Source organism: Bacillus rossius, chromosome 16 (assembly GCF_032445375.1).
Source record: "Bacillus rossius redtenbacheri isolate Brsri chromosome 16, Brsri_v3, whole genome shotgun sequence".
In the NCBI taxonomy this organism is placed as follows: Eukaryota; Metazoa; Arthropoda; class Insecta; order Phasmatodea; family Bacillidae; genus Bacillus; species Bacillus rossius.
In genome coordinates, this window is record NC_086343.1 from 38,200,895 (window position 1) to 38,489,252 (window position 288,358).

The 288,358-nt window shown below is 38.4% G+C and overlaps 3 protein-coding genes across 3 annotated transcripts; all 3 read left to right on the forward strand.

Annotated features, from left to right (window-relative positions):
- The first annotated feature begins 19,493 nt into the window (after nucleotides 1–19,493).
- LOC134539888 (uncharacterized) lies at nucleotides 19,494–113,327 on the forward strand. The gene is made up of 4 exons (XM_063382237.1): nucleotides 19,494–19,607; nucleotides 55,217–55,464; nucleotides 109,524–109,743; nucleotides 113,106–113,327. Exons 1-4 carry the CDS (start codon nucleotides 19,494–19,496, stop codon nucleotides 113,325–113,327), a joined length of 804 nt encoding a protein of 267 aa, XP_063238307.1.
- Nucleotides 113,328–115,660: 2,333 nt separating this feature from the next.
- Nucleotides 115,661–187,688, forward strand: LOC134539889 (nose resistant to fluoxetine protein 6-like). The gene is made up of 4 exons (XM_063382238.1): nucleotides 115,661–115,712; nucleotides 116,944–117,104; nucleotides 120,199–120,367; nucleotides 187,491–187,688. Exons 1-4 carry the CDS (start codon nucleotides 115,665–115,667, stop codon nucleotides 187,686–187,688), a joined length of 576 nt encoding a protein of 191 aa, XP_063238308.1. The 5' UTR covers nucleotides 115,661–115,664.
- A 25,541-nt stretch (nucleotides 187,689–213,229) lies between these two features.
- LOC134540348 (uncharacterized) lies at nucleotides 213,230–259,641 on the forward strand. Its single transcript, XM_063383021.1, has 5 exons — nucleotides 213,230–213,332; nucleotides 218,110–218,251; nucleotides 218,332–218,521; nucleotides 219,380–219,522; nucleotides 258,840–259,641. Exons 2-5 carry the CDS (start codon nucleotides 218,207–218,209, stop codon nucleotides 258,996–258,998), a joined length of 537 nt encoding a protein of 178 aa, XP_063239091.1. The 5' UTR covers nucleotides 213,230–213,332; nucleotides 218,110–218,206; the 3' UTR covers nucleotides 258,999–259,641.
- The last annotated feature ends 28,717 nt before the right edge of the window (nucleotides 259,642–288,358 follow it).

The window sequence follows — 288,358 nt, forward strand, 5'->3', positions numbered from 1 at the left end:
AGAGAAGCCTGTTGGGATACAGCTTTCTTGGCGCAGCGGCCATGTTGGTTGCAGAGAGAGGCCGAGGACAAATATAGGACACAACAATTCGCCACCTCCCTCTGTGGCCTCGGCCTGGATCGTTGCACCTGCCAGAGGTCAGTACGCTGGGCTTCAGTCCCAGGGCTGACCTCCCTACACTGGCCACTGCACTATGCGGAGGCTAGTCGGTAGCGGGCCGGTCGGACCAGCCGGTCCCGTGGTCTGAGGATTCTGGAGGCACAATCTTGTCCCGGTGAGGAGGGACTAGCAGGTTCCTGGGGTTGCGGGGTATTGTTGACAGATCTGTTTTCTGTCTTCATGGCTGCAGGTGAATCTTGTTCTGGGGAATCCATAATCCTCGGTCTTGTAAGGACTCCCTATTCCAGTTGCACCCTGGTTTTAAGGAGGCATCGCTCAACAGCTGTCTCCACGACTGCATGGTGGATTTCCCCTTTGGAGTTCCTCCTTTCTGACGCCATTGAAAACCACTGCCTGAGTTATTTTGGCTCAGCTTGGTTGTGGCCGAGCGTGGGGAAGGAGTTTCTTGGGGTCGCTGGTCTCCTTGCGTCAACACAACCATAGGTTGGTCTCTGTGTTGTTCAGTGCAGATTCCAGGATTAGGGTTAACACCACTTTGATTAGGGGCGTTCGGATCACCCATTCCTTTGGTGCCCCAGTTAAGAGTTCGGCGGGACGTTCGTCCGAAGTGTATAGTTTTATCTTCGAAGTCCAATGTCGCCTGCTGCTGGGTGACCCAATCTTGGCCCAACACGAGTTCTTCTCGAAGGTCCTTCGCGACCAGACATGGGATCTCAATCTCCACATCGGCTATGCAGCATTGTACCACAGCATTGCCCAGTAAGGTCATGGTGGATCCCTGGGTGGCAAGCTGGGCCATTTGGGGTTGGGACTTAATAGGGGTCCCTGTTCTCTGCACAATACTCTCGTGCACAAAATTAGTGGTGGCGGCTGAGTCGATAAGAGCCTAAATGGGCTGTGAGTCCACTTGCACCTTGACTCTTGGCAGTTCTTGTTGTGGGTGGTGCTGTACGCACATAAGGCTCGGGGTCGGTCTACTTTCGAGCCGAGCTTGGGAGTTGAGGTTTTCTACCTTCGGTGTAGGGGTAGGGCTCGTTGGCACCACTCTTTCCCTCCAGGGGTCTACTGTGTTGAGGCTGTTCCTTTCAGACTGTTGGCAGCGGAGCACTGGGCAGTCTTGATGAAAGTGCTGTTCAGGACAGTGCCAACACTTAGGCAATCTTTTGTTGGGGGTAGCATATTCCTGTACCGGGGTTGGTGGTGACCACTGTTTGCTGGTTACAGTGCCCCTAGTTTCGAGACAGTCTCGCTGCACGGTAGGGGCTCGAACCATAAGTTCGGATAAATTCTCGGGAGGTGGATGCCGCAGAAATGCCCGAAGGTTGGGCCGCACCAGCTCCAACAAGGTAGGAAGAAATTCATTTGGGTCTCTCCCTGGGTGTAGCCTCTTATAAAGTTTTCTTTTCTGTAGTAAGAAACTTTCGACATCCTCTCCTTCCTTTTGTTTGGTACCATATAATTGGGCAGTAAGATTTGCCAATCTTGATTGGTTTCCAAACTGGTTCAGGAAGCTCCCTGTGAACTCTTCCCAGGTGTCATACAGCCCTTCATGGTTATTCCACCATCTAGAGGCTTCCCCAAGTAGTAATGGACCTATCTGGTCCACCCATTCGGTGGGGTGGATTGCATGTGCCCGTAGGGCTTGCTCCCATTGGTGTACAGCTTGCACAGGGTCCTCATGATCCTGACCCTTAAAGGGCCGAGGTACACTTGCAGATCTTGTACTTGAAGGTAAAGTGGGATTCACTCTACACTGGGCGCAGGTAAACGACATCCCAGCAAGGTCCAGTGGTGTATCTTCCCAGCCTAGACAGGCGAGATGGTAGTCGCGCTGGCAGGCCTGGCAGGTGACGAGAACTAGGGCTGTCCCAGGGCAGTTCGGCGCAAAGCAGCGCCGGGGAGCTGGAACTGTTGGCTTCTTCTCTACCAGAAGTTGTCTGCAGGGCTGGCATATGTGGATATACGCCTGTTCAATGACTTGTTCCACGATACCAAGGCATTGTAGGTGAAACTGGGCATTGCAGCATACACAGGAAACGCTGGGTCCATCCGGTACACTGCAGCGGGGTGCTGCACAGGATCCAGAAGACATCCTTCAGTTGGGTTGGGCGCCACCAGGTGTTTTCTGCACTCCTGGAAGTGGGTGTTGGTCCGGCAGTAATGCGCAGCTCTAGCAGCGATAGGTCGTGGTCCTCAGCCTATCCAGACTGTTGCTGGCCCCACGTTGGGCGCCAAATTGACGTGTCTCGGCAGCAGCGTCGGGTGATGGAGTGGCATGAGGTGGGGCGACAGGCCCCAATGGTAGGTTGGCAGCTGCTCCTTGACGCACAGATATTGGTCTAACCTGCCCTCTTGCTTGGCATGAGCGAAGATAGGGGAGAAGGGGGTAGTAACAGGAGCCTAGAGCGAAATCCCCGAAGGGCCGCTCCAAGGGGGGGAAAGGAGTCTAGAGCGTAATCCTGAAGGCCGCTCCAGGGGAAGAAGGATGCTAGAGCGTAATCCCGAAGGCCGCTCCAGCAAAGGATTCCAGAGCGTAATCCCGAAGGCCGCTCCGGAGGAAGAGGAGAGAGAGAGAGTAGGGAGAGGAGAGGAGAGGAGAGCAGTAAATAAACACCAATTCAATAATACTGCTATATTTCCCCAGATTTCTCTGGGGTAAGGATCTCTGGCTAGGCACATTTCGACCTAGCTTAAATACAGCTCCTTCAGACATTGGTCACTGACAAAGCGACAATCTTTCCCCAATACAGAAAAACAGGCCATCCTGTGCCCTCCCCAGTAATTCACACACTAGGATATTATTTACTTATAACATATATAGCACTGACACACATTTTATATTATACAGTCATTAATAAATCTATATGCACTGCTATAACCGTTCAAAAGATGCGTGCTGCCATCTATGATATGTTCGCGGCACCACTCGTAGCCTATATCCCACGGCTGGTGTAGAGAAGCCTGTTGGGATACAGCTTTCTTGGCGCAGTGGCCATGTTGGTTGCAGAGAGAGGCCGAGGACAAATATAGGACACAACAATGTAATGTAAGTGCATCGTAAATGTAAATTATTGTAAATTCTTTTAATTTTGTTAGAGGCATAATGTTTCATATATATGGTGTATCATAAATGGCTTCAGCCACGACTTATATTAATGTGTTTAAAAGTCCCACTGTTTTGTGTTAACATTTAATTTTTGCATTTGGCAGGTTTGTATTGGCCTAATCTTGCCATGCCAATTTTATTACCATAACTTGTAATTTTCCCTGAGCTTTTTAAATTTTTGTATAACTTGAATCTCGTAGTGCATATGTTTTCTTGTGTGCCATTTTATATTTTAAAATAAACCTAACCGGAACTTACTTAACGAGTTCTTGCTATTACAGTAAGTTCATAATTACTTTATAACACACTGTTATTGGTGCTCTGCACTGTAGGTTTAAAAATAGTGGTTAGACTTCCTCGGTGTCTCGTAGTCTGTTGGGACTCGTATAGTCCCGGAATTCTACACCATCATTGGATTTTTATTCCCGACGATGCTCGAGTGTTCAGCCAACGTTTACATTCCGCCATCCCGCATGTCAGCAGCAGCAGCTCTTGTGAGTAAAGCCAAAATCAATCAGGGCTTGTTTACCTCACACCTACCAGGTTCCACTAGTGAAATATCCTGTATAAAAGCATAACCGCATGTGGTTAACAACAGTCGGGAATTACATTAGGTTAAATTATATTTCTAATACTTGAAAACTCTACGTTTTTGCTTTTTAAAACCTTATTAAAACTGAAATATATCTTCTATATTAATAACATTTTTATTTTGGAATCCAGATATACTTTTAGCACCTACTAAGGAATGTAATGCCCTAGCCCTCATGTAAACAATGCATGTTTCGTAAATTTTTAGATTTTAAATTTAGATTGTTCTATCTTTTTTAGATTTGAATTGTTTAGTTGTTTATTTGATTTGGGTTCTGTTTTCCTGGAATTAATTCCGGCGTTACTATGAGTGGTGGCTCTAACACATAGGCGTGCACACGGTAGGTGCCACAGGTGCCTTGGCACCACCATTACGGTTAACGTTATTTTATTTTTTACAAGCAGAAATAATACATACTTACAAAAAACCGTATTATTTCCAAAAAAAAAAATGTTTTCCAATCGTGTCGAGTTACAGATATGTGCTCATAACACTATCAGTATATCAATTATCAATCGAACCAACTACCTATACACACGGAAACAAGCCAGGTGCAATTACTTGTGTTGTACACGCGGGCCGCGGCTACGAAACTTCAGAAATGTAAATAGTTCTCCTCGAATTAGGTACATAGAATGCGCGCTCGGTGTCCACTGTTCACTCCACTCGGCAGGCGCACGGATTAGTAGCCGCCGTCCGCCAGGTAGCACTACTGTGTAGTGTTTACTCTTACTGTTTACTCATCAGTTTACTGTTCTAATGAGTACACGAGTACAGCCTGTGTTTGTTACGCGGATCTCTCATTAATTAATTATCATTTTATTTTCACTAGTTGACAGTTTTTATGGTTCGTTAATTGCTGTATATACCTATCTGTCTGTATGATGTATAAATGGGTGATTAAAATTAAAAAGCCGGATCCCGAAAAGGATTACTCGATGACTTATATGCTGTCGCCGACAAAACATTTTTTTTGTATTCCAAAAGTTAAAACTTTTCTCACTCTTATTTGTGTATTTTTATTATTTTAATATTTTACATATTTGAGGTATGTTACAAAAACTCCCTCGATTTGTTGATTTTAAAACTTAACATTTGAGAATGTTTTTTCTAGCATTTATTTAGCGTCTTCAGAAAACATGTAAGTAAGGTTTTTCAAAGCCACCAGCATGAATTCCGTGTAAACAATTTGTACAATTTACTTTATGGCTCAACAAAGCTTAAAGCTGTAAATAGTTTAGTAGTTTTCCTGGCGATTAAAACGTTCAAAGCCATAATTTGTCATAAAAAATGTTAAAATTTTTACATCTGTGTATTTAATGTTTTTCTTCGGAAACACCTTAAATAGCACCATTTTGCGCTTTAAAATCCAAATTTTCCCGAGGGAAGGACCCCCGGACCCCCCGCTTTAAACTCAGGTCCCTTAATTATAGGGCTGTCGTGTAATCTCGCACCACCACTACTGAAGTCCTGCGCATGCCTATGCTAAGAGTGTTTGTCTCGATAGTCAGTATTAAAAAAAAAACTAATTTTTTCCGACATAGATTTACCGGTGTTTTTCGATTATCTGTGGATCCCTTTCCAGTCATGACCCCAGATAATAGGGTGTCTACTGTACAATTTAAATTTCTACAATATTTTTCACAATATAGATACCATTTAAACAAACGTAAGATACTTATAAATTAAATCACAAATATAATAAGAAAGAATTATTGGCTTTGAATGTAAGTTAATACATTTAAAAGTATGTAAAAATCATAAATTTACAAAAGTACTGTAAGGTTCAATGTGTCCCAGGTGACGGGATAGTGGTGAGATTAGGTGCTCATTGTCTCCAAAGAGTTTATAGCTCAGAGACTTTTTTTTTAGGTTATTCACGGTGTAACGTATTTCTAAACGCTCGTACTTTTTGTGAACCGGAACGGTGGTAGTCACGATTCGCAGCGTTTGTGCGTTTCCTAACACCTTTGTGTTGCGCAGTACATTTTACTCACAGCGCTTCGTCCCGCCGTACGCACGCAGGGTTGCCAAACCTGCAACAGTTTCCCTTGATTGTTGTTTGGTTTCAAAGAATTTGAGTTTGTTTGTTTTATTTACGAGACACATTTGAGTTCATGTAACAGAAATACCGCTTATGAATACTGTGTAAAGAAAACAATGAATGTAAGAAGCAGAATTGGTCGGTATAACTTCATTGTGCATGACGTCAGCACAGATGTCAACATCATTCGCGCATGAAAACACATGATTAAAATAACTGAAGTGGAAACGCGGCGTTCGTGCATGTGAACGCAAACTGGTGAATAAAATGGGGCCTAATTGCAAAAAGGCAACTTACGAGGGAGATTATGCACCTCTACAGTCCAGAATATTGCCAAAAAACTGCCAACCTGCAATTCTGCGGAATTTCGCTTTTGAACGTCACATAACTTGCAATAATGTTGTCTTAAATCTAATGTAAAAGGTCGCTCTTTAGGCTGGCAAATTAAAAACCAATATCTAATGCAATATTTAGTGCTCTTATTAAAATTTTAAACAGACAATTGAAGAAATAATCTCATCTGCCCCAGAAGTCAAATTAAATCGGGAAATTTTCCTGTTTCTGCCCAAAAAGTAGAACAGATTTACTTCGTGGAAAAGTTTCCTCACAAGAAAATGTTGTACGAAAATTTATCTTTTAAGTTAAGTCAATGATTAAATAATACTTGATGAAATCTCCCTATATTATGTATAAAATAATCGGGACACTATTTTATTACATTACTGTTATGATGTTTTTAAAATAGGCCTTGTTTGATTAGCTGGATTTACATCCTATTTTAAATAAAAAAAACACACATGTATCGTTAGAACAATACAAAAATACATTTGTTTCATAAAATATGTTCATGACGAAATAAATGACATTTTATAGTTTTAATTAGTGTTAAATCTCGCAACCAAAAAACTCGAATTTACTTATTCGTTGTCTGTTTTTATCAGCCGGATATTTTTTTGTATATTGGAAAAAAAAAATTTCCTTTCCGAGATGTCTAGCTTATTAACATCGGCGAGAATTTAAATAGATAAATTGTAAAAAAACACACTTTTGTTAAAAAATTTAGGCCATCCGAATATGCCATAAGTAAAATATCGGTTATTATTTTGATTTATATCCATACACTAAGAATATATTTCCTTAATGTTATTTTGTCAATTGAAATGTGAAATAAAAATAAAAATATGTAATATATTTGTAGCTTACGCAAATAAAGAATGTCAGAATTATAAATGAAATATTTATTTTTGTTTAAAAAGACGACTTGGCTGCGCCAATAGTATGCAGTCCCTTCACCACAATTTAGTTCACTTGGCCCACAAAAACGTCCTCCGAATTGGCTGCCCCAACAGCATACAGTCCCATCACTGATATTTAGAATAACTTGCCCAAAAATACACTTTCCATTCTCTCAGTTCTCAATAAAATACAACACAGTAGCTTCCTTAGATTCTTGAAGAAACCTCAAACCGCTCTCCTAAACCGATTTCCTTTCGGTTGGTCTTTAATTTGTACATCGTCCTGAATGCTTGACTCTTCATGTTCATCTTCATCGGTAGTCCTGTCCGGGGTCACAGCAGCTGACTAGTTCACTCCTGACGGGACAGGCTGTGGACTGGACAGAGGCTGGAGACTGGTCGGGGGCTGTGGACTTTCTGGGGTACGAGGACTAGACGGAGGCTCGGGACTGGACGAGAGCTGCTGGTGGACTGGCTACGTGTAGTCGAGCCTGACAGGTATCCTCGCAGGAGCTCTGGCACCTCGCCGTCCTCTGAGGAGTCCTCGTCCTCGGGGCTCTCTGCGGCCCACTCCGGCCCCTCTCTCACCGCGAAGGGGGTGGCAGATCCTTCCAGTCCAGGTGCATGACGCCGAGCGAGTGGAGGGTGTGCAGGGCAGCACCAGGCTGGTCCTCCGCCAGGACCCCAGGTCCTCCAGCACTCGCCGCTCCTTCAGGAGGGACCCGGGTCCTGTACTGCCCCTTCGGCAGCTCCTTCAGGGCGTAGCTGCGCCCGTCGTCTTCCCCGCCGACCTTGCGCACCAGGTGCACCGCGACCCAGCACCTTCAGCACCTCGAAGCTCTCCTCGCTGCCAGCCGCCACGGGAACTCTCACACCACGAGACATCGGGCGTAGCTCGACCGTGACTATCGGCGAAACTCTTGAAACTGGTGAATATCTCCTTACGAACACTCGAATATCAACTCACAAACTTTCAGCGAAATGTTCTGAAAAGTTAGTTGCCCTGTAACTCTAACAATAACCGACATGAGTGAGAGCCGCATTGTTGCGTGCAACGCTGCTCTTGGAGCTTGTAAATAAACAACTGACTACAGTTTGTTGAAACACTATTTACATAAATTTTAATCATATTTCTGTGCATTACCATCTCATATGATTGTCTAACCTGTTAATATATTTTACCACCTGCCGCACCTTATTTGTTAGTGCCATGCGTTGCATTTAATTTATAGATGATTTTGCCCCCGATTTTATTTAGATATTTCGGCTTACCGGAGCATAGCTTTTCAATTATTATAAATTTAGGAACATCTTGAAACTTTGATATCTAAAACTAAAGGCAGAATTGTTTTTAACATGTTGGTACTTGTGATGTTTTCCAGATATAAACAGTTTGCCGCCAATTAGTGTTTTAAGCACAATTATAAATTTATATTTTTGTAAAATAATGTCGCCAGTAATTTTTTCTGCAAGAATTTGAACTTTTTCCGCCTCCCCGTACACTCCCGTTTAATCTTTGTCAGGCCAGTCTCCCAAATCTTTTCCCAGCATGAAATATAATGTTGCCAATCATCTAATGACCCAGAAAGTGCGATCGTCTTTTCCCCGCCTTTGTGCACGTCCGTCGCCCGTAATTCTCATCCGAGCCGCGACAAAAAGTGCTATGTCCTGCAAGCTATTAGAGCAGCTAGGTTCTGAGAGCCAGCCTTACGCGAGCGATTTCAGGCACACCCGCGAGTCGTCTTAAACACCTCCCCGGCAGATTCGGGCCCCAGCCGAGATTGTTTCCCACTGGCAGCAGCACATTTCCCATCCCCCCCCTATAGCCTTTCCAGGGAGCCAGTCCCAGTTCAATGGCCGTCCGTCAACCCCGGGCCAATCTCACGGACACCAATCGGTCTCCGAATGTATCGCATCTGCCCTCTCGGGGCAGAGTTGCGAGTTATTTCCCCTGGGTGTTTGAACGCCCGCTAAACGCATGCCCCCTGGCGCCTCACGCAAGAAACAGTGCCCTGTAGTTCATTTCCAAGCCACCAGAGCGCTGCAATAGTCCCCTCCATATACCCAATGCTTTAGCAGTCGCCTTATGTGAGTCGATCTCTCCTTGTTTCGGACACCCCTCGGTAGGTCGCGCTGACAACGGCCAGTACCACCAACTTCGAGATATCGAAATCAGTATTTCTTGAACACCGGCTCGGAAATCTTAGAAAACTTTCGGTCCGGAAACTGAAGTCTCCCCCCCCCCTTTTTTTTGATTGACTTCGTCTTTTAATTACGAGTCGCTGCCGCCCCAAAGTGACTTCGCACCGCGAGAGCAGACGGACCACACCGCATCGTCGGCGAGCCGCACATTAAGTTTTCACACCGTTCGTTGTTTAAATATGTAATCAGCTAGGCAAGGGATGTGGTCCCTATAACTTTTAGTAATTAGTAATTAGTCAGTCGGCGTACTTCATAGAAGTAGCCAAGCTTCGTTAATTTTACTTCATAATATTTTCTATCTTTTTATATCTTGGAAACGTCTGCGACAAACGCATATTCGCGAGCTCCGCACCTGGCTGACGCTGGAAGCCATCTTCCTGTATGGTGAGTTTCTGACAAACTTTATTCCCCAACCATCATCGTTTTTAGTGGGCATTTTCTGTCTATTTTTCTGTCTGTGGACCAGTTATGATCATGTTTGAATCAGGCTTGTTCTCAGACAGGGTCCAAGGGCCGGATGCGGACTTAACTACGCCACCCTCGAGTCCTACCTCCAGCAATCAGGACGACTCAGGCGCCCTGTGCCTCGTTAACAGCTCAACTTCGGCCAGCGAACGTCAAACCTCCAGTCCTCCAGCACTTTTTATGACTTCTGTATAAACATTAAACCACGATTTGAAATGATCTGAACACCAGAAATGTTTCTTTCGGGACTTTAATCGCTCTAGGTGGCAACTCTGGGATTGCTTAGTCTAACCTGTTTATTGTTTCTGATTCTATTTTAATTATATCCAATGAAACTATTGGTAGTTTTCTAATTAGGGCAGCCCCTTCTTTTGATAATGTAATTTTAAATTCATGTTAATATAATTTAATAATTTTAATATATTTTTCCATCAATTTATCAATTTATAATTCTATGTGAAAGTAATTAAAAGTTAAATAAACATAGAGGTACTTATATCTGGACGAAATCATTTGAGTCATTATTTTGCCTTTTGAAACCAAAAGATCCACCAGTTACACAAGTCATCAAGAGAGAGAGAGAGACAGAGAGAGAGAGAGACAGAGAGAAAGACAGAGAGAGAGAGAGAGACAGAGAGAGAGAGACAGAGAGAGAGACAGAGAGAGAGAGAGAGAGACAGAGAGAGAGAGTCAGAGTGAAGTGTAACAACAGAAAATATGAAAAAAATTAAAAGCAGTGAAAAAATACTATAAATAGCTTGCCATACAATTTTTAGATAAACGTCTCGACAAATTATTAATTCAAGCTTTTGGAAACTGGAAGTCTACATCCGCGGCCTGTGTATCTACGCGTGTTGCGATTTCTCCATTCGCCCGCGTGAAACAATCAGGCCTCTCCTTCAGGATGTGTGAACATCCTCAGAAATTAGAACATTTAAAAATAAATTTAAAAATTACATAAAATGACGTGAAAAAAATAATTAATTACGCAAGGAAGAAGCCAACAGCACTTCATTCAACATATAATTTTAAAACCCTTTATCCATTTTGTTATTCCGCTTGGTAGGCATCAAGAAATTGTAAAAAAAAAAAATGAATACGTGCATCTAATGATTAAAAAATATGCAGCATTTATTTCAAACCCCTAAATAGTAAAGACTTTAAAAAGAACCTTTCATGTACATAATAAGTATCAAGCTGACAAATGGCAACCTAAGTCTCAACTTCGATTACAAATTCGATTTTATTTTTTGTATTGCTGATTCGAGATATTGATGAAGAAATATTTGCATAAAATGTGGGCGAAACTTACAGTACTCGCCAGTGATGTGTAAACATTTAAGCTTGGTAACGAGCAAAGTCATGTGTTCTCATGTTGCAAATAAACTTATAATACAAAAAAATGACAGCAAATTTAACGTAGAATTCTTATAAATAGCGCCACGCATGATATGGATACGAAAAATAATCGTTTAGAGGAAAAACTGTAAAATTGTCTCCTTTTATATATTTATCTGTAATTCTGTTTAACAAGAAGGAAGTATTGACTTCTCAGGGCTAGCCTAACAACAAGAGTACCTAACGCGTAGCATGTAAATTCCTCAACGCTGAACATGTGACATTTCCCTTTAGACAGGAAATATAAGTGCCTGCGTTTTTGAGGTAGAGACCGGAAAAATTCGCGAATTCATTTCGCGATAGACTAAAATACAAAACTTCGTACCTCAGTTCTGCCTCTGGTATTGGCTCACAACTCACCTGGATCACTCTGGGCCAATGAGAAACACCCAACCAAAGCTTTATCGAATCACATGCTGCTACGTTGGAACGTCTCACAAGACAGCAGCCAATCAGTGTGTAGCAGTTGAACGAGTGTATGTAGAACTATGAATTCATCCTACAGGTCATTGAAAACCTGCGAATTTTTCCGTTACCTATTTTGAGGTTATACTTCTTTAGGCACTTTGAGGATGAAACTATGTGTACACCATAAATACAAAGGGATATACGCGCAATACAGCACGGGAATCTGACAGGTTGCCAGTCCAATGCGCGTGCATGCAGACTCTGCTACAGCCACGAGCACAAGTCCACAAGATGGCGGACCCACGTGTGGAAACATGCACTCGTTCATGTTTCACGAACATCGGGGGAAGAACTAAGCGTCTTGGTGTGCCAAAGTAACCTTTATGGCAGTGGAACTATCCTGGAATAAATTTTGTATACTTTGGTGAAATCTAAAGAGAACCGAAAAAAAAAAAATAAATAAACCCCCAGGCTTTGGACCTGATTTTCACCAATGAATTTTATTGAGTAATTCCCATATTGTTAAAATTCATTAACAATTTAATACTATAACGTTTCCCTTTGTCTTAGTGAATTTTGGATCGTGCCATCCTCCATAGATGGTAGCACGGTGGTTACATATTTCCGTCCCATGCGACTTCGTTCCTTCCACGAAATTACTCCTACCAATTGCCTTAAACCGATAGCTAAGGAATTTGCACACAATAATATTATGCATTTTCTACTTGCAAAATGGGTATGTCTTTCTAAACAAAGTTTTAATATCAGACTTAAAATGAAACACCTTCCAATATGTTGTGTCAAATAAAGTTTTAAGGTTATGACGTCCCTGAAAACACGACTACCGCAACCATGTTTGTTTGACAAGTTGTATAACTTGAGTTTCCATCACCTATTTGGCATAAAGGACGGGTTTTAAAATATGCCTAGTAAAATTTAAAATGACATCCTTTTCCGTCACAACGAGTCTCTAAAATGGCGAATAACAAATACCATTAATGAGGTTATAAATGTAATATCAAATATCGTTAATATAAATATCGAATGCGAATATAGTTTGTGTGTGAAAAGAAAATTATATTTCTAAAACATAAACAATAATCACTGAATTTTTAATTTAGTATATTACGAATATATAACAGTGAGTAAAATTTACACATATTAAAAAAAAGCCAAATTAGCATAACAAGTTCAAAAATTCCATCCAGCACTGGGATGAAATATTTATTTTTAAATGAGTTTTAATTAAAAATAACTGAGATAACGGAGAGCAAAAATAAGCCTTGATATTGTGACGCGGTCTAAAACATATTTGAGGTTATCTGTCCAAATAGTGAAAATTTGATGCCATTATTAGCCAATAATATCCCTCCAAATCTTTTGTCATATATAGTTGGAGACAAATATTTAACAGCGTGGCAGGGCCTTAATTTCCAGGAAACATATTTCCCGGGACATGTCACTATCGCGACTGCTGCTTCCGGAATGTTAACAAATGGCAACACATTAGATTGCGTTTCAAGGTTATAATACAATTTAACTAAAAAAAGATATTATGCTTCGATGTCATAGCACAGGCGTAATTTACATACATAACAAAAAAATTAAACAGCAAAGTAATAAGAGAACGCTATATTCTTGTACTTGAAACAAAAATGGCTGCCACTGCAGCCTAGTACTCGGCTACTATTGGTCGTACGGAGCGACGTAAACGGAAAAGTTCAGCACTGTACGGGTCCGTCTCCGTCTGCGTGCTATTGTAGGAGCTCTGTGTTGCTTGAGATACGTCTCCGTTATCGTGTCTGTGTGGAACGGGTCTAACCGAAAAGTTCTGGAAAGCGACGTGTTCGCGACGCAACGCCAGCGTCACTAGTCGACTCAAGACTCATTTCTTTTATTCACATGTCCACGCTCACACTCGCGTTTTCAAGCTACATTTGGTCCATGGTCAACTAAGTCTTTTTTTTAACGTGAAAAGTCTAATAAATCGATGAACGCTAGCTGCACGGACGAAAAAATGTCCTACTATGGATGTCCCCCTACGTATGTCCCACTACGGAAGTTTCCTGTTTACGCATGCGTGGCATCTCTCTCGTATGTTACGGACGGTACAGAGAACTCGGCCGGCACGTGGCGGTGTACTGCTCAGGTTTCACCCCGCCATGCTGCAGGGATAGGCGGGTCGCGCCGGTTGGATCACGCCTGCGCATGTCGCCGCACATGGCTTGGGGCAGACAACAACATAACGGGGTTCAAGTTTATTGTTGTGCACCGCGCCACAGGAGTATATTCGCACGAAATCGCGTTCTTACAAGTAAGTTTTATTTTAATTACTAGTGTAAATCAGTATATTTAAACAGTGTTGTATGAGTATTGTTTTAGCTGTGTAACTCCCGGCCGCTACAATACTTTCATTTTTGTACTTGTAAAAATAAATACGGCGCGCGCGACACTACAAAAGTAATATATATATATTTCGATTAATGAATGCAAATAAAAGTAAATTTATCAATTAAATTGTAGATTTCATTTCACTCCTTCTTTGTATCCATACAAAATAGTAATAATAATCTAGTCACTTTAAATTACATGCCATTTGAAATTACAGTGTTGTATGTGTATTGTTTAAGCTGTGTAACTAAATATTTATTGCTGGCATGATACTTTTCACTCTTTAGTTTGACAGTGGTAATTATTTGTCATGAGTTATTATTTGATCAACTAAATCACACACCGTATTATAGTTATGAGCCCACGAGCGTGTAAATATTTCGAGTCCAACAGAGAATATGCTAGTTAAAAGAAATTCAAACAAATATTGTGCGTGGAATATTTTTAATTTATAACATCTGAAACAATTGTTTCCAATATGCCCTCTTGGCCGTGCGGTTAGCATCGCTGATTACCAATCCAAAGGTGCGAACCTACAAAAGTAATAAATATATTTCAATTAATGATTGCAAATAAAATTAAATTTATCAATTAAATTGTAGATTTCATTTCACTCCTTTGTATCCATACAAAATAGTGATAATTCAATAAAATGATTAAATTTTATTCATAAAAGTATGCAGAGGTAGATTTAATCTTACAAAAGATAGAAAAAAATTTAAAAAAATTTCTTCCTTAAAGAATATGTATATTATTTTTAATGCCTAAATGGTTTGGTTGCAAAAACCTATTACAGCTCAGTCTCATGCCGAATATGATATTTCATTTTCTTCTGGATCAAACATTTCATCAATGTTTTGTTATGACGTCACGTTAAACTATCGTCCGTAAACCGACTTTAGAGACAACCAATTTTTAAGATAATTTTATTAAAAATTAATAATAAATGTTTTACATATTTTAAATTTTATCTTATTAAAATCCGGAAGTAAAACCGATTTTAATATGGTGACTGTAACTTTATAATCCACAGTGTGTAGTGTTTTAAATAAAAAAATTTTGAATTAAAAAATAAAACAGATTTTTTAGCATAAAAATTACGCATTTTCAAGACCTTGGTCGTAACATAATCGCAAAAGTTATGTCATAATTTAATATGGCTCCCATAGCACCCTAATCGTCAAGGTTCATCATGACCTCAGAGGCTTAGGGAGGTTCGAAGATACGGATTCTTAAGCCTCATTGGCATTTTTGAGGAACAAAACAGGAAATTTTCCCTCAAAACGGAAAATTTTCCGTCGAAATAGAGAATTTTTTATTTCTAAATTTTTTTGACATTTTGTGGTGGAATTTTTTTTATATAAAAATGAAAATTTTGGTGATTTTGGAGAATTTTGGACAATTTAGTCAAATTTTGAAGGTCAGGGACAAAGGTCTAGGTAAAGGTAAAGTTCAAAGGTCAATGTCATCGAAGATGACTGTCGTGACGTTACAATCCAAGATGGTGGACATCGGCTTCGGCTCCACAAGCCTGAAGACTGGCGCAGGACATACATTCATATACTACTTTCGTGGTTTGGATTCACTTTGCCTATATGCCTGATATTGGACAAGACTTGGTTGAAATTATTCCAAGCATCGAAAAAGGAGGTCTCGCGTTTCGGAGAAACGCGTTCTTTATGCCTATTGTACGGTTACATGGTACCGCGTACATAAACATATAACATATTTATTAATTGTGTTATTATTATTTATGTCTTCTTTATTATTATTAATGCTATGATGTTGTTTAACACACTTATATATAAGATACTGTGACCATAGAACTACGGAACTGTCATGCTACAGCCTAGCATCTTTAAACATTGAACTGACCATAATACCATCAAACCTAACCTGATTTAATATTTATATAATTGTTGTAACTTCACTTCTGTTACTTCTTGTATTTTTTCTCAACACAGATATTTTATGTTTAATAGTTTTACACTGTATTTTGATGTGATTGTTAATCACCTACATTATTTTACCTGTTCTTGGCTGCAGTGTTTACAGCCACAGGCTATCTTGGATAATAGCATACCGCCGTGGGCGGAAATGCGTCCGTGTATTATGTCATGTAAGAGGAAGTAAGAAAAGACGTCGCTTCGTCAGGGCCTATCCCGACGCCAGCCTTATACAAATTCTTATATTTTACATAATCTTGTAAAATACTGTAAATTCAGTGTATTGAAACTAATTTTTATTGTTGTAACTACGACCGTGAGAGTTTTCAACGAGATCCGGCTGCAACGAGATAAGTTATCTACAAATTAGATAGAGGCTTATGCTATAAGCTCAAAGTAGCCATTTTTAGCTTGGTAGCGTCCCTAGCACGGACTTTTATGAGATCTTACTATTGAACATTACAATTATTTCAAAGTCAGCTACACATACTTGGGACATTTTAAACATCTGGTTGAACATTATTGCAACTTTAAATTATTATTTCAGCGTTATTTACAGTGTAATTCTACTCAGAGGTCCTAGTGCAGAACTTCTGCAAACCCTGAGCAATAGCCGAGGCAAAAACTTTATTTATTGAAGAAACACTAAGATATTATTTATTTCACGTATATTTTACCGAAACTGAGCGACGGTAGTTTACGTAATTTGAAATTTTTGACCACTAAACTGTTTCTCGTACATGAACTTTTGGTAAATGATATTTTTAATTTAACCAACTTTTGTTTTGACTATAAATCTGTGCCTACATATTTCCGGAATTATCAAGCAGATAAACATAACTAGGAAAGCCACAATAAACACTATTAATTCCGAATTTTGTCACTACCAACCTGCACAATATATCCCTACTCCTAATAAAATCATTTAATCACAGAGTCTTGCAATTGAAGTGTTATTGTTTTGTGTCTTTGTTTGTTTAGATTTAGTATTGTTCATTGCATTTGTTATTGTTGTGTGTTTTTTGTTATTAAACTACGTTGGGTTCCTATTGCAAGACACATCCACTCTGACCATTATATTTAACTGTCATTATTTTAATTCATCTGTTTATGTACCTAATCAACTACACGCAACCCATATAATAGACATTTATTTAGTATAGCAACGGCACCCAATTAACTACAATACTACTTAATCAGCTATACTACACACATAGAGAAAGTGACAACACTACGAAAGACACATACATAGTGGTAGGTGTATCTACATAATACTGTATAGACACCACATATACTACATACAGAAAAAGTGTCGTCCTAACTGTGGGGCTGTTCAAGACTCAACAGTACTGACGTACACAGAAAAAGTGGCCCACAACGTGGTGGCTCGAAGAGGAATTTCACTGTAATCACTGAAATATTCTTAAGAAAATGTCTTCTGGAAAAGGGTATGAGCTTCGTAATCGAGCTGCTAACCCGTCTGCTGCCATGGAGGAAGTTAGGGAGCTGGAGGAGTCAGGAGCCCCTCCATTAGACAATTACCCTGCAGCTGTTCAAGAGCAGGATGATCACAGATATGCTGCCATCAACAGTAGCAGTATCAATGTACCCAGGGAACAGCTAGAACCTACAGTTACACCCATTCCTGTCAAGTCACCAAACGACTCAGATGATGAACAATCTAAGGATGAGGAATTTCAGGGAGCCGGGACAGCTGAAACCAGCGTGCCAACAGCTGAGACAGCCGAAACTACAGTTCCTGCAGTGAACTCTATGACTACACAGCCCTCTGGAGTAACAGACATGTCACAGTTGCTGCAACAGCTGAGATTAATAATACAAAGTGAAGTACAGCAAATATCTAGCGGACAGCAAGAGGTGCAGTCTAACCTGAGCAACTTAGCCAGTCAGCAGCAAGCAGTGCAGTCCAACCCGACTCACATAACCAGCCAAATTGACAACCAGAGTACTGAGTTGCGTCAACACATTGAAAGTAAAATGGAGCTGCTCAACTCCAGGTTGCAAGAGGGACTGACAGAGTTGGAAGAGAGAATAGAGACCAGGTTGCAGAGCCAGTCTTAGTCGATGACCCAGCTGTCCGAGCAAGTCCAGACTCAGGCATCCAGAGTAGACAATTTAGAAACTCACACTACCACCTTGGTGAGGGCAGTAGACAGGGCCAGATTATAACAGCAAGGACATGCCCAGGTATTGAGTGAGAGGTTGGAGGAGGTGGAGACCACAACAGCTCTACTTAGATCAAGATGGGACAGCGTGGAAGCAGATTTCCGAGCTGTGGCAGAGAAGAGTACACCGAGTGGTGATGCAGCCATGCAGCTACAGGCCACCCAGCAGTTAGGTGGGCTGCCTAGCAATGTGACTTCGGTCACATCACTCACAACTGCCATGCCTGCCTCTACGACAGCAACACTACCTGCACCCAGCCACCCTCCACAACAACGTTCCTGCCCACCTGCACACTTGGACCAGGTCACTCTTATGCACCACTCCACCAAACACTGGCCAGAGTCTATTCCAACTTTCTCTGGCAAGTCTCAAGAAAATCCAATCCGCTTCCTGAAGAAGTTTGAGGATTATGCCAGAATGTTTGCCTTGACAGACATAGAAAAATTAAAGTGTCTCAATTTTGCCCTCAAGAGCATGGCATTCTATTGGTAGGAGCTTCAAAGCTCTCAGACTACATCATTTGACCATTTCAAGGACCCATTCAAGAGCCAGTATTGGAGCTTGAAAATACAAGACAACCTGCGTGCTCAGCTACATGCTGACCGTTTTGACAGCAAGAGAGGTGGTTCACTGGAGGCGCACATAGCCACCATGTACGAACGCACCAGGTACTTGGACATCGTCATGTCAGACGAAGAGTTCATCGCCACCATGCTAACACAGTTGCCTGTCGCCTAACAAATACAAAAGTATGGCCATGCCTACAAAGATGTCACAGAGTTTCGTGATCACGTGGTGGCAGTGGATAAGTTACAACACCTGCAGAAGGGTCAAGCCAGCAAGGAGGAGTCTGAGAAGCAATCTCAGCCTGCCTACCAAAAGCAAGGACTAGTTAACACATACTAGCAAGGAAGAAACAAAGACGACAGACAAGCAAATGTGCATCTCTAAAACTTGAGAAGAGAACCTGATACTCTGAGTCCGAGCCTAGTAAAAACATCAGCTTCAAGCATGGGTACAATAAGGGTAGGAAATCATACCAAACAAGCCCTATCCAAAGAAGAAGTGGTGGAGCCAGCGGCCCAGGAGCAACAGTGAAGGTGAGGAAGAGGATTAGCGGCAACAGAACAGGAAGGCGATGGAACGGCCTCCCAGGAAGTTAAGCTATAGGTATAGAGCTACTGAATCAGATGGAGAAGCTGATTACTGCCTTGCAAATCAGAAGTGCGGCTACCCATCAACAGCTTACTAACAGCATGACTACCGAATGCCACACACCAGAGTCCTGACTGAACAGGAAGATAGCTGCGGAACCAGAAGAAGTACTGGCCCACCTGCCAGTCATTAATCTTCATTTCCCTATCCACCGACATCTCATCATTCACCCAGCCAGCAGAGCATGGGATATTTCCAGCGCAACACGCCCATCAACCCCATTACTAACAGCATGACTACCGAATGCCACACACCAGAGTCCCGACTGAACAGGAAGATGGCTGCAGAACCAGAAGAAGTACCGGCCCACCTGCCAGTCATCAATCTTCATTTCCCTATCCACCGCCATCTCATCATTCACTCAGCCAGCAGAGCATGGGATATTTCCAGCACAACATGCCCATCAACCCCATTACTAACAGCATGACTACCGAATGCCACACACCAGAGTCCCGACTGAACAGGAAGATGTCTGCAGAACCAGAAGAAGTACCGGACCACCTGCCAGTCATCAATCTTCATTTCCCTATCCACCGCCATCTCATCATTCACCCAGCCAGCAGAGCATGGGATATTTCCAGCGCAACACGCCAATCAACCCCATTACTAACAGCATGACTACCGAATGCCACACACCAGAGTCCCTACTGAACAGGAAGATGGCTGCAGAACCAGAAGAAGTACCGGCCCACCTGCCAGTCATCAATCTTCATTTTCCTATCCACCGCCATCTCATCATTCACCCAGCCAGCAGAGCATGGTATATTTCCAGCGCAACATGCCCATCAACCCCATTACTACCAGCATGACTACCGAATGCCACACACCAGAGTCCCTACTGAACAGGAAGATGGCTGCAGAACCAGAAGAAGTACCGGCCCACCTGCCAGTCATCAATCTTCATTTCCCTATCCACCGCCATCTCATCATTCACCCAGCCAGCAGAGCATGGGATATTTCCAGCGCAACACGCCCATCAACCCCATTACTAACAGCATGACTACCGAATGCCACACACCAGAGTCCCGACTGAACAGGAAGATGGCTGCAGAACCAGAAGAAGTACCGGCCCACCTGCCAGTCATCAATCTTCATTTCCCTATCCACCGCCATCTCATCATTCACCCAGCCAGCAGAGCATGGGATATTTCCAGCGCAACACGCCCATCAACCCCATTGCTACTGAGTTCCAGACTGCTGTGGCCAATGCAGCCCATGGCCCATCGAGCATCTGGACCACATCAAGTCGAAACCACCCTGCTACATTATCAAGTAGTTTCAAACAACGGGACAGCCCGTTAAACTAGAGTGGGTCCAGGTTGAATCGCCCTGAACCACGACCCATAATCCAGACGAGGGGGAACATGCACGCACGCCAGTAACCATTGACACACGACATGGTTACATTAGCTATCACAAATTTATTTGCACTGTATTAATGAGGGAGAATGAGAGAGAGTTTCTCTTCAGAGAGATACATGAGGACGATCTACCTCAAATCAAAACTGTCTGCCCAGAGATACCGCTAGAGGTAAACGGCATCAGCGTACCAGCACTAATTGATAGTGGTGCTGAGGTAACTTGTGTGGGTGAGGAGCTTGTGAGACAGCTCGAGCAGACAGGTTTAAGGGTACCTGTCATGCCTGTGCCAGCATTGAAAATACTGGGAGTAACTTCAAGGGCCAGCCCAGTTGTCAATTGACAAGTGTTGCTCCACATTGAAGGTCTGGGACAGCCAAAACAAGTTTCAGCCTTAGTGGTGAAAGGCCTCGCTAAACATTTGATATTAGGGACAGATTTCCTAACACAATTTGGAATAATTATTAATTTTCAGTTATGGACTATAACTGCCAGTGACAGTCAGCACTCCATCCCACTGTCAGATCAATGGAGTGTGAAAGAAAATTTGGTAGGACTGTTATCTAACATGCCTATGCTTAGGCATATTAACAGTTGTAATGTCAACTCTAGTCTAACAGCCTCATTGGAAGACATTTCTACTGCCATCTGTGGAGTAAACACAGTACCACATGAGCAGATGAATGTGTTATATCACTTGCTAGCCAGTTATCAAGAAATTTTCTCTGATAAACCAGGTCTCAGTAACATGTATAAATCCAAGATCTGTATTAAAGAGGATGAACCGTTTCACCGCAAGTCCTATCCAATGTACCCACTGGAGGCTACGGAGTATCTGAAGCTTATGATATAATGGAAGGTCATCAAGAGAGAGGCTAGCCCATATGCTAATCCAATAGTATGTGTTGGCAAGAAAGATGGTACAGTAAGGCTTTGCCTTGACGCCAGAGAATTGAATCGTATTACCATAAAGGATAGAGAGAGTCCCGTGCAAACCAGTGAGATCCTAAGGTTGTATTAGGGTGTAAAATATCCCACCACCCTAGATTTGTCATCTGGATATTGGCAAATTCCCCTAGAACCACAGTCTCAACAGTATACTGCATTCCTGTTTAGGAATCAGCAGTACATGTTCCAGGTCATGCCCTTTGGACTGTGTAATGCAGTGGCAGAATTCACCAGGTGCCTAGCAGCCACCTTAGGCCCTGAGTGCAGTGGTTTTGTACGAGCGTATGTTGATGACATACTGATTACATCAACTACATTTGAGGAACATGTACAGCACATAGGAACTGTGCTACAGAAGTTGCAATATGCTGGGATGACTGTGAAACTAAAAAAATCAGTGTTTTGTAGGGATGAACTACCATTTCTGGGACATATACTAACCCCAGAAGGCATCAAAACAGCCCCTGACAAGCTTCAGGCAATTCAGGAGTTCTCTGCACCCAGAAATGTCAAACAACTCAGAGCATTTCTTGGGATAATTGGTTTCTACAGAAACTACTCAGACCAAGTAGCTCAACTGGCATCACCTCTGTTTGAGTTATTGAAAAAGAATAAGATCTGGGAATGGACAAGCAAGCATACAGAAGCTTTTCAAAATTTGAAACAATTATTTTTGGCTGAACACGTGATTTATCATCCAGTACAGAACAAGGAATTTTTCCTGTATATCGATACTTCAGTCATTGCATTAGGGTGCAAGCTAGCCCAGTGTAATGATGCAGGACAGGAGAGAACTGTTGCTATGGCCAGCCGCACACTCAACCAGACTGAGCGTAACTACACAGTTACAGAGAGGGAAGCCTTAGCAATAGTATGGTCCCTGCAGAAATTCAGAGACAAGTTGATAGGTGAGAAAGTCAACCTACTGACAGATCATCAAGCTCTTACTTGTCTGAAAGCAGGACAATTATTTGCCAGCCGTTTGACAAGATGGTGTCTATTACTTCAAGAATACGACATCCATATTCAACACTTCAGAGGCACAGCTAATTTCACAGCTGATTGCTTAAGTAGACTGGCAGAATTAAAATCAGACACCACATATACATACATATACTACATACAGAAAAAGTGTCGTCCTAACTGTGGGGCTGTGCAAGACTCAACAGTACTTACGTACACACTATCATTGGTTTTTCACCTGGACATATTGAATACTTAGTATTGATAAAGAAGAACCATGGTTCGGTTATACTTAGTCTATATTTTTGAAGTTGCACCGAATACAGTCTCCATGTCGAGTGTAGTTATATCGAGTAACATATTTATTTCGTCGGTCCTTTGTCTTCTATAGAGTCACTTTTCACAGGGAAAATTATTAATAAACTCAACAGAAGGTAATAAATAAAACTATTTTAATTTTTTTAGCTTTAGTTTATTTAGTAGGCTACATACCATGAATTTATCGAAGGACAGAAATATGTCGAGTCAATACAAATGAGTAAATTTTTGTAATTATTTTTATAAATCTATCATATTATGAGGTTATTAATTACAGATTTTCATGTTAGCTGCGAATACGACATAAGCAGTTTACTGGCGGCTGGTAGATGGGAGTTATAAGCCTTCTTGGTGTTTTATAACTTACTAGCTGCCCGACCCGGCTTCGCACGGCTATACTAATGGAAAAAAATTAAGCCACATCTCCCATTTACAGTAATGGTAAATTAAAAAAAATTCAGTTAAAATTTATTACAATGCTGTATAATGTACCAGAGAGAAAATGAACAGCACCGATGGTTTCCCGACTCGTGCACGCAACGTACAACTGATGTACCCATACTTCGCTACGGCAGTCTACAGGCAGATCACTCTTGCGCCGATCATTATACATGCCCCTCCTTGTGGGTACGCCACTGCCGCGCGATGCCCGTTGGCATGGATACGCAGAAGGCATGAACAATGCAAAATCCTGTTTTCATGTAGACAAAGTACCCACTGTTGCCTGGTTTTAACCGCCCATGGGATCTAATTTTCGGAAAATGTCATCCTGCGTAACATAAGGAACATTACTGTGAAGTTTCAAGTCTGTAAAATATATATACTTGAAAAAAAAGGGCAATAAAAAACAAATTTAACACAGAGAGAGGGAAAAAACAATAGTTTAGGTTTGCGATTTAAAGTGATAAAAAGTATTTAAATACTAATTGAACTCTTATGAGGGTACTGATTGCTTCGTTGTTAATATCACAAGGGTGTTTTTTACTTGTATAAGAAAATTAAGAACGATAAGGCATCTAGTGCGTGGCAACAATGTTAAGAGGCAATAGGAAATAAACTTCTAGCGCCTGCGGCATTGTCAACACATACTTCGTATGTGTACTGCATGTTGTATCTAACACAATCCAACGCAAGGATTGACTACACGTGTTGCGTAGCAGGAGAAATTACGAAATATCTAAGATATTAAGGCAACAGTCAGAAGTGTTACTATGAGAAGTGTAACTGGCTACAAAAAGACATGAGGCTAGGTAACGATACTGTAATATATATTTTCTTTATTTGAAATTTACAATCATCACAGCTGAATTACAATAAAGAACGAACATACGACATCAGAAAGGAATCTTTATAAGAGGTTAACTGCCATCTTTTACTATATACTCAATGCTTAACAAATGAAGGCAAGCGACTAACATCACAATTTTACCTAGTGATACATCCCACGTATATACATAACCGTAACGCTTCAATATACGTAAGAAATTACGTGTACACTAAATGTCTAATAAATGTGCCTCCTGAAATAACGTAAGGCTATACCACATTCACGACTGCTTATTAAAGGCTTCACGATAATCACGAGTATATAAACAGGGACAACTACATATATTTAAACTAGAGCTCTCAAAAAGTGTTCTAAGACCACAAGCTCCTAACATGAATATATATATATATATATATATATATATATATATTTACGCCCACAATAAAGCCAACCGCCTCCAAGCAGGATCAATAGTACATAAAATATGTTTACTTACGAGTAATAGAGCAGCTCTACCAGTAAGTTAACATTCATCACACTGATTAAAATGTGTAGTAGTGTAAGCTGTACGTCGAACACGCGAAAATGTCACCTATGCTAACACGGAATATTTAATGAATCAAGTAACATGCGCCCAGTGTAACAGCGCCGCACAAGAACCACCACACGCGACTCATGAATCGCCCTGAACTTATAGCACCATGACCAAGGAAGCAGTTACACTGACTATTTCCACTCGGCTGCGGGCAAATCTACGTGAACATATTGTAAGAATGAGCATGATCAAGACTAAGATCGTACACTGACATAATCATGCGACGCGAGACTAAGACCGAAGGTTTAGCAACCACCCAGGGCGAGTAGAGACCATATCTACAGCCTATCGACAATAGTAACCGCGCCGAGTGGTCAACCATGCTAACATTTGCTCGTCTCGACGGACAGCCATTCCCCTAATGAGAATGAACTGCGAGGAGGCCACGCAGAGGACACCCTTATATACTACTCAAAACACTAGGCCGCTAGGGGCGCTAACATCGCGGCGGCGGGGAAGGAAGGAGAAAAGGAGGGGAGGACCTGTAGAGTGAAGAGGGGGGGATCAAGGGGAAGGAGCGCCGTACCAGGGGCCATGCTGACTAGCGGTGCAGATTCTAAATTGGACTTTTAGTAAGGATCCCTTATGTTATTGATAATATAATATAGCCTATAGACTTCCTCGATAAATGTACTATCCAACACTGAAAGAATTTTTCAAATCGGACCAGTGGTTCCTGAGATTAGCGCGTTCAAACAAACAAACTCTTCAGCTTTATAATATTAGTATAGATAAAAAATAAGATTTTTAAGCTAAAAAATTACATGGTTACCCCTGCATTATCTCGTTTCTCTTGCTCGTTCTGTGACACGTATATCCGTATCCAATTGTAAGAAAAAAGTTTTGTTTGTATTCACCAAAACCATTTTATTTCCATTTTCGTCCCTTCATGCTGAATGGATCCCAGCATAGCGGTTTGTTTCAAAATCGTAACCATAACTCCGCCTACTTAAGCTTTGTAAGTGCACGTAAGCTCCACGTCCCAGGCCTGAAATGTCCACACCGACCACCGACCAGCTCAACGACCCAAATACGCCAACAATCTATTAAGTCCCGACGTAGTTACATTTCGAAGATCGAAAGTCCAACAGCGACTCGTCAAATGTTTAAGTCTATCCCATGAATTAGTCAGCAGCCAAAGGTGGAAAATATTCCATAACCTGAAAATATTCTATCAGCAACTCATTTCGCCTGAATGAAGCCTGAGTTCCAACCTAGTCCCTGGCTGTCGTACCATCTTAGACGTGGTGACGACGACGGGCAGCATTACGTTCCTGGAGAGTCGGAGCGTCGGGTCGGGGCGGCACGAAGTTATAGCGAAGAGACCCTCCGTGATTATCCTCGGAAGGACTGCGCAACGAGACGCCGCCAATTGTTCATCATTGGGCAATTCCTCAGAGCGGGGGAAGTACAAGCCTTTTCAGGGGCTCTTGTCCTCCCATTTTGTGGTCATAAAGATGTTGAGGGTAAGAGGAGGAAAGGCCCTCCCCGTCCTCATGCCTTTTATTGGTCTACGTCATGCGAAAGGCATCCCCAGCAGTCGTTGATTACAGGCAAGTGTGTCGCCACACTTGCCCGTGGTGTCCTTTTGTTTTAGTCCCCCCCCCCCCAACACCCACCACGCCTACAGGGGGAGTGAGTGTGGGCATGATTACCCACCTGCCTTAATCCCTGGATGCCGAAATTTGGAATAATGTAGTTCATTTCAATTGTTGTAGTGAAAGAGGTGAAGTTAATCAGACGAGGCTCCTCATGTACCCAAGTTCTTCGAACCTCAAACAATATAGAATGTTCGAGTGGACCGGCAAAAATGGCCGACTTCCTATGGCGTCACTCCCTGGCATTGTGACCACTTATTTTTCTGCCGTAAATTGAGTGGTCTATACCTCAGGATTCATTCGCTACGCCGGAATTCTACCTCCTGGGCTTCAAAGTCGCGAAGCAGAATATCGCCGAGACGACAATCAGTCACATTAAATATTGTTAAGGGTAGTGTGCACTTCAACGCATACCAAACAGATGGGTGGCAGCTCAATCCAGCAGACAAAAACAAGATGATAGTGGCATTCAACATGGGCGCCGTTAAGTCGTAGAGACGGAAAAAAATATATATTCCTTGGTATTATAAGTTAGGGTAAGTCGCCTGAAAATATAGCGGAGGAAGGATATGTTGACTTTTTTAAATTTCATATACCCATAAACATACACAGAAATTCGAAAAGTATGACTTAAGTGTAGTGATAATGAAAGTATTTTGAAACTTGAATTGATTTTTATTATTTTATGGAATTTTTAATTAATATTTTTACATAGCTTTTTCCAAGATCGAAACTAAGTCCCTGAACCTAATGTACAAAATCAATTATTTAATTTTAGTATTTAAAAATTATTTTTATTTAATTTTTTTAACCTATAAAGTCAAATTATAACTAGGGTGTCAAATATACCATTGTGTATAAAATTTATATTGAATTGTCACATTTTAAAGTCAAGGGTAATCCAAGATGGCTTCCGTGGCGTCACAGTCCAAATTTTCGTAAGTCAAACTTCAATCCTCGGCCTGAAACGAGTCCCAGACTGGTCTATTACCCACCACTACACACACTACTGCCACAGAATAAACATTTGGTAACAGAAGCGACAAGATGTGGCTTGATCCTTGGTTTGTGCGTACCAACACTCTGATTGGCCAGTTGCTCTCGGGGCGTACACGAATGTAAATAAACGATGTTTTCCTATTGAAAGTAAGGGGTTTATGATTTAATAAATAGTTTGTGTGGTAGTAAATACAATAATACGTCGTAATTTCACAAATATGTTTGAAGTGATAGTATTTAGAGTATCCATGCGTGATTCCAATTAACATTATTATTTTCTATTGGAATAAATAAGCTAGTTCGTGCGCATTCTAGCTTTGTGTTCCGTGATTCAGGGAATTGTGCAGTAGGTACCGAACAAATTTATTTCAGAAAGAATGCATAATTTTTGGTGAAACTTGTTCACATGTTCTTAAATAATGATTGAAAGCCAGTAGGTGTCTTCTTGTCCATCATTTCGTTTGCTGGAAAGAATGCGTGATATTTGTCTAACTCACTGTGCTTGCTGCCATGCAACGTGTTTCTTGATGCCTTTTGTTTTTTCCTCAATGCACCTAAGACTACAGCAATCAAAATGTAGTGTGATTTTTGTCTATAATTTAGTATGCCATTTATATTACAAATGCCACACTTTACATACGTGTGATTTATTTTCCTGTAGGCCTAATGTAATATTGTTGAGAGTGAATTCCTTTAAGTCTTTGCTTTTAATAGGTCCCTACGTTATGTAGTTAACACGTAGCAAACATGTATTTACATACTTATAATATAATAAACTTTGTAAGTGCACATCATATCTATTTTTAATGTAGGCCTAAATAGCTACCTACGTTATTTGGCATGTTAACTAAGTGGAATCTCATAACAAATATTAATTTAACTCCTGCGTCAAGAATTATCGCAAGAATATGAATAATGAGGCACAATACTCCGCACAATTAGTCCACCCGCCTCACAGTGGTGTCGTGAGGGAGCGGGATATCAAGGCACTTGTCCTGTTATCTCTATTCACTGGCGGCTAACTTCTTCGAAACATGCATAGATAAGTTTGTGTTACGATATGACAAATGCCTCGATAGTTTTGGCTTTTATGTATTAAAATAAGTAAGACCCTACTGTACTTTTGGTGGTAGAATTACTATGTTACGTAAATTTCCTTTTTTTATATAGCCTTTCGGAGGTTGAAAAAAAAACAGCCCTCGTATTATTGTATGAAACTGAAATACCTTGCTATCAACGGGTTCGATTAATATTTGCTTGGCGTGGTTGTCTCATGACGTTATTAAAAAAATAAAAATAAATAGTCAAAGCAGGTTTCAATATTTTTTGCATTTTAAAATCGTAGAGGAAATAATTTAATTTATGTTTACATAAACTAAAACAGTGCATTAATATTTTTTTCAGAAAATACTAACATGCTAAAATGTCGTAACAATAATTGAAGACTGCCATGCCAAAATGTTGTAAGTGCCATTGACTAAAATGTTCAGGAGAAGGAAAAATGTGATTAATATGTATTTAAATATAAATAACACAATGGGATACACTCATATACATGTTTATATGATACATCAATGATACCTGGTAGTATACTTACACTTTCTGACAAACTTATGTGTAATAATAAAATGGAAATATGAAAAATGTTCCAAAACGTTGTATGTCCACTGTTCAATCGCACACTGTCACTGGGTTTCTGGCATAAATTCAGGGCATTTATAAAGAGTATTCTGTATTTCATGGCCATTACCATAGTCAAGTATAATACTGATGTATTGTTTCTTGTGCCAAGCAAGATGTTGTAAGTGCCACATATGCAAAATATTCTATGATCAGGGAAAAGAAAAAAGAGATTAATACACAATGGAAAATACATAAATCGATGGGAAGCACTAGTCTACAAAATATTAAGATGATTCAGCAACATACTTTTATAGTATGTTTTAGTAATGAGACAACTTAGGAAAAAAACAATAATGAAAATGGTCCTAAACTTTTTCAGTTCATAGTTTTCTTGCACACTATCACTGGTTTTCGGACACAACTTCAGGGCATTCATTAAGGACATCTAATAAGAACTGCTTTGCATTGCCAGCAACATAGTCCAGCATGTTCCTGATGTTTGTTTTCTTGTTGTCAGGCAGCCCAAATCTAGTCCTGGATGCAACTAATGGGAAGTTTAGAAAATCTGTTGATGTAACACCAGGCTTCAGGACATTGACAGGATCCGACCACACAGCAATATCACTGTGACTTGTTGCTATGAGAACATCACCGAATCTTTCAGAAGATACTTTTATTTGAAAAGCAGACGATATTTTCAGTTTACCAGTGGAAAGTTTCTCCTTAGCTAATGCCTTGAAATCAATTAACTCTGTCATAACTGTCACCATGAATGGATTTTCGATAGCTGATTCAGTAATGATACTGATTATGTCCTTCAAGGTGAGTGCTGTGCATCGTTTTTTGCGTCGCTCTATGACTGCAAAATCCCTATCGCAGTCCAAGAAAGTATGGCCTTTGACTGGGAATTTGTGGATTATCTCTGCAAAAATCCCTTTTGACAGCAGCGTCAGGTACATAGCAAGAAGAATCTGGTACTTATTTTGATCTGCGCAATTATTGGACCACAAAATTAACTTCTTCTTTTGTGTCGATACTTCTGTTGTTAAGTATGTGAAAATACAATGGGCAATCTCCAATGATCCTCTGCCCCCGACATCTTCAGTTCACACACACATGTGTCCTCGTCTTTTGTCCGAGTCATGTATACCAAGGTTTTGACATGCTATCTGCCTGGAATAATACATTTCGGTGTGTGTTAACTGAGGCAGATACGTCTGCTGCTGCATATCAAAAGAAACAACATATGCATCTGACTGTTTGGCATTTTCACAATCACTTTTCATTCCATTTGAAGCACTCTCTGCCTTACGGTGATGCAGCTCTTGCATTACGGAAGCTTCCCTATCCCCGCCATTTTTTATCCGTACTGCTAGTTTATCGCAAGTAGAACATGTATCCACTCGCAAAGCACGGAAGCGTAAGTTAAAGCTGGTTTGAAACATTTGATGATACCATTGCTGCGAAACAGGACACACTGCATAATTTGAGCAATACTTTTCAACAAAAGCACGATACATGCGGCTGACATTTAAGTCGGGACTCAGAAATAGTTTATCAGAATTTTTCCTTGAATATGGCTCTCCATGGTTGGATATGACCCAATATGTTCAACAATTTTCGCCTTCCATTCCTCGTTCTTCTTGGCAGTACGTGCACCCCCTCTTATCCTTAAAGTGTGTGGCTCCTGCTAGTATTTTCCCTCCTAACAACTGGATTCGACGAGGTGTGACTCCAAAAGTGTTACAAAACACTTTCTGGCACACTCTCACTTCCGAACCACCTGGCAGTGGCAAGAAGTAAGTAAATGTATATTGTCTCCTACTTTCACTCGGATGGTCATAAGTGCCATGTCTCCTCCTCTGTATAACCTGAGGGTGAACAAACCGTGCCAAGAAGTCCTGCTGTTTCTCATAATCAGCAAGTAGTTAAAACTGCCTGAACAGCTCACTACGGTAATCTGGGCGCAATGTCCTACGTGAAAGCTTGCACTTACAGTTCACCTGAGAACAAAATAAAATATTGGTTATAATTAAGTCTAGTAAGTTACTTTAACACTATTCAGGAATACTACAGTGACATATATTTAAATAACATTTGTTTAATAAAGTTTCACTATAACCAAACATCAAGGCGGAGTAAACAAGCTCTGATGCCATTTCAAAGCAAAAAAAAAAGAGTATGATAAAGCCCATACCATATCGCTTCTATGACTTTTTTCTTCTGTAACTTTGCTTATTAAATATAATACACACCTCTACAGACATTTCCCGGCGTGGTACATTAGTTGAGCCTTTTCCTGCAGAAACGTAGATACGCTTCGCCAGATTTTCGCTTCTTCTTACGTATGTTTTTCTTTCATTTATCACTTTTTCGTTTGTTACAATTTTCACTATCACTATTCATCATTATAAGGTACAAACAATTACTTCACACAAATGTTTAAACAAAATAAATAACAACACTTTTATAAAGAACCAATGAAAACAACACCCCATAGATAAAGGAGGCAACACACACAACACTAACAACAGCATAGAGAATGCACTCGCACTATGGCACTTACAACGTTTTGCGATTCACATAACATATTTTGCCACTTGGAGCACCACAATCGTCACCAATTTTTAACACATGAAAAAGCATGGCACTTACAACCTATTTTTACAGGAATACACATTTCACCCGGTTTGGCACTTACAACGTTTTGGCATGGCAGTCTTCAATTAGTTTTACTTGAGTTTCCACCTCGCTTTGTAAAAAAAATGAAGCATGGTATGCCTCACAAAATCGCTGCGTCTGAGCTCAGAGACTGTGTTCCTGGTTCTTAGGCATATGTCGCGAATACATCAAACAAGTTATTCTGATTTGACGAATGGCAGCGCAAACATTAAACTTTTTCTGCGTCCCATCTTTGGATCACCTAACTTAGAAAATATTTGTCGAGAAAAAGAAGAGAAATTAGGGAAAACGATTTGTTTCAAAGAACATCCACTGCGTTTCCTGCGAAGACCCCGGGTTGTATTTTCCATGGTTCGAAGCCATTCAGACTTGGCGAGCTGCAAGTTCCCTAATCGCTACGTCAGTGTGGATGATTGTGTGACGTCAAAAGTGCCATTGAACCTTACAAGCAGGATAAACTGTACATGAGGCTAATGCGAACAATTTTACCAATAACGTTTTATTAACTCTTATTTGTTTTAAATAGATTATTTTATGGAACTAAAGTACTTTGCTATCGAACATAGTCATATAATATCTGCTTAGTGCAGCTGTCTGCATTTAATTATAAAAATATTAAAAAAAACAAACATTTAAAACAGGTTTCCAAGGTGGAAAACTACAGCTATCATAATAACTTATTCCAAGAGAACGTGGCGTGAAAACCAACCACTTTATATAAACAGTCGCTAAAAACAAAAGAGCCGTGCAAAGACTGGACTTGCAGGAACGTGTTCCACTTCGGAACACACCAAGGTTGGATTGGCAACATGTCAAGAACGTCAACCAGTCCTGTTGTAAAAGTTGTATCTTCAAGCAGGCCACCTGGCTGAACCATAAACGGCATGTAGAGCTCATTTACAAATCGCTGAACATTTATTTAAACATTTAAAGTGTTCGATTACGAAAAGCATTAAAGAGCCACGGCACTCTCCTACAGAAGTTTCGTTCAATCTCTAATGTTCCACTGTACAATTATGCGGTCACTGCTTAAAGTCCCTAAAGAGACGCGTTATCAACGCAGTGACTGCACTCAAGTTTGTTTCCTGGGGCATAGTGGCGAGGGGGCGTGTGATGCGCGAGCCAGTGTCGCCCTTAAGGCTGTTCAAGAGGTCCAAAAATCGTCCCTACTTCAGAATGACTTCAAACTGATACATCACTCACAATAGCATGAAAACTGATGGCCGAGCACCCTGACAGCGCTGTATAAGACTCAGGGTCGCGCCGCTGGGCATTCAGTGGCGAGACAGCCTTCAAAGGGGGAGGGTGTATCGCTCCGCTCCCGAACAATGGAAAGGCGACGCGCATAAGAAAATGGACAGTGTCACTCCTAGCGGAGGGAAACCTAACTGCTAGAAGGCCGGAGCAGGTAGTCGCGCTGGCTTGGACGAGGGGAAGGGGGAGGATGTGACAGCTCGGACGGTCCTCGCTGCCTGGCTCACAAGCCAGCAGAGCGCGGCGTCACACGTGTTCCTGCTCCGCAGACAATGGCATACTGCCACAGCTACCATTTCGCATATACTTCCTAGATTTTCTATAATGTTGCTTCATCCACATGCGCTCGGCCTGTGCAATAGATAAGCTTATGTAATTTATAGAGGCATAAATTTTTTATTTACTTATTGTCTACATCCAATAATACAGTAAATCAATATACATTTATATTGCAGAATGAGAGCCGTAACATTTTCCAATATGCATTATTGTATTTTATATGCCAAGACAAAACCTGCTGCAATAATTTTTAAAAAATACTATCCTTGTCCAAGGGGGATTGGAAGATTGAACTGTTTCATTATATTTAAGAATAAACATTATTCAAGACTTAAATCACACGGCTAACGATGTGACTATTTTTGCATCAAATAACTTTATTAATACTTCCTTGATTTTCCCCACCAGTAAACTTGATTGCACTATTCACATGAAACACATTACGAAACCTGCAAGCTACAATGGCTATAAATCGATTCAGTATCCGTTGTTAGATCTTTATAAAACCAAAAGAGTTTTACTGTCATTTGCCTCATGTTCTGAAAACAAAAGAAGACTCATTTAAAATGCGGCGAGATGGCCGAAGCTGCGTTGTTTCGAAACTTATCTCCAGCAAGACTGAAATTATTCTGTCAAGTAGTTCAAAGCCCACTAGACCTCTGTAGATGCCGTTGCATGTAGCCTAGGTGAGCAGGGTGATGCTAATATTTATAATGACTTTTTAAAATCATGTTTTATTAACGTTACCCGATTTATGCAATAACTATTTTTAGAGGCCGGCGCACAAACTGACACGAAAGTACATTATATATTTAATGTAATAAAGTAATTATAGGTATCATTGATGTGTCAGTCACTTGGTTACACATAGCACGCCAACATCTCTCCACGGCAATCCGGGTTTCCGGACAAATACCACTTGAGATGTTTGGTGATTGAGAGACGCGGAGAACGCTGTGAGTCTGAGCCAGTCTTCTTCAGTTGTCCCTCACGTCAACGACGGTTTGAAAATATTAAATTTCTTTGTATTTGTCACTACAACACTGATAGAGTGGCATACGGACAAATTTTTTAAGTAAGAAAATATATTTTAAATAAAAAATAAATGCACCAGACAACTCAACATTTCCCCTCAGTGATAGGTGTGCTGCACGTGGAAAACGGTGATCATACTTGCAAATTGAGCTACTGAGTTGTTTCCTGCTTATTTTGGGGTAACTGGTAAGATAAATATAGACTAAATGGTTGTTTTTTCTGGGAAAAGTACAAAACCGTTTATACAATTATACAACCAACAAAAATAAAACAACTATTTACAGTGTGTGAAAGTTTATGACACTGAGTAGAGAAAAACATTTTGTGTAGTAATAACTTTTATAATTTTTTTTTTAACACTTCCACTCCCGCTAACGATATTATCATACATCGAGTACATTTTATGGTAATAACTATTAAAATGTTAACCGGAGTATTTCCATAAAATTATCTTAACACCTTTATATTTTATTTTGTATATCATGCTGGTACAAATAATTTGGAATAAAATAAACGTCATCATGTAATTATTGTTATAAGTAATTTTTTTGTAAAAATAAAAACCTGACAGCTGGCAACTGAGACCATTAAAATATCACTAAGACAGATCCACAGAGTATACAGTCAAATTGTACACTATCTCCATCACGGGCGTCGCTGGCGGGGGGGGGGGGGAGGGGAAAAACCCCCCCACCCCCAATATTTACAAGTTCATCCTAAAGTTGTATTTTTTTTCATATTTATGAAATACCTGTAATTACAGTAATGTAATATAGTAGTTGATTACGTGTCAAATAAAAAACTACATACAAAGCATAGTATTGGGAAAAAGACACACTATATTAATAGTTAACATCCGTAGTGTTGTTAAATAAACTAGTGGAATTTTTTATATTTCGCTAAATAAAACTTGCATTTTGTCACTAAATTGGAGAGTGATCATGCCCAGCATGTGTTTGTATGAGCTCACAGAAGAGTCCCAGAAAATTCATGTTCCTGGAACTTAGTGACAGCAGCTCCAAGACTAGCATTTAAATACATTTATTTTATGTCCCCACCAAATGTTATAGGTATGCCAGAGAGGCCCATGATCTCCATTGCTGGTATGTATATTGTTGAGTATTATTTTGGTTGAAAAATAATAATTTGAATTATTGCCTACATACATTAACGTTTCGAAACTGATATTAAAATTGTGACATTTAACTGATAACATAGTCACTGTGTAACACTTTATTTGTAGACATTGTAAAATACTACGTACTGCCATTGAATATAAATAATTCTTATAGAAGTCTCCAAGCCATAGTAGAATTCTTATGCAGTTTTAAAAATAGTAGGACTGCCCGACACGAGATGGCATTGTAATCGCCTCGTCAAGCGGTGGCGCCGTTGTGGGGTGAGCAGTCAAATAAGTTATTCATTTATAGTTACATCGTTTTACTTTTTGGGTTAGAAATAACTTTAGCTGGTTTCATGAATGGCCCTGGAGAACACAGACCACGGAACTAGGTGCCCGCTTTCTCCTTGGGCTATCTGAGGGAGTGTCTACTGGCTTGAGTTTTGATCCTTTCTAGCTAGCAATTGATTTTATACTTACAATGGGAACGTGAATTTTTAATGCTGATGGTGTCCTGCTAGTTTACACGTGCTTTTTTTTTAATCCAAAAATATTTTTATCAGAATCAAAATAACTATTGAGGTTTGATTATCTCTACAAAACGTTCGACACATAACTCCAACGAAATATGAATATGCTGTGTGTATTATGAATAACAAACAAGGTATCTATTCAGGTGTGACATCGTCAGCAAACCAGCGCTGCAGTGTTTGACGTATCCTGGAAATATCCCGTAACACTTCCGAAAAAACCCTTCTGCTTGCAACAGGTTATCAGCTACTGGGTCCATTTCAACAACCAATGCAATGGCACTATGTACTGCTAGTTTAATAACACGTGCGTCGACAATAAATACCTTTGCGTTGTATTTACTACAAGTCTACGGAAAAGTAAATGTTTCGTTGATTCAATTGATTATGAAAACGTTCTTTTTGTATATATTTCACAAGATTTTCAGTTCAGTACGAAAAAAATCAACATTTTTTGGCGAAATTTTGACATAGATACCTATACTTTACCTACAAACATTTTTTCAGTGCAGCGTACAAAAACCTCGAAATTCATAGCTCAAAAGAGGGCTTAAAAAACACGGATTGAGTATTATTTGTTTCCTGGTTTATTGTTCTACGAAACAAAAAACAATAAAAAGGAACAGCATGACACAAGAAATCTTATCCTGGCATAGTAGGCACAAACAAGTGATAAAATATTACATATTTTATAACAAAACAAATAAGACAATTAATGTTATGAATATGTTGATTTTAGTTCGAATTCAAATGGAAAACCGTTTATCAATATGTTATAGATAGATCTATGATGTGTGTAGTATATATACATGCATATTTACATATACATATATAGTAAATTTGTGAACATTAAATAAATTGAGAAACTGCTTTTGCTCGGAAAATATAATTTAATATTATAGTAATAATAATGAATTATACAGTAATTCCTAAAAATATATTTTTATGCCTGCGAAAAGAAGCGTAATTATGTTTATTGTCACTACTCGCGGTATGTTTCGCCGAATCGTGGAAATTGTTAAATATGTTAAACGTATCATTTATTGTTTGACTATGACTTGGAACTTCATGATATACGTTTCTATGATTACAATTAAGTCAACGAAAAATATAATGGGTTTGATTAAAAATAAATTATCTAATGCGGATCGACCATGGTTTACTATACATTTTCACTGCTGACAAACTAACGAACATATACAAGATGTTAATTGTTTTAGAACTTGTATTTGAAGTAGAATTTATTTGTCATAAAATCACTTTCAAGCATAAACACTACCAGAAGGTAACAAAACAAAATACAGATAAGTAGAGTTTCTTCCAAGTGGTTTATAATCTGTACTGCAAATATAGTAATTGAATCTTTAATGTTTAAAAGTAATTTGAAAAATTCTTGTAACAGGAATGGAATTTTGCAACAATGTATCTCGTTCACACAACACTGCAGCAGTGTCGCTTACAGAAAAAGAACTCAGAGAAGCAAAAAAAAGTAACAGCCGAGTTTAGCACATTGTAGTGATATGCAATGTATAAAATTTTGAAATCACCGCAGAAAAATGTAAAGTATAATATATAAAGAATATATGTATAAATAAAAGTAAATGGCAGTCCAAACGTGCGCATACACATTATATTTCCGAATAATGACGTTCAGTAAAAATAAATTTCCATGGTAATTTACAACGATCTATTTTTAATTCTCAATTTATCTGTAACAACAATGTTCGATAAAGTTTCATATTTTATATAAATACTGGATTTCGTGGTATGTACGCATGCCGGAATTGCATACTCTTGTCAACAAAAAAATATATGTTTTGCCACTATACCTTTATCAATAACAATACCTCACCTATTTTGAAATTTTTATTTCAAATGAAGTATCATAAATTTTAATATAAACATAGGTTAAAATCAAGCAAAATATTTTTGTAGACAAACGTTGCGTAATTTTGAAAATCGCTTACATAAATTTGTACATCATAGGACTGCACAAATTCTCACATCTTTGACAAATGATTAAAAAAAATTAGTTTTGCACAAATGTATGTGTGTATATATGTATATATAACCAAGGGTAAACTTTCAACTTATTATTATTATTAATGGTTAAATAAAACACCCTGGTAACACAATATAACAACATTTATGTCCACCATTTCCTTGACTCGTTGCCACAACAAAACCAACAACTTCCAGTGCTGACAACACAAACAAAAGTTAATTCTCTACATCCCCCTTCAATTTTAAGTTATTTTGTTTTTACATTTTAGATAACTTTAAATTGCCCCTAAGTAAACAGGAAGGAAGTACAGTACAACTTTCAATCAATGGGCACAACATATAGCATATTTCTAAACATTATGAATTTTTGAACAGACAATGCCTTTGTGAACATATCTGCGACATTATCCTCCGATCTCACATACTCCACAACAAGTTGATTCTTTGACACAACATCTTTAATAAAATTTACTCTAATGCCAATGTGTTTCGAACTTTTTGAGTTTTCATGATTGTTTATCATATGTATAGCACTTTGATTATCAAAATATAACACAGGCACAGAGTCACTAGATGAGATGTTTTTCAGTAGACCATCAAGATGAAAAATTTCACATGTTGTCTGAGCTGCTGCAACATACTCTGCCTCTGCGGTCGACAGTGCTACAGTCTGCTGTTTTGTAGACTGCCCAGACACGAGGTTTCCTGCGAAGAACACTGCTGATCCACTGGTACTCTTTCGGTCTTGCTTATCTACTGCCCAATCAGCATCCGTGTATTCCACTAGATTCTCGTGCTGATTTCTCTTAAACACTAAACCATGATCTTTGGTGATACTCAGGTACCGTAGAATTCGCTTCGCTGCGTTCCATAAACAGTTGGTTGGTCTGTCAAGAAATCTGCTTAGAAATGATACTGCAAACATAATATCCGGCCTACTCACTATACACACATACCTTAAACATCCAATAAGCTGTCTGTAGGGTACATTCACATACTCTCCCGTTGGGTGTGGGATTGCATCATGTGACACTGGTGTTTGCATTCCCTTGCATTTTTCCATGTTGAATTTCTGAAGGATATTTGCAATCAGATGTATTTGAGATATCGTGATTTTTGTCCCATTATTTACAATTTCCATGCCTAAATATGAATGTCATTTTCCCAAATCTTTGGCATTAAATTCATCTTTCAGGTGACATACAGATTTCTCTATTTCTTCAATGGTACCAACAAGTAAAATATCATCTACAAACACAATTAAATGAAAGTCTTTCTTCAGATAAAAACAGGCATCACTAGTAGAATGTTCCAATCCTGACTTAGTCGCAAATATGTGAAACCTCTGATTCCAACATCTTGGAGCTCCTTTAAGACCACACAGTGCTCTCTTTAGTTTGAATACTTCAGCATCACATACAACCCCTTCTGGTTTCTTAATGTAAATGTCTTGATTTAGTTCTCCATTGAGGAAGGCAGTGTGAATATCCAATTGCCTCAGTTCAAAGTTCTTTTGCAGTGCAAACGATAACAATGCCCTGATCGTTGTCATCTTTGCTACTGGAGAATACACATCGTAGTCACAATTTTCTTGAAAACCACGTGCCACCAATCTTGCCATTTTGAATCAATTTTGTTTTGTCTGGAATATCCATTTTGTGTCAATAGGTTTAACTCCCTCTGGTAACTTGGCAGGTTTCCAGGTATGGAATTTATTGTGAGCATCAAGCTCGACTTCTACTGCTTTTTCCCAGCCATTTCCTGTTTCAACTGCTTCAGAGAATGTAGTTGGGTCACCAGTCATCAAGCAATACGGACTATACAATTCATATTCACCCAGTCTTCTTGACAGTGACGTGGTCCTCCTTTGTCTTTCTGGTAGGTTGCTCATAGTCGTCCTCTGTGAATTGTTGTCAAATCCTCTAAAATGTTCACTTTCATCCAGGTCCACATTTTCCTCACATCCATCAGTTTATTCCATACTAACTATTAGGTTAGGATCGACAGTTACTTCCTGAAAAACCACGTCTGTCTCATCAAATTTAACATCTCGTGACACTCCTACACAATTTGTTACTGGGTCCCACAGCCGGAATCCATTCGGACTATATCCGACCATCCTCACAGGTGTTGCTCTTGATTCCAATTTTCCTGTCTGTGGCCACTTGACAGCCCAGGCCTTTGCACCAAAAATTCTTAACTTAGACAGATCAATCCTTCCATAATACACACCAGCTGGAATCCCCCCACTCAGCACTGTTGTAGGTGACCGATTAATCTGGTATGCAGCTGTCCTGATTGCTTCGTCCCACAGAAATTTTGGCAAGTTAGTCTCGACGAACATGCTTCTAATTTTAAGTAGAGCCTTGTTCATCCTCTCACTTACTCCATTGCTCTGTGGACTATACGAGGCTGTGTACTATAATCTCACACCTTTGTCTGAAAAGGATTTTAGTTCATTGGATGTGAACTCACCCCCATTGTCACATCGCACACGACTGAAAGAACCTCTCCCAAGCTGAGAATTCAACTGGTTGATATACTTTGTCAAATTTCCTCCTGCCTCCGATTTGTGTGCAAGCAAGTAGGTACACAACAACAAAATGTGAATAATCGTCAATAATAGTTTGATAGTACCTCTCGTTGTCCTTTGTTGGAGGAGTTACTGCCCCCCCCCCCTTCAACAGTATGCAGAAGTTCTCCAATTCTCTGAGACCTTGGTACCTTGACGTGAGGAAATGGTTGTCTATCCGCTTTTCCTTGGCGACATGAGTCACACACTTTGTTTGAAGTTGGCAGGCCCATTGACGTCAAGCTCTTGCGGTTCAAATGTCCGAGCCTCCGGTGCCACAGGTCCTCTACTTCTGCCAGGGTACACTTTTCAGCTTTCCTAAGTGAGAAACTTATGACATACAGTTTCCCAGCCAACTCACGAGGAGTTTTCAGATCACTATCATCTATTATTTCTGTCACATTTTCATGAAAGATCACCCTTTTTCCAGACTTTACAATCTTCACAACAGATAGTAGGTTCATTGTCAGGTTAGGGACAATAAGTGCTTCTATTTTTATTACTAACCCATTCTTGTGAAGCACAAGGGTTCCCACCTGTGTCGCCATCAACTCTTCGCCATTTGAAACTCTGATATTTACCGGTTGCTTGAGTTCCTTAACCTTAGACATATGATTTTTCACGTGCATACCAACTAGATGATCTGTACATCTCGAGTCTAGAACAAACTGAATTTCATGTGTTTCTTCACTACACAACACAGTCTCTTCACTAGTTGCCACAAACGAAACTTCTTTGGTCTGACGTTCTCCATCATCGTAGCATAGATAGTTACTTCTACTTGCGTAGCCATCTCTATTTTTATGCCCACGACTCCGGTGTCTTCCATAACCTCGGTCCCGTGAGATGTTAAGATTTCCCACAGATGATTTATAATTAACCTTATAGCATCTTGGAAAATCTGCTATAAAGTGTCCAGTTTAACCACACTCAAAACACCTCTTAGGTTTAGATCTATTGTTAAATCGTGTAATAAATGAGCTCTCACCTACCTCACTTGTCTGCATATGGTTCAATTTTAATTCAGCATCCAACAATCTCGATTTCACAAAATCCAAAGTCAAATCTGTGTCTATCATTTCCAGAACCGTAATTACTTTCTCATATTTCTCAGGTAATGTTAATAACAAATGGCACACAATATCATCTTGCTCGAGCTTTGAGCCCATCCCTTCCAGGTCCCTGACTAAGTTGTCAAACATATTAAAATGATCCTGAAGAGAAGTCGTACATTTTAGGCTTAAAAACTAACTTTTTCCGCACAAGCAACTTTGAAATAGTGCTTTTTCTTTCGAAGACATTACTAAGGGCGGTCAACATACCCCGGGCAGTTTCACAGTCCCGAACATAATCAATATGACGATCACTCACACAGTTTATAATGATATTCTTAGCTCGCCTGTTTACAGCTTCAGCCTCTTCTTTCTTGGTCGAATCAGCCGTACATCTGTCCACTTCTTGATTCACAATCCACTTTATTCCCTTCTCGTCCAATAGGCACAGAACACGGTATTTCCAGTTTTTAAAATTGGTGTCTATTAACTGTGGATATGAAGTTGTACTGATACTAGTTGCCATGCTTTCAGGCTCGTACACACTCGAAACTGTTTCTCAACTACGGCTTACAATACCGGCCACGACTTCAACATTAACAGGCCAACTGTTTATCTGTTTCACTGAGTTTCTGGGCCCATAACCTGTTAAACTTATTATTAATGGTTAAATAAAACACCCTGGTAACACAATATAAACACATTTATGTCCGCCATTTCCTTGAATCGTTGCCACAACAATACCAACAATTTCCAGTGCTGACAACACAAACAAAGGTTAATTCTCTACAGGTATTACCACTGGTTTGTACGCTACAGGATATTGCTTTTATCAACAAATATTACTAAACTTCAGCTTTCTGTTCAATTCAGCAAATTTCTTGCATTAAATGTTCTTCATAGCAGTAACCAGCTGCACAGCTATGGTCATTTCTGGCTTTTCAAGGTATATCATAAATATTTGCAAACTCACCATATTTTAATGAATAGCCACACTATAATAATCGTTACCCTCGTGACCATATACATACCTAAATAATATTCACATTATGAGACAAGTTGCAATTTCAAACATTCATGGAGCTCCAGCTGCAAATATGGACTTCAATTCATCAATACCACACAATAACTTGTCCTTCTCAATCTGACAAAACCTTTTACTTTTCACATTCAACATGGAGGCCCATATTCCCTTAATTTTAATCTATAACCCTCTTTATACAAATTCAAAGCATACATCAAAACAGATACCACTCTCCGCAAAACAAACAAGAAATAAAGTTCATAGAGAATTTACACAGGGTCATATTGTACAAAAATGTTCATAGTCTCTATGCAAATAAAATAAATCATTTAAATAAAAATCTCAATAATTTTCTGTACTAAATGCAACAGTACTATAACTAACGCTGGGCTGCAGGTAAACACTCAACAATGAATAATTAAATTAAGGCCTTGGAAGCGTCAGCCCAGAAAACAAAACAATAACAACAATAATCACAGAGGTGCCCTGACGTCGTATAAAATAAATTTATTTATAACCTCCTAGCAACTCTAGTAGGCTATGTGGATCGGGGATGAATAATAATGAAATAACAAGACTGGTGGTTTGATTTATATAAGTTTCTTTTTTTTTACTAAAATAATTTACTTTTGTTTTTATCTTTTAATTACATTGGTATTAAAACATATTGATTACAAAATAGAGGGAGCCCCGGGGCAACAAAATACATATAAAAGTAACACCATAATACATCTTGAACTTAATACTGGTTTTAAGTTAGCTCGCAGGCTCAAAAGAAAGAAACAATTACATTGAAATTTAATAATATCCTGTGTCCTGGCACCGGAGGTTTCGGCAGATTAAAGTCCAGAAGAAATCATTTTGAGTAGAAACTTAGAGATAAACTCGGAGTTAAACTTGGAGTTAAACTTGCAGCTAATTTTGGAGCTTGCAGATAATTTTGGAGATAATTTTCGAAGCTCATTTTGGAGCTCATTTTAGACCTCAACTTGGGCCTAAACTTGGGCCTCAACTTGGGCCTCAACTTGGACCCCGCCTGCAACCTAAGTCCCAAATTACTTAGACTGGTTAACAGGCGGCTAAGCCTGGGCAAGACTATGCCCAGTGAAAGGCAAAAAAAAAGGGGGGGGGGTAGGGATGACGACCACTTACCCAAAACAGCGGGGTGAAGTTCATGTAGACTGCCTCCAGGAGAAGGGAATGCAGCTAGCGGCATGGAAGTTCTCGGTAATCATGATTAGAGAAAATGAAATAATTTAGATTAACAAAAAAACTATTGCGGGCAGCAAAATTTAAAAATAAGAAAATTGAGGCCTCTATGCCTTGACGTTGGCGACTACATGACGTAGTGTCGAGTCTGGGACGAACAACGGAGATAAACTCTCGCAGATCGCGACGCGTGGTCCGCACAGACCAGATGCTGCCCGCCGAATCTTCAAAAAATGGCGTCGGGGCGCCTAATTAAAGGAAGCAACTGCCCCCAGCCAAAGAAGGGGGGGGGGGGTGGTGATTGCCCGAAGGTGTCCGGAGATGCCCGAAGGGGCGAAGCAGACTGCAACATGTTCGCCACGCTCTCACGCGAGTCGTAGGCGAACTAAAATCGCAATCGCACTGCGACTGCTGCCAAGGTCGATTGTGACAAGCTGTCTCTTATGGGAGGGATGAGTAGTGCACTCTGGCGGGCAAGACGAGAACCTGCCTGGAGGGTCAAAGAAACATCCGCTAGAGTGCAGTGGGCGCGCTCGCGACCAGCGCTCAGAGCAAGGTTAGGGATTTTTCCCGCCGCTAGACTTCGCTGAGGGCTCTGTTTGACAAGTGGGAATGTCCTTGGGGAGACAATGTCCCCGCCTGGGTTCACTGGGGGTCGATGCTCCGGGTTGGAGTTCCCGTGAAGCCACCGTGGGGAAGAGGGGAGGGGGGTTTTGATTTGCTAAATCGCCTGGGAAAGGCGTCATGTGGACCGTCCCGAGGCTTCGCCGCTGGCTGTAACTTGGTCCAGAGGCGTGCTGGCAAAACCCTTATGTCTGCTTGCCTCCGAGAAATGAAAGTTGCTAGCAGTGGGGTTGGGGTAGCGTTCACTAGCACGAAAGTCATTCTGTTACATGGAGAAAACGTGACGCGAACCGCGGCCGAGATGCTGCGATCACAAATCGTCAGCAAACAGTATCTAATTGAAGCCTGCGAACAAGCACAGGTGCACTGGGTAGCACAAGATTACGTCGGAGTGTACAGTAATGGAAACAAAATTAAATAAAATAAAAAATACAATTTTATTATTTGGTTTCCTTCTTTAAAAATTAAAAATTAAATTTAAATTCGTACATTTGTGCCTGAAAATGCCACTGAAACAGTAGAACAGTACAAAAACAATACTCGTACTATAGGAAGAAAATGTCGGTGCTTTACTTTACTTCAGTGGAATTATATTATTATAACGAAGTTGAACGTTCTATGAGCTATTTTTTTGTTAATATTTGGGAACATTGACACATTTTGCATTGCTTCTATTTTACACGTGGTTGTCACGTGGTTCTCAAAACAATTTCTGTACGCACATGTTTTTATATTGTAGGCGGGACCTTTGTATTTTCTGTTATGTCTACAATATTTTAGCCTAGACATTTTATTATTCCTATTTTTTTTATTTTAGAACTCTTAAAGTTTAAAAAAAACTTCTTAAGATATGTTGAAATGTTTGGGTAAATCTTTTTTTAATTAATGTATAAGCAAACTTATTAATTAAGCAGACATTAAACACAGTTGCGCTTATCCAAGCGAGTATAGTTTGAAGCTCTTAAAACATTACGTCTTAATTCTATACTATGTATATAGTAATAGAAAACACATTAAAAATAATCATTAAATATATATTATGGAAAAACTTCCCAAAATTAGTAAACGCTTTCAACGAAAATAAAAGTATAACATTAATTATTTGAACGCTAAGATAACTATAAACGAACTATAATGAGTTATAATTAACAAAATTTTAGTAATAGTGGATGACTGACTACAAATTTTCAAATAATGAAAGATGGGATATTTAAAATTATTAATAAATAAGTATAAATTATTAAACAATTATTAAAATGGTTTCGGAAACTATTGGTTTCTGTTAAAATGAAATATTGTTTTATTTTTATTTATTTATGGTTCACAATTTTTTACACTAAATAATAAAACGACATGCCATAAGCATCACGATTTGATTTTAAAAAATTGCGCTTATACGCCGATATATATAGATACTATCTTTTACCCGCGAATTCGCTCGCGTTATGTCCTTTAATTACCAAAGGTCAACGTAAAAAAATAAAATATAATAGTAATTGTTTTTTTATTGCGTGACTGGAATCATCAGTACTTAAAAATTATATCATACAATTTAGCTTAAAAAACTGACAACCAGCTTTATTGAAATATCTTTAACTATTACAAGAAAAAAATAATATTAAATTCTAACATTTTAAAAAGTTCAAAGTATTAACGTAGAAAAAAAATTGGTTGTCTGTAAACTCGGTTTACGGACGATAGTTTAATGTGACGTCATAACAAAACATTGATGAAATGATTGATCCAGAAGAAAAGGAAATATGTTCGGCCTGAGACTGAGCCGTAATACGTTTTTGCAACCAAACCATTTAGGCATTAATAATATTATATTATTTGAGGAATAAATTTTTTTGTTAAATTTTTTTTTTGTATGATAAAATCTACCTCTGTATACTTTTATGAATAAAATTGAATCATTTTTATTGAATTATCACTATTTTGTATGGATACAAAGGAGTGAAATGAATTGTACAATTTAATTAATTTATTTACTTTTATTTGCATTCATTATTCAAATATATTTATTATTTTTGAAATGTTACGTGCGCCGTATTTATTTACAAGTACAAAAAAAAATTTCGCAGCTGCTGGGATTCAAACCGAGCATGCTCACCACAAGGCCACGAGGCCATACTTGAAAAGTAATAGTTTCAGAAGTTATATACATATTTATAAAAATTTTGTTCACGGTAGGGGAATAATATTATTTCGTTTTCATAACTCGATTTCATAACAAATACGCATCCCAAATACACCAAACTTATTTATAATGTGTTACAATATTTTTTAAAACATTGTGCAAAAGATCCCGGTTGTAATTTGAATTATAATGGGTAACTGTAAAACACCATTGTTGGTTCAAAATGTATTTGAATATTTAACATTGCTTTTAAATAACTGTACCGATTGTGCTGAAAATCGGTGGACGATCGTTAAATTACATAATATTAATAATTCAAACGACGAAAATATGATTGAAAAGTCAAATCGATGGTCGTTCCAATCGAGTGGAAGGGAGATGCCACGCATGCGTAGGCCCTACAATGAGCATGAAGAGAGATGCCACGCATGCGTACAATGAGCAAATAGGGCACATCCGTAGTGGGACATCCGTAGTGGGACACTTTTTCGTGCGTGCAGCCGGCGTTCATCGATTTATTAGACGTTATCACGTCAAAAAATAAATAAATGAATATTCTGCCACAATTGTGTGATCCGAAGCCTGGTTCCATTACATAATCGAGGAGCATCTAGATTTCGTATAAGCGTAACTTTTATGTAGATTTAGTTTCATTTGAAGTTTATGAGAGGGTACACCCGAAAGTTCAAGTGAATTTAAAAACTCCGAACGATATGAAGTGCTTTGTTCAGTATCCATGATTGTATGTATTGACAAATACTCCTTTTTTTCTCCTTGCAACTCTTTTAAAATATAAGTGTAGATTTTATTAACGATATAAATTTTTTGGTGCCAATATTGCTCTTGCGTACAACCACTGATCACTATTCAAATTTTGCTGCAATTCTGGGATATCTTGAGTGATTAGATCCACATCATTTTCGCTAAATTACAAAAATCTAATGAAAGTAAAACATAACCTTCAGCAAAAATGTCCAAACAACAATCACCTTTGAAAATAAACAGAAACCTAACCTCAAAAAAAAAAGTTTAAGTATTGCTTGGTGGTGACAGAAAAATAAAATCTAATAGTGAATTGACCACCGGTATTATATTATTAAATGGGTGAATTATTTTATTTATTTATTGAAACGCCAGATGGCGTTAAATTTCATTCAAATTACTCAAACTCACAATCGGACGTTTATACATAGCCTACCAATATAATTTTTTTCCCCTTTGGAAAAAAATACTGTTATATATATATATATATATATATATATATAAAGTGTTCTGTGTCCTTAACTATACCCTTGAAAATATGAGCACAAAATTGCATGATGATCGGTTGTGTAGTTTCCGCGTAAAAGCGAAAACAAAAAATTAAAAAAAATAAATAAACTAACTCACATTCGCATTTATAATATCAGTAAGGAAATCTACAGAACGCTCGACACTCGACGGCCAAAGACGAATATTACTCGCTAACGCGTGAGATAATAAAAAGAGAGGTCAGATGGTTCCGTCTCACTCGATTTTTTTTTGATTTTTTTTCCTAACCTAACTAAAACTAAGTGTAATTTGGAGGGGTCCGGGTTAGGGAGGGACCTAGGTGCGTCTCAGGCCGAAGCCTATACGCCTAGTCATGCTGGGATTAGCCATGCAAGGAGAGGGTCGCATGCAGCATGTGCTAGGAGGGGATTGGCCAGCCATGGCAGCGATTGGCGCCATGACTAACTCCCCTCACTCTTAAATCTAGACTATAACTAGAGATAGGTTGGGCCAGGTAAAACCAGCATAGACACAGGGAAAACCCTGGGCACATTCATGCGGGATGCAAATTGGCATGCATTACGTGTAGGAATTTACAGGAGACAGAGGATGGTCTGGATGAAGTGTTGGACAGAGTAGAAAAGAGTCTACCATGCGGGGGTTGGGAACTCCGTCTCACTCTCACTCCCCAGTCATGACGGAGAGGCCCGAGAATAGCCGAAGACCCTTCGTTTTTGTTTAGTTCACATGCACGCTCGCACGTACACTAGCCCCATTTTTACAATTAACCGCTTTACTACTTTCTTTCCAATAATTATCGCTCATGTTTGCAAATACGCAGATGGACCTGGGAACCTTATTTATGTTTTTTTTTTTTGATTCTCCACAACTTTTGTTTGAAACCTTTTTCGCTTAAACGCCTATATTCTGAGAAAAACTGAGTGAAACAAATTTTTAACCCTTTTCTCCAAAAACTTCAGGTTCAATTTTAAAAAAATTAGTACCATTCGATTCAGCGTTCTCGAATTACCCTTATATCAAGTTTTCAGGTCTGCTGGTAAAAAGTGCTTACTTTGCCTCTTGTTGACTGGCCTACATGCTTGGTCTATTTTCTTGTAGTTTGCACTCCGGTAGTCATAAGATTCATCGAATACGACCTCTTTGGTAGACATAGTGATATTGGGATACTCGGATATTTATTCAGCAGGGGCAGTTGTCCAGTATAGATTCCTTGTTAGTAGTGTGCCGTTAATTAGTAAATTCGACACGATATATTTTAAATTTTTATTATGATTTTAAATTTTTGTGTGGAAATTTTATTTGCTCTACTATAGTGTATATTTAATTTGTTAGTCGGGTGTACTCCGCTGAGTTAAACTTTGTCTCAGTGCTCTGAAGCCCCTTTCCCATCGGCGTATCGGATATTTTGCTGGCCTAATCCCTGACTGGCAGACAGCGTACCTTTTCCCCCGCCTTCAGTCACGCCTCAAGCCTGTAATATCATTTCTCTTCGTGACCCTAACTGCATAGACAAGCCTGTAGCTTGCAGGCGACCAGTTCTCAGAGACGAGCTGAGATTGGCCTTTTTCATCACGTATTAGTGTTATGTTCGCCCCTCTGCAGCCACGACGGGGTGTATATTCCCAGCAGCGTTGCATGTTACCCCCCCCCCCCTACACCGTTCCAAGTAAGACCAATGACCGGTCGTAACCCCCTGGACAACAGTGACCGTTCTCAAGGTCTCCGCGCAAAAACGTGCGCGCTAAAACTGAGCACAAGCGCTACCTAGCGACCAAGTCGCGAACTTCTCCGCTAGGCTACCCTCTAGGGCGCCAGAGAGCAGACCCTGCTCTCCCTTCAGTTATATGGACGCCAGGGGCGAGTCGATTGTTTTCAACTCAGACCCCACGCGACAGAGTTCTCTAGTGTCGCCCAGTGATGCCAACTTCAAAACTCCTGCCAGAGTTTTTTTCCGCCCGCATTCGGGCAAGTTCGGAATCTTTCGGCGGCCAAGACCCCCCCCCCCCCCACCTGTAAGAGCCGGCGGGCACTTTTAATTACGAGACGCGTTTCTCCGCGGGACACTTCGCGCCGCGACTGCAGACGGACCGTTTGATTATCGGCGAGTCGACGAGACTCTGCAAAACTTCCATCCGGCCACAACCGACTATGTAGTCGCCTTAATGAGGGATGCTATCCCTATAATCTTTTTCAAGTAGTTTAGTCCGTCTGCGTAGTATAAAATGTAATAGTTATTTTTTTAGCTTTTAATTTTTTTTGAAATTAGAAATCATCCGCGTCCTGCCGCGCAATTCGCGAGCTCCAGACCCTGGCTGACTCCACGACTACAGCGTGCTGGGCAACTCCCCTGTTTTGACAGGGTCGATGACGGGGAGAGACTGATTGCTCCCATCTCATGGCCCCCCCCCCTCCTGTTCCGTGGGTCACATTAGAAGAAACGTTTCTACTACCCGACGTGATCGTTTGAAGACCCCGGGTGGTAATGTAAATTCAACATTTCCCCCTTACCTAGCTACGAACTATCTTAAGCGGATGACCAACCCACCAGCGACCAGTGTTTTCCTCAAGAACATGTAGAACGAATAGGACTAATTATCAATGTAATCATCGGATCCATCCAATTTTGGGTGTGAAACTCATAATGCAAATGTTTATATTTCAAACTAAGAATGTAAATTGTTTTAAATAATCGCGGGCCGGCCCCCTTTTCGTTTTTTTTTTAATTTTTTTTTTAAAATCTTTGAAACTTGTTAAAACCTTTTGTATGTAAAATAATGGAAACAATATAATTCATCAGGGCAAATAAAACAGGGAAACTATAGATCAAGTTAATCGTGTAGTTTTTATTTATTGATTTTAACGATCCACCCACTTCCTCCTTGCTTGTTACAGGAAGTTCCTAAATTTTGTTTGTTCCCCACCTCGTGTCGCCTCTGGTAAATCAATTTATTTAACTTATTTTTTTTATCCAGCAAGTTTCCAAGGCTCCTTTCAAATTAATTCTATTTTGAGGCACGAGGGGTGTTACAGTAGTGAGGATAAATATACTTGTCGAAATTAAATGGAAACCATATAATTAATTATAACATTTTAAGGTCAATGTACCTTTTTTGCACAGATCATGGATCGAACGGTGGACTGGAATCTATTTAGTGATTCGATTTAATAATGCGAAAACCTTTAAACAGTTAATTTGATTTTAAAACTAAATTTTTAAAAAAATGCCTTATAATGGTGTACGAAAAAATAAAATACATTTGGATGTTTTCAGATATGTTTAAATATATAATTTTAATGTAATTTTTTTAATAATATTTTTATCTAAAATTTCTTTGCTGGGATTGAGCCGAGGACTATGAATTTGGTGGCGAACAAAGTACTTTTATGGTATTTTATTAAATTATTTATTAATTTCAATACTTTCTTTTAATTTTTCGGTAAAAAAGTAATCAAGGTTTCAAATTACACGAAAAGTTTATAATTTCAGTCATAATCAAGGTCAGGGTCAAGGTCACCAGAATCTAAGATGGCGAATCTGGGGTTCCGGTCATTGACCCGCTCCTAGCTTCTCAGCCTGAAGCCCGTGCAGTATTTCCTTACGATACACTACTTTCTCATTTCAGTGTTAAGAAACAATACTAAACACATCTTAGCAGTTGACAATTTTACGGCAGCTGCCAGGTCGGGCGCACGAGCTGGGGCGCTTAAGGCTGTTCAAGGGTAAAAAAAAAGTCTGAAATTTAATATTTACACTGTCCTGTTTGGAAACCATTGATTAAATAGTACATCTGAAATAACACAAAGTAATTAAAAAAATATTTATTACTTTTTTTAATATTTAATCGTTTTGACATTATTTTTCCAAAACGGCAATACCGTCTATGTTTTAAAGGTGAATTTTTTTTATAATTGAAAAAACTGTATTTCTAATAGGCCAAGAAAGTTTTGTGTAGTTTCGAGAAGTCGTTCTCAAGGGAAAAAAAAAATACTTGTTGGCAAATTTTGTATCGAAAATTAGCAACATTAGTAGTACTCTAAAAACAAAATCAGTTTTATCTCTATCGAATATTATATTTTTAACATATAGCAGCATTCTTCCTGATTACAACGATACCAAGTTTATAGCAATGCGAGCTTTCTATTCATTCCGGTGCTGTCCCAAAGCAGCACGTGCACATCCTCTTCTGCGACGCGAGAGCTGCCATGGCGAGCGGCCTCTCCGCCGTTGTTACCTACCGGTGAGGTGGCGCTCCTCGCGCCACCTCTGGCAACTGCGTCGGGTATTTGAGAGGTGTCGGGGGCTCACTTGCTGTATTTATTTTTCCCGGGCTTTTTGAGGTGCAGTGTTGTGATTGCAGTTGTAGCAAACAGCGGTATAGAAAATTAGGCTTTCCGTTGTCCTCGAGGTGTTTAACGATGTCAAAGGCTCGGCGACGGAAGCAATCACGGCCTTACAAACGGAGTAAAAAATCTAAAATCCAACGAGCTCTCTGGAAGAAAAAGAAATTAGCCGAAAATCAATTAACAATAAACAATGAAGTTACGAGGTAAGTATTTATTTCTTTCAATCGGCTTAAAAATTACTGCATTATATATACATAATGTGTATTTAACGTGAATATTGTCTTCAACGTACTGGTTATGGCTGAGCATTTATCAGTAAAGGTTTTACTACGATAACAAAGGTTAAATACATAGGTACTATTTATTCCTTGAATCGGAAGTTACAATGTTGATAAAGATAACTGGATTCAAACTCTTTCGTTGCCTCATTTCAACAGTGATGTTATTTATTATTGTATTAATATTATTAACAATTTTATATTTCACCATTTTTAATTGCCTATTTCAGGTACAAATAGTTTATATAGTTACAGTCTAGACTTTTTATAGTGTTACAGGCTAGGATGAAATTTAATATGAATTGCGATGCAGGAATAATTCTGCCGATGAAAAACCATGGACGAAACCGAATTCTCATTTATAGAATTTCTGGATAGATATGTATATCGGTATGCAACGTGATAGAGCTCTTGAATTGTCTCAAATTTTCATGCAGTAAAAAAACGTATTTACCATTGTAATAAAGCGTAGCTCTTTGTAAAGCGAATTTAGGACAATCAAAGTGAATAATTCAAGAGTACGTCAGAAATTGTTTTTTTTTTCATATATTATTTTTTGTAATAATAATGCATCTTAAAATATTGCATACAAATTAATTGTATTGATGCAGAACAGTATTTCTGAGCGAAATTGTATGCATCATGTGTGGCAGTGATGTTTCTGTTTCATCACAATTTCTTGACTGCGAACAACTTGTTTCTTGCGTTAGATATACGTAACAAATATTAGTTTTTAAATTACTCTTTCCCAGGGAACTGAATACTCCAGCTATCATGTACGGGAGATTGCGAGAACCGGATGCGTTGCTTAGATACAGCGATGTGAAAGGAGTATAAGTTTACCCGTGTGGCATTTTTATTGGTGCTGAGGAACCCTTTAGCTCATCGCACACTACAGCGCGCCGCGCCACGCCGCGCCGCGCAGCCTTGCGGAAATTTCCGATGGTTCTGGAGGGGGTCGCACACTAGCGGTGCCGTTTTCTGATTCCGCGCGCTCAGTTCCTTCAATTGTGACCTACAGTACAGGAGTACCGAGGGGCTAGTTTTGCTTCCGTTTAGTTGTGTTGTTGGTTTTCAGGTTTAGTTTACTATTTAATTTCAAAGTAATGAGCAGTTCTAAGGAGGAAGATATGTTTCTATATTGTTTACTGGAATCGGAAGAGGAAGAGAAGAGACAGAGGATGATGTGGGTTCACCCGATTAACGAGAAGAGAGATTTGCATGTTTTAGTTTCATATAACTTCATATACAACGTGACCCATTACCAATTTAAATTTTCGAAACTTAGGCAACATTAAATTAAAGGCCACAAAAAGGAGAAGGATAGCTTTTTGACTGATACGTTAGTTTGAGATTAAACAAAATCTACACTTCTGTTATCTCAAAAACTTTTGTTTCCCGACCTGTTTATTTAAGTTTGAAAATTGAATCAAAGGTTAGCCCATTTATATAGTTAAATCAAAGATGTAAAATAAAGTAATCTATGCTTTAACTTACCTAAAATAGTCTTCTGTGTACACTAGATACGTACAGCCCGTGTGCAGGTCTTATAAAATAGACTCAAAAAAGAATAATGAACGAGAAGCACCGAAGAAACCCGGCACCCGAAGGTTATCTCAGCCCATATTGTCTTCCGTCTGTCACCAGACACGATAGCACGCCGCTTGGCGCCTCCCTCGCCCGCCTCCTTGGCGGAACAATTCCGCTCCGAATTCTCCCGGGAGTTCCGGCGCCGGAATAATTCCGCGGCGGACAGGGCGGCGCGGCGCGCCCAAGTGTGCGCATCGTCATTGCTTTATATGCGAAGAGTTCGGCCGGAATTTTTCCAGGGCGGCGCGGCGCGCTGTAGTGTGCGATAAGCTTTTCTAGCTGCAATACCGGATGGTCTGGTAGAAGATGATGGGTTGGTTGAGGTCAAATGTTTACCATCAGTGAAAGATAAGCTCCTAATGGAAGTTGCTAAGGAGAAAAAATCGTCAATCTGTTTAGAAATTATTAACGGAAAACTTCAACTAAAGAAAACCCACAAATATTATTACCAGGTGCAAGGGCAAATAAATATATCTGGCAGACGTTATTGCGATTTCATTATTCTCACGGAAAAAGATTTTTACATACAAACTATTGAGAAAGATGAACTCGTTTGGATGAACGTCATGCTGCCAAAGCTAAAGACATTTTATTTACAATGCATGCTCCCAGAACTGGTAGACAGCAGAATAAAACGAAAAATGAAAGTCAGAGATCCACCTTATGTACTTGAAGCACAGAGAAAAGTTCAAAAAAAGAAAGAAAAACCCAATAGTAATGTTTAAAATTTATTATACATAAATTATCCGAAACTCATAATTAGAAAACCACACGGGACTTAATGCAACCATTATGCTATTAGATATTTTGTGTAGCATACGGTCACTGCATAAGGATATATATTATGTACAGTTGCAGGGACACACGTGCCAATTATATGCTGACAATACACCTTCCTCAGATCGCAGTAATAAGAAAATATGATTTTAAAAACTATGTCATTAAGGCGCTGTAGTTTTTCATAGAAAGTCATGCCGATCACATTTTTTTGAACAAAATGATAAAGTGAGACGAAAATCTAAATAATTAAAGTTATAAAACAAGTCACAAGGTTAATATGAAATAGGAATTGTACATGAAAACCTTGAAACAAGTACCATAAACCTGATAGATCACTTTAGAAATAAGTATGTATATCTTACATAAACCCTAACCCAAGGGAAACTAGTTGAATAAAAACCGCATGATAAACCACTGACGCAAAAACTTGTTAGTTGTTTTTAACCAGCACTTGGAAGCAGACGTGTGTAAATTGAAAAGCTCTAATCGTGGAAACAATCATGAGAATGGGTCTTCTGGCGCTGTTGGCTTCCTGCTGCCTTCTGCAGGCCGCACTGGCCCACAAGTGGTACAACTCAGCGCCCATCCTGCCTACAGTAGTGGCTTCCTCCGAGCATATAGCAGACCCCCGCTGCTACAACCACTCCAGGATGTTCCTGCAGGAACTAGACAACTACACGCTGTGGGCCGTGCAGAGTGAGTCTCTACTATCTTAGAGCACATCAGGTAGCTTGTAGTGCAGCCACTGAGGATGTTCCTGCAGGTACTAGACAACCACAATCTGTGGGCCGTGTAGAACACACCATTTACAACCTATAACAACTACTGAATGATGTTAGTAGTATATAAATCAATTTACGGTGTCTGTTGCTGTTGCTTGATGGTGGTGGCGGTGTCTGCTGCTTTGGAACCTACATCTTGGATGACATCACGGCAGCCATCTTAGATTAACTCGACCTCAACCTTCAAAATTTACTAACAATTGCCAAAATATTACTTACATTTGCCAAACTTCGCCAAAATATCAAACTTATTTAGAAAGAAAGAAGGCCAAAAAAATATAAAAAAATAATTTTGAAATTCCATGAGTTAATTACTGAGGAAAAACGAGTTTAAAATGAAAAATTATGAATTTGAAAACCTCAAAATATTTTGGCATTAAAACATTTAATGTCTACAACTAGGCTAAAATTCCTCATCTACAAGTTTCCAGTAAACTTCTGAGGATATTTGACCTCGGCCATTAGGATTTCAGTTCCGTCATTCTGAATTGTGACGTCTACTTGCAATTTTCGCTAAGGCCACCATCTTGAATAAATCAGCAATTATTATGATAGAACGTAGGAAAATAATTTAAAATTAAAAACATATGTTTTATTAAAAATTAATTTAAAAAATTTCACATACATCATGAAGCTCGGAGTCTTCGGTTCGAACCTATTAAAGGACAAAAAAAATATAGCGACTGATCATTCCTTAACGGAGGTCACCGACAGAAGTGACCCCCCGCCCCCTCCGATCACTATTAATACCAGTGCATATATTACGGCAGATTGTATTACCGACGTCACGTCCACCATCGTGTCATCTGCTGGAGGCCACCAGCATTGATTATGAGAACACAGCATCATATTATTTTTGTCTACTTGAGTCCGCAATTTTAGATGATGACATAACAACTGACATATTATTTTCTTCTGCTGGAGGCCACCATCTTGGATTATGAAATCAGAGTCACCATCTTGTTTTCGTCAGCTGGAGACAGACATATTTATTTTCAGTAGCTTCTTGCTACCAGGAGTGCTAGTGTCACATCATCTGCAAGAGGGCACCTCTGCCATATTGAACTAATTTTTACCGGCTAGAGTGATGATCACCAGTCTGTCATGGCATCCGCCATCTTATCGGATAACTTAGCTGCAAAAATATAATTTAGGTGAAAACATTTTTAAAAATTTTAGTTAACATTGTCAGTGACTAGTTTCAAAGGAAAAAGTAAAAAAAAATAGGTTGTCTGTAAAGTTGGTTTACGGACGATAGTTTAACGTAACAACGTCATAACAAAACATTGATGATATGATTGCATACTTTTATGAATAAAATTGAATGATTTTTATTGAATGATCACTATTTTGTATGGATACAAAGAAGGAGTGAAATTAAATCTACAATTTAATTGATAAATTAACTTTTATTTGCACTCACTAATTCAAATATGTTTATTACTTTAACGAAAAGATTATTTTAACTATTAATGTTATACATGTTTGCTATTTAACTTCTTCCAATCTATGTTATTCTGTTAAGGATAGGACGATGATAGGAAAAGTAAGAAATGAATGGGAGTGTTTCAAGTTTAATGTGCCTCTTAAAAGTCAAATAGATGGTTGTTCCAATCGAGTGGAAGAGAGATAGATGCGGCGCAAGCGTACAATGAGCGTATGGGAACACAGCGTAATGGAACAATGTGCGTAACGGGACACATTTTCGTGCGTGAAGCTGGCGTTCATCGATTTATTAGACGTTGTCACATCAATAAAATATTTAACAAAAAATATTACATACATTTGACAAATACAAACAAGGAAATTACTAGAGTTTCTCGATTTATACAGTGTTTTTAGGAGATGAAGTTAGACTTTTGCATGCCTTGAAATGTGTATTCAGTGTAGATTTACATGCCAGTCGATTCAGTCGATTAACCAGGCATGTCCAGTCAGCGACCAGGTACGGCCAGTTGGTTGTCTAGTAACGTCAGATAGGTTGGCCAGACACGCACGTCCAGTCAGTTGGTAAGTCATGCAAGTTGGTAGCAAGGTACCTGACATGTGGCCAGACGTGTCCATTCAGCATCTAGGCATGTCCAGTCAGCGACCAGGTACGACCAGTTCTTAGTTAGAAATGTCCGGTTGGAGGTTAGGCGCTTCCATTTTATGGAAATGTTAACACGACCAGTTGGTGATCAGAAGCATCCATTTCTTGGTAAGGCACATCCAGAACACATATTCGACCAATGGGACACACATTTAACACACAGTCAACGAAATAAACAAACATAGACACATTGAAAAGACATTTGGAACCATTTTCGACGAAAAGTAAGCACATGTATGGTCATTCAACTCAGTAGGATACATTCTCATCAAAGGAGTGCGATCTTATCAGAGAGACACGATATTACAGTCTTGTTAACGCCCATTTACACGAATATTAAATTCAGCATGATACGCCAATTTATAGTAAGCTTTAACTGCTCTAACTGAATTTGGATCCAACAGTATTTGACTTTAAATACTCCAACGCATTTGGCTACAAGGCTACTTGGCTACGAAGTTACAAGTACTCACGACCGCAAGAAAAAGAGGGCTTCGCTATACATCAAGGAGAAGGAAGTTCGACTTACATGATAGTAGTTCTCAGCTGTCTCAAGACAAAGTAATCAACTCAGTCTTGAATCTTTTCTTTGATGTGTGCATAGACAGTTGCTCTGTCATGTGAGATTCTGGATGCTCACTCACAATCTCAAGAGAAGGAAGGCTTCGCTAGAAATCAAGGAGAAGGAAGTTCTTCTTGCATGATAGAGATTGTCAGCTGGCTCAAGGCATAGCATTCGTCTGTGTAATGAATATTTGTGTATGAAGTCCATCTTATTTCAAAAATTATATTATCAGTACTGATTTGGTAACAGTAATTCACGAAGTAAGCTAAACTCTAAATAAAAGTGCTTTTCTTATTACAAAAAAAATAACATGCAGGGATTGTTTTCTCAGGAATAACTAGAAACACTCCAAGAATATCAGTAGTATTATTATCAGGAATAACCAGGAGCTCATACCGAAAGCCATCAGAAGTCTCGCTAGGAATGACCAGCAACATTTGTAAAAACCAATGAATCATTGACAGGAATAACCAGGAGCACACGGAGTTAAACATCAAACTATTGACAGGAAAAATCAGGGAAACACAGAGAAAAACCACAAAATATTTGCAGAAGGAATTATGAGCACACAGAGAAAACTAACGCACGTTTTCCTAAATCGATATCAGTGAATAACAAAAATAAAATGTTAAAATAAAAAAATTACAAAATATTTCTCGTTTGTGCTAGAATTCCATCTTTGCTAAACAAAATAGGAGTTCACAAGCTGATGGAAGGTGTTTTATAATTTTATTTATTTTTAAATTTTTTCGTGTGTCACTAATATTTATTTAGGAAAACGTGCGTTAGTTTTTCTCTGTTTATTTGAATTAATATGTTGCATTAGATTTTGACAGGGTGCTCCTGTTTATTTCTGTCGATATTTTGTTGATGTTCTCCATGTGCTCCTAGTTATTTCTTCCTGCATTTTGAGTAGCATGATATGAAATTCACTTCTGCCAGACTAAGGAAAAAGTTTGAAAAAACCTGTTTCCTGATATTACTTTAAAAAGATTTTATTAGTCATTTAACAGTAATGTGAAAATGCATCGCTGTATCTTAGTTTCATAAAAGTTTGGTTTGAGTGAGGAGGAAGATATAGTGTAGCCTACCAGAATTTTGATTCAGTTAATAGGAATGATGCTGGTACTTCTATTTACACTAAAATGTCTGTATCTTATTTAGGATTGATGGAAGTAGTTCTGTGAAATATAGTTTTGAAATCTAGCGAATACTTTAAGAGTGTTCCAGTGGTCCGAATTTCGTGCCTACTTCAGAATGACTTCGAACTAATACATCACTCACAATAGCATGAAAACTTATGGCTGAACACCCTGACAGCGCTGTATAAGACTCAGGGTCGCGCCCAGTGTTGCCATACGTACGAGAATTCTCGTATTTGTACGAGAATTTAGAACCTGTGTACGTTGTACGAGGTAAAGTTGGATCTCGTACGCTTTTGTACGATAATTTTGAAGATCACTTTTAATGTTGGTTCTAGTAAGCTATACTCTGTAAATAGTTTTTTTTAATGGTTCAGTCAAGATATCTTAATTTTTATGTTCAAATAATTTTTAATAGACTTTTCTGATCAGACGATCATGAATTAGGTTTATTTTGTTATTAACAATTTATAAAACAAAGTAGTTTTTATAAATTTAAGTTTTAACTAGTTCATAGATTAGTTGATATGGTTGCATCCTAATCCAATAGTTTTTATGTTTGAAAAGCAAAATATCTTTCAATATACAACTTTTTCCAAGCAGCTACTATAGCACTTTGTGTTTTTATACTATTTCAAAAATTAATACAATACATAACAACTGTAAAAAATGATTTTTTGTGATATTTTAATGAATTTTTATTGAGAAAACTCAGGGGCCCATATTACCAGCACAAATTTTTTTTTTGAAAAATGCAGACGTTTGGTAAAAATTTTTTAGTAGTTTATGTGTGTGTAAAAACAAGTCCTAACACTTTAAAATCAATAGTAAACAAAGCAAGGAAGTTTTTTTATTAATTTCAGGTTAAAATATTAAAAAATAAAAAAAATTATATTCAAAAATCAAAGTGAGGGCCCAAATATCCACCTTTGCCTCTATAATTTGAAGTATTAAGCTTATGTTAGATATTTGATTACGGTTTATTTATATGAAAACTTGTTCATAAAGTGCAGTAATAATAGGTTATGTTGCAATTGACTAAAAATTATGGTGATTCATATATTTGATGATATATATTTGATTATAGTTTATTTATATGAAAACTTGTTCATAATTATATTTAAACTTTATAGCTAAATGCCAGTTTTTTAATTATTGACGTGACAACGTCTAATATATCGATGAACGCCGGCTGCACGCACGAAAAAGTGTCCCGTTACGCACATTGTCCCGTTACACTGTGTCCCGTTACGCTCATTGTACGCTTGCGCCGCATCTATCTCTCTTCCACTCGTTTGGAACAACCATCGATTTGACTTTTTCGAGGCACATTAAACTTGAAACACTCCCATTCGTTTCCTACTTTTCCTATCATCGTCCTATCCTAAACAGAATAACACAGATTGGAAGAAGTTAAATAGCAAACACGTATAAAAGTTAAAGTTAAAATAATCTCTTCGTTAAAGTAATAGACATATTTGAATTAATTAGTGCAAATAAAAGTAAATTTATCAATTAAATTGTACATTAAATTTCACTCCTTCTTTGTATCCATAAAAAATAGTGATCATTCAATAAAAATCATTCAATTTTATTCATAAAAGTATGCAATAATTTCATCAATGTTTTGTTATGACGTTGTCACATTAAACTATCGTCCGTAAACCGAATTTACAGCCAACAAATTTTTTTTATGTAGGATTCTGGTTGCTCACTCGCGATCCCAAAAGGAGGGCTTAGCTAGACATCAAGGAGAAGAATGTTCGACTTTCATGTTACTGTTTCTCAGCTTTTTAAAGGCATATAATTCGACCGAGTTAATTTTTTTTGTATGATATTCAACTGATTAAAAATTTTTCTTTGCTGATTTAGTAACAGGAATTCAGAAATTTATAGGAAACACTGAATAAAATTACATGCCTCATTAACCAAGAAAAAATTCGTGCCGAAAATTATTTCTTATATATAACCATAATCACTCAGAGAACATCAGCAGATGTCTAGCTAGGAATAACAAGGAGCACACGGGAAAAACCACAAGAAGCTTCGCCATGAATGACCAGAAAAAATGTGTGAAACTAACAAAATATTGGCAGGAATAATCAGGATAATATGGAACAAAACTACCAAATAATTAGATGAATAATAAGTAGCCAACGATAAAAATTAACAGGTTTTTTTCCAAATGAAAATCAATGAATGAAATAAAAAAATAAAAGTAAAAACAGTTAGATAAAATTTAAAAAATTTACATAATATTCTGGCTTGCGCTAGAACTCTATAATTGCTAAACAAAGGATAAGTTTACAAGCTGGCAGAAGCTGTTATTGTTATTGTTTTATTTAGGTTATTACAAATTTTCTTTATTTAAATTGAATTTTTTAAACGTTTTTCTAATTTGTTACATTTTTATATGATTCGTTGATTTTTTTTTTTTTTTTTTTTTTTTTTTTTTTTTTTTTTTTTTTTAGGAAATTTTATTTTCCTCTGTGTGCTCCTGATTATTCGTTTCAATATTTTGGTTGTTGTTGCTCCTGATTATTCCGGCCAATATTTTGTTGGTTTACCAAATTCTTCTGATCATTCATGGCGACGCTTCTGTTGGTTTTCTCCAAAATTAACAATAATTGTAACTACATTGTACCTACCTTCTTGCGTGGTAAACACATAGATCGTACCTACATATTAATGAGTAGAAAAGGTAAGTTTATTATTACGTTGTAGAAGAATACGCAATTATTATTGTTTTTTTCTTTTTTGTGAATATTAATTTGTTTTCAAATAGTTTTTTGAAGTCGGTTTTTTTTGTTAAAATTTGTGTTTATTATTTGATTTTTAGTGAATCTGAAATACACTAACTAATTTGTCTGAATATGGGTAGACCTACTAACCGTGCTGCTCATATGAGACAGCGCCGTTTAAGTTTAATAAACGAAGTCAGGGAGAAACGCCTATCTCAACAGAGGAAATCTACCTTGAGGACAATTTCAAACGAGACTTGCGAAGAGCGCAAACATAGACTTTAAAAAATGTAGCTTTACATGATAAGGTTTTGAACAGGGAAAATATCGAAAAACATAGTCATCGTCTCGGCTTGATAAACGATCGTCTATCAAATGAGACGGAGGAGCAAAGTGCCCACTGACTCAGCGTGATACACGATCGTCTATCCAAAGAGACAGAAGAGCAACGTGAAAACCGTCTCAGCTTGATCCACGTTACGGTAGGTGACTCAAATATTCGGATAGACTATAAAAGATTTGGCCTAGTATAGTTCATTTGCTCCTTAGAATTGAACAGTTTAGTTACTTTGTCATGGATTCCATAATCAGAACCTAACCAAACACTCATCAAACTACCCTTCAAGTAAATCCTTTCCAATAAAAAAAGAATCATCAAAATCAGTTGGCGTGGAATTGAGTTATTCGTCCATTTGTCGCGCACATACTTTATGCAGATTTAAGACTTATATGGTTTTCTCAAGGATGCCATTGTCAGAACTGGACCAAATGGAAATGGGACCACACGGTAAGCACCAGCTTTCTAATAAAAACAGAATAATCAAAATCGGTTCACCCAGTCGAAAGTTCTGAGCTAACAAACATAAAAAAAATTCTGTCGCATTTGAACCTCCTCCTTTTTAGAAGTCGGTTAAAAACAAACAAATTTCCTTCTTCTTGATGTCTAGCGAAGCCATTCTTCTCTTTCGACCATGAAAAAGCATCCCGCGACCCACATAAAAATTTTTTTACTTGAACACAACGTGTGGTAACATCTGTTGTCAGGAATAGGAAGTAAGTGCAACAAGTTTCTTGTATGAGATAAATAAACTCGCACACCTGAATGCAGTAAAATAAAGAGCAATTTGAGCCTACCGTAATATTTGTGAGATCGTATTCCTGTGACGAATTCGTATTAGTGTGGCGATATCGTACCTGATTGCAACGAATTTTCGTTCAAAAGTGCTTATTTTTGTGAAATGTGTGTTCCGTGTATGTATTGCATGTTCGTTACGTGTCCTGTTGTGTATTGCGTGTTCATTGTATGACCTGTGTGTGTATTTTGTGTTCTTTGTGTGTCCTGTGTATATTGTGTGTCCACTGCGTATACTGTGCTCCATGGCATTTCCAGTATGTGTACTGTGTGTCCATTAAGTATCCAATGTGTTTGTACTATGTGTTCAGCATGTGTACTGTGTGTCTATTGTGTGTACTGTGTGTTCATTATGTGTGCTGTGTGTGTACTGTGTTTATATTGTGTCCTGTGTGTACTGTGTGTCTATTGTGTGTCCAGTGTTTGTAATGTGTGTTCATTAAGTGTGCACTGTATGTTCATTACGTGTTTAGTGTTTGTACTGTGTATTCATTTTGTGTCCAGTGCGTTCTTTTTTTGAATGTGTGTCGTTGTGTTAAATGGGCTTCCTTTTTTGAATGTTGATTTGACTCGTGTATTATAGAAAATGGTTCTTGTTTTTTGACTAACATATTATTCGATAGGTCGTGGGTAAATAAACGAGTTTTATACGACAGGACTTTCAGTTTGTAACTAGCTATGACGGTGTAAGAATCACATAGTTTGACTTATCTGCTACATATGTCATGTAATAACCTGTTTCTTTGAGATATTGATGTCAAATTTACCATCTTTAACACCGACATCGACAAAAAATTTGTACCATAGTATACAGGAACATTGACAGTAGCAAGGACCATTGTGATGCAGATCCCATTGGCATCGTGACGACAACCAGAAAGACCTTGCTGGAAGCTGTACAATTGACTGCGAAGATCCCATTAGCGAAGATGCAGATCCCGATGGAATGTGTATCATCGTCACTAATAACAATAATAACGAAGACTTCAACAGGAGTGGTTACACAAGCAGAAGAGACTTTAATGCTGCAGAGGTAGCTGCAGAGAAAACTTCAATTAATAATAATTCGCCAGCGAAGAAAACTACAATAGAATATTATTCGTCAAAATCTAACAAGCATCGATGCCGTTACTGTGATAAGATAATCTTGAACAACAGTAATGCTCGTCGACATGAGAATAAAGAATGCGCTAAGAATACACATGCAAAATGTTTGGCTATGAGAAATGCCATAAGCAGTTTGCTATAAAATATAATATGAAAACGCACTTGAAGACATGCAGAGGTCGTGCTGGATGGAAGAAAGTCAAGGTTTCGCTGCAACAAGGATGCATTGATATGCTTAAGAGTACAAAAGGAATTGACAAAACTGCATCAACATCAAAATCTGGTTTGGGTTTGAAAGGTTTGTCTTTACATATCAGCTACTATGATATGTAGTTCGCAATTTCCCATGATGCAAAAAGACACGAGTGAAGTAAATTTACGAAGGATTCTTCTCGTATGAAGTTTTTCAGTGATGGGTGTCATGAATTGTTTACTCGTATTTATATTTTAAGAACACACGTGAAAAACTGTAAAGATGAAATCCATGCGACGTGCAGACAGTTCGATCCCTTGGTTTAGGTTGGAGACTCGTTTTTTTTTAACTACACAGGCAGATGAGCTGCAACTGATAGCGATGACTTCTGGTTATGTCACTAAACACAAGACTGTGCTCGGTGCATTACAGGAAAATTATAATTAATTTCACTTGGAGCTATCTGCATTTCGTGGAACTTTGAAAATATACCATTATCAAAGTAATTTTAATGAGTCAAAATACATTTGTGCTTTACTTGATGATATGAAACAGAATATCTTAATGGTATAGTTGCATCGTATGGAATTTTTAAATATTACTTGAGGGTGGACTGTTTATTTTGTAAACCGTATCCGTTCGAGTACCAAGTCTACTGCTTACTCTTACTGATAAAGAATTTACCAGAAGTGATAGTAGGAGGGAATTCCAGCAAGGACCTAAGCCTAACATAATTATTGTTTTGTTTAAAGGGTTATTTTTAGACACCAAATGCTGACTGATTATGCACATTTAAAACAAAACTAACTTACATTAGAAAATTAAATACCCACTAAAGCTTTATACAGCTGTTATATATTACTTTTTTCTTATATAAATTATTATTTTCTAGCTATTTGAACAATAAAAATATTTCAAATGGATAGTCTCATTTACAATTACAACAAGGTCAAAAGATTGTTTAAACATGGTATCGACAAACTCTGTGGGGAAGAAAAATACTATGCAGGAAAAGGATCTGGCTTCTCTCTAACCTCAGTAAAACGTTTGGAGCTGAGAATTATTCATTTCAAGCCAATGCAAAACTAAATGTTTATTAGATTACTAACTTTAGCAAGTTTTATTTTAGCATTGTGAAATTTATGTAATCATTTTTTTTGTTTGTATTTTTGTTGTTTTATTTTTAGAAACTAAAACTTATATGGTATTTTTATTTAAATTATATTTTTATGCATTGATCAAGGATTGAAGCAAGTCCATCGAGTTAATCAATAAAATAAAGTATAATTTTTTAAATTAATTTTGGAAATTTTTTACGAATTTCTAGCTAAATTATTTGAGAATTTCAAGATGGTGGTTGACATATCATAGGCTTACAGGAGGAATTGAAGCCACGTTTAGAATTTTCCGATATATTTATGGAAATATATTTTTTTATTTAATTTTTTTTGCATCGATCAAATATCTAACAAGGACATTAATTAATCGAATCAATCAGTACTTTAATAATGGATTTTTTTTTATGAGCTTAAGAATTTTTCCAGAATTTCTAGCAAGATTTAAAAATGGCGAGCACCCTGGAAATAAATTATTCCTGCACTCTAGCAGGTAAATTTAAGCTAACATCTGACGAAACAAGCTGCCTGCAATGTCATACTGTCTGATGTAATATATTCCTTGGAATTAGTGGTGGCAGCTCATTCTGCTAGTGACTTCTTTGGAGAAAGGATCCATCACCATTTTTAATCGAATGACGTCGTCGGGTTCAACCCGATGACTTCAAATCATAAGTGCGTTTAAAAAATTTTTTTATTGATTAATTTTTCATTGAATTTTTAATCATCACTGATTTTCTTGCACACAAAAAAAAATTTTCATAATGGTAACCGTAACTAAAACTGCGATTTTTCTAGAATACAAGCTGGCTGTTGTTATGTAAGCTATTTATTTATTTTAATTTTCTCGGAAACTTATTGGTCAAAAATGAAAGATTTCGTGTTTACGTTCAAAGTCAAAACAATGGCCTTTGTGGCTTAGGGCGTCTTGCTTTTAGGAGTCTTCAGCAATTTATTTTTTTTCGAAATTGGGTTTTTTCAGTGGAAAATTTTTTTGAGATATTCCGAATTTCGAATTTTTGAATTTTTGATGAATAAGCAGTGAAATTGTTCTTATAAAAGAAATTATTTTCTCAAAATATATGTTTTTTTTTAGGATTTTTGAGGATTGTTTTTAGGAATTTTGAGTAATTTTTAGTCCAAGATGGCCACCATGATGTCACAATCCAAGATGGCGGACAATGTCTCCGCCTCCATACCCAGAACGGAGGCCATGGACCGGCCAACACACCTTCTAAGTAAAATAAAACTACAGTTATATAGTGAGTGGAAGCTATCCCCTCTAATTCAGTTATGGTAACTGCATTGAAGGCAAATAATTAAGTAATGACTGTTATACGCAAGACCTCATTAAAATTCGTATAGTAAATGTGTAGAATACCGCGTACAAACAGACAGACAGAAAAATAACAACTGTTTTACTATAGTAAGATAGGGAGATTATTCTTACATGTTCGCATCCATGCAGCATATGAAAAATTAGTATGCATAGCCCTATACCTATCTATAACCATATGTAGCTGCTGCCCACGACTTTTTCCGCATGGAATTTTGTATTATATTGCACCATTTAGAAATTTAAACATTATACCATAACAGTTGATACAGTTGTAGTAGTTTTCTTATGTTCACAAATGATAATTTTTCTCACCTCTATTTCAGTCTTTGCAATAAAAATATGTTACTACCTAAATTTTGGGTATATATGTTTCTACTTTCAAATGTAATGTCGGGAAGACATTTCATAAAATTTCTTTGTAAACCACTTTTACTGTTTTCCCGTCTTGAGCTAGAATGTAAAGATTGTCTGCATAACTGACCCGCGAGCAAGCCACATACATCTGAGAAAAACAATCAGATCTTAAGTCTACACCAGCTGCCTTAAGGCTCTGACCCTGAAACTTTTTTATTGTCATCGCGAAACAAACTGCTATTGGAAACTGTGTGCGCTTGAACCCGAACGGGAAGTTATTCGGGATGATCGGTATGCGTGGTATGAAAACAGTTTCACTTGAGCCACATCCAGTAAGAATCTCAGCTTCGATTATATTTCGTTGTAGAGCAGTTACTTTAAGTCGGGTTCCATTGCACAATTTTGGGGGAGTAAGGTTCCTCAGAAGCATTATTGGAACACCGACTTTGAGAACAATTTTGGGATCAGGAAGACCACTTGCAGTGAGAGAACTCAAAAACTCAACTGGATAATTACTGGCATCGTCCTGATTAAGGACGATGTTAAACGATGTGTAAACCAAATCAGCCCCATTCAATTCGTTTAAATTTTTTTCATTGATTGCAGCAGCTTGGTCATTTCTTGGAGTGAGTATGGCACGTTCACATAACCACGTATGTTCCTGATGTTGTATATTTGACAGATCCCCGAATACCGAACGTATGAGTTCGTCTTCTGAAGATACGACTCTGCCAAGTATTTCTGGAAGCGTCACCTGACCGTGTTGCTAAGGGAGGGCACCTACTCCAACTTTTAATAGAACACCGGAAAATTCTTGCGCATGAAAATTACCACCCAGCTGTGCTCTCATGTTAATTGTTAATTGCAGTTTTTTTATTCGAGGCCAGAGGTAAGAATTCTTCAGTGATGCTTTGATTTCATCGGCTCTAGTCCCTCGACTTACAACTGGTAGAGTTTGCCGAAAATCTCCAGAAGAGAGTAGTGTGACATTCCCCATTGGCATTTCGTCGCGCCTAATGTCCCGTAGTGTCCTGTCCGCAGCTTCAACTGCTTTTTTTCGCCATCGTGCATTCATCCCAAACAATTAGCGAGCAATCTTGTAACACTTTTGCCATAATACAATTTCTTGTTATCGAACATGTTGGTGATTCATTAGTGTCTAAATCGATTGGAATTTTTAACATAGCATGAGCTGTTTTTCCACCAGGGAGTAAAGTAGCTGCAATTCCTGATGAAGCCACTGCCAGAGCAATCTTACCTTGTCGCCTGATCTCAGCGAGAATTGCTGTTGTCACGAAGGTTTTTCCAGTACCACCGGGGGCGTCCAAGAAAAATAGCTTCCCTTCATTATGAAGTACGCTTCGTATGACTGTTTGAAATATATCAATTTGTTCTAGATTGAAACGACCACACTGATCATTTACTGTGGTGGTCAATGCTGCAGTATTGTAGCTAGTCTCAGCAACATATTCGCGATTGAGGCGTGGTTGATCGGGTAGAATTTACGGAACAGGAAGGCCATATTCACTACGGAGTTGCCCCCAATCGAAAACACAATATCTTGAATGGAACAAAGGCAACTATTGATTGCTCTTTCGTCATTCGTATCAATTTCCTTGTCTGAATTGTGTTGTAGGAGGCGTATGAAGTTATTCTCAACATGTACTCGGCAGCTATGCAGATTTCAAGTTTTAAAACAAAAGATAAAACACTTAAACATAATGTTTTGGTTGTATCCAATTGGAAAATAGATTAAGTGTAACATTGGTAAATATTAAACAATGAAACCTACTTCACATACTCATTCCTTTCAGCTATTATTTGTTATCTTTGCTGGTAGCTTGAAGAGATGGAAACCAACCCGAAAACTCACACAATAATAAAACACAAACTTGCAACCAAACACAACCTAACATATTGTAACAATTACTAGAAAAACACGCAACCACAACAAACAAAGATCCTGATGTGAATAAAGGAAATAAATTTGTAATGATTCAGAGATTGATTTTCAGAGAGAGAGAGACACCTATTGAATGTCTATAAAACTAACTTTTATATGAGAGCAGAAATAAATCATGAAATCATTCAACGATAAAAGCTGTTTATTTAATAAAGCGGACGGGTTTGCCCCAAGGAGAAAATTGACATGGCGAGACCTCGTGGACATAGAGAAATGACACACACTCACTATTTATGTGTCTATGAAACATGATTTTCTGCAAAAAGGGTATTGATAAATTGAAACAAATAAGGCAACACTACAAACTGTCAGGATTTTATTTTTTCTTACTCTCTACTTAGTTCCTTACAATAGCAAAACTTAATGGCTTTTTATAATAATAATATTGTATGTCATAAAATTAAAAATTTCTTTTCTTTCCTTGAGCCGATTTTGATGAAATAAAGCTTATATTTCTTTCACTGCTACGCTCAAGTTAACTTGAAAACCCCATTAAAATTCGTACCGTAATTTCGTAAAACACCGCGTACAAATAGACAGACAGACAGACAGAAAAAAAACTACTGTTTTATTATAGTATAGATAGATGTGTAACGTTTGAAATAATTTAACTTTTTGTAAATACAAAAAATATTACAGTAGATGTATCACATCAGAATAAAAACTTACCTCTTCCTTTTGCAGAATTACACACCTTTTTTAAATTAAATACATGATGCAAGTATCTTTTACATAGAAATTTATTAAAAAAAACACAATTTAAAATATGACACACACATGAAACACTATCCTCCTCTCGAAAAAATACACATTGCCCACCATTAGGCCTCTTCCTCGCTCTGTAGTACTGTCCACCATACTCAGGAGGTGTACTATATGCTCGAAAACGAGAGCGCACTAGTTTGGGGAGGACACCCAGATGCCGTGCGAGGAGCTCCGACACCAAGTGAGCAGTGATGGTGCCATCAGATGACACATCTTCAGCTGTTACCTCCTCGGTGTCAATGCAACTGCAGTAGACCTCTGGCTTATCACTAGTCCACTCCTACTCAACGATGATGACCTCGTCCCCTACGACACTGCTCTCGTACTCGCTATTGCTGTCAACTACATATGCAAGACACATCTTCATAGTTTCAAGAGTTAATTGAGAATGCAAGTTTAGAAAAAAAAGTCTCGTGCTCCAAATAGTGCAACAGTCCACCATGCTCCACCACAATTCTTGACCGAACTGCGTAACATATCACGGAATCCCAGCTAACGTAGCCAAGCATAAATTTGAGGAGACCCTCTTCTTTCACAAATTCCGGAATCGCCACTATCCGTCCCTCATCCCTGTGTGCGAACCGACCCACCCCTCGCTGCTGATTGCGAACAGCGAGATGGGCTCTCCCGTAGTGAGGGTTACTTGACCGCTCACATCTTTACCCCCACTTTACAACAAATTCTTGAATCGCCAATATGCAATTGTAAGCCACACTTAAAACACATGCTCATATCAAGCAATCGTATCCTAGCATTGATTGGGGTCTATTATTGATGGAAAATTCCATCCGATTTATTCAGGTCTTTAACTTGCTTGGGAATCCTAAACAACTTACAAGAAGGTAACGTGTGTCCTGTATACGTTTATGATTTTTGTCAAACAAACACGTGTCTATAAACTTGATTATTTGTATTTCAGATTTACAGAAGCCACCTTGAATCTGGTTTCCATCAAGGTCAGCCAAGTAATATACATAAGGTTTGTCAGGCCGAATTTTCATCACTTTGAAAATTTCAAACGACCAACTACGCGTGTATCCTGTAGTCAAAATGCTCTTATTCCTGTAGATATGAAATTAATTACAAACATGAGCCTTAAGATGTCTGGTATCAGTAGTATAGAAAAGGGGTTCCGGCGCCAGGGTCCAGGGTGTGGTGTCTGTGGTGTTTTCCGCCATCTTGGATTGTGACGTCACGGCGGCCATCTTGGATGGTTGTGACCTTGACCTTTGACATTGACCTTGACCCCGGCGGCCATTTTGGATCCGCCATCTTGGATCCGCCATTTTGGATGACGTCATTGTGTTCTAGAAAATTCCAGCGATATGTTTTCAGCCATTTTGAATTATGACGTCAACGTTGCAATTTCCGTTACGCACGCCATCTTTAACTTTTTTATTTATTATCCGATTTTAATGAATTTTTTTTAAAAATTATTAAAAAAAATTCAAATAATAAAATTTTGATAAAATACTTATAAAAATATACTTTTACGACACGGAGTTCGGAGTACTCGGTTCGAACCCGACGAGTGCAAAAAAATAAAAATGGCGACCGATCCTTCCCCCTAGGTGACTGCAGGCAGACTGACTCCCACCACTTTTTTTAAAGCATATATATCGTCACCTAGTATGACGTCATGTCCGCCATCTTGTCTTCGTTGCTGGAGACCGCAATCTTGTTTTCGTCGGCGAGAGTGCACTGAAACCATGTTAGTTTAGTTCTTATCCGCTAGAGTGCAGTAATCATTTATTACTGTGACACCCGACATCTTGAAATTTGGCTGCCATCTTGAAAATCCGTAATTATTTAGCTAGAAATTCGGGAAAAGTTCCAAAATTCATTAAATAAATCACTCATTAACTTACATATTGATTCGATCTGCTCCTGTCCTCGGTTCGATACCCGATCGATACAATAATGTTTAATTTTATGTAAAAAATAATAATTTCAATATACCATGTTCAACATTCGTAAAGAGTCTCTAAATCCTCTACGACCATCATCCTATCAGACATCAAGACCAACATATTGGTAATCCATAATTTTTATGCTAGAGATGCGGGAAAAATTTCAAAATTCATTAAATAAATTGACAATAAATATACTGATTGAATAGATCGACTAAGGTCCATGGTTCGATCCATGGCCAATAAAAAAAAAACTTTAACTTTTTTAAAAAGTACCACTAAAGTGTTAGGTTTGAGAAAATAAAAACACTGCAAGTTCTATTAAAAAACTTTTATTACATACATACTACACTATTACAAGTACAAAAAAAAATACACAGACAAATTACTAAAGTTTTGTGGATTTCTCGATTAAAACAGTCTTCTTGTTGTATGGACCAAGTCTTTTACATGACTTGAAATGTCCATTCAGTTTATCAGGTCGACATATTGGTACACCACAATTTTCACACAATGACGAATTATCGACTTCATTAAAAGGACAGTGATATATTTCGTGTCGTTGTGCACTTTTAATATTTGCCAATGTTTTGTTACAAAATATACAGCTTGATTCCGATGAATGTACAGCCAGTCTATCACAATTCCTGAGGTGTCGTTTTAATCTTCCAAATTGTACAAACTTGCTTAAACACCTGTTGCACTGATATTTAATGCGTTCAGAGTTATTACTACAATTGTGTATTACATAATCCCGTAATTTCAAGTTTTTGATCTTCTCACAGTACGTGCAGTCGGGTGATGGAACACCGCTGGATGCTCCTTCTTTCATCAATGCCACTGGAACTGTTGTCAACCATTGTAACAATGCTGACATGTTAACTTCTGAAGCCGTTGAGGTCTGCTCTGCGGAATATGTTGCACGCGTCGAAATCTCCTGCTGTGCTGAGAGAGCAGGTGTAGCTGTAGGCGTCGTTGTCATCGTGCTCTGCACTGATGATGGTAGACCTTCGATCCAGGTTAATGTATATAGTGGTAATGATGCCATCGAGTTCTCAAGAATAGCTAGATACCGGTCTATTATGTTATACAAGTATAACTATCCGATCCGTTCATTACCGCAGCCAGAGACGGACTGAAGTCCACATCACCAGGGTCTCACTTATATAGGCTCATCAGTCGGTACAACACATGAGTCAAAACAAGAACCATGTTCATTATACTCACACTTAACTTTCTCGGAGCATTTTTTATAATGAAGATGTAAGCTATCAAGACGTGAAATTAGTTTTTTGCACTTATTGCACTGAAATTGTATTCTTTTAACATTATTAGAACAACTGCTTCTTTCATGTCTGCGAGCATTTGAGGTGATAGTAAATGATGCGTCACAGTATTTGCACTGACGCAATGTACGCTCTTCATTAGTTGAAGAATCCATTGCTGACGATGAAACTTCGGATGATGGTGGTATCACATCTGTTGAAATCTCCTCCAATGTTGACGTCGTCGTTGCCAACGGGATCTGCACCTTCTCCATCGTAGCTGTCGTCAAGGTTCCCATAGACGATGGTACAACCTCCGAGTTCGACGTAAAAAGACGGTAAAGATGCCATCGAGGTCTCAAGTACAGCGAATTGACACGACTTATGCACCAGAAGAAACAAACTAGGTGATCCTTACACATCTGACGTCAGTAACAAACTGAGCGTCCTGCTGTCTAGGACTCGCTTATATACATGCACCGTATAAAATAATACGCTAGTCAAATCAAGAACCATTTACAATAATACTAGAGTCAAATCTACAAATTAAAAAAGAGGATCATTTGATCGAAAAAAAAATTCGATCTCTCCAATATACGCCAGGCTCCAAGAGCTACAATTCACGTCATCAGATCCATCTACATTTTGCTCCTATGCTTCAATTGACCATTAACTGCAAGTGCTCCGACAGCTTCATCAGCTCCAACACGTAATGTACGCAATGTACGCACAATACATGCAATTTACATGCCATAAATGTAATGATCACACAGTACACACAGGAAACGGAACGTACACACAGTACACACAGGAAACGGAACGTACACACAGGAAACGAAACGTACACACAGTACACACAGTAAACGGAACGTACACACAGTACACACAGGAAACAGAACGTACACACAGTACACACAGGAAACGGAACGTACACACAGTACACACAGGAAACGAAACGTACACACAGTACACACAGGAAACGGAACGTACACACAGTACACACAGGAAACGAAACGTACACACAGTACACACAGGATATAGAACGTACACACAGTACACACAGGAAACAGAACGTACACACAGTACACACAGGAAACGAAACGTACACACAGTACACACAGCAAACGAAACGTATACACACAGTACACTCAGCAAACGGAACCTACACACAGTACACAAAGCAAACGAAACGTATACACACAGTACACACAGGAAAAGGAATGATCACACATACAGTAGCGGAAACACAAAGGCTTAGTTGGAAATCAGAATACAAGAAGTAAAAACACTAAATTTTTACTTTCAATATTTAATTACTTCTCAACATTACACAAATACAAGTAAAAGAAACCATTATTGTATGTAGCCAGCTTTCCTCAGTTCTTTGAGTATGGAGGATATTTCTTTGATGCACGAATAGTTTCCTGCACAAAGCGAGCCATGTAGAAGTCTTAGCCGGTCAACCAATATGTTTGGATCTTTCCATGAAGTGTAATCAATCTCTTCTACAACCATCTTACTTGCTTGTTTATTATAAATACTGTTAATATCACAATCGTCCCAGTGATCATAATAAGCATTATCAGATTTATTTATTATAACAGGACGTTTCCTTCGTTTCGGTCTCAGGACATCGCCACATTCTTCGATCTTGTCAGCTCTAGCTGCTTCATCACAGTCTATGCCTTTGTCAACAGCCTCAGAGTCACTGTAACAATCACTGTAGAAGACATCCTCTTCACCCAGATTACCGTATGAATTCGCTATCGATAATGTCGAAGTGTCTTCATCGTCTTCATGCTTCCTTTTTAGGAGTCCATCATTTTTACAATGAATGGAGGATCTACAGAATATAGGCTTGAATGTATTCTCACTTTTCACGGTGTTGATACTTCCATTAGTTTCAGTCTTCCCGAAGACATTAGCATCCTTCAATTTATGTTCTTCCTCACGATCGGGTGAGCTAATACCATCATGCTCAGGACAAGGAAAATTATTGTCGTAATGCAGATCACTCTTCTTTAGTCTAGTGGATCCATCGGTGTCCTCTATGCCGTAAGTAGTCTTGACTTTACATGTTCTACCATGTCTTTTTAAGCTGTCAATTCGTGTTAACAACCTGCTACAACGATTACAGCTTAACATGTTGCGTAGTGGGTTTCTAGCACAATCATTCTTCTCATGACGTCTAGCATTCCTTCTCATGGCAAAGTCCTTGCCACAGTATCTACAGCGGCTTCCTTCCGATTCAGCTGCAGATAACAAACCACGATCCATGGTAGCTTCTGTGACTAATGTTAGATACAAACTGTCAGTTTTCTCCAATTGGAACCATTTCTTAAATAGAGTTTTTGAAATATTTCATCAGCGAGAGTTAAGTTATCTAATGCAAAGCAAATTGATGCAAGTAGTTCTGGCAGTCGTCAACAGATGTCACCACGTGTTGCTTGCAGGTAAATAATATATATTTCATTAATGTGGAATGCGGAACGCTCACTATCGATCGCAAAGGGAGGTTGGCTTCGATAGTATCCAAGGAGAAAAAAGTTCGTCCTTCCTGTTAGTGCTTCTCAGATTTCTCACGGTCCGCCATCAGGATTGCGACGTCACGGCGGCCATCTTGGATGGGTGTGACCTTGACCTTTTACCGAAACCGTAGGGATGATCGCAAGCACACAGATTAACCATCAAAATATTGATAAGAATAATCAGGAGCACAAGGAGAAAACCGCCACAAGTTTTCTTTGATATCATAAAAATACAAAAAAATTATAAAAATTAAAAATAAAAACGAAAAAAAAATCAAACATTCTGGCTTGTACTAGAACTCTATCTTTGCTAAACAATGAGAAGTTCACAAGCTAGTAGAAAGTTTGAATTTTTTTTCGTTTTTATTTTTAATTTTTATTAATTTTTTTTGTATTTTTATGATATCAAAGAAAAATTGTGGCGGTTTTCTCCGTGTGCTCCTGATTATTCTTGCCAATATTAAGATGGTTTTCTCCGTGTGCTCCTGATTATTCTTATCAATATTGTGCCGTTATTTAGTAATTTCGACACGATATATTTTAAATTTTTATTATGATTTTAAATTTTTTTTGTGTGGAAATTTTATTTGCTCTACTATAGTGTGATTTTAATTGGTTAGTCTGGTGTACTCCTCTGAGTTAAACTTTGTCTCAGTGCTCTGAAGCCCCTTTCCCATCGGCGTATCGGATATTTTGCTGGCCTAATCCCTGACTGGCAGACAGCTTACCATTTCCCCCGCCTTCAGTCACGCCTCAAGCCTGTAATATCATTTCTCTTTGTGACCCTAACTGCATAGACAAGCCTGTAGCTTGCAGGCGACCAGTTCTCAGAGACGAGCTGAGATTGGCCTTTTTCATCACGTGTTAGTGTTATGTTCGCTCCTCTGCAGCCACGACGGGACGTAGATTCCCAGCAGCGTTGCATTTTACCCTCACCCCCCCCCCCTTTCTCAGTTCCAAGTAAGACCAATGACCGGTCGTAACCCCCTGGGCAACAGTGACCCTCCTCAAGGTCTCCGCGCAAAAACGAGTGCGCCAGAACTGATTGCAAGCGCTACCTAGTGACCAAGTCGCGAACTTCTCCGCTAGCCTACCCTCTAGGGCGCCAGAGAGCAGCACCTGCTTTCCCTTGAGTTATATGGACGCCGTGGGCGAGTCGATTGTTTTCAACTCAGACCCCTCCGACAGAGTTCTCTACTGTCGCCCAGTGATGCCAACTTCAAAACTCCTGCCAGAGTTTTTTTTTCCGCCCGCATTCGGGCAAGTTCGGAATCTTTCGGCGGCCCAGACCCCCCTCCACCTGTAAGAGCCGGCGGCCACTTTTAATTACGAGACGCGGTTTGCCGCGACACAGATCAACTCGCGTCGCGTCTGCAGACAGATCTCCAGCGAGTATCGGCGAATCGGCAGACTCTGCAAGACTTCATCCAACCGCTAACGACTATGTAGTCGCTTTGTATAAGGGATGCTATCCCTCAAGTCAATTCTAGTAGATTAGTCTGTCTGCATAGTTTAATTATTTGCCTTCGAATTTTTTTTTCTTTTAAATGTTATCATGAAGAAATCATCCGCGTCCTGCCGCGCAATTCGCGAGCTCCAGACCCTGGCTGACTCCACGACTGCAGCGTGCTGGGCAACTCCCCTGTTTTGACAGGGTCGATGACAGGGAGAGACTGATTGCTCCCATCTCGTGGCCCCCCCCCGCTTCCTGTTCCGTGGGTCACATTCGAAGAAACATTTCTACTACCCGACGTGATCGTTTGAAGACCTCGGGTGGTAATGTTAATTCAACATTTCCCCCTTACCTAGCTACGAACTATCTTAAGCGGATGACCAACCCACCAGCGACCAGTGTTTTCCTCAAGAACATGTAGAACGAATAGAACTAATTATCAATGTAATCATCGGATCCATCCAATTTTGGGTGTGAAACTCATAATGCAAATGTTTATATTTCAAACTAAGAATGTAAATTGTTTTAAATAATCGCGGGCCGGCCCCTTTTCGTTTTTCTTTTTTTAATCTTTGAAACTTGTTAAAACCTTTTGTATGTAAAATAATGGAAACAAGATAATTCATCAGGGCAAATAAAACAGGGAAACTATAGATCAAGTTAATCGTGTAGTTTTTTATTTATTAATTTTAACGATCCAGCAACTTCCTCCTTGCTTGTTACAGGAAGCTCCTAAATTTTGTTTGTTCCCCACCTCGTGCCGCCTCTGGTAAATCAATTTATTTAACTAATTTTTCTTACCCAGCAGTTTCCAAGGCTCCTTTTAAAATAATTCAATTTTGAGGCACGAGGGGTGTGACAACTTGGTAGCAGAGCATGGTTTCCGGTTTTATATGCATACCTGAATAATATAGGCAAAAAAAAAATTTAAATTAATTTTTTTTGATGATAGCAATTTTGTAATAATACTGTAAACTCATCGCTGGTACACCCGGTAGTTATATTGCTTTTCTATTTTAAAATTTATTTTGAGTTTTACGTCCCACTGTGATTGTGTTTGCGCGCGGTCAGACACCGGGCGTCCCCGACGGTGCGACGGCCCTCAGGCATCGTGCTTTATCAGGCGCGCGTGTCATTCTCCCTGTCATCCTCTTCACCCCTCCCCTTCAAGCCTCACCGGCTGGAGGAGACAAGGTCATGTCGTTGACCCGTGTCCGGCAGCGTAACAATGCGTTGTAATCTAGTTTGTTACTCGCGGCCGACAGTGCCCTGTGTTTTTCTAAATTCCTCCCTTTTATCAGTGTTTTTTTTATAACACATCCGCCTGCAAACCAGGCAATCTTTGTAAAAAACAGATCATCGAAGTCCTTTCGGACATTGTGGTATTTTTGTCTCTCGGCGTCTTGCGCGCGCCGACATGTTATCTCTCCACATGACAGGGCCGCCAACAGCGCGGATCTCTTCTCCACTCCACCCACGTACCACATATTTTGTAAACAAACTACCCATGCTTTGTATGTCCTAATAATATAATTTTTATATCACAAAACAAGCACTATAAATAATCTATACTACCTTAAATCTAGCAGCAAAGAATTTTCTAATCTAGGGTTACTAAAATATAACATAATAATTTCATATATACCTTATAATAATATTTACAATACAAATAATATGATAATACAAACCTTTTGTTTTAGCTAACGTTAAGAAACTTCCATTGTTTACTATTTTTAAGTATCTTAAAATTAACGATTAAGTATTTTAATAATACATAAAATAAATTTATAAAGGGTCCATTTATTAAGTAATATAAAATAAGAATATGCTCATAAGTAATTTGAACAAGTACTCTAATCCTATTGCATCGTTCACAAGCAAAGTGAATATACTTCAACGTACCATTTCATTGTGTTAGTACACACATCCATGTGCCTAGCTTTTGTTTAGATTTATTTCGTGATCACCCAACGAGAGGTGCAATCACTCATGCCTTTAAGAAAAGGCCTGAATTAAATTGTTTATATACACGGGTTGAATCCCCAATACTTTTTACGCTAGACATGAGGTGAGGAATTTATTGTAAGATAGAGTACTATACTTTTTTACCGTCGAGTTTTCTATAAGCTATTTGCCAATTAATCTAAGAATACAAGGTAAAGGATAAATAATATTTTTGTAATTATGAATTTTGAGTAAACAATTTATTAACTTTTATATTTTTTTTGGATCGGTGTTAATTTCCTTTATAAAATGGTGTACAGCTATGTATTTAAAACATCTAAATTTTTTTTCATTATCCATTTTTCATCCAAATTCGTTGATCTTTCGGGTTTCGAACCCGAACTAACTCAGGGGTGAAATTCCCTCGTAGGTCTCTCTGCTTCAGCCTGATGGTCTGATCAACCGTCAGAGCTTGAACATATTGAGCCTATGTGAGTTAAGAAATGTAGGTATCCGGGACCGAGGTGTACTTCGCTTTTAAGCAAGTATTAAATTCATATCTTTCGTCTGATCCATCGTCAGATTGTGCAGAGCTATGACTCAATGCCTTCGACTTCTTATGGACAGCGAAACAATTATGTAAAGGGGTTATATTCCCAATTTAGTTTGTAAGTTACGGGTTACCATACCCATTTACAGGGGTTACAGTCCCCATTAGTCACTGAGTGCTCAAGGACGCATTTCCCTTGTTTCGGCCTCAGTGCTTTTCGGCCTCCCTCATAGCGCCCATTTTGTGTTCCTACACGATATCCAAAATCTGAGATCAACGGGATGAATTTCATTTCATTAATATAGCAACGGCATAAATAGTTGTAAGCTTACAGATACTTTAAGGTTAATCTTTAAATTTAATTTTTTATTTATTAAATGATTTTAAGGATTTATTTTGAATAATTCAAACCAAGTTTAAATGGACACTATTTAATTATAAACCTTGTGTTTGACTTATAAAGTATTACAGTCAAAGATCATGGAATTAATTCGGCTTCTATTACAAGCAGTAGGGCAACAGGCATCCTTTTTTTTTGCTCAATAATAATAATAAAATCAAGCATATCACAAAACATATTCCCCAGAAATTAAGCAGCTACGAGGTGACTAGTCTCATTTTAATATTTAAGGTAATCACCGAGAAGGGTGAAATACTTTCAACCCCCAACGAAAGGTCCGCTTAATTAATTTGGGTATGTTTGAGCATCCCATTTCTAGGGTCGCACAAGCTAGGTAATTTAAGATATTTTAATTTTTAATTTTTACATACGTAAGTTCAGTCTTTAACAAGCTACTTGACGTAAATAGTTTTAATGTTTTTTTTTTACTCAGAAATACCTCTCTGATATTTTTTTTGAATCTTCATGAATCTTGTTCGACGATTTTATATATTTAATTTCTGATTACGTTATTTTTTTTAATATTCATAATTCGTAAATTAAGCAAGAATAATGTTTGTAGTGTTTTTTTTTTACTGATGTTGCGTTAATACTTTTACATGTTTATTTCTTTATTTTCCCTTGCACGTAAATGTGATGTACAGTGACGTACCTAGAGTCTGAGCACTGAAGCTGTCACATCTAGCCATTTTTCTTTTTTCTTTTGCATTCTACCCCAAAGTTGTATTTCTTTTACATCATTATCGATGAGATTGTTTATTTAAGTAAGAGCTACGTGACTTCCAGACGGCAAACTGGTTTCTTTTATGTGTTTTTCTAAAATAGGAGCTAGGTCAAGCTAGCCAACGAGCGGCGCAAAAGTTAGGGTCCTCTGAGCCAACGAGCCATGACCAAGGTCCTCTGAGTGAAATATCTCATGACCATTTTCGAGTGTTCTTTGGGTTACATTCCCACCACCCACCTTTGGACGGCCTATGTTCAAACCCCCTCTCAGGCAGTGCGAAGTCTATCAGCAGTCATGGAAGATCTGACCGCTCCATTATAATTTATCCCTTTCTGATTTATAATTGTTGGTTTATTGCATTTTACATTTCTTTAAATAATTTAAATTTGAGTGCGAAGAGTCGTTAATTTATCGTTTTGTTTGCAGAAATCTTTTAAATAATAAATTTTAGTTAATAATAATAAACATCAGAGTGGTATTCGCTGAAATTTCTTAATTTATCGAATATTTAATATTTTTTTAAATTCATGCTTTTCTACGGATTGTTGATCTTTTGGGGTTTTCATCCCCAACCATTTAAAATCCCGCCAAGGGAATTCCAACTTTAGGTCCTGTGTCACTCTGGGACTGAGGCTCTGTTTCGCCTTCGAGCAAGCAGCAAATTCGACTGTCTTCTCCATCGCCTGACAGTGCAGGGCTGAGTCTCAATGCCTTCGGCTTCTTATGGAAAGACTATTAAACAGGGGTTTACATTCCCACTTTCATTATTTTCAGGGGTACACAAATCCCCACCTTTCATAACTGGCACCCGACGGACCAAGTTCCGGTTCCGGCCCAGTGTTTTAGGCCCGCCTCACAGCACCCATGTTTAGGTTTTTGTCACGTGACACCAATCCCAACATCTGAGATCAACTTTCCTCATGACATAATTCACCATTAAGGGTAATTTAATTAATTATAATACACTTTCGAATTGAACGTAATATTTTTTTTGTAAGTAGTTTACTACAGTAGATCCTGGTACAGGGTAAGTTTCTTAAACCCAGGTTTTTGGTGGCTCAAGTGGGCCTCCCTGACTCCGTCTTTCAGGGGGGAAGTATGTGCCGTTATTTAGTAATTTCGACACGATATATTTTAAATTTTTATTATGATTTGAATTTTTTTTGTGTGGAAATTTTATTTGCTCTACTATAGTGTGATTTTACTTGGTTAGTCTGGTGTACTCCTCTGAGTTAAACTTTGTCTCAGTGCTCTAAGCCCCTTTCCCATCGGCGTATCGGATATTTTGCTGGCCTAATCCCTGACTGGCAGACAGCTTACCATTTCCCCCGCCTTCAGTCACGCCTCAAGCCTGTAATATCATTTCTCTTTGTGACCCTAACTGCATAGACAAGCCTGTAGCTTGCAGGCGACCAGTTCTCAGAGACGAGCTGAGATTGGCCTTTTTCATCACGTGTTAGTGTTATGTTCGCTCCTCTGCAGCCACGACGGGACGTAGATTCCCAGCAGCGTTGCATTTTACCCTCACCCCCCCCTTTCTCAGTTCCAAGTAAGACCAATGACCGGTCGTAACCCCCTGGGCAACAGTGACCCTCCTCAAGGTCTCCGCACAAAAACGAGATCGCCAGAACTGATTGCAAGCGCTACCTAGTGACCAAGTCGCGAACTTCTCCGCTAGCCTACCCTCTAGGGCGCCAGAGAGCAGCACCTGCTTTCCCTTGAGTTATATGGACGCCGTGGGCGAGTCGATTGTTTTCAACTCAGACCCCTCCGACAGAGTTCTCTACTGTCGCCCAGTGATGCCAACTTCAAAACTCCTGCCAGAGTTTTTTTTTCCGCCCGCATTCGGGCAAGTTCGGAATCTTTCGGCGGCCCAGACCCCCCTCCACCTGTAAGAGCCGGCGGCCACTTTTAATTACGAGACGCGGTTTGCCGCGACACAGATCAACTCGCGTCGCGTCTGCAGACAGATCTCCAGCGAGTATCGGCGAATCGGCAGACTCTGCAAGACTTCATCAGACCGCTAACGATTATGTAGTCGCTTTGTATAAGGGATGCTATCCCTCAAGTCAATTCTAGTAGATTAGTCTGTCTGCATAGTTTAATTATTTGCCTTCGAATTTTTTTTTCTTTTAAATGTTATCATGAAGAAATCATCCGCGTCCTGCCGCGCAATTCGCGAGCTCCAGACCCTGGCTGACTCCACGACTGCAGCGTGCTGGGCAACTCCCCTGTTTTGACAGGGTCGATGACAGGGAGAGACTAATTGCTCCCATCTCGTGGCCCCCCCCCCCCCCTTCCTGTTCCGTGGGTCACATTCGAAGAAACGTTTCTACTACCCGACGTGATCGTTTGAAGAACTCGGGTGGTAATGTAAATTCAACATTTCCCCCTTACCTAGCTACAAACTATCTTAAGCGGATGACCAACCCACCAGCGACCAGTGTTTTCCTCGAGAACATGTAGAACGAATAGAACTAATTATCAATGTAATCATCAGATCCATCCAATTTTGGGTGTGAAACTCATAATGCAAATGTTTATATTTCAAACTAAGAATGTAAATTGTTTTAAATAATCGCGGGCCGGCCCCTTTTCGTTTTTCTTTTTTTAATCTTTAAAACTTGTTAAAACATTTTGTATGTAAAATAATGGAAACAAGATAATTCATCAGGGCAAATAAAACAGGGAAACTATAGATCAAGTTAATCGTGTAGTTTTTTATTTATTAATTTTAACGATCCAGCAACTTCCTCCTTGCTTGTTACAGGAAGCTCCTAAATTTTGTTTGTTCCCCACCTCGTGCCGCCTCTGGTAAATCAATTTATTTAATTATTTTTTCTTACCCAGCAGTTTCCAAGGCTCCTTTTAAAATAATTCAATTTTGAGGCACGAGGGGTGTTACAATATTTTGATAGTTAATCCGTGTGCTTGCGATCATCCCTGCGGTTTCGGTCAAAGGTCAAGGTCACACCCATTCAAGATGGCCACCGTGACGTCGCAATCCTGATGGCGGACCGTGAGAAATCTGAGAAGCACTAGCAGGAAGGACGAACTTTTTTCTCCTTGGATACTATCGAAGCCAACCTCCATTTGCGATCGATAGTGAGCGTTACGCATCCCACATTAATGAAATATATATTATTTACCTGCAAGCAACACGTGGTGACATCTGTTGACGACAGCCAGAACTACTTGCATCAATTTGCTTTGCATTAGATAACTTAACTCTCGCTGATGAAATATTTCAAAAACTCTATTTAATAAATGGTTCCAATTGGAGAAAACTGACAGTTTGTATCTAACATTAGTCACAGAAGCTACCATGGATCGTGGTTTGTTATCTGCAGCTGAATCGGAAGGAAGCCGCTGTAGATACTGTGGCAAGGATTTTGCCATGAGAAGGAATGCTAGTCGTCATGAGAAGAATGATTGTGCTAGAAACCCACTACGCAACATGTTAAGCTGTAATCGTTGTAGCAGGTTGTTAACACGAATTGACAGCTTAAAAAGACATGGTAGAACATGTATAGTCAAGACTACTTACAGCATAGAGGACACCGATGGATCCACTACACTAAAGAAGAGTGATCTGCATTACGACAATAATTTTCCTTGTCCTGAGCGTGATGGTATTAGCTCACCCGATCGTGAGGAAGAACATAAATTGAAGGATGCTAATGGCTTCGGGAAGACTGAAACTAATGGAAGTATCAACACCGTGAAAAGTGAGAATACATTCTAGCCTATATTTAGTTGATCCTCCATTCTTTGTAAAAATGATGGACTCCTAAAAAGGAAGCATGAAGACGATGAAGACACTTCGACATCATTGATAGCGAATTCATACGGTAATCTGGGTGAAGAGGATGTCTTCTACAGTGATTTTTACAGTGACTCTGAGGCTGTTGACAAAGGCATAGACTGTGATGAAGCACCTAGAGCTGACAAGATCGAAGAATATGGCGATGTCCTGAGACCGAAACGAAGGAAACGTCGTGTTATAATAAATAAATCTGATAATGCTTATTATGATCACTGGTACGATTGTGATATTAACAGTATTTATAATAAACAAGCAAGTAAGATGGTTGTAGAAGAGATTGATTACACATCATGGAAAGATCCAAACATATTGGTTAACCGGCTAAGACTTCTACATGGCTCGCTTTGTGCAGGAAACTATTCGTGCATCAAAGAAATATCCTTCATACTCAAAGAACTGAGGAAAGCTGGCTACATACAATAATGGCTTCTTTTACTTGTATTTGTGTAATGTTGAGAAGTAATTAAATATTGAAAGTAAAAATTTAGTGTTCTAACTTCTTGTATTCTCATTTCCAACTAAGCCTGTGTGTTTCCGCTACTGTATGTGTGATCATTCCTTTTCCTGTGTGTACTGTGTGTATATGTTTCGTTTGCTGTGTGTACTGTGTGTAGTTTCCGTTTGCTGTGTGTACTGTGTGTATACGTTTCGTTTGCTGTGTGTACTGTGTGTACGTTTCGTTTCCTGTGTGTACTGTGTGTACGTTCTGTTTCCTGTGTGTACTGTGTGTACGTTCTGTTTCCTGTGTGTACTGTGTGTACGTTTCGTTTCCTGTGTGTACTGTGTGTACGTTCCGTTTCCTGTGTGTACTGTGTGTACGTTCCGTTTCCTGTGTGTACTGTGTGTACGTTCCGTTTTCTGTGTGTACTGTGTGATCATTACATTTATGGCATGATAATTGCATGTATTGTGCGTACATTGCGTACATTACGTGTTGTAGCTGATGAAGCTGTCGGAGCACTTGCAGCCAGGGGCGGATCCAGTGATCAGTTTTGGGGGGGGAACTGGTGCCCGAAGAACATTGAACGGTATTGAAAACATGGTTCTTATGGAATCCTGGGCATAAAATAATTGTTATAGAATATAACATAGGCATATAATAATACCAACCAGAAGAAAAAAATCAAAAATTAATTTTAAAAAATTAAATATCAAAATTAGTAAGCAAAATTTTTTATTACTGGAACAATTTATCTCAAGTAGAATGTAATACTTAGGGCATTTACAAAGTCATGGGGAAATGAAGTGGGAGGAATTGCAAATTATTCATGAAAAAAATTGGTTATCTAACTGGATTACTTCAAAACTGGCTACTTACAAAATCTAGCTAATTTGAAAGTACTGCAATTTTAAATTCTTAGAGACCTTCCTCGTTTCCAATAAAAAATATATAAAAAAAATTAAACCATGTTTTTTGACTGTAAAATATGTTTGGTAATTTCCGTAAATCTTTAAAAATAGATTGAGCTGGTTTTGAATAAAAACACTTTAATTAATGTAATATACACTGTTTATTGAGTATTATTTTATATTAATGTAATAATATTCGTTGTATAAATATGACATGACATAGAACATGTAATGTATGCTGAATAAAAGCATATGAAATAAATTATTTTGCATCATATTGCAATTTAAGAATCATCATTAAGTAAAAATATATAATTAGAGAAAGATACGGCGTTTGCCAGATTTTGAGAAACGCTGAATCACGTGAAAAGGGTCCACTGGTATGTCATAATGATTATGGAGAAGAGCGAGACCCTCAAGTCGTCTCTCAATCATTGTAGTTCGGAGCCACGTTTTGGTGCGACGTAACGTTGAGAAAGTTCTCACTGCGCTGGCATTGCTGACTGGAAATGTGCAAAGAACATGAAGCAGTGTATAAATAATGTTGTATATGTCCTTGTCACAAGCAGCTAGTGCATCAATAGCTGTTTTGGGAAGTTCGGCACACCTAGCTTTTTCAGTTTTCCATGTCTGCTGCCAGTGAAAAATTTCACATTTAACTTTATTAGCTGAATTTCTTTGGTGCCCTCTAGTAATTGAGAAAACTTGTTTACCAGGAACCGAATTGAATCGTTTATTTCAGCTAAGGTTGTGTTCACTATCAACTGTGGAAGTAGAACTGGGAGTCTAAATATATCAAGGACTTTAGAAGAAAATCTTGTCTTGATATCTTGTAATATGCCATCTAGAAGTGGTATGAATACTGAAATTCTGTAATAATCCTTTACAGATTGCGACTCTACTGGTACCGGGTAGCTACTGCGATGAACCTGTCGCCCAACAGTCCTGGGTTTCCGAAGCTCAACATTAAGTTTCTCTGCCATTTTCTCTGTCTCTGCATAAATTTCTTTGAAGTAACTGTCACAATCCGCACGACGAGTCTCTAAGACCGAAATAACATTTGTAATGCTCTTAGAAGCATGTACAAGGTCAATTGTTTCTTTTTGAAGAAGTTTGCTCAAAGGAAGTGTAAGGGCCAGAACATTACTGAGGCAGAAGACAACAACCAAAAATTTACTTTCACATAGAGCAGCTATAAGTGATGCTACTTTTCCAGCTACAGTTTTGTCTTTCCAGCTAGAAATCTTCTCGAGAGATTCTATTATTTCTGGCACATCAAAAACAAACTGAAGTACACTGTCATGTCGTTCGACCCAACTTGTATCTGATAAATGAGCTAGTTTTTTCCCCAAGAAATTGAAGAAGAGTTTTACTGCATTTTGGAAAAGAAAAGAAAGAAATAGTTTCTTTCATGATACCCACTGCATTTTGGACCACATGTATCTTTGAAGACTGAGATAGAGAATTGTTAAGTTTGTGATTGTAACATGGCATTTCCACAGCATTGGTTGTCAAACTCTGCACTTCCTTTACTGCACCTCTATCTTCTGATAACATGACAGAGCAGCCATCAGTACCAATTGCTACACACTGGAGGGGAAGAAGCTGCAATGATTTTATTTTCCTGATAATAATTTGACCTAGTGACTTTCCTGTAAGAGACAGTTCTTCAGTGGCCGTTCTGACTGGTTTGTTTGTTGAATTATCTTCGATACCATTCTCAAGTATTGAAAATTTGTTGTTTGTTTGGAGAGCTGTGGTTTCAGACATATCACCAAATGCATCTATAAATGAAACAAAATCTTCCCTTACAACCGTGTTCTGACCAAGATGTACATAGTGAAGGACAAGACTCACTTGGGATTTATTTGACATGTCACTGGTTTCGTCAAATATAATAGCATAAAACCCAGATAATCTTACTCTCTTGAGAATTTTATCTAATATGTATAGTCCACAGCAGTCAATAAGCTCGTTTTGCACAGTTTTGCTGATATATGTAGCATTAAAATGAGCAGTTTTAATGTGATTTTCAAGTAGTTTATCTCCAGCATCCACTCGAAAACGAAGCATTGCCCGAAAATTTCCTTCATTATGAGATGGAGCATCGGTAGTAAGTGGACCATCATCCCGATGACCACGGAAAGGAATATTTTGCCTTCCAAGTAGTATAACTGTTTTCACAATCGGTAGTAGTTTTTTTCCGATTTTCCTCAGCCTCTTCCAAATGTTGTTATTTGACAAGACTTACTACCTCGGAGCAAGGATTATGATATGTCTTAAGGAAGTTCTTCCCCATGGCAACTGCAGTCATATGGTATTGATGGCTTGCATGTTGTTCGAAGTAACCTTTAGCTCCAATCAAATTTTTAAAATTTGTAAGAGGTTCTGTAACTAGAGTTTTGAGGGGAACATTTCTGCAGTACCCACCTTCATTCCTAGTTGTAAACCATGGACAATATTTACAAAACAGACCTTTTTTAACATCTGATAGAACCAGCCATTCTTTGTAGGTTTGCAGATGACTCCGCCTCACAGAATTCCGCACAGGCTTTCCAGAGACAACACGGGTGGAATGTGGAAAAACATAAGTTTCTGGTGGTTGCCACGGATTTTTTTAGCAGAACGGACTTAGTGTAGTCATCAATATTTCCTCCAATAAAGTGGCCAATGTCACTGGAAACACTTCCAACAGAAGACGAAGAGCTAAGTAATGCTGAATGTAATATGCCATTGTTAACCTCATCTGGATAAGGCTTTTGGATATGATATTGGTCAGAAGAGCTTGAAGATGACGTAACTTTCTCATCATTATTGATAATCGATGTAAAATCATTTTCCAAAACAATATCATTGTGTGTTTTACCACAATTCAAATCAGTGGGCTGCTCAACTGATTCTGAGGCATCCTCAGAATTCACTTCCACATGTGACTTCTTCTGAGGTGGCCCAAAGAAAGAAGATAGCAAGATTTGTTTTCCTCCTTGTTGAACAGCCTGTTTGGAAAAAAAATCATAAACTAGTACGAAAGAATGTTGCAAATCAACATTTTGAGTTTCTGTAAAACAGTGAAACCAACACAAGAAAGTGTTTGGCAATTTGTTGCACTTTTGCCATGCCTATTTTGAGCTAGCCCCTTCACGACAAATTAGCTTGGACACGAGTGTAATGTGTAATTTTAAACAGGTGTTAAGTATTTGCGATATATTATTTTACCAACACCTAGTGGATATTACTTCAGCAGCTGACAATAATATCTTTAGTTTGGTGGAACACTCGAGTATACAACATACCCGCAAATTTATGTAGGCGGTAGGCCCCTAATTTAATGAACTTGCGCGATACACAGCATTTAACATGTTTGGGTAAACTGTATAAATCCGCACATATCATATACATAATTTTGTGACAGTATTAGACTGTGGTAATTTGTGAAGAGTAAGAAAACAGTTATAAAATGTCGCTTACTGCGAGCAATTTAAATGTGTCTTTGATGTTAGAATATGAAACGATGGAGTGTTTGGATATTTGTAATGCTTTGGATGTAGTTGTTTTAAGGTCTTTATATAAACTATTATATTTCTAATGCTTTTTAATATTTATAAAATACATGGTCACCTTTGACTTTTTATCACAGTTTAGTTTAATTCTGCTGACTGCCATTTTTTTATTAATTATTACTTTATAAATGCACATTTAATAGTTTTTTTTTGCATTTGACTAAGAAATTATTTGCATGCGGATTTATTAGCTAGGTTACAATTTAATATTCGCCAGATGAGACTTTTTAAACAGTTTGTAACTGTGGTTGGTGTATTAAACATACTGGTAAAAATATTATTAACTTCAGATGTTATTTTTTTTGTTTTAATTAATTCAAATCTTTTCATAACAGTTAGGTTTGCTTCTGCTTATTTTTTTTGATTTTTTATAATTTTCGAAAGTTAGAGTATTTGAATAAATAATTTTTCATAAATTTTAGAAAGTTTACTGTTTGGGACTGTGGGGCCAGAGAGCCAGAGTTGTTCGCTGATGAAGTCATGAAGTGAGACACTGGTCATGGTGTAACAAACTATACTTAGTGATGAGATGCTTGCGCCTGTTATCTCGCAAAAACTTGTGTTGACTTCACTGAAAGGCATTCGTGTAGCTACAGTAGGCTATTCTAAGAGACTCTCACCATGCTCGAGTAATCCTTGCCACCATACACCTCACAAAAACATGATTTACTGAACACTCACTATTACATTTTCTATCACTGTCTTTCTGCTAGTTTTCTTTTAAAGCGCGCGATACAATCTCAGACACTACAGTTATCAAACAGAGTTGCCACATCCGAATTGAGAAATCCTTCCAAAAAAAAGGCACACATTTCCCATTCAAGATACATGCTATCATTATACAGTTGTTACCAAGCAATGTTCCCAATTTAGTTGTAATAAATTCTTCGACAAAATCATAAAATAGTAATATTTGATACAAAAAATATTTTCAGATCCTTCGACAAATGAATGTACGGTGATAAAAAAAAACAGCCTTCCATTTTTTTTTGCCACTGGCTTTTGGGGGGGGGGAATTTCCCCCATTTCCCCCCCTTTGAATCCGCCCCTGCTTGCAGCTAATGGTCAATTGAAGCATAGGAGCAAAATGTAGATGGATCTGATGACGTGAATTGTAGCTCTTGGAGCCTGGCGTATATTGGAGAGATCGAATTTTTTTTTCGATCAAATGATCCTCTTTTTTAATTTGTAGATTTGACTCTAGTATTATTATAAATGGTTCTTGATTTGACTAGCGTATTATTCCATACGGTGCATGTATATAAGCGAGTCCTAGACAGCAGGACGCTCAGTTTGTTACTGATGTCGGCGGTGTAAGGAACACCTAGTTTGTTTCTTCTGGTTCATAAGTCGTGTCAATTCGCTGTTCTTGAGACCTCGATGGCATCTTTACCGTATTTAACGTCGAACTCGGAGGTTGTACCATCGTCTACGGGAACCTTGACGACAGCTACGACGACGTCAACATTGGAGGAGATTTCAACAGATGTGATACCACCATCATCCGAAGTTTCATCGTCAGCAATGGATTCTTCAACTAATGAAGAGCGTACATTGCGTCAGTGCAAATACTGTGACGCATCATTTACTATCACCTCAAATGCTCGCAGACATGAAAGAAGCAGTTGTTCTAATAATGTTAAAAGAATACAATTTCAGTGCAATAAGTGCAAAAAACTAATTTCACGTCTTGATAGCTTACATCTTCATTATAAAAAATGCTCCGAGAAAGTTAAGTGTGAGTATAATGAACATGGTTCTTGTTTTGACTCATGTGTTGTACCGACTGATGAGCCTATATAAGTGAGACCCTGGTGATGTGGACTTCAGTCCGTCTCTGGCTGCGGTAATGAACGGATCGGATAGTTATACTTGTATAACATAATAGACCGGTATCTAGCTATTCTTGAGAACTCGATGGCATCATTACCACTATATACATTAACCTGGATCGAAGGTCTACCATCATCAGTGCAGAGCACGATGACAACGACGCCTACAGCTACACCTGCTCTCTCAGCACAGCAGGAGATTTCGACGCGTGCAACATATTCCGCAGAGCAGACCTCAACGGCTTCAGAAGTTAACATGTCAGCATTGTTACAATGGTTGACAACAGTTCCAGTGGCATTGATGAAAGAAGGAGCATCCAGCGGTGTTCCATCACCCGACTGCACGTACTGGGAGAAGATCAAAAACTTGAAATTACGGGATTATGTAATACACAATTGTAGTAATAACTCTGAACGCATTAAATATCAGTGCAACAGGTGTTTAAGCAAGTTTGTACAATTTGGAAGATTAAAACGACACCTCAGGAATTGTGATAGACTGGCTGTACATTCATCGGAATCAAGCTGTATATTTTGTAACAAAACATTGGCAAATATTAAAAGTGCACAACGACACGAAATATATCACTGTCCTTTTAATGAAGTCGATAATTCGTCATTGTGTGAAAATTGTGGTGTACCAATATGTCGACCTGATAAACTGAATGGACATTTCAAGTCATGTAAAAGACTTGGTCCATACAACAAGAAGACTGTTTTAATCGAGAAATCCACAAAACTTTAGTAATTTGTCTGTGTATTTTTTTTGTACTTGTAATAGTGTAGTATGTATGTAATAAAAGTTTTTTAATAGAACTTGCAGTGTTTTTATTTTCTCAAACCTAACACTTTAGTGGTACTTTTTAAAAAAGTTAAAGTTTTTTTTTATTGGCCATGGATCGAACCATGGACCTTAGTCGATCTATTCAATCAGTATATTTATTGTCAATTTATTTAATGAATTTTGAAATTTTTCCCGCATCTCTAGCATAAAAATTATGGATTACCAATATGTTGGTCTTGATGTCTGATAGGATGATGGTCGTAGAGGATTTAGAGACTCTTTACGAATGTTGAACATGGTATATTGAAATTATTATTTTTTACATAAAATTAAACATTATTGTATCGATCGGGTATCGAACCGAGGGCAGGAGTGGATCGAATCAATATGTAAGTTAATGAGTGATTTATTTAATGAATTTTGGAACTTTTCCCGAATTTCTAGCTAAATAATTACGGATTTTCAAGATGGCGGCCAAATTTCAAGATGGCGGGTGTCACAGTAATAAATGATTACTGCACTCTAGCGGATAAGAACTAAACTAACATGGTGTCAGCGCACTCTCGCCGACGAAAACAAGATTGCGGTCTCCAGCAACGAAGACAAGATGGCGGACATGACGTCATACTAGGTGACCATATATATGCTTTAAAAAAAGTGGTGGGAGTCAGTCTGCCTGCAGTCACCTAGGGGGAAGGATCGGTCGCCATTTTTAATTTTTTGCACTCGTCGGGTTCGAACCGAGGACTCCGAACTCCGTGTCGTAAAAGTATATTTTTATAAGTATTTTATCAAAATTTTATTATTTGAATTTTTTTTAATAATTTTTAAAAAAAAATTCATTAAAATCGGATAATAAATAAAAAAGTTAAAGATGGCGGGCGTAACGGAAATTGCAACGTTGACGTCATAATTCAAAATGGCGGAAAACACATCGCCGGAATTTTCTAGAACACAATGACGTCATCCAAAATGGCGGATCCAAGATGGCGGATCCAAAATGGCCGCCGGGGTCAAGGTCAAAGTCAAAGGTCAAGGTCACAACCATACAAGATGGCCGCCGTGACGTCACAATCCAAGATGGCGGAAAACACCACAGACCCCACACCCTGGACCCTGGCGCCGGAACCCCTTTTCTATACTACTGGTATCGATTTATTTTAGATGTTTATAAACATTATGCAACAGAGAGTTGTTACTGATGTCGTTGGAGCCCATCTTGATGGTCCTGTGTAACTTATTATTATATTTACGCATAATGCTGGGTAAAACTGCAAGCCACTTCAGGTTTCCGCATGCAGTAAACAATCGAAAAAGCATACCTTTCAATGTTCCGTGAAATCTTTCAAAAAATCTGGCCGTGAGTCGGTTGTAATTAGAATAACGTTTAATATTATTATTCTTCATTAAGGTGTGAAACACCTCATTGTAGAACTACTTTCCACTATCACTTTGGATGTTTCGAAAATGACCCGATATTTTTAAAATACATTTCATTCTAGCTGCTACAAGTGTTGTAGTTTTGTGTTTAACTGGGATAGCAAATGCTATCTTCGTGTAGATATATTTTGCCGTTAAACTGTATATAAAAACCTTTATTCTCAGATACATATGGAATCATTTCAACCAAGTCGATTTGAAAAAGATTATTAATGCCATACATTACCACTCCTCGACGTGGAAATTTTATACGACTTCCGCGATGTAGTTCGTTATCTATGCTTTAGTGAGTATTGATTTTGATACGTAGCCCACCTCCTGTAATTCTTAAGTAATAGAAATAATTTAATTACTGTGTCCAGTATGACAAGCAGATTGAGATGCAAGCCATAACCTTAATCCATCAACAAGTTAATTTGCGGTGTCGATGTTTCAAATCCAATGTTTTCGGCAGCTATCCATATCCAACTAAATTGGGAATAATTTCCTTAATAATACCAAATTTAGCATGTGATGTGTTTTTATACTGATTGATTTTAGCATCGTTCTTTTAAAATACACATTCGTAATGTCAAGTAATTGCTTGTACTGATTAAAGGCTGAGTCTGTAAACATATGTACTTTCCCACGAAACAAAAGTTAGAATAAGCTTTTATCCAGCTGTATTATATCGTTAGACAAGCGAATAATATTATTTGAAAGAGAGAACACTTCTGTATTCCCTAAACACCAACGACCATTTCGGTTATAAACACCATAATGTAATATTAGCAGTCCTAGGTTTGTATGTTCTTATGTAATTTTGTGCTTCACCTAGGAACTCCCCGAATGCAACCGACACTCCAGGTGATGTTTCAGCGGACACTCGATGAGAACAAATCTTCTCTGCTTCATTAGAATCATTTTCAAATACTAACTGTTTTAAGGATTTTTTTCACAGACTCCGATTGTATATATTCTGTTTTATCATTGTATGTGTTTCTAGTATGCTGTGTTATTGGTCAAGTCTCGTAATTATTTGTTAGAAGATCGTTTCGTTAACCGAGTCTCGCTCCAATCGCCTTTTTTCGCAAGAAGATACTCTGTGCGGATATTTTCAATCGCCCGCTGTAACTTAGCTGCTTCAAAATCACGCATGAGTAGTATATAATAGCCGGAGCTGGGACAGGGTCCAGGGTGTGGATTGAAGATTGTTTACATTGTGACGTCACGACGGCCATCTTGGATGACCGTAACAGGACACAGTGTAACGGTACAAGTAGTATCGTGACCTTGACCTTGAAATTTGACCATCCAAAATTGTCAAAATTTCCAAAAATTCCTCAAAAATGACTCAAAATGACTCAAAATTTCCCATTTTAAGAAAAAAAATTCCGTTTTCGAAGGAAAAATTCCCGTTTCGAGGAAAAATTAGGATTTCGAAAAACCACAAATGTCTTTTGCCTTAGAAAGAACACAAATTTCTAAAATAGGCTTAAGCATCCTTAACTACAGCCTTCGATAAGCCTCTTTTAGGATTATGACGTCACCGTTGCAATTATCGTTATGGTCGCCATCTTGAAATTTGGATGCCATCTTGAAAATCTTTAATTATTATCCGATTTTAATGAAAAAATTTCCAAAATTCATCAAAAAATTAACTTATTCGAATTCTGATTGATTATATCGATCACCGTCCTCGGTTCGAACCCGGTGAGTGCAAAAAAACTAAAAATGGCGACAGGCTCCTTCCTCAATGGTGGATGCAGGCAGACTGACTCCTACCACTTTTTTTCAAAGCATATATATCGTCAGCTGGTATGACGACATGTCCGCCATCTTGTCTTCGTCCGCTGTAGATCACCATCTTGTTTTCGTCCTCTAGAGTGTGCTGATACCATGTTAGTATAATTATCTGGTCACAACACCTTTACCTTGACCTTGAACTTTGACCTTGACCTTGAAATTTGACCTTGCCCTTGAAATTTGACCTTGACCTTGAAATTTGACCTTTGAATTTGACCTTGACCTTGAAACGGAACGTACACACAGTACACACAGGAAACGAAACGTACACACAGTACACACAGGAAACGGAATGTACCCACAGTACACACAGGAAACGGAACGTACACACAGTACACACAGGATACGGAACGTACACACAGTACACACAGGAAACGGAACGTATACACAGTACACACAGGAAACGAAACGTATACACACAGTACACACAGGAAACGGAACGTACACACAGTACACACAGGAAACAGAACATAAACACAGTACACACAGGAAACGAAACGTACACACAGTACACACAGGTAACGAAACGTATACACACAGTACACACACAGAAAACGGAATGATCACACATACAGTAGCGGAAACACACAGTCTTAGTCGGAAATCAGAATACAAGAAATAAAAACATTAAATTTTTACTTTCAATATTTAATTACTTCTCAACATTACAGAAATACAAGTAAAAGAAGCCATTATTGTATGTAGCCAGCTTTCCTCAGTTCTTTGAGTATGAAGGATAATTCTTTGATGCACAAATAGTTTCCTGCACAAAGCGAGCCATGTAGAAGTCTTAGCCGGTCAACCAATATGTTTGGATCTTTCCATTATGTTTAATCAATCTCTTCTACCAACATCTTACTTGCTTGTTTATTAAAAATACTGTTAATATCACAATCGTCCCAGTGATCATAATAAGCATTATCAGATTTATTTATAACACGACGTTTCCTTTGTTTCGGTCTCAGGACATCGCCACATTCTTCGATCTTGTCAGCTCTAGGTGCTTCATCACAGTCTAGGCCTTTGTCAACAGCCTCAGAGTCACTGTAACAATCACTGTAGAAGACATCCTCTTCACCCAGATTACCGTATGAATTCGCTATCGATGATGTCGAAGTGTCTTCATCGTCTTCATGCTTCCTTTTTAGGAGTCCATCATTTTTACAAAGAATGGAGGATCTACTGAATATAGGCTTGAATGTATTCTCACTTTTCACGGTGTTGATACTTCCATTAGTTTCAGTCTTCCCGAAGACATTAGCATCCTTCAATTTATGTTCTTCCTCACGATCGAATTGAGCTAATACCATCACGCTCAGGACAAGGAAAATTATTGTCGTAATGCAGATCACTCTTCTTTAGTCTAGTGGATCCATCGGTGTCCTCTATGCCGTAAGTAGTCTTGACTTTACATGTTCCACCATGCCTTTTTAAGGTGTCAATTCGTGTTAGCAACCTGCTACAACGATTACAGCTTAACATATTGCGTAGTAGGTTTCTAGCACAATCATTCCTTCTCATGGCAAAATCCTTGCCACAGTATCTACAGCGGCTTCCTTCCGATTTAGCTGCAGATTACAAACCACGATCCATGATAGCTTCTGTGACTAATGTTAGATACAAACTGTCTGTTTTCTCCAATTGGAAACATTTCTTAAATAGAGTTTTTGAAATATTTCATCAGCGAGAGTTAAGTTATCTAATGCAAAGCAAATTGATGCGAGTAGTTCTGGCTGTCGTCAACAGATGTCACCACGTGTTGCTTGCAGGTAAATAATATATATTTCATTAATGTGGAATGCGGAACGCTCACTATCGATCGCAAAGGGAGGTTGGCTTCGATAGTCTCCAAGGAGAAAAAAGTTAGTCCTTCCTTCTAGTGCTTCTTAGATTTCTCACGGTCCGCCATATTGGATTGCAACGTCACGGCGGCCATCTTGGATGGGTGCGACCTTGACCTTTGACCGAAACCACAGGAATGATCGCAAGCACACGGATTAACCATCAAAATATTGATAAGAATAATCAGGAGCACACGGAGAAAACCATCATAATATTGGCAAGAATAATCAGGAGCACACGGAGAAAACCGCCACAATTTTTCTTTGATATCATATAAATACAAAAAAAAATAATAATAAATTAAAAATAAAAACGAAAAAAATTCATACATTCTGCTAGCTTGTGAACTTCTCATTGTTGAGCAAAGATAGATTTCTAGTTTAAGGCAGAATGTTTGAATTTTTTTCGTTTTTATTTTTAATTTTTTATTAATTTTTTTTGTATTTATATGATATCAAAGAAAACTAGTGGCGGTTTTCTCCGTGTGCTCCTGATTATTCTTGCCAATATTATGATTTTAGTTTTCTCCGTGTGCTCCTGATTATTCTTATCAATATTTTGATGGTTAATCCGTGTGCTTGCGATCATCCTGCGGTTTCGGTCAAAGGTCAAGTTCACACCCATCCAAGATGGCCGCCATGACGTCGCAATCCAAGATGGCGGACCGTGAGAAATCTGAGAAGCACTAGCAGGAAGGACTAACTTTTTTCTCTTTGGAGACTATCGAAGCCAACCTCCCTTTGCGATCCATATTGAGCGTTCCGCATCCCACATTAATGAAATAGATATTATTTACCTGCAAGCAACACGTGTCGACATCTGTTGACGACAGCCAGAACTACTTGCATCAATTTGCTTTGCATTAGATAACTTAACTCTCGCTGATGAAATATTTTAAAAACTCTAATTAAGAAATGTTTCCAATTGGAGAAAACTAAAAGTTTGTATCTAACATTAGTCACAGAAGCTATCATGGATCGTGGTTTGTAATCTGCAGCTGAATCGGAAGGAAGAAGCTGTAGATACTGTGGCAAGGACTTTGCCATGAGAAGGAATGCTAGACGTCATGAGAAGAATGATTGTGCTAGAAACCCACTACGCAACATGTTAAGCTGTAATCGTTGTAGCAGGTTGCTAACACGAATTGACAGCTTAAGAAGACATGGTGGAACATGTAAAGTCAAGACTACTTACGGCATAGAGGACACCGATGGATCCACTAGACTAAAGAAGAGTGATCTGCATTACGACAATAATTTTCCTTGTCCTGAGCGTGAGGAAGAACATAAATTGAAGGATGCTAATGGCTTCGGGAAGACTGAAACTAATGGAACTATCAACACCGTGAAAAGTGTGAATACATTCAAGCCTATATTCAGTAGATCCTCCATTCTTTGTAAAAATGATGGACTCCTAAAAAGGAAGCATGAAGACGATGAAGACACTTCGACATCATCGATAGCGAATTCATACGGTAATCTGGGTGAAGAGGATGTCTTCTACAGTGATTGTTACAGTAACTCTGAGGCTGTTGACAAAGGCATAGACTGTGATGAAGCAGTTAGAGCTGACAAGATCGAAGAATGTGGCGATGTCCTGAGACCGAAACGATGGAAACGTCGTGTTATAAATAAATATGATAATGCTTATTATGATCACTGGGACGATTGTGATATAAACAGTATTTATAATAAACAAACAAGTAAGATGGTGGTAGAAGAGATTGATTACAGATCATGGAAGGATCCAAACATATTGGTTGACCGGCTAAGACTTCTACATGGCTTGCTTTGTGCAGAAAACTATTCGTGCATCAAAGAAATATCCTTCATACTCAAAGAACTGAGGAATGCTGGCTATATACAATAATGGCTTCTTTTACTTGTATTTGTGTAATGTTGAGAAGTAATTAAATATTGAAAGTAAAAATTTTATGTTTTTATTTCTTTTATTCTGATTTCCGACTAAGCCTGTGTGTTTCCGCTACTGTATGTGTGATCATTCCGTTTCCTGTGTGTGTACTGTGTGTATACGTTTCGTTTCCTGTGTGTACTGTGTGTACGTTTCGTTTCCTGTGTGTTCTGTGTGTATGTTCTGTTTCCTGTGTGTACTGTGTGTACGTTCCGTTTCCTGTGTGTACTGTGTGTATACGTTTCGTTTCCTGTGTGTACTGTGTGTACGTTTCGTTTCCTGTGTGTACTGTGTGTACGTGCCGTTTCCTGTGTGTACTCTGTGTACGTTCCGTTTCCTGTGTGTACTCTGTGTACGTTCCGTTTCCTGTGTGTACTGTGGGTACATACTGTTTCTTGTGTGTACTGTGTGTACGTTTCGTTTCCTGTGTGTACTGTGTGTACGTTCCGTTTTCTGTGTGTGTACTGTGTTTACTTTCCGTTTCCTGTGTGTACTGTGTGTACGTTCCGTTTCCTGTGTGTACTGTGTGGTCATTACATTTATTGCACGTAAATTGCATCTATTGTGCCTACATTACGTACATTACGTGTTGGAGCTGATGGTGCTGTTGGAGCACTTGAAGCTAATGGTCAATTGAAGCATAGGAGCAAAATGTAGATGGATCTGATGACGCGAAATGTAGCTCTTGGAGCCTGGCGTATATTGGAGAGATCAAATATTTTTTTTTCGATCAAGTGATACTCTTTTTTTTTAATTAGTAGATTTGACTCTAGTATTATTGTAAATGGTTCTTGATTTGACTAGCGTATTATTCCATACGGTGCATGTATATAAGCGAGTCCAAGACAGCAGGTCGCTCAGTTTGTTACTGACGTCGGCGGTGTAAGGATCGCCTAGTTTGTTTCTTCTGGTGCATTAGTCGTGTCAATTAGCTAATCTTGAGACTTCAATGGCATCTTTACCGACTTTAACGTCGAACTCGATGGAGGTTGTACCATCGACTGCGGGAACCATGACGTCAGCGCCGACGATGTTGGAGCAGATCTCGTTGGCAACGCCTCTGACAACACTGGAGGAGACTTCGATATGTGCTGTTCCACCATCAGCTGAAGTTTCATCAGCATTGAATACTTCAATTAATGAAGAGCGTACTTCGCATCAGTGCAAATACTGTGGTGCATCATTTACTGTCACCTCAAATGCTCGCAGACATGAAAGAACCAGTTGTTCTAATAATGTTCATAGAATAGAATTTCAGTGCAATAAGTGCAATAAACTAATTTCACGTCTCAATAGCTTACATCGTCATTATAAAAAATGCTCCGAGACGTATAATGAACATGGTTATTGATTTGACTTATGTGTTGTACCGGCTAATGAGACTATATAAGTGATATGAACTTCAGTCCGTCTCTGGCTGCGGTGATGACCGGATCGGATAGACATTTAAAGTCATGTAAAAGGCTTAGTCCGTACAATAAGAAGACTGTTTGAATCGAGGAATTCAAAAGGCTTTGGTAATTTTTCAGTGTTTTTTTTTGTACTTGTTGTAGTGTATTGAATTTATGTAATAAATTTTTTTTTAAAAGAACTTGTGGTGTTTTTATTTTATCAAACCTAACACTTTTTAGTATTTTTTTATTTATAGTTGTTTTGTATCGGCCAGGGATCGAACCAAGGACCTTAGTCGATCCAATCAAACATTATATGGATTACTAATTTATTTAATGATTTTTGAACTTTTTCCCGAATCTCTAGCATTACAATTACGAATTTCCAATATGGTGGTCTTGGTGTCTGATAGGATGATGGTAGTAGATGATAAAGTCTCTTTACGAATGTTGAACATGGTTTATTGAAATTATATATTTTTTTACATAAAATTTAACATTATTGCATCGATCGGGTATCGAACCGAGGACAGGAATCGATCGAATCAATATGTAAGTTAATGAGTGATTTATTTAATGAATTTTGGATTTTTTCCCACTTTTCTAGCTACATTATTACATGATTTCAAGATGGCGGTTGAATTTCAAGATGGCGGGGGGCACCACCGTAATAATTGATTACTGCACTGTAGCGGGATAGAATAAAATTATCCAAATGGAAATGTACTCTATAATACAAGTACACACACAAGATGGCATACTCCGGCAGGTGGTGGCTCCTGGTAGCATGTACTGAACATAAAATGTCGGATCCATGATGTTCGACATGGACAAAGTCAAATTTCAAGGACAAAGTCAAATTTCAAGGTCAAGGTCAAATTTTCAAGGCCAATGTCAAATTTCAAGGCCAAGGTCAAATTTCAAGGTCAAGGTCAAATTTCAAGGTAAAGGTCAAATTTCCAGGTCAAGGTCAAATTCAAAGGTCAAGATCAAATTTTAAGGTCAAGGTCAATTTTCAAGGGCAAGGTCAAATTTCAAGGTCAAGGTTCAAGGTCAAGGTAAAGGTGTTGTGACCAGATAATTATACTAACATGGTATCAGCACACTCTTGTGGACGAAAACAAGTTGGTGATCTCCAGCAGATGAAGACAAGAGGCGGACATGTCGTCATACCAGCTGACGATATATATGCTTTGAAAAAAAGTGGTAGGAGTCAGTCTGCCTGCATCCACCATTGAGGAAGGAGCCTGTCGCCATTTTTTTTTGCACTCACCGGGTTCGAACCGAGGACGGTGATCGATATAATCAATCAGAATTCGAACAAGTTAATTTTTTGATGAATTTTGGAAATTTTTTCATTAAAATCGGATAATAATTAAAGATTTTCAAGATGGCATCCAAATTTCAAGATGGCGACCATAACGATAATTGCAACGGTGACGTCATAATCCTAAAATAGGCTTATCGAAGGCTGTAGTTAAGGATGCTTAAGCCTATTTTAGAAATTTGTGTTCTTTCTAAGGCAAAAGACATTTGTGGTTTTTCGAAATCCTAATTTTCCCTAGAAACGGGAATTTTTCCCTCGAAAACGGGAATTTTTTCTTAAAATGGGAAATTTTGAGTCATTTTGAGTCATTTTTGAGGAATTTTGGGAAATTTTGACAATTTTGGATGGTCGAATTTCAAGGTCAAGGTCACGATACTACTTGTACCGTTACGCTGTGTCCCATTACGGTCATCCAAGATGGCCGTCGTGACGTCACAATGTAAACAACCGTCAATCCACACCCTGGACCCTGTCCCAGCTCCGGCTATTATATACTACTCGCATGAAAACAACGAAACTCCAGGTCCGATTTTAGTGTCGGAACTAAAATTGTTCATAGGGTTGAAAATGGCAAATATTGTGGGAAAGTTGATCTACATGCCTGAAATGGTAAGTCAAAGGGAAGTAGGGGTGATTTTGGGGAAAATGTGAGAATATGTGACAGTGGTGACAGGATGAATGGCCGACAGTATTTCGGTGATTGAGCCATAAAACATGGGGATGGACGAATGAGCATTATTAAAAACTGACTGTGCAAGTGGAAATGTGGATAAATGCATGCGCGGTCGGTGGAAGGGTATGTACTCACACGTGGGGCGTGGATGGAGGGATGGTGTTGGTTTTTGACAATGAAACAGTAATACTTCCTGTCATTTGGCCTTGGGTATAGAAATCATTTCTTGGGGAGCTGAAAGTGTGGTGTTGAACAAGACCAAACCAGTTCTTTACTTAGAGGATAATGCGTGGGCTTGTTGTAAACATAGGTCAATTTCTGTTTTGCAAAATGCGTTGAGTTTATTGATGAAAATAAAATAAAGGATAAACAATATTGTCTTTACATGAATTAACTTAGCAAACAAACACTGAATGTTTGGCTGAGGTTGTTTAGTTTTGAATCGTTAAAGACTGATAGAATATCTTGGTATTTTTATACAACAGAAATTGAATTCTTCAAGGAAATTTAGATTTATGTCATTTAGATTTGTGTGGTTTCGTGTTTGTCCTAGCATACTAAATTTTAATGTTTCCTAAGTAATTATACAACTATACATTACCCGAGGAATCGTTAATATTAACTGGAGATTACATATAAGACAATATTTCAAAATGGTCGAAAGAAAAAATTATTTTTAAAGAAAGATGAGTTGCATAAAGCAAAATAAAATTAGTTTAAATAAAAAATTGTAGCGGGTGGCTAAAATGTGAACAAACATTATTACCGAAACCCATAAACACTGGCACTTGGTCCTACGACATATGTTAAATACTATAGCTATAGTATGATAAAACACATTGTGACTACTGGCACTGGGCAAAACCTTTATTTCTGAGGGAGGATGTAAACACAAACACTTTTGAAATAAAGGGTGCGTGTACTTATGTACGCGCGTGAGAAGTAATACTTCTTTGTCATCATTTAAAATAGTTTTTAACTGCTTGCAAATAATTAATTACAATAAAATAATAAAAGGGCAGGAAAAATAGTCAACACAGTCAATAAAGTTCAGTTTAAATTTGAAAAATTAAATAAATAAATTTTAGAGAATAATAAATATATATGACATAATTTGTACTAAATATTATAAGATTCTAAATTTTAAATATTTAATATTGATTTTTTAATATTTTAAAAGAAAATAAATAAATTTAATAATTAAATTCAAAACATTAATTTTAGTTTATTCATTTTTTAAATATTAATTATTTTCTTTAATCAAAATTCTCTTTTCATTTTTATCAAAATGTTTTCATTAAATTTGTTCATTTATTTTTATAAATAATAATTATTTATTAAATTTAATGATAAATATTAAACATTAATTTTTTAATTTCATGTTTGATTTTAATTTTTATCACAATTTTTTATTAAATGTTTTATTAAATTAATTTTTTATTTTATAAATATTAAATAACCCATAATAAATAATTAACATTAATAATTTTATTATATTTAGTATTAATTATATAATAATTTTATTATTAATATTTAATTATAATAATACTATAATTTATATCAATACATAATACATACAGATAGTTGACTTAAAATATATTGGAGCAGTTGAAAAACTATAAAGGTACAATTTTTTCTAATATTTACGAATAGTTAATAATATTAATCAAAATATTCAATTTAAATCACTACTGAAAATAATTTATTAGCACATATATAATTCACACTTGTATGAAATTAAAACATTTTTTGTGAATGTAGAAACTAGAAACATGTGGATAAATATTATAAATATAAAAACAGTGATCAGAGGCGACGAGCGTGCCAACATGCGCGACTAATAGAGGTTCTATTTCTATTTTGTTGGTGCCTTTTTTTCGTAACTTAATGAGCGATTTAGCGGGCAGCTTCAACCTGTTAATTTTGCGTTACAGTGATGCGCGCGCATCTTAAAATTTCACTCTCATCATTTTTTTCATAACGCGCCTAAAGAAGTACCTATAACTTCAAAAAATCTTTGTTTTTATTATGTTTTTTTTTTACATTTTTGTTAAGTATTGAGAAGCTTATTAATAGAATCAATGACACAAACTACGTTAATACAGGGCAGTTAAAGGTGAAAAACTAAACAGCATGTAGCTGTGTCTAGTCAAACTCGCAGCTCTGTTTGTAAACATGCAAAATGATGAAGGTCGCAAGGCCACTTGGACCGGGTGCAGAGTGTAAAGTTTTGGCACAATAGCAGGTAAGGATGCCTTGGCACCTGGGGGGGGGGAGATGTGGTAAAAATTGGCAGACTTGCGGCCAGAAACAATAGCAGTGCCGAAGAGAAAAGGGAGTATAGTGTCTACAAAGCTAAAACAAAACAATAAATACCGTAAAATTCCGGAGATTTTCAGAAAACTATCTTCTCTAAAAAAAAAAAAAAAACCTTAAATGTACCTTCAATTCGGCATGGACTCGAAAATGAACGAGAAGACGAATTACTTTCTACAGTATGCATGTAAGCAATTAAAATACACTCGTAGGCTTTAGTGCATGGAACAGGTCATATATTTGCCATTAAAAGTCCGAAGCTAATGTAAAAGGGCCAAAGAAATTTTATAAGCTTCGACTTAGTCAGCATGTGGCTTAAAAAAACATACAATCAGCAATTAAAGCAATACAGCTGCTTCAACGAACTTCAGATAATCTAAAAGTTGATGTAATGGTAGAAGCTCGACTGTCTTTAAATATACGACATTTAAAAAAAAACATGGCTAATATTTGTTAAATATTAAGTGCACAGTGATTCATGTAACTTACAGACAGCTACAATACACTGTAATACGCAGTTAAAAATAACCATGTTGTGCTGAGACAAGAAATTTTATTCAGAGTTTCGATTACTTAGTGAATTTCTTTTACTAAATCTGCAATTACCTTATATTATATTTTTATCGGGTGGTATTCAAACACAAAACATCCATTACTCAGTCAAATAATATGCCTTGAGACAGCTGAGAAGCACTATCACGCAAGACGAAGTTCCTTTTCCTTAATGTCTAGCAATCATGCGATCGCGAGAGAGCATCCAGCATCCAAAATAAAAATAAAAATAAATAATATTTACCACTACGCAATACTGGTACCATATATTGATGAAAAGCAGAACTACTTGCGACAAGTCTATCACCAATGAAAAATTAAAAAAATATATCTAAGTAATTGTTCCAATTTAAAACTCTCAGTTTTCATCTTGCATTAGTCGCAGAAACTAACATGCATCCTGATTCGTTGCCTGTAGCTGTATCAAAAGGACACAGCTTTAGATACTGCAGCGTGGTGTTAACCTGGAGAAAAAATGCTAAACGGCATGAGAGTAGCGAGTGTATTTTGGGTCCTTGCCAAAACCATTTAGTATCAGTCAGTGTCAGAAATCATTTGGTCGATGAATAAACATCGCAAGACCTGTACAATTAATATGAATAAAGATAACGTTGACCAGTCAACAACACCGAGGAAGTGGAACGAAGGAAAAGTATTGCGAGTTCTTTGATTACGAAGAACGTTAAAATGTTAATGCTAAAAATACTATTCCAGGACTCGCTGATAGTTAAACATTTCAAATTAACGAAAGAAAGTAGAACCTTCATGGTAAATGAAAATATATGTACACCAAAGTCTATTTGCCTCCAAGAAATTGCGAAGAACGGAGAACGAACTGAAGGTGACAACATTTGAATGAAACATTTGAAGCTGACATGATCGATAACTATGATGATACATTGGAGGATGACACGATGAAAGACTGTGAAAACGTACACGAAGCTCACAAGATCGAAGAATATGTTGAAGCGTTGAGACCAAAACGTTGTAAACGACATTTTAAAATAAATTATTATGAAAATTTTGCGAAGATCATTGTGTCGATGACGAAAGTGACATAGAGCCTTGTGTTAAAATAGAAGATTCTGGAGATCTTAATAATATTTATTACGTGGAAGATGATAGATGCGTAACGTTTTATAATGCTTCGTGGGAAGATGCTAACATATTGTTCGACTTTTTAAGTCTTTTACTTGTTTAGCTTTGTGCAGGAAACTTTTCTCACATAAAATAAGTAGACTTTATATTCAAAGAACTAGGGAAAGTATACATAAATGACTAGTATTACTTGCATGTGTATAAAATTGAAAAAATATATATATATATATAGGTTTTCAAAAGTGATTGTTCTATTCTAAATTTGATTTATATCTAGTTCCAAGTTCTAATAATACTACTTCCAACTGAAATATGTGAAATTCAACTGCAATGACTGACAAAATAGGGAGTTATTATAAAGTAATATCAGCAATCAGGCCAATTTTGATCAAAAATGCTATTGAAATAAGTTGGAGTTAAATGCAGTTGGATCAGTTAGAGCTGTTAGAGCTATTGGAGCAGTTGGAGCTGTTGGAGCATTTGGAGCTTTGGATAAATTGTAGCATTGGAGCAATTGTAGCATTGGAGGACTTGGAGATGTTGGAGACAAAAAAAGTTGGTGCCAAAGACTGTTGGAGACAATGACTCATTAAGTCAAAGACTTTTGTAGCCGCAGCCAATTGAAGCCAAAGAAAGTTGTAGCCATAAACTGTTGAAGATAATGTTTTTAGATTCAATGTCTTTTGAAGCCGCAGAGGAGCTAAAGACTGTTGGATTTAATTACTTCTGTAACCAATGACTTTCGAAGGCAAAGACTTTTGGAGTCAAACACCATTAAAGACAAAAATTTTTGTAGCCAATGACACTTCAAGTCAAAGTCTTTTAAAGCCATAGATTGTTGGAGTCAATGCTTTTGTAAGCAATGATATTTGTAGCTAAAGACTTTTGGAACCAAAGACTGTTGGAGCCAATGACTTTTCGTTCCAAACACATTTGAAGGCATTGTATCCTACCACATCTTTCAACCGAGAGTAACATTCTGTTGATTCTGGATCGGTATGTTTGTAGTCAGGTCGATTGTCCTCATTTTTACGAGATATTGTGTTTTAGCCTGACATTACACATGGCCTGGACTCATATTCCGAATGCACTACGGCTATATGCCTTAAATTTTACAAGACCTAGTTAGAAGATATTCCAAGTATAGAAAAATTAGACTTCCATTGTAGGTAGGCACAGCAATAACGTATTTATTTCATCGTACAGGTATCTTGTATAAACTCGTTTTTTGTAGAGATAATGTTTAATAAACTCGACAAAAGTTAGTGAGAAACAGAATTAAATTTATATTTTAAGCTTTTGTTACTCTTATCAAAGCCAGAGAAACGAACCAAAGACGGGAATCCATCGAGTCAATCATTAATTTAATTATTATTTTTTTATGTTTTATGGTATTTTCCCCAATTTCTAGTCAAATGATTACGAATTTCCAAGATGATAGTCAATATGTCATAATCGGCTTACTGGAGGCTGGTAGCTGAGGAATATAAACCTCTTTTACGATTTTCCACCATATTTATTAAAATTAAAATTAAAAAAATATATATTTTTTTACACCCATAAATTATCCAACTGAGGGATAGAATAAATCAAATAAATCTTTATTATGAGTGATTTTCTTAACAAATTTGATGTTTTCTCAGAATTTCTAGCTTAATAGTATAGGTACAGATTTCCAAAATGGCAGTCAAAATGGCCGACAAAATGGCGCGCGCCCTGGTAATATATATTTATTGCACTATAGAGAATAAACATTAAACTAACAGGGATGAAGTGCCCTCAAGAAGACTGAAACAAGATGGTGGTCTCCAACAGAACAAAACAAGATGGCGGGTGTTACATCATACTGCTGGCGATATATCTACCTTGACATTGGAGGTGGGAGGTCAGTCTGCCATTGACTTCTGTGGAGAAAGGATCCAGCAACATTTCTTTTTTGCTTTTGCCGAATTCGAACCATAGACTCCATGACATAAGTGCATTTTTATTTTATGTTTTTATTAAAATTATATTTAAATAATTTTTCATAAATTGTAAATATTTACACATTTTTCCCATAGCAGTTATGGGTTTTCATTTTGGCGGATGTGAATTCATACTTTTAAAATGGTGTAACCTTTTTTATTAAAATTTGATTATATATTTTTTAAATTATTTAAAATTGTTCCTGGTTTACTTGGATAGAAATACGGGTTTTTAAGATGGAAGCCGAAACGAAATTTGCAAGGATGACGTCTATACCTTCAAAATGACGACCATGACATAATTTTCAAGGTATGCCCATGGGGAGTTTAAGTCACTTTAGAGAATTTTCAAGCAGTTTTTTTTTAAGGAATAAAATGGAAAATTTTCCCAAATAACGGGAATTTTTCCCTTCAAATAGGGAAATGTTTAGATATTTTTTTGGGATTTTTTTTCCTAAAAACTAGAAATTCTGGCGTTTTTTTGGCGAATTTTTGACAAATCTTGAGTCAATTTTAGTAATTTTTGACAAAATTTGATAGTCTAGGTCCAGTTCATCCAAGATGGCCACCTTGACGTTACATTACAAGATGTCGGCTGACAAAAAAACCTGAACCCTGTTTCCGGAGGTACTATTATATTGTACTCGTGCAACAGGGTTTGATCGCCGTGCGCAACAGACGGTAACGGGTGTAGGATAACTGAAAAGGCTGACCAAGCATGCGAACGAAAGTGAAGTAGACCGATGCCAGCAGAGGTGGCGAGAAGCTAAGTCAAGTCCTGGGGCTCGTTAAAAACTAAATTAGGGAGACCCAAATAAATATGAAAAACAGATAGTAATAACAAAAATAGTACTCTCTAATAATGTTCCTCGAACGTCCTTAAACTGTACTGAATTCAAGATCTAAATTCTGTCAAAAACTCAGGTCCTTTCAACCAGTGTCTGGATGTATCCATGGGCGACCTAGAGGGTCTGTTTTGTCTGTGTAGATATCCTTAAATACCACTGCCACATTGCTGAACACGTGTTACTTTGTTGCAGTGCTGACGCCTCAGTCAAGCTACCAGATGGTATAGTGGATGGCAGCGTTAACCACCTGGGTCACTTCGACCAGTGTCTGGATGTATCTGTGAACGACCTCCACGGGCAATATTGTCTGGTGGAGATATCCTTCCAGCCTGTCTCCTACACTCCTACACAGACGGTGGATCCATACACTCTGCAGTTCGACCCACAGATACATGTCTGGGAGAAGCTCAAGGTATGGCTGCCTTCTTTTTGGTAACATAATTTTTGAAGGCATAGTGTAATGCGGGGAAACTCGGGTCATGGGGTGAATCGAGTCTTCAGTTCATTTGGTGCTTCTTAGAGTTAGGAAAATGTACTAAATTTACCCGCAAATGCTGGAGAGTGCTTCTACCTGTCTTAGTATTCGTGTATCGCCACTGTGATAAAACTTGACGTTGTGTCTGGAGGTGCGCACTCGAATGGTGGAAAAAAATTTGCGGACGTAAGTCTGTTACTTAAGTAACGGTGCTTGTGTTTTAATATTTTTTTCTCATAATTTTTTTTCACATAGACATGTATGTGGTATCATCTCTCTCTGCAATTATCCTTTTCCTTATGCTCGGCAGAAATAATAATTTTTTTTTAAGTTTTTATGGTTTGGAGTAACTCAGGTCATTACGGTTGGGGTAAAATGGGTCACTGCACAATGTAGGGAAGCTTGGGTCACTAAAACAATCTTCGGGTTTTGGATAATATTTGGTTAATGTTTAACAATATTTCAGTGTTTGGTTCTATTGAATAATAAAATAAATTTGAAATATTCAAAAGAAAATGTAAAATCTACTGTAATTTGTTATTAGTGTCATTGTTTACCCTAAAACTTTACCATAGAACTCGCAAAGTTAGGTTAAAATGTAGAGAAAAACTAAATCTTCTGGTGAAAGTTTAGGTATGTAAAAATAAAACTAAGTTAGTCTTAAGTATTGAGTTCTTTTGAAAAAAGATTTCAGCTCTTTTTCAGTGAAATTTTTCTAAAATGTTTCATGTTCGTATTATCTCTGCCAGAAAAGGCTGAAAAAGACATATGAAAGATACTTTATCATATTTTCTATCTGAGATTCAAACCAAGTTATCGGGATATTATTAGTATGTGATTGCAATATATCAAACACAATTTAAATGTTATATTATTTTAATAATTTTAAGTAAAATGCCATGAAAAATGTTAGGTTTTGAACTTATTTAATAATTTATCGAAAGGGATATGATTGGTTATTTTTAATTATTATTTTACTACTATAGTAAAAATTACATCAGTCTAATTAATTTTTCCCAAATAAAATGATTTTATACGTTATATTGAACAACAGGAAACATTTTTCATAAACTGTATTGGTGGTTGTATAATTTCATTTAAATGTGCATAGCAAATAGTGACAATGAAAATATAACGTAAAACTAGGATATTGATACTTTTTTCACTCCTATAATGCAAGCTGACCATGCTGACAAGCGTGCGTGAGGTCAGTGGCCGTGCGAGCCGCCAGGCCGCATAGGTACCTGCAAGACGTACCCTTGCCTCCCGCATTCGTAACAATATATTCAAACATTAATCGGTTGTATTTATTTAGTACTGGCTTTTACCCGCGGCTTCGCTCGCATTGAAGCCATTAAATAAGTATCAGAGATCTTTACAATAGAATTGAATCAATAAAATATATTTCTCTGTAAACAAAATAAATAATTTTGAATTTTGAATTTTGACCGTCGATAATACAGTGCAACGGTATTACAGTACTCAGGGTTGGAACTTCATAACTGGAATGCTAGATGGCGTTAAAGTAGCTAGATTTTGAAATTTTTTGACAAACTTTTTTTTATCTTTCGTAAAAATTATTTTTTTCTTCAATAAAAAGTATACTATGTTACTTCTAATACCTCCAAGAAAATGAGTACAAAGTTTCATGATGATCGGTTAAGTAGTTTTCGCGTGAAAGCGTAACAAACAAACTTACATTCACATTTATAATATTAAGTAAGGATTGCCTTTAGTAATTTCGTATTTTATAAAAGTGAACTAAGTGTTTACTCTTTGCTTGCACTTTTTTTCCATCAAATAGTTCCAAAATATTCCCAATAAATTAACAGCACGACAAATTTACGAGGGTTATTTTTTTTTTTCAACCTCCGATCGGCTGTAAAAAAAACGGGAATGAATTGGGAAATTATTTTAATGTCAAAAGAAACGTACATATTTACTCTATTTTTCCACATAATCACCGTGCAGATTGAGGTATTTGTCGTACCGATGCACCAGCTTTCCAAAACCCTCTGCATAAAATGATGCCTCCTGCCTATTCAGCCACGTTTTAACAGTGCTCTGCAGTTCATCATTGGTGTTGAAGCGTCGTCCTCCAAGCCACTTTTTCAACTTGGGGAAAAGGTGATAGTCACTCGGTGCCAAATCCGGACTATAAGGAGGGTGATCAAACACTTCCCATCGAAATATTCCAAGCTTCAACTGAGGTGTGAGTTGGCCGCTCCACGTGGTTGGTGGAAGGGTGTAAACACTACGAGACGTGTCGATTCGTGTACGAGCGATTAGGGTATCGATTAATGGGCATGCCATGGAGAAATGAAACTGTAATCACACTGCAGGGCACTGTTAAAATGTGGTTGAATAGGCAGGAGGCATCATTTTATGCAGAGGGTATTGGAAAGCTGGTGCATCGGTACGACAAATGCCTCAATCTGCACGATGATTATGTGGAAAAATAGAGTAAAGGTGTACGTTTCTTTTGACATTAAAATAATTTCCCAATTCATTCCCTTTTTTATTACAGCCGATCGGAGGTTGAAAAAAAATAACACATGAGTGTCTGGGTATTTGTGGCCACTGATTGTTGCTACCTCTCATATTCATGCAAGTGGCTTCACGCAGACAGACAGGTTGTCACTCTGTAAAATCTCTCCCCTTTTAAAGCAATACCTCCGGAATTTTTTTAGAAAATTTTGCTATAGTGTAAGTCATTGCTGTGTAGGACATGAAATAAGGTAGCAAACTTATATAATGTTTGGAAAAGAAGCGAAAAATTTATATTTTTCTTGGTGGGAAGGTATGTTTTCAACCCAAGATCCATAAGGAATCTTTTGTTGGATCCATTAATAAACTATGCTCGGACAGAAACCCAGGGGTTCCAGAGCAGATATTTTAGTTTCGATATTCAAGGACATAAGCAAAGAATTGCCACCCAAAATGTCAAGTGCATCATTGAAGTAAATAATGTTACGTCTCGTTCAGATGTATTAACATTATTTTCCATGTTTTGTGTCTTCAATATGTACCAATTATTTCAATAGCCAGTTAACGTCCGAGACCAGAGCCCTTGGGAGCCATCTATTTTGTCTAGGCAAAAAATCATCACGATCGAGACATGTAGATATATTAATAGATACAGGGACATACATTTGACATTAAATACAGTTTTGTAGTCTAAAGCATCATGCACCTCCAGGGTATTACGTTTAAGACCTGCTGGGAAAGTTTAATTATTTTTCTCCTCTACCAGAAACGTAAAGATGTCATTTGCTGTACACTGTGTACTTTGTTAACAGAAGTCTAAGGACCGCTCCAAGGTCACCCGCAGCACGCTCCGCCTGGGCCTGTGTATGCCCTCCTCTTGCACCCCCCAGCAGCTGCAGGCGACCTTGGCACACGAGCTACAGCTGCTGGGGCAGAGGGTAGGGCTTATCTTCAAGAGTCAGGTGTCTCCCCAGCTGTGTGCCACTCACCAGGATCCCATGCCCTGGTCGACTGGAGAGATTTTCTTCTGGTAATCGTCATCACATTCTTACATGTGTTTACGTTGCGTAAATACTTTCTTTTCGTTATTTCAATGGTGGCTATTTATGTTATTTAAAGAGAATGTGTTTGTAATAAAATGTAATTGATTAAAACATGAACGTTTATTGCAGTTGCCTAATGTTACTCCTCGTAATAACGGTGGCCATAAGCTCGTGGTATGCTCAAACACATCGGAACAGCTGCATTAGTCCAGGTACGTATTTACTTTTATTGTAAGAGACTGGCAATATTCTTATAGCAAGATAAATGATTATATGTTTGTAAATGTATTTCATTTGGAAATGCATTATGTTCCATGTCCATCAAATTAAATTATGCCATGTCTTAATTTCGTAACTTGACTCGTATTCATTTTTAAACATTCAGCAAAACCATAGCCTACCTAAAAAGAGGTTGAGATTTTTAAATAGAAAAATAGGATATAAATATAGAATTTGTCTCCTTTTTATGCATATGGTTACTTGCATTTATTTCAATGCAAAAAACGTACTTACGTTAAAACGAGTGGTTGAAACTAACATTATTTAAGCACTTATATTACAAAACTGATAGCGCTTTGGTAAAACGTAACCTGGAAAATAAGTGGAGGTATTAATTGTATCCAATTTACCATCATGCATTCAAGTTTTCTTCCCAGCAGTATAAAAAGTTTTTTTCAAACATTCGATCAAATTAAATAATATTTATTTTTAAAGATTTGATCATAATTTAAAAATGTTTATTATTAAAGATTTCATCATAATTGCTTGTATGAGTTCTTGTTTTATGTTTTTGTTATCACACTGTCATAATAACTTGTTGTAGAACATATGGTAAAAGCACTTTGTGACCGTGTCTGGTCACAAGACGTTAAATTAAATTTCCACCACCAAAACATTTAAGGACATGAAGAAGCTTACCTTCTATGTTGACATGTGGGAATAAACTGACCTCTTGTGACGTCACGACTCATAGATAAGCTACGGCTGTGTGCGGCAGAAGACAGTGCACTTTCAACAAAATACCATAGACAAAGTGGAGACTTCATTCCTACACAACATCGAATTCAGTGTTATCAACTCCGAATTTAGCAAGAAGAAGAATAAATCCCGGAAATTGGTTGTTTATCGATTATGTGAACTGGTATGAAGATCTTTCTAGAACATTCGAAAATTATCTCTATTAATCCCGAGAGATAAGAGGGGCAATAGGAGGGAAGGGGGGGTGAGAAATGGGTATATAAGCCCGGGATTTTGATCAGTTAGGCATGGAGCAGCAGGACCATCACCAACATCATCATGAGGCATTAGAGAGAGAGAGAGAGATTGACAGAAGGCAAGGTGTTTTGGAGTGCTAAGTATGGGTGTTGTAATTATTTGTTATGATATGGCCAGTAGAGTTTAAAGTTTTGATAATGATGAAAGCAACTGTGAGTAGTAACCATTGGACTCGTGTTTTGTGCGAATATGATGCACCTGTTTAAGCTTAGTGTTGCTTTAGGTGTTCATAATGTGGATTGGCACTTGGTAAATTTTGTTGCACCTCCTGTGCATTTTGCTGTTGTTGGCGGCCATATTGCTTTCAATAATTAATTGATTTTTAGCTCTCCAAAGACCTTTTCCTTGCGAGTTAATTAATGGTTTTGTTTATTTTTGGTTTAAAGTCATTAAGCATTTAAATGTACCTTGTAATAAATTTTTGGCTCTTCTAGCCTAGAGTATTGAAACCAAAGAAAAGTATTAAAGTTAGGAATATTTATTGTGTATAAATTATAAAATATTTGTTATTTATGAGATCTAACTATTCTTGTATTATTTATGAGATATATCTAGTCAATTATAAAACATTTGTGATACATTTATGAGATCTAACTATTTTTGTACTATTTGTGGGATATTAAGATTAACAATAAACTTTGAAAATATATTTGATGTGTTCGGTCAATGTTTTTGCCACCTTACATTTTTCAGCATAGGTTTTGATGTTCGCTTTGATTTTGAATTTTAATATGCAGGTTAGGCCCCATCTGGGCTAGTTTTTACCTTGTGGGAAGTAACAGGGATTTTGTGCTTGCAGTGGGAGTTGGGACTCTGATGGGGCCCGGCCTCAACTTAATAATAAGTAACTAATTATATCCCCGTATACGACTATGACTAGCTTCCTGACAGTCATGTATTTCGTCAGCTGTTTTTCAGGTGTTGCTGCATTTCTCCATCCAGAGCAGTTATAAGGATTTTCTAAATGTTGATTATCATCATCCTGGATTTGACTTCATGGACATCTGCAGGGTTCTTTTCATTTTGTGTATTACATTCGGTCACAGGATGATAATGCTAAGCGGTTCTCTGCCCATAACAGACGCCAATCAACACGAACATGTAAGTTACAAATATATATTTTTACCTTATTCACAATGAATAAAATTTTCAATTCATAGTTTGTAATTACCTTTCAAATCATTTGACCTCATCTTATATTTAATGGTAGCTTTATTAACAGAAAGGAAAGTTATTTCTTTGCGCAAGGCAAAATAGACTAGTAGGCATGCAATGCCCGAATTTCAATGTTAGTTAGACCACATGGTCCCAAAATATGTTAGAGAATGCATGTCAGATGTAAATAGCAAGCAAACCTAGGAGACAAAACGCACTACCGCTAACCAGTTAGCTCGCGCAGGAAATGATCGCAGCAATATCAACGGCATACAAGCATAGCTATAAATTTTGTGGCTCCAAAGCCTATGGCAAACATCCCACATGACATATTAGTCTGAAACCAGAATGTCAAAAGTACGGTGCCGAAAACGATTTTAGAAAATAATAATTTACAACATAAACACGCTTATGTCATCACTCACCAAGCTCAGTTTAACTCTTTGCCTGGTTGCGGTCTGTCAGAATATGAACGAGAGAACTTAATTACTCTAATGAACACAACAAATTTATAAGCAAACGGTGTTGATACGAAGGCAATTTTTTTTTAAATATCATGTTTATAAACATATGCAACTTTATTTTATCTGAAACCAAAACGGTCACTAATAGTTTTGCAAAATTCGGAGTGGATTACGTATTCTACGATGGTCTTCAGGAATTTCTGAGTCCCGAGTCTCCAGTTCTTATCCCAAAACATACCAAAACCATGAAGCCTTATTTTCGTTGCTGAAAGTATTACTAAAATATAGAAAAGAAGATTTAAGTTTCTGAACAAATGTTTGTCAAAAAAATTCTTTATTCAGCCAGCCCTAAAAAAATAACAAATATTTAGTTAAAAATGTAATAAGTGATTATTTTAAGAGGATATTAATAGAAGGCCTTATTATAAAAATAAAATGTAGAAAAATTGAAATAAACTTAAATTATCCTTCCAATAATTTTAACAACATTTTATTTCTTAAACATTGCAATATGTTATTAAAATTACATTTAGATTAATTTATTGAGTACAAATTGTTTCACATTGTTATTAATTTTTTTAAACCTAAAAATAGTTTTTCATGTAAAATGTTAACTCTACGACTGCCATAGGACATAAATCACCACATATAGAAAACATTAATACCATACAACCACTTGGCTAATAAAATAAATATCATGTCTTGTGTTCCAGATGTTCCGAGGTTTCGAGAAATCTATAATAATGGGTGGTGCTCTATTAGTTGATTTCTTCTTCTTAGCAAGTGGGACACTCCTTTCATATCTCTTGCTAAGTGATTTAAAGAAATACAAGTCTGTGAACCTGTTAAGAAAAGTGATCATTCGCTTCCTAAGGTGAAAATATATTAACTAGATATAAACCAGGTTAAGTACTTAATAATGGTTTGATATTTATAATTGTTACAAACAGTATGTGTCGAATAAAACTGAAATTGGCACTGCAACAATATAAGCCAAACAATAACACATCCCTGAAAAGTAATACTGCTCCGGAATTTCAATTGGGTAATTTGGCCAGTTGCCTTATCTGTGTTAACCACACAAAAAGTTACCAATATATTAATCCAACCAAAATATTATATAATCCCAATACAATCGTTTTGTATAATATTAAACTTTTTCGCACATAAAAACCTGATAATTGTTGTTTTAATTTTCGATTAATTTTCATAGTGATGTTAATTAATTAAAATAATATATCAAGAATTCATTTAACCTTTCACATTATTTTACAAACGGCAAAAAAAGTTGAATATAAAACTATAGCAGATAATACCATGCTTTTAGAGAGACAATCATTTCAAAATTTTACTTAGTCATAACATATATTAATTGTAATAGATATTAATTAAGAATAGATTAGTTGACTCATGAATATTGGTACTTATCAGGCAAGACTACTCAGCCGAAGCATTACTAAGTTTTTCTCCCTCCACCAACGTAACTTTTTTTATGACCAGAGTATGCTTGAATGAATTAAATTTCATTTCAAATATGCATTACTTTTTTCTAAGAGAACTTTTATAGATTGATATATTATAGAGTATGAGAGGTGGAAAAGCATTCCAAAAAGAAACGTTTTAAAACAGGAAGTGGCTAACAGATAGTTAACTAAAATATTTATTATTTACTATTTTAAAGTGCCAGCCAAACAGTGTGTTTGAGTGAGTTACGTGTGGGAAAGTTTTGTGCATGACTATAACCGAAGTATTTTCAGAGACACGGTTAAACATAGTAATTGCTGGCAATTAATTTTTTTTAGAATTATTAGCATAATATTTGACAACACTTCGTCTTAAGCTAGCCCAATTAAAGGGCTGCTCCAATGATACTTGGTACGATTAAGTTATTAATTTGTGAATTAAAAATTATTCAAATTTTTTTTGCTAAGTGTATTTTTGAAAATGCTTACTGCGTACTAAATTACTCTGCTTCAATACGAATGAAAAATGTCGATGCTATATGTGACGTTTATAGTCACTGAAGCGAATAATGATCAGACGATTAGGTCATTATGCGCCATTTGCTCGGATAACTGAATGTTTAAAGTATGAACATAACGAAAATTTAAGAAGTAACCGTCCTTTTTAAAGGAAAACTGGACTTCTACCATGGTGTCTGTAAAATGGTTTCTTTGGCCTCCGTAGTCTACCAATTTTCCCAGCAAATAATCGCTTCATTGCCAGAAAAGTAAGATGGAACTGAATTTCGGATGCCTTGTATACCATTAGTGCACTAGTTCACAAGCTTACTAAGTGCCCTGCAGACAATCGTTTAAAATTAAAAAGCACTATAGAATATTTAAATAAAACTCTTTACCGAAATGGTTTGTTTTCCGTATCAGCTATACAAATACTTCCAAGCCTTACGTCATCACTAGGGACACATGTATTTCGCGAATACATTTCGTGTCAAGGTATTTCACAAAATACTGTAGCTTTTTCTAAGAGTCATGGCAAATTGTGAGGGTGCAGCAGTACGGAGACCACATTCTCATTGGCCCCGTCAAGAGCGGGACGACACCTCTCACCGACCTCAGCCAATAACCACAGGAGAAAAGCTACAGTATTTTGTGAAATACCTTGACACGATATGTATTCGCGAAATACAGGTGTCCCTAGTTATCACATAACGCGGATCACGTTAATCCCAGGCCACACACCGACCCCATTCCTAGGATTCCCCAAATTATATTACTCTCATTGGCTGAATGAGCGCATGATTTACATATGAGGATTAAGCAACAGGCAATATTTTATGAGATGTAATTTTTACGTAACAGCATATTTTTTCACTTTGTTAAAGCAATTTTTAAAATCATGTTCACATTATATTCACTTCACAGCCAGAGATCTAATTTTGATTAGCAAAAATTCTTTTAAGGATCAATACGTATATAGGTGCACACATTTTTTTTTTATCCTAACATCAGTTGGATGGTGAATTCATAAAGATGGCCTCACAAACAACTCTTAGCGGGGATATCAGAAAAGGAATGGGCCAAGTTCTATAGTAAGGCATCTTCGCAGTATTTGCGTGGAGTGACTTCGGGAAAGCACGAGGAAACCAAGATAGCAGGTATTCGAACCCAGCTGCAGTGTCTCACCACTTCACCGCATCTTTTCATGAACAGAGGTGTGAACAGTGGTCAAGTAACGAGACCTAGTTGTATAAACGAGAGTCAATCATATAAAACAGATAATATTTACATACATTTATTGAAGATTTATGAAAAATACCAATGAAATGCCTTATTTTTCTGCATAGTTTCCTTTAAGCGAAATACGATTTTTCCAACGGATAGGAAGATTTTGATATCTTAATGGAAAAAAAATTGAAACTTTTGTCCCAAAAGGCACGTACTGTTCAACCGCAGCGTCGTCTTCAAATATTTTACCTCCTTATGCCTCCTTCATTGGACTATCCCCAAGCTCACACATTGCTTGAATATTGTCTTCATTGACGCTGGTCACCAGACACCGTTTATGTCTTTGGTATTACACTTAATCAAGATGATTTCGAAACTTCAGAGCCCAATAGAACACTTGGGTTTTTCTCAAAGTATAATCACGAACTGTGATTGGAGACTCTTAAAATATTACTCGATTTTATGCCTTCGTCGAATAATAACGTGTAGCGCCACTGACGCTGGAATGTTTTGTTCACACATAGCGATACTGAAATGACAGACTTGAGTAAGAGGGCCGTGCGAATGCCTATCCCCTCTACATTCACCCTCCACCCATTCCCCGGCGCGCTGAGTCGCTCACGTCACTACTTGAGTCAGATTAACTAAAGTCTGGTTTATATTTGAATGACTCTCACATATCGGCATTTGGCAATTGATCGCAAGTACCTTTTCGGTTCAGATTCTATTACTAGATGATGTCTTCCAGCTGCTCACGTTTAACCTTGGTTCTCTGCCCAGACTCACGCCAACCTACATGGTGGTGGTGTTCTTCCACGCTACAGTGTTCCACCGCCTGGGGTCCGGCCCACTGTGGGAGAGTGTGGTTGGTCGGGAGAGAGACCGCTGCCAGGCCAACTGGTGGACCAACTTGCTCTACATCAACAACTATGTCAACGCTGACCGCATGGTGGGTGATAATTTTTTTTTGTCACCGGACAACTTTCATTAGCATGTAAATTTATGCCGTTTCTTTGTGCAGAGTTCAGAAGAACACACATTTTATTAGATGAGTACTAACTACATTTAGTTACAAAATGTTCTTTGTTATGTTTAATTGCTTTTGAAACTGAAGACTAGTCGACTCAGGATTATCTAAAGGGTTCATAATTTTTTTATAAAATTATTTCAATACTTTTTCTAGACAGGTTGACGAAATTTTATGGCACAAGTAAACACTAATTCTTATAAAATATCATTTTTTTCTTGTGATGCTTCATATTTACAATATATTTATATTTATTATAAAAACACCAAAGTTTGGCTTAGTCATTAGATAAGTATATATTGTATGACCGGCGACATGATACAGGGCCCGAATTGTTGATTGTCTACCGCCATCGTGGATTGCGACATCACGGCGGCCACCTAAGATGTTGATGTAATGGATGCAGTTTCCGTTAAGGTCTGCCATATTGAATTTTTACGTCAATGCAGCCGTCTGGGATGACGACCTTAACCTCGTCACAGAATTATATTTCGCCATTTTGAAATAGAATGCTCCCCTCGAAAACATTGCAATTAACATAACGGCCGCCATTTTGAAAATTATGAAATCATCATTGCCACTTCCGTTACGGCCGCCATTTCGAACTTAAGTTATTATTATCCGATTATAACTGGAAAAATTATTAAAATTAAAAAGTGAATTAATAAAGTTTCAGTAAAAATGTCCACCATTTAGATATTGGTCTGCTATATTGGTAATACAAAATTTTTAATTTATAAATTTAAAAAAAAAAATCATAAAAAATTACATAATCAAAATTAAATAATACAATTTTATAAAACGGTACTAGGTTCGGACCTAGCAAAGATAAATATGGCGACTATTCCTTCCTCCACGGAAACCAACAGAAGACGGACCTCCTACCACTAATTCCAAGGCTGATATTACATCAGCCATTAAGATATCTTAGCGGTAATCTTGTTTTATTGTTGTTTCAGACTGCGATATTATATCTGACATGGTATTTCATCAGATAGAGGTAGCTGCCAAGATATTATTTAATTTTTACCCGATATAGTGCAGTAGTATTTATTGCCTTGATATCTGCAATCATGTCGACTGTCATGGGTTACATTTGAAATTATTTTATTTTTTCATATAAATTAATAGAAATTCCTAAAACAGAGAAATAATGGTTGACTATCTATTCGTGTCCACATTTCGATCCTTGATCAAAAATAAAATGGAAATCTAAAGTATTAAATATTATTTCAATTAAAATAACCATAAAAGTGACAGCATGAAATAAAAATAAACTGCAAACCAAAAGTTTTATTAAATAATTTCTACTCTACAGCAAGAACCGAAACAAAAAATATTTCAAAATATTCCTCGATTTCTACAGTCTTCTTAGAGTGTGAAGCGAGTCCTTTGCATACATTGGCATGTAATTTCAGGGCATCTACACATGACAATTGATTACCACATACATCACACAGCACACAGTTCCCGGTTTCTTTAAAAGGACAGTGATATATTGCATTATGTCTCGCACTGAACATGTGCACAAATGTCCTGCCACAGAAAATAAATTTTGGTCCCGTAAATGCACAAGTCCATCACAATTCCCGATCGATCTTTTTAATCTTCTGCAACGAATAAACTGGCTACAACGTCTGATGCACTGAAATCAAATGCATTAAGGGATATTATTTAAAACGTAAATTATGTAATAAATAATGATCACATTTTTGATATTGTTACAGTACGTACAGTCAGGTGATAGAACACCTTCAGGTTTGCTTCTTGATTATTAATTTCCCTGCTGATAAAGAAACTACACATATTAAAGTCTCATCTAGTGCAGTCGGTGACAATGGTACACATTCTATGGAGATCTTCGGAGTTGACTGCGTTGTTTCCACCGGAATATCAGCAGCTGTTGACATCGGGATCGGCGTTGCCTTTCGACCTTGCTGCAGTTCGGGTGCACATTGTTGTAGGTGATAGGTCAGACTGGGCTGAAGAACCAAAAATTGCTGATGGTACAGATGAGTAATATGTATTGGCCGGTCCTGCACCTGGCTTCTGGCTGTGGAGCCGGAGCCGAGCCACATCTCTGATTGTGACGTCACGGCGGCCATCTTGGATGAGCGTAATGGGACATAGCGTAACGGGACAAGTAGATCACGGCGGCCATCTTGGATTACCTTGACCTTTGACCTTGACTTTGACCCCGGTGGCCATTTATGATTCGCCATCTTGGATGACGTCATATTGTTTTCTCGAACATTCCGCCATTTTATTTTCAAACATTTTGAATTATGTCGTCACCGTTACAATTTCCATTACGCCCGCCATCATTAACTTTTTTATTATCCGATTTTAATGAAAAAAAATTTAAAATTTATAAAAAAATTCAATCAATAAAATTTTAATAAAAAAATAAAAAAAACAATCATTTACGACACGGAGCTCGGAGTCCTCGGTTCGAACCCGACGAGTGTAAAAAAATTAAAAATGGCGACTCATCCTTCCCTCATGGTGGCTGCAGGCAGACTGACCACCACCACTTTTTACCACGCTTATATATAATCAGGAGTATGACGTCATGTCCGCCATCTTTAAAATCCGTAATTTTTATGTGAGAAAATCAGGGAAAAATTTAAAAATCATTTCAAAAATAAAATAATCCAATTAAATAATAAAATCTTTAAAACCACCGTTGCACTTTTATTTACGGCAGCCATCTTGAAAATCTGTTTTTTCAATGCTAGAAATTCGAGAAAAATTCCAAAATTCATCAAAAAATTCGCTCATCATGAAAATCATTGATTCGAAACTTGGTTCGATCCTTGGCCTATACAAAACAACTTTAATTTAAATAATACCACAAAAGTGACAGTTTTGAGAAAATTAAAAAACACCACAAGTACTTTTAAAAATCTTTATTGCATAAATTCTAACCTACGACAAGTACAAACAAAACACAGACAAAGTAATAAAGTCTTGTGGATTTCTCGATGTCTGCATCTGCCACCCACGAATTAAAGCGAGCTGGACAGCCCCACCACTTGACATAGGACCGTCCATTTCTTCGTTTAATAATCTTCTCTACCAAGTACTTAACGGGATACAACGTAGGCTGAATCTCTTCGGCATAGAAGCCACCACGGATAGGTTTGTGGTCCAAATCTTCGAGGTAGTAGGTCCTAGGCTCTGATTAACGAACATGTGTCACACGGAAAAGTTTGGGACTCCAGTTCGCAGTGAAACCTTTCTCGAAGATACCTTTCTGCTTGGAGATTCGGACAATGTCACCGACGTTAGCTTTAAGCTTTCGTGGATCTTTCTTCTTTGAGTTAGAAAACACTGTTCGAAGTAGGTGATTGTCCTTTACGTCCTTTGGCTTAACTTTCGTGGTATAATGCACTGTGAAATTATAATCGCTTATTAGTTTCAGCAATATGTCAAGCCACTTGTAATTTCCATTAGCCATGAACCGTCGCCACATCTTGGAACGCAAAGTTCTGTTAAACCTTTCGACCACGGAGGTTGCATTGTGCGATGGTACACGTCCATCACGCAAAATACTGTCCATGGCCTTGACTACTTCAGTTGCAGTCTTTGATTTTACAGGTATAGCCCAAGCGAACTTGCTATAAAAATCGATGACTGTCAACATGTACTTGAAACCTTTATTCAATCGGGAATATGGTATCATCTCAACAAGGTCCGCCTGGAATAAATCATCAATTCCGCGAACTATGACTCTGCGACGAAGGTATTTCCGTCTAGCAGGAGCATGAAGTTCGCGAGCGATTCCGGTTCGACTCATTGTATGTAGCCGGCTTCCCTCAGTTCTTCAAGTATGGAGACTATTTCGTTGATGTGTGAATAGTTTCCTACACTAAGGCGATCAACTAATTCATTGGGGTCGTCCCAATATACATAGTCAAATATCTGACCACTTTCTAGCTTTTTTAAACCTTCTCCATGTATTGTTAGTTCACTGAAGAGATAAGCGAGAATGTCGATTTTTTCATGATCTTCGTCTTTATATACACCACTATTTGGATCGTTATCGCGAAAATGTGCATTGGTTAGCTCTAGCAGTTTTTTGGACTCTTGTAATTCTTTGTGATAATATCCTTTAGGCTCCCTGCGAAACAGCAATTTGTACAGACCCGGAGTCCCGCGCATTTTGAACTCTTCTACGCGAACGGTATTTCCTGGTAGAAAGTCTATTTCTTTAGCACCGAGGAACCACTTATTATGTTTTCTGTACACTCCGTAGGTCGTGTCATTATTCCGACTCGTAAAAGATATCAGGTATGGCCGGACCATTGAATTAACTTGGTGTTTCTTTTTCGGTTTTTTTTTCTTGTGCATGGACTCTGTACTCGTTAAGTCCTCTTCTTCTCGATCTGGTTCATACTTTCTCTTCTTTACAGTTGGTATTTCATCTTCAACTTCTGTCTTCATAATTATGGCTGGTTCTTCCTAATTTTTAAGTTCGTTGATGCGAGTAGTGATCGGCTTAAATATCTCTTCATTTTCCATCTCAAGTGCAAGTCTGGTTCGTCTAGCAAGTAGACATTTGGAAATATCTACTTGCTAGATATAATACGAACAGACTGTATAGCTCGATGAAGGTCAAAGGCCAGGTCCGACACTGTACTGGCTGAAAACATGTTGCAAGACCTCCTTTATACTTTATTATTCATTCGCAGAAACTTCTTTCTTGTGTGTGGCAAAATCTGTATTAGTTGCCAAGTGCGATAGTGATGCTTTCAGACTACTTTGTAAAGTCCTCATTTCGTCACGTCTTAGTGCATTCAATACTTCGATCATATCGAGAATTCGTGAATCCGAGGCTTCCACGCGCTGATTGATGGCAACGAGATACTCTATTATTTCGTCTTTTGCGCGTTTTATTTCTTGGCCGAGTAGCGAAATGTATTTACGTATTTCAGCATCGTAGTTCACGGCGCATAGCTGGGTGCTTGGAGCTCGACTGCAACGACCAAATTTCGTAATTCTATGACTCATGTTTGACGATTAACTGATCGAAACCTCGTCTGTACATGCCCTTATATAGCGGCCAGTCCTTTACCATGGCTATGAATCAGTGTTCGCCTTTCCAACACAAGGTTCACATGTCTTTAAATTCCTGAAACGACATGTCAGTGTTTACGTGGTCGTCGTAGGCGTGTCGTAAATAAAGTTCGTCCATGCGAAAAAGCACTATAACATTCGCATTATCTCGTAGGAGATGTTTTGGAATACGACTGTACGTCTGACACAGGTATACGCAGTCTACCTTTGCGTGTCTGCCCATGGAAAAGTACTCTTGTATAATGCCTTGCTTCTCGCACATTACATCGTCGAAAACAAACACGGAATTGGCTTTGGTTTCGCTTGGAGGTACCACATCGGTATTTTCGCTAAACGTAAAATACTCCAGTCCTTCCACCAAGCGTAGAACAGTGGCCAAGCGCTGGTACTTTGGCTGTTGCAACGACTTGGAATACAAGTAAACGTTCTCGAACCGAAGACCGTTTGGCTCCTCTAATAAACTCAGTAGAACGCACGTTTTGCCACAATTTGACGGTCCCGCCATTATGCATCGTACAGAAGATGGCAACAGTAATCCATGTCGTGATTCACGACCGCTAGTTTCATTGTCTTGCGTAATGCGCACGGGCGAAAAAACATCTTGCTTGACGACTTATATACTTTCTGGTCAGTTGCGCGCAATGATTTGAAGAGGTAAGAACAAAAATCACATCGGTGCAGGACTCGTAAACTCGCTGATAAATAATCTGCCATTCGAGCTACACATTCCCGGCTACAGATTCTGCGGCCCCGGCACTAAACTAGCGAAAAGGGTAGCTCGCGGTGACGTGGACATTAATACTCTCGACGAAAAGTGAGAGCAGCACGATATTGCCTACTCGCTCAGCAAGGATCTGGAATCCAGGCACCGGGCCGACGAGATATTGACACAGGAAGCCGAAGAAATATGTGAATCTCCGGACGCGGGTCTAGGAGAGAAAGTCACGGCCAGGGGTGTATCTAAAATCATGAAGGCAAAGACCAAATTAGGACTGGGTTCTCGTAAACCCAGAATTCGCAAGACCAAACGCAAGACTGGAGCAGGTGTACAAAAAGCCAAGCAAAAATTACAGGTTCTCGACAAGAAGATTAAAGGAGGATTTCTTCCTTTGCTTTTGCCTGCATTGGGTGCTCTCGGCGGCATCATCGGTGCAACGAGTGGTATAGTGCGGGCAGTCATCACTTCGAAGAATGAGCGCAAGCAGTTTAAAGAAGCACAGCGACATAATGCAAGCATGGAAGCCATTGCCATGGGTAAAAAAACGGCGCAGGACTGTACTCACAAATCAGGTCGAAGCATTAATAAGAAACGAAAATCCTAAGTTCTCTGCCGAAACGTCCGCTCACCAACGTAGATTTAATCAAGTACGCACGCAAACTGAAAATACCAAATTTCCGTGGCGTGTTTATGCGAGACACTTTGCCCAGCAAAACCAAAAACCAACGAACGTGCCATAATTAATTTAGACACGTCGTCAGGTCGCGGCACGCACTGGGTGGCGTACATAAAGTCTGGAAAAATGGCCGAGTACTACGATAGTTTCGGTAATTTGAGACAACGCCTGAACTTAGGCGGTACCTGTGCCGGACCACTACATTGTTATACAATTACGAAACGGAACAGAAGCCTAATCAAACAAACTACGGACACTTGTGTCTTCGCTTTTTAAATAAAAAAATTAAGCTGACAAAAACAATTGCTACTTAAAGGTTTTGCAGTGATGATATATTATTAGTCATGTCGATAACACTTACCTTGACAGGTCACGCATCTGAGCTGCGGCCGGTTAATTTCCCGCCTCTGGATTTAGACGGAGAATGGTGTATCGGACTCGTAGATTTTCAAACGTATATTGCCATACCGAATATCGATGAAGAAAATTGCAAAATCTGCTTCCTGGAAAACGATGGGACCGCTCATGAAATACAATTACCTGTAGGCTCTTACGAAATTGACGACACTGCAAATTACATCAGGGATATGTTACCACAGGATGTAGACGTTCAACTGCGTAGAAATCCAAACACTCAAAAAAGCATTCTGACATGCAGTGAAATTGTCGACTTTACAAAACCTGGGACCATAGGTTCGATGCTAGGATTCGAATCAAAGGTGTATGATACAGGAAGAACGTACGAATCTACGCGCGCAGTAAACATTTTGCCTGTGAATGTCATAAGAATAAACGGTAAATGTGTATTGTATGGATTATCGTCAAAAATTTTTTTTAAAAATCTGAAATAACATTAATTATATGCTCTTTTACTTCCTCTTTTCATTACAGCCTGCGGAGATAAGAAATTCCAATTACTTTGGGAGATATCGCCGTACTTATTTTGCAATACAAGCCCTATGTAATCATTCGACCGTCGCAATTTTATATTTTGACGTGTGTGCGTGAATGCCTAAATAACAGAAATTTTCCATTAGGTAAGGTTAGTTACATTATAAATACTAGCTATAAATAAACGGAAATTAAAAATAATATCAATTAATTTTACTTGTATAGTTTTAAGTATTTATAATGTAACTGACCTGACCTAGCAAAACGGGACAAAGGTAGATTAGGTCAGGTCAGCTACATTATAAATAAGTACTTTGAAACTGAACGGACATTAAAAATAATAAAATTAATTTTAATGGTTGTTTAGTTTAAAAGTATTTATAATGTAGCTGACCTGACCTAACAAACCGGGACAAAGGATAAACAGTAGGAACTCACGTAATTTTCGTTTTACATGATGTAGTCGTTCACGTACGTCTCAAAAAAAAAAATCATACTTGTAAACAAGCAACAATGTTGAAAGCCGCATGAGTGCACAGGATGAAAATTAAAAAAATTCGATATCTCCTAAAGTATTTGCAATTTCTTATTTCCGCTGGGTTAAATGAAAAGAGGAAGTTAAAGAGCACAGAATAAAAATATTTTCGGAATTTTAAATTTTTTTAAACAAATATCGACCAAATATGAAAATTAAAAAATTCTATATCTCCTAAAGTATTTGGAATTTCTTATCTCCGCAGGCTGTAATGAAAAGAGGACGTAAAAGAGCACATAGTGAAAGTTATTTCAGATTTAAAAAAATTTTTTGACGCTAATCCGTACACTACATATTTACCGAATAAACTGTAATTTGGCAAGTGGAACGTATCTCAACGGAAGACTAAGCAACATGCTGCACGAGTTTTCGCCGATGGTCCCACCAGGATATAAACTGGTCGAAGTACCGCAAAGTATTATTTACGTTCCAGTAGTCGTGAAGTGCGTCAGAATCGTTGACTAGCGAGGACGATTGGTGAATTTTCAAGACGAAGAAATTACATTATGTCTGCACTTGAAGCAATGGGCATAAAGTTCGTAAAACCGAACAGTTATAAAAGAAATCACATTTGTTTGAATAGGATCAGTTCTCTACCAGACATCGGTGCATTAACGCCTGACAGCATAAAGTATCTTCTTAGTATTGGACAAGTGCCGAATAAATATGGAAGACGAAATCCTCAACGTGGAAGATCCAGTCATTTTTGATGACAGCATTACGAAAATGGAATTTCACGAGTACCAGACTTTCCTACTCGGGCCGTATGCACTACCATCAGAAGTACGCATTGCTGTACAGCACGAAGATATTTGTACTTTACCTTCGCAGTCATTTCTACGTATAAGAGGCACGCTGACAAAAGTGGATGGTACGCATCCAACAACAACGTCAATATCCTGCAATGGTATTCTTCACCTCATCGAGCGCATTACATATATACTCAATGGCGTCGAGGTAGACCAGACGAGAGATGTAGGCATAACATCTGCTATGAAAAATTACCATTCGCTCACGCCAAATAAACTGTCTGCTGCAAAGATGGCCGGTTGGGCTCTCGAGGATGAATATAAGCTTCCGGTTTATGCCGAAGGAAAGTTCGAAGTTTGTGTTCCTCTGTCCATGCTTCTTGGATTCGCTGAGGACAACAAGCATATAATCTATAATTCGAAACAAGAGCTCGTACTGCTTCTAGACAACATGCACATCAATGCAATTGTCGCCGCTGCAGAAAACCCTCAAGATGTCTCGCTAACACTACAGTCTATCGAGTGCATGCTGCCCCACATCCAAGTGAGCACCGTTGAACGAGTCAAGATGTTGAAAAACATAGAAAATTGCAAGAACTTTTATGTGCCATTCCGATCCTGGAGCCTGGAAACTTATCCTGTTTTGCCTCATAGTCAGCGTATCAATTGGATAGCAAAGTCCAGCTTCGCTACGGAAAAACCAAGATACATTATCGTCGGGCTTCAGACCAAAGGCAGCTCAATGCAGGAGTAAGTCGCTCCTTATTCGATAACTGTCAATTACGTAATGTAAAAATATTTTTAAACAGCGAAAGTTATTCGTACGTTAATATGAACATGAACTTTGAAAGTGGAGGATTTCTTCTCGCATATCAAATGTATGCCAAGTTTCAGCAAGCTTACTATGGCCGGAGACAGTCACCGATACTGAGTCCCGACAGTTTCAAGAACAAGGCTCCGTTAATGGTGTTTGACGTTTCCAAACATGATGATCGATTAAATTCAAACATCATCGACTGTAGGATCGAGATAACGACTAGCGGAAATATTCCACCAAACACCTATGCTTTTTGTCTGATACTTCACGATCGGCTTGCATCGTACAGTTGTCGAGACCAACTTGTGAAAATTCTGACTTAAATACTGTTTCGTTTTCGATAATAATTCAGTTACGACCGAGCATTGCTAGCGACAAGATGTACTGCAACCTGCAAGGTTTACAGAGCCAAAACGGCTTTGTTCTCAAAGAAATTAGCGTCACCTCCGGAGACAAGACTCGAACCTGCAGCTTCTTACCTCCGTATCCTTGGAAACTACTAGACGAAAAAAGTAAACGAACGAATGAATGGTTATGTTAATATTATCACGGACTAGAGTGGGACAAAGGAAAAATCCCATACCACCAAGTGAAAAACACACACTGCAATATTTACTAGTTCAAAACGAAACAATATACGTTGCCAGGCCTGAAAAAAGGAAATGGCTACGAGATCTGTGTGAAGCTCCTGTTGAAATTGTAAATATACAGACTGACTATGGCTGTTGTTCCCTCCGCAAGCTTAGTGCATTATACGACGTGCAGCCACGTGACAAGTTTGAACGTGTCTGTGCCTGTACAAACTCGCAGCTAATGCAGAAATGGCACACACAGTGTTAGTAAGAGCCTGCTTATATAAATGTCGTACATCCGTTCGTGCCTTCAGTTGTCGTTCGACCAGCAAGAAGATGTTTACGTTTCATCCTGCTACCTTGTACGTGACCGTACGACCTAGCTTCAGCAGTGTCGAGTACAGCTACTGGGATGCTGGGTATCTACGTACATATACAGAAACATGTGTTAGAGGTGCTCAGCATTGGCGGTTGCGCACTTTCCTGTGTCCTACGAACCGACTCAGCAGCTATTGGATTGTTGCGAACCTGGAAACTGTGCCGTCTATCACATGAGACCGTACACAATCCTTCCTGCTAGCATCGCTGAGGTAGTCGACTCGTCTGCACGTCCAAACATGAGCGTGTTGCAACCTGATGCGACCTATGATGCTTCTACGCAGACGTCCAAACGACGTGCGTCTCGTCGTCGAAGTTCAGGTAGTGAATCTGTCCCAACTAGCACTGCAGTAAAGCCCAGGCGCAGATGTGGTCACAGACGCCATCGACCATGTATCGCTAGAGATGACGACATCGCAGAAGATGACCAGCTGGAAACCAGTGTTCCTGATCCCGTGACCTGCGAACCAGTTGTAACCGGAGTCGACGAGGCAATTGGAACCGGAGTCGACGAGGCAGTTGGAACCAGAGTAGACGAGGCAGTGCGTGCGGCATTAAAGAATTTGCTTGCAAAAATGCTTAATTCCTGAACCTAACATGCATTTGTGTAATTTTTATAAATAAATGTGTAAAACTGAACGTGTGTGTTTTTATTTCTATAATTTTTAGGTACCTAATAAAAATTAATTTTAAATACAGACAATATTTTGACTCATGTAGTATTCCAGTAGACCGCCGGTATATAAGCGAGGTTCAGACGAGTGGACCCTCAGTTCACCTCTGGCCGCGGTGCAGTACGGACCTGCTCTCTTCAGTAAGTTTCGTGAGATTTAGTTACTGCTCCAATGTCGACCGGGATGGACTGTTTACCGTCAGCAGCGGGGACCTCGATGACAGCAACGATGATGGAGTCGGAAATTCCGATACCGGATGCAGAGGAGACCACGACAGCGGAGAGCTCAATGGCTGCGGTGTCGACAGCTGTGGAGATCCCGATACCGACTGCAGAAGAGACTTCAATTAATGAAGAGCGTACTTCGCATCAGTGCAAATACTATGGCGCATCATTTACTATCACGTCAAGCGCGCGCAGACATGAAAGAATCAGTTGTCCGAATAATTTACTGAAACGAATACAATTTCAGTGCAATAAGTGCGGTAAACTAATTTCACGTCTCGACAGCTTACATCGTCATTATATAAAATGCAAGTATAATGAACATGGTTATTGTTTTGACTCATGTGTTGAACCAGCTAATGAGAATATATAAGTGAGTCCCTGGTGATATGAACTTCAGTCCGTCTCTGGCTGCGGTGATGAATGGATCGGATATTCAGACTTGATTAATAGACCAGTATCTAGCTATTCTTGAGAACTCGATGGCATCATTACCAGTATCAACACCAACCTGGATCGAAGGTCTACCATCATCAGTGAAGAGCCCGATGACAACGACGTCTACAGCTACACCTGCTCTCTCAGCACAGCAGGAGATTTCGAAGCGTGCAACATCTTCCGCAGAGCAGACCTCAAAGGCTTCAGAAGTTAACATGTCAGCAGTGTTACAATAGTTGTCAACAGTTCCAATGGCATTGATGAAGGAAGGAGCATCCAAAGGTGTTCCATCGCCCAACTGTACGTACTGTGAGAAGATAAAAAACTTGAAATTACGTGATTATGTAATACATAATTGTAATAATAACTCTGAACGCATTAAATATCAGTGCAACAGGTGTTTAAGCAAGTTTATACACAATGGAAGATTAAATCGACACCTCAGAAATTGTGATCGACTGGGTGTACATTCATCAGAATCAAGCTGTATATTTTGTAACAAAACATTTGCAACTATTCGAAGTGCAAAACAGCGTATTTTTAAAATTAAAGTTGTTTTGTATCGGCCAGGGATCTAACCAAGTTTCGAATCAATAATTTCCATTATGAGCGAATTTTTTGATGAATTTTGGAATTTTTCCCGAATTTCTAGCATTGAAATTACAGATTTTCAAGATGGCTGCCGTAACGAAAAGTGCAACGGTGGTTTTATAGATTTTTTAAATTCGATTATTAAATTTTTTAAATGAGTTTTAAATTTTTTCCCAATTTTCTAACATAAAAATTACGGATTTTCAAGATGTTTGACATGACGTCATACTACCTGATGATATATAACCATGGTAAAAAGTGGGAGGGGGTCAGTCTGCCTGCAGCCACAGTGAGGGAAAAATTAGTCGCCATTTTTAATTTTTTTGCACTCGTAGGGTTCGAACTGAGGACTCCGAGCTCCGTGTCTTAAATGATTGTTTTTTTTAATTTTTTATAAAAATGTTATTAGTTGAATTTTTTTATAAATTTAAATTTTTTTTATTAAAATCGGATAATAAAAAAGTTACAGATCGCGGGCGTAACGGAAATAGCAACGGTGATGACATAATTCAAAATGTTGGAAAACAAAATGGCGGAATGTTCGTGAAAACAAGATTACGTCATCCAAGATGGCGGATCCAAAATGGCCGCCGGGGTCAAGGTCAAGGTCAAAGGTCAAGGTCATTCAAGATGGCCGCCGTGATCTACTTGTCCCGTTACGCTATGTCCCGTTACTCTCATCCAATATGGCCGCCGTGATGTCACAATCAGAGATGTGGCTCGGCTCTGGCTCCACAGCCAGAAGCCAGGCGCAGGACCGGCCAATACATATCTACTACTCAGATATCATCGAGTTCTGCACTAAAGATGGTAAATATGCCATCGAGGATTTCAAACATCAAGTAAGGATGAACACTGTTGAGTAACTGCTCTTTTTTTCTCCACAAACAAATTAAACCTAGAGTCTCAGCCAAAGAAAACATGTTACATACTCGAACGCAAAAGACATTTGATATTGTGGAGCCGAACAAATTTCAGTTTCTACCTTCACAGTATTTCAAATGGACCCCCCAAGAGTCAGGACCTTATTATAATATACCACACATATAGTACTGTAGCTATCTTAAAATGTTCAGTGGACAGTTCAAGTTTTCATGAAGTCTAACATGCTGTGATAGCATGGAGGTTCCACCACAGTATTTGCAAGCCGATTCGTGATTGCGCTTAACTGACCGAATTCTCCTACATACTAACGATTGCTGGAAGATTAAATGATTCTAAACACCTATATTTCAAATTATTTTGTTTGTTTAAATTGCGGGGAACTTTAAAATTCTAGAAAAAAAAAACACACAAAGTTTGGAATATACAAACAAATTTATTTAAGAAATATTGTGGCCATAGGCGGCATGGCCACTTGATTTTATATTTATTTTAAGTAGCTTTGAATTATGGCTGTTACGTAATTTTCGTTTTAATATTTGCCCCTTTCCTTTTTTTTTAAAAATAAAGTAATGGTTTGTTATAAATTTTTAAATCTTATTTTTAAATATGTTTTTATATTATGTTATTTTTTACGTTAATGGTTTAGTTTCTTAATATTTAATAATAACGCTTTGGACTTATAATCATAATACTGTGTGCAACGCTTCCCCCCTGTGAGCATGCAAATGGACTGTTCCGAGGCTATAAGGTGGTGGGGGAAATACGTCAAGGAAGGACAGAATGAGCTGTGCGTGAGTCGTCAGCTGATCGCCGGGTGACGCGATTGCGCTTCGGGCGTTACGAGCGCGATGATGGCTTGTGGTATTGGGCCGGCGCGGACTAGCGAATATTTTTTAAATAAAATCAGCTGACGTGTATTGAGCATTGGGAAATACTTACGTTGTCACGGGTGCTGCCAAGAAGAAGAAGAGTTCACGCTACATTTTCCGTTGAATGCCTAGTTAATATGAAGCATTTAGCACCTCTGCTAAATTACAGCCCGCTAAACTCCGGGCTAGGAGGTCCGGGGTGTGATTCGATGTACATCGTTCATCCAAGTAAGTGATTCCGGCTCCGAACCCTTGCCCCTGTAACCCCGGGGCGTTGATTTAGACTTGGCCAAAATAAGAGTGAATAATCCGAAAAATAACTTCTGCCTAAAGACCCTGATCACAACTTCGAGTGTATGTTCCATCGTGGTACCCATTTTTAACGAACCTTGTATCATGCTTGCCGCGAAGCGTCGTAAATTAAAAATCACCCGGGTGTAATTAAGACATTTTAGAGTGACATTTATTTTTATTAACTTTTATTTAAAAAGAATTGTAATTCATTATTTATATACATATATATATATTTTTGGAGCTGCTTGTCATCAATGTTTGATTTTATTACGGTATTTATTTATTGGTATATACTAAAACGTGGCTCTATTAAAAGCCTCTGTAGCACTATAGGGCAAAATGTTATAGGCATTATTGTAATCTTTTTGAGATTTTGTTTTCAATTAAATTGCCTGCCATGTTCATGCGCAAGTAGTCCCATTAAAGTTGTTGGCATTGCAAGTAATTACGTGTTTTTCGTTTTAAATACTATTACTCTGTTCTCTTCCTTTTCCAAAAGGTCTTTGAATAATTTACTTAAGAATTTTGGGGCACTCGTTTATTGGAGCAGCGCGCAAAATAATAATTTGAAATGTGGAGTTTTTAAGGCTGTTCCCAGACGGGTGTCTGACTTGTGGTGGTGTGACACAGGGGGTGCCTACCACGACAAAGTGCGCCACTCTGCTTGGAAGAGCAGATTTCTAATAGTATTTGCGACTATTTTGTGTTTGAGCATGGCGGTAAATTGGGTATATGAACTTGAGCGGGGCGGAATTATGGCTAACTTAGAAGCGGCAGGAGTAGTGGTCGAAGACGATGATGACGTAGAGATACTACGACTTAAATTAATAGAAATGATAAAAGAAAATTCAGATGGGGGACGCGATAATATTCAGCCTGTTTGCACAGAAGAAAGGGATGTGGTGAGCCAAGTAGAAGCTAACCAATTAATTAAAGAGATTGATTCTTTGCCTTTTTTGCAGAAGGGTGGTCCCATGGAATTGCTATAATTTTGTAAAAGCGTAAAGGACTTGTTGCAATTGCGCGTTTTTACGAGCGCGACCAGCCTTTTTAAATGCATAGTTGGTAAATGCGCAGGTGTGGGACGGACTATTATCGCCCGCGGACTCGCGGAAAATTTAGGTTGGAAAAAGGTTAAGGGTTTACTTTGGGATAACCTGTGCCTTAGACGGGTTAAATACGGGATAATCCATCAATATGTGAATCGGTTTCAAAGAAGAGATGAGTCAATGGGTAGTTACGTGCATGAAATATTGCAATATGCGAAAATTTTTGAAGATCATTTTTTGGAGGGAGAAGTAGTGAGTCTAATTTTGGAGAATATAAATCCCGAAGTTCGTAGGGAGTGTTCATTCCTAAAGAGACCTGAAAGGGTAGGTGAATTATTAGAGTGGGGCGTGAAAGTTGATAATTTAATGTTCGCGCGGGTAGAGTACGAAAGGACCGCGCGCGTTGATAATAAGAGAGATAGTGTTGAGGGTATAAAAACTGATACTGCTGAGCCCGAGAGGAAGGATTTTCAGAAAAAGGCAATTACGCGAACATGTTACCGATGCCATGCCCCAGGGCATTATGTGCGGCAATGTAAACACGAGAAGATGGTTCCGGGTTACGAGTTAAGGGAAAGAAAAAAAGATCTTATTAAATGTTGTATACTTAAAGACAATAAAAATGATGCGGGTAATTTAATGCCGCGTAAGGGAGCAAAGGTTGAGAATAAGGTATGTTTTTCTTGTGAGAAATTTGGGCATTTAAGCCGGAATTGTAACCAGAGAGATGGAAGGCCCAGGGATGGAGGCAATAGGAATAGTTATAAAAAAAATGTTAAATGCTTTAAGTGTGATAAGTTAGGACACTTAGCGAGAGAATGTCACGAGAAATTGAAAATTATCAAATGTGGCTATTGTGGGCAAGAGGGACATCTCGCGTGTTGGTGTAGAATAAAATCGCGTGATAAGAAATATAGGTTTAAAGAAAAACACAGATTAATGGTAATTCGAAATATCAATAATTTTTGTATGAAGGTTGAAGTGGGTGATAGGAAGGTTACTAGCCTAATTGATACGGGAGCCAGTCAAAGTTTTGTGAATCAAAAATTCGCGGATGAATGCATGAAAATAAAAAAAGGATTAGGGAAGGGAAAAGTGAACCCCTGTTACTTCAAAATTCAACTGGCGGACGGTAAGATATACGAAAGTAAATCAAGCGTTATTTGTCACATAAAAGTTGAAAAATTTTCATGGGATCGAAAATTTTACATGATACCTAATTTGATATTTGATTTAATTTTAGGTATGGATTTCCTGAGCGACACTAAGGCTATTATTGATTGTAAACAGAGAAAATTGAATTTTGGTTTTGAACCTCGGCATCAAATATTGCTAGAAAAACCTAAGAAAAAAAATATGGTGTGTGGGGGGATAGAAGAGGCACGGGAAAGGTTAAGTGAAAGAGAGGCCGACAAGATACAGCAGGTAATAGAGGAATTTAAGGATGTTATTACTACTCGGATAGGGAAGTGTGAGTTGGCCCCATATGTCATTAAAGTAAACGATGAAGTGCCAATAAAATGTGCCCCATACCAGTGTGCTCCCCCGAAAATGAAGGCATTTAAGGGTATTATTCGAGATTTACTCGAACAGGATATTATTACGCATTCTGACTCAACATATGCCTCTCCCGCATTTTTAGTAAAGAAGAAAAGGCCAGGGGAATACAGGCTTGTGCTGGACTATAGATTTTTGAACCAGAAGGTGCTATTAGATCCACATCCCACGCCGAAAATAGAAGTTCTATTGCAATATTTGAGCAAGGCTAAATTTTTTACGATTTTGGACTTAAATTCCGCTGTCCACCAGTGTATGTTGCACGAATCCAGTCGTAAGTACACGGGGTTTGTCACCCCCTGGGGACATTACGAGTGGAAACGAGTCCCCTTTGGGGTAAATTTTGGTGCACAATGCCTTTCACGTATTCTGGGAAAAATTTTGAATGAAGGGCAGTTTAAATTTGTGCTTAGTTTTCTTGATGATATCTGTATCTATTCAGAGTCTTTAGAGGAGCATGTTGAACACGTGAGGGTAGTGTTAGAGAAATTACGATCTGCGGGATTTACCATTAATCCTGACAAAGTTTGTTGGGCCAAAAACCAAATACATTTTCTCGGGTTTGTGGTAGGAAATGGGAAGTTAGAACTGGACCCCTTGAAAGTGGCACCGATCGTGCGTTTCCCCCCCTACCCCCTAAGAACGTAAAAGGGGTTATGCGTTTCTTGGGAATGGTAGGGTTTTTTAGCAGATTTATTCCGAATTATGCGGAAATTTGTGCATCCTTAAATCATCTCAAGAAAAAAGGTGTAGCTTTTATATGGGGAGAGGAGCAAGATAGAGCATTTAAGGAACTGAAGAAAGCCCTTTCGGAACCACCAATACTCTCGTTGCCAGACTTTGACAAAAAATTTATTGTGCAGGTGGATGCGTCTAGTTTAGCATTGGGCGAGGTGTTATTACAGGAAGGTCCTAAAGGGTTGCAACCGGTGATGTACGTCAGTCGTACCCTTAATCGGCATGAACGTAAATATAGCGTATATGAGAAAGAGGCTTTGGCCTGTATTTTCGCTGTAGAACATTTAAAAATTTTTTTGGAACATGCCGAGTTCGAGCTTTGTACCGACAACCAGGCGCTCACATGGTTAGTTTCCCACCCCCGCCAATTAGGGAAAATAGGGCGGTGGATAATGCGCCTAACCCGTTTTAAGTTCCAAATCAGACACGTAAAAGGTAGTGAAAATGTTGTTGCCGATGCGTTATCCAGAATGTATGACCCTCAAGATTTTGAGGCTGAGAAAGTATATAGTGAGGCGGATGATTTAGATGCGAGTAGTGAAGCTGAGGATTTGGTAGTTTGTAACGTGTTGGGCGAATTTCCCGAATGTTTTGTAGATTTGAAGGAATGGCAAAGCAAGGACCCGGAAATTAAGGATATCCGAGCGGGTATTCATGAACCTAAATTTCAAGATTTTCAGGTAATTAAAGATAAAGTGTATTTCGTAAAAAATGGAAAAAGGTTAGTATATGTGCCGAGAGGATTAATTAATATGGTCATTAGATATTTTCATGACTCAGTAGTAGGGGCTCATGGGGGTATTGAAAAGACTTTTGAAAAAATTTCGGCCAAATTTTATTGGCCTGGGATGCGGTCTGACGTGGAGCAGTATGTGAGACAATGCGAACTTTGCCAGTTGGCCAAACAGCCACTTAACACTAAAGTGGGAAAATACTCTGTGGAGAAATATTACTCGACCATGAGAGAGGGCGTATATTGACGTTTTTGGTCCCTTACCCAGGTCTATGAAAGGGAATAATTGCTTACTTTTTCTGGTAGATGGTTTTAGTAAATTTTGGATATTTTTGGCCATGCGCGATATGATAACTGCTCAAGTGGTGAAGAATTTAGTGGAAAAAGTGTGGAATTTATTCGGGGCCCCAGAGCAACTAATTTCGGATAATGCTAGTTACTTTAATAGTGAAACCTTTAATCGTATGTGTTTAAGCTGGGGCATAAAGCATATTAATACTAGTCCATATTTCCCAAACCCGAACTTGGTAGAAAGAGTAAACAAAAACGTGAAATTTGCCCTAACCATTTTTCACCAACGCGATCAACGCAAGTGGGATGAATATTTACCTTTTCTAAACTTGGCTTTTAATACGACCAGGCATGGTGCCACAGGAGTTACCCCCGGGCATGTATTTATAGGACGCGAGTTATGCCATCCATTGTTAAATATTTGGGGTTTGGAATCTGATAATTTGCTTATACACAGCCCCCGAAAATTAGAGCAGCTGTGGGAGCAAGTTGCTGCAAATTTGGATAAAGTGAGGCTTAAAATGAAGTCTCAATATGATAAAGACCGGCTACGCAATCCTTTCATTGTGGGTCAAGAAGTAGTATGCCGTCAATTTTGGCAGAGCAACAAAGCCAAATATTTTAAGTAATTTTGAATTATGGCTGTTACGTAATTTTAGTTTTAATATTTGCCCCTTTCCTTTTTTTTAAAAGAAAGTATTGGTTTGTTATAAATTTTTAATCTTATTTTTAAATATGTTTTTATATTATGTTATTTTTTACGTTAATGGTTTAGTTTCTTAATATTTAATAATAACGCTTTGGACTTATAATCATAATACTGTGTGCAACGCTTCCCCCCTGTGAGCATGCAAATGGACTGTTCCGAGGCTATAAGGTGGTGGGGGAAATACGTCAAGGAAGGACAGAATGAGCTGTGCGTGAGTCGTCAGCTGATCGCCGGGTGACGCGATTGCGCTTCGGGCGTTACGAGCGCGATGATGGCTTGTGGTATTGGGCCGGCGCGGACTAGCGAATATTTTTTAAATAAAATCAGCTGACGTGTATTGAGCATTGGGAAATACTTACGTTGTCACGGGTGCTGCCAAGAAGAAGAAGAGTTCACGCTACATTTTCCGTTGAATGCCTAGTTAATATGAAGCATTTAGCACCTCTGCTAAATTACAGCCCGCTAAACTCGGGGCTAGGAGATCCGGGGTGTGATTCGATGTACATCGTTCATCCAAGTAAGTGATTCCGGCTCCGAACCCTTGCCCCTGTAACCCCGGGGCGTTGATTTAGACTTGGCCAAAATAAGAGTGAATAATCCGAAAAATAACTTCTGCCTAAAGACCCTGATCACAACTTCGAGTGTATGTTCCATCGTGGTACCCATTTTTAACGAACCTTGTATCATGCTTGCCGCGAAGCGTCGTAAATTAAAAATCACCCGGGTGTAATTAAGACATTTTAGAGTGACATTTATTTTTATTAACTTTTATTTAAAAAGAATTGTAATTCATTATTTATATACATATATATATATTTTTGGAGCTGCTTGTCATCAATGTTTGATTTTATTACGGTATTTATTTATTGGTATATACTAAAACGTGGCTCTATTAAAAGCCTCTGTAGCACTATAGGGCAAAATGTTATAGGCATTATTGTAATCTTTTTGAGATTTTGTTTTCAATTAAATTGCCTGCCATGTTCATGCGCAAGTAGTCCCATTAAAGTTGTTGGCATTGCAAGTAATTACGTGTTTTTCGTTTTAAATACTATTACTCTGTTCTCTTCCTTTTCCAAAAGGTCTTTGAATAATTTACTTAAGAATTTTGGGGCACTCGTTTATTGGAGCAGCGCGCAAAATAATAATTTGAAATGTGGAGTTTTTAAGGCTGTTCCCAGACGGGTGTCTGACTTGTGGTGGTGTGACACAGGGGGTGCCTACCACGACAAAGTGCGCCACTCTGCTTGGAAGAGCAGATTTCTAATAGTATTTGCGACTATTTTGTGTTTGAGCATGGCGGTAAATTGGGTATATGAACTTGAGCGGGGCGGAATTATGGCTAACTTAGAAGCGGCAGGAGTAGTGGTCGAAGACGATGATGACGTAGAGATACTACGACTTAAATTAATAGAAATGATAAAAGAAAATTCAGATGGGGGACGCGATAATATTCAGCCTGTTTGCACAGAAGAAAGGGATGTGGTGAGCCAAGTAGAAGCTAACCAATTAATTAAAGAGATTGATTCTTTGCCTTTTTTGCAGAAGGGTGGTCCCATGGAATTGCTATAATTTTGTAAAAGCGTAGAGGACTTGTTGCAATTGCGCGTTTTTACGAGCGCGACCAGCCTTTTTAAATGCATAGTTGGTAAATGCGCAGGTGTGGGACGGACTATTATCGCGCGCGGACTCGCGGAAAATATAGGTTGGAAAAAGGTTAAGGGTTTACTTTGGGATAACCTGTGCCTTAGACGGGTTAAATACGGGATAATCCATCAATATGTGAATCGGTTTCAAAGAAGAGATGAGTCAATGGGTAGTTACGTGCATGAAATATTGCAATATGCGAAAATTTTTGAAGATCATTTTTTGGAGGGAGAAGTAGTGAGTCAAATTTTGGAGAATATAAATCCCGAAGTTCGTAGGGAGTGTTCATTCCTAAAGAGACCTGAAAGGGTAGGTGAATTATTAGAGTGGGGCGTGAAAGTTGATAATTTAATGTTCGCGCGGGTAGAGTACGAAAGGACCGCGCGCGTTGATAATAAGAGAGATAGTGTTGAGGGTATAAAAACTGATACTGCTGAGCCCGAGAGGAAGGATTTTCAGAAAAAGGCAATTACGCGAACATGTTACCGATGCCATGCCCCAGGGCATTATGTGCGGCAATGTAAACACGAGAAGATGGTTCCGGGTTACGAGTTAAGGGAAAGAAAAAAAGATTTTATTAAATGTTGTATACTTAAAGACAATAAAAATGATGCGGGTAATTTAATGCCGCGTAAGGGAGCAAAGGTTGAGAATAAGGTATGTTTTTCTTGTGAGAAATTTGGGCCTTTAACCCTGAATTGTAACCAGAGAGATGGAAGGCCCAGGGATGGAGGCAATAGGAATAGTTATAAAAAAAATGTTAAATGCTTTAAGTGTGATAAGTTAGGACACTTAGCGAGAGAATGTCACGAGAAATTGAAAATTATCAAATGTGGCTATTGTGGGCAAGAGGGACATCTCGCGTGTTGGTGTAGAATAAAATCGCGTGATAAGAAATATAGGTTTAAAGAAAAACACAGATTAATGGTAATGCGAAATATCAATAATTTTTGTATGAAGGTTGAAGTGGGTGATAGGAAGGTTACTAGCCTAATTGATACGGGAGCCAGTCAAAGTTTTGTGAATCAAAAATTCGCGGATGAATGCATGAAAATAAAAAAAGGATTAGGGAAGGGAAAAGTGAACCCCTGTTACTTCAAAATTCAACTGGCGGACGGTAAGATATACGAAAGTAAATCAAGCGTTATTTGTCACATAAAAGTTGAAAAATTTTCATGGGATCGAAAATTTTACATGATACCTAATTTGATATTTGATTTAATTTTAGGTATGGATTTCCTGAGCGACACTAAGGCTATTATTGATTGTAAACAGAGAAAATTGAATTTTGCTTTTGAACCTCGGCATCAAATAATGCTAGAAAAACCTAAGAAAAAAAAGATGGTGTGTGGGGGGGATAGAAGAGGCACGGGAAAGGTTAAGTGAAAGATAGGCCGACAAGATACAGCAGGTAATAGAGGAATTTAAGGATGTTATTACTACTCGGACAGGGAAGTGTGAGTTGGCCCCATATGTCATTAAAGTAAACGATGAAGTGCCAATAAAATGTGACCCATACCAGTGTGCTCCCCCGAAAATGAAGGCATTTAAGGGTATTATTCGAGATTTACTCGAACAGGATATTATTACGCATTCTGACTCAACATATGCCTCTCCCGCATTTTTAGTAAAGAAGAAAAGGCCAGGGGAATACAGGCTTGTGCTGGACTATAGATTTTTGAACCAGAAGGTGCTATTAGATCCCCATCCCATGCCGAAAATAGAAGTTCTATTGCAATATTTGAGCAAGGCTAAATTTTTTACGATTTTGGACTTAAATTCCGCTGTCCACCAGTGTATGTTGCACGAATCCAGTCGTAAGTACACGGGGTTTGTCACCCCCTGGGGACATTACGAGTGGAAACGAGTCCCCTTTGGGGTAAATTTTGGTGCACAATGCCTTTCACGTATTCTGGGAAAAATTTTGAATGAAGGGCAAATTAAATTTGTGCTTAGTTTTCTTGATGATATCTGTATCTATTCAGAGTCTTTAGAGGAGCATGTTGAACACGTGAGGGTAGTGTTAGAGAAATTACGATCTGCGGGATTTACCATTAATCCTGACAAAGTTTGTTGGGCCAAAAACCAAATACATTTTCTCGGGTTTGTGGTAGGAAATGGGAAGTTAGAACTGGACCCCTTGAAAGTGGCACCGATCGTGCGTTTCCCCCCCCCCCCCCCCCTAAGAACGTAAATGGGGTTATGCGTTTCTTGGGAATGGTAGGGTTTTTTAGCAGATTTATTCCGAATTATGCGGAAATTTGTGCATCCTTAAATCATCTCAAGAAAAAAGGTGTAGCTTTTATATGGGGAGAGGAGCAAGATAGAGCATTTAAGGAACTGAAGAAAGCCCTTTCGGAACCACCAATACTCTCGTTGCCAGACTTTGACAAAAAAATTATTGTGCAGGTGGATGCGTCTAGTTTAGCATTGGGCGAGGTGTTATTACAGGAAGGTCCTAAAGGGTTGCAACCGGTGATGTACGTCAGTCGTACCCTTAATCGGCATGAACGTAAATATAGCGTATATGAGAAAGAGGCTTTGGCCTGTATTTTCGCTGTAGAACATTTTAAAATTTTTTTGGAACATGCCGAGTTCGAGCTTTGTACCGACAACCAGGCGCTTACATGGTTATTTTCCCACCCCCGCCAATTAGGGAAAATAGGGCTGTGTATAATGCGCCTAACCCGGTTTAAGTTCCAAATCAGACACGTAAAAGGTAGTGAAAATGTTGTTGCCGACGCGTTATCCAGAATGTATGACCCTCAAGATTTTGAGGCTGAGAAAGAATATAGTGAGGCGGATGATTTAGATGCGAGTAGTGAAGCTGAGGATTTGGTAGTTTGTAACGTGTTGGGCGAATTTCCCGAATGTTTTGTAGATTTGAAGGAATGGCAAAGCAAGGACCCGGAAATTAAGGATATCCGAGCGGGTATTCATGAACCTAAATTTCAAGATTTTCAGGTAATTAAAGATAAAGTGTATTTCGTAAAAAATGGAAAAAGGTTAGTATATGTGCCGAGAGGATTAATTAATATGGTCATTAGATATTTTCATGACTCAGTAGTAGGGGCTCATGGGGGTATTGAAAAGACTTTTGAAAAAATTTCGGCCAAATTTTATTGGCCTGGGATGCGGTCTGACGTGGAGCAGTATGTGAGACAATGCGAACTTTGCCAGTTGGCCAAACAGCCACTTAACACTAAAGTGGGAAAATACTCTGTGGAGAAATATTACTCGACCATGAGAGAGGGCGTATATTGACGTTTTTGGTCCCTTACCCAGGTCTATGAAAGGGAATAATTGCTTACTTTTTCTGGTAGATGGTTTTAGTAAATTTTGGATATTTTTGGCCATGCGCGATATGATAAGTGCTCAAGTGGTGAAGAATTTAGTGGAAAAAGTGTGGAATTTATTCGGGGCCCCAGAGCAACTAATTTCGGATAATGCTAGTTACTTTAATAGTGAAACCTTTAATCGTATGTGTTTAAGCTGGGGCATAAAGCATATTAATACTAGTCCATATTTCCCAAACCCGAACTTGGTAGAAAGAGTAAACAAAAACGTTAAATTTGCCCTAACCATTTTTCACCAACGCGATCAACGCAAGTGGGATGAATATTTACCTTTTCTAAACTTGGCTTTTAATACGACCAGGCATGGTGCCACAGGAGTTACCCCCGGGCATGTATTTATAGGACGCGAGTTATGCCATCCATTGTTAAATATTTGGGGGTTGGAATCTGATAATTTGCTTATACACAGCCCCCGAAAATTAGAGCAGCTGTGGGAGCAAGTTGCTGCAAATTTGGATAAAGTGAGGCTTAACATGAAGTCTCAATATGATAAAGACCGGCTACCCAATCCTTTCACTGTGGGTCAAGAAGTAGTATGCCGTCAATTTTGGCAGAGCAACAAAGCCAAATATTTTAAGTAATTTTGAATTATGGCTGTTACGTAATTTTAGTTTTAATATTTGCCCCTTTCCTTTTTTTTTAAAAGAAAGTATTGGTTTGTTATAAATTTTTAAATCTTATTTTTAAATATGTTTTTATATTATGTTATTTTTTATGTTAATGGTTTAGTTTCTTAATATTTAATAATAACGCTTTGGACTTATAATCATAATACTGTGTGCAACGCTTCCCCCCTGTGAGCATGCAAATGGACTGTTCCGAGGCTATAAGGTGGTGGGGGAAATACGTCAAGGAAGGACAGAATGAGCTGTGCGTGAGTCGTCAGCTGATCGCCGGGTGACGCGATTGCGCTTCGGGCGTTACGTGCGCGATGATGGCTTGTGGTATTGGGCCGGCGCGGACTAGCGAATATTTTTTAAATAAAATCAGCTGACGTGTATTGAGCATTGGGAAATACTTACGTTGTCACGGGTGCTGCCAAGAAGAAGAAGAGTTCACGCTACATTTTCCGTTGAATGCCTAGTTAATATGAAGCATTTAGCACCTCTGCTAAATTACAGCCCGCTAAACTCCGGGCTAGGAGGTCCGGGGTGTGATTCGATGTACATCGTTCATCCAAGTAAGTGATTCCGGCTCCGAACCCTTGCCCCTGTAACCCCGGGGCGTTGATTTAGACTTGGCCAAAATAAGAGTGAATAATCCGAAAAATAACTTCTGCCTAAAGACCCTGATCACAACTCGAGTGTATGTTCCATCGTGGTACCCATTTTTAACGAACCTTGTATCATGCTTGCCGCGAAGCGTCGTAAATTAAAAATCACCCGGGTGTAATTAAGACATTTTAGAGTGACATTTATTTTTATTAACTTTTATTTAAAAAGAATTGTAATTCATTATTTATATACATATATATATATTTTTGGAGCTGCTTGTCATCAATGTTTGATTTTATTACGGTATTTATTTATTGGTATATACTAAAACGTGGCTCTATTAAAAGCCTCTGTAGCACTATAGGGCAAAATGTTATAGGCATTATTGTAATCTTTTTGAGATTTTGTTTTCAATTAAATTGCCTGCCATGTTCATGCGCAAGTAGTCCCATTAAAGTTGTTGGCATTGCAAGTAATTACGTGTTTTTCGTTTTAAATACTATTACTCTGTTCTCTTCCTTTTCCAAAAGGTCTTTGAATAATTTACTTAAGAATTTTGGGGCACTCGTTTATTGGAGCAGCGCGCAAAATAATAATTTGAAATGTGGAGTTTTTAAGGCTGTTCCCAGACGGGTGTCTGACTTGTGGTGGTGTGACACAGGGGGTGCCTACCACGACAAAGTGCGCCACTCTGCTTGGAAGAGCAGATTTCTAATAGTATTTGCGACTATTTTGTGTTTGAGCATGGCGGTAAATTGGGTATATGAACTTGAGCGGGGCGGAATTATGGCTAACTTAGAAGCGGCAGGAGTAGTGGTCGAAGACGATGATGACGTAGAGTTACTACGACTTAAATTAATAGAAATGATAAAAGAAAATTCAGATGGGGGACGCGATAATATTCAGCCTGTTTGCACAGAAGAAAGGGATGTGGTGAGCCAAGTAGAAGCTAACCAATTAATTAAAGAGATTGATTCTTTGCCTTTTTTGCAGAAGGGTGGTCCCATGGAATTGCTAGAATTTTGTAAAAGCGTAGAGGACTTGTTGCAATTGCGCGTTTTTACGAGCGCGACCAGCCTTTTTAAATGCATAGTTGGTAAATGCGCAGGTGTGGGACGGAATATTATCGCACGCGGACTCGCGGAAAATTTAGGTTGGAAAAAGGTTAAGGGTTTACTTTGGGATAACCTGTGCCTTAGACGGGTTAAATACGGGATAATCCATCAATATGTGAATCGGTTTCAAAGAAGAGATGAGTCAATGGGTAGTTACGTGCATGAAATATTGCAATATGCGAAAATTTTTTAAGATCATTTTTTGGAGGGAGAAGTAGTGAGTCTAATTTTGGAGAATATAAATCCCGAAGTTCGTAGGGAGTGTTCATTCCTAAAGAGACCTGAAAGGGTAGGTGAATTATTAGAGTGGGGCGTGAAAGTTGATAGGTAATTTAATGTTCGCGCGGGTAGATTACGAAAGGACCGCGCGCGTTGATAATAAGAGAGATAGTGTTGAGGGTATAAAAACTGATACTGCTGAGCCCGAGAGGAAGCATTTTCAGAAAAAGGCAATTACGCGAACATGTTACCGATGCCATGACCCAGGGCATTATGTGCGGCAATGTAAACACGAGAAGATGGTTCCGGGTTACGAGTTAAGGGAAAGAAAAAAAGATTTTATTAAATGTTGTATACTTAAAGACAATAAAAATGATGCGGGTAATTTAATGCCGCGTAAGGGAGCAAAGGTTGAGAATAAGGTATGTTTTTCTTGTGAGAAATTTGGCCATTTAAGCCGGAATTGTAACCAGAGAGATGGAAGGCCCAGGGATGGAGGCAATAGGAATAGTTATAAAAAAAATGTTAAATGCTTTAAGTGTGATAAGTTAGGACACTTAGCGAGAGAATGTCACGAGAAATTGAAAATTATCAAATGTGGCTATTGTGGGCAAGAGGGACATCTCGCGTGTTGGTGTAGAATAAAATCGCGTGATAAGAAATATAGGTTTAAAGAAAAACACAGATTAATGGTAATGCGAAATATCAATAATTTTTGTATGAAGGTTGAAATGGGTGATAGGAAGGTTACTAGCCTAATTGATACGGGAGCCAGTCAAAGTTTTGTGAATCAAAAATTCGCGGATGAATGCATGAAAATAAAAAAAGGATTAGGGAAGGGAAAAGTGAACCCCTGTTACTTCAAAATTCAACTGGCGGACGGTAAGATATACGAAAGTAAATCAAGCGTTATTTGTCACATAAAAGTTGAAAAATTTTCATGGGATCGAAAATTTTACGTGATACCTAATTTGATATTTGATTTAATTTTAGGTATGGATTTCCTGAGCGACACTAAGGCTATTATTGATTGTAAACAGAGAAAATTGAATTTTGGTTTTCAACCTCGGCATCAAATAATGCTAGAAAAACCTAAGAAAAAAAAGATGGTGTGTGGGGGGATAGAAGAGGCACGGGAAAGGTTAAGTGAAAGAGAGGCCGACAAGATACAGCAGGTAATAGAGGAATTTAAGGATGTTATTACTACTCGGATAGGGAAGTGTGAGTTGGCCCCATATGTCATTAAAGTAAACGATGAAGTGCCAATAAAATGTGCCACATACCAGTGTGCTCCCCCGAAAATGAAGGAATTTAAGGGTATTATTCGAGATTTACTCGAACAGGATATTACTACGCATTCTGACTCAACATATGCCTCTCCCGCATTTTTAGTAAAGAAGAAAAGGCCAGGGGAATACAGGCTTGTGCTGGACTATAGATTTTTGAACCAGAAGGTGCTATTAGATCCCCATCCCATGCCGAAAATAGAAGTTCTATTGCAATATTTGAGCAAGGCTAAATTTTTTACGATTTTGGACTTAAATTCCGCTGTCCACCAGTGTATGTTGCACGAATCCAGTCGTAAGTACACGGGGTTTGTCACCCCCTGGGGACATTACGAGTGGAAACGAGTCCCCTTTGGGGTAAATTTTGGTGCACAATGCCTTTCACGTATTCTGGGAAAAATTTTGAATTAAGGGCAGTTTAAATTTGTGCTTAGTTTTCTTGATGATATCTGTATCTATTCAGAGTCTTAAGAGGAGCATGTTGAACACGTGAGGGTAGTGTTAGATAATTCCGATCTGCGGGATTTACCATTAATCCTGACAAAGTTTGTTGGGCCAAAAACCAAATACATTTTCTCGGGTTTGTGGTAGGAAATGGGAAGTTAGAACTGGACCCCTTGAAAGTGGCACCGATCGTGCGTTTCCCCCCCCCCCCCTCTTAGAATGTAAAAGGGGTTATGCGTTTCTTGGGAATGGTAGGGTTTTTTAGCAGTTTTATTCCGAATTATGCAGAAATTTGTGCATCCTTAAATCATCTCAAGAAAAAAGGTGTAGCTTTTATATGGGGAGAGAAGCAAGATAGAGCATTTAAGGAACTGAAGAAAGCCCTTTCGGAACCACCAATACTCTCGTTGCCAGACTTTGACAAAAAATTTATTGTGCAGGTGGATGCGTCTAGTTAACATTGGGCGAGGTGTTATTACAGGAAGGTCCTAAAGGGTTGCAACCGGTGATGTACGTCAGTCGTACCCTTAATCGGCATGAACGTAAATAAAGCGTATATGAGAAAGAGGCTTTGGCCTGTATTTTCGCTGTAGAACATTTTAAAATTTTTTTGGAACATGCCGAGTTCGAGCTTTGTACCGACAACCAGGCGCTTACATGGTTATTTTCCCACCCCCGCCAATTAGGGAAAATAGGGCTGTGGATAATGCGCCTAACCCGGTTTAAGTTCCAAATCAGACACGTAAAAGGTAGTGAAAATGTTGTTGCCGACGCGTTATCCAGAATGTATGACCCTCAAGATTTTGAGGCTGAGAAAGAATATAGTGAGGCGGATGATTTAGATGCGAGTAGTGAAGCTGAGGATTTGGTAGTTTGTAACGTGTTGGGCGAATTTCCCGAATGTTTTGTAGATTTGAAGGAATGGCAAAGCAAGGACCCGGAAATTAAGGATATCCGAGCGGGTATTCATGAACCTAAATTTCAAGATTTTCAGGTAATTAAAGATAAAGTGTATTTCGTAAAAAATGGAAAAAGGTTTGTATATGTGCCGAGAGGATTAATTAATATGGTCATTAGATATTTTCATGACTCAGTAGTAGGGGCTCATGGGGGTATTGAAAAGACTTTTGAAAAAATTTCGGCCAAATTTTATTGGCCTGGGATGCGGTCTGACGTGGAGCAGTATGTGAGACAATGCGAACTTTGCCAGTTGGCCAAACAGCCACTTAACACTAAAGTGGGAAAATACTCTGTGGTGAAATATTACTCGACCATGAGAGAGGGCGTATATTGACGTTTTTGGTCCCTTACCCAGGTCTATGAAAGGGAATAATTGCTTACTTTTTCTGGTAGATGGTTTTAGTAAATTTTGCATATTTTTGGCCATGCGCGATATGAAAAGTGCTCAAGTGGTGAAGAATTTGGTGGAAAAAGTGTGGAATTTATTCGGGGCCCCAGAGCAACTAATTTCGGATAATGCTAGTTACTTTAATAGTGAAACCTTTAATCGTATGTGTTTAAGCTGGGGCATAAAGCATATTAATACTAGTCCATATTTCCCAAACCCGAACTTGGTAGAAAGAGTAAACAAAAATGTTAAATTTGCCCTAACCATTTTTCACCAACGCGATCAACGCAAGTGGGATGAATATTTACCTTTTCTAAACTTGGCTTTTAATACGACCAGGCATGGTGCCACAGGAGTTACCCCCGGGCATGTATTTATAGGACGCGATTTATGCCATCCATTGTTAAATATTTGGGGGTTGGAATCTGATAATTTGCTTATACACAGCCCCCGAAAATTAGAGTAGCTGTGGGAGCAAGTTGCTGCAAATTTGGATAAAGTGAGGCTTAAAATGAAGTCTCAATATGGCTACCCAATCCTTTCACTGTGGGTCAAGAAGTAGTATGCCGTCAATTTTGGCAGAGCAACAAAGCCAAATATTTTAAGTAATTTTGAATTATGGCTGTTACGTAATTTTAGTTTTAATGTTTGCCCCTTTCCTTTTTTTTTAAAAAAAAGTATTGGTTTGTTATAAATTTTTAAATCTTATTTTTAAATATGTTTTTATATTATGTTATTTTTTACGTTAATGGTTTAGTTTCTTAATATTTAATAATAACGCTTTGGACTTATAATCATAATACTGTGTGCAACGCTTCCCCCCTGTGAGCATGCAAATGGACTGTTCCGAGGCTATAAGGTGGTGGGGGAAATACGTCAAGGAAGGACAGAATGAGCTGTGCGTGAGTCGTCAGCTGATCGCCGGGTGACGCGTATGCGCTTCGGGCGTTACGAGCGCGATGATGGCTTGTGGTATTGGGCTGGCGCGGACTAGCGAATATTTTTTAAATAAAATCAGCTGACGTGTATTGAGCATTGGGAAATACTTACGTTGTCACGGGTGCTGCCAAGAAGAAGAAGAGTTCACGCTACATTTTCCGTTGAATGCCTAGTTAATATGAAGCATTTAGCACCTCTGCTAAATTACAGCCCGCTAAACTCCGGGCTAGGAGGTCCGGGGTGTGATTCGATGTACATCGTTCATCCAAGTAAGTGATTCCGGCTCCGAACCCTTGCCCCTGTAACCCCGGGGCGTTGATTTAGACTTGGCCAAAATAAGAGTGAATAATCCGAAAAATAACTTCTGCCTAAAGACCCTGATCACAACTTCGAGTGTATGTTCCATCATGGTACCCATTTTTAACGAACCTTGTATCATGCTTGCCGCGTAGCGTCGTAAATTAAAAATCACCCGGGTGTAATTAAGACATTTTAGAGTGACATTTATTTTTATTAACTTTTATTTAAAAAGAATTGTTATTCATTATTTATATATATATATATATATATATATATATATATATATATATATATATTTGGAGCTGCTTGTCATCAATGTTTGATTTTATTACGGTATTTATTTATTGGTATATACTAAAACGTGGCTCTATTAAAAGCCTCTGTAGCACTATAGGGCAAAATGTTATAGGCATTATTGTAATCTTTTTGAGATTTTGTTTTTAATTAAATTAATTAAATTAAATTGGCATTGCAAGTAATTACGTGTTTTTCGTTTTAAATACTATTACTCTGTTCTCTTCCTTTTTCAAAAGGTCTTTGAATAATTTACTTAAGAATTTTGGGGCACTCGTTTATTGGAGCAGCGCGCAAAATAATAATTTGAAATGTGGAGTTTTTAGGGCTGTTCCCAGACGGGTGTCTGACTTGTGGTGGTGTGACACAGGGGGTGCCTACCACGACAAAGTGCGCCACTCTGCTTGGAAGAGCAGATTTCTAATAGTATTTGCGACTATTTTGTGTTTGAGCATGGCGGTAAATTGGGTATATGAACTTGAGCGGGGCGGAATTATGGCTAACTTAGAAGCGGCAGGAGTAGTGGTCGAAGACGATGATGACGTAGAGATACTACGACTTAAATTAATAGAAATGATAAAAGAAAATTCAGATGGGGGACGCGATAATATTCAGCCTGTTTGCACAGAAGAAAGGGATGTGGTGAGCCAAGTAGAAGCTAACCAATTAATTAAAGAGATTGATTCTTTGCCTTATTTGCAGTAGGGTGGTCCCATGGAATTGCTAGAATTTTGTAAAAGCGTAGAGGACTTGTTGCAATTGCGCGTTTTTACGAGCGCGACCAGCCTTTTTAAATGCATAGTTGGTAAATGCGCAGGTGTGGGACGGACTATTATCGCGCGCGGACTCGCGGAAAATTTAGGTTGGAAAAAGGTTAAGGGTTTACTTTGGGATAACCTGTGCCTTAGACGGGTTAAATACGGGATAATCCATCAATATGTGAATCGGTTTCAAAGAAGAGATGAGTCAATGGGTAGTTACGTGCATGAAATATTGCAATATGCGAAAATTTTTGAAGATCATTTTTTGGAGGGAGAATTAGTGAATCTAATTTTGGAGAATATAAATCCCGAAGTTCGTAGGGAGTGTTCATTCCTAAAGAGACCTGAAAGGGTAGGTGAATTATTAGAGTGGGGCGTGAAAGTTGATAATTTAATGTTCGCGCGGGTAGAGTACGAAAGGACCGCGCGCATTGATAATAAGAGAGATAGTGTTGAGGGTATAAAAACTGATACTGCTGAGCCCGAGAGGAAGGATTTTCAGAAAAAGGCAATTACGCGAACATGTTACCGATGCCATGCCCCAGGGCATTATGTGCGGCAATGTAAACACGAGAAGATGGTTCCGGGTTACGAGTTAAGGGAAAGAAAAAAAGATTTTATTAAATGTTGTATACTTAAAGACAATAAAAATGATGCGGGTAATTTAATGCCGCGTAAGGGAGCAAAGGTTGAGAATAAGGTATGTTTTTCTTGTGAGAAATTTGGGCATTTAAGCCGGAATTGTAACCAGAGAGATGGAAGGCCCAGGGATGGAGGCAATAGGAATAGTTATAAAAAAAATGTTAAATGCTTTAAGTGTGATAAGTTAGGACACTTAGCGAGAGAATGTCACGAGAAATTGAAAATTATCAAATGTGGCTATTGCGGGCAAGAGGGACATCTCGCGTGTTGGTGTAGAATAAAATCGCGTGATAAGAAATATAGGTTTAAAGAAAAACACAGATTAATGGTAATGCGAAATATCAATAATTTTTGTATGAAGGTTGAAGTGGGTGATAGGAAGGTTACTAGCCTAATTGATACGGGAGCCAGTCAAAGTTTTGTGAATCAAAAATTCGCGGATGAATGCATGAAAATAAAAAAAGGATTAGGGAAGGGAAAAGTGAACCCCTGTTACTTCAAAATTCAACTGGCGGACGGTAAGATATACGAAAGTAAATCAAGCGTTATTTGTCACATAAAAGTTGAAAAATTTTCATGGGATCGAAAATTTTACGTGATACCTAATTTGATATTTGATTTAATTTTAGGTATGGATTTCCTGAGCGACACTAAGGCTATTATTGATTGTAAACAGAGAAAATTGAATTTTGGTTTTCAACCTCGGCATCAAATAATGCTAGAAAAACCTAAGAAAAAAAAGATGGTGTGTGGGGGGATAGAAGAGGCACGGGAAAGGTTAAGTGAAAGAGAGGCCGACAAGATACAGCAGGTAATAGAGGAATTTAAGGATGTTATTACTACTCGGATAGGGAAGTGTGAGTTGGCCCCATATGTCATTAAAGTAAACGATGAAGTGCCAATAAAATGTGCCACATACCAGTGTGCTCCCCCGAAAATGAAGGAATTTAAGGGTATTATTCGAGATTTACTCGAACAGGATATTACTACGCATTCTGACTCAACATATGCCTCTCCCGCATTTTTAGTAAAGAAGAAAAGGCCAGGGGAATACAGGCTTGTGCTGGACTATAGATTTTTGAACCAGAAGGTGCTATTAGATCCCCATCCCATGCCGAAAATAGAAGTTCTATTGCAATATTTGAGCAAGGCTAAATTTTTTACGATTTTGGACTTAAATTCCGCTGTCCACCAGTGTATGTTGCACGAATCCAGTCGTAAGTACACGGGGTTTGTCACCCCCTGGGGACATTACGAGTGGAAACGAGTCCCCTTTGGGGTAAATTTTGGTGCACAATGCCTTTCACGTATTCTGGGAAAAATTTTGAATTAAGGGCAGTTTAAATTTGTGCTTAGTTTTCTTGATGATATCTGTATCTATTCAGAGTCTTAAGAGGAGCATGTTGAACACGTGAGGGTAGTGTTAGATAATTCCGATCTGCGGGATTTACCATTAATCCTGACAAAGTTTGTTGGGCCAAAAACCAAATACATTTTCTCGGGTTTGTGGTAGGAAATGGGAAGTTAGAACTGGACCCCTTGAAAGTGGCACCGATCGTGCGTTTCCCCCCCCCCCCCTCTTAGAATGTAAAAGGGGTTATGCGTTTCTTGGGAATGGTAGGGTTTTTTAGCAGTTTTATTCCGAATTATGCAGAAATTTGTGCATCCTTAAATCATCTCAAGAAAAAAGGTGTAGCTTTTATATGGGGAGAGAAGAAAGATAGAGCATTTAAGGAACTGAAGAAAGCCCTTTCGGAACCACCAATACTCTCGTTGCCAGACTTTGACAAAAAATTTATTGTGCAGGTGGATGCGTCTAGTTAACATTGGGCGAGGTGTTATTACAGGAAGGTCCTAAAGGGTTGCAACCGGTGATGTACGTCAGTCGTACCCTTAATCGGCATGAACGTAAATATAGCGTATATGAGAAAGAGGCTTTGGCCTGTATTTTCGCTGTAGAACATTTTAAAATTTTTTTGGAACATGCCGAGTTCGAGCTTTGTACCGACAACCAGGCGCTCACATGGTTATTTTCCCACCCCTGCCAATTAGGGAAAATAGGGCGGTGGATAATGCGCCTAACCCGTTTTAAGTTCCAAATCAGACACGTAAAAGGTAGTGAAAATGTTGTTGCCGACGCGTTATCCAGAATGTATGACCCTCAAGATTTTGAGGCTGAGAAAGAATATAGTGAGGCGGATGATTTAGATGCGAGTAGTGAAGCTGAGGATTTGGTAGTTTGTAACGTGTTGGGCGAATTTCCCGAATGTTTTGTAGATTTGAAGGAATGGCAAAGCAAGGACCCGGAAATTAAGGATATCCGAGCGGGTATTCATGAACCTAAATTTCAAGATTTTCAGGTAATTAAAGATAAAGTGTATTTCGTAAAAAATGGAAAAAGGTTTGTATATGTGCCGAGAGGATTAATTAATATGGTCATTTGATATTTTCATGACTTAGTAGTAGGGGCTCATGGGGGTATTGAAAAGACTTTTGAAAAAAATTCGGCCAAATTTTATTGGCCTGGGATGCGGTCTGACGTGGAGCAGTATGTGAGACAATGCGAACTTTGCCAGTTGGCCAAACAGCCACTTAACACTAAAGTGGGAAAATACTCTGTGGAGAAATATTACTCGACCATGAGAGAGGGCGTATATTGACGATTTTGGTCCCTTACCCAGGTCTATGAAAGGGAATAATTGCTTACTTTTTCTGGTAGATGGTTTTAGTAAATTTTGCATATTTTTGGCCATGCGCGATATGAAAAGTGCTCAAGTGGTGAAGAATTTGGTGGAAAAAGTGTGGAATTTATTCGGGGCCTCAGAGCAACTAATTTCGGATAATGCTAGTTACTTTAATAGTGAAACCTTTAATCGTATGTGTTTAAGCTGGGGCATAAAGCATATTAATACTAGTCCATATTTCCCAAACCCGAACTTGGTAGAAAGAGTAAACAAAAATGTTAAATTTGCCCTAACCATTTTTCACCAACGCGATCAACGCAAGTGGGATGAATATTTACCTTTTCTAAACTTGGCTTTTAATACGACCAGGCATGGTGCCACAGGAGTTACCCCCGGGCATGTATTTATAGGACGCGATTTATGCCATCCATTGTTAAATATTTGGGGGTTGGAATCTGATAATTTGCTTATACACAGCCCCCGAAAATTAGAGTAGCTGTGGGAGCAAGTTGCTGCAAATTTGGATAAAGTGAGGCTTAAAATGAAGTCTCAATATGGCTACCCAATCCTTTCACTGTGGGTCAAGAAGTAGTATGCCGTCAATTTTGGCAGAGCAACAAAGCCAAATATTTTAAGTAATTTTGAATTATGGCTGTTACGTAATTTTAGTTTTAATATTTGCCCGTTTCCTTTTTTTTTAAAAAAAAGTATTGGTTTGTTATAAATTTTTAAATCTTATTTTTAAATATGTTTTTATATTATGTTATTTTTTACGTTAATGGTTTAGTTTCTTAATATTTAATAATAACGCTTTGGACTTATAATCATAATACTGTGTGCAACGCTTCCCCCCTGTGAGCATGCAAATGGACTGTTCCGAGGCTATAAGGTGGTGGGGGAAATACGTCAAGGAAGGACAGAATGAGCTGTGCGTGAGTCGTCAGCTGATCGCCGGGTGACGCGTATGCGCTTCGGGCGTTACGAGCGCGATGATGGCTTGTGGTATTGGGCTGGCGCGGACTAGCGAATATTTTTTACATAAAATCAGCTGACGTGTATTGAGCATTGGGAAATACTTACGTTGTCACGGGTGCTGCCAAGAAGAAGAAGAGTTCACGCTACATTTTCCGTTGAATGCCTAGTTAATATGAAGCATTTAGCACCTCTGCTAAATTACAGCCCGCTAAACTCCGGGCTAGGAGGTCCGGGGTGTGATTCGATGTACATCGTTCATCCAAGTAAGTGATTCCGGCTCCGAACCCTTGCCCCTGTAACCCCGGGGCGTTGATTTAGACTTGGCCAAAATAAGAGTGAATAATCCGAAAAATAACTTCTGCCTAAAGACCCTGATCACAACTTCGAGTGTATGTTCCATCATGGTACCCATTTTTAACGAACCTTGTATCATGCTTGCCGCGAAGCGTCGTAAATTAAAAATCACCCGGGTGTAATTAAGACATTTTAGAGTGACATTTATTTTTATTAACTTTTATTTAAAAAGAATTGTTATTTATTATTTATATACATATATATATATTTTTGGAGCTGCTTGTCATCAATGTTTGATTTTATTACGGTATTTATTTATTGGTATATACTAAAACGTGGCTCTATTAAAAGCCTCTGTAGCACTATAGGGCAAAATGTTATAGGCATTATTGTAATCTTTTTGAGATTTTGTTTTTAATTAAATTGCCTGCCATGTTCATGCGCAAGTAGTCCCATTAAAGTTGTTGGCATTGCAAGTAATTACGTGTTTTTCGTTTTAAATACTATTACTCTGTTCTCTTCCTTTTTCAAAAGGTCTTTGAATAATTTACTTAAGAATTTTGGGGCACTCGTTTATTGGAGCAGCGCGCAAAATAATAATTTGAAATGTGGAGTTTTTAGGGCTGTTCCCAGACGGGTGTCTGACTTGTGGTGGTGTGACACAGGGGGTGCCTACCACGACAAAGTGCGCCACTCTGTTTGGAAGAGCAGATTTCTAATAGTATTTGCGACTATTTTGTGTTTGAGCATGGCGGTAAATTGGGTATATGAACTTGAGCGGGGCGGAATTATGGCTAACTTAGAAGCGGCAGGAGTAGTGGTCGAAGACGATGATGACGTAGAGATACTACGACTTAAATTAATAGAAATGATAAAAGAAAATTCAGATGGGGGACGCGATAATATTCAGCCTGTTTGCACAGAAGAAAGGGATGTGGTGAGCCAAGTAGAAACTAACCAATTAATTAAAGAGATTGATTCTTTGCCTTATTTGCAGTAGGGTGGTCCCATGGAATAGCTAGAATTTTGTAAAAGCGTAGAGGACTTGTTGCAATTGCGCGTTTTTACGAGCGCGACCAGCCTTTTTAAATGCATAGTTGGTAAATGCGCAGGTGTGGGACGGACTATTATCGCGCGCGGACTCGCGGAAAATTTAGGTTGGAAAAAGGTTAAGGGTTTACTTTGGGATAACCTGTGCCTTAGACGGGTTAAATACGGGATAATCCATCAATATGTGAATCGGTTTCAAAGAAGAGATGAGTGAAATATTGCAATATGCGAAAATTTTTGAAGATCATTTTTTGGAGGGAGAAGTAGTGAATCTAATTTTGGAGAATATAAATCCCGAAGTTCGTAGGGAGTGTTCATTCCTAAAGAGACCTGAAAGGGTAGGTGAATTATTAGAGTGGGGCGTGAAAGTTGATAGGTAATTTAATGTTCGCGCGGGTAGAGTACGAAAGGACCGCGCGCGTTGATAATAAGAGAGATAGTGTTGAGGGTATAAAAACTGATACTGCTGAGCCCGAGAGGAAGGATTTTCAGAAAAAGGCAATTACGCGAACATGTTACCGATGCCATGCATCAGGGCATTATGTTCGGCAATGTAAACACGAGAAGATGGTTCCGGGTTACGAGTTAAGGGAAAGAAAAAAAGATTTTATTAAATGTTGTATACTTAAAGACAATAAAAATGATGCGGGTAATTTAATGCCGCGTAAGGGAGCAAAGGTTGAGAATAAGGTATGTTTTTCTTGTGAGAAATTTGGGCATTTAAGCCGGAATTGTAACCAGAGAGATGGAAGGCCCAGGGATGGAGGCAATAGGAATAGTTATAAAAAAAATGTTAAATGCTTTAAGTGTGATAAGTTAGGACACTTAGCGAGAGAATGTCACGAGAAATTGAAAATTATCAAATGTGGCTATTGCGGGCAAGAGGGACATCTCGCGTGTTGGTGTAGAATAAAATCGCGTGATAAGAAATATAGGTTTAAAGAAAAACACAGATTAATGGTAATGCGAAATATCAATAATTTTTGTATGAAGGTTGAAGTGGGTGATAGGAAGGTTACTAGCCTAATTGATACGGGAGCCAGTCAAAGTTTTGTGAATCAAAAATTCGCGGATGAATGCATGAAAATAAAAAAAGGATTAGGGAAGGGAAAAGTGAACCCCTGTTACTTCAAAATTCAACTGGCGGACGGTAAGATATACGAAAGTAAATCAAGCGTTATTTGTCACATAAAATTTGAAAAATTTTCATGGGATCGAAAATTTTAATGTGATACCTAATTTGATATTTGATTTAATTTTAGGTATGGATTTCCTGAGCGACACTAAGGCTATTATTGATTGTAAACAGAGAAAATTGAATTTTGGTTTTGAACCTCGGCATCAAATAATGCTAGAAAAACCTAAGAAAAAAAAGATGGTGTGTGGGGGGATAGAAGAGGCACGGGAAAGGTTAAGTGAAAGAGAGGCCGACAAGATACAGCAGGTAATAGAGGAATTTAAGGATGTTATTACTACTCGGATAGGGAAGTGTGAGTTGGCCCTATATGTTATTAAAGTAAACGATGAAGTGCCAATAAAATGTGACCCATACCAGTGTGCTCCCCCGAAAATGAAGGCATTTAAGGGTATTATTCGAGATTTACTCGAACAGGATATTATTACGCATTCTGACTCAACATATGCCTCTCCCGCATTTTTAGTAAAGAAGAAAAGGCCAGGGGAATACAGGCTTGTGCTGGACTATAGATTTTTGAACCAGAAGGTGCTATTAGATCCCCATCCCATGCCGAAAATAGAAGTTCTATTGCAATATTTGAGCAAGGCTAAATTTTTTACGATTTTGGACTTAAATTCCGCTGTACATCAGTGTATGTTGCACGAATCCAGTCGTAAGTACACGGGGTTTGTCACCCCCTGGGGACATAACGAGTGGAAACGAGTCCCCTTTGGGGTAAATTTTGGTGCACAATGCCTTTCACGTATTCTGGGAAAAATTTTGAATGAAGGGCAGTTTAAATTTGTGCTTAGTTTTCTTGATGATATCTGTATCTATTCAGAGTCTTTAGAGGAGCATGTTGAACACGTGAGGGTAGTGTTAAAGAAATTACGATCTGCGGGATTTACCATTAATCCTGACAAAGTTTGTTGGGCCAAAAACCAAATACATTTTCTCGGGTTTGTGGTAGGAAATGGGAAGTTAGAACTGGACCCCTTGAAAGTGGCACCGATCGTGCGTTTCCCCCCCCCCCTCTAAGAACGTAAAAGGGGTTATGCGTTTCTTGGGAATGGTAGGGTTTTTTAGCAGTTTTATTCCGAATTATGCGGAAATTTGTGCATCCTTAAATCATCTTAAGAAAAAAGGTGTAGCTTTTATATGGGGAGAGGAGCAAGATAGAGCATTTAAGGAACTGAAGAAAGCCCTTTCGGAACCACCAATACTCTCGTTGCCAGACTTTGACAAAAAATTTATTGTGCAGGTGGATGCGTCTAGTTTAGCATTGGGCGAGGTATTATTACAGGAAGGTCCTAAAGGGTTGCAACCGGTGATGTACGTCAGTCGTACCCTTAATCGGCATGAACGTAAATATAGCGTATATGAGAAAGAGGCTTTGGCCTGTATTTTCGCTGTAGAACATTTTAAAATTTTTTTGGAACATGCCGAGTTCGAGCTTTGTACCGACAACCAGGCGCTCACATGGTTATTTTCCCACCCCTGCCAATTAGGGAAAATAGGGCGGTGGATAATGCGCCTAACCCGTTTTAAGTTCCAAATCAGACACGTAAAAGGTAGTGAAAATGTTGTTGCCGACGCGTTATCCAGAATGTATGACCCTCAAGATTTTGAGGCTGAGAAAGAATATAGTGAGGCGGATGATTTAGATGCGAGTAGTGAAGCTGAGGATTTGGTAGTTTGTAACGTGTTGGGCGAATTTCCCGAATGTTTTGTAGATTTGAAGGAATGGCAAAGCAAGGACCCGGAAATTAAGGATATCCGAGCGGGTATTCATGAACCTAATTTTCAAGATTTTCAGGTAATTAAAGATAAAGTGTATTTCGTAAAAAATGGAAAAAAGTTAGTATATGTGCCGAGAGGATTAATTAATATGGTCATTAGATATTTTCATGACTCAGTAGTAGGGGCTCATGGGGGTATTGAAAAGACTTTTGAAAAAATTTCGGCCAAATTTTATTGGCCTGGGATGCGGTCTGACGTGGAGCAGTATGTGAGACAATGCGAACTTTGCCAGTTGGCCAAACAGCCACTTAACACTAAAGTGGGAAAATACTCTGTGGAGAAAATTACTCGACCATGAGAGAGGGCGTATATGGACGTTTTTGGTCCCTTACCCAGGTCTATGAAAGGGAATAATTGCTTACTTTTTCTGGTAGATGGTTTCAGTAAATTTTGCATATTTTTGGCCATGCGCGATATGAAAAGTGCTCAAGTGGTGAAGAATTTGGTGGAAAAAGAGTGGAATTTATTCGGGGCCCCAGAGCAACTAATTTCGGATAATGCTAGTTACTTTAATAGTGAAACCTTTAATCGTATGTGTTTAAGCTGGGGCATAAAGCATATTAATACTAGTCCATATTTCCCAAACCCGAACTTGGTAGAAAGAGTAAACAAAAACGTTAAATTTGCCCTAACCATTTTTCACCAACGCGATCAACGCAAGTGGGATTAATATTTACCTTTTTTAAACTTGGCTTTTAATACGACCAGGCATGGTGCCACAGGAGTTACCCCCGGGCATGTATTTATAGGACGCGAGGTATGCCATCCATTGTTAAATATTTGGGGGTTGGAATCTGATAATTTGCTTATACACAGCCCCCGAAAATTAGAGCAGCTGTGGGAGCAAGTTGCTGCAAATTTGGATAAAGTGAGGCTTAAAATGAAGTCTCAATATGATAAAGACCGGCTACCCAATCCTTTCACTGTGGGTCAAGAAGTAGTATGCCGTCAATTTTGGCAGAGCAACAAAGCCAAATTCCGTGCCGCTAAGTTGCAAAGTCCATATGGGGGGCCGTTTATTATTAAGAAATTTCTAGGTCCAGCAACAGTGTTGCTTGAAGAAGTAGAAAATAAGTTTAGAGTGCGAAAAGCACATATTACGCATCTTAAGAAATTTTGTGGTAAAAGCAAATGAGTATGTAATTTTTGGAAAATTTTATTAAATTTCTATTTAGTTTACTGATTTAAGTTTACCATAGTTGTGCCTGTTCCACGAGTGTGTTCTAATTACGTGTTGTTCTATCTTGTGAAGCATACTAAATGTGCCTTGAGACTATTTTTAATACTCTCCCTTTTGAACTCTAATTTTCATACTTGCCTTATTATATGTTGCTGTAAATGATCAAGACTTATGTGGAACTTAGGTAGCTGTAAGATTATGTATTTTAGTTACTTTTTTTTAGATTTTTTTTTTTGCCGGGGAGATTTCTGGCCATAGGCGGCATGGCCACTTGATTTTATATTTATTTTAAGTAATTTTGAATTATGGCTGCTACGTAATTTTAGTTTTAATATTTGCCCCTTTCCTTTTTTTTAAAAGAAAGTATTGGTTTGTTATAAGTTTTGTAAATCTTATTTTTAAATATGTTTTTATATTATGTTATTTTTTACGTTAATGGTTTAGTTTCTTAATATTTAATAATAACGCTTTGGACTTATAATCATAATACTGTGTGCAACGCTTCCCCCCCTGTGAGCATGCAAATGGACTGTTCCGAGGCTATAAGGTGGTGGGGGAAATACGTCAAGGAAGGACCGACACCGACTGCAGAGGAGACTTCAATTAATGAAGAGCATTCATTGCGTCAGTGCAAATACTATGGCACATCATTTACAATCACGTCAAGCGCGCGCAGACATGAAAGAATCAGTTGTCTGAATAATTTACTGAAACGAATACAATTTCAGTGCAATAAGTGCGGTAAACTAATTTCACGTCTCGACAGCTTACATCGTCATTATATAAAATGCAAGTATAAAGAACATGGTTATTGTTTTGACTCATGTGTTGAACCAGCTAATGAGAATATATAAGTGAGTCCCTGGTGATATGAACTTCAGTCCGTCTCTGGCTGCGGTGATGAATGGATCGGATAGTCAAACTTGATTAATAGACCAGTATCTAGCTATTCTTGAGAACTCGATGGCATCATTACCAGTATCAACACCAACCTGGATCGAAGGTCTACCATCATCAGTGAAGAGCCCGATGACAACTACGTCTACAGCTACACCTGCTCTCTCAGCACAGCAGGAGATTTCGAAGCGTGCAACATCTTCCGCAGAGCAGACCTCAAAGGCTTCAGAAGTTAACATGTCAGCAGTGTTACAATAGTTGTCAACAGTTCCAATGGCATTGCTGAAGGAAGGAGCATCCAAAGGTGTTCCATCGCCCAACTGTACGTACTGTGAGAAGATAAAAAACTTGAAATTATGTGATTATGTAATACACAATTGTAATAATAACTCTGAACGCATTAAATATCAGTGCAACAGGTGTTTAAGCAAGTTTATACACTATGGAAGATTAAATCGACACCTCAGAAATTGTGATCGACTGGGTGTACTTTCATCAGAATCAAGCTGTATATTTTGTAACAAAACATTTGCAACTATTCGAAGTGCAAAACAGCGTATTTTTAAAATTAAAGTTGTTTTGTATCGGCCAGGGATCTAACCAAGTTTCGAAACAATAATTTCAATAATGAGCGAATTTTTTGATGAATTTTGGAATTTTTCCCGAATTTCTAGCATTGAAATTACAGATTTTCAAGATGGCTGCCGTAACGAAAAGTGCAACGGTGGTTTTATAGATTTTTTAAATTCGATTAATAAATTTTTTAAATGATTTTTAAATTTTTTCCCGATTTTCTAACATAAAAATTACGGATTTTCAAGATGTTTGACATGACGTCATACTACCTGATGATATATAACCATGGTAAAAAGTGGGAGGGGGTCAGTCTGCCTGCAGCCACAGTGAGGGAAAAATTAGTCGCCATTTTTAATTTTTTTGCACTCGTAGGGTTCGAACTGAGGACTCCGAGCTCCGTGTCTTAAATGATTGTTTTTTTTAATTTTTTATAAAAATGTTATTAGTTGAATTTTTTTATAAATTTAAATTTTTTTTATTAAAATCGGATAATAAAAAAGTTACAGATCGCGGGCGTAACGGAAATAGCAACGGTGATGACATAATTCAAAATGTTGGAAAACAAAATGGCGGAATGTTCGTGAAAACAAGATTACGTCATCCAAGATGGCGGATCCAAAATGGCCGCCGGGGTCAAGGTCAAGGTCAAAGGTCAAGGTCATTCAAGATAGCCGCCGTGATCTACTTGTCCCGTTACGCTATGTCCCGTTACTCTCATCCAATATGGCCGCCGTGATGTCACAATCAGAGATGTGGCTCGGCTCTGGCTCCACAGCCAGAAGCCAGGCGCAGGACCGGCCAATACATATCTACTACTCAGATATCATCGAGTTCTGCACTAAAGATGGTAAATATGCCATCGAGGATTTCAAACATCAAGTAAGGATGAACACTGTTGAGTAACTGCTCTTTTTTTCTCCACAAACAAATTAAACCTAGAGTCTCAGCCAAAGAAAACATGTTACATACTCGTACGCAAAAGACATTTGATATTGTGGAGCCGAACAAATTTCAGTTTCTACCTTCACAGTATTTCAAATGGACCCCCCAAGAGTCAGGACCTTATTATAATATACCACACATATCGTACTGTAGCTATCTTAAAATGTTCAGTGGACAGTTCAAGTTTTCATGAAGTCTAACATGCTGTGATAGCATGGAGGTTCCACCACAGTATTTGCAAGCCGATTCGTGATTGCGCTTAACTGACCAAATTCTCCTACATACTAACGATTGCTGGAAGATTAAATGATTCAAAACACCTATATTTCAAATTCTTTTGTTTGTTTAAATTGCGGGGAACTTTAAAATTCTAGAAAAAAAAAACACACAAAGTTTGGAATATACAAACAAATTTATTTAAGAAATATTGTGGCCATAGGCGGCATGGCCACTTGATTTTATTTTTATTTTAAGTAATTTTGAATTATGGCTGCTACGTAATTTTAGTTTTAATATTTGCCCCTTTCCTTTTTTTTAAAATAAAGTATTGGTTTGTTATAAGTTTTGTAAATCTTATTTTTAAATATGTTTTTATATTATGTTATTTTTTATGTTAATGGTTTAGTTTCTTAATATTTAATAATAATGCTTTGGACTTATAATCATAATACTGTGTGCAACGCTTTCCCCCTGTGAGCATGCAAATGGACTGTTCCGAGGCTATAAGGTGGTGGGGGAAATACGTCAAGGAAGGACAGAATGAGCTGTGCGTGAGTCGTCAGCTGATCGCCGGGTGACGCGTATGCGCTTCGGGCGTTACGAGCGCGATGATGGCTTGTGGTATTGGGCCGGCGCGGACTAGCGAATATTTTTTAAATAAAATCAGCTGACGTGTATTGAGCATTGGGAAATACTTAAGTTGTCACGGGTGCTGCCAAGAAGAAGAAGAGTTCACGCTACATTTTCCGTTGAATGCCGAGTTAATATGAAGCATTTAGCACCTCTGCTAAATTACAGCCCGCTAAACTCCGGGCTAGGAGGTCCGGGGTGTGGTTCGACGTACATCGTTCATCCAAGTAAGTGATTCCGGCTCCGAACCCTTGCCCCTGTAACCCCGGGGCGTTGATTTAGACTTGGCCAAAATAAGAGTGAATAATCCGAAAAATAACTTCTGCCTAAAGACCCTGATCACAACTTCGAGTGTATGTTCCATCGTGGTACCCATTTTTAACGAACCTTGTATCATGCTTGCCGCGAAGCGTCGTAAATTAAAAATCACCCGTGTGTAATGAAGACATTTTAGAGTGACATTTATTTTTATTAACTTTTATTTAAAAAGAATTGTAATTCATTATTTATATACATATATATATATTTTTGGAGCTGCTTGTCATCAATGTTTGATTTTATTACGGTATTTATTTATTGGTATATACTAAAACGTGGCTCTATTAAAAGCCTCTGTAGCACTATAGGGCAAAAGGTTATAGGCATTATTGTAATCTTTTTGAGATTTTGTTTTCAATTAAATTGCCTGCCATGTTCATGCGCAAGTAGTCCCATTAAATTTGTTGGCATTGCAAGTAATTACGTGTTTTTCGTTTTAAATACTATTACTCTGTTCTCTTCCTTTTCCAAAAGGTCTTTGAATAATTTACTTAAGAATTTTGGGGCACTCGTTTATTGGAGCAGCGCGCAAAATAATAATTTGAAACGTTGAGTTTTTAAGGCTGTTCCCAGACGGGTGTCTGACTTGTGGTGGTGTGACACAGGGGGTGCCTACCACGACAATATACCACGGTGCTTGTTGAGACAGCATCACTGACTGAACTACTTCGAGACGTAGGTATATCGTTTGGAATTCTGGGTCACAACAAGTTGCAAAATGTCCAAGTTTGGGTTTGCATGTGCAGACGAAGCGACTACTTCTTCGATGGTGGCTGGAAGGATCGTGTGCGGTCTCATGTGATAGATTGCACAGTTTCCAGGTTCGCAGCAACCTAGAAGCAGTTGAGTCGATTCGTACGACACAAGAAAGTACTAAAACTGCCAGTGCTAAGCGCGTTCATTACAGGTTTCCGTTTATGTGTGCAGATAACCGGCATCTTAATAGCAGTACTCGACATTGCTAAAGCTCGGTTTTACGGTCATGTACGCGTTGGCAGGATGAAAAGAAAAAAATCTTCTTGCAGGTTTGAAGGCAACTGAAGGAACGAACCTTCGCGCACTTTTTATATATGAATGTATGTATGTATTTATGTATGTTATATATACACTGCGAGTGCCATTTTCGCATTAGCCGCGAGTTTGTACAGGCACACGCTCGTTCTTATTGTGGCTGTTTGCCTTACATTGTACTAAGCTTGCGCAGGGAAGGACAGCCATAGTTGACCTGTAAGTCTATAATTTCGGTGTCCAACGCAAAACTTGCTCAGCCATTTCTTTTCCCCAGGTCTGGTGACATAAATGATGCCCCGCGGATTCTGCAGTTTCAAATCAGCTAGATTGTTTTTCACTTGGTGATAAGGAATTTTTATCTTCGTATTTTGAAGTACGCATTGCTGTACTATAACTTCGCAGTCATTAATATGTATAATATGTATGCTGACAAATGCAGATGACACACATCCGACAGTTACGAAAATATCCGCTATGAAAAATTACATTTCGCTCACGCCAAACGAACTGTTTGCTGCAAAGAAGGCTTGCTGGGGCCTCAAGGTACCTGTTTATGAAGAAGTAAAAAGCGAAGTTTGTGTTCCGTTGGCAATGCTTTTTGGTTTCACTCAAGAGTATATTATCATTAATTAGAAACAAGAGCTGTTACATCTTCTAGCCAACACACACATTAATGCAATTTTCACTGCTGCAGAAAATCCAACACTACAGTCTATCAAGTTGATGCTACCTTACTTCCAAGTGAGGATGGTTGAACTTATCAAGATGTTGAAGACCGTAGAAAATGGCCAAAACATTGACGTGCCATTCCAATCTTGGAGTCTGGAAATATATCCTGGCTTGCCTCAAAGTCAGTATATTAAATGGATAGTAAAGTTCAGCTCCACTACGGAAAAAACAAGATTCATCTTTGTCAGGCTTCAAACTGGAAGACAGCTCAATGCAGGAGCTAACCACTTCGTGTTCGATAACTGTCAAATACGTAATGAAAAATATTATTAAAAAATGAAAGCTACGGGTATATCGACCTGGACAAAGTCTTTGAAAACGGAAGATTTCTTCTCTCATATCATATGTATGCCCAGTTTAAGCAAGTATACTATAGCCGCGCACAGTCGCCTAAACTGAGTCCCAACAGTTTCGATAACTAGGTCCAATAATGTTTATTGACATTTATAAACAGGACGATCGAATAAATTCAAATATTGTCTACTGCAGGATCGAGATATCGACGAGAAAAAATATTCTATGAAACACATATGATTTTTGTCTGATAATTCACTATCGTTTTTTTATCTACAACTGCCGAGACTAGCTTGTGAAAATTTTTCTCATAAATAACGGTGCGTTTTACGAAATTAATTTAGTTTAGCATTGCTGGCGTCAAATTGTACTGCAAACTTCAAGGTTTCCAGAGGCAAAATGGAATCGTGCTCAAGGAAATTGCCGTCACATACAGGGTTGATGACAGGACTCGAACACGCTCATTTTGGCTTCAGATACCCTGGAAAAAACTGTAAAAAAAGTAAACACTCCAATGATAATACTCCCGTGGCCTGGAGAGGGATGAAGTTAAAATTATGTACCACCATGTGAAAAACACTGTAGATGATTTGCGACTGCAGAATCCGTGTGGCATAATTTATATCCCTGGACCTGAGGAGAATAAATGACCGGCTAGTTTTGAAATGGAGACACCGAAATTGTAGAACTGCAGACCGCCTATGGCTGTCCTTCCCTACGCAAGCGAACACGTTTGAACGTATGTGGGCCTGAACTAACCTGCAGCAAAATGCAGAAATGACATTAGCAGTGTGAGTAGAATCTGCATATATAAAAGGGGTGCAAAGGTTCGTACCTTCAGTTGCCGTCCGACCTACCAGAAGATGTTTTAGTTTCATCCTGTCAACATGTACGTCAGCGTACAGCAGCGTCGATTACAGCTATTTGGACACCGGATATCTGCGTACATATATGGAAACCTGTCATTATAGCGATTAGAACTGGTGGATTTTTCACATTCCTGTGTCCTGCGAGACTACTCAGCAGCTGTTAAATTGCTGCGAACCTGGATAATGTGATATATAAAAAATAAGAACGCACACAGTCCTTCCAGCTAGAAAAAAAAGTAGTCGTTACTTCTGCACGTGCAACACCAAACTTGGACGTGTTGCAACTTGTTGCGACATGCGAAGCATCTACCCAAAAGCTCAGAAACCCGTGTCTCGTTGTAGTTTAGCCAGTGACCCTTTCTCAACAAACACCATGGCAATGCCAAGTAGCGCTGGTAGTCGCAGAGGTCATCGTCCTTGTCTCACTGAAACAAACTTCGTCAAAGAAGATGGCCAGTTGGAAACCCGTGTTCCTGAGCCCGAGATCAACGAACCAGTTGGAATCGGAATCGATGATACGGTACCCATGGTTGACGAGTCAGTCCACGCAACTTTAAAGACTTTGCTAACGAGATTCCTAATGCCTTTACATACTATATATGTTAGTAATTTTTTTTTAAATTTGTTAAAATTGATCATTTTTTGTTTTTATCTAACATTTTATGGTACCAGTATTTAAAAGGAATACAAGAATTTAAAAACTCGTTTAAACTCGCGTAGTATACCAGCAACTGTAGGTATGTAAGCATGATCCAGACTATAGGACCCTCAGACCACCTCGAAGCGCGGTGCAGTACGCATTGTCTAACGTGACTTAATCTCACATATTAGTCAGAACTCGATGGCTTGTATACCACTTTGACGACGGCATTGATGGATGGTCTACCATAGACGGAGCAGAACCTGATAAAAACAACAGCAGTGGAGATCACGTTGTTAGCGCAGACCTCGATAGCACCGACGCCAACAACTGCTTAGATATTGGTGCAAGGTCTAACATCGTCGTTGGGAACATAGATGGCTGCGACGCGGACTAAACCTAAGATCCTGATGGCATTGACGCAGATGTCAACTATGATTCCAATGGAATCTGTGATACTGGCTGCAGAAGAGGCATCGACAGATGCTGTTCCTTCAATTAAAGTTTTGTCAGCAATATCGGAGACTTCAACGAACGATGAACGTTTATCGCACCTCTGCATATATTGTGGTAAGTCATTAGAAGTAAATAATAGGGGCTCCGGAAACAGGGTTCTGGGTGTGGAGCCGGGAGCCGATCCATATCTCTGACATCACGTCCATCTCTGGCATCACGGCGGCCATCTTGGATGAGCGTACGGGACACGGCGTAATAGGACACAGCGTAACGGGAAACACCGTAATGGGACAAGTATATCACGGCGGCCATCTTGGATCCGCCATCTTGGATGACGTAATTGTGTGTTCTCGAAAATTCCGGCGATGTGTTTTCCGCCATATTGGATGACGTCACCTATGCAATTTTCTTTACGGTCACCATCTTTAACTTTTTTTAATTATTATCCGATTTTAACGATTTTTTTTAAATAATAAAAAAATTGAAATGATAAAATTTTAATAAAATATTTATAAAAAAAATTTACTTTTACGACACGGAGTTCGGAGTCCTCGGTTCGAACCCGACGAGTGCAAAAAATAAAAATGACGACCGATCCTTCCCTCACAGTGGACGCAGGCAGACTGACCCCCACCACTTTTTTCAAAGCATACATATCGTCACCTAGTATGACGTCATGTCTGCCATCTTGTCTTCGATGCTGGAAGCCATCATCATCATTGTATCGTCGGCGAGAGTGCGCTGACGCCATGTTAGTTTAATTCTTATCCGCTAGAGTTCAGTATTCATTTATTACTGTGACACCTGCCATCTTGAAATTTGGATGCCATCTTGAAAATCCGTAATTATTTAGCTAGAAATTCGGGAAAAGTTCCAAAATTCATTAAATAAATCACTCATTAATTTACATATTGATTCGATCCGCTCCTGTTTTCGGTTCGATATCCAATCGATGCAATAATGTTTAATTTCATGTAAAAAATAATAATTTCAATAAACCATGTTAAACATTCTTAAAGAGACTTTAAATACTCTACTACCATCATCCTATCAGACATCAAGACCACCATATTGGAAATTCGTAATTGTAATGCTACAAATTCGGGAAAAATTTCAAATTTCATAAAAAATTTGTATTCTATATACTGATTGATTAGATCGACTAAGGTCCTTGGTTCGATCCCTGGCCGATACAAAACAACTTTAATATTTTAAAAAAGTACCACTAAAGTGACAGGTTTGAGAAAATAAAAACACCGCAAGTTCTTTCACAAAATAAACTTTATTACATACATACTACTACAAGTACAAAAAATACACAGACAAATTACTAAAGTCTTGGTTAAGATTTATTTCCGCATTTATTATTGTGCTGTTCAAGACACTGTATAGCTGTGAGTCCTGATTTTCGTGGTCGATTAGCGAAATACTTAAAGCACATCTTACACACACAAATATTATGTTGATGTTTTGTAACCTGGGGTCTCACAAGTCGGGAGAAGTATTTAATGTAGCAGTAGTGTGCAGAACCGCTTTCATTTGTCACAAGCAACAAATAGAAATGATTTTTTCTTTCTTGTTTGGTTACCCGAATCGGACACACCTTATTATCCTTATTTAGCGCATACACATTAACTGAGACTTCAGGGTTATTTTTCTCAAAAACTTTTATCTGATTTAATGGTGGCAGATAGCACAGTCCATCGAAGTTGTACTTATTCTCCAAAGCATAATACCTCTTATCGACAAGGTTTTGATGACTTCCCTCGACAAATCTTGCCATAATACTCCATTTAAAACAGAACTGGTCCTTCAAGTTTTGGCAATTGACTACTGCTCTTTTGTTGACTATCGCCTCAGGTAAGGCAATAAATGATGATGTCTGATGGTATGGAAGCATACTATCACTTGATTCGTTTCCTATGCACATAATCTTGTGACTGTCCAGACTGTTACAATGCGAAAAAAACCTTATCGCATTTGTCGCACTTATATGTCTCTCGAGAGATTGTCAGAGACCTACTGCAGGTTATTGATGCACCACAATATTTGCATTGATGCGATGTACGCTCTTCATTAATTGATGTCTGGAATGCAGATGATGAAAGGTCAGCTGATGGTGGAACAGCACGTATCGTTGTCTCCTCTGCAGCAGGTATCGGGATCTTCACAGCTGTCGACACCTCAGCCATTGAGCTCTCCGCTGCCGTGGTCTCCTCTGCAAATGGTATCGGGATCTCCGACTCCATCATCGTTGCTGCCATCGAGGTCCCCGCTGCTGTCGGTAAACATTCTATTCCGGTCGACTTAACTAAATCTCACGAAACTTAATGGAGAGAGCATGTCCGTACTGCACCGCGGCCAGAGGTGAACTGCGGGTCCAGTCGTCTGAACCTCGCTCATATACCCGTGGTCTACTGGTATACTACATAAGTCAAAATATTGTCTGTATTTAAAATTATTTTTTTATTAGGTACCTAAAAATTGTAGAAATAAAAAACACACGAGTTCAAGTTTCACACATTTATTTATAAAAAGTACACAAATACATATTAGGTTAAGGATTCAAGCATTTTCACAAGCAAAGTCTTTAATGCCGCACGAACTGACTCGTCGACTCCGGTTCCAACTGGTTCGTTGACTCTGGTTCCAACTGGTTCGCCGGTCACGCGATCAGGAACACAGGTTTCCAGCTGGTCATCTTCTGCGACGTCGACAACTCCGACAAGACATGGTCGGAGACGTCTGTGACCACGTCTAAGCCTGGGCTTAGGCTCAGTGCTAGTTGGGACAGATTCACTGCCTGAACTGCGACGCCGAGACGCATACCGTTTGGACATCTGCGTAGAAGCATCATAGGTCGCAACAGGTTGCAAGACATCCATGTTTGGTGTTGCACGTGCAGACGAGGCGACTACCTCAGCGATGCTAGCAGGAAGAATTGTGTGTGGTCTCATGTGATAGACGGCACAGTTTCCAGGTTCGCAGCAATCTACCAGCTGCTGAGTCGGTTCGTAGGACACAGGAAAGTGCGCAAACCGCCAATGCTAAGTGCCTCCATCACAGGTTTCTGTTTATGTACGTAGATACCCGGAATCCCAGTAGCTGTACTCGACACTGCTGAAGCTATGTCTTGCGCTCACGTACACGTTAGCAGGATGAAACGTAAACATCTTCTTGCAGGTCGAACGTCAACTGAAGGCACGTACGTAGGTACGTCATTTATATATGCAGGCTCCTACTAGCACTGTAGGTGCCATTTCCGCATTAACTGCGAGTTTGTACAGGCACAGACACGTTCAAACTTGTCACATGGCTGCACGTCGTATATTGCACTAAGCTTGCGCAGGGAAGGACAGCCGTAGTTGGTCTGTAGGTCTACAATTACAACTGATGCATCACACAACTTGCTCAGACATTTCATCTGTTCAGGCCCGGCAACGTAGATTATTTCGTTTTGAACTAGTAAATCTTCAATAGTGTTTTTGACTTGGTGGTATGGAATTTTTCCTTCGTCCCACTCTAGTCCGTGATAATATTTACATAGCCATTCATTTGACCGTTTACTTTTTTCGCCTAGTAGTTTCCACGGATACGGAGGTCGGAAGCTGCGGGTTCGACTCTTGTCTCCAGAGGTGACGCTAATTTCCTTGAGCACGAATCCATTTTGACTCTGGAAACCTTGCAGGTTGCAGTACATCTTGTCGCTAGCAATGCTCGGTCGTAACTGAATTATTATCGAAAACGAAACAGTATTTAAGTCAGAATTTTCACAAGTTGGTCTCGACAACTGTACGATACAAGCCGATCGTGAAGTATCAGACAAAAAGCATAGGTGTTTGGTGGAATATTTCCGCTAGTCGTTATCTCGATCCTACAGTCGATGATGTTTGAATTTATACGATCATCATGTTTGGAAACGTCAAACACCATTAACGGTGCCTTGTTATTGAAACTGTCGGGACTCAGTATCGGTGACTGTATCCGCCCATAGTAAGCTTGCTGAAACTTGGCATACATTTGATATGCGAGAAGAAATCTTCCACTTTCAAAGTCCATGTTCATGTCAACGTACGGTTAACTTTCGCTGTTTAGAAATATTTTTACATTGCGTATTTGACAGTTATCGAATACGGAGCGACTTACTCCTGCATTGAGCTGTCTTCCGGTCTGATGCCAAACTATGATGTATCTTGGTTTTTCCGTAGCGAAGCTGGACTTTACTATCCAATTGATACGATGACTATGAGGCAAGCCAGGATATGTTTCCAGGCTCCAGGATCGGAATGGCACATCGAAGTTCTTGCCATTTTCTATGTTCTTCAACATCTTGACTCGTTCAACGGTGCTCACATGGATGTGGGGCAGCATCCACTCGATAGACTGTAGTGGTAGCGAGACATCTTGAGGGTTTTCTGCAGCGGCGACAATTGCATTGATGTGCGTGTTGGCTAGAAGCAGTACGAGCTCTTGTTTCGAATTAATGATTATATGCTTGTAGTCCTCAGCGAATCCAAGAAGCATGGACAGAGGAACACAAACTTCGAACTTCCCTTCGACATAAACCGGAAGCTTATATTCATCCTCGAGAGCACAACCGGCCATCTTTGCAGCAGACATTTAATTTGGAGTAAGCGAAAGGTAATTTTTCATAGCAGCTGTTATGCCTACATCTCTAGTCTGGTCTACCTCGACGCCATTGAGTACATAAGTAATGCGCTCAATTAGGTGAAGAATACCATTGCAGGATATTGATGTCGTTGTCGGGTGCGTACCATCCGCTTTTGTCAGCGTGCCTCTTATACGTAGAAATGACTGCGAAGGTAAAGTACAAATATCTTGGTGCTGTACAGCAATGCGTACTTCCGAAGGTAGTGCGTACGGTCCGAGCAGGAAAGGCTGGTACTCGTGCAATTCCATTTTTGTAATGCTGTCATCAAAAATGACCGGATCTTCCACTTTGAGGATTTTGTCTTCCATATTTACTCGGCACTTGTCCAATACTGAGAAGATACTTTATGCTGTCAGGTGTTAATGCACCGATGTCTGGTAGAGAACTGTTCTTATTCACGGCAATACAATTTCTTTTATAACCGTTCGGTGTTACGAACTTTATGCCCATCGCTTCAAGTGCAGACGTAATGTAATTTCTTCGTCTTGAAAATTCACCAATCGTCCTCGCTGGTCAACGATTCTGACGACGACTTCGTGTGCGCACTTCACAACGACTGGAACGTAAATGATACTTTGCGGTACTTCGACCAGTTTATATCCTGACGGGACCATCGGCGAAAACTCGTTGAGATACATTCCACTTGCCAAATTACAGTTTATTCTTATGACATTCACAGGCAAAATGTTTACTGCGAGCGTAGATTCGTACGTTCTTCCTGTATCATACACCTTTGATTCGAATCCGAGCATCGTACCTATGGTCTTAGGTTTTGTAAAGTCGACATTTTCACTACATGTTAGAATACCTTTTTGAGTGTTTGGATTTCCACGCAGTTGTAAGTCTACATCCTGTGGTAACATATACCTGATGTAATTTGCAATGTCGTCAATTTCGTAAGAGCCAACAGGTAACTGTATTTCATGAGCGGTCCCATCGCTTTTCAGGAAGCAGATCTTGCAGTTTTCTTCGTCGATATTAGGTATGGCATTATACGTTTGAAAATCTACGAGTCCGATACACCATTCTCCGTCTAAATCCAGAGGCGGTAAATGAACCACCCGCAGCACAGATGCGTGACCTGTCAAGGTAAGTGTTATCGACATGACTAATAAATTATCTTCACTGCACAACCTTTAAGTAGCAATTGTTTTTGTCAGCTTAATTTTTTTATTTAAAAAGCGAAGACACAAGTGTCCGCAGTTTGTTTGATTAGGCTTCTGTTCCGTTTCGTAATTGTATAACAATGTAGTGGTCCGGCACAGGTACCGCCTAAGTTCAGGCGTTGTCTCAAATTACCGAAACTATCGTAGTACTCGGCCATTTTTCCAGACTTTATGTACGCCACCCAGTGCATGCCGCGACCTGACGACGTGTCTAAATTAATTATGGCACGTTCGTTGGTTTTTGGTTTTGCTGGGCAAAGTGTCTCGCATTAACACGCCACGGAAATTTGGTATTTTCAGTTTGCGTGCGTACTTGATTAAATTTACGTTGGTGAGCGGACGTTTCGGCAGAGAACTTAGGATTTTCGTTTCTTATTAATGCTTCGACCTGATTTGTGAGGTTGCAAGTAGAGTCCTGCGCCGTTTTTTTTACCGATGGCAATGGCTTCCATGCTGGCATTGTGTCGCTGTGCTTCTTTTAACTGCTTGCGCTCATTCTTCGAAGTGTTGACTGCCCCCACAATACCGCTCGTTGCACCGATGAGGACCCAATGCAGGCAAAAGCAAAGGAAGAAATCCTTCTATAATCTTCTTGTCGAGAGTCTGTAATTTTTGCTTGGCTTTTTGCACGCCTGCACCAGTCTTGCGTTTGGTCTTGCGTGAGTTAGTCTTTGACTTGATGGAGCTGGCTCGACGAGCACCCAGTCCTAATTTCGTCTTTGCTTTCATGATTTTAGATACGCCCCATGCTGCGATTTTCTCTCCTAGTACCGCGTTCGACGATTTGCTTATATATTCGGCTTCCTGTGCCAATATCTCGTCGGCCCGGTGTCTGGATTCCAGATCCTTGCTTAATGAATATGCGATTTCGTGCTGCTTGCACTTTTCGTCGATAGAATTAATGCCCACGTCACCGCGAGCTAACCTTTTCGCTAGTTTAGTGCCGGGGCCGCAGAATCTGTAGCCGGGAATGTGTAGCTCGAATGCTAGATTGTTTATCAGCGAGTTCACGAGTCCTGCACCGATGTGGTTTTTGTTCTTACCTCTTCGAGTCATTAAGCACAACTGACCAGAATGTATAAATGTGTTTGATTTTATACAATTACTTTAGTACAATAAAGGTCGACAAGCAAGACGTGTGTTTGCCCGTACGCATTAGGCAAGACGATGTATTTAGTGCGCGTGAATCACGACAAGGTATATTATTACCGTCTACTGTACGTTGCATAATGGTGGGTCCGTCAAACTGTGGCAAGACGTGCGTTCTGCTGAGTTTACTGGAGGAACCAAATGGTCTTCGGTTCGAGAACGTTTACTTGTATTCCAAGTCGTTGCAACAGCCAAAGAACCAGCGCCTAGCAACTGTTTTACGCTCGGTGGATGGTCTGGAGTATTTTCCGTTTAGCGATAATACCGATGTTGTACCTCCAAGCGAAGCAAAGCCTAATTCCGTGTTTGTTTTCGACGATGTGATGTGCGAGAAACAAGGCATAATACAAGAGTACTTTTCCATGGGCAGACACGCCAAGGTAGACTGCGTTTACCTGTGTCAGACGTACAGTAGAATACCAAAACATCTCCTACGAGACAACGCGAATGTCATAGTACTTTTTCGCATGGACGAATTTAATTTACGCCACGCTTATGATGATCACGTAAACACCGACATGTCGTTTCAGGAATTCAAAGACATGTGCTCCTTGTGTTGGAAAGAAGAACATGGTTTCCTAGTTATAGTCAAGGACTGGCCTCTATATAAGGGCAGGTACAGACGAGGTTTCGATCAGTTTATCGCCAAACATGAGTCATAGCATTTCGAAATTCGGTCGTAGCAGTCGAGACTTACGTACTGCTCTCAAGTCTCATGGCGGCGATATCCGCAAATACATTTCGCTACTGGCTTAAAACGTAGACAGTGTGAAAAAGGAATTACTAGAGTATCTCGTTGCCATCGATCAGCGTGTGGAAGCCTCGGATTCTCGCATTCGCGACATGATCGAAGTATCGAATGCACAACTACGTGACGATCTGAGGACTTTTCAAAGTAGTCTGAAAGCATCACTATCTCACTTGTCAACAAATTCAGATTTGGCCAAACACAAGCAAGAAGTTTCTGCGAACGAATAAAAAAGTATAAAAGGAGGTCTTGCAATAGGTTTTCAGCCAGTACAATATCGGACCTGGCCAGTGACCTTCATCGAGCTATACAGTCTTTTCGTGAAAAATATTTACTTGCTAGACGAACCAGACTTGCACGTGAGATGGAAAATGAGGAGATATTTAAACCAATCACTAGTCATCTCGACGAACTTAAAAACAAGGAAGAACCAGCCATCATTGTGAAGACAGAACTTGAAGATGAAATGCCGACTATAAAGAAGAGAAAGTATGAACCTGATCGAGAGGAAGAGGACTTGACAAGTACAGAGTCCATGCCCAAGAAGAAAATACCGAAAAAGGGACATTAAGTTAATGCAATGGTCCAACCATACCTGATATCGTTTACGAGCCGGAATAATGACACGACCTACGGAGTGTACAGAAAACATAATTAGTGGTTCCTCGGTGCTAAAGAAATAGACTTTCTACCAGGAAATATCGTGCGCGTAGAAGCGTTCAAAATGCGCGGGACTCCGGGTCTGTACGAATTGCTGTTTCGAAGGGAGCCTAAAGGATATTCTCACAAAGACTTACAAGAGTACAAAAAACTGCTAGAGCTAACCAATGCACATTTTAGCGATAACGATCCAGATAGTGGTGTATATAAAGACAAAGATCATGAAAAAATCGACATTCTCGCTAATCTCTTCAGTGAACTAACGATACATGGCGACGGTTTAAAAAAGCTAGAAAGTGGTCAGGTATTTGACTATGTATATTGGGACGACCCCAATGAATTAGTTGATCGCCCTAGAATTCTACATGCTTCGCTTAGTGTAGGAAACTATTCGCACATCAACGAAATAGTCTCCATACTTGAATAACTGAGGGAAGCCGGCTACATACAATGAGTCGAACCGGAATCGCTCGCGAACTTCATGCTCCTGCTAGACGAAAATACCATCGGCGCAAAGTCATAGTTATTGTAGTTGATGATTTATTCCAGGCGGACCTTGTTGAGATGATACCGTATTCCCGATTGAATAAAGGTTTCAAGTACATGTTGACAGTCATCAATGTTTATAGCAAGTTCGCTTGGGGGAGACCTGTAAAATCAAAGACTGCAACTGACGTTGCCAAGGCTATGAACAATATTTTGCATGATGGACGTGTACCATCGCACCTGCAAACGGACCTCGGGAAAGAATTCTACAATGCAACCTTTAAGGCTTTGATGAAGAAGTATGGCATCAAACACTACTCTACATTTAGTAGCGTCAAAGCCTCCATTGTCAAAAGGTTTAACAGAACTTTGCATTCCAAGATGTGGCGGCAGTTCACGGCTAATGGAAATTACAAGTGGCTTGACATCTTGCCGAAACTAATAAGCGAGTATAATTCCACGGTGCATTCTACCACGAAAATGATGCCAAATGACGTAACGGACAATCGCCTGCTTCAAACAGTGTTTTCCAACACGAAGAAGAAAGATCCACGAAAGTGTAACGCTAACGTCGGTGACATTGTGCGAATCTCCAAGCAGAAAGGTATCTTCGAGAAAGGTTTCACTGCGAACTGGAGTCCTGAACTTTTCCGTGTGACATATGTTCGTGAATCAGAGCCTAGGACCTACTACCTCGAAGATTTGGACCACAAACCTATCCATGGCGGCTTCTATGCCGAAGAGATTCAGCCTACGTTGTATCCCGATACGTACTTGGTGGAGAAGATTATAAAACGAAGAAATGGACTGTCCTACGTCAAGTGGTGGGGCTTTCCAACTCGCTTTAATTCGTGGGTGGCTGATGCGGAAATCGCGAAGTCCTCAAAACTTTAGTAATTTGACTGTGTATTTTTTTGTACTTGTAGTAGTATGTATGTAATAAAGTTTATTTTGTGAAAGAACTTGCGGTGTTTTTATTTTCTCAAACCTGTCACTTTAGTGGTACTTTTTTTAAATATTAAAGTTGTTTTGTATCGGCCAGGGATCGAACCAAGGACCTAAGTCGATATAATCAATCAGTATATAGATTACAAATTTATTTAATGAAATTTGAAATTTTTTCCGAATTTCTAGCATTACCATTACGAATTTCCAATATGTTGATGTCTTGATGTTTGATAGGATGATGGTAGTAGAGTATTTAAAGTCTCTTTAAGAATGTTTAACATGGTTTATTGAAATTATTATTTTTTACGTGAAATTAAACATTATTGCATCGATCGGGTATCGAACAGAGGACAGGAGCGGATCGAATCAATATGTAAATTAATGAGTGATTTATTTAATGAATTTTGGAACTTTTCCCGAATTTCTAGCTACATAATTACGGATTTTCAAGATGGCGTACAAATTTCAAGATGGCGGGTGTCACAGTTATAATAGATTACTGCACTCTAGCAGATAAGAATTAAACTAACATGGCGTCAGCGCACTCTCGCCGACGATACAATGATGATGATGGCTTCCAGCATCGAAGACAAGATGGCAGACATGACATCATACTAGGTGACGATATATATGCTTTGAAAAAAGTGGTGGGGGTCAGTCTGCCTGCGTCCACTGTGAGGGAAGGATCGATTGTCATTTTTATTTTTTTGCACTCGTCGGGTTCGAACCGAGGACTCCGAACTCCGTGTCGTAAAAATACATTTTTTTATAAATATTTTATTAAAATTTTATCATTTGGTTATTTATTATTAATTTAAAAAAAAATCGTTAAAATCGGATAATAAATAGAAAAGTTAAAGATGGCGACCGTAACGAAAATTGCATAGGTGACATCATCCAATATGGCGGAAAACACATCGCCGGAATTTTCGAGAAAACACAATTACGTCATCCAAGATGGCGGATCCAAGATGGCCGCCGTGATCTTCTTGTTTCATTACGCTGTTTCCCTTTACGCTCATCCAAGATGGCCGCTGTGACGCCAGAGATGGACGTGACGTCAGAGATGTGTATCGGCTCTCGGTTCCACACCCTGAACCCTGTTTCCGGAGCCCCTATTATGTACTACTGTCATTCAAAACACCAGCAAACGCTCGCAGACATCAATGGAGAGGGTGTCCGTATAATATACTGCAAAGAACACTGTTTTAGTGCATTAACTGTAATAAAAAATTTAACCATCAAGATAGCTTACATCAACCTTATTAAACATACTCGGTCAGTTAAGCGCAAGCACGAAACGGTTTGCAAATACTGTGGCTGAACCTTTATGCTAGCACTGCCTGGTATACGTCATGAAACTCTTCAATTGTAATGTTAAGTTTGCCACAGCGCGATAAGTGTGGTATATTATAATAAGGTCGTGACTCTTGGGGGATCCATTTGAAATACTGAGATTGTAGAAACTGAAATTCGTTCGGTTCCAAAATGTCACATTACTGTTGCGAATGTATATGTAACATGTTTGCTTTGACTTAGACTTTAAGTTTAATTGGTTTGTGGAGAAAAAAGGGCAGTTACTCAACAGTGTTTATCCTTACTTGATATTTGAAGACTTCGATGGCATATTTACCAACTCTAGTGCAGAACTCGATAGCATCTTTACCTACAGCAATTTTTGGTTCTGCAGCCCAGTCTGACCTATCACCTACAACAATGTGCACCCGAACTGCAGCAAGGTCGGAAGGCAACGCCGATCCCGATGTCAACAGCTGCTGATATTCCGGTGGAAAAACGCAGTCAACTCCGAAGATCACTATAGAATGTGTACCATTGTCGCCGACTGCACTAGGTGAGACTTTAATTTGTGTAGTTTCTTTATCAGCAGGAAAATTAATCATTAAGTAAGCAATAACTGAAGGTGTTAAAACATCCGACTGTACACACTGTAACAACATCAAAAATTTGAAAATTCGTAATTACATAATTTCCTATTGTATTAATACTTCTGAACCCATCAGATTTCAGTGCAACCGGAGTTGTACCAGTTTATATAATACGGAAGATTTAAAAGACACATCAGAAATTGCTGCAAACTGGTTGCGCATTCTTCTGCAAGACATTTGTGCGTATGTTCCGTGAGAGTTATGATGAAATAAATCACTGTATTTTTTTGAAACCGTGCTGTGTGCTGTATGTGGTAATAAACTAGCATGTGGAATTGCCCTGAATTTACATGCCAAGGTATGCAAAGGACTCGCTTCACACTCTAAGAAGACTGTCATAATCAAGAAGTGTTTGAAATTTTTTGGTTTCTGTCCTTTTAGTAGAGTAGACATTATTCAATAAATATCTTAATTTTTAAATCTGGTCGATTCTATTAGTTATTATGGTAATTTAAATGAAAATGTATTATACCTAGAATTACATCTTTGGTTTTGGTCCAGGATCGAAATAAGGACAGGAAGGGATAGAGTCATTAATTTTTTAATAATGTCTAGAATTTTTTGCATAATTTCTATCAAAAAAATTTGAGAATTTCAAAATGTCGCAAAGACAGTTAACAAGATGGTGGATGTCAAGGTAATAAATACTACCGCATTTTTTCGGTTAAAATTTGAACTAATATGGTGGTAGTGCCCTCTATCAGACGAAAAATTGTCAGATTTAAGATGGGAGCTTCAAGTAGACAAAAATCAGATGAACGCTATTATGTCGTAGGGAGACCGGGGTAAGTTGATACATTTTTTTGTTTTTAATTTTTATAATTTTTTTTGTGAACATGAAAATTAGAAAAAAATTATTAATGTACAAACAGTTGTTCCATTACACATTTAGCATATTACAAGTTATGAAATATGATAACTAACTTGGTAAAAATTCATTTAGTTAGCAAATGCGTAGTGTCTCAATTTGACCCACACTGGGGCAAGTTGATACAGTTATTGGGGCATATTGATACAACCACAACCAATCTATTCAAATGATGATTCATGATTGTTCACATAACTATAAATGAAAAATTACTGTTCTGAAGTTTTATTAATAACACAAATTTTACATGTTGGCAGTGCACTGCGAATTATTCTTCACATTTGTTGTTGCTCTCGAAAAAACATATTGACTAAGAAATAATTAATGATAATAAAATATTTATCAAAACATTTAATCACTTCACAGTCATTTAACTATTTTAACTCAATCACTTTCACTGTCTTCGGACAAAACACGAGTGTCCGATTGGCAATGAATGCATGTGTATTCCAGAATGTCCTTTCCACATTTAAGGTGAGCCCATTTTTCGCAGGAAATGCACTGAATCCATTCCTCGCCTTGTTTGGATGATGTATATTGTTTGAAGCAAATTAAACATAGGGAATCTTCATAATCTTCTGATTTGTATTTGATGAACTATCATCTTCCTCGTCCCGGCGCCTCAGAATTTTTTTCTGGTTTTCTTTGGATTCCTTTTTAGACCTTTTTAAACTTTTTCCTGTTTTTTCGTCATGAAGGTTTTTATTTTGCTTTCTCATCAGGCTTTCTTTTCTCACTGATGCTCTTATTTATTTTTCTTGCAGTTTTATTTCTTTTATCCGCGTTTCATTTTCCAGTCTCTCTTTCACTGGAGTGTCTGTAAGAATTAATGATGTCATTCGTCTTTCTTATGTTTGTAAGCCTAGTCTGTTTTCGTTCACCAGCTCTGGGATATGGACGTACTACCTCGGGACTGACCACTGTACGAGGCATTTCTTGGTTAACACTGCTTGAGGATGGCGCAGTTTCAGCATTTTCTTCACTTAATTCAGGCCTCGTTGAGGTAGATGGAGATTCAGGAGGAATATACGTGTTGTTCACAACTTATGTAGGTCTTTCTTCTCTCAAATGACGATCTGTCACCGACGATGGCAAAAAGTCTGCATCTGTAAAAATATCTGGATTGTAAGGCATGATACCAGTGCTTTGAAACCCTGATGATATATTTGAGTTAATGCATGGGATAGAGCACGTGTGACAATGGAAGGAATGTCGTATATTTTTAACGTTTTCCCAGGGTTGCTAGTCATCCAGTTGTCAAATCCAGAAAAATAATATCTCTTAAACGGTCCAAAAACTGACTTGTCTAGTGGCTGAAGACGGTGAGATGTATGAGGCGGGAAAGCCAAAATAATTATGCCATTGTCTTTGCAGAATTTCAAGACAGGTAAAAACAAATGAGATTGATGATTGTCTAGTATAATTAGACAAGGCTGCTCTTTGGTCGACTTGACATGGCTATGGAAGTGCTTGATGAAAAGTAAAAATGAAGTCCCGGTCATCCAGCCAGACGGATATGCCGTACCCACACAACCAGGAGGTCCGCCTTTGATGAAATAGTCTTTAAAATGGACCCGGGGGAATATAAATAGTGGCGGAACTGAATTACCAACAGCATTTACAGCAACTGCCATGGTAACCGTGGCTTCCCTTTCAGCCGATGTCGCCTTTCCCACTTGGCGCATATCTTTCTCTGCAACAATTTTCGATGGTCGCTGCACAGTCTGGAGACCGGTTTCATCGGAATTCCACACGTCCTTAGGGGAAAGAGAGTATTTATCTAATACAAACTTTAAGTTTGTGAAAAACATTCCAACATTGTGCTTGTTGAAGCTAGTGGCGCGGCTCAAACTTGTTGATTCAGGATATCTGATGGAAAGTATAGGATGCCTCTTCATATACCCGGTGAACCATTCTGCTGATGCAAGTTTCGATGCAGTCCAAGTCTCAGGAATTGCGACGTTGTAAGCCAAAGCTAAGTCATAAGCAAATACTTGCACATCTCTAGGAGTCAACCCATAATATATTTTTGAGCAGTGAAGAATATATTCTTTCAGCTGTAGTTCTAAATCTTAACTTAACACCTTCCTGTGTTTAGCATACCCCACTTCAACATCAGGTTGCTGTCCTATTTTCTTGCAATATCTCGACAGGGTCATTTTATCAATTCCATATTTTTTTGCAGCTCCTCTTAGTGATGTCATCCCTGTTTCAGTGTCTGCATAAGCCATTTCAAACGTAGATCGTGGTGTTTCACCCCGACAGGTTTTCTTGACATACCTCCGAACCATATTCTGTAAACAGACAATAACAAACACTGCTTGAAAATAAATAATGTTATGCAAGTAAAAAAAAACCTTAAATACCTTTGCAAAGTCAGCTGATCCTCCCCAATTCTTCACCAGCTAAACTATGTATATATACACATGCAAATATTTACGTGATTTTTTTTTAGAAAGAGAGTAGGCATGGCTATATATTAAAAGCAATACCTAAATATACCTAATCATACACTAACTAGCCAAAAAATGTTGATATAATACCAGACACTGTGTTGAGTGAGCCCTCTGATGCGTTTCCTCATACATGCCCGTAGATTTATCTTTACTCTACAGATGGCATGCAAAGTACTAATATTTTCTTAGGCTAGAACGATAGCTATGAGTTTTATCTGCTGTACACGAAACTGTCACTATTTATTTGTTTACACAATGAAACAAAAGCATCTTTATACATAAAGTATAACAGCTGTTATTTATATCTTTTCGAAACAAAAATATCTATTAAGCTTAATCGGTAACGTCAAGTGTAGTGACATTACGGAAACGTTACAAAAACTATAATGTATTTCGAAAAAAAAAAGCGGGGCAAGTTGATACACCGTATCAATTTGCCCTTTTTCAAATGTATCAACTTGCCCCATACGACGCCATTTCATTTCAACACCGGTACATGGAAAGAGAGAACCCACTAAACAATATTATCAATAATGGAATCAACTTACCTTTTAGAGGCTAAACGACATATGAATCAAGACAGAAATAAAAGTGTTTATCCGTGCACGTTATGTAACTTCAAACAACAACAATAAAATTTACTTTTCACTTTAAAAAACAACTTTCTTGAATAACTTTTATAGCGTTGCACCCATACCACCAAGCGTAGGCACGGACTGAAGGCTCCACGGGATGGGTCTCCCATGTGCGCATGCGCGTTTCCGCTCAGCACCAGCTGTATCAACGTGCCCCTGTCTCAATTTACCCCGGTCTCCCCTACTGACCGATGCAATATATGCCTTGGAATTAGTTATGGTAAGTAAGTCTACAGGTGGCTTTTGTGGAGGAACGATCTAAAGGCATATTTGCCCTCGCGGAGTTCTAACTCTCTTCTTTTTTATTTTTTAAATTTAATTAATTAATTTTTAAGAGTTTTAAATTTTTTTCCCAATTTTTAGCTTAAACATAACTAATTTTTTATATGGCAGACGGTTTAAAATTAGTGTAATTTTTGTATTAAAATTTTATTAATTACATTTTTATTATTATTCTAAAATTTTCCTGTTTAAATCATAAATTAATTACGTATTTTCAAGATAGCGGCCATAAAAACGTTCCCTCAGTGAAATGGTGGCCGTAATGAAAATTGCAACACTAGAGTAGGGAATTATATTCCACGATGATGAAATGCAATTTGGAGACTGAGGTCAACGTCAAAGGTCATCAAAGATGGTCGCGGTTTGTTATGAAGATAATGATGATTTTTTAAGCATTTGACTGCAATTTTGGCTTAATTATAGTCTTGAATTTTGACCCTGCTGCATTAAATAGCAAGTGAAGGCAAAGATTGTTGGAACATAATAAAATTAGTATTTCGTTAACGAAGTGTTTGTAAAACTCTCCTCCTCAAATTGGCAAAATGGCGATTAAGATTTGATTCTGATTGAGGTAAAACTGGGCCTCTATGATTTGCAAATGATGGGAAATGTGTTAGACGTTGGCGGATTTGGGTTGCACTCCATTTCAAAACACTTCACTGCTATGTCCAATGTAGGGATTCATAACATATTTGTCTCCAAGAAATGGCAGGCACCCTAGGTACCGAGTTAAATAGACGGCTATATTCCGATGGTTAATTTCTGGCACATAGTCCACCTATTATTTGCCATTATCATGAAACAAGATTGAGTTTTGCCATCGTATCCTTAACCATTCCACGAAAATGTTGGGAAGATTCCTTGTTACATGCCATGGCAGATTTCTTTCCTAATGCCCGAGGTCTGTGACTTTAACAAAACAAATCATCCAAAAAAAGTATAATTATTTCACCAGGTATATTGGCTGCGTTTTCCGAAGTTGTTTGTACTGTCGTAACTGTCTCGTCATTGTCACCCCACTGTGTCCGGCTGTAATATAATATTGTTTTACTTATTTCTTCCACAGATTTTTCCGTGCTTTCTAGGTTCGTAATGTTTTGAAATAGGCTGATTTTAGATTTTTTTTTGCTTGTTTGAATATGAATCTTTTTTTATCTGTTTTTAAGTTTCTTATAACATACAGATAACCCGATTTGCGGTACGTAAAAAAATTCTAAATCACTAAATGTTGATTCTGTGAATGCTGTGTGTTGCAGTGCATGATCACAACTTGGTACTTGGCTGCCGACACTCAGCTGTTCATAGTCTGCTTGCTCATGGTCTACATCATTGGTCGTTGGCCACCCTGGGGATACGCCCTGGTGGCCACACTGTCGTCTTTGTCAGTCCTGATTCCGTTTTTCAACACCTGGTGGAGACGTGAGGAAGCACTATTCCTGCCGTTCACTGAGTAAGCATTTTTATTTATTTAACGTTGGGTCTGATAACTCAGTAATAAACAAAACGTAAGTCTGGACAAGAAAAATTAAATAGTTGATTAACATGTTTTCCTTATGTGCATATTTAAAAATAAATTTTTCAAACACTTCCCTACTTTTCAGCAATTTTAAAAACTTACCCGAGTATTATTGATAAGGTAATAATTTGCAAATATCTAAAGACAAATTGGAAAAACCATAATCTAAATTTAAGTTAGAGCTTTAAAATGTGTTTCAAAATGTTAAATTTTCAATTTTTTCTTGATTGAGCCCCCGAACCTCCTTTTCTCTTGTGGCTATACCTTCTATCTTCCCAGGTAACGCCCATCCTGATAAGATATTAGGGCCCTTGAAAAGTAAATGGCCCAGGTCCCCGCAAAGTCTGTGGCCGCCACTCCATTCCGTTCACAGCAACTGTCATCATTTGTGCTTCGGATCATCAACAAGGTGGACGAGTACGAGAATCAAGAGAAGGCCGACATGCATCACACGAACTGGCTTCCGGATGGCATAGCAAGTGAAGCACAGAGATGGTAACGAAAACTTTTAACAAATATGTAGATGCCAGATGCGAGAATCTTTCAGCACTTAAAATAACACCTCTTTTAAAAAGGCTCGTTTGTGTTATGCTGGCGGAGTGACAGCGTGCATGAAGTGACTGATTTCATTCCTTCTCATGATTCATAACAGAGAGAGTATGCCACTCTACCGCTTCATCGGCTGAGTTCCAAGCATATATTGTTTGATGATTTTTTCTTCTCTATTGCGTTACTTTGTTCCAGAATGTAAGTAGCTACTAAGTAGTATAGTTTGGCCGGAACTGGGACAGGCTTCAGGCTGTGGATTGTGATTGTCGGTCCGCTATCTTGGATTGTGACGTCACGGCGGCCTACTTGGATGAGCGTAACGCGACACAGTGTAACGGGACAAGTGGAACATTGAACTTTGATCCTCAAAACTAGTCAAATTTGGGCAAAAATTGCCCAAAATTCCTCAAAAATCGCCAAAATTTACATTTTTGTGGGAAAAAAATTCCGCCAAAAAATCTCAAAAATTTTGATAAATTAAAAATTCCGGTTTTCGAGGGAAAAATTACCAGTTTCGAGGAAAAATTTCCCGTTTTATTCCTTAAAAATACCAGCAGCTAGAAATGTCCACATAGAGGCTTAAGCATCCATGTCTACAGCCTCAGATAAGCCTCTGACGTCATCATGGATTATGACGTCACCGCTGCAATTTCCGTTACTCCCGCCATCTTTAAATCTATTATCCGATATTAACGAAAAAAAATTTAAAAATTATAAAAAATTCAATTATTAAAATTTTAATAAAACTATTTAAAAAAAATACATTTACGACACGGAGCTCGGAGTCCGTGGTTCGAACCCCACGAGTGCAAAAAAAAAAAACAGCGACCGATCCTTCCCCCCGTGGTGGCTCCTGGCAGACTGACTCCCACCAATTATGTCAAAGTATATATATCTTCACCTTGTATGACGTCATGTCCGCCATCTTGAAAATCCGTAATTTTAATGCTAGAGATTCAGGAAAAAATTAAAAAATCATTAAAAAATTAATCAACCTAATTAAATAATTAAAAAATCCTTAAAACCACCGTTGCACTTTTCGTGACGGCCGCCATTTTGAAATCACCCGCTGGAGATCACCATCTTGTTTTCGTCTGCTAGAGTGTGCTGATACCATGTTAGTAAAATTATCTGGTCAACACACCTTTGACCTTGACCTTGAACTTTGACCCTGACCTTGTTATTTGACCTTGACCTTGAACTTTGATTTGAAATTTGACCTTGAACTTGGCCTTGAAATTTGCCCTTGACCTTGAAATTTGTCCTTGACCTTGAACTTTGACCTTGACATTTGACCTTGACCTTGAAATTTGACTTTGACCTTGTCGACCATCATGGATCCGACATTTTATGTTCAGTACATGCTACCAGGAGCTACCACCTGCTGGAGTACGCCATCTTGTGTGTGTACTTGTATTATAGAGTACATTTCCATCTGAATAATTTTATTCTAACCCGCTACAGTGCAGTAATCATTTATTATGGAGGTGCCCAACCATTTTGAAATTCGGCCGCCATCTTGTAATCATGTAGTTATGTAGCTAGAAAAGCGGGAAAAAATCCAAAATTCATCAAATAAATCACTCATTACCTTACATATTGATTCGATCCGCTCCTTTCCTTGGTTTGATCCTCGATCGATACAATAATGTTTAATTTTATGAAGAAAAAAATAATAATTGCAATAAACCACGTTCAACATTATTAAAGAGACTTTAAATCCTCTATAACCATCATTCTATCAGACATCAAGACCACCATATTGGAAATTCGTAATTGTAATGCTAGAGATTCGGGAAAAAGTTCAAAATTCATTAAATAAATTTGTAATCTATGTACTGATTGATTAGATCGACTAAAGTTCTTGGTTTGATCCCTGGCCGATACAAAACAACTTTAATTTAAGTACCAGAAAAGTGTAAGGTTCGAGAAATATAACACCACAAAGTCTTTTACAAACATAATATTTATTACACAATTTCTATCCTACTACAGAATCACTTGCAAAACCCAGCAATATTATAACATTTAGCCCTGCATAGATGTGCAACGACTACTTCTTAGCTCCAACAGCTCCAAATGCTCCAACAGCCTCCAAATGCTTAAGACAGCTCCAAATGCTCAAAATGGCTCCAACAGCTTTTAATGCTCCAAATGCTCCAAAAGGCTCAAAATGCTACAATAGCCTCCTAATGCTCCAAAGGCTCCAAATGCTCCAAATAGCTCCAACAGCTCCAAAAGGCTCCAAATGCTTCAAAAGGCTCCAATAGCTCCAAAATTGCTCTAAATGCTCCAACAGCTTCCAAATTCTTAACAGAGCTCCAACAGACTCCAAATGCTTAACACATAGCTTTAAATGCTCCAAATGGCTCCAACAGCTCCAAATGGCTCCAAATACTCCAAAAGGCTCCAAATGCTACAATAGCCTCCAAATGCTAAAAATACTCCAAATGCTCCAAATGGCTCTAACAGCTCCGAAAGGCTCCAAATGCTTCAAAAGGCTCCAAATGCTCCAACAGCAACATCTTCAATTGGTTCCAACTGATTCCAATTACTTTTCTTATCGAACTTGGCATGATTACTGACATTAATTATTAGTATACATTTCGACTGGCAGTGGTAAAGTTTTTTTACACCTTTCAGTTATAAGTTTTATTTAGAAATCAGATTTATATAAATGGTAGATACCATCTGGAAAGAGAAATATATTAATTTATCTCCAAGTTTATAAACTTACATTTAATTTAAGCCATTATTGTATGTAGCCAGCTTCCCTCAGTTCTTTGAGTATGAAGAATTTTTCTTTAATGTTCGAATAGTTTCCTGCACAAAGCGATCCATGTAGTAGTCGTAGCCTGTCGACCAATATGTTAGTTTCTTCCCATGAGGTCTAATCAATCTCTTCTGCTGCGTTCATCATCCTTGCATGTTTATAATAAATATTATTATCTCTGGTGTCTATCGTTTCAACAAACGCCACGAGGTCAGTTTCGTCATCTTGCCAGTGATTATCACAAGCTTGATCAGGATAATATATTTTATTACGACGTTTCCATCGTTTTGGTCTCAAGCTACCATCACAGTCTTCGCTCTTGCATGCTTTTGGTGCTTTAGCACAGTACTCAATCATATCAGCCTTAGATGTGTCAGCACAGTCTTCGTTCATGCCAGCTTCTAATGTTTCACGACAGTCTTCAATCATGTCAGCGTCACAAACTTGATCAGGATAATTTATTTTATTACGTCGTTTCCATCGTTTTAGTCTCATACCGCCATCACAGTCTTCGATCTTGCCTGCTTTGGGTGCTTCAGTACAGTACTCAATCATGTCAGCCTCACATGTGCCACCACAATCTTCAATCATGCCCGCTTTAGATGATTCATCAAAGTCTTCGTCCTTGTAAGCTTCAGGTGGTTCTCCATCTTTTACATTTTCATGGAGATGAATAGATATTGGAGTAAATATATTTTCATTTCTAATGTGGTTACAACTTCCTTCGTTTGTTTTAAATTTTTAATTATTATCTTGATCTAGATCAGTAATTTTAGCATTAGCTTTTTCGCTTTCGTTCCTCTTCCGCGATGTTGTAGACCAGTCTTCGTTATCTTTATTTATCTTTTTGTACAAGTCTTGCAATGTCTATCCAAGTAATATCTTCTACCAAAGGATTTCTGACACTGACTGCAATGAAATGGTTTTTGACAAGGACCCAAATTACACTCGCTTCTCTCATGTCGTTTAGCATTCTTTCTCAAGGTAAACACCTTGCTACAGTATCTACAGTAATGACGTTTTGATACAGCAACAAATCCCGAATCAGGATTCATATTAGTTACTGAGACTAATGCCAGATGCAAACTAAGAGTTTAAAATTAGATATATTACTTAAATAGAATTTTTTAATTATTTCATCAGCGAGAATTAAGTTATCTAATGCAAAGTAAATTGATGAAAGTAGTTCTGCTTTTAAACATCAGATGTCGCCACATGTTACTTGCAGGTAAATATTATTTAGTGCTTTTATGCTGGATACGGGATGCTCACTAACGATCACCAAAGAAGGATGGCTTCGCTAGACTCCAAAGAGATGGAAGTTCGTCCTTCCTGTTAGTGCTTCTTAGATTTCTCAGAGATTATTATTTGACTGAGTAATGATATTTTTTTAATTTCCACCTGATTAAATATTACAAGTGTTGATTAAGTAGCAGAAATTCACTAATTATATGTAGCCTTGAATAAAATGACATGCCTCATTAAGTAAAAAAATCCTTCATGCAGAGATCAATTTCTCATCTGTAACCAGAAGCTTTCGGAGAAAACCATAAGATTTCGAGTCAGGAATAATCAGAAGCACTCGGAGAAAACCATCAGATGTCTAGTCAGGAATAATCAGAAGCACTCGGAGAAAACCATCAAAATATTGTCAAGAATAAACGGGAGCACACGGAGAAAACCACCATAATATTGACAAGAATAATCGGAAGCACACGGAGAAAACCACCACAAGTTTTCTTTGATATCATAAAATTACAAAAAGAAATAATCGGAGAAAACCATAAGATTTCGAATCAGGAATAATTAGAAGCACTCGGAGAAAACCATCAGATGTCTAGTCAGGAATAATCAGAAGCACTCGGAGAAAACCATCAAAATATTGTAAAGAATAAACGGGAGTACACGGAGAAAACCACCATAATATTACAAGAATATACGGAAGCACACGGAGAAAACCACCACAAGTTTTCTTTGATATCATAAAATTACAAAAAGAAATAATAAAAAATTAAAAATAAAAAAGGACAAAATACAAAAACAAAATCTGGCTTGTACTAGAACTCTAACTTTGCACATCAAAGAGAAGATCACAACCTAGAAGAATGTTTGTATTTTTTTTGTTTTTATTTTAATTCTTTATTATTTCTTTTTGTAATTTTATGATATCAAAGAAAACTTGTGGTGGTTTTCTCCGTGTGCTTCCGATTATTCTCGTCAATATGATGGTAATTTCTCCGTGTGCTCCCGTTTATTCTTTACAGCCAAGCCACATTGTTCTAAATGACTGATTTGAGCAGATGCAGGCACGATATACAGGTTATTAATGTACATATGGCACATATTAGTTCACGAAGTAAAGCCCGTGTTTATTTGATGGCGGATAAATTTTCAGAATTGTGCAAACCAAGTACAAGTCTTGAACGGTCGACAAAATGTTTGGATCATTCCACGACGTGTCAATTTCGTCTGATGCCAGCATATTCCTTACATTACATCTATCGCCATGTTTAAAATATTTATATCGTCATCACTATCGCCATTATCATAGTCCAACTCGCCTTTATCCAGATGATCAAAATCAATATTACCATGATCATTATCATTTGTTTAATCGTGTGTTTTTCTTTAATTCCTGTAAAAGATTTGAAGGGTACTGCTGGGTTAAAATCACACCAAGCAACCACCAGTCCAGCGCTCAAGCACACAATAAAGCAGGCACAATTCCCTCTATTCTGTAATAGAGATGGAGTCCATCGGCAAGTTTCGAAAAAAAAATGTACAATAGGTTTAACTGGCTCGTTAATACCCTGATAATTTGCGGAAGAATTATGAAAATCTTTATAACAGGATCCATACAATTCTTTTATTTTATATAACACCTTTATGCATTCACATTCAGATATATGATTGGTTTACAGGATAAGTATTTTACGTCACAATAACCACGTGATCGGCCAGAGCCGCAAAAAATCAAAATAAGATAATCATAAGACCCAGGTTAAATTTTTTTTTTAACCAGAAAAGTGTTACGTGGTAGCAAGACGCAATCTTTCCAATAAAAATACAAATTAGACACGTGAACAAGGTGATGTCTAATATAACAATACAAAATATCGACGGCATACCCTAAACATTAGTATGCAGTTACAAAAATTATATTACACCAAAATAATGCTTTTCATAAGTATGCTAAATATAAGGGTACATTTGGTACCACAACAAATGTAACAAGCGCGATCTTAAGAGCGCGTATACTCAAGTAGTATATAAATGTATTTCCAATGGTCCTGGAGTCGGAATATCTGTCAATATAAACACAAGAAAAATTATAAAAGATTACTCAAAATTAATACACGGAAATAGAATCCCAGGGTTTTAACAAATTACAAACACTTAATTAAATAGGAAATGCAAGCCTCGCGAGCTCGAACACAATGTGTACAATCGAATGGAAACCCGTACAAGCATCATGAAAATGTAGCAAAAATATAATACTAAATTTGTTACAAATAAAAGGTCAGCCAGGAAATCAGGGTGCAAGAAAAACTCGTGGCTATAACCAAGCCTTTGAACGAGAGCCACCATGACTGGACGTGACAGTGTACACAGGGGATAATGACGGTGCTACAGAACAGTAAGATATGCACCAAGAAAAATAGTTATCCAAAACATAATTTTAGGTGGTGGCAGCCAAAAACAATACTTTGATTAAACGGGATTTAAATGTATTTATGTAACATTACGAGACATAGCCACCGTCTGTCACCAAATAAAATCGCGGAAGTTTAAATTTACACGCAGTGTCACGCCGGGTCTTCATGTCGTACCAACACTTAGTACCAAATATGTGAATCTTCATTGAAGAACCAAACGATGTCCTAACTCAAAAACTGAAGTCAATGATAACACCACAATTGCACAGCGTGTTTTTGAAAAAGTAGTAGAGTAGTATAGTTTGGCCGGAACTGGGACAGGCTTCAGGCTGTGTATTGTGATTGTCGGTCCGCCATCTTGGATTGTGACGTAACGCCGGCCATCTTGGATGAGCGTAACGGGACACAGCGTAACGGGACAAGTAGGCCATTGACCTTTGACCCTCAAAACTAGTCAAAATTGGGCAAAAATTTCCCAAAATTCCACAAAAATCGCCAACATTTACATTTTTGTGGGGAAAAAAATCCGCCAAAAAACTCAAAAATTTTGATAAACTAAAAATTCCCGTTTTCGAGGGAAAAATTTCCCGTTTCGAGGGAAAGTTTCCCGTTTTATTCCTTAAAAATACCAGCAGCTAGAAATGTCCATATAGAGTCTTAAGCATCCATGTCTACAGCCTCAGATAAGCCTCTGACATCTTCATGGATTATGACGTCACCGCTGCAATTTCCGTTACTCCCGCCATCTTTAAATCTATTATCCGATATTAACGAAAAAATTTAAAAATTATAAAAAATTCTATTATTAAAATTTTAATAAAACTATTTAAAAAAAATACATTTACGACACGGAGCTCGGAGTCCGTGGTTCGAACCCCACGAGTGCAAAAAAAAAAAAACAGCGACCGATGCTTCCCCCCGTGGTGGCTGCTAGCAGACTGACTCCCACCACTTATGTCAATGTATATATTACTTCACCTAGTATGACGTCATGTCCGCCATCTTGAAAATCCGTAATTTTAATGCTAGAGATTCGGGGAAAAATTTAAAAATCATAAAAAAATTAATCAACCTAATTAAATTATAAAAAAACCTTAAAACCACCGTTGCACTTTTTGTGACGGCCATCATCCTGAAATCACCTGCTGAAGATCACCATCTTGTTTTAGTCTGCTAGAGTGTGCTGATACCATGTTAGTATAATTATTTGGTCACCACAACTTTGACCTTGACATTGTAAATTTGACATTGAACTTTGACCTTGATCTTGAACTTTGTCCTTGACCTTAAAATTTAACCTTAACCTTGAACTTTGACCTTGATATTTGACCTTGATCTTGAACTATAATCTTGACATTGATATTTGACCTTGACCTTGGAATTTGACCTTGACCTTGACCTTTAACGTTGACCTTGAACTTGAACTTTTACCTTGACCTTGAAATTTGCCCTTGACCTTTAACTCTCACCTTGACCTTGAAATTTGACTTTGACCTTGACCTTGACATTTGACTTTGTCCTTGTCGACCATCATGGATCCGACATTTTATGTTCAGTTCATGCTACCAGGAGCTACCACCTGCTGGATAAGCCATCTCATGTGTGTACTTGTATTATAGAGTACATTTCCATCAAGATAATTTTATTCTAACCCGCTACAGTGCAGTTATTATTTATTATGGAGGTGCCCGCGCCATCTTGAAATTCGGCCGCCATCTTGTAATCATGTAATAATGTAGCTATAAAAGCGGGAAAAAATCCAAAATTCATCAAAAAAATCTCTTATTAACTTACATAGTGATAAGATCCGCTCCATTCATTGGTTTGATCCTCGATTGATGCAATAATGTTTTATTTATGAAAAAAAAATAATAATTCCAATAAACCACGTTCAACATACTTGAAGAGACTTTAAATCCTCTATAACAATCATCCTATCAGACATCAAGACCACCATATTGGAAATTCGTAATTGTAAAGCTAGAGATTCGGGAGAAAGTTCAAAATTCATTAAATAAATTTGTAATCTATTTACTAATTGATTAGATCGACTAAGGTCGTGGGTTCGATCCCTGACCGATACAAAACAACTTTAATTTAAGTACCAGAAAAGAGTAAGGTTCGAGAAATAAAACACCACAAAGTCTTTTACAAACATAATATTTATTACACAATTTCTATCCTACTACAGAATCACTTGCGAAACCCAGCAATATTATAAACATTTAGCCCTGCATAGATGTGCAACGACTACTTCTAAGCTCCAACAGCTCCAAATGCTCCAACAGCCTCCAAATGCTTAAGACAGCTCCAAATGCTCAAAATGGCTCCAACAGCTTTAAATGCTCCAAATGCTCCAAAAGGCTCCAAATGCTATAATAGCCTCCAAATGCTCCAAAACTCTATATGCTCCAAATGGCTCCAACATCTCCAAAAGGCTCCAAATGCTTCGAAAGGCTCCAATAGCTCCAAAAAGGCTCCAAATGCTCCAACAGCCTCCAAATGCTTAACACAGCTCCAACAGCCTCCAAATGCTTAACACACAGCTCAAAATGCTTCAAATGGCTCCAACAGCTCAAAATGGCTCAAAATGCTCCAAAAGACTCCAAATGCTCCAACAGCCTCCAAATGCTTAAGACAGCTCCAAATGCTCCAAATGTCTCCAACAGCTCAAATGCTCCAAATGCTCCAAAAGGCTCTAAATGCTACAATAGCCTCCAAATGCTTAAGACAGCTCCAAATGCTCCAAATGGCTCCAACAGCTCCAAATGCTCCAAAAACTCCAAAAGGCTCCAAATGCTACAACAGCCTCCAAATGCTCCAAAGGCTCCAAATGTTCCAAATGACTCTAACAGCTCCAAATGCTACAATAGCCTCCTGTTCCTTTAAAGGCTCCAAATGCTCCAACAGCACCATCTTCAATTGGTTCCAACTGATTCCAATAACTTTTCTTATCGAACTTGGCATGATTACTGAAATGAATTTATTAGTATACATTTTGACTGGCAGTGGTAACGTTTTTTTACACCTTTCAGTTATAAGTTTTATTTAGAAATCAGATTTCGATAAATGGTAGATACCATCTGGAAAGAAAAATATATTAATTTATCTTCAAGTTTATACACATACATTTAATTTAAGCCATTATTGTATGTAGCCAGCTTCCCTCAGTTCTTTGAGTATGAAGGATATTTCTTTAACGTTCGGATAGTTTCCTGCACAAAGCGATCCATGTAGTAGTCGTAGCCTGTCAACCAATATGTTAGGATCTTCCCATGAGGTCTAATCAATCTCTTCTGCTGCGTTCATCATCCTTGCATGTTTATAATAAATATTATTATCTCTGGTGTCTATCGTTTCAACACACACCACGAGGTCACTTTCGTCATCTTGCCAGTGATTATCACAAGCTTGATCAGGATAATATATTTTATTACGACGTTTCCATCGATTTGGTCTCAAGCCACCATCACAGTCTTCACTCTTGCATGCTTTTGGTGCTTCAGCACAGTACTCAATCATGTCAGCCTTAGATCTGTCAGCACAGACTTCGTTCATGCCAGCTTCTAATGTGTCACGACAGTCTTCAATCATGTCAGCGTCACAAACTTGATCAGGATAATTTATTTTATTACGTCGTTTCCATCGTTATGGTCTCAGACCGCCATCACAGTCTTCGATCTTGCCTGCTTTAGGTGCTTCAGTACAGTACTCAATCATGTCAGCCTCACATGTGTCACCACAATCTTCAATCATGCCCGCTTCAGATGATTCATCAAAGTCTACGTCCTTGTAACCTTCAGGTGGTTCTCCATCTTTCACATTTTCATGGAGATGAATAGATAATGGAGTAAATATATTTTCATTTCTAATGTGGTTACAACTTCCTTCGTTTGTTTTAAATTTTTAATTATTATCTTGATCTAGATCAGTAATTTTAGCATTAGCTTTTTTGCTTTTTTGCCTTCGTTCCTCTTCCGCGATGTTGTAGCCCAGTCTTCGTTATCTTTATTCATCTTTATTGTACAGGTCTTGCAATGTCTATCCAAGTAATATCTTCTACCAAAGGATTTCTGACACTGTCTGCAATGAAATGGTTTTTGACAAGGACCCAAATTACACTCGCTTCTCTCATGTCGTTTAGCATTCTTTCTCAAGGTAAACACCTTGCTACAGTATCTACAGTGATGACGTTTTGATACAGCAACAAATCCCGAATCAGGATTTATATTAGTTACTGAGACTAATGCCAGATGCAAACTAAAAGTTTTAAATTAGATGTATTACTTAAATAGAATTTTTTAATTTTTTCATCAGCGAGAATTAATTTATCTAATGCAAAGCAAATTGATGCAAGTAGTTCTGCTTTTCAACATCAGATGTCGCCACATGTTACTTGCAGGTAAATATTATTTAGTGCTCATATGCGGGATGCGGGATGCTCACTAACGATCGCATAATATTGACAAGAATAATTTTATGATATCAAAGAAAACTTGTGGTGGTTTTCTCCGTGTGCTTCCGATTATTCTCGTCAATATTATGGTGGTTTTCTCCGTGTGCTCCCGTTTATTCTTTACAATATTTTGATGGTTTTCTCCGAGTGCTTCTGATTATACCTGACTAGACATCTGATGGTTTTCTCCGAGTGCTTCTGATTATACCTGACTCAAAATCTTATGGTTTTCTCCGATTATTTCTTTTTGTAATTTTATGATATCAAAGAAAACTTGTGGTGGTTTTCTCCGTGTGCTTCCGATTATTCTTGTCAATATTATGGTGGTTTTCTCCGTGTGCTCCCGTTTATTCTTGACAATATTTTGATGATTTTCTCCGAGTGCTTCTGATTATTCCTGACTAACCATCTGATGGTTTTCTCCGAGTGCTTCTGGTTACAGATGAGAAATTGATCTCTGCATGAAGGATTTTTTTACTTAATGAGGCATGTCATTTTATTCAAGGTTACATGTAATTAGTGAATTTCTGCTACTTAATCAACACTTGTAATATTTTTATCATGTGGTAATTAAAAAAAATAATATCATTACCCAGTCAAATAATAATCTCTGAGAAATCTAAGAAGCACTAACAGGAAGTACGAACGAACGACGTGACGGCGACCAACGTCCCAGCAAGCAAGTGACCTTGCAGACACGACGAACCCGGCGGGCGGTTGCGGTCACGCTATCTCGGGCAGGGCGAGGAGCGTCGGGTGCGATGCGGCGCGAAGTCCTCTTCTGGGCGTGGCGGGAGCATAGGTGGGAGGAAAGGAAAAAAAAAGAAAGAGAAGGAAACACGAACACCCAAACAACAACAAAAAAAAAACTAAGTCCAAAAAAAGTAATTATTGATGATATTTCTTTAAGTGACCCACATGGGCCTTTTTATATTTTCTAGAACCAGAAGGGTTACGCAATAGATCGTTAAAGAGCATCCCGCATAAAAGCACTAAATAATATTTACCTGCAAGTAACATAAGGCGACATCTGATGTTGAAAAGCAGAACTACTTGCATCAATTTGCTTTGCATTAGATTACTTAATTCTCGCTGATGAAAAAATTAAAAAATTCTATTTAAGTAATACATCTAATTTAAAACTTTTAGTTTGCATCTGGCATTAGTCTCAGTAACTAACATAAATTATGATTCGGGATTTGTTGCTGTATCAAAACGTCATCACTGTAGATACTGTAGCAAGGTGTTTACCTTGAGAAAGAATGCTAAACGACATGAGAGAAGCGAGTGTAATTTGGGTCCTTGTCAAAAACCATTTCATTGCAGTCAGTGTCAGAAATCCTTTGGTAGAAGATATAACTTGGATAGACATTGCAAGACCTGTACAATAAAGATGAATAAAGATAACGAAGACTGGGCTACAACATCGCGGAAGAGGAACGAAGGCAAAAAAGCAAAAAAGCTAATGCTAAAATTACTGATCTAGATCAAGATAATAATTAAAAATTTAAAACAAACGAAGGAAGTTGTAACCACATTAGAAATGAAAATATATTTACTCCATTATCTATTCATCTCCATGAAAATGTGAAAGATGGAGAACCACCTGAAGGTTACAAGGACGTAGACTTTGATGAATCATCTGAAGCGGGCATGATTGAAGATTGTGGTGACACATGTGAGGCTGACATGATTGAGTACTGTACTGAAGCACCTAAAGCAGGCAAGATCGAAGACTGTGATGGCGGTCTGAGACCATAACGATGGAAACGACGTTATAAAATAAATTATCCTGATCAAGTTTGTGACGCTGACATGATTGAAGACTGTCGTGACACATTAGAAGCTGGCATGAACGAAGTCTGTGCTGACAGATCTAAGGCTGACATGATTGAGTACTGTGCTGAAGCACCAAAAGCATGCAAGAGTGAAGACTGTGATGGTGGCTTGAGACCAAAACGATGGAAACGTCGTAATAAAATATATTATCCTGATCAAGCTTGTGATAATCACTGGCAAGATGACGAAAGTGACCTCGTGGTGTGTGTTGAAACGATAGACACCAGAGATAATAATATTTATTATAAACATGCAAGGATGATGAACGCAGCAGAAGAGATTGATTAGACCTCATGGGAAGATCCTAACATATTGGTTGACAGGCTACGACTACTACATGGATCGCTTTGTGCAGGAAACTATCCGAACGTTAAAGAAATATCCTTCATACTCAAAGAACTGAGGGAAGCTGGCTACATACAATAATGGCTTAAATTAAATGTATGTGTATAAACTTGAAGATAAATTAATATATTTTTCTTTCCAGATGGTATCTACCATTTATCGAAATCTGATTTCTAAATAAAACTTATAACTGAAAGGTGTAAGAAAACGTTACCACTGCCAGTCAAAATGTATACTAATAAATTCATTTCAGTAATCATGCCAAGTTCGATAAGAAAAGTTATTGGAATCAGTTGTAACCAATTGAAGATAATGCTGTTGGAGCATTTGGAGCCTTTTGAAGCATTTGGAGGCTATTGTAGCATTTGGAGCTGTAAGAGCCATTTGGAACATTTGGAGCCTTTGGAGCATTTGGAGGGTATTGTAGCATTTGGAGCCTTTTGGAGTTTTTGGAGCATTTGGAGCTGTTGGAGCCATTTGGAGCATTTGGAGCTGTCTTAAGCATTTGGAGGCTATTGTAGCATTTAGAGCCTTTTGGAGCATTTGGAGCATTTGAGCTGTTGGAGCCATTTGGAGCATTTGGAGCATTTGAGCTGTTGGAGCCATTTGGAGCATTTGAGCTGTCTTAAGCATTTGGAGGCTGTTGGAGCATTTGGAGTCTTTTGGAGCATTTGGAGCCATTTGGAGCTGTTGGAGCCATTTGAAGCATTTTGAGTTGTGTGTTAAGCATTTGGAGGCTGTTGGGGCTGTGTTAAGCATTTGGAGGCTGTTGGAGCAGTTGGAGACTTTTTGGAGCTATTGGAGCCTTTTGAAGCATTTGGAGCCTTTTGGAGCTGTTGGAGCCATTTGGAGCATATGAAGCCTTTGGAGCATTGGAGGCTTTTGTAGCATTTGGAGCCTTTTGTAGCATTTGGAGCATTTAAAGCTGTTGGAGCCATTTTGAGCATTTGGAGCTGTCTTAAGCATTTGGAGGCTGTTGGAGCATTTGGATCTGTTGGAGCTAAGAAGTAGTCGTTGCACATCTATGCAGGGCTAAATGTTTATAATATTGCTGGGTTTCGCAAGTGATTCTGTAGTAGGATAGAAATTGTGTAATAAATATTATGTTTGTAAAAGACTTTGTGGTGTTTTATTTCTCGAACCTTACTCTTTTCTGGTACATAAATTAAAGTTGTTTTGTATCGGCCAGGGATCGAATCCAGGACCTTAGTCGATCTAATCAATTAGTTAATAGATTACAATTTTATTTAATGAATTTTGAACTTTTTCCCAAATCTCTAGCATTACAATGACGAATTTCCAAGATGGTGGTCTTGATGTCTGATAGGATGATTGTTATAGAGGATTTAAAGTCTCTTCAAGTATGTTGAACGTGGTTTATTGGAATTATTATTATTTTTTTCATAAATTAAACATTATTGCATTATTCGAGGATCAAACCAAGGAATGGAGCGGATCTAATCACTATGTAAGTTAATAAGTGATTTTTTTGATGAATTTTGGATTTTTTCCCGCTTTACTAGCTACATTATTACATGATTACAAGATGGCGGCCGAATTTCAAGATGGCGCGGGCACCTCCATAATAAATAATTACTGCACTGTAGTGGGTTAGAATAAAATTATCCAGATGGAAATGTACTCTATAATACAAGTACACACACGAGAAGGCATACTCCAGCAGGTGGTAGCTCCTGGTAGCATGTACTGAACATAAAATGTCGGATCCATGATGGTCGACAAGGACAAAGTCAAATGTCAAGGTCAAGGTCAAATTTCAAGGTCAAGGTGAAAGTTCAAGGTCAAGGGCAAATTTTAAGGTCAAGGTAAAGTTCAAGTTCAAGGTAACGTTCAAGGTCAAGGTCAAATTTCAAGGTCAAGGTCAAATATCAATGTCAAGATCAAAGTTCATCATCAAGGTCAAATTTTAAGGTCAAAATTCAAGGTTATGGTTAAATTTCAAGGTCAAGGACAAAGTTCAAGGTCAAGGTCAAAGTTCAAGGTCAAATTTCAAGGTCAAGGTCAAAGTTGTGGTGACCAAATAATTATACTAACATGGTATCAGCACACTCTAGCAGACTAAAAAAAGATGGTGATCTTCAGCAGGTGATTTCAGGATGGCAGCCGTCACAAAAAGTGCAACGGTGGTTTTAAGGTTTTTTTTATTATTTAATTAGGTTGATTAATTTTTTAATGATTTTTAAATTTTTCCCCGAATCTCTAGCATTAAAATTACGGATTTTCAAGATGGCGGACATGACGTCATACTAGGTGAAGTAATATATACATTGACATAAGTGGTGGGAGTCAGTCTGCCAGCAGCCACCACGGGGGGAAGGATCGGTCGCTGTTTTTTTTTTTTTGCACTCGTGGGGTTCGAACCACGGACTCCGAGCTCCGTGTCGTAAATGTATTTTTTTTAAATAGTTTTATTAAAATTTTAATAATTGAATTTTTTATAATTTTTAAATTTTTTTTCGTTAATATCGGATAATAGATTTAAAGATGGCGGGAGTAACGGAAATTGCAGCGGTGACGTCATAATCCATGATGATGTCAGAGGCTTATCTGAGGCTGTAGACATGGATGCTTAAGCCTCTATATGGACATTTCTAGCTGCTGGTATTTTTAAGGAATAAAACGGGAAATTTTCCCTCGGAACGGGAAATTTTTCCCTCGAAAACGGGAATTTTTAGTTTATCAAAATTTTTGAGTTTTTTGGCGGATTTTTTTTCCCACAAAAATGTAAATTTTGGCGATTTTTGTGGAATTTTGGGAAATTTTTGCCCAATTTTGACTAGTTTCCAGGGTCAAAGGTCAATGTCCTACTTGTCCCGTTACGCTGTGTCCCGTTACGCTCATCCAAGATGGCCAGCGTTACGTCACAATCCAAGAGGGCGGACCGACAATCACAATACACAGCCTGAAGCCTGTCCCAGTTCCGGCCAAACTATACTACTCTACTACTTTTTCAAAAACACGCTGTGCAATTGTGGTGTTATCATTTACTTCAGTTTTTGAGTTAGGACATCGTTTGGTTCTTCAATGAAGATTCACATATTTGGTACTAAGTGTTGGTACGACATGAAGACCCAGCGTGACACTGCGTGTAAATTTAAACTTCCGCGATTTTATTTGGTGACAGACGGTGGCTATGTCTCGTAATGTTACATAAATACATTTAAATCCCGTTTAATCAAAGTATTGTTTTTGGCTGCCACCACCTAAATTTATGTTTTGGATAACTATTTTTCTTGGTGCATATCTTACTGTTCTGTAGCACCGTCATTATCCCCTGTGTACACTGTCACGTCCAGTCATTGTGGCTCTCGTTCAAAGGCTTGGTTATAGCCACGAGTTTTTCTTGCACCCTGATTTCCTGGCTGACCGTTTATTTGTAACAAATTTAGTATTATATTTTTGCTACATTTTCATGATGCTTGTACGGGTTTCCATTCGATTGTACACATTGTGTTCGAGCTCGCGAGGCTTGCATTTCCTATTTAATAAAGTGTTTGTAATTTGTTAAAACCCTGGGATTCTATTTCCGTGTATTAATTTTGAGTAATCTTTTATAATTTTTCTTGTGTTTATATTGACAGATATTCCGACTCCAGGACCATTGGAAATACATTTATATACTACTTGAGTATACGCGCTCTTAAGATCGCGCTTGTTACATTTGTTGTGGTACCAAATGTACCCTTATATTTAGCATACTTATGAAAAGCATTATTTTGGTGTAATATAATTTTTGTAACTGCATACTAATGTTTAGGGTATGCCGTCGATATTTTGTATTGTTATATTAGACATCACCTTGTTCACGTGTCTAATTTGTATTTTTATTGGAAAGATTGCGTCTTGCTACCACGTAATACTTTTCTGGTTAAAAAAAAAATTTAACCTGGGTCTTATGATTATCTTATTTTGATTTTTTACGGCACTGGCCGATCACGTGGTTATTGTGACGTAAAATACTTATCCTGTAAACCAATCATATATCTGAATGTGAATGCATAAAGGTGTTATATAAAATAAAAGAATTGTATGGATCCTGTTATAAAGATTTTCATAATTCTTCCGCAAATTATCAGGGTATTAACGAGCCAGTTAAACCTATTGTACATTTTTTTTTCGAAACTTGCCGATGGACTCCATCTCTATTACAGAATAGAGGGAATTGTGCCTGCTTTATTGTGTGCTTGAGCGCTGGACTGGTGGTTGCTTGGTGTGATTTTAACCCAGCAGTACCCTTCAAATCTTTTACAGGAATTAAAGAAAAACACACGATTAACCAAATGATAATGATCATGGTAATATTGATTTTGATCATCTGGATAAAGGTGAGTTGGACTATGATAATGGCGATAGTGATGACGACACAAATATTTTAAACATGGCGATAGATGTAATGTAAGGAATATGCTGGCATCAGACGAAATTGACACGTCGTGGAATGATCCAAACATTTTGTCGACCGTTCAAGACTTGTACTTGGTTTGCACAATTCTGAAAATTTATCCGCCATCAAATAAACACGGGCTTTACTTCGTGAACTAATATGTGCCAGCTACATACATTAATAACCTGTATATCGTGCCTGCATCTGTTCAAATCTGTCATTTAGAACAATGTGGCTTGGCTATAATTGTAAGCGTTTGGAGCAATGTTTGAAAATATTTTGTCATAATAAATTATAAACAAAAAATTAACTGTAAAAATAAATGAAAGTGTTAGTGGTTTTGACTTAGTACAAATAAAAACAGTTTATGTTTGACTCACGTATTATAACAGTCGCTATAAGCTATAAAGAAGAGGCTAGATGTTAGGGTCCCCAGTTCGCTTGTAGTTTAGTTGTGATAGTTTGTATTTGTATGTTTCCAATGTCGAATTAGATTAAAGGTGTGCCAACGTCAGTGGGAACCAGAGGGCAGCGATGTCAAGGAAGGCCTCAGAGATCCCGAAGGAACATGTCACGACCATGCTTGAGGATACATTAATGTAAGCAATACTGTCTGCAGAGGAAACCTCGATTGATGCCGTTTTTTGTTAGCGAAGGAGACAATGACTTCAGTACCACTAGCATCAACCAATAAAGGTGCATTGACGACTTCCCAGCATCGGTATCATCACTGTGAAAATATGTTCTCGAACATCAGTAATTCTCTTCGACACGAGAAGAGAGTATGAGCTGAGATTATTTCTCACAAAAACATTTGACTGTAAAAAAGTCGCAAGAAATTTATAGATAACATATACGGAAAAGACATCTCATGAAATGCAAAGTTCCTGCTGGAAGACAGAATGTAGTTATGGTTTAAATAATAATAACAATTGGTACAACAGCATGTGGTTCAGGCCTGAAAGTTTCGTTGCAATTATTGTGATATGTCGTTACCATTTTTCTATGATGCACGACAACACGAGAGGAGTCAATGTTATAAGAATACTTCTCATATGAGGTTACGCTGTGATAAGTGCCATGTTTGTTTTATCCGTTTTGAGAGTTTGGGACAACATGCAAAAATCTACAAAGGGCAAATCCGTGTGTCTACTGCGGAACTACCTAGAGACATTTAAATTTCTCAGTTGAGTTTGGAGACTCGTATGCATACAAACACACACTCAGATGTTTATCAACCAACTTCAATGATGCCTGGATGAGAATGGATGATAATGGATTTTACATAGCTAAGTCTACATTTGGTGGAACGATCAAAGACTAATATTATTTGAACTCATTTAGATATTCAAAATATAATTGTTCTTTCGTTAATGATATCAAGCAGAACATAATCAATCAGTTACAGATGAAGTAGCAACGCATGAATCTTTAAAATTTAACCTATGGTTGGACTGCGTTCCTTCGAGGACTATGAATTATGCTCTTTACGTTGTAAGAATTATTTTTTCTTTATATAATTTACTAATTATATCTTTAAACATTTTACAACATTTTTTTCCCCTTTTCTAAGTGTAACCTCTATATTTTTTTTTCATGTCTACTTAATGAACTTTTTATTTGGATGCTTTATCTTTGATTTTCAAGTTTAACCCTGCAGGACTCAGGTGCCAAGGTTTTACGCCAAGACTCAGGTGGGGTCTGAGAGACCCCAAAAACATTTTTGTATATATATTTTATGAAATGACATAATTTAAAACCGACCATTAATATTTGTTATCTGACGTTCGGTAATCACTTTTATAGCAAAATATTAAGATTTAATGTGAATACACAGAATTTAACATAAATCAATACAAAACACTATTTTTATGAATGAAAATCATATCATTTCACAATACTTTGACAAAAAATATTCAAAACGAAAAGCAAGCTGTATTAAATAAAATAAATTAATAAACATTATTGTAGACTGTCATTTCTGATATTTAAATCTCTGGATTCAGTTGCTGTCCTCTGTAGTTTCAGGTGCACAATTCCTGCAAAATGGAACAATGTGGTCAGTACAAATGTGACTTTTGCAGTGCACACACTGCACGTTTGTCTTCCTGTCTTTTGACCGTGGACACACAGTGCACCGTGAGCGTCTAGATAGTTTTGTAGGAGGCTGAGTATCCTTATCATCATGTTTTACAGGTTTTAATTTTGCCTGCAGCTCTCTTCTAAGACAAGGGACTTGGTGTCTTTCGGTACTGCATTTCTTGACGAGTTCAAGTCCTAGTGTTTTCAAATAAGTTCTCCTGTTCATCTCGCTCTTTGAATTGCTCTGAAAAATGATTTGGGAATTTATTCCAGCAACATTCATTAGAGCAAAAAATACTGTCAGTGGCCACCGCCTGCTGTTGCGAGACACATCATATAGAGATGATAGTTGATCTACCATGTCTACTCCTCCCTTTGTGAGATTGTAGTCAGTTATTATTTCTGGTTTTTTTTTTCTGGCCAGTGCTCTCATCAATTTTTGCATCGTGATGCATTGTAGATAATAAAATTACAACTTTTCCTTTCTTAGGAACATGAGATACTAAGGTGACATCTTTGCAGAAACCAAAAAGACTCGAACCAATGGGTTTTCCTTTCGTTTCTGAAAATTCAGGAGGTATTTCCCTCTTGTTCTTGCGTATCGTTCCTAGGAGTGTAAGTTTATGATCCTGCAGCAAACTTATTGCTAGAGGATAGCTAGTAAACCAATTGTCTGTTGTTACATTTCGTCCTGACCCGGAAATTGGGGCTACCATTCTAATAACAACATCATGAGGTGAGTTACTCAACTTGTATGGGCCTTCTGGTTGATTTCCCACATAAATTTCTAGGTTATTTGTGTAATACATCCTTGCATCTACAAGGGCATATATTTTGATGCCATATTTAGACGGTTTACTTGGAATGTATTGTCTAAAACTAGCACGTCCCCTGAATGCTTCCAGTTTTTCGTCGATTGTCACATAAGCACCAAGCGAGTAATTATTTATGCAGTTTTTTACAAACGCTTCAAAGAAGTCTCTAATAGCTGCAATCTTATCAGTTTTTGCCCTTTCTTCACGTGTACCTGCATCATCGAACCGAAGGCACTGTAGGAGAAACTTGAATCGAAAGAGTGACATCGTAAGTCTGAAAATCTCTATGCCAGTGCCATCTTCCGCCCACAAATCCCTTAGATTTTGCCTTCCAGATTTGAAAACTCCAGCTAAATAGAGTAAACCCATGACGGCTAGTAATTCTGTTATCTCAGTTTCCCTTACCCGCTGCTTATCAGAATACGAAGCACTTACTTTTCGTATACGCTCGTTAGTGTTTTCAACAATGTTCTCCAACATGTCCGATGTGAAAAACAAAAATAGTGCATCCATTACTGTCAAAGCATTTCGAGCTGATCCACGCACTCCTGGTAATTTGCTTACTATATTATGGCTCCTAGTACGGCATGTAGCTGATGATGCATTCTGTCTCCATTTTGTTATCTTATCTCGTCCTACGTAATACTTATTATTAGCATTACCTGAATCCACTTCTGAGCTCTCATCTGACGTGTCAGCGTCCTCTTCTGTTCCAGTCTCATGTTCACTTTCACTTACATTGTCTTCTTCTTGATCCTCATCTTCAGGAAATGCCGCATTATCTTGTCCTCCAGGGCTACCTGATGATCCGTCTTCTGCTTCCAATTCCTCTTCCACTTCACGCAGGAGTTTATGTAATCGCTCCTGTTCAGCTTTCCATGGGCATGTCATCTAAAGATAAAAAATATCACAATAAAATTTGACACACATAAAAAAAGTCTTACATTTTACAGAATTACATGGCTGTTGCAGGGTAAATTTGTTTATTTACTTACCTTGTTGACATGAGAAAATACCGTGAGAACTCAGGTGGGGTCTGTAGGACCCCAGGCGACTTTCGTAGGTCCTCACAGGCAAACGACTAAACGGAAACTGTCAATCGTGGTGGCAGCATTATCTACCCTCCCAATCTTGAAGGTACCTGGAGCCACAAGGCAGACGCGCGCGCAACATAGTGGTAGCTTCAGAAAACATTTAGCCTGGGGTCTGCCAGACCCCACCTGAGTCCTGCACGGTTAATTTATAGCCAATAAAAGTCTCATTTCTAATATGTGATTTTTATATTTGTAAATTTATTTTAATCACTTAATAAGCTCAGCAGAATACTCTTAAAAGCAACCAGATTTTATTTAGGTATAGTTTTGAAACTGTGTGAAAGTGGACTTTAATTTGTAATCCTTACTAATATTATAAATGCGAAAGTAACTCTGTCTGTCTGTTTGTTTGTTTGTTTGTTATCTTTTCCCGGCTGAACGGCTGAACGGATCGTAATGAAATTTGGCAAGGAGATAGATTATATCCTGGGGATGGACATAGGCTATCTTTTGTCTAAAAAATAAATTTTAAACGGGTTAAAAAATATATATCTGTCATATATATACAAACTGTTATTGTCATTCCTCTATGTCTGCCGAGCAATAGCTTTCAAGCCATTACGTTACGTTTTGCTATTGTAAGGAATTTAGTAGAGAGTGAGAAAAATTAAAGCTCTGCATCGTAGTACCTCAATACACCAGTAGATGTCACTGTTTATTTTTTTAAATCGTTTTATAGTTTGCACTTCCTAACTAATATTATAAAAGCGAGTGTTTGTTTGCTACGCCAAGAAATTTTGCATTGAGATAAGTTATGGGCTGGAGAGTGACATAGGCTCATTTTTATGTACGGTTCCAGTCGAATTAGTCAATTCCTCTAAAAATACGTATTTTTATATTGTACACTTTGTTTGGTTGATCGCAAGGTAAATTTATATATATATATATATGTTTTTTTTTATTTAACTTCTCCTATATATAATTTCTCCCTACCTAGGGCACTCATAATTCTTTTAAATTTCACGTTTATCTTTTCAATGTCATTCGAGTGGTACAATATTTTTTTTTTATCAAATTGGTCATTATTTATACTTTGTTTCATTTTGGAAACATACTTTTTTTAGGTATTATGACAAATAAAAAAAATATTTTCACTAACATTCTTAGTTTTTTATAGTGTGGATAGTTTCAAGTTTAATTTATGTAGGTACATTAATTCTTAAACTTATAAATTTCTTCGAAATTTATTCATAGGTTGGTAGGGCCAACTATTTTTTTCTATTTGTCAATATTGTAATTTTTTACAGTACCTACTTATTTGCAAGAAGTTTGGTTTAGTGTTTATAATTTATCTGCTGAGCGTCAAGAGTCTTAGGGCTGCTGAGACCGAAGACGAGAAATATTTGTCAATTATGTAATATATTGTTGAAAAATTTGAAGTTAACTATTTCTGGTAGGTTGATTTTTTTATTAATTAGAATAGTTACGTTAGTGCTTCTTTCTTTATTTCAAATTAAACATTATGTTTGGTTGAGCGTAATATAATTTTATTTATGCATGTTTTAATTTCATTTAATTTCTTATATATATATATTCTTACCTACCGACTTCTACTAAATTTCAGGCGGATGTTAACATTGTCATTCACGTTGTATAAATTTTTTTTGTCAAATTAGTTGTTATTTACACTTTTTGTTTCATTTTGGACTATTTTTTTTTTTTACTTAATTCAAAGATTTGTGGTGTGTACAGGGAGTAATATCTCTATTAATTTCTATACTCCTTTGGATAAGCGGAATATGGCCACCACAGTTTTACATATAAACAAATCCTACAAATGTTTTAAACATTATGACAAATAAAAAATAGTTTCACAAACATCCTTAGTTTTTTTTGGTGTGTATAGTTTGAAGTTTAATATTGTGTCTGTACGTAAATTCTTAAACATAGTGTTAAGGGAGGGGGGAATGCAAAACCCCAAAATTACGAAAAATTTGAAAAATTTCTTAAATTTTAGTGTAATTTTTTACTATTTGGAGTGTTTTCCGAGCCATTCGGGGTCCTCAAACTACCCTCCCCCACAAGGAGTCAAAGACCCAATAATTAAAAAATTTCTCAAAATTTCGAAAACCTATTCTCTTTCGATTTGGAGTGTTTACGAGCCATTCGGGGTCCTTAACATCAGCCCCCCCCCCTCCCTCAGGGGTCAAAGCCCCAAAATTTAGAAAATTTCAAAAATCACTCTCTTTCGATTTTTGTGTTTCCCTGCAGTTCAGGGTCCTCAAAATCACCTCTTCCCCTCTGGGGACAAAGCCCCAAAATCTCGAAAATTTTAGGAATTTCAAATATAATTTCTTTCGAGATGTAGTGTTTCAAACCATTCGAGGTACTGACCCCCCCCCCCCCCCCAATCCTTTCTCAAAAGTGAAAGCCGCAAAATTTCGAAAAATTGGATGAAATTGTATTAACTTTAAGTCATTACGAACTTAAGTGTCCGGGGGATGGTGGAACTTTTACCCAAAGACGTCTTCTCCATCAAATTTGAAGTGGGGGGGGGGGAGGAGGGGGAATGCAAAACCCCAAAATTTCGAAAAATTTCTTAAATTTAAGAATACTCTTTTACTATTTGGAGTGTTTCCGAGCCATTCTGGGTCCTCAAACTACCCTCCCCCCACAAGGAGTCAAAGACCCAATAATTAAAAAATCTCCAAAAATTTCAAAAATCTATTTTCATTCGATTTGGAGTGTTTACAAGCCATTCTAGGTCCTCAACATTACCCCCCCCCCCCCACATAGGTCAAAACCCCAAAATTTAAAAAAAAAATCATTCTCTTTCGATTGTTATTGTTTCCCAGCCATTCAGGGTTCTCAAAATCACCCCTCCCCATCTGGGGACAAAGCCCCAAAATTTCGAAAATTTCAGGAATTTCAAATATTTCTTTCGAGATAGAGTGTTCCAAACCATTCGAGGTCCTAAACATCCCCCCCCCTTTTTCCATAAAAGTGAAAGCCCCAAAATTTCGAAATATAAGAATATATATAATTGGATGTTGGCATGTATGACGTCGATAAACACTTACACCGTTTGACCGATCGCTATGAAAGTTGGCACATCGAAGTGTTTTTATCATGGAGAAGGTTTTTATGCTATCCATTTTTTTGTAACTCACCGCTAGATGGCACTGTAGCGCATCAACTTCAAAACCTTTCAACCGATGGCCATGGGTAAACAGAAAATCATAGGTCACAGATACACAAACAGTAATTATGTGTCATTTCTCTATGTCCACCACACTGGACATATCGCTATCCATTTTGCTGTAACTCGCCGACAATATATCACCCGGTGTTCAGCCCGGGCAAAGCCGGGTACTGCAGCAAGTTAATTGTATGGTAAATTTTTAAGAGTGGTGTTCATTGTCCATTGCGTACCAGGAAGAAGTTAGAATATCTGAGAACGTAATTTTGGAAACTCTTATTAGTGTTTAAACCTCTATGCAGACCTATTGTGTATCGACGAATTCCAGTTTTTTAAGACATTATTTCGAACCAAAAGGATTGAGTTCCATACTATACTATAAGTAATGTTTACAGGAAATTTTAATGTACTGTTCTAATACAATTGTGGGTGAGTGTAGTCAGACATTCGGTTTTTCGATTGGTTTGCAATTAGAATAATTTTTTGATGATTTCAGAGTTTCTTATTTACTTTAGATTCACGTTTTCAATGATTTATCATGCCCAGAGATATTCCTGGAAAATGAATGACTCATGTTTTGTTTTACCTCTGCTGATTGTGTTATTATTACTATTTTGATTTAACTTTGCTTTCTGAGAGTTTATTTGATTCAGTTAATATTTTCTTCAAGACATTACTATCAAAAATTTTAACCTTCAGTAGTTGCCGTCAATATAGTTGTATTTTATAAATAAACTAATAAAACAGATAACCAATTAGAAAAATAAAATGTCGCGTTCAAATGTAGTAATTTTTAAACTATTGTGTCAATTTGTGTTCGATTGCAATCTTTTCTTAATTCTTTATTTGCTGTAAACATCGTTTTTATCAGGTATTATATTGTAGATCAAACCACAGATTTCATAATAATCAAAATAATTCATTTTGTTTTCCAATTTTTATTTGGTATTATCAAATACTAGTAGATAAATCTTCAACTTACCGAATAAGTCACTGCAAACTATTACCTTAGAAACACTACATAAAGACAGAAATTATATACCTTTTTCATATTTATAATCCCATAAATAATAATTTACAATTGATTTTCAGCTTTTGGTTATATAAGAGGGACACTATAACATGCAAGCATACCTTTTATCTGAGATAGGGTATTCCGTTGAGTATAATAAAACCAGATAAAATTTGTAATATTTCATATATTTTTATATTGGGGCTCAAATAATTATAATTTGTTTGAAATCATAAGCGTGAGAATGAATAAACAGATTCATACTTTATTTACATTAATAAAGATGCAGCATAAAACTTTGTTTTATAATCTATCGCACAATGTAAACGAATCTGTTAAACACATCAAAATAATCTGTCGGTGAAAGAAAGACTACATATGTCAGAAAGGGATCTGGTTGTACATTGTCTTAAGTAAACCTATTGGAGCTAAAAATTAATCATTTTAATTCAATGGAAGATTTAATGTCTATTAGATCTGTAACTTTAACAAGTGTTCCTGTAATATTTTTAATATATGGTTATCTTTAAAAGATTTGTGCAATGGGAGTGCATGACTTGATGTAAGTTTTTGGACAAACGCCATTGCTAAGAACTTTTTCTGTTGAAGAAAAACTAATAAATAAAATAAATAAATAAAAATACTCAAAAAAAGACAAAAAACACACAAAACTAAGCAAACAATTGCTGTTGTCAACAAGGATATGAACACCACAAAATATTCCGAAACAGGAATATGGTCAGCAAACAAAGAAAAACAAAGAAAAATGTACTAAGAGAACGAAAAAATCCCCACAAATGATGACAACACAAAAATATTGAAACCCAAAATAATTCAGCACAACAGTTGAAGCGAGACAAAAAACATGACAAAACGAAAAGACAAACAAAAACAATAGTTTTACCTAAACAGAAACAAGCGACGTTTCGGGAACTGCTATCTGCTCCCGTCCTCAGGCAGAGACGCACATGGTACGGAAACACAGGTGCGACTGAGAAGGGGCTGGAAAATGAGGGTATTTATCAGAGAAAGGGCTGAGCAAGATGTAGCCCTTTCTCTGATAAATACCCTCATTTTCCAGCCCCTTCTCAGTCGCACCTGTGTTTCCGTACCATGTGCGTCTCTGCCTGAGGACGGGAGCAGATAGCAGTTCCCGAAACGTCGCTTGTTTCTGTTTAGGTAAAACTATTGTTTTTGTTTGTCTTTTCGTTTTGTCATGTTTTTTGTCTCGCTTCAACTGTTGTGCTGAATTATTTTGGGTTTCAATATTTTTTGTGTTGTCATCATTTGTGGGGATTTTTTCGTTCTCTTAGTACATTTTTCTTTGTTTTTCTTTGTTTGCTGACCATATTCCTGTTTCGGAATATTTTGTGGTGTTCATATCCTTGTTGACAACAGCAATTGTTTGCTTAGTTTTGTGTGTTTTTTGTCTTTTTTTGAGTATTTTTATTTATTTATTTTATTTATTAGTTTTTCTTCAACAGAAAAAGTTCTTAGCAATGGCGTATGTCCAAAAACATCAAGTCATTTTTAATATATGTTATATATACTATATTTTAATTGTGAAAAATGAGTTTTAATATTTTTTGAAGCTGGCACATATCACTGGCAATATTAAACTGAAATTTTAAATTGAAAGTGAACAAAATTTAATATTTTTAGGCTAAAATAAATTTTTCCACCGTCAAAGAATCGAATTGAGGACAGGTATCGATCGAAACAATATATTTTATAATTGTTAAATATTTGTAGATTTTTAGAATTTGTTCCCGAATGACTATGTTCATAAGTACAGATTTTTAATACGGCGCCTAATATGGCTGACCACATGGTGTATTCTACCATGGCTGACGATCTAGGTGGTGACCTCGCTCGGTGCAATATACTGAGGTAACTCATCATCCCGAGTTCATGAGTCGGTATTTATGGGTTTAATGGATGGCAGGGGGTCGGGGTTGGATCAAATTAAAGGGGGGGGGGGAAGGATGAGATTTGAAAGGTAACAAATTTCCAGGAGATATGGTATTGTTGCAAGAAAATTTTTTTTTCGGGGATGTTAATGAGGGGTAATTTGATGAGGGCGGAGTGGGAAGGTGGGGGGAAGTAGCGATAAAATAATTTTTGGATTGGCTGTGGGGGATGTAAGAAGTGTTGTGGAAATAATGTAATATCCATGTAGGTAAAGGGAGGTTGGCTATAGTTAGTAGGGGGAAGGAGTGGAGATAATAAAATAATTTCCGTGTAGTAATTTAGGCATAGTCCGATTAAGGGTAGGGAAAAAATTGCAAGAATAAGAATATTATTTGGGTAGGGGGTTGGTTAAAGGGGAGGGGGAAATGTTGCAAAAATTATATATTTTTTTTTCGTGGGTAGGTGAGGTAGATGTTGGCATGGGCTGGGGGAGGGGATGCTAGTTCATATATGCACTGGGAAGGGGATGTGGTTCAGCCTAATAGCTGCTACGTTGAGGCAATTATTATATATTTTTGGTCCTTGCCGAATTTGAACCAAGGACTCAGAATAAATGTGTTTTTTTAAAATAAAATTTTATTCGAATTGTATTATAATAATGTTTTATGAGTTTTAAAAAGTATTCTGATAATAATGTCGGATTTTTATTATTGCGGCTGTGATATAATTGAAACTGGTGAAATACAATATGACACAATGATATAGAAATAAAAATGGCCGAATCAAATATGGTGGAATATTATTGAAAACAAAATGGTGGATGTGACGTTATAATGCAAAATGTTGGATGTGTCATCATTCAAGATGGTGGCCGGGGTCAAGGTGAAGGTCATTGACAAAATCCTCCAGTCGTTAGAGCGGTTTTTCGAGTAGTAGCTTTTTAAAACACATTGGGGAATTTTCGAGTGTCTATGATCTTCGGGGATTAAAAAGAGATTTTTTCGATGGGTTATTTAAGCATCTTAAAAATATTTTCGATTGTCTACGATTTTAGGGTACTGAAATGGGAATTTTTCCCACGAAAAGGGTTTTTTCCCCCCTTGAAAAGGAAAATTATTTAATGATTTTTGGGATATTTTTGATGAAATACTTTTCCTAGAAACTGGAAATTTTGATTAATTTCGGCAAATTTTAGGTACATTCAGGCAATTTTGAGTCCCTTTTCTGTCATTTTTGAAGGTCAAGGTCATCATAGATAGGGGTCATGATGTCATAATCTAACATGATGTCCAAAATCTTCAATTCTTACCCTGAAGCCGGTCCCAGGAAGAACTAATATACTAGTACGATGTACATTTCGTAAGAATATGTTAGACCAAAAATATTCTGAAAATAAATCATAAATCTTCAAAACCAAGCTCTGCAGCCAACAAAAGGCAGATAACCTCTGATTGGCCAGACAACTCAGCTAATCAGAAGAACAGAGGCTATTGATTGGCCAGCAGCCTCAACCACTAAGAGAGGCCCAGCTCCGATTGGCCAAACCAAACAACCAACCAAAAGAATGGCACACAGCTTCAGCTTATCAGGAAATACTCCCCTCACAGACGAAAGTATTTAAAGGCAGATGTTTCCATGTTATAATCTCGCACACACTAAATGTCCCAGATGCAGTATGATGAATTGGCAAGAACCTCAGTATGCAACATCTACCCTTATGATAGCGACTGCAAAGTCAACCGAAACGTTGGTGAAACCTTTGCATTCGACGCGGTTAGAACCCTGAAACCAAGTAACGGCAGAAAATGTCCGCGAAAGCCTATGAGCCTTAGTAATTAATTAATAATTAGTCAAACACATTTTAACACATATATTTTATAAAACATGTTTTAAATTACCAATTTTATTATGTTTATAAGGCATGTTGTGCATTTAGACATGTTTTGTTATTTTTTTACGTTTCTCTCAGTAGAGTACGACTTAAAATGAACACATTGTATTACTTATTCATTCTGCGTTAATATATAACCACGCCCCGTTAAATATTGTGATTACAGGATAAATGACAAAGTGCTATCAAACACTTCTTGATATTCAGGTCCTTTAAGCACACTTTTCTGACTCAGGGAAAAATATTGTTAAGCATCACATCAATGATAATTTAATTTTTTCAAAATTATACATTTAATTTAAGGCTTGAAACTTAAATGATTGGATTATAGCTGATATCCTCTTATATGTTGTTATTTAACACTAATAATATGTTTTTGATTAATTTTGTAGATCTATTGCTGATATAAGCAGAAACAAGTACTTTTACGAATTTTACGTACGAACAGAAAACAGAGCAGCGCCTTATTTTATTGGAGTGATTGTTGGAATGATTCTTTTCAAGTTTAGAGATTCTAAATTCAAGATAAGGAAGGTAAGTCACAACCTACATATTACATCGTGACATACCTTGTAGTATCAGTGTATTTGTGAAGTTAATGATCCTCATTTCAGGGGCCAACACTTCTGTGCTTCGTAGTAGCAATCGGAGTTAATGTAGCAAGCATCATGGCTTCCTACCCATTCTACCTACCAGGCTCTACACACACATATATCCAGGCTGGACTGTATGCATCTCTCAACCGAGTGTTCGTTGGAGCTTCACTTGGTAGTATGATTCTGCTTGCAAGTTTTGGCACCCCAGGTAATATATTTAATTGATTTCACAATTATAGAGGCACAACTTTATTTTTTGTACATCAAAAGCTAACAAAAGCAAAAATAGGTTTAACGTTTTGTAAGGCTGAATTATTTATATCAAAATGGAGGAGTATCAAAAAACTTTATAAGTTTTAAAAACACATTTGTTTTTTATATAAATGTTTCAAGAGAGTTCATTTTAAGCCCTAAGCTTATTCATACTTAGTCAAAAACACGTTGGTTTTACCACACAATTTACACACAAGTCTCTATAAGGTGACGAATCTGCCTTGTCAAATCCATTAAAACTTAAATGACCAAATAATATTAAACTAAAGGATCAGTCAATGTTCCTCGTATGATGGTTTTCAAAGTATTCCCTAGCAGTTTGAAATAAATGTTTTTTTTTTTTTTTTGTTTTATAGGGACACATTGTATAAAATTCTATCACCCAAAAAATCTGTTGAGTCAAAATTGCAGCCAGTAAGATTTGAATTCCATTTGTAAGTAATATCCGTGCCCCCTCCTTTTATTATCAAATATTCTTATTGGCAAAATTGTTTTAGTTCCAATCGGACCTCCCGGCACTTTAGAGTTCTAAACGTAATATAATCCAACACACCAATTTTCTTGTTGTCAAACACTTCTCCAACCACTCAAAGAGGTTAATAGTGAAGACAAACTGAGGTGAAACTTCTGCTACAATATATAATAAGTTATTTTCTTTAACACGAATCAACAAAGGAATCTACGCAACAATAATTAAAAACTCATTTTATAAGCATTTTCTCCCCCCAAAAAAGCGTAATGCATATTCCATGGACTCGTAAGTGGGTGAGAAGTGACAGCCTTGTTTCCGCAGGATTCCTGATGGACATATTCGAGTGGAAGCCGTTCCGAGTTCTAGGCAAGTTGGTGTATAACGTTTACCTCGTCCACACGATAGGGCAGTTCTACAACAAGGGCTCCCTAAGAACTCCCCTGCAGACAGGAGTGTTTCCCTGCGTGAGTATGGCAATATTTACATACGAAAGTGCAGTTCTACAACAAGGTCTTAATAAGGATGCCCCTGTAGGGAGAGGTTTACACATGGTTGTGTGTGACAATATGTACGGGCTTTAGGACAGTTCTACAGCAAGGTTTCTATTAAGACTTCCCTGCAGACAGGATTGTATACCTGCGTTGGAATAATTATAGGTATTTAAGAACTGTTGGGCAGTTCAACAGCAAAATCTCTGTACAGAGCAAGAATTACACTCATGAATAAATCTTCAGTCTAGCTACACTTTCATATAATGCTCTGTTAGAAAGTGCTTTTAATGATTAAGGTTAATAACTATTTATTAATGACAATTATTTAACATATTATTTACTGTCTGTCATCAAGATTTTAAGGAACAAAGAATGTGCAAATTCTAAAAGGAAATCTTTTGATTATTGACAGAGATTTTTGGTATAGAATCATCTCAGTAATTACATTTAGACATTTCGAGATATCAAAGAAAACCAATTGTACTGGCTGTATTTGGTTTTTCTGAATGCAAGTTAATTGTGCCATATCTTTTGACATTTCGTTATCAGTTAGTAAAATAAAATTACATGAAATCGTTTTACTGACGTCATAACTTCTGTGAAAATTTTACGATTTTTTGCTATGAAATAAATGTACGTACTAAAGCCACACTTAATGGTTTATTTTCTCTGAACACGAGGTATCATTATTTGTATATCCGTTTTATATTCTCAACATTCAGTCTTTATAATTTCATAAAGTGGGCTACTGAATTTATTATTTTAACAGTGAAGCTTGTATTTAAGCCTAGTGGCGAATACCTCAATATCTCTACAATGACTTAAAATAACGTGGCATGGAATTTTTTACTTCAAAAGATATAATTTTATATGACAATATAATATAATTTCACAGTAAAATAAGATGAAGTGAATAATATATGTGGTAGAAAAGAATATATCATTTAAAAGAAAAATATATAATGATGTAGAACTTGATCTAACAATTATAACCGTTGGAACAAAATCTGGATAAAAATACGCTTCTTTTTCGATAGATCAACTAAAACAAAATAAAAGAAAAGAGAGAAACGTTGGTTTTTAATACCTACGCTTATATTTAAAAACAAGTATTGGAAACACATCGTCATTTGAGAGTGAATGAATAGTTTTAAAAAATTACAATTATTCATGTTATTAATTTATCGTTTATCAAGTAAGTTTAGCTACCAAATTTTAACCAAACAGTGAAATAAATTAGGATATACAAGTTAAACTCTTTGTTAGTACCAAGGGGGAAGTTTTCCAAACTTGTGATACACACGCATTGGTCTATTAGAAAATAAAACTGTTAGGAAACTGTAACATCATATAAAGTAAAACAATGATGCAGTTAACATAGATTTTAAGCCAGTAATAATATCATGTGTCAAATTATCCACCAAAAACAAGGTCACTTCTTGGAGAGCTTGTAATATATTATGTTGTGATAAAAACACTCAGCTACCGAAAGAATTGATTGGTATAAGTATATAAAAGTATTTCCTGTAGTAAGGTTCACGGCGAAGTTGCTGAGGTGTCGTCCGCCATGTTGGATTATGACGTCAGGATGGCCATTTAAGGTGTAAAAGATACTCAATATTCCTCAAAAATGACTCAAAATTCCGAGAAATTACCCTATTTTGAAAGAATTTCCATTTAGAGGAAAATTTCCATTTTAATTCTTTGTGCAAAGTTCATAATTTCGAAATTCGAAATGCCTCTGGTTTAAAAAAAAAAAAAAAAATACCTTAAAGCAGCCAAAGACTTCTAAAAGCAAACCGCCCTAAGGCACCTTGACCTTGGCCGCTATCTTAAAATTATGTAATTATTTAGCTATAAATTGGGAAAAATTTCCCAGAAATGAAAAAAAATATTTTCGGGTAATGTTTAGTTACTAAATCTATATCTGTCCTCGGTTCGAATCTCGGCTACATTACAAATTTAATTTATAAATGCAAATATTAAAAAAAATTCTAAATTACAACTAAAACAAATTTTTAATTAAAAATTTTGCTTTAACACTTCTGTCATTTTTATAGAACCTTTCGTCATTTTGAAAAGGGATGTCACATCCCTCATCTTGAAAATCCGTAATTTTTAAGCTAAAAAAATAGAAAAAATTTCAAAATAAATAAAACAATTAATATACTAAAATTTTGATAAAACATAATGGAATTTTCGGTTTGAAAATAGTGAAATAATTCGATTAAAAATGGCAATTGATCCTTTCTCCACGGAGGCCACCAGCAGACTGACCTCCCACCACTAATGCCATGGGATATATTACTTCAGCCAGTATGGCATCATGGTGGCCATCATGGTTTTGTCTGCTGGAAGTCACCATCTCATTTTCATCGTCTGCTAGAGTGTTCTATCGTCATATTAGATTAATTTTTTTACCGCTAGACTGCAATAGTTTTTATTGCTTCAATGATCCAAAGTTCCCACATCTCCAAGAGCTCCAAAGCTCCAAACCTCCAATTGCTCCAAAGTTCCAACAGTTCCAATTGTTCCAAAGATCCAACAGCTCCAATTGCTACAACTGCTCCAATTATCGTTTGTGCTCGAACTGCTCAAATGCTCTAATGAGTTCAACTGCGCCAATGTTCCAACAGTTCCAAAGATATAATTTCTCCAAAGTTCCAACAGATCAAATTGATACAACTGACCCAACTGCTCTAATGGGCTCTAACAGCTACAAATTTCCAACAGCTTCAATTACTCCAAGTGCTCCAATGCTCCAAGTGCTGCAACTGCTCCATCTACATTGAGATCCGAAGGATTTCAATTTCATTTTTTGATCGAACCTGGCTTGATTACTGGTATGGCTTTCAATGGTGATGATTTTTACATCTTTAAGTTAGTAATTGTATTATGAAAACTCGGTAATATGTAGAAATCAGAATTCAAAAATAAACAATAATTTTTGAATCCGGATAATTTATTTACTTTTCATTTATATACACAAGAAGGTTAATCACGTGATTACTGTATGTAGCCTTCATTTTTTTCTTCGAGAATGAAGGATACTTCTTTGATGTGTGAGTAGTTTCCTGCACAAAGCGAAGCATGTAGAAGTCTTTATCTATTAACCAATATGTTAGGATCTTCCCATGATACGTAATTAATCCCTTCTGCTGAAATCTTCCTTGCATGTTTATAAAATAATATTATTAAGATCTCTGGAGTCTTCCATTTTATCACCAGCCTCTTCGTCACTTTTGTCAAAGTCACATTGTTCATCGCAAGCCTGGTCAGAATAATTTATTTTACCACCTTGTTTCCAACATTTTGGTCTCATTACTTCATAACAGTCTTCGAACTTGTTAGCTTCAGGTACGTCAATACAGTCCTGGATATTTTCAGCCTCAGAAGTGTCATCATAGTCTTCAATCATGTCAGCATCAGATGTTTTGTCACAGTATTCGTCCTTATCAGCTTCAGGTCGTTTTCTGTTGTTCGCATTTTCATGGAGACTACTAGAATTTGGTGTAAATATCTTTTCATTTCTCATGAACTTGCAGGGCGGCCACAGGTCTTCTTGCTGCGGTGAAGCTCTTCCGGTCGTCGGCTGGTGTTGTGCTGCTGGTGTTGGCTGGTGGTCTGCGCCTTAAGCGCCTTCCCCTATGTTCTCCGACCATCCAGGACCTCGTGGTTACTTCTACTTCGGTATGGATGGTCGGAGGGGCGGGAGGTCATGTGATCAGTCAAGTAAACGCTCTTCAGTAACGTGATAACCCCCTCCACTGCGCGGCTCTGGGTGGGGCGCAAGCGCGCTGGTACAAAGTGGACCGCCTGTTGGGTTGTACACCCGCTAAGCAGGCACATAGTGCGGGTGACAGTCACTTTAGGTGCAATTGTAACTTCAGGTGAGACCACTTCGTTGGAGGATACTACTACCACAACACTCTGACTTGACAAACAGATAACGCAAATTAATAATACTTGAAATACATCAAAAAAATAATAAGAACAGTGGCTTTGTTGCAGTCTCTTTTTATCCTTGCAAAGGTCTGTAGCAACTGTGCCTGCTTTTAACAGTCTTTATTTTACATCGTTATTATCACCCTTGAGCTTACATTATATTATGATGCTTTAAAATTACCTAAACTTAAAATTGCAGTGATAATACACATAAATTATATAAAATATTATATAATTATTATATAAACATACATTACTTATCAATGTTTAAACTAGTACATTATATTTACAATTTCTGGTCTTTTTGTGTCTTACAATTGTTAATTTGTTAATGACCGTAGAAATATTTTCAAATCCATCTATCAATCACCTTGATAGTGACGCAGAATTATTGACTATAGCGGTACCTAACCATGTTAGTTGTGTGCAGACTGAAGCACTATATTCATTATTAAAATCACTAGTTTGTTACGATATTATAAATTATCACGTAATATCTATTGTTTATGTTAAATCTCTACCTAAAGGTCTGTATCCACAAAATTGTTAAGTTTATCTACATCAATGAGCGTTCGCTTAATCAAAATCATAAACCAGTGTTCTTAATCTGAATAGAAGCATGTCAGAAACATGTTCAGCACGTGAACACAAAAATCTGACTTAATTTCTCTCAACCTGTGGATCTCCTTGTTACGTTGGCACTACTGTGTGGTAGTTATGTGTACCTAATTTGTCTTCATAACATAAATTTGAAAGTTTCATTATCATAAGAGTTTTCAGTTATTAATATGACAATATAATGTGCAATAATAAATTAATATTACAATATAATCAACAATATAATATTATCTGTGTTCCGGCACATTAAATGATTTTACTTCCATTACATATCTAAGCATTAATTAAAGATATCATTTAAAAATCGACTAATAACAATGTCGTAAAATATATCACATATTCTTGTATGACCAGACACGTAAAAAACTAAAGCCACACTTAAAAATTAATAACTGTAACAAGAGTCACGTTCTTGACTGGTAAATAATACTTCGTGAAGTGAAAAAAAAAAAATGATAATTTTGGCAGATAGGAGAAATCACGAAAGAATAAACAGGATAACGGAGAAAAATATATATATTTCTCAAGCTAGGATAAACCTTATTCAGCTATGTATGTTGTAAACAATTAGAATTTCATATAAATATTTTATTTTGTATATTTTGGGGTATATGATAGAACAATTGAAGTAGAACAAATCGAACGAGATGAGATGATAATGTTGTGACTGATTCATGGAGAAGCGATACTCGAGGAATAATATGGAGAGCTAATTTTGACGTACTTTTTCAATCGACAGCTAGCAGTCCTCCTTCGTTTGTAAAGAAACGACTAGTTAAAATGGGTCTTGCAGTATTATCACGTTCATTGTAGAGATCATGTCTGCTGTGAACTAAACAATCGGCAGAAGTATATAAGGTTCAATTACTTATATAAAATTTTCGCGAATAGATATGTGGAATTGCTTAATATTTATCATCGGGACTAATAACGTCACACTAACTCATCTCGGGTGTGGACAGCTAAGTCAACGTCAATGTACTTGCTGCATGAATGTCCGCACTGGCCTAAATTGCTCAGTGGACAATGATACAAACGTTGAAAAGCTGTGGTCATATATATCCTTACTGGTCTCTATTACCCAGTGGTCACATATAAATTAGCCGCCCTCAGTGATCTACCGATTCAGCGATGTGACTTCCATGTTACTGTTATATTCGCAAAAAAAAAATACAGTTAATTGCAAAAGAACCACTTCTGCTTCAGGCCTGATTTCACTTTAAACATTATATCCACATTGAAACAAAACTTGAACGATGTTATAGGTTACTGTCTGTACAGTCTCAGGTGCATAAAATTGTAATTTCCTACCTCTTTCTCGTTGTCCAAAGCTTTCAATGTGTAACAGTTCTCGTTGATTCTGTCGCAAACTATAAACTGTCCTTCATATAAGAAAAAAACAGTTTCTTGCTTACCCGATTCGTTTGACTTAGAAAGAGATCTACAAAACTAAGTTTGTTCTTGCGCAACCTCTTCTGTACTCTTCTGCGCCGTTCTGCGGCGAGGTGAAGGCTTGCCTTAATAAACTTCTCAATATACTCCCATGCTTCATCTGTGTTGTTTGGAACTCCCTCCTTATCTTCATTGTTTCTGCGAACTCTGGGAAGTAAAGAGGTGGGTAAGACCTCCGAACGCTCGTTGCATAAAATCTCGTGGAAAGTTATTCCAGTCAAAGTATGTACTGTGATATTATTTATGCATTCCAGGAACTGAAGACGATCATGCCAGCTCTGTTGAGAGTTATAAAAGTATGCTCTCAACATATTGCCTAAGTTCCGCATAGGTTTTTCCGCGAAATTGAATTGTGAATTACGTACCGAAGCGGTTTTAGGTATAATGTCTAGGTTACGTAAACCTCACTGCATAAGTGTTTAGTGCATTGTGTGTCTTTATCTGTTAAAACACATTCTGGTTTTGTTACCTGAGTTGCAATTATTTCATTTTTTCGAAGACAGTTTTCACATCGAACTTTACGATGGCATATAGACTGGTGTAATTGGAGAAAATATACATGGCTACTAAAACAAATCGAACTCCAACTTTTTAAGTAGGTAACTGCCCACATAAATCAACTGATACAAGCTGCAATGGTTTGTATAGCAAAATAGGTTCATATTCGTCTTCTATGTTCTCTTGCAGATGATTCAACTTTTGGCATAAGTCACATTATGCCAAAAGTTTCCGTATAGTATTCTGCAGGTTAGAGAGAGAATACTTGCCGACGTAGAGTTTCACATATAGTTTTACCGAACCAACATGTCCTAAGATAGAATGCATTCCTAGGATTTATTTTGCTTGTGCCATGGTAGGTAATACCAATAATCCTTCATTGGTGTGAACCAGGTGGGGCAAGAGTCGCCCACCTGACTGCCTCGGACGTCACAAGACACAATTATTACAAGACAAAGGAGATAAATAAATAAATATAGCAGAAATCGCCTTGTATAATCTGAACAACATCATTAATTAGTACATTCGTTAATACTGAAAAATACTGAATACATTATTAATACTGAAACGGCACATTACTATAAGAAAAGAGTGCTTTAAATAACATTAAAACAAGCAAGTATAACAGATTGTAAAGTCAATAATAATTTAACATTTAAAAAAAATAAAAGACAAATTATAATTACGAGTCGCCCCTGTGTACCTGGTAAGGCGTGGTAACAATCCAATAAAAACACGAGATGATGAATCAAAAAGGGCAGAAGGCCTGAATCATGCTGCCAAACAAGTGGCCAAGAATCAAAATTAATCAACGCAAATTCGGCTGCAGGGCGAAAGGCGCAAAGCAAATGGGCATGACGAGCAAATACGCCTTACCAGACACAGGGGCGACGAGAACCAGGACCGCTGCCGGCCGACGAACGAGTGAAGCGGCCTGCTTACTCACGGTAAACAAGTGGGTTAGACGAGGGGAAGAGAGGAGGGGGGGAGGGGAAGCAAGGAAGGTTTAGAAGGCCGGAAGAATCTAGAAGGTCGTGGAGGAGGAGGAAGGAGGGAGGGGAAGGGGAGAGGAAGGAAAGGAGGGGAGGGCGAGTGAAGGGAGGGGAAGGTAGGGAGGAGGAATGAGAACGGACTAGAACAATGTTGCCATTCTTCAACCCCCTTTCCTAAAGTGGCCCTGCCTGGACGCGGAGCACATGACGAACAGACATTGTGTGCTTGAAAGATCGGCGAGGTTCAGCAAGGAGCAGTAGCTGCCGTCGATGGAGCGGGTGTGAGGATCTCGTCCTCGACATGATTTGCTGGAACTGCAGAGAAGTAGTGCTCAAGTCCAGAGAAACTCCGACGAGTCGCATCCTCCTGGCCAGGGAGGGGGGAACTCCAGTCGGAACCGAAGAACGCAGCCGAGGGAGGCTGTCCGAGGTACAGCCCAAAGACAGTTCCATCACCAAGAGCTCCGAGACCGCAGGCGGCTCACGGCGGTACAGGGGCACTCAGCCGGAGCCACTATAAACAGTCTCAAAAAACACGCAGGAGGAAGATATCTCAGGCCTCCTCAGGGCAACCAGCCATCAGGAGTAGAGAAGCAGTGAAGCTAAGATATCGTCCCAGGCAGGGAGCCACAAAGAGGAAGAAAAAAAAGGGGGGGGGTTGATGCAGATGTCGCCCCGCAGAGACGTCTCCCGGCGAGGTGCTGATGATGATGACAGCGCATGGCTAGGATGACCTGAAAGGGGTATGGGGTAGGGAACCAGACAAGGAATGCCCATCAAAAAACAAAAAACAAAAAAAACAAACAACAACATACATAACTAGCAACACACAATGATCCTCGAGGATCACAAGTATAACAATTACAACAAATAAAAGATGTGCACATCATGAATACAAAGCAAAAATACAGGGCTAGCCCATTACAAACTATCCCACAAAAGACTTAAGATGTGATACATGAGATTTCCTAAACCTATTCTTACGTTGCAAATCCTTTAACAACAATGTGTTAGGTCCTAAAATCTTATTAACAATAAATGGCTCTTCATAAGAGGGCAAGAGTTTGCAATTTATTTTGTTTGACAAGCTTGGGAGAGTAAATGACTTACACAGTACCTTGCTGCCCACCTGAAAATCATGAATAGTCCTACCCTTATTGTAAGAGTTTGCGACGGCCTGAGGGGCCTTCTCAAGATTACAAGAGACAGTATCCAAAACAAGTTCTAACTCCCGAGCGTCCAGACTGGCGTCGACGGGGGGCAGCCCCCACTGGTTTAATAAGGGATGAGTGAGTTCTCGACCCAAAAAAGGAATGGATGGAGGGAAACCGGAAGCGGAATGGACAGCGGAATTCAGTGCCACATTAATAAATTCCAGATCTGAATCCCACAGGGTCTGATCGGCACGGTAAAAAGATGTAAGGATACCCTTGATTACCTTATTGACACGTTCAACCTGGTTTCCCTGAGGGAAGTAAGGCGAACTGTAGACAGCTTTGACGGCCCATTCAAAAAGAAAATCCTTGTACACAGAAGATTGGAAGTAGGGAGCATTATCGGAAACAATGATATGAGTAGGTCAAAAAAACTTAAACACCTGGTTTTTGAGAGCATTAACAATGGAAACAGATTTCATGTTTTTAAGAGGTAAGAGAATAACAAATTTAGAAAATATGTCTAAAACAAATAAAAGGCATACATTGCCTTTACGTGAGCGAGTCAGGGGCCCAAAAATGTCGACGTGAATAACGTGCCAGGGTGCCACAGGAGGATCAGCTGAATAAAGTCCCATTTTAGAATTATGAGCTGGTTTCGAAACCTGACAATCAAAACAAGACCTGACATAGTCTCTAACATCAGGATTAAGCTGAGGTCAAAAGAAATGAGCTGAGATTCTTCGCTGAGTTTTATCAATACCTAGGTGACCACCTACTAAGGAAGAATGGAAATAAGCAATTACTATAGGTCTGAGAGAAAGTGGAATAACGACCTTACGTGCCCTACCGGAGGATCCAGTAAAAAAAAGAAGACCTTGTTCTTCCATATAAGGAATTGCTTTGTTGGACAGAAGATCATTATGGATCTGTTGGCAAAATGTGTCTTGCGCCTACTGATCCCTGATGTTAAAATACGACTCTGGAAAAATTTTAATGGAAGACACAAGTTCAGTGGGCCAGGTGTTACGGAGATGTACGGACTCAAACTCATCGGTGCAAAACATACGGGAGAGGGAGTCGGCGACAATGTTGTCCTTGCCAGATACATGGTGGATACAGAACTGAAAACGCGAGAGTCTTTAAATCCAACGTCCCAACTTGCCGAGCTAATGGGGATGGTTGAAAAGCCAACTGAGAGCACGATTGTCAGTATAGAGGTCAAACTCGCGAGAGTCCAAATAACTTTCGAATTTCTCCATAGCGAAGAGACAGGCAAGAGCCTCCTTTTCGTAGACGCCAAGGCGTCGTTCGGATTCGGACAAAGATCGACTCGTGTAGGCGATCGGTCTGATTTTTCCTTCCTCAAGATGACCTAGTACTGCGCCAAGGGAAACTGAAGAGGCGTCCACCTGAAGGGCGAAACGTCTATCGAAATCGGGGAGTATTAAGACCGGGGGTTTGGCCATGCAAGCCTTTAGATTCTGAAATGACTGCTCCTGTTCGGAGCCCCAAGCAAAGATGGAACTTTTCTTTTTTAAGGAATTTAAGGGTGCGCTAAGAGTAGCGAAATTATCAATGAAACGTGAAAAATATCCGAGAAGGCCCAAAAATCTTTGAACTCCCTTAACATTTATGGGCCTAGGGAACTGTACAATTGGTGCAGTTTTGTCTGGGTTTCTTGAGAAGGGTACCCTGCGAAATGACATAACCTAAAAATTTAACGGAGGTTTTACCAAAGGTGATTTTATCTGGATTAACAGTTAAGTGAGCAGAACGCAAACGGGTAAGAACTTCTGAGAGGTGATTAAGATGATCTTCAAAGCTGGTGCTATAAATGATGATATCATCAATGTAATTGAATACACATTTGTACTTAAGATCCGAGAGAACATGATCCAAAACTCTACTCATCGCCTGGCTACTGAAGCTGACTCCCATGGGAATGTGGTTGAATTCAAAATGTCCAAATGGGGTTGAGAAAGCAGTATACTTACGACAACTAGGGTCCAAGAGACATTGATGGAAGCTCTGGTTAAGATCAATGACTGAAAATTAGTTCGCTTTTCCTAAATGCTGAAGAGCGCTTTCAACCGTGGGGAGTGGGTACACATCATCCTTGGCAATCCTCTGGTTCAAAGGAATAGTGTGGATAATGCGCCAGCTTATTCCGTCTTTTTTGCGAACCAAAAAAGTTGGAGTGCTAAAGTCAGATGTTGAGGGTGAAATGACTCCAGCTGTCAAGAGCTTGTCAATAATGTCTCGCATAGCCTGAAGCTTAGGTGGAGAGACCTTATGATACCTGCTACGTACAGGATTTTCATCTTTTAAAGTAAAACTTGTAAGGAAGGATGTCACATTTTCCTAATTTGGGAGTGATAACATCCGCAAATTTCTGTCTAAGGGCTGAAAGAGCTTGTTCCCGATCGGGGTGACAGGACCCACTACACTGTAAAACAATGGAACTGTTATTCTGAATTCTCAGAGCTATTTTACAAGAAGGAGCAAAGGCAAATGAAAGTTCGCGTCGATCTAAATCTAAAACACAGCGGGTTTTACTCAAAAAATCAAGGCCGACAGTAAAATTAGGCGAGACACCGGGGACAACTATGAATCTCCAATCCCACGAGAAATGCTTGATCTTGAAATGTATGAGAACTGATTTGCACGAGCGTAGGCACTCACCATTAGCAACACAAATATTAGCATAGTCCTCTGAGGAGACACGGGAAGAAAGAGCTGGAAAGAGACTAAGCAATTGTTGCAAAAAAGTTTCACTAATCACTGAGCGGGAAGCACAAGTATCCACAAGGGCAGGAAACAACCGATCGCCGATGGACACTGACAAGAAATGCAAAAATGAAGAAGAGGTTTTTCTTTTAAGACGACAGAGCCAGCCTCTTTTCCGCCCCGTCATGCGGAGTTTAAAGGGCAATTGACTCTATAATGCCCCAAGGCTTTGCAGGAGAAGCACTGCCGGCTATTAATGTCTACACGTGGCTGGGTGCAATCCTCGGTAATGTGTCCAAAGACACAACAGTTCGCACACCGAGCGCGTGTATGGGCGGGCTGAGGAATGACCGAGGGCTGCTTTTTATTGCGAGGAGGAGTTACATTTCTGGAGCTGCGCCTAGGCACGCTATAAGATGATGGCCCATTAACCTTATGTAATGCAGGTACCTGCCTCTGAGTGCTCGAAGCACCAGGTTCAGAAATCATACTCACTCTGTATTTACCCAACTCGTGTGTACGTGTCACTGAGCCCGTCCTTACTGTGGAGGGAAATTCTGATTCATATTTACTGATGGCCATGACACGCGCCTCGACCTCACTGCCCCAAGCACGCAGAGACTTGAAAGTAGTAGGTGGGGAGAGCATACTACACGAACTGAAAACATGAGGACCAAAATTTCCTAAAATAAGCTGCACGAGCTCAGCTTCAGGAGTGTCAATCTCTAGCACAGTAGCAAAGGCCAAAACGCTATCAATAAATTGAGACACAGGCTCGTCAGGTCGCTGGAAGCGAAACACTAGATCACGCTTACAAGCATCCATGACACGAGGAGGGCACACATCATGAAGAACAGCTAGTTTGAAGGCTCGCAAGTCCCCCCTTTGAACGATAATATCTGTAAGTTTTGTCACATAAACACCACAACACTTCGTCAGCAAGGCCTTTTAAATGGCGTCGGGGGGTACCAGGGCTAACTTGGCAACACGATCGGCCTCACAGAAAAATTCTAAGATATGTTTGGGATCGGTACCATCAAGGGTGGGTAAGGACTTCAGAACAGAAAAAAAACAATTTTTGAGCGAAGGGGTCTGACGAACTTTCACTCACGTCCAGTGTTGACCGCGCCGCACCGTCGCCAGCCGGGAGCTCACCCGAACTGCGCATTAATTTAACGAGCATGGCACGCATCGCTGCCATGGTGTCCCCATCTTCCACCTGGAGCTGGTTCTCCTCCAGATATCGGATCAGTTCATCCCGGTGGAGGCGGTAGATCCAGGAAACAGTTGAGCCACTCATGATGTTCAGATGTTCATGAAACACAAGTACAAAGTGATTAACTGCCTAAGCAGAGTTGCGCAGAGTTGAACCAGGTGGGGCAAGAGTCACCCACCTGACTGCCTCGGATGTCACAAGACACAATTAATACAAGACAAAGGAGATAAATAAATAAATATAGCAGAAATCGCCTTGTATAATCTGAACAACATCATTAATTAGTACATTCGTTAATACTGAAAAATACTGAATACATTATTAATACTGAAACGGCACATTACTATAAGAAAAGAGTGCTTTAAATAACATTAAAACAAGCAAGTATAACAGATTGTAAAGTCAATAATAATTTAACATTTAAAAAAAATAAAAGACAAATTATAATTACGAGTCGCCCCTGTGTACCTGGTAAGGCGTGGTAACAATCCAATAAAAACACGAGATGATGAATCAAAAAGGGCAGAAGGCCTGAATCATGCTGCCAAACAAGTGGCCAAGAATCAAAATTAATCAACGCACATTCGGCCGCAGGGCGAAAGGCGCAAAACAAATGGGCATGACGAGCAAATACGCCTTACCAGACACAGGGGCGACGAGAACCAGGACCGCTGCCGGCCGACGAACGAGTGAAGCGGCCTGCTTACTCACGGTAAACAAGTGGGTTAGACGAGGGGATGAGTGGAGGGGGGAGGGGAAGCAAGGAAGGTTTAGAAGGCCGGAAGACTTTGGAGTATAAAATATGAATAAAATTCCTTCAGCAGATATACTGTATATCCTGCAGATTTTATAGTACATGGGTGATTCATGTAAATTTTCCAGAATAACCTTACAACATTCGTCGTTTTCTTGTGTAGTCATCAGGTTCACAAAATTTTTAATAGTGTTGCATTATTCTCTGAACTAGGAGTAATCAATTGACAACCATGAATTATTTCTAATATTTATCTTATGGTGTGTACTCGTCAAATTTGGGTGCTCTGCTAAGATAATCTGAAGATTAGTTCTCTTGACCTCGCACATGATGAATTTCGATGTCGTATTCTTGAACTAGTAGGCACCATTTTGTAAAGCGTCTAACAAAATGTTTTCCCTGTTCGTAAGCAGGTTAACGCTTGGCGATTTTTCATTAATTTAAATTTTTCACCTATAAGGAAATCTCGAAATTTTGAAACGACTAAATAATGAACAATACTTCTTTCTCAGTGACTTCTGCAGCGTTCAACATCCTACTCGCCATCGCGAATGTATTCGCGTTGTCTTCCTCGTCTTGGTGAGCTAACTTGACTCCCACGTACAAGCTGATGCATCGGTGTACAAGAGAAAAGTGCGCCCTTGGCCGGGATGATGAAATCATATGATCGGTCAGGAAGATGTTTATCAGCTCTTCAAATGCCTGTTCTTCCACTTCTGTCCAAAACCACATATTATTCATCATCAATAACTCAAACAATGGTAATGCTACTGTTGCGATATTATGTGAATAAATACGATGAAAACCCACGACTCCCAAAAATGCTCTAGGTTTTTTCACGTTTTTTTTGGTAAAGGGAGGTTCGTGATAGCGCTTAGCTTGTCTGGTGCTGTACATATGCAAGTAGGGGTAAGAATGTATCCAGTAACGGTAGTATTTCCCTACAAAACATAGACATGCGTAAGTTCAACATAAAGTTTGCAGGCTGTTATTCTGAAATCACTAAGTTGATGTGATGTAGATGTTCCTCGAATGTAGATGAAGTGATCAGAATATCATCTACGTAAGCATGTGCACTCGGGACCCAAGTTTGTATTTAGGCACCTGGTAAACTCCACTACGGCGTTACAGAGTCCGAACGGCATTATTCTGAAGACATACTGATAGTTGCGTAATAAAAATGCAGTATATTGCTGTGATATTGGTTTCAGAGGTATTTGTCAGTTACCGGCCGAGAGACCGGGTATGGTCAAAAATTTAACCCCCTGATATAAACTAGTAGTATATAATAGGGCATACTGAAACGGGGTCCGGGGCATGGTGCCGCTGCCGAGCCACATCTCTGACGTCACGTCCATCTGTGTCGTCACGGCGGCCATTTTGGATGGTTGTGACCTTGACCTTTGACCTAGACCTTGACATTTGACCCTCAAAAATGGTCAAAATTTGCCCAAATTGGGCAAAAATTACCCAAAATTCCTCAAAATTCGCCAAATTTCAATTTCTGTGGAAAAAAATTCCGCCAAAAAATCGCAAAAAATTCCACAATTCAAAAATTAGGATTTCGATAATCCTCAAAAGTCGTTTTGCCCTAGAAAGAACCCATATTCCTAAAAACGGCTTAAGCATCCATGTCTACAGCCTCCAGTAGCCATTTCTAGGAATAAGGATACCATGACCGCCATTTTGAATTATGACGTCACCATTGCAATTTCTGTTACGGCCGCCATCTTTAAAATCTTTATTTACTATCCGAGTTTAATGAAAAAAAATTTAAAATTTATAAAAAATGCAATTAATAAAATTTTAATAAAAAAATTATCAACAAAATACATTAGGAACATGGAGCTCGGAGTCCTCAGTTCGAACCCGACGAGTGCAAAAAAAATAAAAATAGCGACCGATCCTTCCCCCGTGGTGGGTGCAAGCAGACTGGCCCCCACCACATTTGTTAATAGCACATATATCATCCGGCAGTATGACGTCACGTCCGCCATCTTGTCCTCGTCTGCTGGAAGCCATCATCATGTTATTGTCTGATAGAGTACGCTGACACCATGTTAGTTTAACTCGTACCCGCTAGAGTGTAGTAATCAATTTATTATTACTGTGACAACCGCCATATTGTCATTTGCCCGCCATCTTGAAATTACGTAATTATTTAGATCAAAATTCGGGAAACATTTTAAAAATCATCAAAAAATTTAATCAATCGAATTAAATAATAAAAATCTTAAAAAAAAAACCCGTTGCACTTTTCGTTTCTACAGCCATCTTGAAAATCCGTAATTTCAATGCTGGAAATTCGGGAAAAAAATCAAAAATTCATAAAAAAATTCACTTATTAAAGTAATGATTGATTCGAGACTTGGTTCGATCCCTGGACGATACAAATAATCCTAATTTTTAAGTAAAAATACCTAAAAAATGACAGGTTCAAAAATAAAACACCACAAGTTCTTTTACAAAATAAATTTCATTACATAATTTCTATTTTACTACAAAAATTTAGGTCCGCATAGGCGTGAAATGACTAATTCTTAGCTCCAATCGGTTTATACTAGAGAGAGTCCAACCAGAACCTCTACAGACATAGTCCTCCTCTTCTTGACAGAGTTTCTGGATACCGTTTTTAACAGTTTGCTTGACATCGTTAGAACTGTAAATTACTGCAGCCGATGTCTTGAAGCACACTTCTTCACTTTATCATCGAACAAATACGGCTTTCCATATATACAGTACAACCACAAGTTATATTTTAAAGGTCCGTTTGTTGCTACGTCATTAGTAAGCTGATTGATTATGTCCTGTCTGATATCATCAAGAAAATTACAAATGTCCTTCGACTCGCTTAACGTACTTGGATAATAGTAGTCTTTCAACGATCCACGAAATGCAGGCTGCGCCAAGTAGAAGCCATTATCGTTTACTTGTAATGCACCGAACACAGTCTCAGGTTTATTTTCATGTTCAGACGTCATAGCATTCGGTTGCTGCACAAAGCTTTTTTTGCATGTACGCTCACGAGTCACCAATCTAAACCGAGTAGTCGAACTTTCTACAGGTAGTTCAGCAGTAGGCGCACAGACTTCGGCATTATATTTTTTCGCATGATGTCGCAAACTGTCAATTCGAGTAAACCATTTAAGGCACTCATCACAGCGAAACTTCATGCGAGAAGGATTCTTCTTGCATTTACTACTCTCATGTCTTTGTGCATCATTGGAAAATGCGAACGACGTATCACAGTAGCTGCAAGGATACCGTGGTGATGAAGTCGAGCCTTTCAGAACTGTTCCAGATACTGGCGTTGCAACAGTAGTACAATTTCCAGGCATACTCTTATGAACATCAATACATCGTTGTTGTATAGAAACCTTTACTTTCTGCCGCACAGCAGTGCCTTTACATGTCTTCAAGTGCGTTTTCAAATTATCTTTTCTGGAAAACTGCTTATGACACTTCTCACAACCTATCATGTTGCGAGGAGGATTCTTAGCACATTCTCTCTTCTCGTGTCGACGAGCATTGCTGCTGTTTGAGAAAATCTAGTCGCAGTAACGTCATCGATGTTCGTTAATTTTTGTCGATTCACCATCCATTGAAGTCTCCATCGAGGGCGAAACAGCGTTCGGCGAGGTTTCCTGTACAGCAAGCACTACCGACATTAAAGTCTCTTCTGCTGGAGGTATCTCGACTGTTGAAGTCTCCTCCAGTGTTGAAGTCGACGTTGCCAACGGGATCTGCACCTTCTCCGTCGTAGCCGTCGTCAAGGTTCCCGTAGTAGATGGTACAACCTCCATCGAGTTCGACGTTAAAGACGGTAAAGATGCCATCGAGGTCTCAAGAACAGCTAATTGACACGACTTATGCACCATAAGAAACAAACTAGGCGATCCTTACACCACCGACGTAAGTAACAAACTGAGCGACCTTCTGTCTAGGACTTGCTTATATACATGCACCGTATGGAATAATACGCTTGTCAAATCAAGAACCATTTACAATAATACTAGAGTCAAATCTACAATTAAAAAAGAGGATCATATGATCGAAAAAAAAATTCGATCAGTTATGGTACATTCTTGTCTCATTAATTCGATCCCTCCAATATACTCTAGGCTCCAAGAGCTACAATTCGCTTCATCAGATCCATTTACATTATGCTCCTATGCTTAAATTGACCATTAGCTTCAAGTGCTCCAACAGCTTCATCAGCTCCAACACGTAATGTACGCAATGTACGCGCAATACATGCAATTTACGTGCAATAAATGTAATGATCACACAGTACACACAGGAAACGGAACGTACACACAGTACACACAGGAAACGGCACATACACACAGTACACACAGAAAATGGAACGTACACACAGTGCACACAGGAAACGGAACATACATACAGTACACACAGGAAACGGAATGTACACACAGTACACACAGGAAACGTAATGATCACACATACAGTAGCGGAAACACAAACACAGTCTTAGTTTGAAATCAGAATACAAGAAATAAAAACATTTAATTTTTACTTTTAATATTTTATTACTTCTCATCATTACACAAATACAAATAAAAGAAGCCTTTATTGTATGTAGCCAGCTTTCCTCAGTTCTTTGAGTTTGAAGGATATTTCTTTGATGCACGGATAGTTTCCTGCACAAAGCGAGCCATGTAGAAGTCTTAGCCGGTCAACCAATATTTTTGGATCTTTCCATGATGTGTAATCAATCTCTTCTACCACCATCTTACTTGCTTGTTTATTATAAATACTTTTAATATCACAATCGTCCCAGTGATCATAATAAGCATTATCAGATTTATTTATTATAACACGACGTTTCCATCGTTTCGGTACTAGGACATCGCCACATTCTTCGATCTTGTCAGCTCTAGGTGCTTCATCACAGTCTATGCCTTTGTCAACAGCCTCAGAGTCACTGTAACAATCACTGTTGAAGACATCCTCTTCACCCAGATTACCGTATGAATTCGCTATCGATGATGTCGAAGTGTCTTCATCATCTTCATGCTTCCTTTTTAGGAGTCCATCATTTTTACAAAGAATGGAGGATCTACTGATTATAGGCTTGAATGTATTCTCACTTTTCACGGTGTTGATACTTCCATTTGTTTCAGTCTTCCCGAAGCCATTAGCATACTTCAATTTATGTTCTTCCTGACGATCGGGTGAGCTAATACCATCACACTCAGGACAAGGGAAATTATTGTCGTAATGCAAATCACTCTTCTTTAGTCTAGTGGATCCATCGGTGTCCTCTCTGCGGTAAGCATTCTTGATTTTACATGTTCTACCAAGTCTTTTTAAGTTGTCAATTCGTGTTAACAACCTGCTACAACGATTACAGCTTAACATGTTGCGTAGTGGGTTTCAAGCACAATCATTCTTCTCATGACATAATCCTTCCCACAGTATCTACAGCGGCTTCCTTCCGATTCAGCTGCAGATTACAAACCATGATCCATGGTAGCTTCTGTGACTAATGTTAGATACAAACTGTTAGTTTTCTCCAATTGGAACCATTTCTTAAATATAATTTTTTAAATATTTCATCAGCGAGAGTTAAGTTAACTAATGCAAAGCAAATTGATGCATGTAGTTCTGGCTGTCATCAACAGATGTCGCCACGTGTTGTTTGCAGGTAAATAATATCTATTTCATTAATGCGGGATGCGGAATGCTCACTATCGATCGCAAAGGAAGTTTGGCTTCGCTAGACTCCAAAGAGAAGGAAGTTCATCCTTCCTGTTAGTGCTTCTTAGATTTCTCAGAGATTATTATTGGACTGAGTAATGATTTTTTTTAAATTTCCACCTGATAAAAATATTACAAGTGATGATTAAGTAGCAGAAGTTCACTAATTAAATGCATTCTTGAATAAAAATGACATGCCTCACTAAGAAAAAAATCCTTCATGCAGAGATCAATTTCTCATCAGTAAACAGAAGCACTCGGAGAAAACCATCAGATGTCTAGTCAGGAATAATCAGAAGCACCCAGAGAAAACCTTTAAAATATTTTCAAGAATAATCGGAAGCACACGGAGAAAACTACCATATAATTGACAAGAATAATCAGGAGCACACGGAGAAATCCACCATAATATTGTCAAGAATAAACGGGAGCACACAGAGAAAACCACCATAATATTGTCAAGAATAATTGAAAGCATACGGAGAAAACCACCATAATATTGACACGAATAATCTGAAACACACGGAGAAAACCGCCACAATTTTTCTTTAATATCATAAAATAACAAAAAAAAATAAATAATAAAAAATTAAAAATAAAAACGAAAAAAATTCAAAAACTTATTCTGGCTTGTACTAGAACTCTAACTTTGCACATAAAAGAGAAGGTTTGGCGGTTTTCTCCGTGTGCTTTCGATTATTCTTGTCAATATTATGGTGGTTTTCTCAGTGTGCTTTCGATTATTCTTGTTAATATTATGTTGGTTTTCTCCGTGTGCTCCCGTTTATTCTTGACAATATTATGGTGGATTTCTCCGTGTGCTTCTGATTATTCTTGTCAATATTATGGTGGTTTAACCCGTGTTCTTCCGATTATACTTGAAAATATTTTGATGGTTTTCTCTGGGTGCTTCTAATTATTCCTGACTAGACATCTGATGGTTTTCTCCGAGTGCTTCTGGTAACTGATGAGAAATTGATCTCTGCATGAAGGATTTTTTTACTTAATGAGGCATGTCATTTTTATTCAAGGTTGCATTTCATTAGTGAACTTCTGCTACTTAATCATCACTTTTAATATTTTTATCAGGTGGAAATTTAAAAAAAATCATTTCTCAGTCGAATAATATTCTCTGAGAAATCTAAGAAGCACTTACAGGAAGGACGAACTTCCTTCTCCTTGGAGTCTAGCGAAGCCAACCTTCCTTTGCGATCGATAGTGAGCATTCCGCATCCCGCATTAATGAAATAGATATTATTTACCTGCAAACAACACGTGGCGACATCTGTTGATGACAGCCAGAACTACATGCATCAATTTGCTTTGCATTAGTTAACTTAACTCTCGCTGATGAAATATTTAAAAAATTATATTTAAGAAATTGTTCCAATTGGAGAAAACTGACAGTTTGTATCTAACATTAGTCACAGAAGCTACCATGGATCAGGGTTTGTTATCTACAGCTGAATCGGAAGGAAGCCGCTGTAGATACTGTAGGAAGGATTATGTCATGAGAAGAATGATTATGCTAGAAACCCACTACGCAACATGTTAAGCTGTAATCGTTGTAGCAGGTTGTTAACACGAATTGACATCTTAAAAAGACATGGTTGAACATGTAAAGTCAAGACTACTTACGGCATAGAGGACACCGATGGATCCATTAGACTAAAGAAGAGTGATCTGAATTACGACAATAATTTTCCTTGTCCTGAGTGTGATGGTATTAGCTCACCCGATCGTCAGGAAGAACATAAATTGAAGGATGCTAATGGCTTCGGGAAGACTGAAACAAATGGAAGTATCAACACCCTGAAAAGTGAGAATACATTCAAGCCTATATTCAGAAGAAATTCCATTCTTTGTAAAAATGATGGACTCCTAAAAAGGAAGCATGAAGACGATGAAGACACTTCGACATCATCGATAGCGAATTCATACGGTAATCTGGGTGAAGAGCATGTCTTCTACAGTGAATGTTACAGTGACTCTGAGGCTGTTGACAAAGGCATAGACTGTGATGAAGCACCTAGAGCTGACAAGATCGAAGAATGTGGCGATGTCCTGAGACCGAAACGATGGAAATGTCGTGTTATAATAAATAAATCTGATAATGCTTATTATGATCACTGGGACGATTGTGATATTAAAAGTATTTATAATAAACAAGCAAGTAAGATTGTGGTAGAAGAGATTGATTACACATCATGGAAAGATCCAAAAATATTGGTTGACCGGCTAAGACTTCTACATGGCTCGCTTTGTGCAGGAAACTATCCGTGCATCAAAGAAATATCCTTCAAACTCAAAGAACTGAGGAATGCTGGCTACATACAATAAAGGCTTCTTTTACTTGTATTTGTGTAATGATGAGAAGTAATAAAATATTAAAAGTAAAAATTTAATGTTTTTATTTCTTGTATTCTGATTTCAAACTAAGCCTGTGTTTGTGTTTCCGCTACTGTATGTGTGATCATTACGTTTCCTGTGTGTACTGTGTTTACGTACCGTTTCCTGTGTGTACTGTGTGTACGTTCCGTTTCCTGTGTTTACTGTGTGTACGTTCCGTTTTCTGTTTGTACTGTGTGTACATTCCGTTTCCTGTGTGTACTGTGTGATCATTACATTTATTGCACGTAAATTGGATGTATTGCGCGTACATTGCGTACATTACTTGTTGGAGCTGATGGAGCTGTTGGAGCACTTGAAGCTAATGGTCATTTAAAGCATAGGAGCAAAATGTAAATAAATCTAATGAAGCGAATTGTAGTTCTTGGAGCCTAGCGTACCTATATTGGAGAGATAGAATTAATGAGACGAGAACATACCATAACTAATCGAATTTTTTTTTACGATCATATGATTCTCTTTTTTAATTGTAGATTTGACTCTAATATTATTGTAAATGGTTCTTGATTTGACAAGTGTATTATTCCATACGGTGCATGTATATAAGCGAGTCCTAAACAGCAAGTCGCTCAGTTTGTTACTGACGTCGGCGGTGTAAGGATCGCCTAGTTTGTTTCTTCTTGTTAATAAGTCGTGTCAAATAGCTGTTCTTGAGACCTCGATGGCATCTTTACCGTCTTTAACGTTGAACTCGATGGAGGTTGTACCATCTACTACGGGAACCTTAACGACAGCTACGACGGAGAAGGTGCAGATCCCGTTGGCAACGTCGACGTCAACACTGGAGGAGACTTCAACAGTCGAGATACCACCAGCAGAAGAGACTTTAATGTCGGTAGTGCTGGCTGTACAGGAAACCTTGCCGAACGCTGTTTCGCCCTCGATGGAGACTTCAATGGATGGTGAATCGACAACAATTAACGAACATCGATGACGTTACTGCGATAAGATTTTCTCAAACAGCAGCAATGCTCGTCGACACGAGAAGAGAGAATGTGCTAAGAATCCTCCTCGCAACATGATTGGTTGTGAGAAGTGTCATAAGCAGTTTTCCAGTAAAGATAATATGAAAACGCACTTGAAGACATATAAAGGCGCTGCTGTGCGGCAGAAAGTAAAGGTTTCTATACATCAACAATGTATTGATGTTCATAAGAGTATGCCTGGAAATTGTACTACTGTTGCAACGCCAGTATCTGGAACAAGGTCTGAAAGGCTCGACTTCATCACCACGGTATCCTTGCAGCTACTGTGATACGTCGTTCGCATTTTCCAATGATGCACGAAGACATAAGAGGAGTTAATGCAAGAAGAATCCTTCTCGCATGAAGTTTCGCTGTTATGAGTGCCTTAAATGGTTTACTCGAATTGACAGTTTGCGACATCATGCGAAATAATGTAATGGTGATGTCTGTGCGCCTACTGCTGAACTACCTGTAGAAATTTTCGACTACTCGGTTTAGATTGGTGGCTTGTGAGTGTTCAAGCAAAAAAAGCGTTCTACAGCAAGCGATTGCTTTGACGTCTGAACATGAAAATAAACCTGAGACTGTGTTCGGTGCATTACAAGTAAACGATAATGGCTTCTACTTGGCGCAGCCTGCATTTCGTGGATCGTTGAAAGACTACTATTATCCAAGTAAGTTAAGGGAGTCGAAGGACATTTGTAATTTTCTTGATGATATCTGACAGGACATAATCAATCAGCTTACTGATGACGTAGCAACAAACGGACCTTTGAAATATAACTTGTGGTTGGACTGAATATATGGAAAGCCGTATTTGTTCGATGATAAAGTGAAGAAGTGTGCTTCAAGACATCGGCTGCAATAATTTACAGTTCTAACGATGTCAAGCAAACTGTTAAAAATGGTATCCAGAAACTCTGTCAAGAAGAGGAGGACTATGTCTGTAAAGGTTCTGGTTGGACTCCGTCTAGTATAAACCGATTGGAGCTAAGAATTAGTCATTTCACGCCAATGCGGACCTAAATTTTTGTAGTAAAATAGAAATTATGTAATAAAATTTATTTTGTAAAAGAACTTGTGGTGTTTTATTTTTGAACCTGTCATTTTTTTTATGTATTTTTACTTAAAAATTAGGATTATTTGTATTGTCCAGGGATCGAACCAAGTCTCGAATCAATCATTGCTTTAATAAGTGAATTTTTTTTTGAATTTTTGATTTTTTTCCCGAATTTCTAGCATTGAAATTACGGATTTTCAAGATGGCTGTAGAAACGAAAAGTGCAATGGTGTTTTTTTAAAGATTTTTATTATTTAGTTCAATTGATTAAATTCTTTGATAATTTTTTAAATTTTTTCCGAATTTCGATCTAAATAATTACGTAATTTCAAGATGGCGGGAGAATGACAAGATAGCGGGTGTCACAGTAATAATAAATTGATTACTGCACTCTAGCGGTTACTAGGTTAACTAACATGGTGTCAGCGCACTCTAGCAGGCAATAACATGTTAATGGCTTCCAGCAGACGAGGACAAGATGGCGGATGTGCTGTCATACTGCCGGATGATATATATGCTATTAACAAAGTGGTGGGGGCCAGTCTGCCTGGACCCACCACGGGGGAAGAATCGGTCGCTATTTTTTTTTGCACTCGTCGGGTTCGAACTGAGGACTCCGAGCTCCATGTCGTTAATGTATTTTTTTAATAATTTTTTTATTAAAATTTTATTAATTGCATTTTTTTATAAATTTTAATTTTTTTACATTAAAAACGGATAGTAAATAAAGATTTTAAAGATGGCGGCCGTAACGGAAATTGCAACGGTGACGTCATAATTCAAAATGGCGGTCATGGTATCCTTATTCCTAGAAATGGCTTACCGGAGGCTGTAGATATTGATGCTTAAGCCGTTTTTAGGAATTTGGTTCTTTCTAGGGCAAAACGACTTTTGAGGATTTTCGAAATCCTAATTTTTGAATTGTGTAATTTTTTGCGATTTTTTTGGCGGAATTTTTTTCCACAGAAATGGAAATTTTGGCAAATTTTGAGGAATTTTGGGCAATTTTTTCCCAATTTTGGCAAATTACGACCATTTTTGAGGGTCAAATGTCAAGGACAAGGTCAAAGGTCAAGGTCACAACCATCCAAGATGGCCGCCGTGACGTCACAGATGGACGTGACGTCAGAGATGTGGCTCGGCACCGGCACCACGCCCCGGACCCAGTTTCAGTATGCCCTATTATATACTACTTAAACTCAATAATGTCGCAGGTGTTGAGTGGAATTCCGTGGTCTTTCACAGTGATACAGTTAAGCTCGCGCGCATAAAAACATAGTTCTACGTTGCTGTCTTTCCTTCTGATGCAAACCATCGGATTTCAGTAAGGACAGACTTCGCGTTTAACTAGTTCCCACTCTAGCATCACTTAGATATTCTCTGGCTTCTGTCAAATAATTTGCAGGAATGGGGTACGATTTATGGTGTAAAGGTTCCCCCTCTTTTAAAATAATCTTGGCCTTATATAGGTTGTTGCGAATAGTGTTGTCTAAAAATATTTTGACCAGATAGTAAGTTAAATAATGCTTGCATTTGCTTGTCCTGAATGAAGTTCACTTCTAAAACGGCAGCATAATATCTTCGAAGTTGCAAACAGTGAACTACTGACTGAAGAAATGGAAACTTGGTCCAAGAATAATTCTCCTTACAGCATTACTACTAGTTTGTCGGCTACATGCCATCTATTTGTTGTGGCTGGTATGGTAGAATCAGGGGGTGTAATTAGCCATCCACTGAAATCTAAAATTTAACCGTATTTCGACAGAAAATCTGTTCGTTATATTAAAGGCATAGTTAGACTATTAACAATTAATACTAGCGCCACCTTTACTTGGCCTAAACCTTCAAAGGTAATCATCATTTGTCGATTCCCCATGGGTCATGCTCGTGAACTAATTTCATAAATTAAAAACTTTGCACACCTAAAATAGGCTGATTATCGCTGATACGACTAATCTCAGCTCCACTATCTAATAAAGCAGGTACAGGCACTCCACAAAAATGTTACCAAATTTATGGACAGAATGCTTTGTTACTCTTAAACTATAATTTACTCTTCGTGAGTAAGTAAATCTCATTCATTTTTCTGCATAACGATTGTGTACACACATTTCTTATTCTCTGACTGGATTACCCCTTGGTCCACTGTATCGATCAGCGTCCGGTGCTTACCATCACCGATTCTTACTAGTTTTAAAGCCGACTAATTACCCGTCCCAATAAACCCTGCTGCGTTTTGTGTGGCGATGTTAAATAATCGTTTAATATCATGGTCATTAGAATAAAATACGCATAGATTAATAGGTTCCTGGCGCCAAAAGTAACCTGGTAACTGTATCGATGAATATGCTTGATTATTGTGAAATGATGGGTGAAGATGTTAACTAGTCTTGTTGAAAGTGGCTTCGCTTGTCAGCTTGCAGCTTAGTAGAGGGATTCGGTTGCTGTGGCAGCCGGTCCTGCGGACTTTGAGAAATTATAGACTAACTCGTCTCTCACTGACCTTCATAATACTATGGCTTATGTGATCCCGATTGAAATTGTATCATAGTCGCCAACAACGTTAGAGAAGACTTCAACCAGCATGGTTCCAACAGCAGAAGAGACTCTAAGTCCCGCAGCGCTGGCTGCAGAGGAGACGTCGATGAATGACGTTTCTCCATCGAAGGAGACTTTAATAGTGGGAGATTCGTCCACAACTAGCGAGCATCGATGTGTTTGTGTGGCAATATTTACACTAACAACACATATTTTCGACGTTACGAGAAGAGAGAATGTGTTAAGAATCATCCATGCAAAATTTTTGACTGTGAGAAATGCCATAAGCAGTTTGCCATAAATTAATATATGTCAACACACTTGAAGAATTGCAAAAGCCTCATTGTGCGACAGAAAGTAAAGGCTTTGCTTCAACAGGTCTGTATCGACGCGCAAGATTATACTGTTAATATTTTACATGAGCATTTGGTTTGAACCTGAAATATTCCTCTTCATCGACTAAACATCCTAGCAGGTACTGCGAAATGTCGTTTGCATCTTTCCATGATGCATGGAGACACTAGATGAGTAAGTGTACGAAAAATCCTTTTGGTATGAAGTTTCACTGTGATAAGTGTCCTCGTATTAACAGTTTGAGAAGACACTCGATAAACTGCAAAGGTGAAGTCCAGGTGCCTATTGTGAAACTAACTGCACACATTTCAACTTCTCGGATTATGTTTATGACTTGTACAAGCACAAAAACCGATGTGCAGCAACCGTTTGCGATGACGTCTGGTCATGAAACTAAACCCAAGTCTGTCTCGGTCCATTACTGTTAAATGATAATGTATTCCACTTCGCCAAATCTCCATTTTGTGGAATATTGAAAACTGCTATTATCTAAATATGTTTAGTGAGTCAAAAGACTTTTGTACTTTTATTGACGATATCAAGCATAACATTATCAATCAACTTAATGGTTGGTCTCTGTCTTAAGTAAACTGATAAGACCTGAGAATTAGTTCGTTTAAACCAATACAGACCTAAATATCGCAAGTGTTCCTGTGGTAGAAAATAATTTATATACTAATTATAACTTTATTTATTATTTTTTTCATTTTTCTCATGTGTAGTCTTATTTGTAATTTTAATTAAATTATATTTTTGCGTCATTAAAACCTTGTACAGAGGACCATAATTGATCAAATCAATCAGTCTTTACAAGTGATATTTTAATAATTGTTGGAAATTTTTCCATATATATATATATATATAAAAAAATTCCAGAATTTCAAAATGGTGGCCATGATGAACGGCAAGATTGCGGGCGATCTTTAATAAATTTTATTGCAGCCTTGCGGTTATGTGCCGTTTATCATAACATTTGGGCATAAATTTTGAATTTTAAATTTAATTTTTAAAGAAGGAAACCAAATAATAAATTTGCATTTTTAATTTTCATTTAATTTTGTTTACATTACTCTACACTCCGACGAAATCTTGTTCAACTCAGTGCACCAGTGGCGTCTCGTCAGGGGAAGCAAGGCAAGCAGTGCTTGCCCAGGCAGTTTCCAGACATTGTATTTTTTAAATAAATATTTTATTCAGAATAGTATTTTACTTTGGCTCGTGCAGTTAGGTGTATGTATTTTTTACACTATCATCTTGGGACCCAATACTGTGCGCTGTGCGCTATAAAAAAATAACTCGTTGACACAAAAACATGCTGTTTTAGAAGCGTTGCTAGGTTTAGAAGCGCTGGTAGGATCGCTTTCAGCAGGAAGGCTGCCGCAGTAGTTTCCTTTCGGAAGGGGGGTGGCATGGTACAAAGGTTCAGTGAGGGGATTGGCTGGAAAAATACGTGGTAGAAGCAACGAAGGTAACGCTTTCTTGCCGAACTGGAGCGAACGTGGCCGAAGCAGACGGTGGAATTCTTCCGCCGACTGCTTCGGCTATGTCCGGTACAGTTCGGCACGGCAGGTGGCGATGTCGCGTTTCAGTCGGCGGTCGTCTCTCGGGGCGCGCGCATCTCTCCCGCAAGTTCGCTTCGAGCCTTGGCCGAGGATGGACGCGTCAAGCGGAGCTGCAAGATTCCAGGAACAGCCTGTTTACTCGCGCACAGGCCAGGTGGTATTCCCAGGTTTTTCTAAGAAGTGTAAGCGTGCAAAACAACCCGGGTTGTAGCTAACCCTACAGCCTAGCCACAACCCGGCTTAATACCGGGTGCGTGGTCAGTGGGTGTTAGTACGTTGTAGGGTGTAACTAGCGACATGACTGACCAGTTAAGCGACGAGCAGGTGATGCAGGAGTGCATCGATGTGCCCCTGCCGAGCGACGACGAAACTGAAATGTCTAGCGACGACGGCTTTACAACAGTCGTCTCAAAAAAACAAAAAACGGGAGGAAAGGACGAAAGACTGCGCCCCCCACTGACGAACCCCGCGATCGCCAGGCAGCAGGCCAAGCGACTTCGCAAGCAGCCCGTCAGAAGGGCAAACAACTCGGCCAGTCAAACGGCCGCCAACACGTCCGCAGGTTCGAGCCCTGCCCCGCCAAACCCTGCCCCTCAGGCAAAGAAAATGCAGGTGAAACCCCTGTATGTATTCGTGGATTCTGGCCACAGCTACCCGGCCATTAAAACAGTGCTGGATGCAGCACTGCAGGAGCGCTGGTCGTGCGTCAGTCGCGGCCATGACCAGCTCATGATTCACACTGCCACTGTGGAGGAGTACCACAGGGCAGTGCGTGCACTGGAGCAGGCCTGAGTGCAACACTCTGTGCTGCTGCAACGGGACGAGATCCCGAACAAGTTTGTGTTTTGTCGAGTGCATAGCAGCACCGACAAACAATTCATTCAGGGCGAGTTCACCTCAATGGGGCTTCCAGTGCAGAACTTCTGGTTTCTGTACAACAGGCAGACCAGGCAGCCTATAAATAAGTTAGTCGTAGAGCTCCCGAAGGCCGTAAATCCAGAAAGGATTTACGTCCTGAAGTCATTCGGAGGCCTCAGCATTCGTGTTGAGGACTATCGACACCCCAAAGGCCCCCTCCAATGTGGCAACTGTCAGAGGTTTGGCCACCCCGCAAAACGCTGCAGAGCCTCCCCTGTGTGCCGATGGTGCAGCCAAGGGCACAAAACCGAGGTTTGCCCCCAGGGAGGTGACAGGATGAAGGCAAAGTGCGCGCGATGTGAAGGCCCGCATTGCGCCAATTACAGAGGCTGCATGGCCTACAAGAGGGAGAACTGGCGTCACCTCCCGCAACAGGAGCGGAAAGACAGAGAGCTGCAGTCCAAACGCGCAGTGCGTGAAAACAAGCGAGCAGCTGCCGCAGCTCAAGTCCGCCCGCCCCCACAACAAGCCGGCCCCTCAGGCTACTGCCCCCAGCCCCCAAGGCAGCCGTGGCGAGCCCCGAGCTACCCCGCCCCTCCGCAATGGCAGAGCCCTAATCAATATTCTGTGTTGAGCCATAGGCATGAACTGGAGTACCCTGTCTTGGCAAACCCACCCAGGCCTAGAGGCCAGCCCCTGCCCCAGAGGCCCCCGAAGAAACACCATTCGGGGCACAAAAACGGTAAAGGCCGGGTGCAAGGTCAGATGACGGATCAGCCAGGTACTAAGGCGCCACCCAACTCCACCCTTCCCCCCAGTGATTCCAAGAAAGTCGCGCCTGGGAAACAAGCCAGCCTGGTGCAGACTGACTCACCAACAGAATTGCCAACTGCTTCACCGCAGCTAAAACCCTTGGAGAATCCAGCGATGGGCGCGAGTGAATTTCTGAAGCTCGTAGGCCAATCGGATGCCATTGCACAGGACCCTAACCTTGCACACGTCCTGGAACCAATGTGCATTTTAATGGCTATTTGGTGTAATCCGTCCAAGTTAATAGAGGACAAAATAAAAGCCACCACGGGCTTCGTGACAGCATTAGCGGCCAGCTTTAATGCCGCACACCCTTAATTTAGGTTCTGCCATTAATACTACCCCCATAGACAGTAGATTAAGTACCATCCTTTACTGGAATGCACGAGGAATTAGAAATAAAATAATCGAATTTACTGATCATTTAATTAAACATAATATTAGAATCGCGGCGATAAACGAAACACACTTAATTCCAACAGATCGTCTAACTATCTTAAATTACACTATTTATAGGCGCGACCGCGATACCAGAAGTGGAGGGGTTGCCCTATTAATCCACAGAAGTATACAACATAGTGAATTTCATTTACCTGAATTTAATAAATTAGAAGCTGTTGCAATTACTTTTAAAGTCAATAAACAACAAATAGTGCTTATTTCGATGTATGCACCACCGGGGAGGTCACTAACTGAAAACGAGCTGGACATCTTATATGGCTCAGCTCCCACATTTCTAGCAGTCGGCGATATTAATGCCAAGCATAAAGACTGGAACTGTCGGAGCAATACAGCCAATGGCCTACTGCTGCAAAGACACAAGTCTAACAAAAATTATCAAGTACATGCTCCCTCAGAGCCCACTCATGATAGCGGAGTACTAAGGCACAACCCCGATATTCTAGATATTGCATTAAATAAGAGAGTTCAAACGGGATTCGAACTCAGAGTTTTTCACGAAATGTCGTCTGACCACTTTCCAGTACATATACTATTCGATGACGTGGACACTGACATCAGTCCTCCGAGAAAAATTAAAGACTACAAGAAAGCCGACTGGAGAGGCTTTCAGACGTATTTAGTCGATAATTTGCCTGCAGCCGATGTTGCCAACTTCGAAACGAAAGATAACATCGAATCAGCAGTCACTGAACTTACAGTTAAAATTCAAACTGCAATTAACTCGTGCATCCCAGAAAAGGTGGTTAGATTTAAGCAAGTTGTACTGCCGGTGTATATTAGGGATTTAATTTCTCAGAAAAATAGATTAAGGCGCGAATATACTCGACGTAGGCAGCGCGACATTAAAGCGAGAATTAATGAATTACAGAAAATAATTTCCGATGAAATAACTCTATGGAGGAGCAGCGAATGGGAGACGAAAGTCTCTCAGCTACAGATGCAAGATGGTAGCACCTGGAGTATGACAAAGCGATTCCTTCATAAGATAGATAAAATACCTCCGCTACAAACTCGCACTGGGTTCGCTTTTACACCGACAGACAAGGCACAAGCCTTCGCGAATACCCTTGAATTAGCCTTTCAACCTAATATTGAACTCTGTGACCCGCAATTTAATGCCGGAATATACAGAGACCTTACAATTAAACTTAATCAGCCTTTAACTTCAAAACCTTACTTAACTCAATCTCAGGAAGTTAAACAGGCTATCAGGCGTATGAAACCACGTAAGGCACCGGGAAACGATGGCATTCAGGCAGTAGTCCTTAAGAAACTGCCCGACGAAATTTTGGAATACCTAGCTGAATTAATAAATGGAATACTTAAACTACAGTATTTTCCATTGCAGTGGAAAGAAGCGAATGTGATAGTTTTTCATAAATCCGGAAAAGATAAGACACTGCCCCAAAATTATAGGCCCATTAGTCTGCTGAGTACATTGTCAAAAGTAGCCGAATGCATAATTCTGCAGCGACTAAATGCTCACATTAAAGAAAATAACGTACTGCCGGACGAACAATTTGGTTTCCGCAGCGCGCATTCAACAACGCATCAACTGGTCCGTTTGACAGAACAAATAATAACTGCGTTCAATCAGAATAGCTATAATCTCGCAGCGTTTTTGGACATAGAAAAAGCCTTTGATAGAGTACTTCATGAAGGCTTAATTTATAAATTATATAAAACTGGCTTCCCCGATTGTTATATTAAATTACTGGCCTCGTATTTAGAAAATCGATCGTTTAGAGTCACGACAGAAGGAGCACAGTCCGATTTAAAAATAATTAAAGCAGGAGTCCCACAAGGCAGCATTTTGGGGCCGGTTCTATTCAATATTTATATCCATGATATGCCTAAGCCCGCACACCGATCAGTTCAGTTTGGCTGCTATGCGGACGATACGGTATTGTTTAGCAGATCTAGTATTCTAGAACTCGCAGCAGACAGATTGCAAACCGCGTTAAATTTAATTGAACAGTGGTGCAAAAAATGGCGAATTAAGGTAAACCCTACTAAATCAGAAGCTATAGTTTTTACGCGTAAACATCTCCCGCCACTCGAAGATAGACCACGACTAACACTTTTCAATGAGCAAATTCCTCACAAAAATGTTGTTAAATATTTAGGCGTACACATGGATAGGAAACTACTATGGCGCGATCACATAGAGGCGAAAAGAAAAACAGCTTTCACTAGGCTCATGGCCCTCTACCCCGTCATGAGCAGACGTTTAGGTAGCTCTGTTAAAAACGGAATAATAATTTATAACGCACTAATAAAACCAATAATCACGTATGCAGCGCCGGTGTGGGCAACAGCAGCGGAATCTCACTTAATCAAGCTACAGAGAATTCAGAATAAGAGTATTCGTATTGCGACAGATGCGCCTGTGTATTGCCCCGTAAGGGCTATGCACAGAGAGCTCAAACTCGAACTTTTAAAACATTATTATTTCCGAACTGCGCAAAAATTCTATGATAAATGTGCCATAAGCAGAAACCCATATATTTCATCACTGGGCGAACAAGATCCAGAGTTGCATGGAAAATATAAAATGCCAAATTCAATCTTGGCTCACAGACCTCCGTAGTGTGCTGTGGCTGGCTGAGCGATCGGCCAATCAGTCTCCCGCGAGTTGAAACTTAAATTATAGACATTAATGAATAATTAGCTAATTCAAAATGGTCCGAAGCATGCAGGTGTAGGTTTGGCTCCCGGGAGCTCACTGCCTGTTGTGTTAGGGCTGACTCCCTATGCACGATGGGCATGGCCCGCCTGGCAGGCTTCACCTCCAGTGCCGGTTGTGTTTCTGAAATACATGGGATTTTGAATTACAAGCTTGCAACAAATGCCAGAATGCGAATAGGTCTTGACTTAATTCACCTGTAACTTTATACACCGACAGTTCCTCTATATTTAACTAGTAGTATAGTAGTAGATATTAGAGATTTGTAAATTAGTAATAAGTCCTAGATACTTAGTAATAGACATCAAAAATATATATTTCTAAAATAATAATAAAAAATCTAAAAAAAAATAAAAAAAAATAAATAAATAAAAAAATATATATATATTTTTAGTTCTTATTTTAGTTTTATCTTAAGCACTGCACGTCCATCCCTGAGTTGGGTGTTTGCATATTTCGTAATAATCTCTCCCGCGGGCTGTTGGTTGGCAGTGCGTGGGGGATTTGTGGGCGTACGATGATACTACACTCCCACTTAGTATATAAGAATTGTTGAGTAGGTATTTTACTATCAGAATAATGTAAGTCAATCATTATTTTTCAAAAATAATGTATTTAAAAAAAATGTCAATTTTTCTACCTGTGGAATAGTCAATGTTCAGTTAAGAAAACTACTTAAATAGCACCATTTTGTACCTTGAAATCCATATTTTCCCAGCGGAGGGCCACCAGACCCCCCCCCCCCCCAACCTCATCATGTTTTGGTGTGAACGGAGTTATTGCTTCCCCTCATGTAAACCTCACGCCTCGCCACTGCAGTGCACCTGCGCTTGTTCGTAGGCTTCAATAATTAGATACTGTTTGCTGACAATTTGTGATCGCAGCATCTCAACCGCAGTTTGAATCACGTTTTGCCCCTGTAACAGTATGACTTTTCGTGCTAGCGAACGCTACCCCAAGCCCACTGCTAGCAACTTTCATTTCTCGGAGACAAGCATAGGTAAGCCTTTTGCCAGCATGTCCTGGACCATGTTACAGCCCTCGGCGACGCCTCGGGACTGTCCACACGACGCCTTTCCCAGGCGACTAAGCAAGTTTAAAACCCCTTCCCCTCATCAAACACCTGTGGCTTCACGAGAACTTCAACTCGGAGCATCCAGTGAACCCAGGCGGGGACATTGTCTCTTCAAGGACATTCGCCCTTGTCAAAAAGAGCCCTCAGCGAAGTCTAGCGGCGGGAAATATCTCTAACCTCGCTCTGTCCGTCGGTGGCGAGTGCCCTCAGTGCACTCTAGCGGACGTTTCTGTGACCCTCCAGGGAGGTTCTCATTTTGGCCACCAGAGCGTACTGCTCATCCCTCCCATAAGAGACAGCTTGTCACAATCGACTTTGGCAGCAGTCGCACTGCGATTGCGACCTTAGTCTACCTGCGACTCGGGTGAGAGCGTGACGAGCGTTTTGCCGTCTGCTTCGCCCCTTTAGGACATCTTCGGATACCTGCGGGCCATCACCACCCCCCTTTTCTTTGGATGGGCACAGTAACTTTCTTTAATTAGGCGCCACGACGCCATTTTTTGAACATTCGGCGGGCAGCATCTGGTCAGTAACGACCACGCGTCACGATTCGCGAGAGTCAATCTCAGTCGTACTTCAAAGAATCAACACTACGTCATGTAGTCGCGAACGGCAAGGCATAGATGCCTTATTTATCTAATTTGTATTTTTGGCTGCCCGTATTATTTTTTTTTATCTAAATTATTTCTTCTTTCCTCTTCATGGCTTCCGCGAATTTCCGCGCCGGGAGTAACCTACTGGACTCCTGGAGCCAGCTATCGTGACTTCTCCCTGCTGTTTGGGTAAGTGATCGTTATATCCTCCCCCCACCCCGCCTTTCGCCTTTTCCTGGGCGTAGTTTTGCCCAGCCTTAGCCACCTGTTAACCAGTCTAAGCAATTTAGGACTTTGGTTGCAGGCGGGGTCCAAGAATTAAGTAGAAGAATTCGAATGGAACTTCACTGTTAAACTAGCAGTCTGTGATTGGGCTCATGGGATCAGAAGTTTTCTCCCCACTCCGGTCGACATCCATTTTATACATAAAATTTTTTCTTCAGGACTTTAATCTACCGAAACTTCCGGCGCCAGGACCACCAGTTTCAGGACATAAAATTTTAGTTAAAGTAATTTCAAAGCCAAATAAAAATAAAAATGTAATTGTCTTGCCTTTGAGCCTGCGAGCTCACTTAAAACCAGGGTGAAGTTTAAAATAGATGTTTGTTTTACTTTTATATGTATTTTGTTTCCCCGGGCTCCCTCCTGTTTGTAATTTAATTATATTTCAATACATGTGTACTTAAAGGTTAAAGATAACAGAAAAGAAAAAGTTAAGCAAATAAATTTAGTAAAAAGGGCAGTTATATAAATCAAACCAGCAGCCTTGTTATTTCATTATTATTCATCCCCGATTCACATAGCCTCCTAGAGTTCCTATTAGGTTATAAGTAAATTTCTTTGTACGACGTCTGGGCACCTTTATGGTAATTGTTTTTGTTGTGTTGTTTTCTGGGCCGACGTTTCCAAGCCCTTATTTTTTTTTAATATTCATTTTGAGTGTTTACCTGCAGCCCAGAATATGTCACAGTTAAATTAAAACTAATATGACGACAGCACACTCAGACGACCAAAATGAGATGGTGATCTCCAATAGACGAAACCATGATGACCACCATGATGCCACACTGGCTGAAGATAAATATTCCTTGTCATTATTGATCTGTTGGTGGCTTCCGTGAAGGATCGATCTAGAGCCCTTTTTTTTAAACTAATGCCCTCAAAACAATGTTTGTTATTAATATTTATTTAATCAATTTATTGATGAATTTAAAATGTCTTCCAGATTTTCTAACAATAATAATATTACGGATTTTAAAAATGATGGATGTGACATAACTTTAATAAATGACGGAAGGTTCTAAATCCAAGATGGCGTGTGTGGCATATGCAAAATTTCATAATTAGTTGGTGATTGAATTTTTTAATTATATGTATAAATAAATTACATGTTTACTCTCGCAGGGAATATAACAGAGGGCCGAGATTAATTAAGTAACTAATTATTTGTAGTAATATTTAATGTTATATTTTTGGGCATTTTTTTACAAATTTTTAGCTAAACAATAGCATATTTTCAAGATGGCTGCCAAGGTCAAGGTCCTGACTTAGGCGGCTTAAGGTGGCTTGCTTTTGGGAGTCTTAAGCCTCTTTTAGTAATTTTGTTTTTTTTTTAATAAGGCGTGCCCCGCCTAGAGTCTTTCGGTTTATTTCATTAATCGTTTTTGGGTCTCTTCTATCTGTTCACCTACTATTGGCGCTAATGTCACGAGCGGCTTGTATATATGATTCGATTTATTTCTAAATTTCTTTTTTTGATACTTTTCATTTAGAATAGTTTTACTCATGTTATTTAGCACTTGTCCAGTTTATGTCTGTAAATGTGTTAACATCTAAGGTTAATATAGCTTGGTGTTCATTTAACGTTCACGCGCGTACCAGGGGAGTACCATAATAAGTTGATAAACGGCTGGGGTGCATACCATAAGCAGATACCAGAAAAAATTGCGGGTTCAATTACCCGTAGGATGAACTTCATAGTTCTACGTACACTCGGTCAAATGCCACCCACTCATTGGCTGTGGTCTTGTGAGACGTCCCAACGTAGCAGCCTGTGTGATTCGATAAAGCTTTGGTTGGGTGTTTCTCATTGGCCCAGAGTCATCCAGGTGAGTTGTGAACCAATAGCAGAGGCAGCACTGAGGTATAACTATATTTTAGCCTATCGCGAAATGAATACGCGAATTTTTCCGGTCTCTAACCATAACATTTTGGACGGTGTGCTTCAACCGATGAGCTAACGCGACAGTTTCGGTGTGTTGTATCGGCGCGCGCGAAGCACTCACGCATGCGCGGAGAGCTGAGGTACGCTAAGGCAGTCTCTGCCACCGCCAGCTAGAGACAACACCCGTGGCTGAGCGAGCCGCTAACTGCCTGGATGGGGACTGCGAGGGGCCGAGACCGCCTGGTCGCCAGATCGAGTCGCGTGCGGTGCAAGCGCTGCAAGAGCTAATAATTACCGAGTAAGGCTGACGCCAACGTAATTCTTACGTATCTAACTGTAGCCGCAAGGCTACTGATTATTTGTAAGGCGCAGGTAGGCAATGCTTGAATAAACAATAGGTCTACTGTTGCACACTATTTATTTACGCCCTCGAGTGCGCTAACAAATTTACATCTGTGTAAGAGGCAGGAACTGTCTCTTCTTTCCTCCTCGCCAGCCTGCTAGCCAGCAAGGAGGAGGGGTGATAATCCCCTTGGCATCCGGGCTACCGGGACTCCTGAAGGGTGCGCTGCATTCTGGCCCAGGGGTGTACAAACACGGACGGGACAGCCGGTGCTGATAGCCGCATGGTTGGCGTAGCGCGGTAGATGTCTTTGCGATGTACCACCACATTAACAATGTTATGAACTTTTACGAGTTTTTTCCTGCAGGACACCTTTGGTTTGCCACAGACTTGTTCCCGAAACGTAACTTTCATTTAACTTTTTGGTTCAGCGAACGAGCACTTGATCACAGTCAACAAAATTTATTTGTATTTTGAGTGAGAATCCCTCTGCTACCTGCTGGCGAGACTACCTTTCCGTTCACGTAAACCGTTCCGCACCTGTATGAAGTTTGAGCAAGCATACCGGCGCAAGATAAGAGCGCCTCTTCCTCGCCTGCGAGCACATCTCTCCGCTCGCACGAGCATTTGACACTAGTGTAAGTGTAACTTGGCAGACACCACGGAGCTGTGGGCGTGACCTTGAGGCGTGTGGCGTCAGAAAATCACCGTTGATATTTGCAATATTAATTTCTAAGGAATTTTGGTCATGTCCGAGCGCTAGTGCTTTTCGCTCGAATTGTTTAGCTACTGAAAGAGATTTTCGCCAAGGACTTGCGGAAACGTCACTCTTTTACATAACGGACATTTACTTAAGATTTTTCAACGGCAAGGGAACATTTTTATTTTCTGTTAGGGTTCAGAAAAATTCCGTCAGAGATAGAAGACCGGAAATGTTTTTGCAAAGATGCATTTTCTCCGCTGCGAGACGCAATAATTCTTTCATTAAGATTATTTAGAACTCAATAAAGCCTAAATAAAGCGAACATTTTTATACAGACTTTAGAGAAATATTTTAGTTCAAGCCATCTGTATTTGTGCTGCGCGCATTTATTTTTACTACAGCTTCACTTTGTTTAAAATAATTTGTGGGATAAAATCGTGATGTGCAAACAGAACAAAGGCGTAGTACTAAGTAGCTCTAAGTAATGTCGCTCCCTGTTGCCTTTCAACCGCATCCCGAGTAGTATTTGTTAAATATTTTTTTTTATTATTTTATATTTTTGCTACTTAGAATTTTTTTAATGTTTTTCTACACAAAGGTAATTATATTTTGAGGCATTTAGAATTCCTGCATTTTTGAGAAATAAAACGGGGTATTTTTCCTCAAAACTGAAAATTATCATTAAAAGCAGGGACATTTTGAGGAATTTTGAGTAATATTGAGCCATTTGGAGGAGTTTTGAGGAAATTTGACACCAAAAATAGCCACCCTGACAACCTAATCTAAAATAACGGGCAGCACCACGGCACCTCACTCTAAACCCTGCCGCATGAAATACTTTTATTTACTTACTACTTTGGGTACATTTTGAATTGTTTTATATTGTAAATCGAGTGTCATTTCTGAATTAAATGTTATTATCAGCAACCATTCAAACGAAACAAGGAAAATAACTAACAAGAAATGCCTTTACTGGTGCTTTAAATATTAGGCTGTCCAAAAGCCAGGATGGTTAAGAAACCCTCCATAAAATAATTCGAAACTTGCCGAGTTTAGCTACGAGGGTTCCGGTTTCGAGTGAAATATATGTGAAAAACCCATGAATTAAAAAAAAAAATTAAGATGTGAATGTCTAATATCTTGTCAATAACTAGTCATTAAAGTGGCAGAAATTGGCTGTTCAGTTTTAAATTACTAACGATCAAAACTTAATAAAGTGCCTCCCACCAAGTTGATACTGGAAAAAATTCCTGACTGTTTCACTGCTGGAGTTTTCGCAAGAGGAAAACGAGTCGGGTGTTTCTGCGAGACGATACCAGTTTCCCCCACAAATATTTCCGGCAATGCTAAATAATATTTTTAAACCCGAAAGCGTCTCCTATGATTTCACTGTCGATGAGATGTTTTGCCCAAATGAAATTTTTACAAATTAAGATAATCCCAAAATAATTTATATAAAATAAATAATTAAAGTATACGTATTTTTTTGTGTAACCATCATACACTTCATTATTATATATTTTACTCAGTCAAAGTTTTCGAGCTGCTAAAATAATATGAAATGTAATGAAATTCTTTTAAACTGTGTTAGTGTTCATAATGCAACGCTAATTACTGTTTGCCCACAGCTGTGGCCGCTGTTTGGTGACATCACGTTCTCCTTCGCTTTGTCCTTCCTGCTGTTCGTGCTCTTGGAGAACCCAGTGAGGGTACTGGTGAAGATCCTGTTCCAGAAGGACTCGCCCGCTCCCAGCGGCAAGCAACACGCAACATCCCACCCCGCCTGAAAATATACCGCAATGTTACACCAATAATGTTGTTGGTGGCTTTGGGTTTTTTTCTTTCACACATTCATTGTCAGTATATTTCCTATGATGGTGGTGCTCTTGCGACGATTTTCTTTTTTACCGTCGTTCGGTTATATACGTACCGTACATAATTTAGAAATATGGGACATATACGCATAAATAAAGAAAGAATAATTAATGCTTATGTTTTCACATTGTAAGGCTACTGTTAAAACTATTTGTCTCATTAAAATAGTTTTAACCCGATAAACTATTGTACGCTCAAAGAAAACACTTCAGTTATGCTTATGTAATATATTTTATTTAATTTTTTCTATTTGCGACTAAGGCAAATGTGTTGCTAATGAATTAACTTATATCAAGTACTGTACTAATTAGAATAACAAATACAGTAAATAGCGATTCGCTTACTGATTATAGAATTAACCACTAATGAAATATGAGTCATTCTTAGTGTGGTAAAGTTCTTAATCAATTGAGCCTCGTTTCGAAGCTCTAATTTCCAGTGCAAAATCTTCGCAAAACATGCTAGGAAAATAAAAGGTGAATTTAGTTTGTTTAAGGTGATAATTTTTATACAAATTATTTTGGAATAAAGTGATTATGTGGTGTCTTGCTGTAACTAGGTGTTGGTATTAAAACTTAATATACTGTAATTGCATAAATTCGTTAATATATTTTCCTTTTAATAATTATATTATTAAAAGTTATTGGAAATGTCCTCCGTTACACTTCTGCAGAAATTAAAACGAACCTATTTTCTCCTGAGTCTTCAAGACTAAAAAACAATGATTTCCAATAACTTGAAAAACTTTCAAAGCAAAAAAAAATGTTTTGACTGTTCCAGAATATTAAAGTTTCTTGGTTGTAAAAGCTTAAGAACCGTTGCTGATTGAAGAATTTTTTGTAGCAAATTCTTAATGAGAAAAAATATATACCTACTTTTAAATTTATTACTCCAGCTCAGAATTTTATTTTGTGTGAAAAATGGTGGAAGGAGGGAGGAATATAACCACTAAACCCAATGGCTTTTTTTTTTTTGCGAATCCTTTCTATTGGTTGGTGGGAATGCCAGACGTTTAAGTATTTGGTGGAGATGAGGGATATATGCCCATGCTCCAGCGTATTAATTAAAATAAAATGGCATGGATAAGTTGCACAATCATGGAGCCCACAGAAGACAGTTAAGCAGTAAGGAATCATGTCAGTGTCATAATCCAAAACTGATATTTTTCGTTTAGCTTCTTTCATGCGAGTTACTTGGTCACCTGCGATTGGTCAGGGGATGCACTGGCAGCAATGTGACTGTCCATACGGGCGATAGTCCCCCAACAATCACCCTTCCAGCCGCCCAGCCAATCTCAGACAGCGGGCGACCGCAAGTACACATAGGCCCTACTTTCATGGAAGCTTTCAGACGGGAGAGAGTAGCCGGTGTCCAATCAAATTTTGGAATTCCCGAAACATGAAAGTTTATCCAAAGTGATTCGTGTACCTCTGGATATAACCTGTGACGATCGTTCGAACAAAGTAAGAAAATAAGGATACTTGAGTAACAGTTTGTACAGAAATGCATTAAGAATACGACACGTTTTAAGCGGAGACACACAGCCAAATGTGAGAAGTACCTATATTTTTACTTAAACTACTCTGCATTTTTAATTGAAAAATGGCTGTAGATGGATAAAATTCACATAATTTATTAAAAATCTATTATCCGTGAAAAACATGAAAACAGCAATTGTTTATTTCAAACTAAATTAATATTGTTACGATTTACTGGGTTCGCAAAGGGATAGCCCAATTAAAGATTTTTATCAAACACACAGTTTTATTTATTGCCATTAATTATGTCACAAATAATATAAAATGGCAAATTATCAATTGCACTTATAAAAGTTGCTTCCCCAGTCACTCGTTTTCACACACCACACACCTCACTGGGCCGCACTTCTGGCGTAACTCTCGCCGCAGCATCCCTCGTTGGTCTCCGCCGCGGGACTCCGTCGCCGCACTCCACCGCCGCCGACGCACTTGCCTTCGCCGAGGATCCGTTCGACGCCTCGCTCGGAATTTTGCTCGGAACTCTACCGCGCCTGCGACCTATCACCCAGAAACTCCACCCTGGAACCTTCGTCCAAGGACTTCGCCACTCTGCCGCACCTGCGGCACTATTTCCCCGGAAATTCCGCCGCGGGAAAGCTCCCGCCTGAACTCTCTTCTCAACTCAGACCAACTCTCGGCCGGCGTCACAAGCGAATATATATATGTATATATATATATATATATATATATATATATATATAGGTATATATAGGCCCAGTCACATTACAGAACTTCCGAGCGCGGCTGGGGCCAGTCGCGTCATTCCGCGCCGACCCAATGGCAGGAATCTCTCGAAACAAGTGTCGGCGGCTCGCGTAAATCCGCAGCTGTCCGGCGTCAGCTACGTGTCAAAGGCAGGGCGCCGCGCAGGGAGTGTTGGGAAGGAGGAGGGAAAGCGATCTTCCTTGTTATCTTCCAGGCGCACGCGGTGCATCTCATGTTGCGGCGGCAGCCAGCCAGCTCTGCACCTGCACGTATCCCGGCGTTGCTCACGTTCGTAACAATATTTACATGTTTCACATGCAGCATACCACTAACGATGGTAACGTATACGAAACATATTATGTTTATTTAATATAGATTTTTCATAAACTGATTTTTAAAAAAATATTTTGTACCAACAATATTTTATTAAACTTATAGGTATTAGTTTCGGACAAGAATTGTCAGATTATAATTGTATAAATTAATCATAAATGTAGATAGATTGATTAAGAAGTAAATATAATGCTGTGTACTAAATAAATTAAAATTATTATGTGCATTGTAGTAATTTTGATTAAATCTGTATTTTTAATTTTTCGTTGTTTAGTTGTTACACTTCACTCTCTCTCTTGATGACTTGTGTAACAGGTGGATCTTTTATTTTCAAAAGGCAAAATAAAAACTCAAGTGATTTCATATAGACATATGTACTACCTCTATGTTTTTTTATCTCCTAATTACTTTCACATTGATAAATTGACTGACAAATATATAACAATTATTAAATTATCTTAACATGGATTTTAAATTATGTTATATAAAGAATGGGCTGGCTCTAATTAGAAAGTTAGCATTAAGTTTCATTGGACATAGTTAAAATAGAATCAGAAACAATATACAGGTTAGACTGAGCAATCCCACAGTTGGCACTTACAGTCCCGAAAAAAAAAATTCTGGTGTTCCGATCTTTTCAACGTTGTGGTCGAATTGTTTTTTTTTTTTTTTTTTTTAAGATATAAAACAACTGGAGGACTGGAGGTTTGACATTCGCTGGCCGAAGTTGAGCTGTTAACATGGCGTCAGGGTGCCTTAGTCGTCCTGATTGCTGGAGGAAGGACTTGAGTGTGGTGGAGTTAGGTCCGCAGCCGGCCCCTGTCATACAGGGAGATGGCTTCTAGCATCAGCCAGGGTGCGGAGCTCGCGAACACGCGGTTGTCACGGACATTTCCATGAATTAAAAATTATAGAAAATATTATGAAAAATTATTAACGAAGCATGACTACTTCTACGAGCTATGCAGACTGACTAAATATTAATTACTAAAAGTTGTAAGGACTACATCCCTTGCCTAGCTGATAACATTTTTGAACAATGACCGGAGTGAAATCTTGATGTGCGGCTCGCCGACGATGCACTGTGGTCCGTCTTGTCGTAAGCACCTAGTTATTTTGGTTATTTTGGGTTAGTATTAGAAATATAAAAATACTATAACTATAATTCTGGTATTAAATTGTATTATAAGTATAAGGTGAATAATGAGTAATGTTTCAATAGAGTGTTTCATGTCTTGTGTATCGAACGATGAGTATGCCTGTCGAAGGTTTACAAGCCTTCTACGTCAGTTGGCTAACCAAATGTTAGTTATGTGTGGTGGTTCAAACAGACTGTTTCCTGCAGAGGAAACTACGCATCACAAGGTTAAACAATGACTGAATCCTTGGACTGAACATGAAACGAGTGTGTAAATGAAAACGACGAATCATGAGAAAGGGTGGGGAGAGAGTGCGCTCTGCCCCGGCAGAAGGAAGCGAACGGAAGAAGAGTGTGTCGGGAGACTCCCGAGGAGGAGGTCCTAGGATGGGGACTGAGAGCTTTGTCAGAAGGAACAGACTTGTAGAATCTTAAGTTTGTACTTGTAATTTCTATGTATCAAGAAGTGGATGTAACAGCTTTGTAGAGTTTAATACTTGTAACGAGACAAGAATGAAGAATAATAATAAGAGTTGTCCTGTCTGCAGTATTAAGTTATTGCTTTTAATCGCTCCGCTGCCCCACATAGCCTCACCTATAAGGAACCAGCCGCTCGGTCACGACATTATGGTGTCAGATGTGGGGTTGCTGTGAGTGAATACTGCGTAAGGACAGTCGAATACAAATCTACGAGAGAATAAGAGAGAAAGGAAAATCGTCCGTCACTGGTATCAGAGCACAGCATCCCAGGAGCGACGGCGAGTCAGATTGTTTGAAGAAGATATCAACTTCCGCGAGGCAGCGACTGGACTACTGATAATCAGCGAGGAAAAGACAACAAGGTATCCAAACAACATCAACAACGAAGACGACGTAGAGCCCCACTCGTCATACTCCAAGAGTCCAAGAGGATGTTGACATAGCAGATAGGAACAGCCGACGCCGCCAGCCGATGATAGCCCCGCAGTAGGGAAGAGAGGACAGCTGCAGACGGCAGCGCGAGAGACGACCAACCGGAGCTACGTGTGAAGAGCTGAGGGCCATGGGTACCCTCACGAAATTTATTATAATAAGGTCAGTACGGCTAATACGTTAAGCATGATACCTACAGTTTGGTATAAATAGGAGGGTTACGTTTACTCCACAATTATGGCTGACAGTAACGAGGAAAGTGAAACTGGGGAAGTTTTTATTTCCGTAACAGAGGCGTTAAAGTTGATAAATCAACCATTTGATGGTACAAAAAACAAACTCAAAGAATTTTGCGATAATGTTGACACGGCTTTTGAACTAGTGAACCCAGAACGTCATAGAGTGCTGTTAAAGTTCGTAAAATCAAAAATAGTTGGGGACGCGAAAGCCAAAATTTTAGTCCGCGAAAACACTGATACTTGGGAAGAGGTAAAAGAAATTTTAGAAGAGAATTATGCGGTTCGCAGAACTTTAGATTTCTACGCTTGTCGGTTATTTAATGCTCGACAGGGATCACATGAGCCTGTTGTAAACTGGGGTAGCCGAGTCGATACAATGGTAACTGAACTTAAAGAGGCGGCCTTACAGGTATGCACCCGCCCGCAAGAAAACGGGGCAATGGCCTTAATACAACATTTGGCTAGAGCCTGCTTCGTACAAGGGTTATCTGATGAAAGAATTCAAACAGTTATTCGGAGCAAGGGCGCTCAAATTGAGACTCTAGGGTTAGCTGTAGAATCGGCACTAGAGGAGGAGTCGAATCTTTTGTCTCTTAAGGAGAGAATTAGACCCCCAATGTTAAAAGTAGGAGATACGGTAACAAGAAGGCCCAGTTGCTCGAATTGCGGAAAAGGCGGACACACACTAGAAAAATGTTTCTTACGAAAACCCGATAAAAATAAAGGATGGAAAAAATATGTACACGTAGGAGAGCTATTTTGTAAAAATTGTAACACTACAGGACACACAGACGCGAATTGTCGACGTAAACAAAGAGATGACAGAAAGACTTTTCAGCCCCACAAAGAGGAGAGAAACAGGGGAAACTCCACATGCTTTGAGTGCGGTAAACCGGGACATTATGCCCGAAACTGCTTTAACAAACACGGAAAATACAACAATAACAATTTTGCCAAAGGAAATGATTATCAAAATCAGTACAGGTATGACCAAACAAATCACAAGGAATTAGGATATATTAACAAAGGAGGGCGAGAGGATAGACCTTCCTATACCGAATCGCGATTATGGAAACATGGGGAAAACGCGGGAAACTAAAAAGGGGGCATTACAAGCAGCGGTATATGCACCCTAAGGAGCCAAACACAGACAGCTGCAATAGAAAATCTAGAATAGAGTATGAACAAAGTAACGACGATGCTATCTGTACCAAGAGTAGTATAGTTTCTTTAAAGCTAGACGAAATACGTGAAGCAGTAGACTGCCTTATAGACACAGGGTCCGACATAACACTAATCAGAGAGAATGTTCTAAATAAGAGTATCCTATCGGCCAGTGATAAAAAGGAGAAAACTAAGATTCGCGGTTTAGCCACCGATGTAATGCCTACAAAAGGGACTGTTAATTTAAACTTTTGTTTACCATCTTCCACGGTAAGATATAAATGTCACATTATAGAATCCTGTCCTCATGCATGTATTTTGGGCAAAGATTTTCTAAGTTTTACTAAATCTGTTGTTGATTTCGAATATAATAGACTGATAATCAACAAGGAGCAAATCTCCTTTTGTGAAGAAGATCATGCTGTCAAAAATATGAGAATTCATGTACCAGCTAGGTGCGAAAAAATAGTGCAATTAAATGCTAGCAACGAAGGATTAGGACTAGTAGAAAAACGAGAAATAGAAAAGGGAGTTTATCTAGGAGATGGATTGACGGAAGTGATAAATGGCAAATGTTTATGTTCTATATTAAATACTAACGAACACGAAGTAGAAGTAGATATGCCCGTCGTTGAATTAGAGGAAATACCCTCTACAGCGAAATTGTTGAGTATTCAAAATTCCGATAGGGAACGGAAAGAGAAATTGGCATCGATGTTAAGGGTAGAACATCTACACGACACAGAAAAAAAGCAATTGCTAAAATTATGCAAAGAGTTTGTAGACATTTTTCACTTGCCCGGTGATACACTCACATGTACTCCGACCATTGAACATAATATCCCTACAGGTGCTGAGACGAGGCCCATTAATGTAAAACCATATCGTATTCCGGAAATTCACAAGGAGGAAATTAAAAAACAAGAGACACAGATGTTAGAACAGGGTATTATCAAACCCAGTCTGAGCCCTTGGAACGCGCCTATATTAGTGATTCCAAAAAAACGAGACGCTTCGAATCAACAGAAATGGAGGGTCGTTGTAGATTTTAGAAAACTGAATCTTGTGTCAGTGGACTCGGTGTATCAGATGCCGAATATTACAGAAATATTAGATCAATTAGGACAAGCAAAATATTTCTCGACCCTAGATTTGGCTAGTGGTTATTTGCAGGTAAGGATGAAACAGGAAGATCAACCCAAAACCGCATTTAGTACCCCGACGGGTCACTATGAGATGTGCAGAATGATGTTTGGGTTAAAGGGAGCTCCTGCGACCTTTACGAGATTAATGAACACTGTTTTGTCAGGACTAAATGGAATTAAATGTCTTGTTTACTTAGATGATATCATAGTACATGGCCAATCAGTAGAGATACATAACGACCGGTTAAGAGAGGTTTTGACTAGAATGAGAGAGCATAACCTTAAGCTACAACCTGATAAATGCGAGTTTTTACGCACGGAGGTAACATTTTTAAGACACATGATTAGCGACGATGGCGTGAAACCAGATCCGGAGAAAGTGATCAAAGTACAGGGATACCCTAGACCAAAGAACGCTAAAGACATCAAAATGTTTTGCGGATTAGCCTCGTATTACCGAAGATTTATACCGAACTTCAGCAAAATTGCAAAACCCCTCTACAACCTTGTAAAAAGTGACGTTCCCTTTATCTGGGGAGACGAACAGGAAACTGCATTTAACACCCTAAAAGAAATCCTGACCTCAGAACCAATTTTACAGTATCCGGATTTTAATAAACCGTTTATCGTGACGACAGACGCTAGCAAACTAGATATAGGAGCCATTTTGTCCCAAGGAGAAGTAGGTAAGGACAAGCCCGTCGCCTATGCCAGCCGTACGTTGAATAAGGCGGAGGTCAATTACTCGACGACTGAGCGCGAAATGTTAGCGATAGTGTGGGCTGTAAAATATTTCAGGCCCTATCTATTAGGTCGCCATTTCATGGTGATAACCGACCATAAACCTCTACAATATGTTTTTAACGTAAAAGACCCTAGTTACAGGTTGTTAAGATGGCGGTTAAAATTGGAAGAATATTCATATGAGATTAAACACAGAGCCGGTAAAACTATCATGCATGCCGATGCGCTGAGTAGGCTTTGCGAAGTAAAAGAAATGGAGGAATTGACAACAGACGAATCTCACTCTGTAGAGGATAACACTGAGAAGCGAGAGGGTGAATTATCCACGGAAAGGAAACGGGAAATTATTAAGGAATTTCACAACACACCGATAGGAGGCCATCAAGGGATCGCCCGAAAATACGACCGAATAAAACAATATTATAAGTGAAACGGGATGAAAACAGACATAGAAACCTATATTAGAAGGTGCGACTCTTGCCAAAGGAATAAATTAACGCGACCTTACATAAAAATGCCGCTTGAAATTACGGACACGCCTAATGTAGTATGGGAAAAATGTGCTCTCGACATTGTGGGACCACTAGTTGAGACTGCCAATAATCATAAATATTTACTAACGTTTCAAGATCTATTATCCAAGTATACGGTAGCCATACCCCTTTTCGACCAAACAGCCGAATCGGTGGCGCGAGCTTTTGTGAACGAAATAATACTAAGATTTGGTATACCACAAGTGATAATCTCAGATCAAGGAAGCAATTTTACAAGTGATCTGTTTAAGAAGGTGTGTAAATTGTTAAAAATTGCCAAAATCAAAACAACTGCCTATCACCCTCAATCTAATGGGAGTCTAGAGAGATGGCACCGTTCCCTCACTGAATTTTTAAGACACTTCATCGCCACCAACCAACTCGATTGGGATGAATGGATAAATTATGCCACTTTTGTCCATAACACTACGCCTCATAGGTCCACGGGATTTACACCCCATGAATTATTATTTGGTACATTACCTAATATTCCTGGCATCCTACAGAAGGACTTTATATAAAAGAATTATAATTATGAGGATTATGTCAAAACCTTAAAAACAAAATTGCAAGAGACTTTCAAATTAGCAAAAAAACATTTAATCATCTCTAAAGAAATAAATAAAAGGAATTATGATCAACATGTGAACCAGCACATTTTTCATATTGGTGATCAAGTCCTTCTGTATGACGAGACTGTCAGAAGAGGTAGGTCCAAGAAACTGTCCAGCCAATATGTAGGCCCCTATAATGTTGTAAAAGTAGAAGGAGTAAATATAACCATCCTTACCAAACGTAAGAAGCTTGTAAAGGTACATGCAAATAGGTTAAAGCCGTACTTTTAATTGGTATGTTACAGTCAACTCATTTTTACCCTGTTGCTGAACCCTGAACATGTGAGTGGAGTGTCATCAAGACTAGACATTCAAATCACTAAAATTGAAGAAACTTCGGGACTGTACTACGAACATAACGGCAATGGACGATTGTATAATACTGAATGGAGATTAATCTCCTATTTAAATTTAAGTCAGCCTGAAAATAATTATAATACGTTAAGACGATATGTAAGTGTTGTAAATTAATTATGTAATAAGGAAATTCCGGTGTATAAGGGTAAAACTCTATGTTCTAATACTATAACAAAATTATCAAACAGGTTAGACGCCATTGCGCGCACCATAGAAATTATAGGAGGTATAACCAAAGACCATGTTAGTCCTAGAGTAAAAAGAAGTTTATTTCCATTTAACCTAATAGGGCAATTGAGTAAAGTGATTTTTGGTACGCTAGACGAAGAAGATGCAGAATTTTATAATAATAAAATTACGAAACTTGAGAGCGAACAATTAGACTTTCTTAAGCTGAGTAAGGAACAAATTTTTATTGTAAAATCGACCTAGCAAACCATGAACCGAACTGTTAAAGACTTAAATGAGAATCAGCAAATGTTAGCTGACCAACTAGTAAAACTTACAGATGAGATAAACCGCATAAACTCGAATGTAACCGACGCTTTATCTCATCATAACCTACGAATACGAGTAAACGAGCATTTGACTCTATTAAATCAAGAAATTGAAGCCCTTTCATTTCAATGTGAATCTATTTTGAATTCCATAATAAATGCATTTAAAGGGATTTTAAACCCCCATATTATAACACCACAAAAAATCGTTGAATATTTCAATGCATTTCAATCTACTCATTCTCGAGAATTTAATTTACCATTACCAGAAGGAACAATCAAAGATAGTTCCCTTCTTAACCTGATGGAGCTAGAAGTGTTTAGCAAAAGGAACATTTTATGTTATGTAATTAGACTACCAGTAACTGATCATTTAATTGTTGATATATATAGAATCATTCCATTGCCTGTAAAAATGAAAACTGCCACAAACAAATATGTTTTCATAGATCCGGAAACGGATTATATTATGATGGAACACTCAAAACAGTACTACGCAAAAATAAGCAAGTATGAATTGAGTAAGTGTAAAGTAATAACTAAAACTCTTAGAGTGTGTAGACAAACCTTTCCATTGATAAATACTTATGCACGGGAAGATTGTGCAGCCAAATTATTGTATACTACAGGTCCTATACCTAGCAATTGTGTTAAGAAAATAGTAGAGCTAAAGCAGACCCTTTGGATTCAGCTAGAGCACAATGAATGGATATATATTGCGCCAGATAAAGAAAAAATTACTATAGTTTGCGATCAAACTGGACCTTTTGACGCAACAGTGGAAAACACTGGCAAACTTAAGTTTATAAGTGCATGTAAAGGTTACGGTACCAACATCGATATATCCTCCCAACTGGAGTTAACTACTAACACTAGCACAAAAGATGTTATTCCCAAAATAAATCTTGACATAGATTGTTGTGATGAAACAAACTATAAAGTAACACTTGAGAAATTAAAAACAAAGTTACATTTGAAACCTACAATAACTCGGTTAGACGATTTGAAGATTGCCGGTCACAAAATAGAGGAAGTAGAGCATATGATAAATGAAGAGGAATGGAAAATAAAACACACAAACGTGATTTCATGAGTATCTGTAATGTCCTATATCATTATCATATCATTAAGTTGTATTTTATGTATATATTGTTGTATAAAATGTGGATGTTGTAAAACTATTGTCGGTAATTGCTACAAGAGGTGTAAGGACGGTGATTGCTGTAATTGTAAAACCATATGTTTTAAACCAACAATTGTAAACACATACAGACCTAGGGAAAGCAATGAGCTGGTCCATTCCATTAACGAAAGCCAGCTAGAGGAAAGGATCGAATTGAGAGGAAACAGTTTACAGAGAACTCAGACTAGTCGTTGATGGCTAAGTCCCATTTCAAACTAAGAGAGGTGTAAAGAAACAATTGTATTTTCTTTAATTGTTTCTTTTTCCCCCGCAAGGGAGGTGTCGTAAGCACCTAGTTATTTTGGTTATTTTGGGTTAGTATTAGAAATATAAAAATACTATAACTATAATTCTGGTATTAAATTGTATTATAAGTATAAGGTGAATAATGAGTAATGTTTAAATAGAGTGTTTCATGTCTTGTGTATCGAACGATGAGTATGCCTGTCGAAGGTTTACAAGCCTTCTACGTCAGTTGGCTAACCAAATGTTAGTTATGTGTGGTGGTTCAAACAGACTGTTTCCTGCAGAGGAAACTACGCATCACAAGGTTAAACAATGACTGAATCCTTGGACTGAACATGAAACGAGTGTGTAAATGAAAACGACGAATCATGAGAAAGGGTGGGGAGAGAGTGCGCTCTGCCCCGGCAGAAGGAAGCGAACGGAAGAAGAGTGTGTCGGGAGACTCCCGAGGAGGAGGTCCTAGGATGGGGACTGAGAGCTTTGTCAGAAGGAACAGACTTGTAGAATCTTAAGTTTGTACTTGTAATTTCTATGTATCAAGAAGTGGATGTAACAGCTTTGTAGAGTTTAATACTTGTAACGAGACAAGAATGAAGAATAATAATAAGAGTTGTCCTGTCTGCAGTATTAAGTTATTGCTTTTAATCGCTCCGCTGCCCCACATAGACTCACCTATAAGGAACCAGCCGCTCGGTCACGACAGTATGCTCTCGCGGTGCGAAGTAACTTTGGGGCGGCAGCGACTCGTAATTAAAAGACGATGTCAATCAAAAGAAAGGGGGGAGACTTCGGCTTCCGGACCAAAAGGTTCCGAAGATTTGCTAAGGGGTGGTCGAGGAATACTGACTCCGATATCTCGAAGTTGGTGGTACTGGCAGATGTCAGAACGACCTACTGAGGGGTGTCCGAAACAAGGAAAGATCGACTCACACGAGGAGACTGCTAAATCATTCGACTTATGGAGGGGACTAGTGCAGCGCTCTTGTGGCTTGGAAATGAACTACGGGGCACTGTTTGTTGCATGCGGCATCAGGGGACAGGCATTTAGCGGGCTTTCAAACACCCAGGAGAAAAAACTCGCAACTCTGCAGAGGTGATACATTCGGAGACCGATAATTGTCCTTGAGATTGTCCCGGAGTTTACGGCTGGATATTTAACTTGGCATGGTTCCCTGGAAAGGCTGTAGGGAGGGGATGGTAAATGTGCTGCTGCTAGTGGGAAACTCTGCAGTGGCCCAAAGCGTGCCGGTGAGGTATTTAAGATGACCCACGGGTGTGCCTGAAATAGCTCGCATAAGGCTGGCTCTCAGAACCTAGCTGCTCTAATAGCTTGCAGGACATAGCGCTTCTTGTCATAACTCGGAGGAGAATTACAGGCGACGGACGTGCGCCAAGGCGGGGATAAGACGATAGCACTTTCTGGGTCCTTATATGGTTGGCAATATTAGATTTAATGCTAGGAAAAGATTTGGGATACTGACCTGACAAAGATTAAATGGGAGTGTACAGGAGGTGGAAAAAGTTTAATTTCTTGCAGCAAAAAATGACTGGTTTTTTCAAAAATTCAAAATTAGAATTGCATCAAAACTACTAATTGGCGGCACATAATGTAGGGATTTTTTTTAATTAGGTTAAAAAAATTTAAAAAGTTAGTTTTATTTTTACATGCTTTATATTAGCTTCACCTGTATGTTTGTTTGTCTGTCCGTCTGTAACTCTTTCGACTAAGAGTGAGTGGCTCATCACTGTAAAATGTCCCACCAATTTCATTACGTTCGTTAGCCGAGCGGTCTAAGGCGCGCGACTTCTTTGACGTCAATTTTTGGATTCAGCGATCGTGGGTTCTACTCCCGGCTACGCCGAAAAAGACAAATGTTTTTTTTTTCGGTAAATTATAAGATTATATCCATACATCTAACTGTAAATGATTCGTAGAGACTTTACCATTTCTTTGTGACGTTGCAACTCCAAATAGTTATCTCAGATGGTAATAGGTAGTGTCGGTAACTCATTTCCCTATGATAATTATACATAAATATAGTTTAAAATACTAAAAAAAACATTCTTTTAAAGAATATCAAACTAAAAAGTTAAAAATAAATATAGTTTAAAAAACTAAAGAAACATGCTTTTAAAGATTATCAAACTAAAAAGTTAAAAATAATTTTAAAATTTAATTTATGACAATAGTATATAAGCAATACTATTGTCATAAATTAAATTTTAAAATTTTTTTTAACTTTTTAGTTTGATATTCTTTAAAAGCATGTTTCTTTAGTTTTTTGAACTATATTTATTCCATTTTCATTGTGAATATAGGTAGGTAACTAATATATAGGTTTTTTAAGTACCTATAACAATTAAATTTTCGCTAACTTAGCTTCATAGGCAGGCCTACTAAAGTGGCGTCTTTGACTGGTGTTGCGGCACGACAAATTTCTGGTAGAACCCTACACTAATTTTTTCCTCTTTAACTAGAAAAGGGCACTACCATGCCTTATCGTGGACAGCCTTTGGAATGGGAAAGGCATAAGAGTTTAGTAGTGGATGAAATATCTATGGTATCCTACGAAAATTTGTGAATAATCCATTTACGTCTGCAGGAGTTCAAAAACATATTTTTTGTATGTTTCCAAGTATTGTCATTTGGCAATATTATGCAGTTACTGATAGTTAAAGGTCATTAATGCTTGGATCAACGGTCCTGGTTGAATGCATTAATTCATTTAATGGAACAGTTCTCCTTCTGCGAAGTCACAATTTTGACTACGTCCGCCATCAAGGATTCTGCCATTTAGAATTATGACATGGCCATCATTTTGAATTTCGCCATAATGATGTCATGTTCCTTATCTTTAAACTTCGGAAAAATCATCAAAAATATGCGTAAAAATAAAATTATTAAAAATAATTTAATTAAAATGATTAAAATTTAATTAAAAAATAAACTTTCGTCATGGAGCTAGAAATCCTGGGTTAAATCTCTGTAAGAGCAAAAATAAAATGGAGACCGATCCTTCCTGTACAGATGCTACCAGCAGACTGACACCCACCATTACCACCAATACATATAACATGCCAGCCAGTACGACATCATGGCGGCTATCTTGTATCCGCTATTTTTTGTTTGGTAGTTATCATTGCTACCATATTGGTTATAATTTAATCTGCTAAAATGGCATTCGCCATCATGTCAGATATCTTGGCCGTCATCTTGAAAACTGTACTTATTTTCCTTGATTTCTGAATAATATTTTAAAAATCATCAAAAAGAACTAATTAAATGACTGATTGATTCGATTGATTTCAGTCTTTGGTTCGATCCTTAGTCGATTAAAAACTAAGTTTGCTCTAAATCAATCATTGAGTTTATCATCCTCACTGCAAACAAATACTCCTGCCCAGCGCAATAAATGTTTACTTAATATCACTATGCTTAAAATGGAAGCATTATTTGGTGTATATTTTTTAATACTACAGTAGGTACCAACTACATGCATATAGACCTACGAACCACGAGATCTTCTTTGTTAATACTTACTATACAATATATCTAAGTAAAAGTCAATTACAAGGTTTAAGAACGATTGCCTGTGAACCACGAGACCTTTTTTTCATTACTTGGCATGCATATCCACCAAGCCATGCACAATGTTGAGCGTAAATGCCAAGCGTATCCGAAGTTAAAGACCATCTATTATCGTTACATGGTATTCATTTTAAACAAGCCATGACCTATGACAAGTAGACAAGACTTGAGTCTCCGAACTCTCACAACTATTGTATGGACACATTCTTTTACATGAAAATAGGCCAATTAACTAAACATGTTTCATGCTTACCTAATTCATGTCCAACAAGACGTAAACAATTAAGTATTTAGTCCTGACTTAAGACTTGACTATGCACATTCAATGAGAAGGACGAAATTTTTTTACAAACATTCAACTTGATAGGAAACAATCCCATAATTAAGGATATATTCCCATAAAATGGATACGATTCCATCAGTATGATACAATATCATCAATAGCATATGATAACTATGATACGATCACATTTGTGAAATATGATCGGTGGGATATGATCCCATCAGTAGCATACAATACCATCATTGGAATACGATCTGTAGGATATATTCTATTGTAGGATATGATCAGAAGGATAAAATCAGATCATCAGGATAAAATATCAGAATATGGTAGAGAACGATTCCATCAGTAAGATAAAATCGCAGTATGAGGTAGAATTTCATCCCATTCATAAGATACTATCGCAGTATATAGTAGGATACATTCGTATTTGTAGGTTACGAGTGAGAGAATACAATCGCAAAATACTATACTTAGTAACCAACTCCATCTGTCTACAATAGTGTCACCTGCAATTGTTTCCAAATGAATTTGACTGATATTTTGCACTAAATAATACAGATTGGTGGAATGGATGATTAATTACACTACATTTTGTTTGTAATAGATGAAGATTTTTACATATTTAAGTTGGGTGTTGTGTTATGAGAACACAGTGTTATTTAGAAATCAGATTTCAAGAAATAAAACATTTTTAAAATACAAAATAATATTAGTTTTTAAAGTTATACACATTCATTTAAAACCATTGATTATTGTATGCAGCTAGCTTACCTCAGTTATTTGAGTATTGAGACTATTTTGTTGACGTGTGGGTAGTTTTCTCCACAAAGTGAAGTCAACAGCAATTTCAGACTATCGACCAATATGTTATGATCTTCCCATGTGTGATCAATCTCTTTTACTACTGTCATATTCTTTGTAGATGTAGTATTAATATTTTTAAGATCTCTTAACTGTTCCGTTTTAACATTAGCCTCAAGGTCACTAATTGGCCACGTACACTTTACTACTCTCATATTCGTATTCTACTCCTTCCATCCTTTCATTTGAACATCCACACAATAAACCTGTCCATCTGCACCAACCCACGCACATAACTTCCCACCGCTGCACCGCCAACCTTGTATACATCTTTTATCGTCTAATTTTGAACTAGACTCGTGGTCTTGTGGTCACAGTGATTGCCTCAACAACTTGAGACCGTTGGTGGGTTCAAAACCCACCCACCGAACTCACAATTCAATAAAAATAAAAAATACTTTTTTTTTCCTTATTTATAATGCCTTAAGCCTTCCGTGATGTCCTCAGAATGAAGTCAGCAGCACCTGGCAGAGACCTGCAGAACCGACATGGTAACACTACCAACACCTACCAACAGAGTTTATAACTAACCTTGGGGTGGGACGATGGGGGAGGGGAGGACTACCTACTCCAGAACCAATATAGAAATAACATATCTTCATGTGAAGAAGAAATTTATGAATTGTCAATTTGAAATTAATTAAGATGGTTGGTGCTGGAATAGGGAGATGGAGGAAGGGAGTAGTGGTGATTAATGAACACTGATTTGGATTGATAGGTTCAGTAAATATTCAGTAACTAATTGAGATGAATAGGTTTCTGAACTGACAATAATAAATTCGGAATTAGAGGGGGCATAGATATATCAGTAATGATGATTAATGGGTTTTTAATTGGTATTGTTGTGTGGTGTAGTATCAGCCGATGAAGATGCTACTCTTTTAATCGATGTCGAAATTGGAAGTGCTTCACTCTGCAAATTCAATACTTAATTAAATACTCTACAAACTTGTACTTGCTTAAATACTCGCAGAGACTTATTGTGGCCAACACCCCTTATGCCGCACCCACCACGCCAGTCCCGTGTACGCGTCACTAATAACATCCTGAGTTTCTAATGGATTTAAGCTTAAAAGACGCGCAAAGACTGACTTCACTATTGGCAAGTGCGCAAAAAGCTGTACTAGCATACTCAACTAAATTTAACGACAATCCCGGAAACTATACAGTGATAGGCACAATAATGAGTTAACAAACCAATGATCATGAAAATTAAATTCTTTCCAAACAATGTATAGCCATACCACAAAAAGGGGATGGACCTTATAAGGTAAACTCTAGGTGGCATTTTCAATTGCTATAATTTTATTAACAGACAAACGACATTTGGTTACAGACAAAAATTACAGAATAATAAGTTCTAAACCAAAGTCCCAAAAGTCTCTTACTGCGAGGGGGGGGGGGTGATAAAAATTATGACGTTCTTCAGGCCTTATATTCCACAACGCTAAATCCAGTCGCCGCACTATGTTTTCAAAAAACATATCTTCTTTAAACCATGCTTCATACCAGCGGGGAAAATAAAGTACTAAAATCCAGTCGTGTCACTTACTTGGTGCTGAGGCATACCTTTGATGCAGTAGACTATAGGGCCGGGCATAACCCCCACTCACTATTGCGCTACTAGCAGCGCGCTGCTTCTGTGGCTTGTCACCTGCCCCGCAGCGTCGTGCGCTCGTGTAACACCGCCTTTTTTGCTTTGCGAAACTAGCCATGGCATCACCGTCACTGGAAGTGAAGTAGTGATAGCAAAAAAATTACCATCCAAATCGCCGAGCCGTGCGAAATTCCACTTTTCATATAATCCATTTAAATAACATTGACTGCAGCAAACCAAAGCAATTTTAAATAATTACAAACTATTGCTGTTAACTCTCGTTCACGTAACGAACCAAAAGGCAAGTCCCCCATGGCTGGGATCCGAGTTCGTACGGGCTAACACTGCATACTCCACGAGCAGTGCCGCAAAAAAAAAAAAAAAAAAACCCTCCGTCGCGGTCCCGCAATCCCCTGGGAGCGGAATCACACTCGTCACGTCACCTGACGTCACGCCCCCTCCTCTCCACCCCCCTCACTCCGCTAGATAGTTCTCGTTAATTATCGTAAGTACCGCTACACAGTAAGAATAATTAACGTAAAATGAACAAAGTATAATCAAATATTACCATGAATAAATATTACAATACACCACTAATAAATGAATATAAATAATATAAATAATATAAGTACTTATAAATAATATAAGTACACTCGTAAAAATTCTGACACCAATGAAAAATATTTTTAAGTTTAGAGTTTGCACACTACCGCACTCTATATGATGGCGGCCAAGTTTATTAAAGAAAAGCTAGAAGCGCTTATAAAAACGTATTTAAAAATTATATACACATAATACTGAAACAGTGTAGTAGCAAAAATAATAAACTTGGAATAAACTTTTTACAATATAAAAATAATTAAATCCAGGGAGACTGAGGCCGCGCTAGTGGCCTCATTGTATGATAAAAAGGTTAAAACTATAACCATTTTATTTATTAATATAGATGTTGTTTACTGTTATAGTGTTTTTATATTAATTTTAAGTGAAGAATATTAACAGATTATTCTCGAACTTTGCTCCAATTTGCTAATTACGTACGGTTACATATGTAGCCAAGCTACAATTATTATAGTCAATTGCTCCAACCGGCTACAGTGATAGAGCAATAAAGTAGAATGGGGCACACTAACGGTACTTACCGCGCTCTCACAGCTGACGGAGATGGAGGTTCTTCTTCCAGCTGAGGCACAATGGTCAAGTGATTGAATGCAGAGAACATGGCCTGTGCCTGACATCATCAAAAAGCAGATGGCGCAATGCTGGTGGAAACAATCTTCAGCGGGAGTTCAGCTGGGATGTGTTTGATCGTCCCTCTGCAGCTCGGATCTTGCTCCCAGTGACTGAATACATCCTACACCTCGAGGAATTCCTGTCCGGTCAGGGTCAGAGTTCAATAATGACAGAGAGGCGGTGATGATTGTCACACAGTGAATGCAATCACAGGCGGCAGACTAATACGACATGAGTATTAAAAAGTTGGTCCAACTTTTATGACAAATGTTGAAAAATACCTGAACATCACTGGAAATGTCCCTCTTGGATCAACAATCTGTAATAATACCTTTGTGGTTTACTAAACTCACAGTTTTTGTGTACCCCACTCACTACTGAGTTACTAGGGTAAACCATCTTTGTTATATTTACAGTTACCTTTTTCTAAACAAAGATATTTATCGTTTCCCATGGGTTAAGGGTGAGCTCAAAAACTTTGAATTAGGATATGCACTGTGTTACTCATGGTTACTAAATAAACAACGAACATTCAAAAGCAAAGAAAATTTTTAATATATTAAAATATTTAAAACATAATGCACAAAAAAGATAACTTATATAACTGTAAACAACTACTTCTAGTTCATTGATAAAACATTATTTAATAGATCTATATAACTTTGCTATTATGTTTGGCACATCCTTACCAAGTATATTCACATTCTGAAATTATCAATGGAAATAAATATTACTGTTATTTTCCTTGAAATGTTTATCAGCGATAATGTTGACTTGATTTCCGACAGTTATAATCAATTATCACTTAAAACTGCGTGAAAGGACTTCTGGACCAGGGTTTGTATGTCCGTTGGTACTTAAGGTGTATTTGTAAACAAATGAGACGTTATTGCTAAGACAAATAAAAAGAAAATAGCGCTTTAGGACTTCGTTCAGAGTTTTAAGCACTAGTCAAATAATCTTGTATATGTTAACCACCTGTTACAAGCGTGCATCAGTAAAATGTGCGATAAAAGCCAACCTGGAATGCAGCGGGACTGGACCAATCTTTGATCCGACACAGAATGTCCGCAGGTAGCGATCACGCACAACGCTTTAGTAATTCTTGTAGCAAATCCTCTATTACACCGACACTATTAACACTAAGTTCCGACACATACAGTTAACTGTAACGTTCAGCTCCCGTCAGACCCACTTGACGCGGATTCTGGGTCTCTGTCTGGCTGGACCAACCGACCTCTGCAGTGTTCTGAATCCCGTCATGCAACGCTCGGGCGCCTTTAAGCTCTCAACAAAGAGAGTTCAAAGCGCCGCGCCACGCGAAGCGGTGGCCAATCACATGACGCCAATCAGAAGTACTACAGAAGCTAAAAACATAACAGCTAATTAGGTAATAAAACTGCTTATCGCCAATGTCTTTAAAACAGTAGTAAATATTGTCTGCAACACAATATTTCCTGAAAGAATGGTTTACATACATGTACACAACCAAACTGTTTGCTGCCGGTAGCCTTAGATACGGTAATTTAAAATATATACAAACCAGTTTAAGCACCGTGAATAGTACAGAACTCTTTATGTATCTGTTGCAATAAATATTTCCACGAATTTGTGTTTATTTCTGTAAATGGACACAGGGAAACTTACTTTTGGGACGCGCCTTGTAGTAATCAAGATCATATTAAATGACATGTTAATACATGAAAATTATATGCTTCGCACTGCTGGGGAATGGACGATTTTGCTATTTATATTGTGTTACTGTATCACTTTACATGAAGTGAGATCATATTTAGTTATATCAATTATTTATAATTGTTTGAAGGAGGATATTTTTTGAGCTGAACAAGTATCAAATTAAGGACGGGCCTTTATCAAATCTACAATATATTAATAAGATAATTTTGAAAATAAGATTTAGATTTTTCCAAATTTGTATGGTGTGCGTTTTTTTTTTTAAATGTGATGGCCAAATTGATCGATAAAATTTCGTTCGGTAAGTTTACAGGTGATTCACAATAATACACCTTAGCAAGTAATGAACCAATATGATGATCGAAACTTGAAAAGTATTGAAGACTAAATAAAAAAATAATCTCACATTGTTGCATCCAATATGACTGCAGTGACGTCATACTGTTTGCAGTGTTTTGTTGAAAACAATAGGGGAGGTTATTCTTTTGTACAGCAGCATTCATGAAATTTTTTTACTGTCCTCGTCAAGTTCAAAGTAAGTATTCCGAACTCTTTGTCTTAAGAGCTATCTTAGGTATTAAAATAATGTTTTTTATACATAGTTTTAATTTTTTTATTACAAAATTACTTTTTTGCTATTATCGGTAACGAACCGAGGACAAAAGCAATTAGAGTCAAAGTGTAAGGTGACATGTCAAGGTCAATATGACGTCCAAGAAGGTAAACTCCACAATGGAGGACGCCCAGCTCCAACTCCACACTCCGACTCCAGCTACTGGTGACGCATGGCAATAACATAACCTAGTCAGCAGTGTACCTTTGTCAGTGCGGCGGGATGATAAGCGCGACGCTCGCTGGTGCTCCTAGCGCGGTGTCGCCTCTGGACTGGCGCGCAGTCTTCTCGCTGTGCATAGAGCAACTAAGAGATATGAGAAGTAACCACAACATTATGTAGGTAAAGGTGTAATGAGTGCTTTTAAGAAGCTCTACCGGGTTTTTCATGCCTAAACATTATTCTGAAAACACGCGTTTTAGACATTTTTATTCTTTTAAAAATACAGACACACTACAACACATCCACCTTCAGCGTATAAAAAATAATTTTCGTAAACAAACGCTACTTACATATATCGAGTAGTTTTTTAAATCGCACGGTTTTTCTGAAGCTCTGTGCACCCTGTGTGTGCCCGGGTGGGCGGGGCCAATTAGCGACGTATTATTTTCTCATTATACGTTTTACTCTTTTTGCAAGCGGATTGATCAGAATTTTGTTGATTCTGTAGTTCTTTTCGGTTTTGGAACTTCTGTACAAATTTTGCTTCATATATCGTCAGTTTTAGTTTCTTTGTGTGGTTGTTAAGTTTTATTTGTTACCAAATTAAGCACCAAGAATTATTCTCTTAACATTTTCTCCCTAAAATCCATTCAGGATTTCTGCTATATGGTGTTTCTCCCTGTCCATTTATTAAATTTATGTTAAACACTGCGAAATTCACAGCAGAATCTTTGAAAGTCTGAACTTCCGCAGATTCAAAATATAAATTGCCCACTTTTTAAATGATTAGTAGCTATAGTTATGTTTTAACGTATTCTGGGCACGCAAAACGGTAGGTTAAGTGTATTACAGAACTGAAAGTAATTAGGTTTAAAAACAATAAGTATAATAAGCTATTTTAACCTATTGTTTGAGATTATTTCAGGAAATTTTATTTTAATTTATTTAGCGATTAAAATGCTGCCAAATTTGAGAATATAAATTTATTTGGTAAATTCATATATATTTGTTTATTTATTTGTGACAGCTAAGTCACCCAGAGTTTTTGTTAAACCGTGTTTAACTAAAGTATACCTAAGGTTATCATCGGTACCGGGATAAATCCTTTAATGTGCCATGCCGCTATTTATCTTATAGCTGCATGGCTACTAGTGTTTTTACGGGATGTTTCAAGTTCACCTGCAAGTTGAGGTCCCTGGACCAAGGAATCAGCAAACCCGCATAAGTTTTAAGGCAACAACAATCTTTCCCTCCCACTAAGATACATTTGTAAGGATATGTCATGGAAATATGTAGTTAAGGAGTTAGTATGTGCAGTTCATGCTAAGTCAGTCATTGAAGTCAAATATGCATTTTTCTAAATGCATAACAAAACATATGTAGTTCCAGAAAGTTTGGCGATTTATTTTTAACATCTTTGTTTGAAAATACTCACTTAATAATTGTATTATTACTATTATTCCTACTGAGTTAATTACAAGCTATTAGCCAACTTCTAACATAAATTTTATACAGCTATAGTTCGTTTTGGCATCCAAACGGTAACCACCAACGGCCACTACTGCCACAATGGGAGAGTTTGTACTATATATGTGCACTTTTATTGGATGAAAATTTGGCCTACCAGTAAAAATGTGCGATTATTTGATTTCGGTGAAAAAACAAAACAATTTGTATATTAATGCATTCTGTTTTTAATAATCTGTGATAAGTTTATTTAAAGAATTGGAATAAATAAGAGGCCTATGACAATAGAAAAGAAAAATCAATACATAACATGGTGTAGCGTAAAATTGATCTCCCGCAGTACAGTAATGGAAGCTAATTAACAAATAAGTAGTTATGTTCAGTAAGTTCAAGCCGGAGAATTTGTAACCCTGTACTTGTTTCTCGTCAATGTTATTTTTCGTATACTTATTTCAAAACGTAATATTATCATAAACACTTTTACGAATTGTCTTAAAAAAGATTTCAGGCACACCGCTGCTTTTTTATGTATCACACTTGGAACTGGTTTACGCCAATTAACTGAACACTCTGTCTTTCCACCGGCTTTCCTCTCGCTTAACTTGTTGTCTGGGTACGGAAAACTAGCCAACCCAATTACGTAGGGAGTCAATGTGTTGCAATTTATGGAAACAGATTAAAAGTCAAGGCAAGTGATAATTACACTTTCATGCTGTGGTTGGGAAGTTATAATAAATATAAAACAATACGAGAAGCACAGGATACAACAAATATCATGCATATTTGTCCAAACAACGATATTTCTGGAGGCGAGGAGGCCGAAAAGTAAAATAAAGATAAACTTAAGGGAAATTTAAATTAGGGGGGGGGGGGGGATACTCGTTTTCAATGCCTCGCGCGTAATAGCTGTAATCACCGATCCCTGAAGCCGAACAAGGGAAAGTTGAGGTTATGTTTCAGCAAGCGGCGAGTGGAGCTCCCACGACCTTCTGTCCAAGGACAGATGCGGTGGCGGAAAACTTCAGCAGCTAGTTATTTGAATACCTGCACCAGACGGGTTTGTGTACTGATGGACCGATAAAGCCACTGACCTACATTAGGGTAAGAGTCCCAAATACCGCCTATCATAACTATTCTTGTGTATCTCAGTATCCTGGATTTCAAAATCAAGCTGGAAGCTACATGAATAACACTAGGAACTATACTGATTTGGTTTGCAACCATTAAATCCCTCCGTATCTACACCATTTTAAATTAAATACCAAAATTGCAAAAAGTGACAGACATAATGTTTCCAAAGATATGTTCCTATTATCGCCTACCCCTGTTTCTATTACCGCCTACCCATGTTTCTATTACCGCCCACCAGGCGAAAGTAGTCACATATGTTTGAAATGAGTTGCTAATAGACTAGACATGCGAGTAGTATGTAATAAGGGCTCCTGGCCCAGGCTTCAGGTTGTGGATTGTGATTGTCGGTCAGCCATCTTGGACTGTGACGTCACGGCGGCCATCTTGGATGAGCGTAACGGGACACAATGTAACGGCACAATGAGCGTAACGGGACACGGCGTAACGGGACACAGTGTAATGGTACAATGAGAGTAACGGGACAAAGCATAACGGGACAAGTAGTACCGTGACCTTGACCTTAGACCTTGACCCCGGTGGTCATTTTTGATCCGCCATATTGGATGACATCATTTTGTTTTCTCAAACTTTCCGCCATTTTGTTTTCGCTATTTTGAGTTATGATGTCACCGTTGCAATTTCTGTTACGGCCGCCATCTATAACGTTTTTATTTACCATCCGATTTTAATGAAAAAAATGAAAAAAATTATAAAAAAATAAATAATTTACATTTAAATTAAAAAATGTTAAAATTAAAAATTTATGGCATGGAGCTCTGTGTTTTTTGTACATGTCGTAGGTTGGAATTTATGTAATAAATTTTTTTTAAAAGAACGTGCTGTGTTATTATTTTCTCAAACCTGTCACTTTTGGGGTATGTTTTTAAAATTAAAGTTATTTTGTATCGACCAGGGATCGAACCAAGGACATGAATCAATAATTTCCTTAATGAGCTAATTTTTTAATGAATTTTAGAATTGTTCTCGAATATCTAGCATTAAAATTACGAATTTTCAAGATGGTGGCCGTAACGAAAAGTGCAACGGTGGTTTTAAAGGTTTTTATTATTTAATTCGGATGATTAATGTTTTTAATTATTTTTAAATTTTTTCCCGATTTTCTAACATACAAAATATGGATTTTCAAGATGGTGTTCATGATGTCATACTACCTGATGATATATATGCATGGTAAAAAGAGGTGGGGGTCAGTCTGTCAGCAGCTTCAGTGAGGGAAGGATCGGCCGCCATTTTTATTTTTTTGCCCTCACCGGGTTCGAACCGAGGACTCCGAGCTCCGTGCTGTAAATGTTTATTTTTTATTTTTTTTATTAAAATTTTATTAATTGAATTTTTTTTTCATTAAAATTGGATAATAAATAAGTTAAAAATGGCGGCCGTAACGGAAATTGAAATGGCGACGTCATAATTCAAAATGGCGGAAAGTTCGAGAAAACAAAATGACGTCATCCATAATGGCGGATATAGATGGCGGATTCAAAATGGCCGCCAGGGTAAAGGTCAAAGGTCAAGGTCACGGTACTACTTGTCCCATTGCACTGTGTCCCGTTACGCTCATTGTCCCGTTACGCTCATCAAAATGGCTGCCGTGATGTCACAATCCAAGATGGCGGACCGAAAATATCAACCCACAGCCTGAAGCCTGGGCCAGGAGCCCCTATTACATAATACTCATGCCTTTTTCTAAACATTGCAAATGTTTCATGCGAATAAAGGAAAAAAAACTAGGTTAAACAAAAAATCTTCATATAATGTATTAACTAATTTTAAAAATAAATATATGTAGGTCAAGGTATTTAGTAGTTCTACACTAAAGGCCTACATCAACATCTAGTCCAAAAACACACTCAGTCATTCAGACAATACGAACAAGTGAATTATTTGCACTCGCCAATCGCTGCATCACAAAATTTATGATTCCAATTAAAACATGAAGAGCACATAACCCACTGCTGCCCACTGAAATCGTCTGAAAACCTCGCATTACAAAATGCGCAGATGGCATCCATAGAATCAGGGCATTGATGCCATCTTCAAGGTCATCATCGGTGTCCTCTAATAGAGGTCATTTGAATCCTCACTGTCAGAGCTTGAGACTTCACGCTTTCTTCCTTTCAAAGTGGGCCTAACCTTCTTCTTGTTAGCGGCAAGATTCCTCATTTTTGCTGTAGGCCTATCACTAGTTGAAGGCTGATTAGAATGGTTTTGTCCTTTAGTAGGCCTAGTAGACCGCTTCCTCTTTGGTGCTGTCCCGCTAGTTAAAGCCTGATTAAGCATCAAATTTTTTTGCCCTTTAGCAGTATAAAAGTCTTCCAACTTTTTCTTATAAGGAGAGCTGGTTAACACAACACACACCCTCCCTTTTCGTTTGCGAGATGGCGGTTGCACTTTTGGCACAGCCCTATATCCTTGGGTGAGATTGCCACAGAGCCAGATGGGGAATGTACCTCAGATAGGGGTTTCATCTTGTCCAGTAATCTGAGATTGGCGGTCAATGATAGGTGGAAGAATAGTTAGCTCAACTCTGGTTGAAGGCCTGTCCCCAAGTAGGCCTAGTTGTGGTGCGCACTTAGCATCGGAAATAGGTTCTGGACGGTTGGGCCTATTGTTCTCCTCAAGTAAATCTGCTTCAGTAAACACAGAGTCATTAAAAGAACAGATTCCAGTTACACGAAAACCACTCACAGCATTACCCATTGTTGCAGCTCTGATGTAAGCTTTGCCCATGAGTTCAGCGACTTCATAATGTGTCACAATTCTGCCATAATTAGGCCTACTGGAGAGCCACTTCTCAATTTCTTGATTGTAGAATGTTTTGAATGGCTTCATGAATGCAACATCTAATGGCTGCATACGATGTGTGCTGTGAGGTGGCAGGCAGACCATTATGATGTGAGTTTCTCGAGCAAAGTTTACCACTTCCAAGTTTCTTGTGTGGATATAATGTCCATCCAAAATAAGGACAACCAGGTCTTCTGCTGTAGGTTGGACAGAAGAAGCAAAATGTTTCATCCACTGACAGAATAAATCGCACTGAATCCAGCCTTATGAGTGAAATCCTGAAAAAGGTCCTGGAGGAGCATCTTTCATTAGCTTCAAGTCGTGTTTCTTTCTGGCAAAACTATCATGGGAGGCACATAGGGGAGACCAGGGCAATATGATCCCCAGGGGCAAAACGATCACCCTTGGTTTTAAAACCTGTAGGTGCTGCTATCTAGCTGCTAGCATACACACTACTTGTCTTTGATAGAGAAGCACTGTTGTGAGAAGTTTCGTGCGTTCCGGATTAACTATGCAGCTGTAGACAACAGAAACCCATTTTATTGGTGAGCTGATCTAAGGTAAGCACACATTTCAATAATTTTTTATTCTTAGCTTATTTGCTTCGTATTGCATTGACTTGTATTGTCAAAACACGCGGGGAATATACATTTAATAGACAATAGTATGAATAAAAAAATCTGTGACGGTTGGATGCAGATGTCCGAATGAAACAAAATGTCGCGCTCCGGGGCAAAACGATCCCGCAGTGGGATCGTTTTACCCCGCGGGGATTATTTTGCCCATGACATTTAATAGGTTTTACTTGTGTATTGGTTATCTGTCTCTGTGTGTCTACAAAATGAATTACACGTGAGCTACTTGAATATTTATACTTATTACCCATTTTAGAATGGAAATTATGTGTTGTTTTTTTATACAAAGGCTAAATAATTACTAAAAATAATTTACTGCATTTTTACGATTATAATTTATTTTAAAATTCAATATTTTAATTTGGTTTCGTATATTTTAGCTTGTCTGCATCAAAGTTTTGTTGTAGTGAGTTAGCAAACTGTAGACCAATGAAATTGTAGAACTAAAAATATTAATTGTTCTTAGAAAATTTAAATAATAACCTTTAAATATGTCAGCCTATAACACTTTTATTACAAATGAATTCCAAAATTTTCTAATTTTTTTAATGTTTTGGATATATTGCTAACACATTTATCATAGCATTATTATTATGTTGCATAATGTTTAATTTCAGGATTACAAAATGGTGCGTACCTACAAACGCAAAACTACTCGCCAAAGCTGGGGAAGTGAAAACATGTCAAGTGCCATTGAAGCTGTACGAAATGGCATGGCTGTAAAGATAGCAAGCAAGAGATTTGGTGTCCCCAGAATGTCACTGAAGCGCCGAATCACTGGTAAAAACATTGATGCAACATCAAATAAAAAAATGTTAGGTAGGTTTAGACAAGTTTTTAACGAAGAACAAGAACAAGAGTTGGTGAGTCACATACTTCAGATGGAAAACACAATGTATGGTATAACTACTCGTGATGTGCGCAAGTTAGCATTTCAGTTGGCAGAAAGGAATTACATTGCACACCCTTTCAACCGTGAAGAGGGCCTTGCAGGAGAAGACTGGTTACTTGGTTTCCGACGTCGTCATCCAGAATTATCATTAAGGGTTCCTGAATCCACATCTGCTGCCAGCGCACATGCTTTCAATCGGCCAGTTGTGGAGAAATTCTTTAAACTTCTTGGGGATGTGAACTCAAAGAGACCTTTTCCGCCACATAGAATTTTCAATGTTGATGAAACTTCTATTGGTACCATTCCAAGTAGAAATTCTGCGGTATTGGCTCAGAAAGGAAAGCGTCAAGTTGGTAGGATTGTATCAGCTGAGAGAGGCGAGTCGTCTACAGCTGTTATGTGTGTGTCTGCTAGCGGTGCTCATATTCCCCCCATGATCATATTCCCTCGCGAACGAATGAAGGCGGAGCTGACTGATGGAGCTCCTCCAGGTTCAGTATTTGCATGTAACAGCTCTGGGTGAATGAATTTGGATGTGTTTTCTTCTTAGTTTGATCATTTTGTTCACCATACAAAACCAACCTGTGATTATCCCGTTCTTTTGATTCTGGATGGCCATTTGAGTCACACAAAGAACCTGGATGTCATAGAACTAGCGAGGAAATGTTATGTCACAATCATTTGCTTACCACCTCACTGTACACACAGGCTCCAACCCCTGGATGTTGCAGTAATGTTTCCACTGAGTGAGTACTACAATGTAGTCCTTCAGAAATGGCTGAACAATCATCCAGGCCGAGTTGTCACCCTATACCAGATAAGTAAATTGTTCGACGAGGCATATTTGAGAGCATGTACTCCTGTCAATATTATAAACGGTTTTCAGGAGTGTGGAATTTACCCATACGACCCTGATGTGTTCCAAGACTGTGACTTTACATCTGCATAAACAACAGATCAA

Excerpts from the sequence above, each read along its gene's own strand:
- LOC134539888 (XM_063382237.1), top strand. The coding sequence starts at position 19,494 with ATGGGATATTTCCAGCGCAACACGCCCATCAACCCCATTACTAACAGC. Across the intron at positions 19,608-55,216 it reads TGGCTGCAGAACCAGAAGAA|CACTTGGAAGCAGACGTGTG; the intron begins GTACCGGCCCAC and ends GTTTTTAACCAG. Across the intron at positions 109,744-113,105 it reads ATGTCTGGGAGAAGCTCAAG|AAGTCTAAGGACCGCTCCAA; the intron begins GTATGGCTGCCT and ends CTTTGTTAACAG.
- LOC134539889 (XM_063382238.1), top strand. The coding sequence starts at position 115,665 with ATGCTAAGCGGTTCTCTGCCCATAACAGACGCCAATCAACACGAACAT. Across the intron at positions 115,713-116,943 it reads ACGCCAATCAACACGAACAT|ATGTTCCGAGGTTTCGAGAA; the intron begins GTAAGTTACAAA and ends CTTGTGTTCCAG. Across the intron at positions 120,368-187,490 it reads ATGTCAACGCTGACCGCATG|TGCATGATCACAACTTGGTA; the intron begins GTGGGTGATAAT and ends TGTGTGTTGCAG.
- LOC134540348 (XM_063383021.1), top strand. The coding sequence starts at position 218,207 with ATGATTCTTTTCAAGTTTAGAGATTCTAAATTCAAGATAAGGAAG. Across the intron at positions 218,252-218,331 it reads CTAAATTCAAGATAAGGAAG|GGGCCAACACTTCTGTGCTT; the intron begins GTAAGTCACAAC and ends TCCTCATTTCAG. Across the intron at positions 219,523-258,839 it reads AGACAGGAGTGTTTCCCTGC|CTGTGGCCGCTGTTTGGTGA; the intron begins GTGAGTATGGCA and ends GTTTGCCCACAG.